Raw genomic sequence first — 288,358 nt, 5'->3', positions numbered from 1 at the left:
CTCCGCTCCCAGCGCAAGGTCGCTTTGCCTCCGGATGGACAGGTGGCAGGCTCAAAGAAGAAGTCGGTTGTTGGTGCTCGGTCGCGTCCAGGGCGGGCCCCGTTGGAGGGGGGGCAGCGGGGGCTTCCTCAGCCCTCAGAACCTGTTCATCTGCAGGAGGCACAACACAATCCCCCCTGGGATCAACGGGCGTATCACGCGGCATAGTCGGCCCAGCAGAACCCGGCAGGTCAGCTATTGGGGATGAAGGACCGACGCGCGCATCAACATAGGGTTTAAGTCGCGAGGAATGAACGTACCACCGACGTTTGCCGTATTGAACACGGATACTTTGCGAGTTCCGAATATCTACGAGCGTCACAGGCCCCCGCCATGGCCTGTGCAGTTTAGGTACTTGGGGGCAGTGGAGCCACGCCAGGTCTCCCACCGACCAAAGCATGCGAGTGTGCGATCGACGCGCGTACCGTTCGTTCCTTGCCTGAGCATGGCCCGTCGCACACCGGGCGGCCTCTCGCGCCGCCGTTACTCGTTCAAGCGAGTCACGCACGTGGTCAGGCAGGGAGCGGGACGGTTGTTTAGCCGGCATACCCAGTTGCACATCGATGGGTGGAACATTTTCACGGCCATACATCAAAAAAAACGGTGAGTATCCCATGGACGTGTGCGGAACCATGCGGTATGCCGCCAAGACGCCTGGTATGTGCAAGTCCCAATCGGTTTGCTTTTCACTGACCGTGTGACAAAGCATAGCGGAAAGGGTACGGTTGAATCGTTCCACCATACCATCTGTTTGTGGATGGTATGGGGAAGTGCGAACTTTCTTTGTACCCAGCGCGTCACAAACTTCCCTAAGCAATTTAGAGGAGAAATTCCGGCCTTGATCTGTGAGCAGCCTTTCAGGTGCCCCCTTGTCCATGACATACCCGTTCAAGAAAGCGTCGGTGATGGACGCCGCCGTTTGGTCGGGCAGAGGCCAGGCCATCGGCCATCGAGAAAAATTTTCGACCCCGACCAGAAGGTACTTATTGCCCCTAGCCGACGGGGGAAACGGCCCCAGAATGTTGAGAGCCACTAATTCGTTAATATGGGACACTTCAATGGAACGCAACGGTGGTACATAGTGGTTCCGAGGCGGTTTCCTTTTCGCACAGTCATGGCACGAGCGGACACAATCATTGATGTCCGCCGTCATACCGGCCCAGAAAAAATCCTTTTGCATCGCGGCCACAGTCTTTTGGACACCGAGGTGCATCAATTTGTCAGCGTGCAGAGCACGGAGCAGGTCGTAGCGAAGCGAAGTAGGCACCACCAAGCGTGGTCGGTCAGACACCCCGTCGGTGCACATTAGCAATCCCGACTTACCCCGAAACATCTGCCACTTCCAGCCTCCCAATCGCGATTTCTGTTTCCCAACCAATTTACGTAGTGGAGACAGCGAGGCGTCGGCCTCCTGCTCGCGCAACCAGACCGCGTGCGGCAACCGTAAGGTGTCATCGGTGTCCACCGATCCTTCTCTTTCTCTTTCGCCCCTGCGTCGTCCTCATTCACTATCGCCCCCATAACCGGGCAGGGCGACGTGGGCGGTACAGCGCAGCGGTGCGTGCCCGTCAGGCAAGTGAAAGGAGGAGCGGGCGGCAGCCTTGAGAGCGCATCAGCATTCGCATGACAGGCTCCCTTTCGGTACGTTATATCGAAGGAGAATTCCTGTAACGATTCCAACCACCGGGCCAATTGGCCTGACGGCTGATCTAATTTGAGGGAATATTGCAAAGCCGCATGATCAGTGCGGACTAAGAATTTCCGTCCATACAGGTACGGTCGGTACAATCGAACAAAATGAACAATTGCCAAAAGTTCCCGCCTTGTCACGCAATATCGCGTTTCCGCAGGGGACAGAACCCTGCTGCCATACGCCACCACCCTCTCAACCCCGTCTTTGCGCTGCGACAAAACGGCCCCTATGCCGATATCACTAGCATCCGTATCAAGGATGAACGGCTGTGAAAAATCAGGGTAATCTAACGTAGGTGCCGTGGCGAGGTGTTCCCGAAGTGCCTTAAAGGAATTTTCTTCCTCCGCCCCCCATTTAAACCTTTGATTTTTGCCAGTCAGAACGTGTAATGGTTTTGCCAACGTCGCAAAGTTCTTAACGAAGCGGCGATAATAGGAAGCGAATCCAATAAACCGCCGAACATCACCCACTGAAGTGGGTGTGGGCCACTCACGTACACACTTCGTTTTCAGAGGGTCAGTAGATACACCGTCCGAGCTGACAATATGACCCAGGTAACGGACGGAGTGTTGCAAGATGTGGCACTTCCTCGGTTTAAACTTAAGGTCAGCCGCACGCATTCTTTGAAAAACTGTCTCAAGTCTTTGGAGATGTTCCTCGAACATGCGGCTAAAGACAATTATATCGTCCAGATATATGAGGCACGTTTCCCACTGCAGTCCCGCCAACACCAGTTCCATTAGCCGCTGAAACGTGGCCGGGGCCACGTTCAGGCCCATCGGCAGCCGATTAAATTCAAAGAGGCCTTGCGGTGTGCGGAATGCCGTTTTGGGTTTTGACTCGTCATCGAGGGGAAGCTGCCAAAAGCCCGAGGACAGGTCAAGGGTGGAAAAGAATTTAGCACCCGATAACGCATCCAATGAGTCATCCATCCTCGGTAAGGGGTATGCGTCCGCCACCGAGATTTTATTCAACCGGCGGAAATCAACGCAAAACCTCGTACTATCATCTTTCTTCTTAACCAAGACGACGGGCGCGCCCCAAGGGCTATTGGATGGCGAGATAATATCCGCCGCCAGTAATTCATCTACCGCCCCACGCACGTGTTCCCTTTCCGCGGGGCTCATGCGGTGAGGGTGCATACAGACAGGTGGCGATGCACCGGTTTCAATATGGTGCGACAAAAGCGATGTGCGTCCGAGGTCCAAATCATTCCTGCTGAACACATCAGCGTACTGCAGCAACAGCGAACGCAAGGCGTTCCTCTGTTCATTAGACAAGGACGAATTCTCTCCGCATAAATCCGCGATCCAGCGTTCTTGTGAACGATCATGCGAAGATCCATGAGCAGGCATCCGCACGCGCGGCGGTTTCTCACAAGAGGCGAAATCGGTAGTGGCGTGAGCCAGCACCGATCCCTCTGGAACAACAACGCGATCAGGTCCCCCATTCAAGACTTGCATGAAAGGTGCCTGACCCGGGCGCACAATCGTTTGTGCCGCCGCCAAAGAAAAAGATTTCGATACGGAATTCGATGGGGATAACAGCACGCCTTTCGCACCCCTTCCCATTTGAAGCGGTTTTCGGTAACGTAGCGGAATGAGCATTTGCGCTCCCGATGGAACTTCCACGGTAGCCGCAACTACAGCAGTAACTGCGTTACCTGTAGGCGCCTTGGCCAGCAGGGAAGGCAGGAACGCTATCCTACGACCCCCCGGCATTTCCAAACAGTCCTGGTCGACCCGTATTCGCAACGGCATCCGGCGCAGGAAATCCGTCCCCAACAAGCATGGAACAGCTAGCGAGCGAGAAATCAATACAGGTCCTGCGGCGGTGATATTTCCAATAGCTATGCTCACATCCACCTGTCCGCAGATACCCATACTCCCATCATTGGCGGCAACACACGCATCATTAACCTTGCGTATTCTCGACGCAGGAATGGACAAGAAATGGAAAATCACATCCGAAATGATGATAGCCGACGCGCCAGTGTCCACCAAGATACAGACGTCAACGCCGTCGATGGTACCACGTACCGTCGACGAGCCCGACGCCGCAGCCACAATCATGTGAGCCAATTTCTTCCACTGTGTCGCAGAGCGTGTCAATGGAGCAGAAGTAAAATTGGCTCTAGGAGTGTACGAATGAGTGCAAGTGGATGAATGATGTGACACGACCTGCCTGGTGTCCATATTGTGCCGACTCGCCCGAGGTTGTTGCAGCTCCGCGGCAGGTAGAGGAGATGGAGGTCCCCTTGGCAGAGGAGGCGATAGCAGAGGTCGGCAGCGGCAATCACGGGCCCCGTCTACCACACTTGAAACACGCGGCCGACGTCGGCCGGCGGTCGGACGACCCGGCCTTCGCACGCGGTCGGCCCATGTAGTCGCCCCGCTGGTCGCGCAGCCGGCGGCCTGGAATCCTACGCGGAACAGCCGCTGCCAACATGTCGTCGTCGCCCGATTCGTCGGAGCAGTGGACCACCAGTCGCGGAGACCACCCCAGCGGCGGCCCGTCGATCTCGGGTTTCCCCGTCCACGCCGCCATCTGGTCCCATCGCTTGATATTAAACTTAGCGTCCAGGCAGCGCGCCACCCACTGCGATGAAAGCGGTTCGTGGCCACACACTGGTAGCGAGATGTTGAGCTCCTGAGACAACTCCAGCATGCGGGAAAGGATGAGTGGATCCAAATGCTCGGCCGTTGCGTCGGGGTAGGCGGCCATGGCCATCGCCATCAACGCCCCCCGATAGGCCAACGGCGATTCCTCCGGTGCCCGGCGACGCGACATGAATTTCCTGGTGGCCAATGTCGGCGGGTCGTAAAATTCTGCCATCTCTGTGAACGCATCCCACAGTGTCTTCTTCTTGGACGCCGGGATGGCGCGGAAGACCCCCAGAGACACATCATCGAGCAGCGTAGGTAGCGCTGCCAGCGTTTCTTCCTCCGTCCAGTTGACAGATCTAAAAGCCGACTCGAAGCGCCACGTAAAAGCACTCCAATCACCTCCGGCGGTGAATTATTTTATGTGTGGAAGGTGATGTCCACGGTGGCAGGCGCGTGCCGCGGGTGTCTCCGGCCGCCGTTCCCGCTCTCCGCTCGGTGCAGGCAAAATGGCGTCCGGCGGCCGCGTGGTAGCAGGCGCGCCTAAAATGGCGGCTGACGACTCCGACGCAGCCGCCCCACCCAAGACGACGGTGTCCTCCCGCGTGGCAGGAGCAATGGCGGGGCCAGATTCCTTAGTAGGACCCTTTCCCGCGGCGTCCAGTTGATCAGCGATCTGGCGACCAACGGCTGGTGAGGACGCCACCGCGGTCACCAAACTGAGCAGAATTGCGCGCAGCGACTCAATCTGCTCCGCCATCAGCCGCCATTCGTCTCTCAATCCCGCAGTAGCCGCATCTTCTCCCAGTCGGCGCTGAGAGGCGTCGAGGCGAGCATCGTCGGCCGGCGGCACCAGGGCTGTAGCTCCCAACAGCTCATCTTCGTCCGTCTCCGCCTCTTCCTCCGACAGAGGCACGGGCAGGTTCTTTTTTCTGAGGTGTTTAGACATCTTGACGATCGTCCAAACAGTCACAGAATCACTTCTGACACCAATGTAATAATCCTTCAGGAGACGGCTTCGGAATCGGTCCTTTTTATTTTCACTTCACGATACACCTTGCTCACTCACTCTCCGTTGCTGGCAAACAACGGAGAGAGGACAGACCACCCACTAAGTCCCCGCCGCGCACGTGGCAACCCCCGGCCCCGTCCGCGCGTGATCCTGCTCTCCTCCTGCTCCAGTCTGCTCCCGATCGTTCTCCTCCCCTCGCTCTTAACACCTTCGTCACGTGGTTCCCCCAGCCAATCATCCATGGACAGCTCCGACCATTCTCGATGGTTCCCTGTCAATCCCGGGACCACGCCCCTCATCCGGCTCCCCATTAGCTGGGGCCCCGAATGGCTAAGCCCATCCCCCTGATGGCCTGTCATGATGACGCATGGGCCATGGTCCCTATCTCAACCCTTATTGGCTACAAGCAGGACCGGCAAGCCAATCCCCACGTGAACCCTCTGTGGCTGTTATTACATAGGTATGGGCAAAATCAATGTACAGAATGTTTATTTAATTTTGGCCGATGACAGTACCCGGCTGCCATACGCTATAACTACCTCTCTGCCCAACTGCACATGGGATAGGATGGCCCCTATTCCCACATTGCTCACATCTGTGTCTAGCGTGAAGAGCAATAAAAAATCTAGGTATAAGGAGTATTTGCAGGTTTTTAAAGCCCTGTCCTCTTTCGTAACCCATAGGAATGTTTGCTCCTTAGCTGTAAGTGATTGTAGAGGTTTCACAATCGCTGCAAAATACTGTACAAATTTCGATTTAAAGCTTTCGTGACTGCAGGGATTCATCTTCTTGGTTCTTTCGGTAAAGTCACGTAGAAGGGAAGTAATAAAATAATAAAAATAAAACATAATAAAACAATTCTCACGACGTTTCGGCCACAACGCAAGCAGCCGTCCTCAGGCGAAGAATGAAGCACCTCCAAGCTTGGAGCGTATATTTAAGCTGGGTTAGAGGGGGGGAGGTGGGAAGAAGAGCGCCTAAACAAAATAATTTGCATATCAAGAGGAATTCAGCATATGGAAAATGCGTAGGAGGTGGGCGGGGGGGGGTTCCAAATCAATATTATGCCCGTGCATTATGCAGGATTAGCAGCATCAAAGGGGGGGAGGGGGGTAGCATTAACAAAGGAAAGGAATGTTAATAGTATGTAGCTGCAGTTACTAAACAACCACGTAAAAAACTAAAGTAAAAACTGCATAACAAACTAAAGTATAAACTACATAGCATCATCAGTATACTTACTATACTCTACAATAAGCTGAGTTACTAACAGTAAGTAATACATAAAAAATTCTACGTAGTAAAAAATTATATAATATGCTTCCATCTAAACTTTATTCTCTTACATCACACGCGTCTATACCGTACTATATACTGCCATAGGCCAACCCAACATTAAATTACATACTGTATTGCTATAAACCACCTTATACATTTTAATATAACACTATGTATTATTCTACCCACCGTAATGTGTATCGAAATGGTTTATTACGTCCTTCCAGTGATTGCTAAGCCAGAATCCATCTTCTCGGTTAAAATTGTCTCTGTGTTTGTATATGTGGATCGCCTCATGAACGAATCTCTCATGATAGCCAGATGGCTTGCAGAGAACCTCTGTCTTGGAGAAGTCAATGTCATGTGAGCCCACTGAGTTGTAACAGTGATCTGCCACGGCTGAGGTGTTTGTCCTACCGTGTTTCAGGTCAGCTTTGTGTTCACGGATGCGGTCTGAGACATGTCGTTTGGTTTCCCCAATGTAACTGCTACCACAGAGGCAACTTAGTTTGTAGACACCAGGGTACTGTATGTCTGGAACCACATCTTTTACAGACGGTACCAGATCACGGATTTTATGTACTGTGTTGAATCGGACCTGGATCTTGTGTTTAATCAGGATTTTGGAGATCTTTTTTGTGACCCCAGCAATGTAGGGTAAGGTGATGGTCTTGAAAGGCTCCTCAACAGGATGCTTCTTGATGGTTGGAGTGATGGCTTTGCGGATTGTGTAGTCGGAGTAACCATTAGCCTTAAGAGCTTGGCGTACGTGTTTGAGTTCACTGGAAATGTGTTCATGGTCGGAGATGCATTGGGCTCTATGATATAGAGTCTTGATGAGGGAATTCTTCTGGGATGGATGGTGGTGGGAATCTGGTTTTAGATAAGCATCCGTGTGGGTGGCTTTCCTGTAGACAGAGTGGCTCATTGAACCATCAGGTCTCCTTTTGATTAGGACATCCAAAAAGGGTAGCTTGCCATCATTTTCGACTTCCATGGTGAATCTGATGGCTGGGTGTATGGAATTGATGTGGTCGAAAAATTGGTCTAGAGCAGGCCGGCCATGTGGCCAGATGACAAAAGTATCGTCTACGTACCTCTTCCATAAGGTCGGGCGTAGAGTGGCAGTCTGGATGGCGTCCGTCTCAAATTTCTCCATGAAGATGTTGGCTACAACCGGAGATAGGGGGGAGCCCATTGGGGTGCCCTCAATTTGCTTGTAGAAGGTTCCATTCCAGGTGAAGTATGTATTGGTTAAGCAGTGTCTCACCAGGGGGGGTACCCCAGCATTCAGTCCTTGATGAACCAAGTCTTCAATGATTGCGATGGTGTCAGGCACAGGCACCTTGGTGAACAAGGAAACCACATCAAAACTAACAAGTAGGTCGTCTGGGGACAGGGCAATCCCCTTGATTGTCGATACCAGGTCAGTAGAGTTTAGTACTGCAGAAGTGGTTTTTCCAGTGAAAGGCCGTAGGATTTCGGACAAAAAACGAGCCAGTTTGTAAGTGGGGGAGTTGATAGTAGAGACAATGGGACGAAGAGGTGTATCTTCTTTATGTATATTTGGCAAGCCGTACAATCTTGGTGGCCTGGCTGCAGAAGGTTTCAACGAGAACTGTTTGGTCTGATCAATTAATGCGGTTGAAGCAGAAATGATGTTGTTGGTTTTGGAGACGAGGCTGTTGGTGGGGTCTCTTTTTATTTTTGTATAGCTGCCATCGTTGAGTGATTCTGGCTTAGCAATCACTGGAAGGACGTAATAAACCATTTCGATACACATTACGGTGGGTAGAATAATACATAGTGTTATATTAAAATGTATAAGGTGGTTTATAGCAATACAGTATGTAATTTAATGTTGGGTTGGCCTATGGCAGTATATAGTACGGTATAGACGCGTGTGATATAAGAGAATAAAGTTTAGATGGAAGCATATTATATAATTTTTTACTACGTAGAATTTTTTATGTATTACTTGCTGTTAGTAACTCAGCTTATTGTAGAGTATAGTAAGTATACTGATGATGCTATGTAGTTTATACTTTAGTTTGTTATGCAGTTTTTACTTTAGTTTTTTACGTGGTTGTTTAGTAACTGCAGCTACATACTATTAACATTCCTTTCCTTTGTTAATGCTACCCCCCTCCCCCCCTTTGATGCTGCTAATCCTGCATAATGCACGGGCATAGTATTGATTTGGAACCCCCCCCCGCCCACCTCCTACGCATTTTCCATATGCTGAATTCCTCTTGATATGCAAATTATTTTGTTTAGGCGCTCTTCTTCCCACCTCCCCCCCTCTAACCCAGCTTAAATATACGCTCCAAGCTTGGAGGTGCTTCATTCTTCGCCTGAGGACGGCTGCTTGCGTTGTGGCCGAAACGTCGTGAGAATTGTTTTATTATGTTTTATTTTTATTATTTTATTACTTCCCTTCTACGTGACTTTACCGAAAGAACCAAGAAGACTGTACGCGGTCGAAGTCTCTCCCATTTCGCTAATACTGTTGTCCTTGCGGTCTGTCGCCCTGGTGTTACTGCGCTACAGGGGCGCCCTAATGTATGTCGGTTGTTTTAATGTTTTAATTCCTCTGCGCGTTGGCGCCTACTCCCCTTACCTTGTTAATGCATCATGGATGCTCTAAGATGTTATTCAAAAGGATACGGGCTGTCACTCTTTTCCCAGCCGAGACGGCTGACTTTTTACACCGGGGGGGGGGGGGGGTGTAATGTGAGGATATATCCGGGTTGCTGATGGATCACACCTCGTTACGATGATTGGCTCTACCGGTCCTGGCCCATAGTCAATGGGGGGAAGTCTAGGGGCGTGGCCCTGACGTAATGGGAAGGTGACATCTGTAAGTAGAGGATTGGATATGCTGGCTTTAGCCACAGCCAATGGGGGGACGAGTCAGGGGCGCGGTCCTGGGAATGTACGATGGAGTCTAGAAGATTCCATAGAGGTTAACCAGGATTGGTGGAAAGGTACCACGTGACCCGGGTATTAAAAGGGGTGGAGACGGACAACACGTGGTCAGATCTGGAACGAACGGAGGGTGAGGCCACGCTGGAGCGGGGTCCAGGCTGCCACGTGGCCGCGCGTGTCTCTCTCTCTCTCCCTCTCACGCTGTCTGTCAGCAGCGTGAAGGAGTAAGATAGGAGTGTTGTGAATGAAAGACAAATAAAGACCGGATTCCAAAAGTCGCTTCCACGACCTTTATTACAAATGCACCCCTGGTCCGTTACAATCTTGATAGGGAGTTGGTTCAAATAGTCTGTCCCCGGCAAACGGAAACCATCAACGTGCTGGAGACAAGTACATGGCCTGATATGACTAGTTCTTCCATACAAATGTGGGTCTTTAGTTGTCCAAAAATCTCCATGCTGTTACGTATGATGATTGCACGGGGCGCAACCACTGGACTCTGTATGGGAGCATGTCAAAAGGGCACAGGGATATAATAGTCGCAGATGCTTTTGTATCGACGAGCATCCAAATATTAATTCCCCCCACCGAGCCTACCGCCACCGACATCCCAGCTGCGGCTGCCACTACCTTCCTAGCCAACTTGCGCCATTGTGTGCCCGAAGATGGCCACCATTGTGATGAAAAATCGCGTGCGTACGAGGGTGGCTGTGATCGTCGGGAAGTGGCAGGTGGACCGACTGTTGGTGCATATGAGAAGTCTGTGATGAGGACTGCCGAAGTGTTTGGTGTGTCGCGACTTGCCTGCTGGTTGTACGTAGGGGTGGAGAGCAGCTGTTGGCACGAGGGTGCTCCCGGTAGAGCAGCATCTGTGCGGCACCCGCATGTGATGTGACCTGTCCGGCCACATCAGTGGCAGGTAACCGGGGTTCGGGTCCGGCTGGATGCCCCGAGTCGACGGGGTGTCCAACAAAATGTCCTCTAGGTAGGTCCCCATAATGTCCCCACCACCGCCACCAACATCCCTCCCCCAGGCAGCCCGGCGTTCATCTCCACTTCAGTGTCTTCCCCTATGCTCAATTTTCCCTGAACCTCCTCCGTCCTTGATGAGGTGATGGTTCTACCACTTTCATGGCCATACATTGCGGTCTCATCACCTCCTCGTGGGCTCTTATACTATTTGCAATCCACAGGGAAGTCTGCTTGTCTTCGTCTGTGACTGGCAAACTATTGTCAAAGCATCTGCTTAATGTATTGTCTTCTACTGGCCACCTTGCTGCCCAGTGGGTTTTGAAGTTTTATAATCTCTACATGATCCACCAAATTTTGATTCTAAAGGTTGGGGGTGTAGAGGTGTAATGGTTAGCATACTGTGCTGTGAACGTAGTGACGTGAATTTGATTGCAGATAAATCACCTATACTGAGCCTCACCTAGGTCGACTCAGCCTCAAATGGCTGCCTGGTCAGTGTTCATATCAGCATTTGTGCACAGATGTAACTCAGCGAATCGGAGGCAAGTATTGGTGAATCACGAGATGTGGGTTGGTGAATATCCAGGCGATGGTTGTTGTTAAGGTTCTTCTTGAACAATTGGGGATTGATAGAGTTTGTGGATTATGAAGAAATAAGAGTTGGTGGGTAGTTATGTCACTGGAAGTTGGTATCATGTGCTTGAATAGCATCACTCATTGCCATCATTTTAATTGTGGTGATGTTAATAGTGACAAATGTGTTTAGACCGTATGTGAAGTGGCCTGGCGCCAGTGACAAGAAGTTGTGGGAAACAGTGAATACTGACCTTACCTTGACCCTCGAGAAACTTCGAGGCACAGTGGAGAAGAAGTTGGAGAGGATGGGGGACATCATCTATGAGTACGGGGCAGAAAGCTTTGGAGTGCAAGAGGCAAAAGGCGGGAGAAAGGTTCCAACGCCACCAGTTTCCAGGAGGCAACAAGAAATCAAGCGCCTCGTTCAAGAAAGGAGACAGCTTAAGAAACAGTGGAAGAAAGCCTCGGAAGTGGAAAAGGAGGGCATAGAGGCACTTCAGGCTGACATCAAAACCCGGTTGGCATCCCTCCGTAGAGCAGAGAACCTACGGAAACGCAGAAGGAAAAAAGAACAAACTAGAACTCGATTCTATAAAGATCCCTTCAAGTTCCTTAAAAGTCTCTTCACGAAGGAAAAAAGTGGAGTTCTAAAAACAACAAAGAAAGACCTAGAAGAGCACCTGAGAACAACAAACTTTGACTCAAAGCGACATGAACATCTGGCCATCCCATCAGATATCCCACCCATTGAACCCCCGGAACATCATATTGAGACCAGCCCTCCGACATGGAAAGCGGTGGAAAACACAGTTCGAAGGGCAAGAACAGCATCAGCCCCGGGGCCAAATGGAGTCCCGTACAAAGTGTATAAGAACGCACCAGACGTCCTGAGGTTCCTCTGGAGGCTTATGGGAACAGCTTGGCAAAAAAAGATAATACCCAAAGTGTGGCGTAGGGCAGGCGGGGTCCTGATCCCTAAGGAGAAGGATGCAGTGAACATCAGCCAATTCCGCCCAATCTCCTTACTGAATGTCGAGGGTAAAATCTTCTTTAGGGTCATTGCCCAGAGGATGGCCGAGTACCTGCAAAGGAATGCGTACGTCGATACATCTGTACAGAAGGCAGGAATATCAGGGTTCTCTGGCTGCTTGGAACATTCCAGCATGATCTGGCACCAGATCCAAATGGCCAAGGTGGAGAAAAGGGACCTCCATGTAGTCTTCCTCGACCTCGCCAATGCATTTGGCTCTGTGCCCCATGAACTCCTGTGGTCTGCCTTCAGATTTTTCCACATACCGGACACCATCACAACCCTGGTGAAGTCGTACTTTCAGGATCTGCAGTTCTGCTTCACCACCTCAGAGTTCACCACCTCATGGCAATGCCTGAATGTAGGTATAATGGCGGGATGTACAATTTCTCCATTGGCATTCATAATGGCAATGGAGGTTATCATCAGATCCTCAAAATGAGTTGCTGGTGGACAGCGAGTCGACTCTGGTTTTCGCCTCCCTCCACTCAGAGCCTACATGGACGACATTACAACATTGACCACCACTGTCCCATGCACCAGGAGACTGCTCAGAAAACTCGAGGAGAACATCAGCTGGGCCCGTATGAAGATTAAACCATCCAAGTCACGCAGCATCTCGATTGTGAAGGGAGTACTCTGTGACCTGAAATTCTTCATCGGAGATGACCAAATCCCAACAGTGTCTGAGCAGCCGGTAAAAAGCCTTGGAAGGTGGTATGATGCAAGCCTGAAGGACAAAGACCAGGTGCAACAGCTGCGCAAAGACATCTGTAGTAGCCTACAGTCCATCGACAACACCCAGCTACCTGGAAAGTTAAAGGCCTGGTGTCTGCAGTTTGGTCTCCTACCCTGGGTGTTGTGGCCCCTAGCAGTGTATGAGGTTCCAATCTCAACAGTGGAGAAGATTGGAAAGAGGAGTCACGAGCTACTTAAAGAAGTGGCTCGGAGTTCCACGATGCCTTACCACCATAGGCCTCTATGGAGATGGTGTTCTCAAGCTGCCCCTCACCAGTCTAACTGAAGAATTCAAGTGTGCAAAAACCAGGCTCCAGATGACACTGAATGAATCTCGAGACCCAGTGGTGAGCAACAACGCGCCGACCTTGGCAACTGGGCGCAAATGGAGGCCAGGAAAAGCAGTCCAGGAGGCAACAGCAGCCCTCAGACATGCTGACATTGTGGGTCATGTTCAGCAAGGGAGAGGAGGCCTTGGGCTAACTAGCCGTGCTGCTTGGAGTAAGGTCACTGCACCAGAGCGGCGGAAGATGGTAGTGCAGGAAGTACGCCATCAGGGGGAGGCTGCAAGGTGGGCCAAGGCAGTCTCTCTTGCCAAACAGGGACAGTGGACTCGATGAGACAGTGTGGAGAAGAGGAAGATCAGCTGGAAGGATCTGTGGGCCATGGAAGCGAGGCGGTTGAGCTTTTCCATCAGAGCAACATATGACGTCCTTCCAACACCAGTTAATCTTCACCAATGGTATGGTGAAGATCCGGACTGTGCCCTCTGTTCCATGCCAGCCAACCTCAGGCACATTCTCACAGGGTGTAAAACAAGCCTCACCCAAGGACGCTACACTTGGCGTCACAACCAAGTCCTTAAAAACCTTGCGTCCGCCCTGGAGGACAAGCAAGCTGCCACCAACTCCCTACCACCCCCAGCAGCATCACACCCCTTACGGACGACCTTTGTCCGCGAAGGGGCTAAACCACCGGAGAGCGGCTCTACACCAATAGAGCGAGACCAGCTGCGCTTGGCCCGCGACTGGAAAATTCTAGCTGACATTGGCCGGCAACTTGTGTTTCCTCCGGAGATCGCAACCACCACCCTAAGACCTGACATGGTGCTCTGGTCCCGTTCGCTCAAGAAGGTCTTCATCATTGAGCTCACAGTACCCTGGGAGGACTCAGTAGATGAGGCTTATGAGCGAAAACATCTGCGCTATGCCGATCTAGCTGCCGAAGCACGGCATCATGGCTGGAACACAGAAGTCCGACCAGTGGAGGTGGGCTGCAGAGGTTTTGTGGCAACATCTACAACCAGACTGCTTAGAGACCTGGGAATTAAGGGCCAGAGCCAGCGTTCTGCAATCAGAGCTGTATCGGAGGCGGCAGAAGGCAGCAGTCAGTGGCTCTGGATGAAGAGGAAAGACCCCAGCTGGGCCCCAAAGTGAGAGGGCCAGGAGGTATGCAGTCAACAATGCTTGACTCAGGGAGGAGGACGCCCCTGCCATGCATAGTCCCATGGGATGTTGGCTATCAACAACAAGGCAACTCCTATGACTAATTGGGAATGGGACGCAAGCGTAGGATTGATCACCCTGTCGCTGGCCGCTTTTGGGGAGGGTGTATAGTATGAAAGGCCGAAACACCCTAGGACCCAAAGGTTCACTACTGACGATGCACTCCCCAAATTTCACCAGGCTCACTGTTCATGAACTCTTGGAAGTGCTTGCACAAAGGATAGTAACATCTCATCCTGTGTTCTTTGGAATCAGAATGTAATGATTTATCGATAAATATTAAATATTATGGACTCCCAAAATATACCGCAAAATGCATGTGTAAGAATTGTTATTCATTAAAAGAATGATGTATGTGCACGTACATTTCTGATAATGTAGCAAACAAGATTGTACAGAGAACATAAACAACCATCACAATACATGGTAAATTGAGAGAAAATGTTGATACAAATATATGCAAAGCTAGGAAAAAAATGCCCCCTTATCTGAAACTGGTTTTGCAAAGGTATTTCCTTCTTGGTCTATATTTGTTCAACCTTGCTCTGCTGCTTTTTACACGCCTTGGCTTAAAGCAACTCAACGTTTTTATGCAAAACTCTTCATAGTCACTATTAAAAATTTTGAGAAAATGTCACCACAAAAATACAGTATATGGTGGGGAAAACCACCACTCTACGTTATTTTCTCGCCTTGAGACATCAATTTAGCAACCAACGCCTCTTCTTCACAACTCTGTCAATCATTATTTAATACAATATATATAGTCCACCACCAAACCATTAATATTCACAATGGCAGATTTCGCTCCGTTTGCGAATTACGCCACGGACTTTTCCAGAGGTGGGACAAAGTCATTGTTATGCAAGTCCAAGTCGAGTCGCAAGTCATCAAATTCATGACTCGAGTCTGACTCGAGTCCAAGTCACATGACTCGAGTCCACATCTCATAGGTGGGACAAAGTCATTGTTATGCAAGTCCAAGTCGAGTCGCAAGTCATCAAATTTATGACTCGAGTCTGACTCGAGTCCAAGTCACATGACTCGAGTCCACACCTCTGGACTTTTCACATGGTATTGGTCCTCCTGTGCAGCAGTTTTAGTTTGTTGATCTGGAGGGTGGGAGTATGCGGAACCTGCAGTTTCTACATTGCCTCTCCACCTGCACACTCATGGACACACGGGGTCTCCGAGGGCTCGCGTTTCACCCCAGCCTCAGCCACGCACCGCTACCCCGCGGGAGCTGCACACTGGAGAGCCCCTCTAGCACGGAGCTCTTCCCCGAGCTCTGGTCACCGATGACGAGCCACGACCGGTAGGTAACCTTACGTCCTGCTCCACCTCAAAGTCAGCGCAGCACGTCGATCAGGTATTAATGCACCTTGCCGTTGAAGCAGTTAACCAGGGACCTGCCCTGTGGGCATACGACCGACTTTTCTGCGAGTGACCCCAATGGAACGAGGATGAAGTGAGGGTGTGAATTCGTATTTGCATCATCAAACACCGACAAGGAAAGGGAAAGATAATGGTAATTGAGGTCGACTAAGTCCTTCATCCCTCCAGCACAATGAAATAGCTATCACTTTATGTACAGAATAATGAGCAATAGTGTCCATGCCTTACCCTTTGCGTGAACAACAGTAATTGGTTATCCTGTGACCAGCATCTGCAAAAGAAATGCAGCATTTCTGCCATCGGCTCCAGGCTACCAACAAAGATGAGCACAATACAATGCTCGTTTTTGATAGATTGGCTGTCAAGAAAGGACTTCTCAGGGCGCTTTACACGCGTTATAAAGCGTAATTGAGATGAAAATGTTCATTTGTAGTGACTGACTCAGAGACACTAATAGTTGGAGGCACTGGTTTATTAACACGGCCTGACAGTGACACTTAGAAACTAATGTTCCCAGTCAGGACAGCTGGTAGACTGCCTGATTGGCGACGCCGAGATGGTGAAGATGGAGACGATGGTGGTGACTCCAGCAGCACGACGGGATCCCACTCCAAACGACAGCTCCAAAGTCCCCTCCCGGGGCCCCTCTTATACTGTCAGCGTGGCCTGGCTCCGCCCCCGGCCACGCCCTCCTTCTGGAACCTACTAGCGGGTTCTCGATGTGCCCCTTCCGTGACCTTTCCCATATATCCATCTCTGGTCTATCACGTGACCTGCCGTCAGGGCTGCTGTAAGCTGCAGATCCCTTATCTGCCAACAGCTAGCGCTATGCTGCTACGTGACCGATTCTATGTCACTACACATTTATGAATGGGTTACAATAGCTGAAAAGACTTGATTAAAACACCTGGAAGTGATGTACGCCAGTGTTGCACGCAAACGATTACTACCAACCTATTTCAGTATTTAGCGCATTTCTGCTTCAGGGGGAGCGCACGTGTCTACTAGGTCAGACCTGGCTCCAGTTCCTCTCGGATTAGGAGGCAGAACTGCTGTGTGGGGGGGCCACCATTATAGGGATACACACCGCTGGGGAGATTGGACTCGGGTGAACTTGGCGGAGCAGGCCCACTAAAGCGGACCTCAAGCCCCAGCAAGCCCTTTGTCACAGGCCGACCTTCCCTCCTATTATACTGGTAACATGGCAAAGTTGGCCCCAACTGTCCCCACCTTCATCTGTCACTGACACTAGAAATATTTTGCCATACACCACCATCTTTTAAAGTCTGGATGAGTCTACAGCCATTAATTGCTTACATGAGCACCAGCGCTGGCCCAGATGCAACGCTCCATTAATCAATTCATCGATTAATATAACGTCTTGATTTGCGATACGGGTATCTAATTGTATTTGCTTATACAGGTTCATGTGACTATCCAGCTACATGGACCAAATTGTTTAAAAAAAGAATATATTTGAATTCAATCCAAATTTTGAAATCGCAATGGGCTACTCATGACACCTTTCACTCCGGCGCTTCTCCCATGACCTCTGCCAGACTCTTCTGACCTCTACTGACACAAGTGTTCCCAGCCAGGCTACAGTCGACAATTCAAAAGCCTGTTGCACTTAACAAATACTACGCAATTTAGAGATGTATTGAGACACCTGGAGTGTCTAATTGGTCACATCGGAATCGTGAGTCGTCCTTGTACTAGTGTAGTGCCATAGAATGGGTCACTACAGCGCGTAGCGCCGGTTTTTGGCAGTGAAGGGCATTTGAGGATACAGTGGCCGGTCTGCCAGTAGGGCACGTGATAGGCACGGCTGTAGCGTTACGGTGACAGAGGACACGTGGGGCAGAGCCCAGAAGGGGGCGTGGCCAAGGGCGGAGCCAGGCCACGCTGGGTCGGGGCTGCTGCGGTTTGGGAATGGCACCCGTCTTCACAAGTCTTCATCCCCCTCTTCACCTCCTCGTCGGTGTTGGGTCAGTCAGTGTGCCGGCTGTCCTGACCCATATATAGTTATCCCCTATACTGTGGAAAATGTAGAATAAACGTGTATGCCTCCTTCTATTAGTGTCTGAAGTGACTCACTGCCCTAGGATGCCAGAACATTAATTCCAGCTAAAAATAAACTTTGACAACTAATGGTATTCAAATAGTTATAATCTGTTCAGAACGTATTTAATTCATTAAAAAAGTTATTGAAATGATAAGTTAAAACTGCAAGCTGATTTTGATTCACTCAGATGCAGCCAGAATCTGCACTGTTTGAAATAAGCACTTCTCAGTCCCCTTGAAGCTGTTTTACGCTCTCAGAAAACCAGACGCCACACCCCGCAATTCGATTATCAGGATTCGAGGTCATGATTACATTTTTTAAATCTATTTGTTTAGCCAGGTGAGAACTCACGAGATCAGAATGTAATCTCTAGCTCCACGTAAAAGAAATCTCACCACATAAATTTAAACAGAAGCCTTCACTAAGATCACGGAATTCCTGGAGCTCTTCTCTGATAATGACCCGGATTGGGAGCGCAGCAGCTTCAGCCTCGTCTCCCACCTTGGACGACTACAGTAGAATGAGTACAGTATACAATACTGATGTTTCAAATTATTTGTATTTATGAAATGTTTACCACCTGCATTATTATTACCAATACCCCAATGGTGCCCTCATATACTGCTCATGAGAGAAGAAATCACCCTGTTTGGAACGCATCCCCATATATATTTCTCCAGGAACGCATCTTGAGCACTAAGCGAGGTCTACCTGTATATCCACGTGGCTAGATTAAGGCATCTGCTTAATGTATTGTCTTCTACTGGCCACCTTGCTGCCCAGTGGGTTTTGGAGTTTAATAATATCTACATGATCCACCAAATTTTTATTCTAAAGGGTGGGGGTGTAGAGGTGTAATGGTTAGCATACTGTGCTGTGAACGTAGTGACGTGAATTTGATTGCAGCTAAAGCACCTATACTGAGCCTCACCTAGGTCGACTCAGCCTCAATGGCTGCCTGGTCAGTGTGTTCATATCAGCATTGGTGCACAGATGTAACTCAGCGAATCGGAGGCAAGTATTGGTGGATCACGAGATGTGGGTTGGTGAATATCCAGGCGATGGTTGTTCTTTAAGGTTATTCTTGAACAATTGGGGATTGATAGAGTTTGTGGATTATGAAGAGATAAAAGTTGGTGGGTTGTTATGTCACTGGAAGTTGGTATCATGTGCTTCAATAGCATCACTCATTGCCATCATTTCAATTGTGGTGATGTTATTAGTGACAAATGTGTTTCGAATGTAATGATTTATCGATGAATATTTAAGATTGCGGACTCCCAAAATCTACCGCAAAATGCATGTGTAAGAATTGTAATTTATTAAAAGAATGATGTATATGCACGTATATTTAGAATAATGTAGCTAACAAGATTGTACAGAGAACAGTGAGAACCATCAGAAGTAAAGGTAAATTTTGAAAAAAATGTCGATACAAATACGTGCAAAGCTAGACAATAATGCCCCATTATCTGAAACTGGTCTTGCTCAAGTATTTTCTTCTTGGTCTATATTTGTTCAACCTTGCACTGCTTCCTTCTACACGGCTTTGCTTGAAGCAACTGCACTTTTCTATGCAAAACTCTGTCATTTTTTGTTCCCTTCATGTTCACTTTTAAAAAATTGCACAAAATGTCACCACAAATATGCAGTATATGGGGAAAAACCACCACTTTTCGTAATTGTCTCGCCTTGAGACCTCACTTTAGCAACAAACGCCTCTTTTTCACAACTCTGAAAATCATTATTTAATACAATATTTATTCCACCACCAAACATTTTATATTCACCATGGCAGATTTCACTAAGTTGGTGAATTACACCACCGACTTTTCAAATATACCGCAAAATGCATTTGTAAGAAGTGTTATTCATACAAAGAATAATATACATGCACATACATTTAGGATAATGTAGCTAACAAGATTGTACAGAGAACAGTGTGAACCATCACAAGTAAAGGTAAATTTAGAAAAAAGTGTCGATATAAATACATCCAAAGCTAGAAACAAGTAAACCCGTAAAAACAAAGTTTTTCACTCTAAATCCTTTATATGCGTGGCGGCTAGAGTCCTCTCGTCCTCTGGCTTGAGATGGCTGCAATCTATGGGTCAGATGATTGTCTGCCAGTATTAAGCAATTGGTAATTAAATATTTAAATTGTTTTCCCTAAACAGTGTAAAATTTTGGAACAAAAATTTTCACAAAAATTAATTGTCACACACAACGAGTCTGTGTGGAAAATGTCAGCTCGATTGGATCACGGGAAGTGGGTTAAAAAATGAGCGAAAGATTTGCACGGTCCTAAGCAAGCAAGCGAACTTAATATAAAGGATTTAAAATATTTTCGCCTGTGGAGGACGCAGGGATCGATCCCGCGACCTTTGGCATGGGAAGCGAGGGCGCTACCAACTGCGCTACTCCGCCACGGCCTGTGGAGGGGTTACGCTCTGGGCTCTTATACTGTGACGTTCAGCCAAAGCCAAGAATGAGTTCTATTTGAATATATGTCAAATAATTTTTTTTTGCCTAAAAAGTGTAAAATGTTGGGAATTTTTTTTCACGAACATTAATTGTCTGTCACAACGAGTCTGTGTGGAAAATGTCAGCTCGATTGGATCACGGGAAGTGGGTTAAAAAACGACCGAAAGATTTGCACGGTCGTAAGCAAGCAAGCACGCAAGCAAGCAAGCACGCAAGCAAGCAAGAATGCGAACTTAATATAAAGGATTTAACAAGTGAAGTACCGGTGAAGACGCTGGACACCCAGGTTGAGGCACACGTATATTTATTTCAGCTTATCGGTACAGGACAACACTAGAGGGGGTAGCGGCCCCCTCACCCGGATAACTGGGGATACCCCCTAGCTAATCTCACCTATCCCCAAGTCCTCCTCTAACGAGCTAGGGGAGGCTAACTGGCCCGACACTGGTGAGTCGGGCTACGGTCTCCGGAGTCCCAGGGTCTAACCCTGGTTCACGGAACCACGCCTCTGGCTCGCTCCTCTGCAGCCCTGACAAGGGCGGCGTCGAGGGGAGTCCAGGGCTCTAGCTAGAGGATCTTCACTCTTCCTCCTTCGTTCCCAGACTGAGCCCCGAGCTCTCTTTGTCCTCCCCCTTTATACCCCCCATCAGGATCACAACCCCCCAGGCTGCCTGATGCGGACGTCGCTGCGGGCACCCCCCCCGTGTACTCCCGTAACTCCGCCCACTGTGTTTGTTACCCATTGGATCGTATGCACTTACAGCCCTCCCGTAACAGCCCTACATCACCCCCCCCATTACAGCTCGCAGCCGTCCCGGCTGCAACAATTCCAAATAAAGGAACAATTACCCCTCGACCCCGTGTGTGCCTCATTTTTTCAACAAAATGCAAATAGCAGAACAACAACAAGAACAACAACCATACCCCCGAAGGGAATGTCCGACGCACCCCCCCCCCCGCATAAATACGAAATCCGTAAGCACGTATGTACAACTAGCCAGGAACTCCCCCATCACACACAGCACACCCACGACACACAACGCACCCACAACACACACCGCGCCCACACAACACAACACACTCAGTGTGCAAGGAGCACACCACCGACGCAGCATACAGTAACCATGACACGTGAAGGAAAATAAATAAGAAAAGTTTTTTTTTTTTTTCTTTTTCTTCCTGCTGTATATTATAAGAGTCTGCGCATTTTAGCGCGCGTCCTTGCCGCAGGCCCGTCACACGGGGCAACCCCGGACGGCGGACCATCCGGTGGCGGCTGTCCCATTCGAGGTGAGGTCGCGATTGAAGTCGCGCGACTGTCGGCATCACCTGTGGGGGTTCCAGGGCGTGAGCCCGTCATTCCCGGTACACCTGTGGGTGGGACAGCCGGCAACACATCAGGCGAGAGCAGCGACGGACCCTCCGAGTCGGTCGACCCCCCACATGCTTGGCCTCGCGTGCGTGGCGTGGGCCCCCGCACCGCAACAAACGGCTTCAGCCTAGAGGGGTGTACAAACCACCGGCGCCTCCCCCATTGGATTCGAACGCACTGAGGCCTCAAAACCTCAATAACCTCGACGGGGCCCCGCCACGGGCGTACGAGTTTAGAGGAGGTCGCGAGTGGTACCTGGGGACAGTGCAGCCATGCCCTGTCCCCCGGCTTCCACTGCAGCACGTGCGCGCGAGCCAGTCTGAGGCGCTCGTTCGCCTTCTGACGCCTGTCAGAATTTAGCCTCGCCGCATCCCGCGCCTCAGTCAGTTTGTCAAGGTTAAATTTAACGTGATCGTCCAATTTAGATTTGCCCAGCGGCACGTGGATCTGCAACTGTGCCCGAACAGGTGGGTCGGGTTCGCGGCCATACATAAGAAAGAAAGGTGAAAACCCCGTCGCAGCATGGGGAGCCAATCTGTATGCCGCTAGAACCCCTTGAATTTGTAAGTCCCAATCAGCCTGTGAGTCCGAAACTTGCTGCGACAACATAGACGTGATGGTGCGATGCAGACGCTCGACCATCCCGTCCGTTTGCGGGTGATAGGGGGAGGTTCGAATTTTTTTCGTTCCCAGGAGATCACAGACTTGTTTTAGGAGTTTCCCCGAAAAATTTCTACCCTGGTCGGTCAACAACCGCTCCGGGGCACCTTTGTCCATGACATAACCTTGGACAAAGGCGTCGACGATGGCTGCTGCCGACTGATTCGCCAGGGGCCAGGCCATAGGCCAGCGCGTAAAATATTCGACCCCAGTAAGCAAATATTTATTTCCCCTGGAGGTGGCGGGGAATGGCCCCAGAATATCCAGTGCGACCAGTTCATTTATTCTGGAGACCTGGATGGATTGTAAGGGCGGGTTCGACTCCCGTGCCGGTGGTTTGCGCTGCGCACACTGAGGGCATGCCGCCAACAGATCAGCAACATCCCTTGTCATACCCGGCCAAAAAAAATTCAGCTGAAGCAAGGCGAGTGTTTTCTGGGTACCTAGGTGGAGGAGGCGCTCATGAGCAGCCCACACCACCTTACCTCGTAGGCCAGAAGGGACCACCAGCCGGTGACGCTGGGATTTCCCGTCCCAATGCATAAGCAAGCCCGCATGGGTTTCCCATGCGTCGGCATGACCCGTCACACGCCCCCTCTCCCCGGCGCGACGACGCAACGCGAGGAGGGAGGCATCCTCCAACTGGAGGCGCCCCCATTCATCAACGGGCAATCCAAGCAGGGAATCTCTCCCCTGTTCGGCGATATCAATGGGGACTACCGTTTCATCGTCGGCGGCCGCCGCCAGGACCGGAACCATCACGTCCCCCACTGGCTTGCAACGCCCCGACCCCAGGAGACATGCGCATTCGGAGGCGGTTGGCATCCGTGACAGAGCGTCAGCGTTGGTGTGGCGAACGCCCTTACGATAAGTGGTTTCAAAACTGAAATCCTGGAGGACCTCCAGCCATCGGGACAATTGTCCCGATGGCTGTTGAACCTTCAGGGCGTACTGCAGTGCCGCATGATCTGTGCGGACGGTGAAATGCCGACCGTACAGATATGGGCGATACTGTTGGATGAAATAGACAATTGCCAACAGTTCCCTACGGGTGACACAATATCTTTGCTCCGTTGGAGACAACACCCGACTGCCGTACGCGACCACCCGTTCCACGCCGTCAACCACCTGGGAAAGCACGCCTCCAATACCCGTGTTGCTCGCGTCGGTGTCGAGCAAAAACGGCCTCGAAAAATCTGGGTAAATCAAGGGAGGAGCCTTCACCAGCGCGTCCCGAAGGGAGCAGAAAGCAGCTTCCTCATCCTGACCCCAGTGGAACCGAACCCCTTTAGATGTTAACGCGTGTAGGGGTTTGGCAATTGTTGCAAAATTAGCGACGAAGCGTCGGTAATATGATGCGAAGCCAATAAAACTCCTGACCTCTCCCACCGAGGTGGGAGTCGGCCAGGAGCTGACACACTGCGTTTTGGCGGGATCGGTAGCAATACCCGAGCGCCCTACGATGTGCCCCAAATAACGCACCGACTCGCGTAACAAATGGCATTTTTGGGGCTTAAATTTCAAATTAGCAGCCCGCATCTTTAGGAAAACCGCCCGCAACCTCTGGAGATGTTCATCAAAAGTTTTACCAAAGACAATAACGTCATCCAAATAAATCAGGCACGATTCCCATTGCAATCCAGCCAAAACCAATTCCATCAATCGCTGGAAAGTTGCCGGCGCTGAGTGTAAGCCCATCGGCAACCGGTTGAATTGGAACAGGCCGTGCGGTGTACGGAAAGCAGTTTTAGGCTTAGAATCATCGTCCAGAGGAAGCTGCCAGAATCCCGAAAGTAAATCTAGTGTGGAGAAGAATCGCGCTCCCGCCAAAGCGTCCAGCGATTCGTCCATCCGTGGGAGCGGGTATGCGTCGGCAACCGAAATTTTATTAAGGCGCCGAAAATCCACGCAAAACCGCAACGAGCCGTCCTGCTTTTTAACCAGGACGATCGGCGCTCCCCACGGGCTGGTGGAGGGAGAAATGATGTCGGCGGCTAACATGTCATCAACAGCCGATTTGACATGGTCCTTTTCGGCGGGACTTAACCGAAACGGATTTTGGCGAATTGGCGCGCTGTCACCCGTGTCAATATGGTGACGCAGCAGGTGAGTGCAACCCAAATCATATTTATCACGACTGAAAACGTCGGAAAATTCCCTCAGTAGCGTTCTAAGCTGTTGGCGCTCTGAATTTGTCAGGTCCGTCGATCCCGCACAAAGCGCGTCGATCCACCCTTCATCGCTGTCCGAATGTGGGAGCATCCGGGAAGCAGTGCCAACGTGGTTCGCGACAGGTTCCTCGCAGGGCATTGGCGTCGCGTGAGCGAGCACCGTCCCTTGAGGAACCACCACCGTCTGCGATCCCACATTTAGGACCGCGATGAAAGGGTCCCCGTCCCCTCTTACGACGGTCTGGGCCGGAATCAAATGAGGCCCATTAACCCCGGCCCTAGACGGTCCCAGCAAAACACCCTGATCCCCTATACCCTTAGCGAAGGGCTTACGAAGTTTCAGAGGCACTAGCATTTGAGCTCCCGGCGGCACACGAACAGTTTCAACGACGAACGCCGGTACCGTCGCGAACGCCGACCGAGCCGCCGCAGGGGATGGCAGGAACGCCATGCGCCGCCCCGATGGAAGCTCAATGCATCCTTGGTCGATCAAAATACGAATGGGCATTTTACCTAAGAAATCCGTCCCCAGCAGGCACGGAACCGCCAGCGAGGAGGAAACGAAAATCGGCCCCGACAATTTGATGTCCCCAATAGAAATTTGCGCTCGAATCTGTCCCATGATGCCGAGAGAGCCCCCGTTAGCGGCATAGAATGGGACGTTAACCGGCAGTAAAGGCCGGCTTTGTACGGGCAGAATATTGTAAATTAATTCCGAAATGATTGTCGCCGATGCCCCCGTATCGACCAAGATGCGTACTTCTACCCCGTCAATGTGTCCGACTACGGCCGACGACCCTGACGACGCGGCTACCACGCGATGGGCCAACACGGACCACTGTTTGGGCTCGATTTGAGTCCCCGCAGTGATCCGCGTTGGCCCCTCGCAACGCGACATCGGCCCCCCGTTTGTTGTGGTGCGAGAGCGTGCAACGGGTAGGTGCTTTGGCCAAACATGTGTGGTGCCGCGACTCGCCGGGTCATGTTGCTGGAGCTTGGGAGGAGGAGGCCCGGCGTCCCGTCGAGCCGTCGTCCCGCGCTGTCGAGGAGAGCGGCACCCCGAGGCGACGTGGCCCCGGACGCCGCAGTTGAAACACCGCGGGAGCCCCGGTGGAGACGACGGGCGGTTGAAACGGCTTGACCCGTCCCGGGCCGACCGTACTTCTTGCGCCTGTTGCCGTCGATGGTCGACGGCGAAGAGCTCCTCCGTCGGAAGGGTGGCTGCAGCCACCGCACGCCCTGCCGATGCCCTGCTGGCTTTCCGCCGCAGGGACAGAAGGTTGGCGTGAAGGAGGCGCGCCGCCTGAAGAGAGGTCATCTCGGCGTCCTCCTGTGCGACGACAGCGATGTCCAGGTCGTCTGCCAGGAGGAGTATTTTCTCCGTGACCATCGCGTCCACGCCATCGTCGTCCATACGGGGAAAAGCCGTCTTAGCCAGCGCTAGGAGGCTCGTCCTGTATGCCAGGGGCGACTCCTTCTCACCCCGCTTGCGCTCGTAGAACCGCTCTCTGCATTCCGCTGAAGGTCCATAGACCCCGGCCAGCAGCTGTAGTGCCTTCGGCAGAGTAGACCGCTTCTCTTTCGGCGCCGATGTGAGGGCGGCGAGCGCGTCTGCGTCGAGGAGCGCCGGCAGCGCGCAGAGGGCTTCATCGTCGGACCACCTTGCCATTTCTTGGTGGGCGATGAAGCGTCGCTGGAAGCCGCCCCAGTCGCCCTCTGCACCAACAAATTCTTTCAGCGGAGGCAGCCGTTGTTGTAGCGCAGCGTTCGCCTTGGACGTCTGTAGGCTGCTATCCCCGGGACTCGGCTGTGCGTCGGCGCGAATGGCAGATGGAATCGCCTGTCGCGGATGTGATGACGCTCCCTCCGCTGGAGATGACGCAGCTGTCCCAGCGAGAGCGGTGTCGGACCCAAGGTTGAGCCCGGCCACGCCCTCCGCAGCTGCCGTGACGATGGCGGGAATTTCAAAGTTTGAGTTTTCAGAAATGGCGGGAAGGCGCTCAGGTTGACGACTCCCCTCGCCCCGTGGTGGACCACCAGCCCCCAGCCGCGTGATGTTTTCCAGCGTGGCGGCAGCGGCGTACAGTAGCTCCGCCAGTCTCTCGTGAGCCAGCCGTAGCGCGTCTGGCTGCGGCCCCTCTTCATGCCGATGCCCCGGTAGGAACGCGTCGGCCCCCGGCTGCGCCATGTCTTGGTGAGCCGCCTCGGGCTCAACGACTTCAGCAGTGTCCTCCTCCGGTACTCTGGCTCGAGCTGTCTGACGTGTTTCCATGTCCGTAGTACTTCTGACACCAGATGAAGTACCGGTGAAGACGCTGGACACCCAGGTTGAGGCACACGTATATTTATTTCAGCTTATCGGTACAGGACAACACTAGAGGGGGTAGCGGCCCCCTCACCCGGATAACTGGGGATACCCCCTAGCTAATCTCACCTATCCCCAAGTCCTCCTCTAACGAGCTAGGGGAGGCTAACTGGCCCGACACTGGTGAGTCGGGCTACGGTCTCCGGAGTCCCAGGGTCTAACCCTGGTTCACGGAACCACGCCTCTGGCTCGCTCCTCTGCAGCCCTGACAAGGGCGGCGTCGAGGGGAGTCCAGGGCTCTAGCTAGAGGATCTTCACTCTTCCTCCTTCGTTCCCAGACTGAGCCCCGAGCTCTCTTTGTCCTCCCCCTTTATACCCCCCATCAGGATCACAACCCCCCAGGCTGCCTGATGCGGACGTCGCTGCGGGCACCCCCCCCCGTGTACTCCCGTAACTCCGCCCACTGTGTTTGTTACCCATTGGATCGTATGCACTTACAGCCCTCCCGTAACAGCCCTACACAAGTAAACCCGTAAAAACAAAGTTTTTCATTATAAATCCTTTATATGCGTGGCGGCTAGAGTCTTCTCGTCCTCTGGCTTGAGATGGCTGCCACCTATGGGTCAGATGATTGTCTGCCAGTATTAAGCAATTGGTAATTAAATATTTAATTTGTTTTCCCTAAACGGTGTAAAAGTTTGGGAACTTTTTTTCACGAACATTAATTGTCTCGCACAACGAGTCTGTGTGGAAAATGTCAGCTCGATTGGATCACGGGAAGTGGGTGAAAAAACGACCGAAATATTTGCACGGTCGTAAGCAAGCAAGCAAGCAAGCGAACTTAATATAAAGGATTTTAAAATATATTCGCTTGTGGAGGACGCAGGGATCGATCCCGCGACCTTTGGCATGGGACGCGAGGGCGCTACCAACTGCGCTACTCCGCCACGGCCTGTGGAGGGGTTACGCTCTGGGCTCTTACACTCTGACGTTCAGCCAAAGCCATGAATGCGTTCTATTTGAAAATATGTAAAATATTTTTTTTTGCCTAAAAAGTGTAAAATTTTGGGAATTTTTTTTCACGAACAATAATTGTCTGGCACAACGAGTCTGTGTTGAAAATGTCAGCTCGATTGGATCACGGGAAGTGGGTTAAAAAACGACCGAAAGATTTGCACGGTCCTAAGCAAGCAAGCAAGCACGCAAGCAAGCAAGCACGCGAACTTAATATAAAGGATTTAAAAATGCACAAAATGTCACAACAAATATGCAGTATATGGGGAAAAACCACCACTCTTTGTAATTTTCTCGCCTTGAGACCTCACTTTAGCAACAAACGCCTCTTTTTCACAACCTTGAAAAGCCTTATTTAATACAATATTAATTCCACCACCAAACCTTTTAATTTCATCATGGCAGATTTCACTCCGTTTGTGAATTACGCCACGGACTTTTCACATGGTCTTGGTCCTAATGTGCAGCAGTTTTATAGTTTGTAGATCTGGAGGGTGGGGGTATGGGGATAGCATCATAAAACGAGGAACCTGCGGATTCTACATTGCCTCTCCACCTGCACACTCATGGATACACGGGGTCTCCGAGGGCTCGCGTTTCACCCCAGCCTCAGCCACGCACCGCTACCCCGCGGGAGCTGCACACTGGAGAGCCTCTCCAGCACGGAGCTCTTCCCAAAGCTCTGGTCACCGATAACAAGCCACGACCGGTAGGTAACCTTACGGCCTGCTCCACCTCAAAGTCATCGCAGCACGTCGATCAGGTATTAATACAATTTTCCGTCGAAGGAGTTAACCAGGAATCTGCCCTAGGGGCTCGCGACCGACTTTTCTGCGAGTGACCCCAATGGAACGAGAATGAAGTGAGGGTGCAAATTCGTATTTGCATCATCAAACAGAATGGGAAAAATTATGTTAATTGGGGTCGACCAAGTCCTTCATCCTTTCAGCACAATGAAGTAACTACCACTTTATGTACACAATACTGAGCAATAGTGTGCATGCCTTACCTTTGTGTGAATAACAGTAGTTGGTTATCCTATGATCAATATCTGACAAAGAAATGCGACATTTCTGCCATTAGCTCCAGGCTACCAACAAAGATGAGCACAATACAAGACTTGTTTTTGATAGATTGCCTGTCAAGCAAGGACTTCTCAGGGCGCTTTACACGCGTGATCAAACGTAATTGTTATGACAAATTCACATTTAATAACGGGATACAAGAGCTCAAAAGATTTGAGGTAAAAAAACTGTTAGCGATGTCCGCGGGTGTTGTACACACCCGCTTACTACCAACCTATTGCAGTATTTAGCGAATTTCTACTTGTCCATCAGTGAGAACGTACGTATATACAGACAAGACCTGGCTCCAGCTCATCTCGGATTGGGAGGCAGTATAGGTGTAGTGTAATTGCGCCGGCTGGTGGACAGCAGCGACAACAGTGTTGGACAGACAGTACACACGCTGGTGTGGGTGTGTACGGTGTGTGGGCAAAGGGTAGGAACTAGGGTAAGGGTTTCGGAGGGCCCCATCTGGAGGCCACTGGAACCTGCTAGCGGGCTCGAGAAGGGAGGCGCGGTCAGAGCGGAGCCAGGCCATGCTGGTAGCATAAAAGGAGCCAAGAGCAGGGGCTCAAGTCTGTCGGTTCTCGTTGCTTTCGTCTCGTCGCCGTCATCGCTAAACGTCTCCTCTAGATATTGCGCGACAAAGGATAGTAATTGGCTATCTCAGTCAGCGCCGTCAGTGTACAGGCTAGGCTAAGTTACTATGAAGAGTGTGCGGACGAGACCGTGAAAGTTGTTAATAAAGAAAGTGCCTCCTAAAAACGCTGTCTCTGCATCATTCCCACTACACAGGGATAGACACCGCAAGGGAGAATGGACTCGGGTGAACTCGGGTGGCCCAAAGGGACACTTGGCGGAGCAGGCCCAACAAAGCGAACCTCTAGCCGCACCCGGCCCTGTGTCACAGGCTGACCTTCCCTCTTTATTACACTGGTAACATGGCAAAATTGGCCCCAACTATCCCCACCATCATCCGTCACTGAGACTAGAAATTACTTTGCAATACACCACCATCTTTTACACGTCTGAATGAGTATACAGCCATTAATTTCTTAATTTATCGATTCATATATTTTCTTGATTTGCGATACGGGTTTATATTTGTATTTGTTGATACAGGTTCACGTGACCATCCAGCTGCAAGTGGCAGCTACATGGACCAAATTGTTTAAAAAATTGAAAAAAATATTAGAATTTTATCCCAATTTTGAAATCACAAGGGGTTGCTCGTGACACCTTTCACTCCGGTGCTTCTCTCATGACCTCTGTCAGACTCTTCTGACCTCTACTGACATCAGTGTTCCCAGCCAGGCCACAGTCGCCAATTAAAGAGACCGTTGCACGGGTAACCTGTGTGGTTATGTATTTGTTAAATGGTGCATATTTTTGCGCTTCAGTATTATAAGGATAACCTCTCTATTTTCTTTGGAACATATTTTTTACAAAGTGCTTAGGTGATGACCAGTGTGATGGAGAGACTTCACGTGAACAAGATCACTGATCGATTCGGTGTGATCGAGTCGGCGTGTTACGTCACCAATTTTAGAATTGGCTCTGCGTGGCGCAGGTGAGATGCTGAATGAGGGAGCTACGTCAACAAATAACTTGTGACCGTAAAATTAACACTCGAATCTAAATTAATTGATGAGGATGAAGTAATAATTCGTTTTCAAGTGCGTACTACCCAAACACCTTTACAATTAAGGTTTTGGATATTCCATTTGGTTGTAAGAGTTTAAAAAGGTTCATTTTGGTGTAAGTAAAAATAATTTAAACCCTGCAATTAATCCCATATGCGCAGGGATTTGATCAGTGAGGCGGGGGCGTGAAGTTGACAGCACGTTTGATTGTTTCAGGTATGAGATTAGTTTATTTTGAATATTGTGTAAACGGGTGGGGTTTGTGCGGGAATCTTAATGGACGTTACTCGCGTGAGGCACATTGTATCATTATTTTTACGAGTATTTGTAGCATGTTTGAGTGCACACGGGAGTCATCCGTTACAACAATCAATGGCTGACTGGAATACTGCCGATAAAACAAAAATAGTTATTTTGTGATAAGTTGCTTTAAGTTCGTATCGTTTAACTATATCAAGTGGTCAAGCGGAGGGCTCAAAATGGCCGCTAGGGAACTTCTGGGTCAAAAGTAGAGATTCGCATGTAGTTTTGGATTTGAAAATCGGCTCGGCGTGGCGCAGGGATTTGATCAGTGAGGCGTGGGGCGTGAAGTTGACAGCACAATTTAGTCGTTTCAGATGGTCCGACATAGTCGTGTGCTAGAGTGGCTGGTTCAATAAACCCAACGTGTGTGAACGGAGTCTCCTCCTGGGTTCCTTGTGTCCAAGCGTGGAGAACAAGAAGATCACGCCAGAGAACTATCGGTTTTTATTTTGTTAATCATTGTTGACCACCACCACTGTGCCCAAGAGGACGATCACGGCCAGGAAAAACCGAGGCACAGTGGGCGCGGGTCACTCAACAAATACGACGCAATTTGGAGATGTATCGAGACACCTGGGGTATCTGATTGCTCAGCTCAGAACTGCGATTCCTTCTTGTAGAAGGATGTCAGACCATTAATTACAGCAAAACGTTTACTTTGGCAGCTAATGGTATTCAAATAGTAATAATCTGTTTATAACTTATTTGATTAATTAAAACAAGTTAGTGGAATGATAAAACAAACTGCAAGCTGACTTATATTTTGATTTACCCAGATGCGACCAGAATCTGCACTGTGTTGAAATAAGCGCTTCTCTGCGCACTTGAGGCTGTTTTACGCTCTCAGAAAACCAGACCCCACACCCCGAAATTCGATTATCACGTTTCGAGGTAATGATTAAGTTTTTTAATCTATTTGTTTATCCAGGTGAGAACTCACGAGACAAGGATGGAATCTCTGGCTCCAATTAAAATCAACCTCACCACAGAAGTTTAGACAGATGCCATCACTAAGATCACAGTTCCTGGAGCACTTCTCTGATAATGGCCCGGATTGGGAGTACAGCAGCTCCAGCCTCGTCTCCCACCTTGGAAGATTACAGTCGACTGAGTACAGTATATAATATTGACTGTTGTTTTTTTATTTTTTTACCACCTGTATTATTATTCGGGCTATTACCAATACCCCAATGATGCCCTCCGTCGTATATTATTCATGACAGAAGAAACAACGCTATTGGGAACACATCCCCATATATACAATGGTATAATGACCCTTTTTAACATGGATTCGATGAGTGCTCACTTCTCCAGGAACGCATCTTGAGCGCTAAGCGAGGTCTACCTGTATATCAACGTGGCGAGATTCAGGAATCTGCTTCATGTAATTTCTTCTACTGGCCACGTTGCTGCTCAGTGTGTTTGGGAATTTTATAATCTCTACATGATCCACCGATCTTTGATTCTAAAGGGGGGGGGTGTAGAGGTGTAATGTTCACATCCAATGCTGTAGCGACGTGAATTTCATTACAGCTGAAGTAATCATCAAAGGCACTTATACTGAGCCGTCCCTAGGTCGCCTCAGCCTTAAATAGCTGCCTGGTCAGTGTGTTCATATCAGTATTGGTGCACAGATGTAACTCAGCGAATCGAAGGCAAGTATTGGTGGATCACGAGATGTGGGTTGGTGAATATCCAGGCGATGGTTGTTGTTAAAGGTTTTTAAGTTAGTGGATTATGAAGAAATAGAGTTGGTGGGATGTTATGTCACTGGAAGTTGGTATCATGTGCTTCAATAGCATCACTCATTGCCATAATTTTAATTGTGGTGATGTAAATTGTGACAAATGTGTTTCGAATGTAATGATTTATCGATAAATATTTAAGATTACGGACTCCCAAAATCTACCTCAAAATGCATGTGTAAGAATTGTTATTCATACAAATAATAATGTATATGCACGTACATTTACGATAATGTAGCTAACAAGATTGTACAGAGAACAGTGAGAACCATCACGAATAAAGGTAAATTTTGAAAAAAGTGTTGATACAAATACGTGCAAAGCTAGAACAAAATGCCCCATTATCTGAAACTGGTCTTGCACAAGTATTTTCTTCTTGGTCTGTATTTGTTCAAACTTGCACTTTTACACGCCTTGGCTTGAAGCAACTGAACTTTTGTATGCAAAACTCTGTAAGTTTTTGTTCCCTTCAAGGTCATAGTAAAAAAAATGCAGAAAATGTCACCACAAATATGCAGTATATGGGGAAAAACCACCACTCTTTGTAATTTTTTTGCCTTGAGACCTCACTTTAGCAACTAACGCCTCTTTTTCACAACCTTGAAAATCATTATTTAATACAATATTTATTCCACCACCAAACCTTTTAATTTCACCATGGCAGATTTCACTCAGTTGGTGAATTACAACACCGACTTTTTAAATATACCGCAAAATGCATTTGTAAGAATTGTTATTTATTAAAAGAATAATGTATATGCACATACATTTCGGATAATGTAGCAAACAAGATTGTACAGAGAACAGGAACAACCATCACAATACATGGTAAATTGAGAAAAAAATGTTGATACAAATTTGTGCAAAGCTAGGAAAAAAATGCCCCCTTATATGAAAGTGGTTTTGCAAAGGTATTTCCTTCTTAATGTTAAGCTTTCGTGACTGCATGGATCCATACTCTTTGGTTCTGTCGGTAAAGTCACGTAGTTAGACATAAAATAAAATAAAACAAATCACGACGTTTCGATCGCAACACAAGCGGTCGTCATCAGGCCTGATAACGCCCGCCGTCAGATTTCCTCCTTGGTCTGTGTTTGTTCAACCTTGCTCTGCTGCCTTTAAAATGCATTGGCTTTAAGCAACTGGACGTTTTTTATGCAAAACTCTGTGAGTGTCTGTTCCCTTCATAGTCACTATTAAAAACATTTAAGAAAATGTCACCACAAACATGCAGTATATGGTGGGGGAAACCACCACTCTTCGTTATTGTCTCGCCTTGAGACCTCAATTTAGAACCAACGCCTCTTTTTCACAATTCTGTCTATCATTATTGAATACGCTATATATATTACACCACCAAACCTTTCATATTCAGAATGGCAGATTTCACTCCGTTTGTGAATTACGCCACGAACTTTTCACATGGTCTTGGTCCTAATGTGCAGCAGTTTTAGTTTGTAAATCTGGAGGGTGGGAGTATGGGGATAGCATCATAAAACGAAAATCCTGCAGTTTCTACATTGCCTCTCCACCTGCACACTCATGGACACACGGGGTCTCCGAGGGCTCGCGTTTCACCCCAGCCTCAGCCACGCACCGCTACCCCGCGGGAGCTGCACACTGGAGAGCCCCTCTAGCACGGAGCTCTTCCCCGAGCTCTGGTCACCGATGACGAGCCACGGCCGGTAGGTAACCTTACGTCCTGCTCCACCTCAAAGTCAGCGCAGCACGTCGATCAGGTATTAATGCACCTTGCCGTTGAAGCAGTTAACCAGGGACCTGCCTTGTGGGCATACGACCGACTTTTCTGCGAGTGATCCCAATGGAACGAGGATGAAGTGAGGGTGTGAATTCGTATTTGCATCATCAAACACCGACAAGGAAAGGGAAAGATAATGGTAATTGAAGTCGACTAAGTCCTTCATCCCTCCAGCACAATGAAATAGCTATCACTTTATGTACAGAATAATGAGCAATAGTGTCCATGCCTTACCCTTTGCGTGAACAACAGTAATTGGTTATCCTGTGACCAGCATCTGCAAAAGAAATGCAGCATTTCTGCCATCGGCTCCAGGCTACCAACAAAGATGAGCACAATACAATGCTCGTTTTTGATAGATTGGCTGTCAAGCAAGGACTTCTCAGGGCGCTTTACACGCGTTATAAAGCGTAATTGAGATGAAAATGTTCATTTGTAGTGACTTACTCAGAGACACTAATAGTTGGAGGCACTGGTTTATTAACACGGCCTGACAGTGACACTTAGAAACTAATGTTCCCAGTCAGGACAGCTGGTAGACTGCCTGACTGGCGACGCCGAGATGGTGAAGATGGAGACGATGGTGGTGACTCCAGCAGCACGACGGGATCCCACTCCAAACGACAGCTCCAAAGTCCCCTCCCGGGGCCCCTCTTATACTGTCAGCGTGGCCTGGCTCCGCCCCCGGCCACGCCCTCCTTCTGGAACCTACTAGCGGGTTCTCGATGTGCCCCTTCCGTGACCTTTCCCATATATCCATCTCTGGTCTATCACGTGACCTGCCGTCAGGGCTGCTGTAAGCTGCAGATCCCTTATCTGCCAACAGCTAGCGCTATGCTGCTACGTGACCGATTATATGTCACTACACATTTATGAATGGGTTACAATAGCTGAAAAGACTTGATTAAAAACACCTGGAAGTGATGTACGCCAGTGTTGCACGCAAACGATTACTACCAACCTATTTCAGTATTTAGCGCATTTCTGCTTCAGGGGGAGCGCACGTGTCTACTAGGTCAGACCTGGCTCCAGTTCCTCTCGGATTAGGAGGCAGAACTGCTGTGTGGGGGGGCCACCATTATAGGGATACACACCGCTGGGGAGATTGGACTCGGGTGAACTTGGCGGAGCAGGCCCACTAAAGCGGACCTCAAGCCCCAGCAAGCCCTTTGTCACAGGCCGACCTTCCCTCCTATTATACTGGTAACATGGCAAAGTTGGCCCCAACTGTCCCCACCTTCATCTGTCACTGACACTAGAAATATTTTGCCATACACCACCATCTTTTAAAGTCTGGATGAGTCTACAGCCATTAATTTCTTACATGAGCACCAGCGCTGGCCCAGATGCAATGCTCCATTAATCAATTCATCGATTAATATAACGTCTTGATTTGCGATACGGGTATCTAATTGTATTTGCTTATACAGGTTCATGTGACTATCCAGCTACATGGACCAAATTGTTTAAAAAAAGAATATATTTGAATTCAATCCAAATTTTGAAATCGCAATGGGCTACTCATGACACCTTTCACTCCGGCGCTTCTCCCATGACCTCTGCCAGACTCTTCTGACCTCTACTGACACAAGTGTTCCCAGCCAGGCTACAGTCGACAATTCAAAAGCCTGTTGCACTTAACAAATACTACGCAATTTAGAGATGTATTGAGACACCTGGAGTGTCTAATTGGTCACATCGGAATCGTGAGTCGTCCTTGTACTAGTGTAGTGCCATAGAATGGGTCACTACAGCGCGTAGCGCCGGTTTTTGGCAGTGAAGGGCATTTGAGGATACAGTGGCCGGTCTGCCAGTAGGGCACGTGATAGGCACGGCTGTAGCGTTACGGTGACAGAGGACACGTGGGGCAGAGCCCAGAAGGGGGCGTGGCCAAGGGCGGAGCCAGGCCACGCTGGGTCGGGGCTGCTGCGGTTTGGGAATGGCACCCGTCTTCACAAGTCTTCATCCCCCTCTTCACCTCCTCGTCGGTGTTGGGTCAGTCAGTGTGCCGGCTTTCCTGACCCATATATAGTTATCCCCTATACTGTGGAAAGTGTAGAATGAACGTGTATGCCTCCTTCTATTAGTGTCTGAAGTGACTCACTGCCCTAGGATGCCAGAACATTAATTCCAGCTAAAAATAAACTTTGACAACTAATGGTATTCAAATAGTTATAATCTGTTCAGAACGTATTTAATTCATTAAAAAAGTTATTGAAATGATAAGTTAAAACTGCAAGCTGATTTTGATTCACTCAGATGCAGCCAGAATCTGCACTGTTTGAAATAAGCACTTCTCAGTCCCCTTGAAGCTGTTTTACGCTCTCAGAAAACCAGACGCCACACCCCGCAATTCGATTATCAGGATTCGAGGTCATGATTACATTTTTTAAATCTATTTGTTTAGCCAGGTGAGAACTCACGAGATCAGAATGTAATCTCTAGCTCCACGTAAAAGAAATCTCACCACATAAATTTAAACAGAAGCCTTCACTAAGATCACGGAATTCCTGGAGCTCTTCTCTGATAATGACCCGGATTGGGAGCGCAGCAGCTTCAGCCTCGTCTCCCACCTTGGACGACTACAGTAGAATGAGTACAGTATACAATACTGATGTTTTAAATTATTTGTATTTATGAAATGTTTACCACCTGCATTATTATTACCAATACCCCAATGGTGCCCTCATATACTGCTCATGAGAGAAGAAATCACCCTGTTTGGAACGCATCCCCATTATTTATTTCTCCAGGAACGCATCTTGAGCACTAAGCGAGGTCTACCTGTATATCCACGTGGCTAGATTAAGGCATCTGCTTAATGTATTGTCTTCTACTGGCCACCTTGCTGCCCAGTGGGTTTTGGAGTTTAATAATATCTACATGATCCACCAAATTTTGATTCTAAAGGGTGGGGGTGTAGATGTGTAATGGTTAGCATACTGTGCTGTGAACGTAGTGACGTGAATTTGATTGCAGCTAAAGCACCTATACTGAGCCTCACCTAGGTCGACTCAGCCTCAATGGCTGCCTGGTCAGTGTGTTCATATCAGCATTGGTGCACAGATGTAACTCAGCGAATCGGAGGCAAGTATTGGTGGATCACGAGATGTGGGTTGGTGAATATCCAGGCGATGGTTGTTCTTTAAGGTTATTCTTGAACAATTGGGGATTGATAGAGTTTGTGGATTATGAAGAGATAAAAGTTGGTGGGTTGTTATGTCACTGGAAGTTGGTATCATGTGCTTCAATAGCATCACTCATTGCCATCATTTTAATTGTGGTGATGTTATTAGTGACAAATGTGTTTCGAATGTAATGATTTATCGATAAATATTTAAGATTGCGGACTCCCAAAATCTACCGCAAAATGCATGTGTAAGAATTGTAATTTATTAAAAGAATGATGTATATGCAGGTATATTTATAATAATGTAGCTAACAAGATTGTACAGAGAACAGTGAGAACCATCAGAAGTAAAGGTAAATTTTGAAAAAAATGTCGATACAAATACGTGCAAAGCTAGACAATAATGCCCCATTATCTGAAACTGGTCTTGCTCAAGTATTTTCTTCTTGGTCTATATTTGTTCAACCTTGCACTGCTTCCTTCTACACGGCTTTGCTTGAAGCAACTGCACTTTTCTATGCAAAACTCTGTCATTTTTTGTTCCCTTCATGTTCACTTTTAAAAAATTGCACAAAATGTCACCACAAATATGCAGTATATGGGGAAAAACCACCACTTTTCGTAATTGTCTCGCCTTGAGACCTCACTTTAGCAACAAACGCCTCTTTTTCACACCTCTGAAAATCATTATTTAATACAATATTTATTCCACCACCAAACATTTTATATTCACCATGGCAGATTTCACTAAGTTGGTGAATTACACCACCGACTTTTCAAATATACCGCAAAATGCATTTGTAAGAAGTGTTATTCATACAAGAATAATGTACATGTACATACATTTAGGATAATGTAGCTAACAAGATTGTACAGAGAACAGTGTGAACCATCACAAGTAAAGGTAAATTTAGAAAAAAGTGTCGATATAAATACATCCAAAGCTAGAAAAAATGCCCCATTATCTGAAACTGATCTTGCACAAGTATTTTCTTCTTGGTCTGTATTTGTTCAACTTTGCACTACTGCCTTTTACACGCCTTGGCTTGAGGCAACTGAACTTTTCTATGTTCCCTTCATGGTCACTATAGAAAAATGCACAAAAGGTCACCACAAATATGCAGTATATGGGGAAAAACCACCACTCTTTGTAATTTTCACGCCTTGAGACCTCACTTTAGCAACAAACGCCTCTTTTTCACAACCTTGAAAATCCTTATTTAATACAATATTTATTCCACCACCAAACCTTTTAATTTCACCATGGCAGATTTCACTCCGTTTGTGAATTACGCCACGGACTTTTCACATGGTCTTTGTCCTAATGTGCAGCAGTTTTATAGTTTGTAGATCTGGAGGGTGGGGGTATGGGGATAGCATCATAAAACGAGAAACCTGCAGTTTCTACATTGCCTCTCCACCTGCACACTCATGGATACACGGGGTCTCCGAGGGCTCGCGTTTAACCCCAGCCTCAGCCACGCACCGCTACCCCGCGGGAGCTGCACACTGGAGAGCCTCTCCAGCACGGAGCTCTTCCCAAAGCTCTGGTCACCGATGACAAGCCACGACCGGTAGGTAACCTTACGGCCTGCTCCACCTCAAAGTCATCGCAGCACGTCGATCAGGTATTAATACAGTTTGCCGTCGAAGCAGTTAACCAGGAATCTGCCCTAGGGGCTCGCGACCGACTTTTCTGCGAGTGACCCCAATGGAACGAGAATGAAGTGAGGGTGTAAATTCGTATTTGCATCATCAAACAGAAGGGGAAAAATTATGTTAATTGGGGTCGACCAAGTCCTTCATCCTTTCAGCACAATGAAGTAACTACCACTTTATGTACACAATACTGAGCAATAGTGTGCATGTCTTACCTTTGTGTGAATAACAGTAGTTGGTTATCCTGTGATCAATATCTGACAAAGAAATGCGACATTTCTACCATTAGCTCCAGGCTACCAACAAAGATGAGTACAATACAAGACTTGTTTTTGATAGATTGCCTGTCAAGCAAGGACTTCTCAGGGTGCTTTACACGCGTGATCAAACGTAATTGTTATGACAAATTCACATTTAATAACGGGATACAAGAGCTCAAAAGATTTGAGGTAAAAAAAACTGTTAGCGATGTCCGCGGGTGTTGTACACACCCGCTTACTACCAACCTATTGCAGTATTTAGCGCATTTCTACTTGTCCATCAGTGAGAACGTACGTATATACAGGCAAGACCTGGCTCCAGCTCATCTCGGATTGGGAGGCAGTATAGGTGTAGTGTAATTGCGCCGGCTGGTGGACAGCAGCGACAACAGTGTTGGACAGACAGTACACACGCTGGTGTGGGTGTGTACGGTGTGTGGGCAAAGGGTAGGAACTAGGGTAAGGGTTTTCGGAGGGCCCCATCTGGAGGCCACTGGAACCTGCTAGCGGGCTCGAGAAGGGAGGCGCGGTCAGAGCGGAGCCAGACCATGCTGGTAGCATAAAAGGAGCCAAGAGTGGGGGTTCAAGGCTGCCGGTTCTCGTTGTTGCTTTCGTCTCGTCGCCGTCATCACTAAACGTCTCCTCTAGATATTGCGCGACAAAGGATAGTAATTTGCTATCTTAGTCAGCGCCGTCAGTGTACAGGCTAGGCTAAGTTACTCTGAAGAGTGTGCGGACGAGACCGTGAAAGTTGTTAATAAAGAAAGTGCCTCCTAAAAACTTTGTCTCTGCATCATTGACACTACACAGGGATAGACACCGCGAGGGAGAATGGACTCGGGTGAACTCGGGTGGCCCAAAGGGACACTTGGCGGAGCAGGCCCAATAAAGCGGACCTCTAGCCGCACCCGGCCCTGTGTTACAGGCTGACCTTCCCTCTTTATTACACTGGTAACATGGCAAAATTGGCCCCAACTATCCCCACCATCATCCGTCACTGAGACTAGAAATTACTTTGCAATACACCACCATCTTTTACACGTCTGAATGAGTATACAGCCATTAATTTCTTAATTTATCGATTCATATATTTTCTTGATTTGCGATACGGGTTTATATTTGTATTTGTTGATACAGGTTCACGTGACCATCCAGCTGCAAGTGGCAGCTACATGGACCAAATTGTTTAAAAAATTGAAAAAAATATTAGAATTTTATCCCAATTTTGAAATCGCAAGGGGTTGCTCGTGACACCTTTCACTCCGGTGCTTCTCTCATGACCTCTGTCAGACTCTTCTGACCTCTACTGACATCAGTGTTCCCAGCCAGGCCACAGTCGCCAATTAAAAAGACCGTTGCACGTGTAACCTGTGTGGTTATGTATTTGTTAAATGGTGCATATTTCTGCTCTTCAGTATTATAAGGATAACCTCTCTATTTTTTTTGGAACATATTTTTTTACAAAGTGCTTAGGTGATGACCAGTGTGATGGAGAGACTTCACGTGAACAAGATCACTGATCGATTCGGTGTGATCGAGTCGGCGTGTTACGTCACCAATTTTAGAATTGGCTCTGCGTGGCGCAGGTGAGATGCTGAATGAGGGAGCTACGTCAACAAATAACTTGTGACCGTAAAATTAACACTCGAATCTAAATTAATTGATGAGGATGAAGTAATAATTCGTTTTCAAGTGCGTACTACCCAAACACCTTTACAATTAAGGTTTTGGATATTCCATTTGGTTGTAAGAGTTTAAAAAGGTTCATTTTGGTGTAAGTAAAAATAATTTAAAACCTGCAATTAATCCCATATGCGCAGGGATTTGATCAGTGAGGCGGGGGCGTGAAGTTGACAGCACGTTTGATTGTTTCAGGTATGAGATTAGTTTATTTTGAATATTGTGTAAACGGGTGGGGTTTGTGCGGGAATCTTAATGGACGTTACTCGCGTGAGGCACATTGTATCATTATTTTTACGAGTATTTGTAGCATGTTTGAGTGCACACGGGAGTCATCCGTTACAACAATCAATGGCTGACTGGAATACTGGCGATAGAACAAAAATAGTTATTTTGTGATAAGTTGCTTTAAGTTCGTATCGTTTAACTATATCAAGTGGTCAAGCGGAGGGCTCAAAATGGCCGCTAGGGAACTTCTGGGTCAAAAGTAGAGATTCGCATGTAGTTTTGGATTTGAAAATCGGCTCGGCGTGGCGCAGGGATTTGATCAGTGAGGCGTGGGGCGTGAAGTTGACAGCACAATTTAGTCGTTTCAGATGGTCCGACATAGTCGTGTGCTAGAGTGGCTGGTTCAATAAACCCAACGTGTGTGAACGGAGTCTCCTCCTGGGTTCCTTGTGTCCAAGCGTGGAGAACAAGAAGATCACGCCAGAGAACTATCGGTTTTTATTTTGTTAATCATTGTTGACCACCACCACTGTGCCCAAGAGGACGATCACGGCCAGGAAAAACCGAGGCACAGTGGGCGCGGGTCACTCAACAAATACGACGCAATTTGGAGATGTATCGAGACACCTGGGGTATCTGATTGGTCAGCTCAGAACTGCGATTCCTTCTTGTAGAAGGATGTCAGACCATTAATTACAGCAAAAAGTTTACTTTGGCAGCTAATGGTATTCAAATAGTAATAATCTGTTTATAACTTATTTGATTAATTAAAACAAGTTAGTGGAATGAGAAAACAAACTGCAAGCTGACTTATATTTTGATTTACCCAGATGCGAACAGAATCTGCACTGTGTTGAAATAAGCGCTTCTCTGCGCACTTGAGGCTGTTTTACGCTCTCAGAAAACCAGACCCCACACCCCGAAATTCGATTATCACGTTTCGAGGTAATGATTAAGTTTTTTAATCTATTTGTTTATCCAGGTGAGAAGTCACGAGACAAGGATGGAATCTCTGGCTCCAATTAAAATCAACCTCACCACAGAAGTTTAGACAGATGCCATCACTAAGATCACAGTTCCCGGAGCACTTCTCTGATAATGGCCCGGATTGGGAGTACAGCAGCTCCAGCCTCGTCTCCCACTTTGGAAGATTACAGTTGACTGAGTACAGTATATAATATTGACTGATGTTTTTTTATTTTTTTACCACCTGTATTATTATTCGGGCTATTACCAATACCCCAATGATGCCCTCCGTCGTATATTATTCATGACAGAAGAAACAACGCTATTGGGAACACATCCCCATATATACAATGGTATAATGACCCTTTTTAACATGGATTCGATGAGTGCTCACTTCTCCAGGAACGCATCTTGAGCGCTAAGCGAGGTCTACCTGTATATCCACGTGGCGAGATTCAGGAATCTGCTTCATGTAATGTCTTCTACTGGCCACGTTGCTGCTCAGTGTGTTTGGGAATTTTATAATCTCTACATGATCCATCGATCTTTGATTCTAAAGGGGGGGGGGGTGTAGAGGTGTAATGGTTCACATCCAATGCTGTAGCGACGTGAATTTCATTACAGCTGAAGTAATCATCAAAGGCACTTATACTGAGCCGTCCCTAGGTCGCCTCAGCCTTAAATAGCTGCCTGGTAAGTGTGTTCATATCAGTATTGGTGCACAGATGTAACTCAGCGAATCGAAGGCAAGTATTGGTGGATCACGAGATGTGGGTTGGTGAATATCCAGGCGATGGTTGTTGTTAAAGGTTTTTAAGTTAGTGGATTATGAAGAAATAGAGTTGGTGGGATGTTATGTCACTGGAAGTTGGTATCATGTGCTTCAATCGCATCACTCATTGCCATAATTTTAATTGTGGTGATGTAAATTGTGACAAATGTGTTTCGAATGTAATGATTTATCGATAAATATTTAAGATTACGGACTCCCAAAATCTACCTCAAAATGCATGTGTAAGAATTGTTATTCATACAAATAATAATGTATATGCACGTACATTTACGATGATGTAGCTAACAAGATTGTACAGAGAACAGTGAGAACCATCACGAATAAAGGTAAATTTTGAAAAAAGTGTTGATACAAATACGTGCAAAGCTAGAAAAAAATGCCCCATTATCTGAAACTGGTCTTGGACAAATATTTTCTTCTTGGTCTGTATTTGTTCAAACTTGCACTTTTACACGCCTTGGCTTGAAGCAACTGAACTTTTCTATGCAAAACTCTGTAAGTTTTTGTTCCCTTCAAGGTCATAGTAAAAAAAAATGCACAAAATGTCACCACAAATATGCAGTATATGGGGAAAAACCACCACTCTTTGTAATTGTCTTGCCTTGAGACCTCACTTTAGCAACAAACGCCTCTTTTTCACAACCTTGAAAATCATTATTTAATACAATATTTATTCCACCACCAAACCTTTTAATTTCACCATGGCAGATTTCACTCAGTTGGTGAATTACACCACCGACTGTTTAAATATACCGCAAAATGCATTTGTAAGAATTGTTATTTATTAAAAGAATAATGTATATGCACATACATTTCGGATAATGTAGCAAACAAGATTGTACAGAGAACAGGAACAACCATCACAATACATGGTAAATTGAGAAAAAAAATGTTGATACAAATTTGTGCAAAGCTAGGAAAAAAATGCCCCCTTATCTGAAACTGGTTTTGCAAAGGTATTTGCTTCTTGATTTGAAGCTTTCGTGACTGCAGGAATCCATACTCTTTGGTTCTTTCGGTAAAGTCACGTAGTTAGAAATAAAATAAAATAAATCACGACGTTTCGATCGCAACACAAGCGGTCGTCATCAGGCCTGATAACGACCGCCGTCATATTTCCTTCTTGGTCTGTGTTTGTTCAACCTTGCTCTGCTGCCTTTAAAATGCCTTGGCTTTAAGCAACTGAAGTTTTTATGCAAAACTCTGTGAGTGTCTGTTCCCTTCATAGTCACTATTAAAAACATTTAAGAAAATTTCAACACAAATATACTGTATATGGTGGGGGAAACCACCACTCTTCGTTATTGTCTCGCCTTGAGACCTCAATTTAGAACCAACGCCTCTTTTTCACAACTCTGTCCATCATTATTTAATACACTATATATATTGCACCACCAAACTTTTTATATTCATAATGGAAGATTTAACTCCGTTTGTGGTCTTGGTCCTCCTGTGCAGCAGTTTTAGTTTGTAGATCTGGAGGGTGGGAGTATGGGGATGGCATCATAAAACGAGGAACCTGCAGTTTCTATATTGCCTCTCCACCTGCACACTCATAGACACACGGGGCCTCCGAGGGCTGGCGTTTCCCCCCAGCCTCAGCCACGCACCGCTACCCCGCGGGAGCTGCACACTGGAGAGCCCCTCCAGCACTGAGCTCTGGTCACCGATGACGAGCCACGACCGGGAGTTAACCTTATGTCCTGCTCCACCTCAAAGTCATCGCAGCACGTCATCAGGTATTAACACAACTTGCCATCGAAACAGTTAACCAGGGACCTGCCCTGGGGGCACGCGACCGACTTTTCTGCGAGTGACCCCAATGGAACGAGAATGAAGTAAGCGTGTAAATTCGTATTTACATTATCAAACACCGACAAGGAAAAATAATGTTAACTGGGGTCGACTAAGTCCACTTTATGTACACAATACGTGTGCATGCCTTACCCTTTGTGTGAATAACAGTAGTTGGTTATCCTTTGATCAGCATCTTCCAAAAAAAAAATACTTTTCTGCCATCAGCTCCAGCCTACCAAGAAATATGAACACAATACAAGACTTGTTTTGATACGATTGTTTGTCAAGCAAAGACTTCTCAGAGCGTTTTACACGCGTGATAAAACGTAATTGTTATGACAAATTTACATTCAAGAATGGAATACAAGAGCTAAAAAAAACTTGAGGTAAAAAACTGATAGCGATGTACGCGGGTGTTTTACAAAACCGCTTACTACCAACCTATTGCAGTATTTAATGCATTTCTACTTGTCTCTCAGGGGGGACGTACGTGTATACTATGCCAGACCTGGCTCCAACTCCTCTCGGATTTGGAGGCAGTATAGTTGTGTGGGCGGCCACCATTACAGGTGCAGTGTAATAGCGCCGGCTGGTGGACAGCAGCGGCAACAGTGGTGGACAGATAGTACACACGCCGGTGAGGATGTGCACGGAGTGTGGGCAGAGGGGAGGAACTCGGGTAAGTGTCACAGAGGACCCCATCTGGAGGCCACTGGAACCTGCTACTGGGTTCGAGAAGGGAGGTGCGGTCAGGGCGGAGCCAGGCCGCACTGGGAGCATAAAAGGAGCCAAGAGCGGGGGCTCGAGGCTGCCGGTTCTAGGAATGGACTCGTCTTGTTGTTGCTTTCATCTCATCGCCGTCGTCGCTTAACGTTTCCTCTAGATATTGCGCTATAAAGGATAGTAGTTGGCTATCTCAGCCAGCGCCATCAGTGTTAGACGGCTAGTGATATGTACAGGCTAGGCTAAGCTACTGTGAAGAGTGTGCAGATGAGACCGTGAAAGTTGTTCATGAAGAAAGTGCCTCCTAAAAACTCTTTCTCTGCATCATTGACACTACACAGGGATAGACACCGTGAGGGAGAATGGACTCAGGTGGCCCAAAGGGACACTTGGCGGAACAGGCCCAACAAAGCGGACCTCTAGCCGCAGCCTGCCCTGTGTCACAGGCTGACCTTCCCTCTTTATTACACTGGTAACCTGGCAAAATTGGCCCCAACTGTCCCCACCATCATCCATCACTGAGACTAGAAATTACTTTGCAATACACCACCATCTTTCATAAGTCTGGATGAATTCTGCAGCCATTAACTTTTTTAATTCACCGATTACTATAATTTCTTCATTTTACTATAATTTCTTGATACGGGTATATATTTGTATTTATTTATACAGGCTCACGTGACCATCGATCTAATAGTGGCAGCTACATGGACCAAATTGTTTCAAAAAGAAAAAAATATTTGAATTTAATCCCAATTTTGAAATCGCAAGAGGCTGCTCGTGACACCTTTCACTCCGGCGCTTCCCTCATGACCTCTGCCAGACTCTTCTGACCTCTACTGACATCAGTGTTTCCAGCCAGGCTACAGTCGCCAAATCAAACGCCTGTTGCACTCAAAATATAGTACGCAATTTAGAGATGTATCGAGACACCTGGGGTGTCCGTGCACGGTGCCATCCTGGTATGCTGACAAATTAGACTGTCCTGATCTCCTGAGCTCTCACCTCCGTTTAACGAAATCAAATGTTACTTTTTTCATGGACTCCTCTAGTTCTCAGCGATAATCACAATATACAGTACCACTGATAAAACACACAAAGCTTAGCACTAAAACTGTTACACCATATGTAATTTGTATATCCAGCACTGTATACTCATTTTCCCACTGATAGAGCGATGAACGTTTGCCGTTCTCTTCTCATTACCTGAACTCTTTGTCTCCACGTCAGCATGTTACGTCACACAGCACGAAGCAATGTGGGCATGGTGCCCCTGGTGAGTGAGTATTGCTTTTGGTTAGCCGCCTGTGTCCCATGATCTTGACGATCCGTTGGAGTAGAGATTAGTTTACAGGTGGATTGATCACTATTTTTTTTACAAAGGGTTCCTCATTGTATTGGTTAATCTCAACTCTCCGATTGAGAGGCGAGATCTCCACGAACCTCCTTTCCCGGTTGGATTTTATCACCTTCAATTAATCAGGAAAGAGTATTCCAGACTAAATATTATTGTCTGCCGGAAGCACTGGCTCTCTTGTCATTACTTTAACGCGAATTCTAGGCATCACGTGATGTCACACGACTTATTATTATGATTGTTCCTATTACTATTGGTATTCTCCATTGGTTGTCACAGTTAATATATCGACAATAAATTTGAAATGGTTAAAACTTTCGTTATTTATCATTGTGCCTTTATTTCTCCAATCCATTTTTGAAAACATCTTCTAGCATTGCTGTGCGTTACCGCCCTTATATACTGCTCAAGAGAGAAGAAATCACCCTGTTTGGAACGCATCCACATATATACTTCTCCAGGAACGCATATTAAGCACTAAGCGAGGTCTACCTGTATATCCACGTGGCTACATTAAGTCATCTGCTTAAAGTATTGTCTTCTACTGGCCACCTTGCTGCCCAGTGGGTTTGGGAGTTTTATAATCTCTACATGATCCACCAAATTTTTATTCTAAAGGGTGGAGGTGTAGAGGTGTAATGGTTAGCATACTGTGCTGTGCACGTAGTGACGTGGATTTTATTGCAGCTAAAGCACCTATACTGAGCCTCACCTATGATTTATCGATAAATATTAAATATTATAGACTCCCAAAATATACCGCAAAATGCATGTGTAAGAATTGTTATTTATTAAAAGAATGGTGTATATGCACATACATTTCGGATAATGTAGCAAACAAGATTGTAAAGAGAAGAGGAACAACCATCACAATACATGGTGAATTGAGAAAAAAAATGTTGATACAAATTTGTGCAAAGCTAGGAAAAAAATGCCCCCTTATCTGAAACTGGTTTTGCAAAGGTATTTGCTTCTTGATTTGAAGCTTTCGTGACTGCAGGAATCCATACTCTTTGGTTCTTTCGGTAAAGTCACGTAGTTAGAAATAAAATAAAATAAATCACGACGTTTCGATCGCAACACAAGCGGTCGTCATCAGGCCTGATAACGACAGCCGTCATATTTCCTTCTTGGTCTGTGTTTGTTCAACCTTGCTCTGCTGCCTTTAAAATGCCTTGGCTTTAAGCAACTGAAGTTTTTATGCAAAACTCTGTGAGTGTCTGTTCCCTTCATAGTCACTATTAAAAACATTTAAGAAAATTTCAACACAAATATACTGTATATGGTGGGGGAAACCACCACTCTTCGTTATTGTCTCGCCTTGAGACCTCAATTTAGAACCAACGCCTCTTTTTCACAACTCTGTCCATCATTATTTAATACACTATATATATTGCACTACCAAACTTTTTATATTCATAATGGAAGATTTAACACCGTTTGTGAATTACACCACGGACTTTTAACATGGTCTTGGTCCTCCTGTGCAGCAGTTTTAGTTTGTAGATCTGGAGGGTGGGAGTATGGGGATGGCATCATAAAACGAGGAACCTGCAGTTTCTACATTGCCTCTCCACCTGCACACTCATAGACACACGGGGCCTCCGAGGGCTGGCGTTTCCCCCCAGCCTCAGCCACGCACCGCTACCCCGCGGGAGCTGCACACTGGAGAGCCCCTCCAGCACTGAGCTCTGGTCACCGATGACGAGCCACGACCGGGAGTTAACCTTATGTCCTGCTCCACCTCAAAGTCATCGCAGCACGTCATCAGGTATTAACACAACTTGCTGTCGAAGCAGTTAACCAGGGACCTGCCCTGGGGGCACGCGACCGACTTTTCTGCGAGTGACCCCAATGGAACGAGAATGAAGTAAGCGTGTAAATTCGTATTTACATTATCAAACACCGACAAGGAAAAATAATGTTAACTGGGGTCGACTAAGTCCACTTTATGTACACAATACGTGTGCATGCCTTACCCTTTGTGTGAATAACAGTAGTTGGTTATCCTTTGATCAGCATCTTCCAAAAAAAAATACTTTTCTGCCATCAGCTCCAGCCTACCAAGAAATATGAACACAATACAAGACTTGTTTTGATACGATTGTTTGTCAAGCAAAGACTTCTCAGAGCGTTTTACACGCGTGATAAAACGTAATTGTTATGACAAATTTACATTCAAGAATGGAATACAAGAGCTAAAAAAAACTTGAGGTAAAAAACTGATAGCGATGTACGCGGGTGTTTTACAAAACCGCTTACTACCAACCTATTGCAGTATATAATGCATTTCTACTTGTCTCTCAGGGGGGACGTACGTGTATACTATGCCAGACCTGGCTCCAACTCCTCTCGGATTTGGAGGCAGTATAGCTGTGTGGGCGGCCACCATTACAGGTGCAGTGTAATAGCGCCGGCTGGTGGACAGCAGCGGCAACAGTGGTGGACAGATAGTACACACGCCGGTGAGGATGTGCACGGAGTGTGGGCAGAGGGGAGGAACTCGGGTAAGTGTCACAGAGGACCCCATCTGGAGGCCACTGGAACCTGCTACTGGGTTCGAGAAGGGAGGTGCGGTCAGGGCGGAGCCAGGCCGCACTGGGAGCATAAAAGGAGCCAAGAGCGGGGGCTCGAGGCTGCCGGTTCTAGGAATGGACTCGTCTTGTTGTTGCTTTCATCTCATCGCCGTCGTCGCTTAACGTTTCCTCTAGATATTGCGCTATAAAGGATAGTAGTTGGCTATCTCAGCCAGCGCCATCAGTGTTAGACGGCTAGTGATATGTACAGGCTAGGCTAAGCTACTGTGAAGAGTGTGCAGATGAGACCGTGAAAGTTGTTCATGAAGAAAGTGCCTCCTAAAAACTCTTTCTCTGCATCATTGACACTACACAGGGATAGACACCGTGAGGGAGAATGGACTCAGGTGGCCCAAAGGGACACTTGGCGGAACAGGCCCAACAAAGCGGACCTCTAGCCGCAGCCTGCCCTGTGTCACAGGCTGACCTTCCCTCTTTATTACACTGGTAACCTGACAAAATTGGCCCCAACTGTCCCCACCATCATCCATCACTGAGACTAGAAATTACTTTGCAATACACCACCATCTTTCATAAGTCTGGATGAATTCTGCAGCCATTAACTTTTTTAATTCACCGATTACTATAATTTCTTCATTTTACTATAATTTCTTGATACGGGTATATATTTGTATTTATTTATACAGGCTCACGTGACCATCGATCTAATAGTGGCAGCTACATGGACCAAATTGTTTCAAAAAGAAAAAAATATTTGAATTTAATCCCAATTTTGAAATCGCAAGAGGCTGCTCGTGACACCTTTCACTCCGGCGCTTCCCTCATGACCTCTGCCAGACTCTTCTGACCTCTACTGACATCAGTGTTTCCAGCCAGGCTACAGTCGCCAAATCAAACGCCTGTTGCACTCAAAATATAGTACGCAATTTAGAGATGTATCGAGACACCTGGGGTGTCCGTGCACGGTGCCATCCTGGTATGCTGACAAATTAGACTGTCCTGATCTCCTGAGCTCTCACCTCCGTTTAACGAAATCAAATGTTACTTTTTTCATGGACTCCTCTAGTTCTCAGCGATAATCACAATATACAGTACCACTGATAAAACACACAAAGCTTAGCACTAAAACTGTTACACCATATGTAATTTGTATATCCAGCACTGTATACTCATTTTCCCACTGATAGAGCGATGAACGTTTGCCGTTCTCTTCTCATTACCTGAACTCTTTGTCTCCACGTCAGCATGTTACGTCACACAGCACGAAGCAATGTGGGCATGGTGCCCCTGGTGAGTGAGTATTGCTTTTGGTTAGCCGCCTGTGTCCCATGATCTTGACGATCCGTTGGAGTAGAGATTAGTTTACAGGTGGATTGATCACTATTTTTTTTACAAAGGGTTCCTCATTGTATTGGTTAATCTCAACTCTCCGATTGAGAGGCGAGATCTCCACGAACCTCCTTTCCCGGTTGGATTTTATCACCTTCAATTAATCAGGAAAGAGTATTCCAGACTAAATATTATTGTCTGCCGGAAGCACTGGCTCTCTTGTCATTACTTTAACGCGAATTCTAGGCATCACGTGATGTCACACGACTTATTATTATGATTGTTCCTATTACTATTGGTATTCTCCATTGGTTGTCACAGTTAATATATCGACAATAAATTTGAAATGGTTAAAACTTTCGTTATTTATCATTGTGCCTTTATTTCTCCAATCCATTTTTGAAAACATCTTCTAGCATTGCTGTGCGTTACCGCCCTTATATACTGCTCAAGAGAGAAGAAATCACCCTGTTTGGAACGCATCCACATATATACTTCTCCAGGAACGCATATTAAGCACTAAGCGAGGTCTACCTGTATATCCACGTGGCTACATTAAGTCATCTGCTTAAAGTATTGTCTTCTACTGGCCACCTTGCTGCCCAGTGGGTTTGGGAGTTTTATAATCTCTACATGATCCACCAAATTTTTATTCTAAAGGGTGGAGGTGTAGAGGTGTAATGGTTAGCATACTGTGCTGTGCACGTAGTGACGTGGATTTTATTGCAGCTAAAGCACCTATACTGAGCCTCACCTATGATTTATCGATAAATATTAAATATTATAGACTCCCAAAATATACCGCAAAATGCATGTGTAAGAATTGTTATTTATTAAAAGAATGGTGTATATGCACATACATTTCGGATAATGTAGCAAACAAGATTGTAAAGAGAAGAGGAACAACCATCACAATACATGGTGAATTGAGAAAAAAAATGTTGATACAAATTTGTGCAAAGCTAGGAAAAAAATGCCCCCTTATCTGAAACTGGTTTTGCAAAGGTATTTGCTTCTTGATTTGAAGCTTTCGTGACTGCAGGAATCCATACTCTTTGGTTCTTTCGGTAAAGTCACGTAGTTAGAAATAAAATAAAATAAATCACGACGTTTTGATCGCAACACAAGCGGTCGTCATCAGGCCTGATAACGACAGCCGTCATATTTCCTTCTTGGTCTGTGTTTGTTCAACCTTGCTCTGCTGCCTTTAAAATGCCTTGGCTTTAAGCAACTGAAGTTTTTATGCAAAACTCTGTGAGTGTCTGTTCCCTTCATAGTCACTATTAAAAACATTTAAGAAAATTTCAACACAAATATACTGTATATGGTGGGGGAAACCACCACTCTTCGTTATTGTCTCGCCTTGAGACCTCAATTTAGAACCAACGCCTCTTTTTCACAACTCTGTCCATCATTATTTAATACACTATATATATTGCACTACCAAACTTTTTATATTCATAATGGAAGATTTAACACCGTTTGTGAATTACACCACGGACTTTTAACATGGTCTTGGTCCTCCTGTGCAGCAGTTTTAGTTTGTAGATCTGGAGGGTGGGAGTATGGGGATGGCATCATAAAACGAGGAACCTGCAGTTTCTACATTGCCTCTCCACCTGCACACTCATAGACACACGGGGCCTCCGAGGGCTGGCGTTTCCCCCCAGCCTCAGCCACGCACCGCTACCCCGCGGGAGCTGCACACTGGAGAGCCCCTCCAGCACTGAGCTCTGGTCACCGATGACGAGCCACGACCGGGAGTTAACCTTATGTCCTGCTCCACCTCAAAGTCATCGCAGCACGTCATCAGGTATTAACACAACTTGCTGTCGAAGCAGTTAACCAGGGACCTGCCCTGGGGGCACGCGACCGACTTTTCTGCGAGTGACCCCAATGGAACGAGAATGAAGTAAGCGTGTAAATTCGTATTTACATTATCAAACACCGACAAGGAAAAACAATGTTAACTGGGGTCGACTAAGTCCACTTTATGTACACAATACGTGTGCATGCCTTACCCTTTGTGTGAATAACAGTAGTTGGTTATCCTTTGATCAGCATCTTCCAAAAAAAAATACTTTTCTGCCATCAGCTCCAGCCTACCAAGAAATATGAACACAATACAAGACTTGTTTTGATACGATTGTTTGTCAAGCAAAGACTTCTCAGAGCGTTTTACACGCGTGATAAAACGTAATTGTTATGACAAATTTACATTCAAGAATGGAATACAAGAGCTAAAAAAAACTTGAGGTAAAAAACTGATAGCGATGTACGCGGGTGTTTTACAAAACCGCTTACTACCAACCTATTGCAGTATATAATGCATTTTTACTTGTCTCTCAGGGGGGACGTACGTGTATACTATGCCAGACCTGGCTCCAACTCCTCTCGGATTTGGAGGCAGTATAGCTGTGTGGGCGGCCACCATTACAGGTGCAGTGTAATAGCGCCGGCTGGTGGACAGCAGCGGCAACAGTGGTGGACAGATAGTACACACGCCGGTGAGGATGTGCACGGAGTGTGGGCAGAGGGGAGGAACTCGGGTAAGTGTCACAGAGGACCCCATCTGGAGGCCACTGGAACCTGCTACTGGGTTCGAGAAGGGAGGTGCGGTCAGGGCGGAGCCAGGCCGCACTGGGAGCATAAAAGGAGCCAAGAGCGGGGGCTCGAGGCTGCCGGTTCTAGGAATGGACTCGTCTTGTTGTTGCTTTCATCTCATCGCCGTCGTCGCTTAACATTTCCTCTAGATATTGCGCTATAAAGGATAGTAGTTGGCTATCTCAGCCAGCGCCATCAGTGTTAGACGGCTAGTGATATGTACAGGCTAGGCTAAGCTACTGTGAAGAGTGTGCAGATGAGACCGTGAAAGTTGTTCATGAAGAAAGTGCCTCCTAAAAACTCTTTCTCTGCATCATTGACACTACACAGGGATAGACACCGTGAGGGAGAATGGACTCAGGTGGCCCAAAGGGACACTTGGCGGAACAGGCCCAACAAAGCGGACCTCTAGCCGCAGCCTGCCCTGTGTCACAGGCTGACCTTCCCTCTTTATTACACTGGTAACCTGACAAAATTGGCCCCAACTGTCCCCACCATCATCCATCACTGAGACTAGAAATTATTTTGCAATACACCACCATCTTTCATAAGTCTGGATGAATTCTGCAGCCATTAACTTTTTTAATTCACCGATTACTATAATTTCTTCATTTTACTATAATTTCTTGATACGGGTATATATTTGTATTTATTTATACAGGCTCACGTGACCATCGATCTAATAGTGGCAGCTACATGGACCAAATTGTTTCAAAAAGAAAAAAATATTTGAATTTAATCCCAATTTTGAAATCGCAAGAGGCTGCTCGTGACACCTTTCACTCCGGCGCTTCCCTCATGACCTCTGCCAGACTCTTCTGACCTCTACTGACATCAGTGTTTCCAGCCAGGCTACAGTCGCCAAATCAAACGCCTGTTGCACTCAAAATATAGTACGCAATTTAGAGATGTATCGAGACACCTGGGGTGTCCGTGCACGGTGCCATCCTGGTATGCTGACAAATTAGACTGTCCTGATCTCCTGAGCTCTCACCTCCGTTTAACGAAATCAAATGTTACTTTTTTCATGGACTCCTCTAGTTCTCAGCGATAATCACAATATACAGTACCACTGATAAAACACACAAAGCTTAGCACTAAAACTGTTACACCATATGTAATTTGTATATCCAGCACTGTATACTCATTTTCCCACTGATAGAGCGATGAACGTTTGCCGTTCTCTTCTCATTACCTGAACTCTTTGTCTCCACGTCAGCATGTTACGTCACACAGCACGAAGCAATGTGGGCATGGTGCCCCTGGTGAGTGAGTATTGCTTTTGGTTAGCCGCCTGTGTCCCATGATCTTGACGATCCGTTGGAGTAGAGATTAGTTTACAGGTGGATTGATCACTATTTTTTTTACAAAGGGTTCCTCATTGTATTGGTTAATCTCAACTCTCCGATTGAGAGGCGAGATCTCCACTAACCTCCTTTCCCGGTTGGATTTTATCACCTTCAATTAATCAGGAAAGAGTATTCCAGACTAAATATTATTGTCTGCCGGAAGCACTGGCTCTCTTGTCATTACTTTAACGCGAATTCTAGGCATCACGTGATGTCACACGACTTATTATTATGATTGTTCCTATTACTATTGGTATTCTCCATTGGTTGTCACAGTTAATATATCGACAATAAATTTGAAATGGTTAAAACTTTCGTTATTTATCATTGTGCCTTTATTTCTCCAATCCATTTTTGAAAACATCTTCTAGCATTGCTGTGCGTTACCGCCCTTATATACTGCTCAAGAGAGAAGAAATCACCCTGTTTGGAACGCATCCACATATATACTTCTCCAGGAACGCATATTAAGCACTAAGCGAGGTCTACCTGTATATCCACGTGGCTACATTAAGTCATCTGCTTAAAGTATTGTCTTCTACTGGCCACCTTGCTGCCCAGTGGGTTTGGGAGTTTTATAATCTCTACATGATCCACCAAATTTTTATTCTAAAGGGTGGAGGTGTAGAGGTGTAATGGTTAGCATACTGTGCTGTGCACGTAGTGACGTGGATTTTATTGCAGCTAAAGCACCTATACTGAGCCTCACCTATGATTTATCGATAAATATTAAATATTATAGACTCCCAAAATATACCGCAAAATGCATGTGTAAGAATTGTTATTTATTAAAAGAATGGTGTATATGCACATACATTTCGGATAATGTAGCAAACAAGATTGTAAAGAGAAGAGGAACAACCATCACAATACATGGTGAATTGAGAAAAAAAATGTTGATACAAATTTGTGCAAAGCTAGGAAAAAAATGCCCCCTTATCTGAAACTGGTTTTGCAAAGGTATTTGCTTCTTGATTTGAAGCTTTCGTGACTGCAGGAATCCATACTCTTTGGTTCTTTCGGTAAAGTCACGTAGTTAGAAATAAAATAAAATAAATCACGACGTTTCGATCGCAACACAAGCGGTCGTCATCAGGCCTGATAACGACAGCCGTCATATTTCCTTCTTGGTCTGTGTTTGTTCAACCTTGCTCTGCTGCCTTTAAAATGCCTTGGCTTTAAGCAACTGAAGTTTTTATGCAAAACTCTGTGAGTGTCTGTTCCCTTCATAGTCACTATTAAAAACATTTAAGAAAATTTCAACACAAATATACTGTATATGGTGGGGGAAACCACCACTCTTCGTTATTGTCTCGCCTTGAGACCTCAATTTAGAACCAACGCCTCTTTTTCACAACTCTGTCCATCATTATTTAATACACTATATATATTGCACTACCAAACTTTTTATATTCATAATGGAAGATTTAACACCGTTTGTGAATTACACCACGGACTTTTAACATGGTCTTGGTCCTCCTGTGCAGCAGTTTTAGTTTGTAGATCTGGAGGGTGGGAGTATGGGGATGGCATCATAAAACGAGGAACCTGCAGTTTCTACATTGCCTCTCCACCTGCACACTCATAGACACACGGGGCCTCCGAGGGCTGGCGTTTCCCCCCAGCCTCAGCCACGCACCGCTACCCCGCGGGAGCTGCACACTGGAGAGCCCCTTCAGCACTGAGCTCTGGTCACCGATGACGAGCCACGACCGGGAGTTAACCTTATGTCCTGCTCCACCTCAAAGTCATCGCAGCACGTCATCAGGTATTAACACAACTTGCTGTCGAAGCAGTTAACCAGGGACCTGCCCTGGGGGCACGCGACCGACTTTTCTGCGAGTGACCCCAATGGAACGAGAATGAAGTAAGCGTGTAAATTCGTATTTACATTATCAAACACCGACAAGGAAAAATAATGTTAACTGGGGTCGACTAAGTCCACTTTATGTACACAATACGTGTGCATGCCTTACCCTTTGTGTGAATAACAGTAGTTGGTTATCCTTTGATCAGCATCTTCCAAAAAAAAATACTTTTCTGCCATCAGCTCCAGCCTACCAAGAAATATGAACACAATACAAGACTTGTTTTGATACGATTGTTTGTCAAGCAAAGACTTCTCAGAGCGTTTTACACGCGTGATAAAACGTAATTGTTATGACAAATTTACATTCAAGAATGGAATACAAGAGCTAAAAAAAACTTGAGGTAAAAAACTGATAGCGATGTACGCGGGTGTTTTACAAAACCGCTTACTACCAACCTATTGCAGTATATAATGCATTTCTACTTGTCTCTCAGGGGGGACGTACGTGTATACTATGCCAGACCTGGCTCCAACTCCTCTCGGATTTGGAGGCAGTATAGCTGTGTGGGCGGCCACCATTACAGGTGCAGTGTAATAGCGCCGGCTGGTGGACAGCAGCGGCAACAGTGGTGGACAGATAGTACACACGCCGGTGAGGATGTGCACGGAGTGTGGGCAGAGGGGAGGAACTCGGGTAAGTGTCACAGAGGACCCCATCTGGAGGCCACTGGAACCTGCTACTGGGTTCGAGAAGGGAGGTGCGGTCAGGGCGGAGCCAGGCCGCACTGGGAGCATAAAAGGAGCCAAGAGCGGGGGCTCGAGGCTGCCGGTTCTAGGAATGGACTCGTTTTGTTGTTGCTTTCATCTCATCGCCGTCGTCGCTTAACATTTCCTCTAGATATTGCGCTATAAAGGATAGTAGTTGGCTATCTCAGCCAGCGCCATCAGTGTTAGACGGCTAGTGATATGTACAGGCTAGGCTAAGCTACTGTGAAGAGTGTGCAGATGAGACCGTGAAAGTTGTTCATGAAGAAAGTGCCTCCTAAAAACTCTTTCTCTGCATCATTGACACTACACAGGGATAGACACCGTGAGGGAGAATGGACTCAGGTGGCCCAAAGGGACACTTGGCGGAACAGGCCCAACAAAGCGGACCTCTAGCCGCAGCCTGCCCTGTGTCACAGGCTGACCTTCCCTCTTTATTACACTGGTAACCTGACAAAATTGGCCCCAACTGTCCCCACCATCATCCATCACTGAGACTAGAAATTATTTTGCAATACACCACCATCTTTCATAAGTCTGGATGAATTCTGCAGCCATTAACTTTTTTAATTCACCGATTACTATAATTTCTTCATTTTACTATAATTTCTTGATACGGGTATATATTTATATTTATTTATACAGGCTCACGTGACCATCGATCTAATAGTGGCAGCTACATGGACCAAATTGTTTCAAAAAGAAAAAAATATTTGAATTTAATCCCAATTTTGAAATCGCAAGAGGCTGCTCGTGACACCTTTCACTCCGGCGCTTCCCTCATGACCTCTGCCAGACTCTTCTGACCTCTACTGACATCAGTGTTTCCAGCCAGGCTACAGTCGCCAAATCAAACGCCTGTTGCACTCAAAATATAGTACGCAATTTAGAGATGTATCGAGACACCTGGGGTGTCCGTGCACGGTGCCATCCTGGTATGCTGACAAATTAGACTGTCCTGATCTCCTGAGCTCTCACCTCCGTTTAACGAAATCAAATGTTACTTTTTTCATGGACTCCTCTAGTTCTCAGCGATAATCACAATATACAGTACCACTGATAAAACACACAAAGCTTAGCACTAAAACTGTTACACCATATGTAATTTGTATATCCAGCACTGTATACTCATTTTCCCACTGATAGAGCGATGAACGTTTGCCGTTCTCTTCTCATTACCTGAACTCTTTGTCTCCACGTCAGCATGTTACGTCACACAGCACGAAGCAATGTGGGCATGGTGCCCCTGGTGAGTGAGTATTGCTTTTGGTTAGCCGCCTGTGTCCGATGATCTTGACGATCCGTTGGAGTAGAGATTAGTTTACAGGTGGATTGATCACTATTTTTTTTACAAAGGGTTCCTCATTGTATTGGTTAATCTCAACTCTCCGATTGAGAGGCGAGATCTCCACTAACCTCCTTTCCCGGTTGGATTTTATCACCTTCAATTAATCAGGAAAGAGTATTCCAGACTAAATATTATTGTCTGCCGGAAGCACTGGCTCTCTTGTCATTACTTTAACGCGAATTCTAGGCATCACGTGATGTCACACGACTTATTATTATGATTGTTCCTATTACTATTGGTATTCTCCATTGGTTGTCACAGTTAATATATCAACAATAAATTTGAAATGGTTAAAACTTTCGTTATTTATCATTGTGCCTTTATTTCTCCAATCCATTTTTGAAAACATCTTCTAGCATTGCTGTGCGTTACCGCCCTTATATACTGCTCAAGAGAGAAGAAATCACCCTGTTTGGAACGCATCCACATATATACTTCTCCAGGAACGCATATTAAGCACTAAGCGAGGTCTACCTGTATATCCACGTGGCTACATTAAGTCATCTGCTTAAAGTATTGTCTTCTACTGGCCACCTTGCTGCCCAGTGGGTTTGGGAGTTTTATAATCTCTACATGATCCACCAAATTTTTATTCTAAAGGGTGGAGGTGTAGAGGTGTAATGGTTAGCATACTGTGCTGTGCACGTAGTGACGTGGATTTTATTGCAGCTAAAGCACCTATACTGAGCCTCACCTATGATTTATCGATAAATATTAAATATTATAGACTCCCAAAATATACCGCAAAATGCATGTGTAAGAATTGTTATTTATTAAAAGAATGGTGTATATGCACATACATTTCGGATAATGTAGCAAACAAGATTGTAAAGAGAAGAGGAACAACCATCACAATACATGGTGAATTGAGAAAAAAAATGTTGATACAAATTTGTGCAAAGCTAGGAAAAAAATGCCCCCTTATCTGAAACTGGTTTTGCAAAGGTATTTGCTTCTTGATTTGAAGCTTTCGTGACTGCAGGAATCCATACTCTTTGGTTCTTTCGGTAAAGTCACGTAGTTAGAAATAAAATAAAATAAATCACGACGTTTCGATCGCAACACAAGCGGTCGTCATCAGGCCTGATAACGACAGCCGTCATATTTCCTTCTTGGTCTGTGTTTGTTCAACCTTGCTCTGCTGCCTTTAAAATGCCTTGGCTTTAAGCAACTGAAGTTTTTATGCAAAACTCTGTGAGTGTCTGTTCCCTTCATAGTCACTATTAAAAACATTTAAGAAAATTTCAACACAAATATACTGTATATGGTGGGGGAAACCACCACTCTTCGTTATTGTCTCGCCTTGAGACCTCAATTTAGAACCAACGCCTCTTTTTCACAACTCTGTCCATCATTATTTAATACACTATATATATTGCACTACCAAACTTTTTATATTCATAATGGAAGATTTAACACCGTTTGTGAATTACACCACGGACTTTTAACATGGTCTTGGTCCTCCTGTGCAGCAGTTTTAGTTTGTAGATCTGGAGGGTGGGAGTATGGGGATGGCATCATAAAACGAGGAACCTGCAGTTTCTACATTGCCTCTCCACCTGCACACTCATAGACACACGGGGCCTCCGAGGGCTGGCGTTTCCCCCCAGCCTCAGCCACGCACCGCTACCCCGCGGGAGCTGCACACTGGAGAGCCCCTTCAGCACTGAGCTCTGGTCACCGATGACGAGCCACGACCGGGAGTTAACCTTATGTCCTGCTCCACCTCAAAGTCATCGCAGCACGTCATCAGGTATTAACACAACTTGCTGTCGAAGCAGTTAACCAGGGACCTGCCCTGGGGGCACGCGACCGACTTTTCTGCGAGTGACCCCAATGGAACGAGAATGAAGTAAGCGTGTAAATTCGTATTTACATTATCAAACACCGACAAGGAAAAATAATGTTAACTGGGGTCGACTAAGTCCACTTTATGTACACAATACGTGTGCATGCCTTACCCTTTGTGTGAATAACAGTAGTTGGTTATCCTTTGATCAGCATCTTCCAAAAAAAAATACTTTTCTGCCATCAGCTCCAGCCTACCAAGAAATATGAACACAATACAAGACTTGTTTTGATACGATTGTTTGTCAAGCAAAGACTTCTCAGAGCGTTTTACACGCGTGATAAAACGTAATTGTTATGACAAATTTACATTCAAGAATGGAATACAAGAGCTAAAAAAAACTTGAGGTAAAAAACTGATAGCGATGTACGCGGGTGTTTTACAAAACCGCTTACTACCAACCTATTGCAGTATATAATGCATTTCTACTTGTCTCTCAGGGGGGACGTACGTGTATACTATGCCAGACCTGGCTCCAACTCCTCTCGGATTTGGAGGCAGTATAGCTGTGTGGGCGGCCACCATTACAGGTGCAGTGTAATAGCGCCGGCTGGTGGACAGCAGCGGCAACAGTGGTGGACAGATAGTACACACGCCGGTGAGGATGTGCACGGAGTGTGGGCAGAGGGGAGGAACTCGGGTAAGTGTCACAGAGGACCCCATCTGGAGGCCACTGGAACCTGCTACTGGGTTCGAGAAGGGAGGTGCGGTCAGGGCGGAGCCAGGCCGCACTGGGAGCATAAAAGGAGCCAAGAGCGGGGGCTCGAGGCTGCCGGTTCTAGGAATGGACTCGTCTTGTTGTTGCTTTCATCTCATCGCCGTCGTCGCTTAACATTTCCTCTAGATATTGCGCTATAAAGGATAGTAGTTGGCTATCTCAGCCAGCGCCATCAGTGTTAGACGGCTAGTGATATGTACAGGCTAGGCTAAGCTACTGTGAAGAGTGTGCAGATGAGACCGTGAAAGTTGTTCATGAAGAAAGTGCCTCCTAAAAACTCTTTCTCTGCATCATTGACACTACACAGGGATAGACACCGTGAGGGAGAATGGACTCAGGTGGCCCAAAGGGACACTTGGCGGAACAGGCCCAACAAAGCGGACCTCTAGCCGCAGCCTGCCCTGTGTCACAGGCTGACCTTCCCTCTTTATTACACTGGTAACCTGACAAAATTGGCCCCAACTGTCCCCACCATCATCCATCACTGAGACTAGAAATTACTTTGCAATACACCACCATCTTTCATAAGTCTGGATGAATTCTGCAGCCATTAACTTTTTTAATTCACTGATTACTATAATTTCTTCATTTTACTATAATTTCTTGATACGGGTATATATTTGTATTTATTTATATAGGCTCACGTGACCATCGATCTAATAGTGGCAGCTACATGGACCAAATTGTTTCAAAAAGAAAAAAATATTTGAATTTAATCCCAATTTTGAAATCGCAAGAGGCTGCTCGTGACACCTTTCACTCCGGCGCTTCCCTCATGACCTCTGCCAGACTCTTCTGACCTCTACTGACATCAGTGTTTCCAGCCAGGCTACAGTCGCCAAATCAAACGCCTGTTGCACTCAAAATATAGTACGCAATTTAGAGATGTATCGAGACACCTGGGGTGTCCGTGCACGGTGCCATCCTGGTATGCTGACAAATTAGACTGTCCTGATCTCCTGAGCTCTCACCTCCGTTTAACGAAATCAAATGTTACTTTTTTCATGGACTCCTCTAGTTCTCAGCGATAATCACAATATACAGTACCACTGATAAAACACACAAAGCTTAGCACTAAAACTGTTACACCATATGTAATTTGTATATCCAGCACTGTATACTCATTTTCCCACTGATAGAGCGATGAACGTTTGCCGTTCTCTTCTCATTACCTGAACTCTTTGTCTCCACGTCAGCATGTTACGTCACACAGCACGAAGCAATGTGGGCATGGTGCCCCTGGTGAGTGAGTATTGCTTTTGGTTAGCCGCCTGTGTCCGATGATCTTGACGATCCGTTGGAGTAGAGATTAGTTTACAGGTGGATTGATCACTATTTTTTTTACAAAGGGTTCTTCATTGTATTGGTTAATCTCAACTCTCCGATTGAGAGGCGAGATCTCCACTAACCTCCTTTCCCGGTTGGATTTTATCACCTTCAATTAATCAGGAAAGAGTATTCCAGACTAAATATTATTGTCTGCCGGAAGCACTGGCTCTCTTGTCATTACTTTAACGCGAATTCTAGGCATCACGTGATGTCACACGACTTATTATTATGATTGTTCCTATTACTATTGGTATTCTCCATTGGTTGTCACAGTTAATATATCAACAATAAATTTGAAATGGTTAAAACTTTCGTTATTTATCATTGTGCCTTTATTTCTCCAATCCATTTTTGAAAACATCTTCTAGCATTGCTGTGCGTTACCGCCCTTATATACTGCTCAAGAGAGAAGAAATCACCCTGTTTGGAACGCATCCACATATATACTTCTCCAGGAACGCATATTAAGCACTAAGCGAGGTCTACCTGTATATCCACGTGGCTACATTAAGTCATCTGCTTAAAGTATTGTCTTCTACTGGCCACCTTGCTGCCCAGTGGGTTTGGGAGTTTTATAATCTCTACATGATCCACCAAATTTTTATTCTAAAGGGTGGAGGTGTAGAGGTGTAATGGTTAGCATACTGTGCTGTGCACGTAGTGACGTGGATTTTATTGCAGCTAAAGCACCTATACTGAGCCTCACCTATGATTTATCGATAAATATTAAATATTATAGACTCCCAAAATATACCGCAAAATGCATGTGTAAGAATTGTTATTTATTAAAAGAATGGTGTATATGCACATACATTTCGGATAATGTAGCAAACAAGATTGTAAAGAGAAGAGGAACAACCATCACAATACATGGTGAATTGAGAAAAAAAATGTTGATACAAATTTGTGCAAAGCTAGGAAAAAAATGCCCCCTTATCTGAAACTGGTTTTGCAAAGGTATTTGCTTCTTGATTTGAAGCTTTCGTGACTGCAGGAATCCATACTCTTTGGTTCTTTCGGTAAAGTCACGTAGTTAGAAATAAAATAAAATAAATCACGACGTTTCGATCGCAACACAAGCGGTCGTCATCAGGCCTGATAACGACAGCCGTCATATTTCCTTCTTGGTCTGTGTTTGTTCAACCTTGCTCTGCTGCCTTTAAAATGCCTTGGCTTTAAGCAACTGAAGTTTTTATGCAAAACTCTGTGAGTGTCTGTTCCCTTCATAGTCACTATTAAAAACATTTAAGAAAATTTCAACACAAATATACTGTATATGGTGGGGGAAACCACCACTCTTCGTTATTGTCTCGCCTTGAGACCTCAATTTAGAACCAACGCCTCTTTTTCACAACTCTGTCCATCATTATTTAATACACTATATATATTGCACTACCAAACTTTTTATATTCATAATGGAAGATTTAACACCGTTTGTGAATTACACCACGGACTTTTAACATGGTCTTGGTCCTCCTGTGCAGCAGTTTTAGTTTGTAGATCTGGAGGGTGGGAGTATGGGGATGGCATCATAAAACGAGGAACCTGCAGTTTCTACATTGCCTCTCCACCTGCACACTCATAGACACACGGGGCCTCCGAGGGCTGGCGTTTCCCCCCAGCCTCAGCCACGCACCGCTACCCCGCGGGAGCTGCACACTGGAGAGCCCCTCCAGCACTGAGCTCTGGTCACCGATGACGAGCCACGACCGGGAGTTAACCTTATGTCCTGCTCCACCTCAAAGTCATCGCAGCACGTCATCAGGTATTAACACAACTTGCTGTCGAAGCAGTTAACCAGGGACCTGCCCTGGGGGCACGCGACCGACTTTTCTGCGAGTGACCCCAATGGAACGAGAATGAAGTAAGCGTGTAAATTCGTATTTACATTATCAAACACCGACAAGGAAAAATAATGTTAACTGGGGTCGACTAAGTCCACTTTATGTACACAATACGTGTGCATGCCTTACCCTTTGTGTGAATAACAGTAGTTGGTTATCCTTTGATCAGCATCTTCCAAAAAAAAATACTTTTCTGCCATCAGCTCCAGCCTACCAAGAAATATGAACACAATACAAGACTTGTTTTGATACGATTGTTTGTCAAGCAAAGACTTCTCAGAGCGTTTTACACGCGTGATAAAACGTAATTGTTATGACAAATTTACATTCAAGAATGGAATACAAGAGCTAAAAAAAACTTGAGGTAAAAAACTGATAGCGATGTACGCGGGTGTTTTACAAAACCGCTTACTACCAACCTATTGCAGTATATAATGCATTTCTACTTGTCTCTCAGGGGGGACGTACGTGTATACTATGCCAGACCTGGCTCCAACTCCTCTCGGATTTGGAGGCAGTATAGCTGTGTGGGCGGCCACCATTACAGGTGCAGTGTAATAGCGCCGGCTGGTGGACAGCAGCGGCAACAGTGGTGGACAGAGAGTACACACGCCGGTGAGGATGTGCACGGAGTGTGGGCAGAGGGGAGGAACTCGGGTAAGTGTCACAGAGGACCCCATCTGGAGGCCACTGGAACCTGCTAGTGGGTTCGAGAAGGGAGGTGCGGTCAGGGCGGAGCCAGGCCGCACTGGGAGCATAAAAGGAGCCAAGAGCGGGGGCTCGAGGCTGCCGGTTCTAGGAATGGACTCGTCTTGTTGTTGCTTTCATCTCATCGCCGTCGTCGCTTAACGTTTCCTCTAGATATTGCGCTACAAAGGATAGTAGTTGGCTATCTCAGCCAGCGCCATCAGTGTTAGACGGCTAGTGATATGTACAGGCTAGGCTAAGCTACTGTGAAGAGTGTGCAGATGAGACCGTGAAAGTTGTTCATGAAGAAAGTGCCTCCTAAAAACTCTTTCTCTGCATCATTGACACTACACAGGGATAGACACCGTGAGGGAGAATGGACTCAGGTGGCCCAAAGGGACACTTGGCGGAACAGGCCCAACAAAGCGGACCTCTAGCCGCAGCCTGCCCTGTGTCACAGGCTGACCTTCCCTCTTTATTACACTGGTAACCTGACAAAATTGGCCCCAACTGTCCCCACCATCATCCATCACTGAGACTAGAAATTACTTTGCAATACACCACCATCTTTCATAAGTCTGGATGAATTCTGCAGCCATTAACTTTTTTAATTCACCGATTACTATAATTTCTTCATTTTACTATAATTTTTTGATACGGGTATATATTTGTATTTATTTATACAGGCTCACGTGACCATCGATCTAATAGTGGCAGCTACATGGACCAAATTGTTTCAAAAAGAAAAAAATATTTGAATTTAATCCCAATTTTGAAATCGCAAGAGGCTGCTCGTGACACCTTTCACTCCGGCGCTTCTCTCATGACCTCTGCCAGACTCTTCTGACCTCTACTGACATCAGTGTTTCCAGCCAGGCTACAGTCGCCAAATCAAACGCCTGTTGCACTCAAAATATAGTACGCAATTTAGAGATGTATCGAGACACCTGGGGTGTCCGGGCACGGTGCCATCCTGGTATGCTGACAAATTAGACTGTCCTGATCTCCTGAGCTCTCACCTCCGTTTAACAAAATCAAATTTTACTTTTTTCATGGACTCCTCTAGTTCTCAGCAATAATCACAATATACAGTACCACTGATAAAACACACAAAGCTTAGCACTAAAACTGTTACACCATATGTAATTTGTATATCCAGCACTGTATACTCATTTTCCCACTGGTAGAGCGATGAACGTTTGCCGTTCTCTTCTCATTACCTGAACTCTTTGTCTCCACGTCAGCATGTTACGTCACACAGCACGAAGCAATGTGGGCATGGTGCCCCTGGTGAGTGAGTATTGCTTTTGGTTAGCCGCCTGTGTCCCATGATCTTGACGATCCGTTGGAGTAGAGATTAGTTTACAGGTGGATTGATCACTATTTTTTTTACAAAGGGTTCCTCATTGTATTGGTTAATCTCAACTCTCCGATTGAGAGGCGAGATCTCCACTAACCTCCTTTCCCGGTTGGATTTTATCACCTTCAATTAATCAGGAAAGAGTAATCCAGACTAAATATTACTGTCTGCCGGAAGCACTGGCTCTCTTGTCATTACTTTAACGCGAATTCTAGGCATCACGTGATGTCACACGACTTATTATTATTATGATTGTTCCTATTACTATTGGTATTCTCCATTGGTTGTCACAGTTAATATATCGACAATAAATTTGAAATGGTTAAAACTTTCGTTATTTATCATTGTGCCTTTATTTCTCCAATCCATTTTTGAAAACATCTTCTAGCATTGCTATTTTAATTTCAATCGGTGCTAATTTCTTCATGTATTTGCCGTGCAGTTCCTGTCGTTATAAATGGCAATGATAAAACAAATATATATTTTATTAAAGGTTCTTCACCTTTTTCAGTCACAACGGACTTCTAGAATAAAACATGTTTTAATTGTAAAATGTATTGCCTGTTAATATATTGACACTTTAAATAAACAAGACGGACACACACAACATTTATTTTTTTCATTGCTTTTATATTGTTCAGCTTTTATTTGTGTCAACTACTTCCACAAATATCTTGCATTGAAGCATATCAATACATTTTCATTTCTATTATTTCCTCTACACCATCTTGATAAAATAGTATTGTTAATCTTTAGCTCACTACATGGACTGCAAGTACATATGGTATTGTTGCTATATCAAATCAACTTGCACAGTAACAGTCTAAGCAAAAATAACAAACGGTAACTTTTTTTATTCCCGAAATCTAAAATTAGATCATTATTTAGATCGTATTCTTTCTAGAAAATTACAGAAAACGTTCCCCTTGTTTTTATTTGTCTCTTACTCTATTATTTATACTCAGAGTATCTGTTTGGTTGTTGTTGCTGGTGTATGGTATCCGGGTTGGTTTGAGGCTATATGACTTGTTTCGGGCAAAGACACTGTGCAGGACACATTAGTTTTATCGTCTTTCCAGCAGCATCATCCCCACATCCATAACGGTCGGCCATTACTTCACAATTGCTGTATTTGTCTTTGTAGAGGCATGGATTTGCTGTTAATTAAAAAGAAACGAAAAAGAAAGTAAAAATGGCAGACGTTTGTACTTTACCACTGCATCTTGTACGTGCCCAAACAAAATACAGCATGCATGTAATCACTGTAATTGTAAGATTTAACAGCATAGCAAAAGCTGTCACTGCCCCTTCAATCAGTGCAAGGGAAGACGCAATAAAGTTTAATTACTCACCTGTTCTCTTTTGCCCATTCTCCCCTCGCCCCTCCATTCGTTCCCGTCCCTCCCCTACCCTGTCGTGACCCCTAAGTTCCCCCTATCGTGGTCACTCATTCCTCAATCCTTGCACGCCCCTGCCATCTAAATCATTATATTATCTCAGCGTTTATTAAACTATGTCAAGCACCTTGACTGAGGCGCTCTATAAGTATAACATTATATGAGTAGATATCAAATAAACGCAGCTAATACTTGCTGAATTCATGGTCCACGTTTCTGTCGACCATTGCTGAGCACAGCAGGAACACAACTTTCTAGATAGCCTCGCAAAACGTCAGTGTCACTCTGGGCTCATATGGCAAACAATTAGGCCTTAGGGTATGCTTTACAAAAAAAAAACTTACTGGCAGCATGTAAAAATGAGGCTCATACAGCTTTATAACAGATGTCAGTAGGCAGTGAAAGGTAGTAAATGACTTTCTTATATAGATAATGTGTATAATACGTGGAAGCATGGGATGGAGGTCGATAGCAGCAGAGGTCTTGATGGACTATATTAAATAGTTCTGAGAATAGAGGTCAATGTTTATGAAAAATGTACAGATTCTAACACGTAAGATATTAAATAAAATTAGTTTTTATATATGGAGGATGTAGGTAGTTTTATAGCAAGACAGTGCTACCATATTTGATAGAACATAAGAAGAAAACATTGTGGATTTAATCAGGAAGATGAACTTGTGATTGGTGGAACGCGTGTAGAATGAACAGTGGCTATTTCCTGAAATGAGCACTGGAGTGAAACCTTGGAGGATGTTACACCAGGGTGTCAACTTTTATATAATTTTGCAATACAGCTGAAAAAATGGTTACATATGGTGTTATCTACAGTATTGGTTTTTGACCTTGATTTATCATGCTGCATGAAAAGGTGTCTGGGTAACTTACTGCACAAGTTGTTTACACAACTGTCAGGACAAGCTTCACATGGTTTCCCTAAGTCATATGGATAGTTCAACCTGGAGTTCTGGTTTCCACTGTAGAAAAGAACAGAAACATGCAAGGGCTTGTTAATGAAACAATACGTATTTTGTAGGCAGGACATTGCATGAACTGGCTGGAGTGCTATCCACGCCTGTATAAGGGGGGAAACACAGTACTTGTTCCATACATGCGAACCATAATTGGGATCTGGGCGAGGGGATTGTCACATCGTGGCCACGGCTGGAATCGGCCAATGAAGCTCTGATTCCACTTACAGACGCATGGACACGCGTTTTAACTATTTTTTATTTTTCCAGGTAATACCCACTTGAGCTATGTAGCTGTTTTTCAAAAGAGACCATAATAGCTCAACGAAGTGGCTTATCACATGGAAATGTATATTCTTGGTTCTTTCGGTAAAGTTACGCAGAAGGGTAATAATAATAAAAATATAACAATTCAACAATACAATTCTCACGACGTTTCCATTTCAACACAAGCAATCATCATCAGGTGTAAAAACCACAGCAAGAAAATTTGAAAAAAGTGGCGGGTTTAAAAAAAAAAATCTAATTCTCTTGCTGTGGTTTTCACACTTTATGATGATTGCTTGTGTTGCAATCGAAACGTCGTGAGAATTTTATTGTTTTATTTCTTCTTATTTTATTATTTCCCTTCTATGTGACTTCACCGAAAGAACCAAGAATATGAATCCCTGCAGTCACGAAAGCTTTAAATCGAAATGGAAATGTATTGCAGCTAAATACTCTAAACGCGTGTTTCTAAATGTGGAGAAAAAAAAACGGAGGACCCGTAAAAAATCCACACAACCACGGGAAGAATATGCACACTCCAAATATACGGGCGTCAGGGTCGAGATCGAACCCACGACTTCCTGAATAACAGGCGAGGCAGTTAACATATCGCCATCGTGGCGCCCCACCTTGTGTGTGTGTGTACCGCAAACCAGTCCAGTGTGCCCCCTGGTGATCATTTACGTAATGCAAGGTTCTATGGCAGGAGTCAGTCTAACCATTAAAAAGTATTAATTTATATCAAGTCAACCTCTCATGACTTCATATAAACTAGTACTTTTTAAATTACATTGGTAAACAAATAGCCCCAATCGCACGTTTTCTCATTGAAAATAGGTACATTTCTAAATATCACTGTCCTGATCACAAAAGCAAAGTTTGTGGGGAATAATAGCCATTTTCTATACTTTTTAGGCATAAGCAATTACGAAATAACACTTACTACCCATGAACAAAAATTGTGATACATAGTGTAATCAATCAATCTGACTGCTTTATATTGAATTATGTCAAGTGGAGCGAAGTAGGAACAGGGTACTCCACCCCAGATATGATAACAGTATTTATAACTACAAAGAAAGAAAAAACATATGTAAAGCATGAGGAGGTGCATGCTCAACAGTGACACAATAAGGACACATGCTAGTGCTCACGTAATGCACTGCAATTCAGATAACTATCTGAAGAACACCACCTACTTTTGCCCACCATTAGCTTTCTCTCCTAGAGATATAATTATCTGGAAACTGTTGTTGTACATTACCAGCATTATTCTTTAACATTTGACATTCTAACAAAACACAATCCACGTATTGAGCATACTTACGCTGGGCAATATTGGCAGACATAGAGGTACTTGAGATCCCCAGGGATATTTGGGCAGTAGTTGATCGCACACCCAACCTGATGAGACTTATACCACACCAGCTGCAGGAGACAGTGAACACAGTGGATAGATATAAAAATAGGTGTTACTATTTCTGGCAATAGAACGGGTGTCTGCATTAACCACATATACTTGTGGTGAACATGCAAAAAATGCTCTGATAGTACAGGCATTGTTTTTAAACTGATTGGTCCACATCAGAGACGGCGACATCATTGAGGTCCCATGGGAGATCCCATGATGTAGCTGCTCACCCCGAGCTCTCAATGTCCTGATAGTGCATTGTCTTTGTGCTGTTCACCTTTTGACGTCCTCTGGTCTAACAATGGTTGAGACTATACTCTAAAGAAAGCTGTCTCTGGTGTGTACCAATCGGTTTCAAAGACAATGTATATACTATCAGAGCATGTTTTTTTTTGCATGTTCACCACAGGCATATTTGGTTAATGCAGACATGATTCCTTGCAAAAAGTTTCAGTTTGGTGTTTTAACACCTGTTTTATTGCCAGAAAGGGCAAAACCTATTCTTATATTTTGATACGCGCAAGGGAGGTCCCATGATACAGTGGATAGACATTGTACTTTTGCATACGAATGTATCTTAAACACATCTACAAGAGTTCATGCAGGTTGCATATCACTCCAATAAGTGAAACTTGAAATACTATTTTAGACATTGTATTGGCAGTCGTGTTAAAGCACATTCTAAAAATGTCTTACTTCCACTACCGTTTAAAAACACTGACAAATACGTAAGTCCTTGAAAGAAGAGCAACTGTAGGAAATTATAGGTAAATGTTAGGTTATTACCTATGCTACGTAGCTGCACATAACTCAGCACCTGGCCTGAAAACCGACATTAGTCAGTCAGTAGGCGGTGATCCCAATTAGTAATTTGCGGGTAACTTTTTAAGTTGAAAAATTGTCACCATTATGCCACACAATGGCCTACTCATGCCCAAAGACGTCACGGGATCTTTAATGTCCGCCGTGGAGCGGATGGGACGTATTTTGCAGTGAATGCACCCATAATATTAACCAGGGCAGCCACTGGGGGTTCAACCGTGAAGCTGTGCAACAAGCGGCCAACGCACTGGGTCATGTCACCCGTCCAGAGTGTGCTCTTTACAAACCTGAGTGAAGTGTCCCACGGCCCCTGGGTGCTTGGCACCTTTCCCGTACTCAAACCCTGGAGAAATGACTTCGCTGTACCAGCTAAACACCACAGAGTCCCATGGGCGAGGATTCCCCGACAGGAAAATGTTCTCACCGCAGTTCCACTCTGCAGAGTAAATTGAACTTAAAATCAGCACACAGATCATGTCTCTCACCAAGCACGTGTTGATATGAATGTGTTACCAACGTAATGTAAGTATACCATAACGAGGTGTCTTATTTGTCTTTAGTGATGTAAAATAATTTTATTTTTGCACGCACATCCCTGAACGATTGATGAAAATTATAATATTATTTTTGTGATCGCACGCCATTACAAGGACGATGAAGATACTGGCTCCCACCATAGTGATGTTGGATTTTCCACACCTATCTCAAAGCTAACAAAAAAAATTAACGACAGTGGTTCATCATCAGGACCTCCTTTGCCAGTACCAAAATATACTAATAGGGTTTTTCCCCTTTTTTCTGGCAACAAAACTGACACCTTTTGCAAGGAATCATGCTTACATTAACCACAATACTTGCAGTCAAATGCAAACAAAAAACAATACTCTGAGAAAGCTGTCTCTGGTGTGGACCAATCAGTTTCAAAGACAATGCATAAATTATCAGAGTATTGTTTTTTGTTTGCATTTGACTGCAAGTATTGTGGTTAATGTAAGCATGATTCCTTGCAAAAGGTGTCAGTTTTGTTGCCAGAAAAAAGGGGAAAAACCCTATTAGTAGACAGTGGTTCACTTCGCCCTTTCCAGAACGCACTTTCACGTGCACACACAAGCACAGGTGTGTGTTGTGTCATAAGAGTCTGATTGGTCAGCTCGGACCTGTGAGTCGTTCTTGTACCAGGATGTCAGAACATTAATTTCAGCTAAAAATACACTTGGATTACTAATGGTATGCATTAGTTATTATTTAACGGCAAGTTTGTAGAATAATAAAACTGCAAGCTTACTAATATTATCATTCACCCAGATGCGGTCAGCATCTGTACTGTGTTGAAATAAGCACTTCTCTGCCCACTTGAGGCTGTTTTTGGCCACGTCTGTATTGTATTCCTGCGAAGAGAGCACCGTCACATCCATTAGGACTCCATTGGAGGTATAATCAGTAGTATTAGTTTGTAAACAAAAAACTGCGACTTACGTCTTATTAATGACCACATCACGCATCAGTATATTGAGAATTAAGATAGCTATCAGGAGATAGCACACCAAAGGGGTCTTGAATCCGTCTGTGTTGGCATTTTTATGCTATCTGGGCTCTTTTTCCATTCCTCATATGTTCGCAACATGCCATGTTACAGTGTAAAGGTAGCTGCGTCAGTTTTGAAAGGACGCTGAGCATTTCGCGAAGGATCTTGTTTATAAGGTGTTCGTTTCATGCGCTGTAATGGAGAAAAGTCACTCCTGTGTTTTACCATTTTGAGCATGTTATCAGCCCTCGGGGTGACAGAACGACGCAGCATGTTGTGTATTTCCTCAATTATTTTTTGATTTTCTACGAGGCTTGTGTCAAGTTTTTTCCAGGCATTGTTGTCGGCCATCACTCGTGTGGTGCACTCCAGGATTGACAGGGCCACTGCCACCAAAATCGCCTTGGTTCTGTGCAAGAGCAAGCGCACACATGCACAAGGGCACAATCTAACACAGAAGGCTCAAATACATTGAACATTTCATACAGCTTGTTTCTACAGCACAATTTTTGGCAGCTCACTACAATGGCTTACATGTTCACCCGTTTAAGCATTGTTATGTAAATAGACGGTAATATATGTTTTATTGTTGATAGATACAGTACGTGAGTTATGACTAGTCATGAACTGATCCGAGGGATTATGAACTTAAGAGAACAAATATTTACGTAAGAGATAAATGGATATGGACTCATCCACAATTGTGAAAAATTGTGGTCTATGGGAAAGTACTTCTATCCTCAGTGATGGGTCAAGGTGGGGGCAGTTGAGGTCAATTCTGCCGTATTACTCGTGTAGTACAGGGGAAGTCAGTCTGGGACACAGAGCCGGCACTCGGGGGCTGCTGGAGTTGCCCCTGCATTGTCAAGCATCCCTTTTGGCCACCCGAATGTATCCCCATTATGGTGGGCCCCCCACACAACAGCTCTAGTGCCCCCCCCCAATCCGTGAGGAGCTGGAGCCGAGTCTGCTGGAGATGTGAAAAGGTCTCTAAAGCTTTGCTTTGCGGATAAATGTACCGGTGGGATGGCGGAGGGGAACACACAATTCCAATGGTGTTTGCACACAAAAAGGTATATAAAGAGTAGGTAGCCACATCGACAACAGTCAACTTATTTCTACGCCGAAACCCGTCCTGGTGAGGAATGTGCTCATCTCCATTGACGATACTGAGTCAGGGGTGGAAATTCCACTTTTCTGTGATGGGAGACAGTATATCATAGTTTTTCTTAACAGTGGGACTAATTTAATGAATCACTGAGTGATGCTGAACTCTTGCTCACATCGAGTTATATACTTATGTATTTTTTGTGTTAAGCTTCACAACTGTGTAGATTCATACCGGTAGTATATTCCAGTTAGCTGTGTGAGGATAGAGCCCAAATTGGCTCATCAGGCCTGCCTCCACCTGGTACAAACAGTACCACTTATATGACTGAAGCCATTTATTAATTATCAACCATTTCTGGTTGATACTTTGCTTCAGTCACGTAAATGGCAATGTGTGTATCAGGTTGGAGGATGAGCTTATTAATCATTTACATAGCTAACCCGAATATATTAATGATACGTATTGTACTGCATTTGATTACTGAGGCCTTCTGAGGTTGATGTCCCCCAGTAATGATTCCACGACATGAATTGTCACTGAAGCAGAACTCTCCCTTTGGTTCGCAATGTCACGGATCAGTGTCAGTTACAAAAGTTCAACGCTTAGGTCAATGAGCCCCTTTGCTCAGATGATGTCATCATCATGATCAGCCGAGGTCAATCCACTGCTGGGTGAAGGCCTCCAAAAGCCGCCACCACCTCCGACAATCCCGCAACACAACAATCCACCTCGGGCCTGCACATTTAACTGACTTAATCACCCCATCACATCAGTAGACAAGGATGTCTCGGGACCCCCAAATAATTGACCCCTAACATTGTTTTTCCTTTACAGATTCATTTGTTTTAAATAAACGTTACTTCAAAAAATATTACGTTTTCGTGAATTTAATGGGGCAACAAGGCATCTGGACCACCCTGTACATTGTTACAAACATAACAAAATAACATGCATTATAAATATAAATATATTCAACCTCTGCATTTGTAGGTACTTTACAACACAATACTGTGATATATATATGAATATAAAGGCTGAATTTCAACTATTTATTATTCAAAGAATGTTTAACTTTGACGAAGAATTACACGTTTTATACTGTACTTACGCGAACATTTCTGCGAAGGGATAAAGAAAACGCTTTGGTCCAGCAAGGTCTTATATAGCAGCAGCCAAGACAAACACATGATGTCACTCACAGAGATTAAAAAACACGTAATAAACGTGACGCACTTTGAAATGTAGTATTAGCCAAACATTTTATTTAAAAAAACACAGTGTAAAGGTGATCGATATTAATAACTTCACAGCAGAGGTGGGACAAAGTCATTGTTATGCAAGTCCAAGTCGAGTCGCAAGTCATCAAATTCATGACTCGAGTCTGACTCGAGTCCAAGTCACATGACTCGAGTCCACATCTCATAGGTGGGACAAAGTCATTGTTATGCAAGTCCAAGTCGAGTCGCAAGTCATCAAATTCATGACTCGAGTCTGACTCGAGTCCAAGTCACATGACTCGAGTCCACACCTCTGCTTCACAGCCTCTCAGACATAACCATAACCCCTCTAATGATACACTATCTCGCTAAGAGGCAGACTAAAAAACTTAAACTATTTTTATTTTTCCAGGTAAGACCCACTTGAGCTATGTAGCTCTTTCTCAGAAGAGATCTGGCCACACATGATAGCTCAACGAAGTGGCTTATCAAGTGGAAATGTCTTGCAACCAAATACTAAATGTGGAGGGAAAAACCGGCGTGTGGGTCGGGATCGAACCAACGACCTCTTGCATACCAGGCGAGGCTTCAGGCGAGGCTTGAAGCTCGGTGCCAACAAGAATCCTGGTCTCAATGCGAGACTTCACATACACGAGCTGGCTGTCCAGGTGATGTCTTACGGACACCATTTCTAAGCACAGGGCCCAAATGCCAAAACGTCAAGCCGCCAGCAACAAACAGCACCATCAAAATTGTGATACAGCATATAAGAGTTAAGGCATTTCTTGAATTGAGCGAGGTTATGAGAACTTAGGGGGGGGGAAAGACAATGGGAGAGAATTCCAGAGTTGAACAGTGCGAGGGAAAAAAGCAGTGAAATGTTGCGACCTTCAGTGTAGTGGTTGAACATGGTATGATGAGATGAAACAGTCAGTCTGGAAAAATGAGACCTCAACATGGGTGGAGAAATCAATGAGTGAAGTCACAGAAACAGAAACCACCCAGAATAGAGGTTTTTGGGCTAGATTGCTGAAATATAAATGTGTCGTTAAAACCGCCACCACACGACACAGCCAATTAGTAAGGTTTGTCACGTAAACAAAACGTGTCAATTTGTTACTAGCTCATCACACCGGTGTGTTGGAGAGTAAACCCACAATATTTACAATTTACTATCCAATACACCGATGTGCTGACATACTTGGCTGTTGGGCGGTGGTGGGTTTAACGACACATTTCTACTTACGCATTCTAACCTCAAAATCTCTATTATGGATAATATTGGTTGTGAAGGTCTAACATGTTCAACAAACAGAAACCATGATAGTAGCGATAAAAGGGTGGTAAGGAGGCAACTGGCCACTAGTGAGCATGTGACTTGAGTGAATAAGTAAGTGCAGGATCAATCACCCTCACTGCTTTACATTCAATTATATCAGGGACAGGGATCTAGGAACTGGGTGCACCACTCCCGATATCACAACTTTGGCCGAATGTGTGCTTTATATATCAGCAGTAATAATTGCACAGAGTTAGAGAGGCATCGACCCGGATAAGAAAGCCAAGCTTCTTTGATGCCTCCTTAGCCAGATTAATACTACAGCCATTCCATGACAGGTCAGATGAGATTGTTGTGCCAAGCAGATTTATGATTTTACGAGGGATAAAAATATATTTTTTATATATGCAAGGAGGAACTGTGGCATCGACAGTTTTGTGTGATATTATCAATGACTGGGGTTTTTTTAGTTGAACAGAATTAAAATGTGCGCAAGAAAATGTGTAGACTGGGCCAACTTTTTGAAACGTACACATTTCTCACATAAATGAACACGCTGTAATGATTAGCTTCACTTTCACCTCAAAGAGCGGATTAAATGTAGATCCTTAATAAACAAGTTGTTTGGATTGCATATCGCATTTCCATGAGCCACAGAATTCGAAAACCTACTCGAGTTGCTACCCTGTCGCTGTGTGTCCACACTTGCGAATAATTCAAGTGAGCAGCCATTTCATTGGGCATACATTCTCCACGCCGATTTCGCTGGACTGGCTGGCCTTAATTCTCCATATTATAATGTGGGCAAAGCAGAAGTGCATGATTAAGTCTGATAACCAACTGGAGTTCACTTCAATGGACTTGAGTTGTCCGTACGTGGAACGTAGGTACAAGTGCACATTCTCTCCTGAGCAAGATATTGTCTAGTTCAGATAAAGAAAAGAACAAACAAATTAACACCAATGTATAACTACTGGACATCATCATTGTACTAAATCTAAAATAAAACTAAAAAAACCTCAGAGCTTCAAAAATGTCAGATCTGTGATTAATCACGGGCTTACTTGGTAGTACTATACACACACACCATATTTGGATAATTTCTGTTAATATTTACTTATACTTTAGCTAACACTTATGATGTTTAACCCTGTCATGTTTGAGCGGGTTTTTAGATTTTCCAAAATACTTTGGCACTGATATATAAAACCAAACTGTAGTGAAAAGCAGAACTTGCCTTTGATAATAACGCAAAAAATAAATCGCATTGTGCTACATGCCAACCATTTTATTTGCGCAACAGAAAAAACATTGTATTGTTGTCAAATGTGGTCAAGCTACGTGTCAGGTTTCTGAGGCAAAGACGCCCACCTATTGCAATCATATTCAACCTGCAATAGAGAGTGGATATTAATAATTCAAAACACTTCTTCAGGCCCATTTTGTCATCTGACCTAGACCTAGAATCACAACCACCCTGCACCACGAGCACCACCACCACCTAGGGCATGTACATTTCTGAGCTGCCAAGACTTGGCACCAGGCAGTGGCTGACAGGATGTGGTGATGGTAGTGTGGTGGCACAAGTACTGTGGACTGCACACGCTTAGCACACGGACATAGCCGCCCATACCACGCTACTCCCGCTCGGCCCACAGCGCACAACACCGCAAACCATGGTGTGTTTCTGCTGCCATGTAAAAAAAAACATTCATTATGACAGCTGGGATTTAGGCGTATTATCTTAACAATTATAGGTGAGGAAAGATGCGCCCATCAATTAGTTTTAGACCAACAAATGTCGTCATATATTTACTGTTACCGTTACTAATGCGTTAGCAAATACAGAAAGGGCTTCTCTTTAATTCTGACGATGAATACATTTCTCAACTCTTTTTTTCAGGCAGAAATTTCACGCCTCAGGATTGGCTGTCGAGATTACTTGACCGCGGTTGGAGAATCATCTTCTCGGTGAGATCTTTCCTTTGCGAAGATTGTTTAGATATTAAGTGCTGCTGCTGCTGCTGCCACACGGCAGCTGCACCTGCCATGATGCCACCTGCTGGGGATGGCAGGGAGCCGCTTGCAACTGCGTTCTCTGTGCTCAACAACAGAATCCGGTACAGGCTGGAAAACCGTAAGTTTTAAACAAGGTGCAGAAATGTATATAAAACAACAACCATTGGGTCAAAAGCGGCCTGGTCAGAAATGATAGCTCAACGAAGTGGCTTATGTGGACATTTATAGCAGCCAAATAGTCTAAACGCATGTTTCTAAATGTGGAGGGAAAAAACGAAGGACCCGGAGAAAAATCCACACGATCATAAGGAGAACATGCAAACTCCAAATATACAGGCATCAGGTTCGGGATCAAACCAACGACTTCCTGCATACTAGGCGAGGTGGTTAACATATCGCCACCATGCACCTTTCGCGCAGTGTGACTCCGTATTGTGCAGCGTATCGTTTTCGCCTATTCAGGGTGATGAAAAGGGACTCCATCCCTCATTGTATTGACCATCAAGACACCGACTAAAATTACACAAAATGTAAAGTAATGTAGTGTTTTATCGTTTTAGAAAAGCCAAAGCATCTTAATAAATACCTTTGGGAAATGTATTGATCTTCAGAATTAGGAAATCGCTGCATATTTGCTAATGCTTTTGCAAATGACAACAGTAAATAGAAGACAATTGGTTGCTTAAAACTAATTGATGGGAGCAATGACGCACGTGAGAGACGGGACTTCGGGTCAAAATACAAATACAGCATTGTTTGCTCAATGGACATATTTGAACATGTCTACTAATATATTAGGGTGCCCATTGCTTAAGGGAGGAGCAGTGGCATATGTGCAGAATTAACAGTGATCTGATATGTATTCCCATGCTGTTCGATCGTATTGGAAAACTTAAATAGAAGTCTCTGTGCCAGACAGTTTCACAGACCGAGTATACTTCGATGAATGTCGAAGTTGCTTGAGGTTACACTGGCAGCATGCATCAATGTGTGCCGTAAGTACATGCATGTCTAGTGTTGTAAATATTGACGAATAAACTTCTTTATGAGGCACACGTTGTTTATTGACTTTCACTACAGGGTCCCTAGCATGAAGGGTATATCAGTCCCTTCACCCGATACCTAGGCATTATGGCCTCCGAACTATACGGGACCTAACTCTGGTCACCCGTTCCCTATCGTCCTCCGGCTGGGACCTAGGGGAGGCTAACTGACCCCGACCTCCTGGTCTGTGGGTCCTGACCACTGGCCTCACTGAGCTCCAGCCCTTAGAAGGGCTGCAGAGCTTGGGGTCCAGGGTCCTATTCTCCAGCCCGGTATTCTGTCTCCGGCGTGTAGATAAATGAGCCAGAGCTCTGAGAGCACTGGGTTATATACCCGTTCGTGGCCGGCTCCGCCCTGGCCACGCCTTCCTTCTGGAACCTTCTGGGCCATCCTGGAAGGTTTACATCATTCCCCTGGTTTCCCCCCCAGCTGGGGGCCCAGGGAATGTGTTCTAGGATCCGTTAACCAGGATCCACCGTTGGCCTCTATCTGGCCCATGGCATTTGCCTTGGTGAGGTAACGCCTCTGCACCCTATTGACAGTAAGTGGAACTGCAGGGCTATTGAACGGTGAGTGAGAATCACTCCTACATCACCCCCCCTGGCTGTAACAATTTAACGAATATTTCAAAACCGTGAACATGTAAAAATAACGCGTGTGCCTCGCAAAACGTAACAAGACCATTCCGACATAAATACCCCCTCAACAAGAACACACAATATATACATATGTAACACGAGAGAACCGAACGAACACACACCCATGAACACGCGCGACGCGGTAATAACAAGCCAACGGGCAACGAGAAAAAAAACTGAATTTTGAAAGGACCTCTATGCTGCAAAGGTACGAACACTCCACAGACCTGCAGTAGAACGCGGTGCACGGCATCAACCAACCAGACCGCGTATGTGTGAGGAAATGAACGAGGCCCTCATGAAAACCCCCAAGTTTTAGCGCGAGTGCGTGTTGCTGGCCCGTCGTAGGGAGCGGGTGGCTTCCTTGGTGGTACAGGCGGGGAGGGTGAGTTGGCAGGCACACCCGGGGAGGCCCATGATGACTCGGCGTCCGCAACGGGCGACCTTGTATTGCACGGCCCCATCACTCCTGCGTCATCTGCAGGAATGGCGACACGACTGCAAAGTGGGTTAGGCACCAACAAGGCATCACTTGTCTCGTTGGACGCGTCGCACGCTCGGCCCCCGTGATGTGTGTGTGACGCGGGAATGCGTGGCGCGACAAAAGACTTCAACCGGGAGGGGTGAATGAACCAGCGACGCTTTCCCCATCGAATCTTAATGCACTGGGGCCAAACAACCTCAACAATTTCGACCGGACCCCGCCATGGCTTAAGAAGTTTGGCCGATGTGGATACCGGCACCTGGGGACAATGAAGCCAGGCTTTGTCCCCCGCTGCCCACGCGTGTGTGGATGTCTTAGGGGCATGCAGCCGCAAATTAGCACGCTGGCGAGAGGCCGAATTCTTAATGGCGGCCTCGTGCGCCTCTGACAGTTTACGAAGGTTGAACCGCAGATAGTCTGCGAGTTTTGATGTTTGCAGCGGCTGGTCGATGCGCAAGCATTCTTCCGCCGGGGGGACTGCATCCCTACCATACATTAAGAAAAACGGCGAGAAGCCTGTCACTGTGTGCGGCGCCATTCGATATTCGGCGAGAACCCCAGGAATTTGCAAGTCCCAGTCGAGCTGGGATTCATCAACCTGGTGGCACAGCATAGAGGTGAGAGTTCTATGCAGGTGCTCTACCATGCCGTCAGTTTGAGGGTGGTAGGATGAATTGCGCACCTTCTTTGTGCCCAACAGGCTGCACACTTCGCGCAAAAGGGCACCCGAGAAATTCCTTCCCTGGTCGGTCAGCAGCCGTTCGGGAGCACCCTTGTTCAGGACGTAGCCCTGAACCAAGGCATCCACGACGGCTGCTGCCGACTGGTTGAGGAGAGCCCAGGCCATGGGCCAACGAGTGAAATACTCCACCCCAACCAGAAGGTACTTATTACCTCTCGGCGTAGTAGGGAGAGGCCCCAGGATGTCTAAAGCCACCAGCTCATTCACGCGAGACACGGAAATGGGCTGCAAGGGCGGACACGCAGGCCGCGCTGGCGGTTTCCGGCGTGCGCACTGGGTACAGCCCTATAGGATGTCGGTTATGTCACGCAACATACCCGGCCAAAAAAATTGCAGGTGCAGCATACCAAGGGTTTTGTAGCAACCGTTCATGTGCTGCCCACATGGCCTTACCCTGTAGCACAGAGGTTACGACAATCTTATACTGACAGGAATCACTGTCCCAATGCATGAGAAGACCCTGTCGCAAAATGACGGAAACAAACCAGCTCTGGCACTTGGCCGGATCACTGACACGACGTCGTAAAGCCAGCAGAGACACGTCTTCCAACTGGTGGTAACCCCATTCCGCTAGCGTCAGACCAAGCAGGTCATCACAGACCGTCACCTCAACGGGGTCATCAAGCGGAACCGGGTCAATGGGAAGAGTGACAGCCACCATTGTAGGGGGCGCGACAGACTCCGTCAGCGGAGGCTTGCAACGGCACGACCCAAAAAAACAAGCGCATTTTTGAACCGGCGGAAGACGAGACAACGCATCGGCATTAGTGTGTCGGGTACCTTTACGGTAAGTGACGGTGAAATCGTAGTCCTGAAGAATTTCGAGCCACCGGGAAAGCTGGCCGGATGGTTGGTCTACCTGCAAAGCATATTGCAATGCGGGGTGGTCGGATCGACCGTATAGGTACGGCCTGTACTGCTGAATAAAGAAAACAATAGCCAGCAACTTGCGGCAGGTTACACAGTAGCGTTGCTCGGCAGGAGACAACACTCTGCTACCATACGCGACGACTTTTTCGACGCCGTCAACAATCTGGGAGAGCACCCCGCCAATCCCAGTGTTGCTGGTGTTAGTGTCCAGAATGAATAGCTCCGAGAAGTCGGGGTAGGCCAAGGGCGGTGCCTTCACGAGGGCATCGCGTAAGGAATCGAATGCGGCCTGCTCAGCTTCCCCCCACTGAAATTTCACCCCTTTGGATGTGACGGCGTGGAGTGGCTTGGCGATGGTCAGCGAAAGTAGGACGCGAAGCCAATAAAACTGCGAACGTCCCCCACAAAGGTGGGGGTCGGCCACGAGCTGACACATTTTGTCTTCTCAGGATCGGTGGAAATTCCCAAGCGGCTGACTATATGGCCCAAGTACTGCACAGACTCGTGCAGAAGATGGAATTTCTGCGGCTTGAACTTCAAGTTAGCAGCGCGCATTTTCAGAAAAACAGCTTGCAGATGCTCAAGGTGCTCATTGAACGTGCGGCTAAAGACGATCACATCGTCAAGGTAAATGAGGCATGAGTCCCACTGGAGCCCAGCGAGGACAATTTTCATGAGGCATTGGAACGTCGCTGGGGCCGAGTGGAGACCCATGGGCAAACGATTAAATTCAAAAAGGCCCTGCGGTGTCCGAAAGGTGGTCTTATGTTTCGATGCTGCGTCGAGGGGGAGTTGCCAGAACCCCGACAGGAGGTCCAGCGTGGAGAAGTAACGAGGATCGGCAAGCGTTGTTGGAGGGTGGCCGCCGGCGCTGAGGCGAGCTGGTCGGAGTCTATACGAAAATCGGCGATCGCTTGTCCGATGGCGTCCACTGTAGCGGGTCGCTGCCGTGATGACGCAGCGTCCGTTGATTGGCTGGAGCTGTATGCCTCGCCCGCCAATGACGCGGCGTGCTGTGATTGGACCACAACGTTCCCAAGATGTATCTGGCTTCCGTGTCTGGCGGAAGCACATGGTCCCTAGGGGGAAATTTCAAAATGCGCGGGCTGTCCGATGGCGGGAACTGCCGTTGGCGGCTGCTCCGTTTCGCCTGCAGCCTCCAGCACCGTCCCGCCTTGGTTAATTTCTTCAAGAATAGAGGCCGCAGCATGAAGTAGTTGGGCGAGGCGGGAGTGCGCAGCGCGGACCCCGTTGCCTGCGCCAGGAGGGGCGATCGGTGGCCGGGCTGGTGGTTGGGCGGCCGGCAGCACGCCGGCATCTTCTGCACAGTTTTCAGCCCCCGCAGGTAAGTCTGAGTTATCTTCATCCAGGCTTCGCACGCGGGTCGTTCGTCTTGTTTCCATATTTTAACCACTTCTGACTCCAGTTGTAGTGTTGTAAATATTGACGAATAAACTTCTTTATGAGGCACACGATGTTTTTTGTCTTTCACTACAGGGTCCTTAGCATGAAGGGTATATCGGTCCCATCACCCGATACCTAGGCGTTATGGCCTCCGAACTATACGGGGCCTAACTCTGGTCACCCGTCCCCTATCGTCCTCCGGCTGGGACCTAAGGGAGGCTAACTGACCCCGACCTCCTGGTCTGTGGGTCCTGACCACTCGCCTCACTGAGCTCCAGCCCTTAGAAGGGCTGCAGAGCTTGGGGTCCAGGGTCCTATTCTCCAGCCCGGTCTCCTGTCTTCGGCGTATAGATAACTGAGCCAGAGCTCTGAGAGCTCTGCCTTATATACCCGTTCGTGGCCAGCTCCGCCCTGGCCACACCTTCCTTCTGGAACCTTCTGGGCCATCCTGGAAGGTGACATCATTCCCCCAGTTCCCCCCCACCCGGGGGCCCAGGGAATGTGTCCTAGGATCCGTTTACCAGGATCCACCATTGGCCTCTCTCTGGCCCATGGCATTTGCCCTGGCGAGGTAATGCCTCTGCACCCTATTGACAGTAAGTGGAACTGCAGGGCTGTTGAATGGTGAGTGACAATCACTCCTACACATGCATCACTGTGTGCCGTAAGTGCAAGTTATGTAGGGCAGAGGCAATAGCATGACATTCAGTGATACAAAAAGAAATTGGCAGGCAGTATTTTTTTTATTGTTTTGGTAGAGTTACATCCAAGTAAATATACAGCATTGGATAATGAAGCAAAAGAAGCAGCTACTACCCCATACTAAAATTGTGCATATGCAGTCTTGCTTTATACGTTGTAATGTTGTATGATAGTTCACTTTAAATAGACACTAATTCTAAGTCATAAAGTCAAAGTGATGTCTACTCAAATAAGCTTTGAGATGGTGCTCTTCTCCACTTTACAGCCCTGAACAAGTGGTGAAAAAAATCCACATTCATATGGCAGTGGAGGGTGTCTCCATAGGATAACCACTGTTGGCTTTTCCACAGAGTAGTAGGTATTTTATCAACCCAATAAGGATGATGGACGGAGTCACCCTCAAAAAGGATTTGTACTCGCAACCCTATTCTGAGTCCATTCTTTAGGCCTCATAACGAATTGGAATTTTATGGCAGCAGCCTCTACCTTTCCTGATATTCTGACTTGATTATATTACACTAAATTACCTAACATGGTCGCTTGCTTATTTGTAGGTTTACATATGTAATTATTTTGAATGTGAGTATTATTGCCATGCATTTTCTTTTTTAACATGAACCTAGAACATATAAAAGCAGCCTTTTAACCGTTATCTTAATCCAACAACTTCAGTATCCTGGTCAAGTTGTATTAATAGTATTTAAAAAGTGACGCATTGCAAATAACAGCAACAAGCGCTTGTGCATTGCAAATGCACAATTTAGAATACAATCTGTTTATAAAAGGCCTTCTTGTGCAGGGCTGGGAGGTTCATCTGCTGACTTCAGGCTCGTCAGAGACTTGTAGCTTGTAAGCGATGACAGTGATCCGCACAATCCCAGCAAAGAGGGAGTTTCATCTGCACAAATAGCATAAAGTTACAATGATCGCTAATAACAACCGTACAGTCAATAGGAAGATAATTTCACTTATTCTGTGCATGGCTCATGTTGATGTAGAGTAGCACCTATAATTTTACATTGAGGTGGTTGAGACAGATAATTGTATCATGCGTAGCTAATTTCACTGTTTGGAAACAACTGATAAGAGTGTACCTATTTTTAATCAACATTTTACCATTTAAAATATATCTCATACTTATTTTAGAGATAATTTATTGTATGTGTTACGTTATGCATTAAGAGCTTTAAACAGACATGAATTACTTGAAATACAGCATAACAATTAGCTAGACAAACAAATGTTCTTTACGTATTTTAAACTGGTTTCATGTGAACTTTTATACAAAACTGTTTAAACATGGGTCATATATCAAATTTCCACAATATTATGCTTGTTTACAAAAAAAAGCCTCACCGAGTCTCATCACTCTTATTCCGGAGGATTCTGACAAGTTTTCACAGGGGATGCCGATGATTGATATGTATTTCCCAAACGAGTTATTTGTGAGAGTATGGTTTTTCCTTTCTCATATTTGGACCAAGATGCCAGCACACAATGGCCTGCTCTTGCAAACCACGTCACAGGATCTTAAATTACCACTGTGTAGCAGATAGCGCATATATTTACGGCTAATACCCGCAGTAATAACCCAAAAATACAAAGCTATTAAAATGCAATGCCATTAACCAGGACAACCACATGCAATGCCCATCAGCACTACAATGTTCTGATGTGATTAATCTGTGTTACGTGACTTTGGCGATGACGTGTACAGTCATCCCGAACGGCGACCCATTTTCCTTACTCTCTGATCCCATTTTCTCGGGTCAGATCATTTAAACATTTGTATGGCTCAGTGTTGGTTTTGACAAGGCTGAATTCTATTTTAAGCATGTCCAAGTGGGGTAAACAACCTCCAACACCTGGATTTAGTCATGTAAGGTCACATTGTGCACGTCTGCACAATTTGCAGATACACACACAAACTGTCTACGTCAGTCTTGGCAATGTCGGAAAAACTATATAGTATTTGGCATTTCCCTACACTGCAAGTGTGGGAGTGGTCATAAGGTAGTTATGCATGAGACTGTGCTCAAAAGTGTGCACTGCACAGCATGGGTTGACTTAACACGTTCGGGAATTGGGTTTGGCACTGTGGAATATGTTTATTCCAGAATTGTTCAAATGAATCCATCACAGTTGGACTACACGAAGCCTCTGGGAGCATAGAGAGGTCAGCTTTAGCATTGAGGGCTGAGAGTTGAATACGATAGTAATGTCGGAGTAATCGTATTGGTTGGGAGAGCCCTTACACACAAAGTGCATGTGCAGGATGCTATTAACTACGGTAAGGTGAGCTCGTTCGTTTAGACATTGAATAAAGCGTACCAAAACAATTGTGATTCTAATTGATAAAGGGAAGTTTAAATGTGCAGAATAGAGGATACCAAGCGACTTGAGACAATGAGAAGACATGAAGCCTCATGATGGGACTGTTATGGTGGACATCAGAGGTTTCTGTAAACTGCGTGCGGTGGCATCAAACGGAATTAGCCGTCACCAACCCTTTGACAGTAACCTTGATTGAGATGTGGATCTGTCTGGGGATATATCTATTGATGCACGGCTGCTTTACTTTTTTTTACAACTCTCAAATCCGCCTTGGCACGCTGCCGAGTGAGTTGAGCAACAAGCGAGGCAATGGCACACTTTTGGAATATCTCTGCTGGAAGCGAATCCATTAGAAGCAAATGTACGTGTGCATGCATTTCAGATGACTCAGTCTTTCCTGATCAGCTCTGTCCATGGGCGGGGATTACATTGTGATGTCACGATTCCCTGGTAGAATCCCAGCGCCCTGCCGCTAACTTGCGATTGGCTACCATTGATTTGTGGCACGGATTGGTGCCCCACAGAGCCCATGGCATTTCTGACAAACACCACCTGACCGGTGAATTAAGACATGTACATCGGGCCCTCAGGATGAACGGATACTCTGACCATACTATCCGCCAAGCTGTCTCTCCCACCACACAGAAACAGCCACATGAAACTCCGACCAAAACCATCACGTTACCATACATAGCAGGCGTGACCAAAAATATCTCCAAAATTCTAAACAAACATAAGATCCAAGTCCGATTCAGTACAGTGCATAAAATCCGTGATCTGATTCCATCTGTGAAGGATGTCGTTCCTGACTTACAGTATCCTGGAGTCTACAAATTGAGTTGCATTTGTCGTGATTGCTACATTGGAGAAACGAAACGTCATGTTTCTGATCGTGTCTGCGAGCACAAGTCAGATCTGAAACACGGCAGAACTGATTCTTCTGCCGTTGCCGATCATTGCTACAACTCGGTGGGCTCTCATGAAATTGTCTTTTCCGAGACCAAGGTTCTCTGCAAACCTCCCGGCTACAATCAAAGGTTTGTACACGAAGCCATACAAATATACAAACACAGACATAATTTCAACCGTGATGATGGGTACAAACTTAGTAATCATTGGAAAGATGTTATCAACCACGCAAAAAAGACTTAATTACACTTTTTTGGACCATCTTATCTGACAGGCACTATTTTACTTTACTTTACCGAGTGTTAACAACCCCAGTTATTTTTTAACAGTACTCTCTTCATTGTTCAGCCAGCATTGGTATAAACATGGGCATTTTCGTTCTTTTGTCTATCATGTGTATCAGACCTCCCCTCCCCCTCTCTGTCCATTGTGTTGGCGTGTGCAGCAGCAACCGCGTCCAAGCCGTCGTCCATTTTTTTGGCCCCCCCTCCCCTTCCCGATGCGTTGTACTTAGCACTCCGTGCTGTCTTTGAGCCCCACCCCCCTCCCTCCCGATACGTTCCATTCATTGGCTACCACATTTTGATGAGCTCCCCCCCCCTCTCCTCCCCCCTTCAACTTGCTTATAAGGGATTACATCTTGAATCATTGCCTCACTTGATGCAGCTAATTCGGCTGTGACGGTCCCACCTGATGACGGAGACTTGTGTTGCCTCCGAAACGTTGTGATTTTGTTTTATTTTATTTTATTTTCATTAATTTTGATGTTTTACCTACGTGACTTTACCGACAAAACCTAAGAATATGATTCCTTGCAGTCACGAAAGCTTCAAATCTAGAATTGGTGCCCCACCCTCCCACTTGGCAAACTGGCAAAAAATTATGCTCATGAAACGTAGAAATGAAAGCATTTCTTTTGCAATTCAAAAAGAGTAACACTTGTGAGACATTAATGCATGAACATGTTAGATTCAGTGGGACTCAAACAATATAAATTAAAATAGTCCAGTTACATTATTTTGCAGTAGAAGGGTTATGCGATTTACATACAACTGATATAATATATAATATACAAAGTAATCCCTTCCCCCACCACAATCTTAACTTACCCATTTGCTTCCAGTTCGCAGCAGAATTTGCTTCGGAATCCAGTTGCGAGTGGGAGGTGTCCCCGTGAAGAGAGAAGGGGCTACTATCTCCTGAGAGATTCTCCAGACTCGGAAGACTTCTGCAATGACATGTACAGGCAGTCCTTGACTTACGAACACCCGACTTACAAACGGTTTTACTTACGAACGGGTCTCAGGAACGAAAATCGTTAATAAGTCGAGGACTGCCCGTATACATAAATATATAATTCACGGATCTCTAATGCTTCATGTAAATTGCTATTTGCAGAGCTAATTTTTGGGATGTTTGGGGTTTATTGAGTATAGGAATCACACTTTATATTTGTAATAACCTCACTGCATTCACTTATTCGCAACCCACCCACTGTAGATGCATTGTGTAATGTCGCTGTTGCATTGCAAGACAAATTATGAGATACATATACCCTCAATGCGAATGAAAACTCCAACCTAAGCAAGACCTGTTTTAATTGCTCATATTCGTTCAGTGTATTTTTCCACCAATCAACCCACGTTTTGCTATAAGCAATCCAGGTCACATTAATAAGAAACAATATAACTAAATTATAAGAATTCAATAGAGATATTTGACTCTTATGAATGCTTCCCCAGGAAAGCTTCACTGAATCTCAAGACTCTTATTTCAGGGGGATCCTGCCAAGTTTTTGCAGTCGGGGGCGATGTTGCTGCTGTGTATTCTTAATAAAGTAATGTACAGGTAATTTGTTTGTACTTTTTCAGTTGCATTGTTTTGTTTAGCTGCAGTTCCTGGAGAAACCCCGTTTAGACCATACAAACTCCACACGGAAAGGCGCCTAAATCGGGAATCGAACTAAGGACCTTCTTGCTGTGAGGCACAAAGTGTTCCTACTGCTCCACTGTGTTTAGATGCCAAATACATTTTGGAAGATAGTGTTACATTTAGAGATTACCCTGTCATCTATTTCAGGTTACATAATGAAGAACAGTCCTTTGTCAAACCACTGCTGTAGGAAGCCCTTCCCATGCCATGTTGTCATGGGGGTTGTTTCACCATACCATACTTTACTATTCTGATCAATGGAGGCTGGTGAAAAGGTGGCCCAAGACCAGTTCACACATTGCTCACTAGTCACCACCGATATCAGCCACGGACAAGAATCAAACTCAGGTCGCCCAGTTCGTAATGCTATACACTACACCAGGTTATTCAGAATGCATTCGGAGGCTTTCAGGTCATTTTATGCGTGCATTTATAGTTACATCTTACAATGAGTATGTATAAGTATGTAAAACAAAAACTGCATTGCTGGCAGCAATAATTACTGGATTACCAGATGGAAATGCAAAGAACACTCCATACGCAAATGTATTATGGATTGCCGTGGATCATTGGGTAAAAGCAAATAACAGAATATTTAACATCTGGTGATCCAGCCGCAGCGTTTGTGTCATAAGCCTAACTCTCCTGATGAGACCCACGGGGTCTACACCAGTCCACGGTATCCGTTCTTAAACAAGTTACACTTGATAATGTTGGTGTGGAAAGCCAATAGACTCATGGACTCAGATATGTTTTGCTTTGTATATGAAGAGAGAGCAGACTTCCGTTTATATTAGATTTTTTCCCACAATGCTCCACAGCAACGCATAATACCTCGGTTTACTTGCTGCCAATTTAGTTGATGACGTAATCAGTGACTCAATCTGTTTGTGTTAGAGAATTCCCAACTGCCTTTACTACACTATTCACTTTTTCTCATCACCTCACCTTGTATGCTCTCTTTGAAAAATCATGGTGTTCATCGCCACATTTTCCACAGTCCAGGAGGGGGGGGAAAAACACTGAGATGTAAAGAAGTTGGTGAGATCTTGTCTCGAACACTGATCCTGGAGCTTCACTTTGGCCCTACAACAAAATAACAACAGAAAACAGCTTCTGTGCACCTTGGTGGTTTACAGTATGATGGCTCAGTGTGTGCCACAGTTATACACTGTGTATTTATTATAAAGCTTATTTACCCAGGTAAGTCTGAATACGGTGGCTAAATGTTAACTACTTCGCCTGGTATACAGGAAGTCGTGGGTTAGATTCCGACCCCGACGCCTGTATATTTAGAGTTTGCATGTTCTCCCTGCAATCGCGTCGGTTTTCTCCGGGTCCTCCAGTTTTTCTCTCCACATTTATAAAGATACATTTAGAGCATTTGGCTGCTATAAATTTCCACATGATAAGCCACTTCGTTGAGCTATAATTTGTGGCCAGGGCGCTTCTAAAATAGCTATATAGCTCAGTGGGCCTTACCTGGTAAAAAGGTTTAGTTTTTAGTTAAGTTTTAGCCTTACTGAGTTCACAAGACTCTTTTTCAGAAGGGCCCTGACAAGTATTCGCAAGAGGCACACTGTTGATATGTGTAATTCCAAAATAGTAAATTACAAATAATTTTTCAGAATTGGGATATTATGACAAGAATAGTGAAACACGGAAAAGTGTATTTAATGTGTGGTGCATTCACACAAGAGAGACATGGATACTTGTCCCACGTTGACGCTTTTATAAAGGTCACGGTGTGTACACTCGGCCTCAAATAATGTCTGGGTCTTGACGGGTCACCGTGAGCAAAAAGCATCAGAACATTAGAACATGTATGCTTTCATGAGACAGTCCAAATGGGTCATTGCTGATCCCGATGGTTTAGACGGAGTAGAGTTCAGCTGGACAAATATAAAAACCAAATAACTCCGTGGCGCTCGCCTTACATCACCCACTTATATCCATAGAAGCGAGAAGGAGGGCGCGACCCCTTGCCGGGGCAACGTAGCCTTGCTGCGGGTGGCGGTTACCCCCATGTGCATTTTCATTATTTTGGGCACAATCTTGTGTCACGGGCAGCACGACGGCGGGTGTGGAGCAACGCACATCTCGGCATAAACACCGCTCGCAGTACGCTCGGTATGACCCAAAGTTTGAACTCGGCTGTACATTCCCTCAGCCGTGACAGACTCTGCACACTCCATAACGGGCGGTTAAGGGAAGTCGAGTGCATGCCATACTGGACGGCAGGGTTACACAGTCGTAACACTTTGTGTCTCGTGGAAAAAAGGGCTTGGGTTCGATTCTCGACTCCGTGTGGAGCGTGCATGGTGCTCCCCCTGTTCCGCATTGCTTTTCTCCAGGTTTCTGCGGTCTCCTCCCTTATATGTATGTTACAAAAACCGTACATCACTGGAATTGGTAAAAACATCCCAATACTAAAAACGTACCTGCAAATTACATAGCAACATCGCCCTCTACTGATAAAAAAAAACCATGGCAGGACCCTGATAATACAGTCGAGATTCAGTGAGCCTTTCAGGAAACAAGCACAATCACAGCAAATAATGATGAAGGCATGAGTCAAAAGAAGAGGGTTTCCATATATATGGAAAAAACATGTGGTGCCCATGATGCATATGCCACTCTCATATTTTACGGTCATCCTCGCAGCAGCTTTGGGATAGCCATCGAACAAAGACGATCACTGCATCGTTTCTGCGGCCGTTTGGAACACTCTTCCTTCCGATAGTAGGAAGTCACTGGAGCTATGAACTTTTAATTCTAGGTTAGAAAACTGATTTCTTTAGAATTGCTTTTTGTGTTTAGTTTGTTGTCCATCCCCCGCACCTCCGATATGTGAACATACATACAGGTACATACATATACCACGCTGTCACTGCTAGGCACAATTTCCCACCAACTCAGAGCTAATGGCCTTTGCAAATGCACAAAATACTGGTAGGCAGGTGTATTCCTTGGCATGTCCACAGATAATTACCATAGCCATACCAATTCTAGTGGCAGTGCCATTGACAACATTAGCTGATGATTACCAGCCACATGTGAATATGATTATTCTTTTTTTTTGTAAACGAGGGAAAATGTTAATTAGCTGCTAGTTCCTGTCAAAAATAGCCATAAATGACATTGCTATAAAACGTGTACTCTTACATTGACCCTGGAGATAATTTAGGTCAACTATACACATATTTATATGAGGTTATCTGGGATTAGAGCAACACCATGCTTCATTCAATGTAGTTGAGCCCATACAGAATGGAACGTGTGTGTGTGTACAGGTTGAGAATGTAAACAGTGTCCAATGGTGAAATTTGCTTTATTTTCAATCTGCTTAATGTGGATTAAAACACTTGAGGTGTATACGATTCACCTGACCCATCGACTTTACAGGGGATTTTCTCCCTGTTTTGTCGCAGTGTTCACACAGAGAACAGGACAGCCGTATGGTATCGTGTTTGAGTCATTGTGAGCATAAACAGCGAAGGAAAACAGTAAATAAGACATTAATAATTTGCGCTCGTTACTGTATCGCCATTTGCAGACTAAAGTCACATCGAAGTGGGGATGTGCTCCATTGAAGGCTTAGAGCCAGCGGTGGAAACTGAACATGCTTAGCGTGCTACCCCACTGGCCACATTTGGTTAAACTGAGACAGTACCTGACGGATTGTATTCGTTAACACTTATGCGACTCTTGGACTCTGCGAACTCACTCGATTCACTGTGCGATGTCGTGATTGCTCTTGATGCATGGGCATCGCATCGTATAGCATTCATGATTATTGTTCTCAATGCACGGTGCGGCTCGTTCATTGCAGGGTACCCGTTGTGTTCGAAGACGTAATAGTTTTGCATTGGTGTTTAATAGCGCAAGTCAAATACGAGCCCCAGCAAAGGCAGCTGTTACCCTCAGACATTCGATGCGTCATGATCCACACTAAACTAAAACTAAATGTGTGTTTATTGCAACAGGTAAGGCCCACTGAGCTATATACAGTAGCTCTTTTTCAGAAACGACCTGGCCACAAATGATAGCTTAACAAAGTGGCTTATCACGTGGGCATTTATAGCAGCCAAATACTATAAACGCATGTTTCTAAACGTGGAGGGAAAAACTGGAGGACCCTTAGAAAAATACACGTGACCAAGGGGAGAAAGAGAGAGACACACAAACTCCGTATATACAGACGTCAGGGTCAGGATAGAACCGACAACCTACTGTATAACAGGTGATGTAGTTAACAACTCGCCATCACGGCGCCCCACACAAGGCGTGCGCATGCTTACAGCTGTTGCTGGAGCTCCCGCGTGATGACCTGCAGCTGCTGCTCCTCCACACGAGTCGTTAAGCACATTTCCTCCATGAGAAATAGGTTATTTTGGTGTCGAATGGAAAGATCTTCTATCTGGGCCTCTCGCAGGTGCACAAGCTCCTCAAGGTATGCCTGTAACAAGACCGAGGCCATGAGTACATGACAGCAGACTACGTGAGCAGTAGACGAGAGAAGCATCACGTGTTATTTGTGCATGCATTCACTTGAGCTAAGCAAGTCCTCTGTTTCAGCAAAGCGAGTCTGTGGTTTTCCGTGGTAATCACTCTTATAAGTTGCATGACAGTTTTGCCACTTGTATGCGTATGAAGTTTGTAGATAGACAACTAAAAAACAACCAGATGCAACATGGAAAGAGTGTTGTGACTGACAGACATCTTGAGTGTGTTGAACACAGCACCGTGATGCACTTGAGTATGTGGCGAGGAGAATGTAAGGATAGATCTATGTGAACACTGAGATAGAATTGCAATCGGCACAAGTGAACGTTAGCTACAGTAGTTGTTGAGCTTTCAGGAATAAGTTAGAATTTATAAAAGAAAGCACAGCTGGGGGAAATTCGTCAATTCCGCTGATTAACTGACAAAAAATTATAATCGACTACTTTTTTTGCGACTGCCCACACTATCCTGCCACCTACTGTCAGACTAATGCCCACCCAAAGACACCTTGTGCCGCACAGGGACAGTTGCCAATGGGGGTACCCTCCAAATGGTTGAGATGAGACATGATGTAGGGCGCTTTGAGATGCTGAGGAATAAAAATGCCCTATGAATGCGAAGATTGTTACTTTTATGAAGTTAACACTATGAGGTCTCCTTTACCAGTGGCAAAAAATAGTAATAGGTTTTTACCCTTTCAACAGCTCTCAATACTCTGATAGTGCGCTGTTTTTGAGTTGTACGCCTTTTGGCGTCATCTGGTCCAACACTAATGGAGACTAGGATCTAAGAAAAGCTGTCTCGGGTGTGGACCAATCAACTTCAAGGACAGTGCATACATTATCATTATCAGAGTTGTTCCTTTTTGTTGCATTTTGACTGCTTGTGTTGTAGTTATTGCAAACATGATCCCTTGTATAAAGGTGTCAGTTTTGTACCAGTTGAAAGGGTAAAAACCTATTACTATTTTATGAAATTGTTAGAACTAAATTATATTTATGATCACTATCATTCAAAAAAATAATTAGTTCAAGAAAGAATGATTTGGCTACCATGTTACCCATCGCGTGTTTGTAGTATTAATGACGGGCCAAGATGCAGGAGAACCTAGTGTGACCCCAGGTGAGAGTCCAGTACATGCACCCACAGTAGTCATGTTTACTTGATGCCCTAAATTCTGCGCACGTGTTCAGATTAACTCTCAAAGATCAATTCCATTAAATTATATTTACTTTTACTCGGTCATAGTATATTTGACCTTTTATAAGCCAGATCTCACAAACTTTCCACCGCGCACGTTTGAAGGACACACTCGAGTTTGCCTGCATCCACTCAGTGGTGGGGTCACCAACCCCAAAGGGATCAATTTTCATTGACGTTTTTTTTTCCTGGTTATAAACGTACTGGATACCAAAACGGCAAAGCGACAAACGATTATTGCTACTACGGTCACACATGTAAATACAACGATCTGTCTCTATCCATGTCATACATTTAAATTGTGTGTGGATTACGTGAGTGTACCAGTAATTTGGTCTCAACTCACGATTAACTCAAGACAACTACCCAGAGTTCATCGCTGCCAATGATGCAAAGCTTTTGATTGGACTGCAGAATTGAAATGTTTTGATTATGTTGTTTGCCCACTTCCTGGCATTGACAGTATTGAGTGTGAAATAAAACTGGAACGTTTTGGGGAAATCAAAGCGAAAACCAGTACAGATATTTTTCAGCATTGGGATGTTTGGCCAATACCAGTTATGAGTGCTACTACTTAATTCCAATGAATATTCTCTCTGGTTCTTTCGGTGAAGTCACGTATATAGAAAAAATAATAGAATAAAAGAAAACACGACGTTTCGGTCGCAACACAAGCGTCCGTCTTCAGGTGTGAGAAAATGGTCTGCTGTTCTGGCCTTATATAGGCACTGAAGGGGAGAGGGAAGGGGGGGAGTTTGGCTGTGGGAGTTTACAAGGGAAAGGGAAGAGGGTTTGTGGTGTGCAGAGACGGGAGGCACGGGGGGAGAGGGGGGAGGGTTTGTGGTGTGCAGGGACGGGAAGCACGGGGGGGGGGGAGGGTTTGTGGCGTGCATGGACGGGTGGGGCACGAGCAATTAGCAAGTAAATGGACTTGTAGTACAAGTCGTGATCGGACGACGACAACCGGTTAGGTGAGAGGACGACGACAACCGGGTGGGTGAGTGAAAATCATAGCAGTTAAAACTTGACGCGGTTTATCACATCCTTCCAATGATGGCTCAATCTGAATAAATTTTCTCGATGAAAGTTTTGTCTGTGTTTGTATATCTGGATGGCTTCATGAACAAATCTCTGAAGGTGGCCCGAGGGTTTGCAGAGCACCTTGGTCTCGGAGAAAACAATGTAATGTGTACCCACAGCGTTGAAACAATGGTCCGCCAATGAATATTATGACTTGAATGTTGTTATATGCATGCATAGTGAATGTAAACTGTACTGTGGTTACCTTTTGCTCACAAATAACATTGATTTTTTTTTCCATTTTTTGATACTTCATACACCAGGCTTTCTCCTCTTTACAGACGTCAGAGAAAATTTCATTTTCAAGAGACGTGCTTCCACTGCCACTTCCCAATGTCGTCAGGTCCTCATCACTGCAGACACTGTCACAACAACACGCGCCATCGTCATGCAAGTTCATTTGCACAGGGGACTGCTTTGGAATGCAAAGGTGAGTTTGCATCATGCACAGTGCCAAGTACAATGTGTGACCGCAGTCACCTGACCAACAGGTGGCTGTTGCATGTCGACATTCCGATTAAAACGTTCATGCAGAACTACACTTTGCATCTCAATTCCGTTCAGTGAGACCCCGACGAGAGAAAGAAATGCACGTGGCAATGTGCACATCCACGTGAGTGTATGCTAACTGACACTCACCTTTGTTTAAAGCTCAAGTAAGGGGTGTAGTCGATCGAGGCTGGCTTACTAGTTTTCATTGCATCACCTTTCAAACAAAAGCTTTAAAGAAAGACAAAAACCACACTGACATTTGTAAACATCGTTTAAGTTCCAATAGACTAAACGTGCCACCATAATATATGTATTAAACAGAGTAGCAGCTTCTTAATAAGGATGGGTGGTTATTGTAATATATTGAGCTAAACTTTAAGAAAAAATAAAAATACAATTATTTGCCACAGTCACTTTGTCAATCCACAAATTATTATTCAATGAAGTTCAGAAATGTTTATATTAAATCAGACAACCTATTTCATGTTTAGACGCTCTTATTGAGGTTTTGTTCCCCAACTGGCACTTTACAAAACACAGAAGGACTATGGTCAATGAAACGTTCACCATGGGGAATGATCTGTGTTGATGCCTTTTCCCTACCGCACACAACCTGCTAATAGCCTAACTGTGGTGTACACATTTAAACTGGTGTGCATGCACAGAGGCGGCGAGGGACATTCTAAGTAACTTTCCTCATTTAATCAACTGGCGCACAGTGAGGTGCAATCCAGCCGGGGAACTTTGGATTGCAAGTCCAGTGTGCTAACCATTACACCAGAATACACCGGAAAGCAATGTACAGGGTGGTCCATTAGAATCAGTGAATGTTTTTAAACGACATCTTCAAACATACCTTTTGAGATTGGCTTTTAATCAGTATGCCCAGATTGTGTGCTTATTATGCTTTTTATTATACTTTAAGTTCATTATAATGTTACGTCTTTTTTACATATTAATCTCATTGTTGTTTAAATTGTGTCAGTCGCTTTTAATTTATCTTGTAAAGCACTTTGTATTGCATTTTATGAACGAATTATGCTATATAAGCAAAGTTTTATTTGATATATTATGACCGCCAATTATTTGACCCCTAAGATGTTTTTACGTTGTATATACATTTCTGTTTAAAAATAAACGTTACTTTTTAAAAAATAAAAAGTTTTAGAGATTTAAATGGGGGCCACAAGACATCTGGATCACCCTATAGAATGTGTGTAAGATGAAGGACGTGAAGAGAAGGGATTGAACAATTTTATTCTCTACTTGACCCGTCTGAATGTCCTAAACGACTCCCATCCCATCATATAAAGGAATAATGAATGAAAAGCCATTGGTACACATATTTTACTGTATTAAAAGACGTGCATGTATATTCCCTACAAAAAAGAAAGCGTGTTGGGCCAAGCTGGCTGATGGAGAATACTCTATAATAGAGGTTTTTTTGGGTTAGATCGCGTAATTATCAATGTGTCGTCAAACCTGCCACTACCTGACACAGCCAATTAGTAAGGTTTGTCACATTAACAAAACATGTCAATTCGTTATTCGTGTAGTGTATCAGCGCCGACTGGCGGCCAGGGGTAGCAACTACGGGCATATCCACCCAAAAGGGAAGATCTGGGGCAAGGGTTGTCAAAGGGAAAATAACTGGACCAATGGTCGTGGAAGGGATCCATCTTGCGACACCCCGAACCAGCTAGATGGTTCCAGAAGGGGGGCGTGGCCAGGGCCTGGCCGGGCTCCGCTGGCAGGATAAAAGGAGGTGAGAGAGGGAGCTTGGGGCTGTCCGTGGGAATCGGGGTCGTCTCGTCGTTGTTGTCCTCGTCGTCGCCGTCATCGCTGCCGTCTTGGTCATCGCTCGACGTCGCCACTGCTCAATAGTTAGCCAACTATCTAGTCCGCCAGCGCCATCGTTGCTACGGCGGTCAGGGTTGTGTTAGCGAAGTGTAAGAGTGTAAATTTACGTGAAATAAATACGAAGGTGCCTCTACAGTTACTGTCTTCGGAGTCGTACACTGCACGAGTACAGCACACTGGTGTATTGTCGAGTAAACCCACAGCATTTACAATTCGAGTACGACGTTTAGCCAGTAATTGCAACCAGTCTAAATCAGGTGACAGCCAGAGTTGTATGACACATTTATATCTATGCGATCTAACCCAAAATACCTCTATTATGGATCATATTGGTCGCCAAAGCCTACGTGTTAAACAGAGAATACTGTCGGGCCCAACAACGGCAATAGTGACGAACAAATACCTAAAATCAATCGAGTTGAGGCCGAGAAGCATGCCTGCCAGCACGACCCCCTCCTCCCCAAGCAGAAATGCCCCTTCCCGATAGAACTTCCTGTAAATAAAAGGAATCACATTTTTATCACAATAATAAACCATGTTTGCCAGTTGTGCCATTCGTATAGCACAAGGCTATTAGAAAGGAAAGCGCTGATATGTTTCACACAGTCCGCAGTAATTTCACAGTAGGAGGCAATGTTGCAATGTGTAATCCCAAATTAGTATTTTGCAGTGTAATTTTGCAGCATTGGCATGTTGTTCCAAAATACCAGTTATAATGTGTGTGTGGGGGGGGGTTAGCACTAACTTCCAATAAAACTAAAATGCAACTATGTCAGGTGGTATTTTCTAACAGTGGTTAACCTGGCCATAGGGGCTGGCTATAGGAATGTGCAATTTCCACTCATGGTTCAGGCCACCAGGTGGGAGGAGCACTTCTGCAATCCTCACATGAGCAGGGAGACACAGTGGCTCCAGCGGCTCGTTGTCTACCTTGTAATGTGCACCTCCCTCAGCGCCGCCGACACGTACTCGGAGAGACGCTTTTCCATGAGGGCCACCCGGATCCACGCTCGCCCCTGCACCAAGGACATGCGCGGTTGAACCCAATCGATCGTTCGGCCGACTGTGGCCAATCGAATCTACCAAACATGCTTTCAGATTCAACAAAATAACTACCACTTTTCGATGTAAAGCTTTCGTGACTGCAGGGATTCATCTTCTTGGTTCTTTCCCTTCTACGTGACTTCTTCTTGGTTCTTTCCCTTCTACGTGACTTCACCGAAAGAACCAAGAAGATGAACTACCACTTTGTGTGCAATCAACAGTGGTTGCTCAATCTTAATTTTAGAACTTTCGTGACTGCAGGAATTATTATTTGGTTCTTTCGGTTAAGTCACGTCTAAAGATAAAATAATAAATTAAATTAAATAATAGAATACGACGTTTCGATTGCAACACAAGCAATCATCATCAGGTATAATGAAATAGCGACATAAAATCTAACCAGAAAACTATAGACAGACATATTGGCAGACAGATATCACCAAGATACATAGCGGGAGCAACATAGGTAACAGAGAGGGGTGATCGTCTCTGTGGTTGCTCAATTGTTGTTGTCATCCCCGCCATATGAATGTGTGATTTCCACCATCGGTTCTGGGCTAGCAACAGGCGGCGAGCCCCACCCCATGTTTGTTTGAGGATGGAGACATTTATTGGCTTTTCTGAATTAACTGAAGAATGTGCCGCTTTGTTCTGATGATTTATCCCGTGAGTTCCCCCACACAGGGGATGCAGTGGTATGCTTGCGCCCCCTGGGGGCCAGCGATGTGAGAGACATCCTAAGCTCAACATCGGGGGCGAAGCATCTGCCTCTCCAGCAATTGTTGGCGCCGGTTTTGCTTGGTAAACATCGAACACTGGGCCAACGTTGGGAAAACGTTGATCCATACGTTGAATGTTTACCGGGTGGCTTCCTTTCCGCTTGTCTGTAGCTTCCTGTGCCTCTGATCTCAGTACATTGCATGACAAATGTGTAAGGTTATTAAAAGGTGTACATAGTAAATGTGATATGAAGAGTTTGTAAAAGGGCGAGGAGAGTATCACTAGCCTTGGCAGCTGACAGTGCGAGCTGCTCCATGCTCTGCACGCTGCTGATGCAGTTGTTTGGGACATGCCAGCACGCTTCTCGTATGTAATCCCAAAAATGTCTCGTGTTCTCAACGCCGAACCACGTCACGTGACCTACATACACACACAAAAATAACCCTTTCATTACATACACGTTCGTCCAGGCCTGTAGCTATGCTGTGGTGCTGTTAACAAGTTGTTCATGGTAAACGAGACGTTCATGTTTCATTATACTTCTGTAATTAAAATGAAACTCAACAAACGTCCAATTTTTTATTTGCTCAAAAACGCGCTGGTCATGAATTAAATATGCTCTAAGCGGTATCTTCCGGGTTAGGCCGCGTGTTGAGAAGTTCTTTTCTCAAGTGGAAGTCCACACGCAGATTATGATTTACTCTTTGCTTTTTTTTAAATAAATGCATTTAAGTCACAGTCAACGAGAGAGAAAATATTTACGAAAATGTAATAATTTATCGAAAGTCTAATTGGAAAACGATAATGCGGATAAGATGTGTACAAATTCCAAAGTCAGGTACATACTTTCTCAAGTCATACTATCTCTGTTTAAAGTAGCAATGGAGCGCTACTTTTCTTCACTGCTAGTCTAAAGCCAGTGGCGTTAATTCGACATTCCCATAAATGGGGGCCAGGGTACAGGATCACTGTTGATATCCCCTGACTGGGATTTGAACCCAAAACCTTACCATCGAGCCACCGTGCAGCCTAAGCTGAAGGACATTTTCCCAATGAACCTTTTTTTCAATTGATGCCATTTTTCCAAAGTATTAATTGCGATACGTTTGTTTTTAACACAATAACTAAGCAGTGTAGATGCAGTACGTGTAACAATTACCTCTCAAGTTGTGATTTAGTGACTGTTCCAGTACAGCTGCAAAATTGATAAACTCTTCAACGCTCTCGTCTACTGGTTCAAAATTCGATCTCTCGATCAGAGTTTTCACAGTAAACCTAAAAAAACACACATTTACGTTGGTCATATTCAGTATATAATCAGTAAACCTAAAAAAACACACATTGACGTTGGTTATATTCAGTATATAATCAGTAAACCTAAAAAAAACACACATTGACGTTGGTCATATTCAGTATATAATCAGTAAACCTAAAAAAACACAATGACGTTGGTCATATACGGTATACAATACTAAAACGTATCATGGGACAACAGCTGCTTTTGGTGACTTCAAGCATACCACACAACTGCACACTGAAATGCACTTGCCACGTTTAACTGGGTTTCCACATACAGTCGTTGTTTTTTTTTCTCTCGAAGAAATGTTGTGTGAGTTAAAAGAGTTTTCATTTTTTTCATAAAACCAATAATGTCTCTGTTATCAGGCATCTCCCATCGCAGCTCCATCATCGCCCATCATTCCCTATCACCGCTCATCATCGTCTCCCATCGTCATCAGGCATTGTCCCCCATCCTTGCCAATCAATTCCATCATTACCCATTTTCCATCACCTAGTATTACTCTTCACTGTCCCATCTCATTCTGTCTCATCAACTCGCGCTAGTCAACCGTTATCAACCAACCCATCACAGCCGATCGGCACCCATCAGCCGCCCGGAGGTAACGCGAGTCGCTGTCCGTGGTGCTAGTTACTCCCCGACGCCGCCGTGCCGCCTGGCTTACCCGAGCACGGCGAGGAGGTTGCGGCCCCGCACGGCCCCCGCCGCACGGCCCCGGGTCCCCGTGCCGCTCGGTGCCCGGGCTCCGCGCGGCCGCGACCCCGAGGCCATGGCAGAGCGCGGCGCCTTGATCGTCTCCACGGGAACGTAATCGACGATATCGCTCGCGTGTACAGGCTAAAGACCCGCACGGCCCAGCACTTTATTCGCCGCGAGTCAATCACTGATTGCCGGAATCGACGGTGATCGCGCAAACCGCGGCGTTCAGAACGGCGATCGGCAGCAGAAATGTTCAATTGGGTGACGCGAACTGGGCTGAATCGGCGGTGGCCGAGAATCGTTAGGCAAGAGGCCCGCACTGATGTCACGAATCGCGTTTCGAGTGGCATTACAGTGCGAACGCCGTGTAACGCGCTGGGTAGAGTAGTGCAAACAGCGCTTGAATCGTGAATCCCAGACGCACGATTCGAGGCATGCATCGTCAACGTCATCATCGGCAGTCATGATCTTACCACTGCTGGATGAAGGTCTCCCCAATTCTTCGCCATTTCTCACGTTCCGACGATGTAGTCATCATCCACCTCGCACCTGCACATGAACTGATTTAATCGCTCCATCTCCATGGTAGAGGTGTTCCTGGGAGTGCTTTCTCCTTTTGCTGCCATTCCGTCGTTAGTCTCGATCACCGGCCAAAAGTCGACGTGATTTCTCCGTAGTGGAACACGATCCTTAAATACAGTAGAGATCCCTGGACCGTAACATGGAAATAGAAATGTAAAGAGAGCGAAACGAGAAAAACAAGCCATGACTACACATACAATGGGGGTTGGGGTGAGGAATGAACATCATCAACGCGCTATAACGACTTTGTAACTCAAATTAATTCAAGAAGTTAATGGGTTCCGGGACGGAACCTAAATATGACGGGGTTAGTGTAGTAGTACACAATCCGCATGAATACATTGCCTCATTTTATGCAATCGTGGGGCTATACGGTAAAGTATGTGGCCCCACAACAGGGACTCCTGACTCGACTCGTGATGCTGCATTTAAATACGAACAGCACCACTGAACAGCTCGTTGTTTGTTAACAACGGACAGTCACGAGGCTATCATTTAACGGCAGTTAACGGAGTTGAAGGGCAGGTAAAATGGATGAAAGGGAAGATAAAGGACAAAATTGTCGGAGTCTTCTCTTACTCTTTGTATATAGTAACGATTAGGCTACATTATATCTCTAACTTGCGTGTGTTCTCTAATCCAGGTTTGCCTCTTTCAGTGTATTTCCAAGCATGTCCCACCTCTCCACATGGACTTTATGAAAATGGGTTTTGGCAGGACAGATCACTATAAGGAATGGTGGTTCAAATTCATGATGGCGTGGCAACCAAACGGAGAGAATTTCCCCTAGAGGACACCAATGGCAGAGATTGAGTGATGAAATCTGTCCGTGTACGCAGGATTTCAATGGATTGTGCATTGCAGGACAATGAGGGATGGTCACGGAGTGAGGAGGCCTTCATCCAATAGCGATTCAATAATGACTGGGCAAATATACACACTTATATATTTTTGGTAAATTAATCATTGAAAGAGCATACATATTACTTAGTACCACACACCTGCATCAACTCAAGCCATTGTTTTGACCCATTGCAACACATGGACGTTAAAAGTTTCCGATTATCAAAACGGAGCAACAGAGCTGGGTTTGAGATGTGGTGCCACAGATGACTACTACGGGTATAATGAGGGATGGTGACGTGTTGGTGTTAATTTCTTTACCGATTGTCGGTTCGATGATTCAACAAATCGGATGACATTTAAAAATATAATTAGGGAAAAAGGCTAATCTCTGTTCACGTGTGTGCCGCTAGACGAGAGGTGACGGGCAAGATTTGGTGACGTCCACATCAGTCACGCACTTTAGGGGAGGAGGGGTCCCACCTTCGGGGGGGGGCAGAAATTCGGGACAGCCTGCCATTTATAAAGGGGCCAGAGCAATGGACCACAAAAAGTAGTTGATTACAATTTTTCGTCTATTAATAAACTTAATCTACAAAATGCCGTTCATTAAAGTGGTGTGGGTTTGAAATAAGCTTTAAAGTTGCATTCAGACATGGAGATTATTTTTAACCAATCCTTTTGGTCATCTGAGCATCTTCAATGGGAAGCAGATAGCAGTTTCTTTGCTGGCATCTCCATTAGATGACAAGTACATCGGCAGTGGTCGTGAAGGTGGAAGTTGTTTCCAGCACAATGCTGACCAGGTCACCCAGATCAACTCTATCGAGTTCTGTCTGCAACGCACAGAAATTTGATGCAAACGTTGAGCGTGATTCAAGTCGTAGCAATGCCTTGCGAAAAATGGCTGAGTGACTCGGTTGCAGCACGACAATAGAGTTCTTGAAATTGCTCAGAAAATTTTGTTTTTATCTTTACAGCTTGTACGTACATTGTAGTATTATCTCATAAATACAGTACAAAGGTGAACTAACGCAAGTCATGCATGCTGTCTCCAAATTTGGTCAACATACGTAAAACAAATCCCCATGCAACTTTGGATAAAGGTAGCTTATTCTGGATATCTAATCTCTAGCTATACAATGGCTTCTTCAGCACCGTAGTCGTGGGGTTACATTAACAGATTGACATGCTAATCTCGAGCAATACAATGGGCGAGGCATATTACTTGTAAATTCCATCTCTAGCCCCGCCCACTTACCCTTGAGTTGTGCCCATCTCAAACCTATAAAACCTCTTGCTGCAGTAGTTCTCTCGCTATATTTCTACTGCCTCAGCAGTTCGCCTGCTGTATTTTTTCACCTGAAGACGATTGCTTGTGTTGCGATCGAAACGTCGTGATTTGTTTTTATTTTTATATCTATGTGACTTTACCGAAAGACCCAAAGAGTATGAATTCCTGCAGTCACGAAAGCTTTAAGTCAAGATTTAAGTCAAGAATCATTCTGGATACCTCTATATTCTGGAAGATATTTTGAAATACTCTATATATGAGATGAGTCATTTCTAAAATGTTCAGAGTTCATTAAAAATAACGTATTGTGTGTTCAGCTCACTCGTGAAACATGGCATATGTGGTTGTCTTTGAGAATAATATGTTATCAATTCGTTAATTATAATATTATTTTCCAGGGTAACTGTTGTTTTCCTCCATGAGGTGTATATTTAAAATATCAGCATATTGGTTGTTCACAGAAGCACCAGATTACATGAACACACATTGATTGACTTGCACCGTCAAAGCACACTGTTTCGTGTGTCATGTAACTCAGCCAACACAAAACATTCTATGCATAGTAACAAAATCCCACTTACAGAAAAACACATACTCACACACACACAAACATATCTGAATTTTCACCGTGTTCTGCCAGACATCACTTTCAATCCATTCAAAAGGTTGCGGTAATGTAACCTCTCCTTCGCGCAATGTCACCGCGTGTAATATAATGCTTTCCTGGGTCTCCCAAGTAGCAATACCATTTCTTGTAACAATGCCCTTATCAATAATGTAAACTGCTACAACAACATGCTGAAGAGCATCACATTGTCAATACTGGAAATAACCATTCGTTTATATACATCATCATTTAGGGTAATTAGTATATGTCTATTTTAAACGCAAGGATGCAACAGATACAAAGGAATATCACGTTTAACATGCTTTGTAACCGTTTTGAGACCGTGCATACTATACATAGTAATGCGTGGCAAAGAATTGTGAATAAAATTAGAACATACTTTGGGTTGGTGGTGGTCACAGATAACATAATTTCGCCGGGTGTGGTGGCACATGCTTCTGGTATAGCCAGGACTTTTTAGAAGTGGGTGCTGAGATATGTTCCAGTGTCTCTTGTGATGTGTGCATAGCCGATGCTTCAGTAAACCAAAGAAGTAACTATTGGGAAAAAATATTAACTGTATTTGCTGAAGGAAAACAATAAAAGCCAAATTAACCTTTTCGTCCAGAGGGTAAAAAGGCAAGTTTAATAGTATTTTCAAAAATCCATGAGCATATTTGTAACACAGCAAAACTGTGGCAGTTTACACCCTTCGCACTCATCAGTAAACCATAGCATAAGGGCAGGAGGCCATGTACGGGGAACGTGGGGTCATCTCGGCATATAAGGGCGTTTGCTTTTTATCTTTACCTGCATCAGTCCGTATTCCAGCTCTGTATCTTTCGATAAAGTCACGTAGTTAGAAAAATAAAATAAAAATATATCATAAGTGACATATTACTCACACACAAGCGTAAGTGATATATTACTTATGATATATAAAATATATATATAAGTGATATATTATGTTTTATTTTATTTTATCTTTCTACCTACGTGACTTTACCGAAAGAACCAAAGAGTTTGGATTCCTGCAGTCACGAAAGCTTCGAATCGTGCTGGTATTTAACTCGATTGCATGTTATCGATTTTATGTAATATTTATTTTGTGAAATTACCTTATCTCTTTAAATGTACATGTGGTATATAAAAATGTACTGATTTAATACAAATGTAATATGGTATTTAGTTATTATTTAACTCACCCTCATATCATATACCACTTTGTGGGAAGTTGTTATCTTGTTAAGAGACTGGAAATCCACCATCATCGCTATTATCCATGATCGATCCACTGCTGGATGATGGCCTCTCCAAGTTGCCATTCTTCTTCATGGTCTTGCGATGCAAGGATTCACCTAAAACCTCCATGCTAGTCGATGTCATCGTTCATTCTCTTTGGTTTTTTCATGTCTCTGAATAGCTCTCTTCATACGCTACATCAATTTTACTGGAGCAGTTACACCTGATGATGGAGGCTTGTGTTGCTTCCGAAACGTCGTGAGTAAATTAATTTAATTTTTTTACCTACGTGACTTTACCGAAAAATCCAAAGAGAATGAATCCTTGCAGTCACGAAAACTTCAAATCTAGAATTAATCGTTCATTCTCCGCAGTGGACATACTGTTGGGTACTTTCCTCCTTTGGCTGACACTGAGTAGTTATTCTTGTCTGCTAGCCACGTGTCTTGCTCAAGCCCACTTATCTTAACAATCAAAATTACGTCCTTAAATAATGTATGCTCCCGAATCCTAAGTTACGTCTTTAACCTGTGTTATCTTTCTCCGTGTATTCCCAAACAAACATCTCCCAATGCTTCTTTGTGCACTTTTTTGCTTTTGTTCCATTCTGTTCGTCAGCGTCCATGCTTCTCGACAACAAGTTTGCTGAACAATCAAAGATAGGATGACAGTTGGGCCCATGAATGCATCACTAAGTCGATTATGATAATTACGTCACATGTTTTACAAAATTAGCATTGCCTTATGGTTAAAACTACAAAACACTATATTATTACTGCCAATTCCACAACTGTTTAGATTATCCAATTAAACGCGAGATAATGGTACTTCAGGGTTTTTTTTAACTCATTACTATTTTGCAACGTTTTTTAGAGTAGTTTTAACATAGAAAAAATGTTTGAGGGTTGACATTGGTCAACAAATCCTGAAAGTTTGGGAACCACTGCTAGAGAGTGCTCCCTAGCACATGCGCCAGACCACTCAACAGATTCATTTTCATACAAACTAATAACACAAATAAAACACTGCATATTCAGTAATTAGACAGCCCAAGTAATGTATGCACTATTACGAGCATTTACCGAAGGTCTATTCAGTTCACAAAGTGGGATCGCTGAGTGCTGCATTATTCAATGCTATTACCAACCTAAGAGAATGTGAAGATATAGTTTATAGAACGGTGTTGTCTGTCAGCAAGGGCTTGCCAACTTGTAGGATGCGAGGAGGGGACACGAGGGTGCTCGGCAAATTGGCCACCGGATACCTCGACTTGAATAAATAATACGGTGTGCCACACACTGATACATTCTCAGACGTCAGCCTCATATCGCATTGTATAGCGGTGGACACCACGAGGCTAGAGGCACACCAACGTGCACGTCTGCTGGTAAAGGTGTCTCCTCGAGGCACAGGTTATGTGGCATATTGCAGTAAAATGGAGCACATAAGGATAGACTTAGGAAAGTAAACACCGAGGTGCGCCGTGAGGAACGCAGGATAGTTACATTAGGATCACGCGATGGCGCAGTGGGACCGTGTGGAGCTGACAATCAATCAGACCATACAGTGCATCACTAGCCCACGGAGGAAGTCATCTCATGGGCAAGCAGGTACGAGCCTTATTATTCCTACTCCGACTACGCGTGTTTGCTCAGGAAATACTCACTAATCTCAATACTTATTTTCAGAAGGGTTTTGATTAGTGTTTCACAGTTAAGTAATTTGCCGTGTCATTTTTTTAAAGTCAAATTTGGACCATGACGCAGGCAAACAATGGCCTACTTTTATTCGAACGACGACACTACACGTGTATGGTAAATACACACCGCAGTACTAACCAGGGCAGCCTGTTGAATTCGAACCCCTGCAACTAGCGGCACACGCGCTACCACGGGGGGCATGTCAACGCCCCCATGCACTCGGGGCAGTGCCACGACAAAGCACAGGTGCATGCTTTAAAATACTGAGCGTCACACCATCATACTCACATTGATAAAAGCGTCTCATTATAACCGTATCTCAAGACACGATACGAGATTGGCAGAACTGTCGGGGGACAGAACTAAACCATAATGCAGTAAAACAAAACTTTAGGAGAATAGAACGTTTTCATTGTCAAAGTGGACAAGGGGAAGGAGTAAATGTACAGCAAACCGAGGCAACACCTCCATATAGGCCTAGGCAGAGTTGTGCAGAAACAACAATCCAGCGTTCGGTTAAAATATACTGTGTTCATTGTACGGCTATTAGGTGAAAACATTCCCGTTATCAAATCTTATATACAATTATGGAATCTCATTTATATTATGGAATATATATAATTTTAACGAAGCACTGTGCTATGTACAAAACAGTCGACCCATGAAATAAAGAAACCGTATACAATACAATAAGCTCAACACATCTGTCAATAACACTGCCTTTAAAGAAGACGAAATATACTAGCTGACGTTTCGTTCAATTGCCATTTTTCATAGTACATAATTATTATTTTTTTATATGTACTATAAAGAAACGCCATTGCCTAACATGTCGCCTATACTGTCCTTTTAATGTAGTGTTATTAACGAATGTGTAGAGTATTTTGTGTATTGTGCTTATTCACCACTGCCAACGCAGTAGCATCACAAAATTATTACCTTAGTTGAAACAGTATACTATGGAGTGCTGGGTGGTGGTGTTGAGGAGGGCAGATATTTCTCAATACAAAACTTCCTTGAGTTGACTTTGAGCAATGATACATTGATATAAACAAAACCATAACCCCTAACCGTAAATCATAACGACTAAACCCTCATTCTAAGGCCAAATCCTAAACCATAAAACTTTTGACAAAAACCAGAAGAGGTGCCATGAATATATCATCGAATGAAACCCAAGCAAGTTCTGTGATTGGATATCTGCAGGGGCAATAAATGGGAATGGCAGTAACTTCGGTTCTGTTTAATGACACATTTATATTTACGTGATCGAACCCTAAGCCCTTTATTATGAACACTTCGATTATGTTTCTCATTTCCAACACTGACAGTGTCTACATTAGTTTAGGAGACACCGGGTTTAACCACCACAGAACCTTAACAGTGACGTTGATGCCACACGCAATGAACGAGTCGAAACGTGTGTAGAGGACGCGGTGATGCCGTAACCTTATAGTGTACTGACTGGCGTTACGCGCAATTAATGCTTCATTAGCCTGGCCCCTGGTTTTGCTTGGCTCCGAGCCAGATTCGGATATCTCTCGAGATCAAGTGTATGACGATTTGGTTCGGGCTCGGCAGTGGAAATCCACCCACACCGTGAGTGGGCTACGCTTGCTCGGCTCGGATGTGTGAGTGGAAAAGGGGGTATTTTAACAGAAATAGTGGATGTTGCTTCGATGTCATGGTGGTTCTGCAATATTCGTTCTACCAATTCCAAATCGTACCCACAGTCATATGCAAAGCAGGAGTTACTCGTGCTAACCTACGGTACACCCGAATTTTGGTTAAAACATTCTAAATGCAACCACATTTCAAGTAAACTGCAAAACAGTGGGATATGTTCATCATGGGGAAGAAGGGGGCATATATAATGTACGAGGGTGGTTGAAGTCAACCCGGACTTTAGCTCACACAAAAAGTTTTAATTCCAGGATCGTTCACTCATGTCTTAAGTCTCCATCCACAGTGAAGCACTTCTCTCAACCATGCACAAGTGCCCTGAATGCCCAATGCAGCGTTCAGGTCAAGCGTCTTCACATGCAATCGATGCGACCCAGAATATCGAAACCGGTTCAGTTTTCTTGCTTAAACATTTGATTTTGGATAACATAAGGTGCGGGATTCTTCACAGTGCGGCATCTCCTTTATCTCCCAGCCTCCACCCATCATCATTCATCGCCCCCCAACTTGCTCCGTCCTGACTCTTCAGTGGCTTCCTCCCACGAAGTCTCGTGGCTCGCTCCGTCATTCCTCGTGGCCTCTCCCATCATCTTGTGGCTCTTCTCAACATCTCCCGTGGCTTTCTCCCACGATGTCTCGTTGCTCCTGCAAACCATATCTTTGGAGTTCCCTCCCACTATACTGTGGCTCCTCCCATAATCAGATGGCCCCTCCCATGCCACCGTGGCCCCTCCCACGATCACGTGGCCCTCCCATCATCCCATGACTCCTCCCCATATCTCTCGTGGCTCCTCCCATGACTTCTCGGCGCTGGCGTCCTTTTTATTTGCTCGCTTCTGAATGGCCGCGGCCGCGCTCGAACGGACCAATCGGCTGCTCGCACATTAACGGACGCGTCGGCTCGCGCGCTCGGGCCAATCGGCGCACGCGACACGAGACGACTGGGGAAGTGGGCGGGGCGGGGCGGGGGGGAAGTGTGCGGGGCGATGGGAAAAAGTGGGCGGGGCGGGGTGAAGTGGGCGGGGCGATATGGAAAGTGGGCGGGGCGGGCGGAAGTGGGCGGGGCGAGGGGGGAAGTGGGCGGGGCGTGGGCGGGGTTAGCGGCTGCACGGTGTCCGGCGGCGCAGAGCGCGCGGGGTGGCGCGGGCTCCCCCTCACCGAGCCGCCGAGCGAACGGAGAGGAGGGCAATCTGCGTGCTCCGCCTTCTCCACAGAGGCCGCAGCCGTCGCCGCGATGGAGGACGAGAAGGAGCGGCAGAGGCTCCTACAAGCCGGGAAGGCGCGGGTGAGGAAAGGGGCGTAACACACCGGGACACATTCGGAAAGGGACGCGAGCGAGAAAAGTCGGCGCTCGGCATGAGTGAGGATGAAGTGTTGTTCTGTGAGGGACGGCGGCGACGTGGAGAGGGCCCCGATGAGAGGGTGAGTGGTGATGGTGAGTGGTGATGATGATGGTGAGTGGTGGGTGGTGATGAAGTGAGTGGTGATGGTGAGTGGTGATGGTGAGTGGTGATGAAGTGAGCGGTGATGGTGAGTGGTGATGATGATGGTGAGTGGTGGTGAGTGGTGGTGAGTGGTGATTATGGTGAGTGGTGATGAAGTGAGTGGTGATGCGGAGTGGTGATGGTGAGTGGTGATGGTGAGTGGAGATGATGGTGAGTGGTGATGATGATGGTGAGTGGTGATGGTGAGTGGTGGGTAGTGAGTGGTGATGGTGAGTGGTGATGAAGTGAGTGGTGAGTGGTAATGGTGAGTGGTGATGGTGAGTGGTGATGATTGTGAGTGGTGATGGTGGGTGGTGATGGTGAGTGGTGATGGTGATGAAGTGAGTGGTAATGGTGAGTGGTGATGGTGAGTGGTGATGGTGGGTGGTGATGGTGAGTGGTGATGGTGAGTGGTGATGGTGAATGGTGAGTGGTGATGGTGATGAAGTGAGTGGTTAGGAGAGTGATGGGTCAGTGAGAGGGTGATGAGTGCAAGTGAGTGGTGAGTTGTGATGGAGAGTGGTGAGTGGTGATGGTGAATGGTTAGGAGAGTGATGGGTCAGTGAGGAGAGTGATGAGTGCAAGTGAGGGGTGAGTTGTGATGGAGAGTGATACGCTGAGGGTGTGTGGGGAGAGTGGGGTGGTGAGTTTGAATGCTGCTGGTGAAGTTACTGTTAGTGGTGAGGTGATGGTGAGGATGAGTAGCGATGTGAAGTTTGGGCGAGGGTGTCGATGTCTGTCAGCGTGTGTCAAATTGCCCGGCCTCTGTGTGTGTCAGTCATTGTGTTCTGTCCGTGTGCAGCAATGTCTCAATTGCATTTGTGTGGCATTGTGTGTTATTGTTGTGGATGTGTGTTTGGCTGTTGACACAGTGGACAACACAGGTGGTGCATCTGCCTGTCATCTTAGTTCTTTCACCCGTAAGACCTAGGCCTGTCTCTTCGACACTTTTACGTGGCCTCAAAGTGCACCTAGCCTGGCACAATCGCTGTGGTCACGTCACCGTCACTTAGTGGTGAAAGGCAGCTGCTGTTGTATCACAGACGGACAGTGTGCGTTGGTATGCATGGTCATTGTGTCAAGTGTGTGTCACTCAGTATTGCAATGCAGAAGGTCAGTGTGTATCAGCATGTGTGTGCGAGCACATGGTTATTATGTAAATGATCATGGTCATTTTGTGTGAGCGTGTGCATGGTCAGTGTGTCAGTGTATGTGTCAGTGCATGTGTCAGTGCGTGTGTCCCCCAACTAGCTACCTGTAAGTGATGGGGCAGTTGTGGAGACAGTGGAGAAGTTTCCGTACCTTGGCAGTGTGCTTATGACCAGCTCCGGTTTTGCAGCAGAGGTTCTCACTCCGAATGCGTAGAGAGGCATCATCTTTTATTGAATCATCTGCGTAACGCTGTATAGAAGTGACCTTTCCTGTCCGCTCCACACGAAGTTCCGGGTCTTCTCGGCCACAGTTATGCCCTCCCTCTGAAGGAACATCTGCGCCGGTTTATAACATTCAGGCTGGCCTGCCGACGATCCATTCTGGTTTTAATCATGATAGATTGTGTGAGTAGCTCACCAATCCTTGAAAGATCTGTGCACAGTCTCATCAATTATCTCCTCCGGCAAGCTAGGCTGCGATGGCTGGATCATTTAGCCCATATGCCCAGCCACCGCATGCCCCAAGCAGTTTCAGTTTGGCAGGATAGATTTGGCTTAACTGGTGTGGCACGGGCTACAGAAGAAGATATGGACGGATGTGGCACAGAAGGATGTGGAGCTAATTGGACTTGCCGATGATTGGTACCAGCAGTGTCAAGATCGGCCTCTGTGGAGGAGGTTCATGAAGGAATACGACTGGTGAGTTGGAAGCAGTCGCCCTCCAGCAACAACGGAGGGTCGAGTAGCGATCCTCACAGCAACGAGCAGAGTGCCAGGCGGCTAAAACGCAGAAAGTTGGCACAGTGGAGAGCACAGTTGGTGCATCTACTAGTCACATTAGTCAGTCATTTCAGTCAGTCAACCTGACTGGCTGAGATGACTTGCCAGCGGACCTTTGACACTTGACTTGACCTCAAAGTGCACAGAGCATGACGCAAACGCCGTGGTAAAAAAAAGTTTAGTTTTAGTTTATCTTAATGGTGAACAGCGGTTGTTCTTGTGCATGGTCAGTGTGCATAAGTGTGTATCAGTGTGTGAGTGAGCGTGCCAGTGAGGATGATCAGTTTGTACCAGTGTGTGGCCGTGTTCGAGTGTGTTTGGTCAGTATAGGTTCCACTGTGAGTGCCGGTGTCTGGTGGGATGTGGTTCGCTCTGCTCGTGGTGTCCAGAGCTCCAGGGGTGGTAGAGCCCACCTGGAGACCAGCACCTGGTACCACAGTCACCTGTCAGTGTGGTTTGATCAGTGGTGGTGTTTCTAACAGCTGTCGGGGGTTCGGATATTATGTGAGTAGCTTAGTAGTTGTGGATTATTAGGACTCGCCACCCAGACTGCACTGCAGTGATAGTTGCTGCCTCTACTCGCATAGCCTCATGGTAAGGAAGCAGTTGGTGCCTTGAGGCTGTGTGCTGGGAGTGATTATAGCCATGCGTGAGGTGGTTGTGGTGGAGTGTTTGGTGTGGGGAAGGAGCGTATGTGGGAAGGGAGAGTATGTGAGGATCCCTCTCAGGCTGGGGAGATGTCAGTGCATCCTGCGAGGAGTAAGGATATCCCTTTGGGACGGAGGGGTTATTATCGAATGTGGGGAGGGAGTGTTTGTGGGCTCAGAGGGGAGGGCGTGTGAGTGTGTTCCCGCCTCGGGCTGCAGTGCCCGCGCCCGATGGGACTGCGTATGGCCAGGTGCCAGTCAGCTGTTTGTGTCTGTCTGCCCTTGTTGCAAGGAGTCGTCCTATGCCTATTCACTGGCTGCACTTCCATGAGTTCTTAGGTAGTGTTTTCATTAACATGTTAATTCGACTTGTGCTGGCATATATTTCGAATCAAATTAAAATGTCGTCGCAGAATTTGTGCCTCGTTGCAAAATCCCTGAACACGTTTTTTACTAAATATAATTTTTTTATTCCATTTTTCTCAATCCGGCTAGGACCAATGAGCGATTTTCAGGTAATAATAACTAGGGGGTTGCACTCTCTGACCTCCCATGTGACAGTATATAGGACTGTACTGAGAAGCAAGTGGCACTATGTTTGGTTACAGTGCCAGCCAATCATAGTGAAGATGTGACTCTTTATCCACTTCTAGCCTAGCAATCCTGGAGAGCCTTATGTACCCCGAATCAGGATTTAAGCTTGCAAATTGGTCAGTAGCACCTCGAGACTGGTTCAAAAACAGAAGAGAATAAAAGCATGGAAATGTATATGCAATGTATTTTGCAGTCTGTATACAGCACTGCGTTTTGCTCAATGTACAATGTATGAGAACTATATCGGGTACAGTGCAGTTTGTTACATTGTGTGATTTGACATGTGCCATATTGAAGGGTTAGGGATGGGTCATGGGGCACACTGGCATTTAAACATAAATGAAGATGATCAGCTGAACCAGTTGCAATACATTGGCTTGTGGCTTCACACCTGAGAGGCAGCAGGTGCTGGTTGGTTGGGAGTTTTTATATTTAGCACTCATAGTAGTTTGACCTCCCATGTGACAAAGCAACTTTCCTTTTACGTCAGATAGCTGTGTGAACTTTGATCAGGGCGTGATTGTCTGCAAATTTCTCATTTTCACGTTGCTAAATTCGAAATGCATTGAATTGTACATTTTTTTGCTGTGAATTATTTTTATGTTGACTTGTAAGTATCATGTTTGCATTTTAATAATCTCCTAGTGTCTCTTAAATTCTGGTTATCATCTATTGTCAGGTGTTTGCTGGAGGCTTATGACTGGTGATTTAGCCATGATTGTGAGTTATGTTACGTGCTTAGTTACATGTTTATGATGATTACGTCTAATCATATCTCATTACCGTACAGTGGGGATAAGAAATGAAGGGCAATTGAGGGAGGTGTGTGGGGAAATTATCTCCAGCCCTGTCACAGAGGTATTATACAGTATGGTGGTCAGGTGAAAGCATAAACAGCTGTGTGTCATCGGCACAAGCTCAGTCATAAGTAGTAAAGAAGCCCTCAGGTACAGAAGAAGGAAACATTTGCCTTGGACAGAGAGTGAACAGTGTGAACATTCATGGGGTCACTTTTGTGTAGAGCACAGTGAGGTGAGTAGAGTGACATTTTGGGGATTAGTTTGTTGTCCTTCCCCCGCATCTCCGATTATCATGGTTGGCTACGTACGGTGCGAAAGAAGTTCAACATACACACAAATTAAGTGAGAGGCGTAGGCATGATGGGGCTTGCAGACACAGAGGAAGTTACAGCTGGCTTTGTGCCTATGAGCACAGGCGACAATTGAGGTAGTGACATTTTGCATGATCGGAGCATGGAGGTGAGGGGCCTTGTATACATTTGCACATATGCAATGTGTACAGTGCAATGTGTCAGTCCCGTGTGACTGAAATGTTTTCTATGAAATTGATTAGAAATGACATTGGTGTGAACGTTTTATTCTCTCATGAGCACATTGTAATGTTCAATAGATAGTGTATAATAGATGCTGTGGGAATATTGTTTGATTCACATTTAGAATTGTGCTCGTTCAAATCTCAATTCGGGCTCTTCCCTGCCCAGGGTGGAATAAAGTGAGTACTAAATTTAGGGAAGCCAAGAGTGGTCGACCTCTGGAATATTGGTTTCTACAATAAAAATGTGAAATGTCTAACACTGGTTTAGATCAGCCAAAGGAGACGCTGAATTTGTTTATAAATTCTTAACTTTCAGAATTACTAAATGTGTTAATGAATATCTAGGTAGATGCTGTATGTAGTTGTGAGTGAGAAAAAGTATTACTGCTGAAAAATGTTAGGCGGTGACGATAAAAAACAATTTTAGCTCCACTCAATCAGGTCAATAGGACTTTTACACTTATAAACCAACAAAATAAAACAGTAACCTCTTGAAGGCAGTGGATGTCTGTTTAGTGGTTTGTCCTGTTAATAATATGTACTTCATGGTATTTTTCTATCAAGCTTAAATTGCATGTTTTATCATGAAACTCTCCACACGGTACTCACTGTTTTGCGTTATATTGTAAAAATATGGTCATTTATTTTATTTCGCTCATATCGTAGGCATGCTTTACTTACGTTTTTTTGTCTTGATATTTATGTCAAAAACACTGTAAACATTTCCACTGCAACATTCCTTTTTTTTACCTTGTTACAGCATTGATAAGTATAATATTATGGATGACTTGGAATTGTATATAACATTGTAATTTCATATATTTTATCAACATTTATTTATAGCTTGAAAATTTTAGCACTGCCATTGAGAATGCAGATCGCCATTCCTGAGATGTTTTCACTCCATTGTGGGTGGTGAGCACTGCGTAAGACCAGAAAAACCAGAACCTCAAATTCATTGTAAGTCAAATATTCTTTAGCAGTGATTTATCTCCATATATAAAAAAAACGGCAAAGTTGTGATTACGTGTGTCTGTTCAAAATGTTTAGCGTACTTCCCGACATGCAACAAACTTGAAATTTGCCATGTGGGTACTTTCCAGACTGTACACCATGCAAAAATTATTAAAATACACTTTTGTGTTTTTTTTGGGGGGGGGGGCTCAATAATGCTTATATTTTTTGCATGGCAAGCGAGCTGTGATGTCACAAAAAAATATATCTTCAGCTTATGTTAAGCATTATGTTTGTTTGTAAACTTTTCTCCACTTATTTACAACTAGCTTTACTACCCGTCTTCGCCCGGGACTTGGATTCACCACGCCCGGCCGCATTTGTCTCCCCAGTGGCGATGTTCACACACCACAGCAGTTTCTCGTTTGAGGCTGAGTCGACCTAGGGGAGGCCCAGGAGCGGTTAAAATAATCCTTACCGGTGGTGGACGTTAGCGGGAATCGAACTCGGGTAGCAGGGTTCGTAGCGCGCTAACCACTACACTACAACGTGTTACGCTTCCACGTGCGCGGGTCACGTGACAGATGTGACGTCACAGCTCCCTTGCCGTGCAAAAAATATCTGCATTATTGAGCTCCCCCCCAAAAAAACCACAAAAGTGTATTTTTATAATTTTTGCATGGTGTGCAGTCTGGAAAGTACCCACATGGCAAATTTCAAGTTTGTTGCATGTCGGGAAGTACGCTAAACATTTTGAACAGACACACATAATCACAACTTTGCCTTTTATATATATGGAGATAACATTTGGCAATTGTTCATTCAGCAGACTCAACATTCACCTGCAATCCTGAAAATCAAATCATGGCTTATGGTTCGACAAGGCCCTTCATCCCTCTGAATTTGATAAAGTACCACTTTATTGGAAGTCAACACCAGTTGTTGGAGAGACTGTACTCTGCATTGATATGGAATTTCCACCACTTGCTCAGAGCCACCAATGGAGATAAACCCTGTCCATCATTTTAAGCTGGGAGATGCTTTGACTATTTTGATGCAGAATTATATTGCATGCAATATTTTTACCCACAACCTGGATCGCATATTGTAATGGCATAAAACACTGTACAGTACTGCAAACCAATTAGTATCAGTTACATTGCCTGCAGCAACACGGCTTGCCTTTGTCAATTACAGTTATGCTGAAATTCACAGCCACCATGTAAAACATCGAGCGAGCAAAGGCAAGACAAAGAAGAGCTTCAACAGACCCTGTAGCACATGGCCAGACATGATAAGAGATAGAGGACACTGTCTGCTCACAGCCATACATAACAATGGTATAGCGTACAGCTGGCCCAATGTATTTTGGGACAAAAGCCCAGCACAACGGCATTAATTTAATATGAACACCAGGGACAATTTAGCTGTGGAGCTTGGCATGGACCGTAGTCCTTCCACTGCAGTGATCAAGCGGATTACACCTTGTGCTGTGAGACTCTTAATTTGCCACCAGCAATTTGGATGGGAGATGGGGCACAGCAAGTGGGTTCCTGACCCATCTGCAGATTTCATTATCATCCCTTCATAATATGTGAAGGTTTTCTCCAGCTACTCTCATTCCATTGGCACAGGCAAAACACAAAAAAAATAACCTGACCTCGCATTCCAATTCAGCATCCAGCTGAAGAGTCTTGAGGCTAGCCTAAATAAAGTTTAGTCAAAATACAATGTCTTTGCTGAATTGAGTGTGGTAGCTGTAGCAGAAATTCCACATTGCTATGGTAAGCCAACCTCTTTACAAGACACGAATTATTGACTTATCGCAAAGTTGTCGTTTTATCAACCGTGGAACGATGATGGGTTAAACTGATACCTGACTAGGAGTGGCACTTGCAACCTATGATTGTGAATCAAGTGTTCTCCAACAGCGTCACCCAACTAGCTCGCTAATAAAGAGACGTGATACTAGTGGTGGGAATTTCAAACTAAGCTCACAAACGGTAGGCTTCTTTGTTTGGGAACATAAGCACCTGCGTATTGAATTAAAACTGCTTGCTATGCAGATTTGTCATACTTTAGAGTGCATTTCTGGATTGTGAAACCTAAATTCCATTGTTTATAGAAACTAAGTACAGTGGTACCTCGGTATACGTCATTAATTCGTTCCAGAAGGGTAGGACTTATGCCGAAAATGACGTATACCAAACTAATTTTTCCCATAAGAAATAAAGGGAAAGGAAATAATCTGTTCCAGAGTATAAGAAATTATATTTTATATGGCATATTATACATTAATGGGGTTGTATAAAATAATTAAGACACTACTTATTACTAAAATGCATACATAAATTAAAATAAATAAATTGAAATAAAAAAAACATTTAACATCACTTTACCTTGCTGAGAGGAGTTGATAGCCTACGAGGATGGTGGTGAGGAAGGGGAGGAGGAAGAGATGTTATTTTTTTGGAAGGAGAGTCCCCTTCCATTAAATCTTCAGGAAGCTGAAATTTTGGGGTTTTTTCTCTTTCTCTTTGCTGTCTTTTTTCTTGACTTGGACCTGGTTGAGGCTCACCAGGTTTGAGTTTTACTAAAAACCTGTCCATTGAAGTTTGTTGTCTAAGAATTTCCTGAAGTGTGACATTGCCTGGTCACTCCACACAATACTGTTACGGCTTGTTAGCGCCGTAACAGTATTGTGTACGCGGGTACTGTACGCGGTGACTCATCCCGACCCATATAAGTTCTAGCAAGCGTGTCGTATCCCAAGCAAGACGTCGTATCCCAAGACATTTTTTTCTCGTCAAAACACGACGTATACCAAATTCGACATATTCCAAAGCGGTCGTATACCGAGGTATGACTATACCAACTTTTCCCAGTTGCAATTGTGAAATATTTATTGTGTGCCCTCCAAATCTCTGGGTACTTCTCGACAGTTGAAGGCACATATCTTTCTCCAATAGCTACATGTAATATAATGTGTAAACACTTTTTGGAAGTAAGTTGAAGTTTGTCAATTCCCTTGTCCTCATCAAGTCCAGGCTCAAGACCTTCCTTTTTTTCTCTACCTATGTCTGATCCTCTCCATCAACAAAATATAAAGCCTCATGTTTTTCTACAGCATCTTGAGATGCAATCACATTTAGGTGCTATATGAATCCACTTTGAATTGTATTTAGAGTGTCCCAGAGACTACACAAAGTCCTTTCTTGACCATAAGCTTGCACTAAAATAGAAAATAAAGCCTAGTGTTTGGTGCAGTGGATGGACGAAGGGATTATGAATATAGTCATATGTTGTGTAGGTGCAAGATAATGCATTATGGGAAATACTTGACTGTAAAATGTCTTACCTCTAATCTAACTAACCCTCCCACCTCAGCTCAAACAGCTGTCAGGGAGGTCACCTAATTGTAAAGGATATCAAAATCAGCTCTAAAGGGCCATGACACTGAAGTGCCTGGGAGCTGACACCGTAATCTCTGTATAGTTTAACATGTAGGCTTTCGCGACCAATATCATCCATAATAGAAGTTTCTTTGGGTTAGATCACGTAAATATATAAATGTGTCGTTAAACCCGCCACCACCTGACACAGCCAACTAGTAAGGGTTGTCACGTAAACAGAACATACCAATTCGTCACTAGTACAGCACACCGGTGTGTTTGAGAGCCAAGCCACAACATTTACAAACTTAGTACGACGTTTCGCCAGTAATTACAACTAATTTCATCAGGCGACAGCCAGATTTGTGGATAAGTCTCACTGTTTCGCTTTTTATATAGAGGCCTCTATATAAGGAACGAAACAGTAAGACTTCTCCACAAATCTACTAGTTGGCTGTGTCGGGTAGTGACGGGTTTTAACGACACATTTATATATAGTTCCTTCTGCTCAGTGTATTTTATAACATGCAAATACTTTTTAAACCCAATTTTATAAGCTGTATGACTTTTTATTATTAAAAGTTGCAATTATAATTTGCCATGTAAAATGTCATTACTTTCAACAATGAATATCAGATGGTGGAAAGTGATTGACAACATAATCACATTATTACAAGTTGTAATAACGTGAATAGGTGGACATCGGTGATGTATTCCAGAGTTAACGGTATGGTTGTTCACAGGAGGAAGTGATGTAATTTTTGCAGCATATCGGCGAGAAAATGCATCTTGCATGCGAGATGTGCATATTCATTTAATATGATTTTATCTCAAAGGGTGCCCCACATCAGAGTTTTTAGGTTTGAGTGAGCACAATTTGCAATATGAAGCCTGTAGAAAGAGAAGTTGGAATAACGTAATCAACCAGGTAGGGTGTTGACTTATGTTAGCCAACTCTCTGTGTTGTATTGCATTATATTTCTAAGTTTACTAGGTTTGTTTTCTCTTTCATTCGTACCTGATGATGATTGCTTGTGTTGCAATCGAAACGTCGTATTCTATTATTTAATTCTTATTTTCTCTTTCTACGTGACTTTACCGAAATAACTAAAGAGTAATTCCTGCAGTCACGAAAGCTCCAAATCAAGTTTGGATGGTTAAGTTTTGGATAGTCTTAGGTGCCTCTTCGGTACTGCATGGGCTAACACGCATGCATCCCGGGAGCATTTTAGGGCTCTGCGTTTTGCTCGAGACATTTAATAACCTTAAGATTTTTTGTTCAAAATTACCAATTCTCCTCAGCTTGTTAGATGCAGCATACTTGAGAAGCTATTGAGACTTATTCAAACAGTATGTCACAAGTACCTCAATATTCAGTTCTATCTCACTGTAAGAAGTAACGGCTTTATTACGCACCGGTGTGTGCAAGCTCACCATACCTCTGCTCTCAGGTTGTTGCTTATTTAGGCTTGCTACAGCTGTGGCAGAGTGCTTGAATTACGATGGGAAGGGAGCGAGTTCAAATACCGGTCATGGCTTGCCACCGCCCATCAACCTTCTTAGGTCCACAAAAGAAGTTCAACTCTTTGGGAATTCCAAAATGGTCATCTAACTTAGAAATGGTGAATTTCCACCTGGATGAGGGTTGCCTGTGGAGATGAGCACCTTTCGTACGGTAAGGGATACACTTTGCCTGGCTGTTGAAGGAGCACGTGTTGTGTTTGCGTGACCCCCAGCTGGCGGCGTTTCAGCAGCAGAGGAGAGAACACCAGCAGGAGGGTGGGGGCAGCGTGGAGGAGGAGGAGGAGGAGAAGGAAGGGAGTGAGCGGCCGACGACCCGGCGCAACAAAAAGCGCTCCGGGAAGGGTGGTGGCGCTGCCCCAACAGCTGAGCGCAAGGCCCGAGGCAAGCAGCCGCATGGCGCACGTACCCTGCGCTCCGGGGACTCTGTCAGCCAACAGCAAACCTACGTGTTCAAGGTACTACTGCACTTCACTATCTAATCTATTTAATGGTTGATGGTTCCTTTTTCCACGGGTAGGTGGAGTTCCCCCACTTTTTCTGTGCTTCAGGCTGGAGATGAGTCTCGTTTCAGCAGGAAGCCACTTCTGTGAAACGTTGGGCACGTCACCCAGTTTGGGATGGTCCTGCTTGGAAGTTGGTTGCGTAGAAACAGAGTCCCTGGAGACAACCCATGTATATGTTGTGTCCTCCTTCCTCCCGGCGTGTGTGTGTGCATGTGGTGTGCGGCGCACACACTCAGTCGGAGATGAGGTAGTTGCAGGAGGCACTGTCTCTCTCTTTATTCTCTTGTTGAACCACCAACTCCGGCCTCCTCTCTAATGACCACGCTGCCGTACAGCCCAGACAAGACCCTGTCCTCGTTACACCGACGGCGTCGACCGAGACAACCAACTACTGTTCGGCCGAGCAGTCGGCCCTGTGTCACTACATATTTAAAGGGACAACAGTCAAAACATCTTCCCTTCATATTCCATTTAGTGCACGTACCTATCTTTGGACAGTCCATTGACCCCACCTCCAAAATGTCAGATGACTGCCATGTCCCTCCACATAACCTGGATTCACATTGTAAAGTAATTGTAATTCATTTTAAATGTGGACAATGTTATTGAAGAGTATTAAACTGGAGACCTTAACAAAAGTGTGACTGCCGGAATTGGTTGTAGAGGCGACCCCCACACCTACGACATAATTGGTTTCTGGGCGACGGTTGCGAGTTGAGCCGTTGTAAGTCTAACCCTTATTTCCCATTGGCACAATGTTATACATTGGGGTTCCGTTTCTGGAAAACCATTAAATACCACAAAATACCAAAATTGACCACAAAATAAATTAAAATAACCTTAAAACACATTTATTGTAACTTAACATAAACGTAACTTGACAAACATTTATAAAGTAAAAACAAACACTTACATTTGAAAATTCTTAGGTACTGTTCTGCATGTGTATCACATTTACTCTTCTCAGACATCGCGAATGGTGAACATTTTTCAAAATTAGAAGAAAATTTACGAAGAAATGTAGAGCGTTGTGAATAACATGCGCAGACGCAGTGCCCAATCGACTCAGCGTTGGTAGCAGTCGTTAGGCGGTTGTAGATACGAGTTTTAGTCGTTACTGTGGAGGGTCTTAATTACTATCAGAAAGGTCGTAAAGGCAGGGGGTCGCAAATCGAGCCATCGTAAGTTAAGGGGTCACCTGTATAGATTTTCAGTTGGAAAATCAAATTTAACAGCAGCGATAATGATGTTAACAACTGGAAAACCGGCAAAGAGACATTGAATATAAACCCATTCTGCTCAAACAAAAGCAATGTAAAGGGTGAAACACTTCAAACCCCATAATGGAAACAATGACATGAAAAGGCACTTTAAATTCCACAAACAATCCCCCATGGGTAATGCACAGTATTCTTCTCTTTGGTTCTTTCGGTAAAGTCACGTATAAAGATAAAATAATAAATTAAATAATTTATAAATAATAAATTAAATAATTTATTATTTTAGCATACGACGTTTCGATTGCAACACAAGCAATCATCATCAGGTATAAATGAAATAGCAACAAAAATCTAACCAGAAAACTATAGACAGACATAACAGGACCCTGCGGGGTGGGCTGGTAGGAATAATACCAATACCGGTACAGGGATATCGACCGCACACACACGCGCACACACGCACATACGCGCACACACGCACATACACGTACACACGCACACACACGCACACACACCGCACGCACACACACACGTACACACACATGCACACACGCACACACACACGTAATGAAGTTGTGTTGCTACGCTTCCAGTTCGCCGTGAATAATGATCCGAAGCCCAATAGCGCCCATTCATCACGCCGCTCGAGTGGGCCGGACACGCACACACGCACGCACACACACACGCACACACACGCACACAGTCACACATATACACACACGCACACACGCACACACAGACACGCACACACATGCACATACACACGCACACACACGCACGCAAACACACACACACACGCGCATACACACACGCACGCACACACACACTCACACATATACACGCACACACACGCACGCACACGCGCACACACACGCACACACACACGCACCTCTCACCTGCAAGGCAGCGGTCGCCGCTTCTCCTCCCACATCTCTCGTCGCGGCAGCTGTAGCGATGGTGCAAGTTTGTTTTTATCATCAATTCCTCCTCCTCCTCCACCCCTCCCCGCCACTGTTCACCCACCAGAATAAATGAGTTCGCCCATAGTCAGTCGATCAATAATAGGTGGATTATTACATCGCAGCAGGATAAGGGCGTGGGGGGGGGGGGCGGCGGCTTGGGGTTGGCGTTCATCCAGCAGTGGATTTATCACGGCTGCGACCCCGCGTCACCGCGATCCTCGTGTCCTCCCCTAGGTCGACTCAGCCTAAAATTGCACACCGGGATTGGTGGCACAGACGTCTTGGCACACTCCCGAAGCCTTCTGCACTAGGCCTCGCGAAGCCTTCTCTGCAGTAGGCCTCGCGAAGCCTTCTCTGCAGTAGCAACCAACTCCCACTGCATATAAAAACTCATCTCACTAACCAGCTTCCATTCCTCCTTTAAAACCCATCTCTTATCCCTTACCGATCCTACTGCTACTCCCTGCCCTGGCCCCCCAGCAATGACCAGGCCTTCCCAAACCCCTATCACTACCGCTACCCCAACACCTCCTTAACCACTCCCACCTGTCCTTCTTGCTCACACCATAACTACACGACCACTTTTCATAACTCCACTCTTTTATCCACGATCATTTAACGTACGATTTTATTGTACGTTAGATGATGTAAAGCATCTTGGATTAATGCAGTATATACATCTATATAACATAAGATAATATTCTCTTGATGAAATAATGAAAAAAAATTGTTATTTGCACAAATAGTGGCAGGTGTTGTGCTACGAGAAGTGGAGGTTTCCTCTATATTTGCCACGCTTGTCTTTAAGCAAAATGCAATTCAATATACAATTGAAATGATATTTTATTCAATCAACACATAAATTCGACCGTTTAAAGTAAAAACAAATTTGTAAAAAAAAATATGCTGATTCACCTCTCAATTCTTGGCTCCCAGCTCCCGGCTTTTAAATTCCCCTCTGCACGCTGGGCTGCATAGGCTCATAGAGAGCAGCTTCCAACACATGCCACGCCTTTTTGAGGTAGCCAGTGACACAGGGTTCCCACCCAGTCAATTGAGGTGATGGACATCATTAGAGGATTTTATGCGACTGAACCTTATGTGGCTGTCACTTAAAAAAAACATTTCTTATTAATGGACATCTTGGAGCACACAACCATGGTGCGTATCCACAAAATTATCAGATTTTGGGTTACATGCTCACGAAAAAGAGCTCACCTTGCATGATTGTCCTGGTCTTTATAACATTGTACCTTTTTTATTGGCTGTGCTCCGATGTAAATGTTGCTGGAGCTGTTGCAGCTGCCGTGCTAAACCAGTAAAAGCTCCCTGGCTGGTATGGCACACGTGACTGGATAACTTTGGCATCTTGTTTGGGTGCCACATGTGCCATTTTAAAAACAGCTGCAATTTTAGTTATTGACTGTTGTCATTTGCTTTACAACATGTGTCAGCAGCATTGCAACAGCATTTACGATGCTGAGCCATGCTGCTGTTATGTTGGCGATTTGCCATGGGAGAACAGAGCTGTAAAACCCCTTGATTAAACATATGGACTATTTTTAAAAAAAGAAACTAGTATGGCATGTTGACAGTAGCCTTCAACATCATATCTATAGATATAAAAGGGAAATTTGTGAATATGTGTGTCTGTTCGAAATGTTTATCATACTTCCCGACATTCAACAAACTTGAAATTTGGCATGTGGGTAGCTTCCAGACTGTACACAATGCAAAAAGTATAAAAATAGACTTTTGTATAAGGATGGGGGGGGGCAATAATGGATATATTTTGCACGGCAAATGAGCGGTGACGTCACATCTGTGATGTCACCCGCATACGGCAGCGTTACGCAGTATGCCTGCTGACGTCACGCACCCCCCCCCAAACCCTCCGCGTAGGCCGTGTATCCCGCACAAATAATATGTCTAAATCAATGAAATGCTTTTCTCTCTCTTACATTAAAGTAATCAGATTACTCTTTTCCCTGTGCCTGTCATCCCTTGGAGGTCAATAAAATGAATACCACTTTGTAGGAAGTTGCATTTCTTGCTCCATATAGAGACTAGTCCCTTGCAGAAGAATATTGAATTTTCACCACCGGGTCAGTGACACTAATGTAGATGAGCCCCACTTGTTTGAGCAAACTTTGACAGCTCCTGTATTTCTTATAAATCAGTGGTGATCGATGAAGACTTCTCAACATTTTTTAAAAATGCCATGAAGCTTTTTTGTGTTTAGTTTGTTGTCCTTCCCCAGCACCTCTGATTAGCACGGTTGGCTACGGACTATGTGAAAGAAGTTCAACATACATACATACGTATGTGTTATAATAGAACCCACTGGTAATTAGGCTTACAGACCCCTTTACCTTTAATTTTCCACCTCATGTTCCCAGTGTACTCCCAATTGGGAACCCTTGCCCTATGCAGTATTCATTCCTGGCTTTGTTCATGGGTTGTTTTTATGGGCGGTAGAGGAGAGCGAATGGCATTATGACCATGCTTAATTTATGTTGTGTGTCTTTTTCCCAAAGGTTTCCTCTTCTCCAGAAGAAGCCCTATCTGGGCCGGAGGATGAGGAGACACAGAGTTCGGAGAGTGTCACGGTGAGCGTTTTCATTATAGAGAGGAATTGTAATTACAACAAAGCATGTAGTGTGGTAATGGTTTAAGGCTCAGTAGACTTAGATGAGGCCCAGGACTGGTTCTGATTCAACTTGTTACTAATTAAATATGGCCAGGAAGCTTTTGCAGACCATGAGGTTTGTAGCACAGTCTGTGAGGCACCTTGTCCACCACTCCCCCCACACACAAACATATTTTAAATTAAAACAAAAAAACACGTACACATAATATGTACAGATATACACAACCGTATATATACACACAATTTTGAACATATTCGCACATTGGGAGACAAGATGAGGATCACATGGACCCTAATATGCACTTGCTAAGAGAACGAATTCTCCATACGAAGTTTTTTGGGTTAGATCGCGTAAATATATAAATGTGCCGTTAAAACCTGCCACCACCCGACACAGCCAACTCGTAAGAGTTGCCACATAAACAGAACATGCCAATTCGTCACTCGTACAGCACACCGGTGTGTTGGAGAGCCAACCCACAACAGGCGACAGCCAGATTTGTGGAGAAGTCTAACTGTTTTGTTCCTTATACAGAGGCGCAGATGTGGTGACCACGCTTCTGCGCTCTTACGCAAAGTGGAAGGGGGGGGATTACTGAGTCAATGTACATTATGCATGTGCATTATACGAGTCCTTTGATCTTGTCCTTCCTGTCTATCGACTTGTTCTGTCAGTTTCTGTGATCAGAGGGGATTTTTGTTTTATTTCTAGGGACCAAGCAGCCCCAATGAATTACGGAAGCATCGTCCACCTCGTCGGTCGCCCGCTAAAGCCACTGGGCAACAGCAACAGCATGGCCAGGCGGCAGAGCAGCTCAGCAGTCCCTTAAGCACGGATGGGAGCCCGTCCTCACAGAGCCCCCGCCACAATGCGGGCATCGCCCCTCCATTGCAGCGCGTTCGCACAACTTCCCCCCCGGCAAGTTTACAGCCAGATGGTGGCAGCACAGTATACCTTAAGGGAAACGTCCCCTTGGTTTATAGTGATCTAGATTGTTTTAGACGTTGAATAAAGGGTCATTCAAATAGCTACAGCTATCAACTGCTAAAATAATTGATTACTCTTTTGATTATGACTTCAATCGATTAATAAAAAATGAAAATCATACAAATTTCCTCATCGTTTAAAATAATTTTCAGGCATGAGTCTTAAACCGTGTGTTTAATTATATGATTTCATGGCATTGATGATGTCAAGACTTGTCATCTCGGCGTCATGCTAACTGTGCCGCGGTGAGTTTCTGGCCTTTTGGAGGACAGATGCCTCGCGTCCACCATTTAAAAATTGCTGCTGCTTAAAAATACGTACGTTTTTTCAGTGTTTATATTATTTTAGTGCTAGAAATTTTAAGTAACCTTCGCGTTGAGCAAGTAAAGGAAAACAATCAATAGTTACGTGAAACATACAGGGATAAAATTTTTTTTGTAATATTCTGACTACGGTTGAAAGCGTTTATGCATTCTCGCTGTCTGTCCCTATGTCTTCCCGTTTGTCTATAACGTGGGGGCATATTAACTTTTGTGAAGATGACTACATACAAATTGAAATGTGTGTTGAAAACAGCCAAATTAATCAAAGGGTTGCCCAAAACATGCAAACACAAACCAGCGCTAAAAGTGCCTGTCTCAACTTTTTGGCCCTGCCAGCAAAAAGCACTCCATCCTGGATGAAGCCGCTATCCGATGCCCATGGGCTCCTGGCTTACGCACCTACTGGTTCTTGCGCACACCTGGCGTGAGCACTACTGTTGTTATCTATCATAAAAAAATATTCTGAGTAGATGTCATGTGTCCTCATGAACGTATGCTAAGAGATCCCCCTGGGTCCTCAGATGTCTGTCACCATGGCTGAAGATACAGTGGATGGTACTGTCGTGAAAGAGCAGCCATTCCTACAGAAAGATAATATTGAAACACAGCTGTCGGAGGAACAGGTGGGAAGTTCACAGGCGGTTTGCATTTCCGTTTAAGATTTTGTCACAATCATTATACAAACAAATTCTACCTCTACAGTATGTTTTCTATACATTTGTACCTCTCTTTTTTTCAATACCTTTTGTGTGTTCTCCGATATGGTAGCATGTGCTAAACGACCCATAAGCGCTGTAACGATTCATAGTGACACCATGATCTCTCACTCAATCTATTCCCGCGCTGCATTCCCACATCTCTCCAATATTCCATGTATCCCCAAGCTGTGTCCCCTCCTTTCTTCCTCAAATAAGTAAACTACGTAAATGACAGTATTGTTGTAAAGTAATTTTTTTTTTATCTGTCTTTGTTGGTGAAATTACCTAACTGTAGCATGTTCGCCACTTATTGTAGAGGTTTGTGGTTCAAATTCAGCATGCTGCCGTGGTTATTACTCCGGATTTATTAACCATAATAAAGTACTACATGCCATCTGCTTCACAGTGGACGTTAAAGATCCACCTTATGTCATTCGAATTGAGCAGGCCATTGTGTGCTGCCATCATGGTCCAAATTTGTTGACATCACCCCTTACTGTGACACTATTGCAGGCTGTCTTAAAAGACAGTGCCATCCTTCACGATTGGCTTTCGCGTTAAGAATTGCATGAACACCAAGTGTACATTATTATTATAATCATTATCTCCCTGGAGTATTCCTGAATGAAGGATTGCTGCTGGCGTTAGCACTGTGTGTCACTCCTCGTGCTGTGTGTCGTGTGCAGGTGAAGGAGGTGCATGCAGCGATTCAGCAGCGAGACACCATCATCACTCAGCTGTCTGCCAAACTGCAGCAGGCGGTGCGCTCACGCGATGCGGTGCAGCACGAGGCGCTCACGCTCAGCACCACCGTGCACGGCCTGCAGCAGCAGCTTCTCGAGGTGTGTGACCACATCATGTGCTCTGAGACTCCCATGCTGCTCGCAAGAAAACTAAAGCACAACAAGGGGTTTTGAGTGCTCTTGTTTACTCATGTGAGTCGATTTGCTGCGGGTACTCTGATTTTCTACGACATGAGAAACACTGCTCAAAATAAAAATTTCTCAAAAGCCATAAAATTGTGTCATACATACCTGGTGTCCTGAGTTCAATTTACAGCCACCGCTATTATAATTGATATACGAACCAGTCCTGCCTCCACTCACTTCACAATCCTGCATAGTGAAGTATGGTCAAGCAACTCCCATGACCGACAGTCCTAGTGAATTGAAACGTGGGTGTAAATTACAGTATTATCGTGAATTTTTTTTCTGTATTCAGGCAGCCATTTTTTCACACTGCTTTTGATTAATAAGATAAGCTGATTAAAGATGACTGTGCCACTTTAAAGCCCGGTTACATCTGTGCATGCACATGTGTGCCCAGGCGAGCGAGATTTTGAAGAAGAGTCGCCACGGCAATCTGGCGGCAGAGCTACAGCAAGCGCACGAGCAGATCTCGCTCTACCAGGAGACAATCAACGAGCAGGGTCACGCCATGCAGGAGCATGCAGCGCGTGCCGCCCACCACGAGCAGCAGCTCGCACTCATCCGCACCAAGCTGGAGGACTCGGAGAAGGTGCGTCCTCATCCAGGGAACGCCTATAGCAGGGGACGGAAACTCGCGGCTCCAGAGCCGCATGGGGCTCTTTAAAAACTGCTTTGTGACGTTATTAACATGCATTGTGGCTCTGGAAATATTAAGATTTTTACCTTAATCAAAAAGAATTATCTTCTTGTTATTTTGCTTGCCGACCCCTGGCCTAGAGGATGGACACACTTACCTTTCTTGTTCCCATCATCAGCAAGCCTTAAGAGTGGGCGGTTTGTAGAATGGAACTGGTTTATTAAATCAGTGTATTGTCTACTTTTCGATTTCAAGCTTTCGTGACTGCAGGGATTCATCTTCTTGGTTCTTTCGGTAAAGTCACGTAGTCTCACGACGTTTCGGCCACAACACAAGCGTGACTTTATCGTCTACTTGTTTATCGATTCATTACACTTAACCTTCTTATTAAGCATGATTTTGTTCAATGTGCTGAGTAGTCACAGAGAAGGTGAAACTGATCCAGGCTTTGCCCTGTTTTAACATGTTTGGTGATTAAACACGTCTTAGTTGCTCATTTTGTTATTACCCACATCTTTTTGATAAGACACAGTATATACATTAACATCAATGCATTACTACGACTGCATAAGAGATCCTCTACATTATAATACATGCTTTGTAGCTACTGTCACCACTTGGTATGATGCTGTCTTTTACGAATGTTGAGCATTTTGTAAAGTTGGTTGAGTCTTCGCCAGGGTAGGTGAAGTAGTCATCGTGAGATGATAAATGTATACATTATATTTGTATTAAAATTATATTCTAATGTGATACATTTAACTTGACTGTGTGATGTTTTTAATGTAGGAATATTTTTTTTGCAACACATTGTAATCTGCATATGAATTTGTTTCTGGTAACAAAAATGCCACTTTCTTCTTTAATTGCAGACGTTGAAGGAAAAAGACGTTGTTTTGAATGGCTGCAAGGAGAGTATTAAAGAGAAGGAGAACCTGATTGGGGAGCTGAGCGGCAGAATGAACGAAAAGGAAAAGAACATAATAGAGCTCAGCAAGAAGATGCGAGAGCGGGAGGATGCACTTGCTCAGCTCGTGCAGCGTGTGGAGGTTTCCGAGCAGAGCAACGCCAAGCTGCAGGAGACGCTGCAGCTGACGGAACGCGATGGGGAGAAGATGAGGAATGAACTGTCCACCATCAAGCAGCGTGAAATTAAGACTTCGAGCGAGATCAAGACGCTCATGGGAACCATGGAGCAGATGCAGAAGCAGCATCAGGGCTCCTCGGAGGCCGAGCTGATGCAGCGTATTGAGGCCGAGCTGCAGAGGAAGCTGGACCACTTGCGCACGGAAATGGATGAGACGCACGGGCTGCAGATAGCGCAGATGAAGCAGCAGATGCGAGAGCAGCACAAGCGAGAGATTGAGGAGCTGAACACCATTCACCGTTCAGAGCTGGATAAGATGAGCTCCATTCCCGTCAGCCACATGGTGGACGAGGAGCAGGTTGACTTGCTGAACTCGGCAATAAATGAATTGAACATCAAGCTGAGGGAATCGCACGTCCAGCGCGATCAACTGAAGCAGGAGTTGGCACGGAGGGAGGAGGAATACAAGAGTGAGGTGAGCGGCGTTGAGCGACGCCACGAGCAGAAGGTGCTCGAGCTGCGGTATCAGCTGAGCCAGGCTCACGAACAGGTCCAGAGTCTCTCCAATAAGCACACGGCCGGTGAGCAGCACAGCAAGGAGGTCGAGCTTCTGACAGCCGACCTCAAAGAACTAAGGGCCCAGATCACAGAAATGAACGTTGCTAAAATGGAGCTTCAGTCCAAATACGAGCAAGAAGTGATGAACTACCAGATCAAGCTGGAGATGATGGAGCGAGAGAAGGACGCAGTTCTGGATCGAATGGCGGAGTCTCAGGAGGCGGAGCTGGAACGTCTCCGGACCGAGCTGATGTTCTCTCATGAGGAGGAACTCCGTGCACTCAAGGACGCACTCACCAAGAAGCACCTGCAGCAGCAAGATACCCTGAAAGTGAAGCAAAAGCAGCAAGTCGACCATCTACAAAGTGAGATGGACACTAAGAACGCTGCCATTAGGGCTAAGTGTGATGAGCTGTCTGCAGAAAAGGCTGGTCTCCTGGTAGAGGTCAGCACCATGAAGTCTGATATTGAAAACCTGAAAAAAGGACAAGGTGATGATGAAGACATGATTAAACAAATTGAGATGCTAAAAGCAGAAGTGGGCACTCTTAGAAGCGTCCAGAAAGATTTGCAGGAACGAGAGTTGCAGATGATAGAGCTGCAGGCAGCAAACAAACAGGTAATAGCAGCGAGGGAAAATTTGGAACAGCAGCTTGCGGATTTCCAAAAAGCAGTGCCTCAGCGTAACGATGTAGATACCTTAAGCCCTACTGATCTCGAGGAAAGTTCAAGTAGGGTCCCAGCTCTAGTCGAACAGTGTTCCATGCTTGAGAAGCAACTCCGTGCCCTTAAGAAGATAAATGAAATGGCTAAGCAGACTGAATACCAGCTGAGGGAGGAGTTGGAGAAGCAACACAACACATTTGTTTTTTCAGAGAGGAACTTCGAAGTGAACATGCAGGAGCTACGAGAGGAACACGAGCAGGTTCTGAAAGAAAAATCCTTGATAGAAGTGAAGTTAGAGGTGCAGATGGAAGAAGTGAAAACCCTTAAGTCAGAGCTCTTACAAATAACTTTGAGTGCAGTAGACACATGCGCAACAGAGACCGGAGGAGAGATGGTGGTAGTGGAAAGCCATAAAAACCAAGATTTGTCTGCCACCTTTGTGGAGAAAGACTCTGTCGAACTCATGGAAAAGATACAGGTTGTGGAAAGAGAGAGAGATCATCTCGTTGAAGAAAAGGCCCTGCTGCTACGGATGATTGAAGATCACGACGCAGAGGTGGCCTCTCTAAAGGCCCGGCACAAAACTGAGGTGGGTGCGGCATAATCTTCCCCATTGACCACTGGACTATCACTGGGACTACCATAAGAACTCCTAGTTCCATAACTGGATCCACTGGGATCCCCATTGAGACTGGCACCGGCACCACCATCACCACCATTAGATGAATGTGCCGCCACTTCTACTGCTCTTAGTGGGAAAGCCAGGATATCTATGCATATAATAGGATAATCCACAGATCGATTCAGTGGTACTGTAAGAGGAGTTTCACTATATTTGAATGTGCCATTTAGTGTTGCTTGGGAAGGTGTTGATTAGTGTTGATGGTTTTTTCCTCTATCCACAGCTAACCAAGCTTGAAGAGACCTTCTGTACTGAAAAACAGCAAGAGATCATAGGCACCCGACAGGTGAAAAACATACAGCACACAAACAGCATTCACTTTTAAATATGTTTTCAAGGTTTTTAAAGGATTGAATCACCAAGAGTGCTTTTCAATAGACAAGGATTGGTTTACATGAGAGTCCTCGTAAATGTTGTAAAACTTTAAAAAAGCACCGCATTTTAGCATAATAAAAAATAAATGGTCAATTAAGAGATGTGATGCATTCAACTTGTAATGTAATGTTTAATTGCAATTATACATATTTCAGTTTAATCAGTGAATTTTGGAGCAGAGTGTGTTGTGTATTGTTGTTATAATGCATGATATCCGGACGAGTGCTGTCCTTTTCTGTCGGACCTACAACTCAAATTTAGTTTCCATAATGTGTGAAAACATACGGCCACTGTTTGGGAAGTCCACTTGAAACGTCCTCACTTCATACATATCCTGCCAAGGAAACAATGATTACATTTCGTTACATAATATATAATATTATTGCACATTCATTCATGTGTATTATCTCTGCTTCAGGAATATGACATTTCCATCACTTGATTAGAGCCAGCAATGGAGAGGAGCATCACCCTCTGCTTGTTTGAGCAGAAACACATTGCCATTCGATTGGTGGCTGCTGCAACGTATGTTGGATTTGGAAGCTGGTGTTGTGGTTTCCCTGTTTGTGTGTATTATGGAGCTCACGGATGTGGCATGTGTCAGGCATTAGAGGCTGAGCACAAGCAAAACATGGACCAGCTGCAGGTTCGGCAGGAGGCTTTGCTGCGAGAGAAGGAAGAGGCGTTGCATGCCGCGTTCCTGAGCCAGACACAAGAGATCCAGGTATGTCAGTTTCGAAGGGTTGAATCAATAAGGATTTGAGTAAAGACGTGACAACTCCTCAATTGTTTAAATAATTTCTTAGACTCATTATACACTATTTATCACTATCTCATAACTGACAAGGGAAATGAACACTGCCCATTGCCCAACAGCATATTTTAGATAGAGCCGCATTTATACGATCTCTGCATTCAAATTGTATTGTGCTGTTTGAGCAGGCAGACGCATGGGCTTTTGGCACTGACCGTGATCACGTGTGCCTCTGTGTTCCTCTAGGCTGAACATGCTCTACAGAGGGAGGCCACCCGCATCGCGCTCACTCAGATGCACGCCGCACAGCAGGAGCTGGTTCTGGAGGAACCTGGCCCAGCCGCACAGGGAACCCCAGTGGTGGTGGTGGCGGCACATGCCTCTGGAAGCACACGGGCTGACGGACCCCTTGAGCCTCCCACGGCAGAAGGCTACACACATGAATCACCGGCCAGGGAAGGACAAGCCCTGGACACAACACTCACTATAGCCAGCACGATGCTGACAACAGCTGGGCCGTCAGACACGCAGATGCGGACAGCTTCCCACCAGCAGCAAGGTGAGGATGATGGTGGGGTGATTAGCCCCACTGCTGAGATGTGCACTTACTCTGCTGCGCTATCACCTGCGAGGGACACATACAGTATAGACTGTTCCTTATCATTGCAGTAAAAATAAGTAAAAATAGTCATCCTATAGATATACAAGCCCTTGCCATGATAATGTCGAATATTTACCCCCAGTTTAGGGCTACAAATAACACTACCCCATTGCTTGCTGAGCAGGAGTTGGGTTTTGGTTGAGAATTGTCTCTTTGACTTTGAAAGTATCCCCATGGCACAGTCTCGTGATGAGTGCTGTAGTGCTGATGAAAAGGTCATTCTCAACTTTGGGCATGAGAACATGTGTGCTCCAGAACACAATTACAATCAAATTGAGAACTGCATAACATAACAATCAACATTTCCTTCACAATTTCCTTAACATTACGCATCTGGAGATGAGCATGGTTGACTACATACGGTGCGAAAGAAGTTCAACATACATACAAAGCCATTGTCAGAATATGAATATTTATTTATACTGGAGGAATCTGAACATTTATACTGGAGAGATACAAAGCCATTTTTTATTAATGTATTGTGAATAATACATCTAAGAGCTATGCTAGTCTCACTGCTGCCCCATGTCGCTGGTAGTGCCCGTGCCAGGAGGTGGTGAGGAGGAGAAGCGGCACCAGGAGGTGGTAGAGCTTATGACCAGTGTGCGGCTGCTAGAGGAGGAGCTTGCAGAGCTGAGGGGCTGTGCCCAGCAGCAACATTTGGAGAAGGTACTGTTCTTCACAGAAATTGTCAAGACCAAGTTAATTATTACACTCCCTACACGCAAGACAACACTCAAAACTATGCACACATAAATGTCTCCTAGTGCTACCTCCTGTTCAAGTGGTATCTCATACTAGATGTCTTTATGTTTGGTAAATTATATCTGCTGGCCATTAGTTATTATCATGACATCTCGTCTCCTTTACAGTAAATGCCTTGATTGTCTGATCGTGTGGTGCCACTAGAGTGCCCTAGAACAGGAATTTCTGGAACTAAGAGTCTGTAAAGAAGAAGAGGTGGACAGGCTGCGTGCTCAGCTGGAGGGCAGCCGTGCCAGTCGACAGGAGCTCAGTGGTACGTGTGGCTTTCCCAGCTGTGGCCCCATTTGTTCATGTAGTTCACGATAACCTGTCAGGGAACCGAGCCAACACCACTTTGGGTTCTGGCGTGGGCCCTACACCACCAATATTCCTTCTGCCCACTCAAGTTCACTCTCCTTGGCAGTATATTACGATTATGGTGGTCCACACCACAGCCCTCCTGGCTCCCCCTTTCAAGAGGAGCTGGAACTGGGACTGTTATGGTTGATTTCTTTAGAATGTAGGTGTTTTCTACTTAAAAGGTTTTTATTGAACTGCGCAATGGACTCGAATTCAGGCAGACACCCATGAAACCAATTCTTTATTTTAAGGAACTGATGACTTTGGCCTGGTTACCAAAAATCAGACGAAAAAAGAGTCACGTTATTTTGAAAAATGTAATTCAAATTGTGCACAGCGCAATGGGGTTTCTGCTGACTCGCGCTGTGCTCCCGCGGTCGCCGCGCGCAGAGCTGAAGACGCAGCTGCAGGCACGCTGCGGGCGCCTTGCCGAGCTCGAGTCGGTGCGGCAGGAGCAGGGAGCGCTGCTCGCACGGCTCGGGGCCGCCCAGGAGGAGACGGAGCGTCACGCGCGCGACAAGCAAATCCTGCAGCAGGAGCTGCAGCGCCTGCGCTTGCATGGGTGCGATGCTGTGGATCGTTGCTGTGTGGATCCTCCGCATGGCTTGTGTGCACCATGCACATAGCAATAAACATTTTCATACTACTTTTGATAATGATAGTAGTAATTTCTATTATCGGCACATCCGGCTATGTACGGTGCAAAAGAAGTTCAATATCCATACATACATATCCAGGAATGTATAATTTTTACTGTTTTTTCAGGAGGGTTCTTTATTGGTATGTTTGGACAATTTTTTTTACATTTGGGGAAAACAAGATAACCTTTTTTGAAAGATACCCATTGCTTATTTTCAAATCTAAACATATTTCTTAAATAAATAAACTGCGTGTAATAACTTAACACCATGCTTAATAACTTAACAGCTAAAACAACATACAGTATAACTGATATTGGCGAAACATCCCACAATGCTGATAAATTACCTGCAAATTACTCAATTGGGATTACACAAAGTAGCATTGTCCCCCCCTACTGCGACAACTTGGCAGGACCCTCCTTAAAAAAAGTGTCTTGAGGCTCAATGAAGCTTTTGTGGGTAAACAAGATACAACAATAATAACAAACCTGGTACTGTCTCCCACTGCAGGCTGCTGGCGGAATCCACACTTAAGGTTGTTCCTCACCAGGCTGCAATCTTGAGTCTTGGTCCACCTTGCACTGCTGCATCACCAGTAAGAGTGCGGCTCTTTTTCTAATAATTATCAGCATGGTAACATCTACACGTTGGGGTTATTAATGAGGCGGCTTGCAAAATACTGTGGGTTTCCGACTATGCCAACTATGCCGTGCATTGTCTTTGAGTTGTGTGCCTTTTGGCATCATCTGGTCCAACCCATGTGAGACTAGGCTCTAAGGAAAGCTGTCTCGGGTGTGGACCAATCAACTTCAAGGACAGTTCATACATTATCAGAGTTATGTTTTTAGTTTGCATTATGACTGCAGGTATTGTGGTCTATGCAAACATGACTCCTTGTAAAAAAAGGTGTCAGTTTTGTTGCCAGATGGAAGGGTAAAAAACCAATTATCATATGCTATTTTTCTAAAGTGTGTTTCATGTTAGCGTGTAAATGTGATATGTTGTCATAGCCTGCACATTTGTTCACAGTTAATGACGATTCATATTGCCTCACTTGGCGTTGACATCATTGTCTTCTGGCTCGGTCTTCTAAATAAAAAAATTTGCTTTCATAATGCCATGGGCTATTAGAGCTTGAATGCTTTAGTTTGAATTAGTTAAACACCCAATTAAAACCAGTTATTCGTGACCACTGTTACTGACGCACTACTCGGCCTATTGAGAGGTCGTTCCTCTGATGCCTTTGTTGTATCGAACCTTCTGCCTATGGTCTACTGTAATATCTACCCGCTCTCTTGGTTCAAGTCCATTCCCTTCCCCTATGCCCAGGACTGACCATCTCTCGTAGCGATGCCTCCCTTCATCACCTCTCCTTATAACATATGTTCCCATTTTTATCCAGCCGTGAAGTGTAAGCACACAAAGATAAACTAATCTGTAGCGTTTCACTGCATTGAAGTGTGTTACTGCATGTTGTGAATGACACACTTGTTAATGCTATTGATTGTGCTGCGTAGGTCCAGCATGTCCTTGAAGTGGCTGATGACGCTGTGATCTCAGTTGTCCACTCTCGATAGCACATCCTGCTCATTGCCCACAAGCACACGGCCTCTGGCAATAGACTTTTGCCGTATTTGTGCTACGTGGCAACGATCCTATTCATTTACAATAACAGAGCCTATTTTGGGAAAATGTTGTTATTTCATGGGCAAAAAAGTGATTATACATCTAAAGTTATTTACACATTTGAGATGTGGAATTTGTAACTTGGAGGTGTTTTGTTGTAAAAGTCTACAAGAAATCAAGTGTGGTCTTTCTCTGCATGTAAGTTCAGTATTCAAATTGATAATGCTGATTATATTGAAGAGGTACAAGCTTTGTATGGTTTTTATTAAAATGGTTCACATGTGATATGTTTAAATTAAGCCGTTTTTTAACTCTTCAGTTTATGACATTTGTATTGTTCTCCTAGTCATTATATTGTTACTTTCATAATGTTCCTTTCATGTTTTTTACATCTATTGTGGCGTTTGTTATTGTCGATGTAGATTTTTACCACCTGCCCTGGTGGAGTTGTGGTAAAAGCTCTCAGCTTGCAATTTAAAGGCAGTGGTGATCTGTAATGCTGGTGGGGAGTCAACTCAGAGCATTATTTTGTGTATTGAGTTTCAATGCTTTAAAAAGTACGAGGCATTTTGATGGGTCCATTTGCTCTATCGTTATGCATTTTCAGAGCATTGATGACGATCTTCTGCAAGCCATGACATCAATTCCAGAAGACAGGAAGGAAATGGCTTTGCCTGTGAACTCTCAAGTGTCAGACTCCACTCTTGACTTAGCGGCAGCCTCTGGCATTGAAGGGCCAACTCTCTCTTTGATTGAGGGAGAGCCTCGGACGCAGCCAGAGGTGAACATGGGGCACAGGGATGAGTGGGATCAAACTTGGCAGAGACAACTGGAGCTGCAACATCAGCAGCAGTTGTTGGCTTTGAGGGCCCAGCTGGAGTATGAGCAGCAAGAGGCCATGGAGAAGCTGACGCTTCAGCATCAGGACGAGCTTCTCCTGCACATTGCCAAGGTGAGTAACCTCCTCTGTAAGTCACAGTGTCTCCCTGTTGAATTTAAACTTTGGTGGAACTCCCCTCTATTATTGGTCCATCCCCAGTGGTGCGCCACTTGCACACTCCTATGGCAGAGACCATAGGCCTCAGACAAAACGGAAATAAAATCTCTTCTTCGGACAATAGTCCATGACTTTCCACAAAGTGGTGCTTGTATTACAAACACTGAAGGGATGATGGCAGAGTTGACCCCCAACTGAGCTTTTAACTCGTAAACTATTTACGAGTCCAGCTCCGTGACACTGTCACCACCCAGCCTGCTTTGTCAACAACAATAACAATTATCAACTCTATTTAAACAGGACAAACCCTTGAATCTACTATTTTGTCTATTTCGTTCACAAAGAGGACTTGGCTTTATAGCAGCGATGGATACATTTTACACAAGAGCATAATCTCCACACAGCACACTTACAATAAACTGTGGTTGTGCGACTGAAAAATATGTTCATTGGAGCCTGTTGCATTTTTTGTTATAGAGTTATTGTGACATCTTCAAATAAATTACCAAAAGTCTTTAACTGTTATGAAGTATATAGGTATTTATACATGATTAAAAATGAAAACTCTTAACGGGTATACTGTCTGCCTTACTGCAGTTTTCATTGCACCTTGTAACTCTCAAACACTGAATGTGTTTCTCTGTGCTCCAGGTGATAGTGGACATGTCACTTCAGGTCGCTGTGCATCAAGAGGCAGAAAGATTGGCTGCCACTGAGGAAGTTTGGAAGGTCCAATCGCATGAGTCATTGCAAGCTGAGAAGCAGGATGAGCCAGACAGATCAGAAACACCACTACACACTGCAGGAAAGGAGATTAATCTGATGTGTACCACAGTGGAGGAGCAGAAAGCTGAAGTGTCTGGAGCAAGTGAAGCCGAGAGCGGTGACTCTGGGTTAGCTCGCAGCGTCTCTCAAGCACTGCACGACGTAACGTTCAGGTAATGATCTCAGTCAATCGTCGTGGGATGGCTACTGTTAGTGAGCACCTATTAAGGTCAGCACAGTCCATGTTGGGGTGATGTGGGCAGCACCACACCTGTTGTACTTGCCTCCCACCTGATTCAGCACAATGACCTCTTTGACATAATTCCAAAATGCAGCTTGTGTCTGCAACGAGGGCAATTTGCTTGTGGAGGATTATGGAAAGGCATAGATGACTGCAATTCAGCCATGCATAGTGTGATGGGTTCCCAGCTGCAAGGGTGCATGGCTTCCAAAAGTACAGGTTCGAGACTGATAAAAAAGTGTAACTCTGGGGCTGTCAAGTTCAAGAAGTGATCCTGAGTAAATGCGATAGATGTAATCATAGAACAAGTCCCCATGTATACTTACATGGTGTTTCGTGGCCATAGAAAGCCTTGCTTTGTAGTACCATTAATTGAGTTGTTTATATTTTGCAGGTTCCCCAAAGAAGATAAGGCTCTGTTGGAGGAGGTATTCAAGGAGCATGTGAGCATGGTGAAGCATCTGCAAAGTGAATGTGGCAGACTTAAAGACCAGTGCCGGAAACTGCAGGATCAACTGGTGTCTGATCTGGACTCATTATCGACATCTCTGAACGAGACGCACCAGCGAGACATGGAAAATGTGCGAGCTCTGCTCACTGTGGAACATCAGAAAGAGGCTGTGAGTCTAAAGGAGGCTCACAGTAAGGATCTGGATGATCTCAGGTCATCACTAAAAGAGCAGCACAAAGATGAAGTTGAAAAAGTTATGGTGGCGGTTAAGGAAGCACAGCACATGGAGCTACAGTCACTCAGAAGCTTCCTTGGCGAGATGCAGGATAGAAGACAGCTCGGGGAAAATGAGCTCTGGCCACATGGCGCTGTGTACTGTTCGTCAGAAGAGTACACAAGTGTGGAGGCACTGTGCGCTGGCCTGGTGAAGCAGCATGCCGGCGAGATGGAGAAACTGAAGAGGGAGCAGAAAGAGTTGTTGCAAGAGCTCCAGGAGTCCTTCAACCAGAAGCTTGCCAACCTGCAGGCGGCACATGCCGCGGAAACAGACGCGCAGTCGGCGCTGGAGGTCGCGGCTCTCAAAGAGGCACAGGAGGAGGAGGTGAAGGCACTGACTCAGCAGCTCGAGGCGCAGTGTGAAAAGCATGTGTGCAAAGCCGTGCAGAAGCTCAGGGGTGAGCACAGAGAAGAGCTGGAGGCACTTCTTGCAGCGCACGAGGAAGAGCTGAAGGAACAGGCGGAGAGGCTCGGGAGGCAGCACAGCCAGGCTTTGCAGGAAGCTGTGGGAGGCGTGCGCAGTGAGAACGCCGCGCTCGCCGCTCACAGCACCCAGCTGCAGCAGGCTCACCAGGTGAGGTGGCCCTCGCTCCCGTCCCGCCACGTGTCAACACGCCGTACGCCTCCCACGCAGGGTTGCTGGCTCACTTATGCAGGGTAGTGAGCTGCCTGCTGAAGGCAGTACAGCAGGTAGGTAGCTAATTAATGTTTGCATTGCTCTGTATTATCTTGTGTTTGTTCTTATTCTTAAGGAAAAAGCAGTATTGAAAGAGGATTTGGCTGAATACCTTAATTAGTACTGTTCAGTAAACGTCTTAAGAAGTAGTCTTTCGAAAGAACGAAAACATTATAATTCGTATTATCCATTATGAGAGTGAAGTTTCTTCAAGTTATTAATTTGCCAGATAAAAATTCCCCATGTGTATCGGTTATAGGGATTGTTTGACAATACTTCACCGTGCTGCCAGTGTGGGTTCGTGAAGGTGGGGACCCAGGACCAGTTCTAACTTGTAATGGTTACTTCTGGTTAGAAAGAATGTCTTCTTTTTAATTTTGTAAGGGTTTATTACAGATGGAAATGAATGCATGTGCTAAGCATCTGTTGACATTTCTTATATTAATATAATTTTAATCTCTGAGCCTTTTAAATTAATCCAGAAGTGGTTCTGGCATGCCAACGTGTGGAGCCAGAACCTGACAGTGCTCTCTCAACTGGGTTTATGATGGAGAATTCTCCCTCAGATTAATTGATTCCAGTTAATGAATGGTAAATACATGTACAGAAAAAAGGAAGTGATCAGGCTGTCAGAATTGATTTCTTCTCAGTTATCAATTCTGGGTGGTGTCCACACAGTACAACTTGGATTTACGCCATCTGCGAACGATGCCCCTAGAGGCGGCTGACGGGAGTTGTGTGGGAGAGCAGGCGGAGCGAGCTGCCATGCAGCAGGAGTTTGAGCAGAGGCTGGAGCACGTGCGGGCACAGCTCCATGACGGCACTCAAGCCGAGCAAAGGCGCGTGGAGCAGAACGAGCGCTCGCAAGAAGAGCTGATGCACGTGCAGTCACAGCTGGAGTGCAAGCATGAGGCGATGGACCGCATGAGTGAGGAACTGACACGCGTGCAGGAGGCGCTGAAGCTCAAGCAAGTGGAGATGGAGCAAAACCAGGTGGATCTAGAGCATGTACAGGAGAAGCTGATACATGTGCAGGCAGAACTGGAGCGCAAGCAGGTTGAGCAAGAGTGCATGCAGGCAGAACTGGAGCGCACCAAAGGGGAGACGGAGCACAAGCGAGAGGAGATGGAGCACGTACAGGCGGAGGCAGCCAGGAGAGAAGCGCAGCTTGTTGCTGAATGGACGGAGAAGTTGTACAAGGAAAGTGGCCAGCAGGAGAGCGTACAGCAGGTAATGAACCGGGGACTTATTTTGGTCTGAAGGCTCATCACAGAGTAGGTCATCACAGCCAGTGCCCTCCATGGCACCACTCTTTGCTGCGGTATCCTTCCATCTACCAGATTCGAAAACGTTTGCAGAATTGGCATCTGGCCTGCAAGGTTTGGTCTTACTTACAGTGTAATTTACAGTCACCTAGTTATTGTAACGTTTATCTTAAGGCTCGGTAAATAAAACTGTTTCAAGCTGCATTGCCCCTGCCAAGAGCCTGCTTAATAAACTTGCATCATCAATAGGTAGACAGGGTTAAGTTGTACTGTGAGACTCCCAACTTGCTGGGCTGTGAGATATCCAAGAGATGGCAGTGCATTAAGTGGGTTCTTGATTTTGATGTATGCTGTCTGGCTTCTTCCCACATGAAACACGCTACTTTAAAAGGAATTGGCCAAACATCCTTAAGCAGGATCCTTCTGAGAGAGTTTTAAGGCTCATTGGAGCTCATTGACGGTAAGTGTATGTTAAGGCCGTGCTGCTGCTTGTCGTTGCAGCTGCGCAAGGAACTGGACACGCTAAAAGAGAAGCTTCACAGCCGCAGCTCAGAGCTGGAGCAGCTCCTGCAGCGGAGGGAGCGCGAGAATGAGGAGGGAGGGAACCTCCTGGGTCTCATGAGAACCGACCTGGACCGGCTCCAGTCTGAGCGGTGCGTACGTGGGCATTCGTACGAGTGTGGAAGCGTATGTGGGCGTCTTGTTGCGTGTGTGCGAGTGCATGTGATTGTTGAGCATGCATGTGATCGTTTAGCGTTATGTGTGAGCGCGTGCGTGTGTGAGTGCGCTTTAGAGTTAGTGATGCGGTGGTTAGCGTGATCCGCGGAAAATGCAATGACGCATTCAATTTCTAGTTGTGAATACCTGTTCAGATGTGACAGCAGTAACTTTGGGTAAGCGTTGGTGGTTTTTGTAGAGAAGCTGCATTGGCAAGTATGGACACTCACTGTAGAAGGTAGCACAGAAAGTAGATTGCTGGCCTTCGAGTGCAGACTTTTGAGAATTATCCCCTCAAATAGGAGTTCACTCGGTTCACCGGCTTTCTCTCAAATTCAAAGATACTCAATGAATTAACTCATCCCAAAAATGTAGTCAGGCAGTACATTAAGTAGGCCTCAGACATAGGTGTGTAAATTATGGGTGCTCTACCCTCACAGCTGCCACATTTGTTAAGCATCATCGTTGATGGCAATGCCATGTACAGCATCCCATTCAACTGAAGTCCAATCTTTGTTTAAGGAATGAGTAATTGATTAGCAAAATTTGTAAATATAAAAAAAAATACAATTATAAATGTTTATATTCTTTGGGTCTTTCGGTAAAGTCACGTAGATAGGTTCAAATGAATGAAAAAAATAAACAAAAAAAATACGTCTCGATCACAACCTACAAGCGATCGTCATCAGGAGGAAAAAAGAGAGGGGGAAAGCTGCTGAGGCGCAGACTGTTTTAAAGGTTTAAAATCGGTGTAGCCCAAGGGTCATAAACGAAGTAGGCGGGGCTAGTGATGTGAATGTGAGAGATTAGCATGTTAATGTTAGATCGCAGAGCTGCATCCACTAAGGCGTGGCGGTGGCTATGTTAATGTGAGAGATTAGCATGTTAATGTAAAATTGCAGAGCTGCTGCCACGTCGAGGTCAGCGCGCGGAGGTGGCTATGTTGGTGTGAAAAAATGTTACCTGTTAATGTATAATCGGAGAGCCGAAGCCACGGGGAAAATAAAAACTAACATCGGAAGGTGGCAGGATGGAAACATTACAACCAGTTATGAATTAAACTGGTTGATGACGTACTTCCAATGAATGCTGAGTTTGTACCCATCCTCTCGGTTGAAATTGTGTCTGTCTGTATATGTGAATGGCTTCATGAACGAATCTTTGTTGATAGCCAGTGGGCTTACAAAGTACCTTCGTCTTAGAAAAATAAATTTAGTGTGAGCCAACCGCATTAAAACAATGATCAGCCACGTGTTGGTCCTTATGCGTTTCAAATCTGCCTTATGCTCACAAACATGGTCCGAGACATGTCGCTTAGTTTTCCCAATGTAACTACTGCTGCACACACAGCTTAGTTTGTAGATGCCAGGGTATTGCATATCAGGGATCCTATCCTTCACAGATGGGATCAGATCACACATTTTATGTACTGTGTTAAATCGAGCCTGGATCTTGTGTTTGCTCAAGATTTTGGAAATCTTTTTGGTAACCCCTGCTATGTATAGCAAGGTGATGGTTTTGATTGGGTCCTCAGATGGTTCTTTCCCAACGGTTGGGGTGATAGCTTCACGGATTGTGTGGTCTGAATATATCCATTCATCTTGAGAGCTTGGTGCACGTGTTTCAGTTCACTGGCAAGGTGATGATGGTCAGAGTTTTGATGAGGGAATTCTTCTGGGATGGATGGTGGTGGGAGTCAGGTTTTAGGTAGGCATCCGTTGTGTCCCATTGAGCTATCTGGTCTCTTTTCGATTAGAACATCAAAAAATGGTAGCTTGCCATCCTTTTCCACCTCCATGATGAATTTGATGGCTGGGTGTATGGAATTAATGTGGTTGAGGAATTGGTTTAGAGCTGGTCGGCCATGTGGCCAGATGACGAATGTGTCATCTGTGTACCTCTTCCACAAGGACGGACGTAGAGTGGATGCCTGGATGGCATCCATCTCAAATTTTTCCATGAAAACATTGGCTACAACCGGAGATAAGGGAGAACCCATTGGGGTGCCTTCAACTTGTCTGTAAAATGTTCCATTCCAGGTGAAGTATGTATTGGTGAGGCAGTGTCTAACCAGGGCCGGTACATCAGCATTCAATCCTTGTTGGACTAAATCTTCAATGATTGCAATGGTGTCGGGCACATGAACTTTGAACAAAGAAACTACATCGAAACTAACGAGCAAATTACCTGGAGACCGTGATATGTCCTTAATTAATGATACCAAGTGAGCTAAGTTAAGTACAGATGAGGTGGTCTTACTAGTGAATGGTTGCAAGGTCTCAGACAGAAACCGGGCCAGTTTGTAGGTGGGTGAGTCAATGGTGGAGACGATGGGACTAAGGGGCGTGTACCTTCTTTATGGATGTTTGGTAAGCCATTCAATCTGGCAGGTCTAGCAGCAGAGGATTTTAAGGAAAACCGTTTGGTTTGTTCAATTAATGAAGCCGAATCAGTAGTGATGTTGTTGGTTTTTGTAACGTGGCTGTTGGTGGAATCTCTTTAAAATTTTGTGTAGCTACCATCATTAAGTAGGTCCTGAATGTTGTTATTGTCTGTGGTTTCATCCATGATGACCGTGGAATTGCCCTTGTCGGCTGAGAGGATGACAATGTCATCCCTCTTTTTTAATTGAGCTCAAAACGTTCATCCTTACTGATGTTGCTGATTGGTGTCTTGGCGTTTTTAAGGATTGCAGCGATTTCCGATTTTGCTACGTCTGCAGCGATGTGTCCCAAACCCTTCGACTTAGGCAATGATATTATCCACTGGGATGTGTTTAGGGGTGACTGCAAAGTTCAACCCTTTAGCCAAAACCGATTTTAGGCCGTCGGAAATTGGACTATTACTCAGATTAATAACAACCTTGTCAACGTCTAACTTTTTAATGTGTTGATCTGGCTTCTTCTTGGAAAGGAGGTTGAACTTCTAAATCAGGTTATCTTTACATTTTGCTGACATTGTCTCAGCTGACGAGGCAGTCATGTTATCTACATGTTCCCAATTTGATGTAGACATTTTTTCTGTCAATGTTAAGTGTGATTTCAAGAGTGTCTTAGCCACATGATCCAGTTCAATTCGGAGCAATCTAATTCTCTCTGAGATCAGGGCCAAGCCGGCCCTGAACAATGTTTAATCACATTTCAGATGAAAATGTACATATAGAAATTGTTTTAATATTCAGATCTTCTCTTACTTTTGTTCTGATAAAAAAAAACGTCATTCCTTCACATCTACTTTGGAAGGCCATATGTCTCTCAGTGGGGCTTCTACTCCAATAAACAAAGCATCCTATCTGTCTGTATTCTGTCCAGCTGCCCGTGTATCCGGCGTGGCCAACTTCTGTTTTTGTTGTTGTTGTGCTTCACAGCGCAAACACTGTCAGGGCCAATGAGCGCTTGCTGCATGTGCTCTCCGAGGTGGTGCGACGCGTACTCTCCTCCGAAGAGTCCATCGCTCGCCGCGTCTCTGCTCTCATGGCCCCCCCGCCGGAGCATGCTGGGACGTCCGCACAAGTGCCGGCGGGGTCTGTGCTTGACGTGGATGAAGGGGTCGCGTCGTCCACATCCCCCCGAACTCTGAGCGGCTACAGGATACCAGTCGACGGTATCTCCTTCACACAGCCACTGCAGTCTGCACACAGGGAATCGCTGTCTTATGTGTCTGTGTAGCAGCTTGAATCAAAATGCAGAGTGTTAATCCTACAGTGGATAAGGTATTTCCTGCACCTCCGATTGTATTATCACGTTTGGCTACGTACGGGGCGAAAGAAGTTCTGCATACATACAACATGCGTACACTCATTGTCTCAACCCTTTGGATGGAGGGTGATGGTCTGACCTGACCCCAGACAGGAATTTGAACTCGTGTAACTGCCCTGTCAACAACTTCTTGTGGAAAAGAGAATGTTACACAATGTAAAAAGTGGCTCAATGGCAAGGGCTCTACCGATTATGCAATTCAGCTATCGACTTATATCTTCAGTAAGAATATTTCTCACATGCCTTCGTGCAATTAGTTGGGCCTTCATTATGACAGAGAGCACACACTGCTGGCCATACTATAGGGCTGCGTTGTGCGTGTGCTATGTCTACCCCCTCTCAAACCTTGGCAGGCGCAGACGAAGGAGAGTGGCACGAGGGCCAGATGGATGAGACGAGCAGCGCGCGCTCGGCAGCGACTGATGAGGGTCTCGAACTGTCTCAGCGCCTCTCCGAGAGCATCTTCTCCGGCCCTGAGCTTGAGGCCGCCGGGGAGGAGCTGGTACTGAGCTCGAGTGCACGTCTGCAGGCCGCCACAAGCCGGCTGCTCGACCTGCTTGCCGAGCTCTCACGACAGGTGACTGCACGCAAGTCCCACCCCGAGGCGTGTGCTGTCTGTGCTCTCCCATGGCTCTGCACTGGTGGAATCGGGAGTGGTGGAGCCGCGTTCACATGCGCAGCTCTCTTAGTTTACCCTGGGCTCTGCGTTCGCTGGGTGTTGTGGACCTAGTCCTGGGGAGGGGATGTGTGAAAAATGTGGTGCAGGGAGCACTAGATTCACGGGCCAATGATTGCTATATCATCCCCAGGTGTGGCACCCCCACATAAAACTTCACTGGTCTGGAATTAACAAATCTTATGTTGAGACCCAGTGGTAGTGAGGTCAATGATGTTTTTTGGATAAACCGTGGTAGTGGTGCATATTCAACACATTCCTGCGGAGGGAGCTGGTAGGAACGTTGGGTTGCTCGGTCAATGGCCAGGGTCAACGTGGTGTATTCCGCAAATATGGCCGACTGTGAGGGTGGGCACAAGCCGGTGTGAGTAGGTTAAACGTTGAGTTTTATAAGGGCACCACGGGGTGACCAGCCCCTCCCCACCCAGCCCCATCCCCCACCCAGCCCCACCCTCCCCACCCAGCCCCTCCCCACACTCCCCTCCCCACCCAGTCCCTCCCCATCCTCCCCTCTCCACCCAGCCCCACCCCTCCCATTTTTGGATGCACGACGGACGGACACAATAATCCCCTGTGGGCTGGTGTAACCAGGAGGTTCCTACCAGTATAAACTAGAGCTATGGAGGTTGGCTAGTGGATATTCCTGTGCTGCATCTCTTCAGTCTGCTGTACTGCGAGGTGGACAGGAGATGGCAGCACAACAATTTGGTTCGTAATCCATTTCTGTGGAACGGAAGTATCATTAATTATTTGCATGACACACTACCACTCTCCTTTTGGTTTCCTGAGATACGATCTGCTCAATGAACTTTATTAAAACAGAACATGTATATTATAATATTTTAAGTGTGGAAATGTTCTAGTTTAAAAAGAAAACCTTTCTTTGAGACCAAGACTACTGTGGTTTGTATTCTGGCTGAAGAGCCTGTTAATGTGATAATAAATATTCATTAGCAGTGTGCTGCAATCGAATATAGCAGTGTCCCCCTGTACGAGAAGCTAACAAGAAATTGGCCAAACGTCCTCATGCAGGATCATTTTGAAAAAGAGTGATAGGCTTTCCTGGATGAATTACATTTCTATTGTGAATTGTTATGAATATGTGAGCTGAATCTACCACATTTCATAATGGCATACAACAAACTAATAATTCATAAATCCAAGCTTTTGTCTAAATTAGTATATAGACAATGCTGTACTGCGTTGCACGTTCTTAAATTGTGATGAAAAATGGGATTGGCTGCAGAATAGGAACAGGAACAAAAATCCCATCATTTAAATTGGCCCACTTATTTCAAATGACATCAGAGAATATTTAAAGTTAACTATGAAGAAGACGGTGCAGATTTGTATGGTTAATATACCAACTGTAATAATCATGGCGGTCTTCCAGATTCGAAGTATTTAACCTTTGCTGCAATCGGCAAACACGCTACCTTTGGGCAAATGTCGCCGCCCAAATATCTTCAGTGAAACATTTTAATCAGTTACTTATGGAGAGCATGTGATGATTGAATGTTTTTTTTTATTGAGCCCCTTTGCATGGGCGAGTGAAAACAGAGATACTAGCCAAGATGGGTATGTTTAGCAATCTTAAATAATATCGTTATTATCAACATCAGCAGTCATAGTCAATCCACTCCTGGATATCTATTATGTCTGCATAGATAGTTAAGCATTCAAGTTTGGTCTCTTCCCTAGCCCCATTGCAAGATGTGTCGCTCAGTTACCATGTTAGATTGAGCGCCTGTGTGTGTATGCATGCCTATATCAATGTGCGTGTTTATGAGTTTTAGGGAGGCACGGGTCTCCGTGTGACGTGGTGTTGTGTGCGCACGTCTCCTCGTGGCAGGGGAGCTGTAATTGTACACGAGTCAATGGGCAGTGGGGGAGGTGTTTGCAGTAATGTTTACACTTGTGTCGTACCGGGAGACGAGGGTGTGTCACTTTGTCAAGAGCGTCAGCGCATGAGCAGTGCTGGTGCGGTGTGGGGAGATGCCATTTCATATATATACTCGCACATACTCGTCTGGGGATGATTCAGTGCTGCGACTTGGACACTGTCGCCTTGGCCTTGCCAAACAGCCAGTGTGAGACATTGCCTGAAAATGGGTGTCATTACAGTGTGACGTAATGAGCTGCAAACACGACTAACGGAGCCACAATGAAACCAATGTATAGTGTAGGCTCACCAAGGAATTATGATCTGGGTATGCATGTCACTGATCATTTAGCACATTCATCGTGAAGAATTTCATTCAGCTTTTTGAACGGTTTTTTTGCTGACATTTAAATTAGGCGTTCCTCAAAGGTTTTTGTTAATCTAAAATAGAAGTTTCATCAATGAAGATAACAACGTAACATTGTATGACTCTCAATGGAGGTAACAAGCAATGAGTCTCTGAAAAAAGACCCCAGCGTGAAGAGCAAGAACACCATGGAAACTGTGGCTATTCTGAACAACATGGACAATCTCAACGTTGACAATTTAGTCATGAGTAGAAAATTGAGAACTCTTCACAAGACTCTGAGAAAAACGACAAAATGCAGCCACCAGACAGTTGGTGACAATGTGGCATGGGACAAGGCTGTGGCTGATGGTGACACTGAGGGCTGTGCAGGAGAAGTTCTTGCTCCAGGGTTTTGGCCTGAGGGCAGTGAGCTGGAGGTGTGCGAGGTTGTCACACGCGTACCACTGCCCCCTCTATGCTTCAACTTGAATGGGCATCATCGGCTGGGAGGGTCGACGACAGAAGCGGGCGCCAGAATCTGCCTGTACACGCGCTTCTCTTCCCACTACAAACCAAGCATGGGATATGGAGTGCGTGTGATCTCCAAACTCCTCCTGCCGTGCCCCCCGTTCAGGGTGAGCGTCTTCTCGCCCACTGTTCGTTTGTTTAAAAAAAAAAAAAACTTTGGGAAAGTTATCTTCGTTAATGCACAATGTGCCAACCCTAGTCCTTTGACAGTAGATATTTACAGGCATTGATAGTTTGTATTGTATATGCAGCAGTGGTGGAATAGTCAAAAGTTAGTGTTGCTACTCTGACAAATGTCGATCAGTTCTCAGCTATACTGGTGGCCCTGAGTCTGTTGTGAGATTTTCAGATTTTGTGTTGAAGACCAGGGCAACCACGGTTAACTTTACCAAAAATGGTAAAAATATTATCAACCAATTTTAAAAGAATACAATTGAACGAGCTGAATGACAGTCATGATTTGAGTTCACAATATTCAAATTGTAGTTGAATCTGCCTATTGCAAAGCTAAACAAACCTCTTGAAGCTGGATTAACTGGTGATAGGATCTCTGGCATACTGTAAATAATGAATGGCATGTTGTACATGTTATTAAAAGTAAGCACTCATATTTAACTAACACTATTAACGAATCATGAATAGCTATAAACTAAATATTTACAATCTAATAACGGGTGGTGGCGGGTTTAACCATCTAACCTAAAAAAAACTGTATTATAGATGATATTGATCGCGAAAGCCTATGTGTTTAACCAATCTAATAACACTTCAAAAATTACTCCTGTACATTTTGATGAGTCAATTCCCATCACCGTGAGGCAGAGGTAGGAGGCTGAGGTTCACTGGATGTGGAAGACTCAGCTTATGTGAATTGAAATTGTGTTTGGTAGTGTGATACAATAAAAACACTGGGAAACTCAAAAGTGCAGAGCAATTAGAGAACCATAGAGAAGTTGAGCGCACCCCATTGTATGGGATCATTGGAATCTGTGGAAGGCGAATACAGGTATATTTAGATCCATATTTGTGTCTGTGATTCCAGAACAGATTCGTTGTTGTTAGTGTAAATATTAAAAGGTGAATATGAATGTCCTACCTAAGAGCAAATTGGTGTTGGTGACAATGATGATACAGATGAGCACACAGAAAATAAACAAACTAGATAGGGTGCCTGTGTAATTCGAATTAGCATTAGTTCTGAGACGACTAGAAGCAAAGAGGGAGGCTCAACATGTGGAATAGTTTGTGTTTAGTTAAATCAGGGGTTCTCAAATATTTCCAACTGGATGCCTCATTATGCAACCAAAACATTTCCGATGGGGTTGTGGGGAGAGTGGGATGGTGAAGCGCTTTCCGTAGACCATATTGTGGCTTTGACTGGGGGCAGGAGGTGGTGTCACGCTTACAGATGTCATGGCATTGATACTTATGAGTGGTCTGAATGCAAGTAAAATGTATTTGCCCAAAAGATGACCTCTTTCAAATGCCAGTAGAAGCCCCTGGTGGTCACCCCCGATGGTTTAAGACGGAGGATCTAACCCAAGTAAAAGCCTCGTCTTCTTTCCATGATATTAAGCTGCGGTTGATTGAGTCATTGCACGTTTTGGGAGAGATTGCTCCATACTGTAATGTGTGAATGTGAGCGTGGACCATAGATGTTTGCAATGTTTGTGGGTAGTTTGTGTTGATTTATTTAATTTTAGAGTACGCTAATTGGGTCATCAATGCCATCCATATTTATTTTTGGTTACATTTGTTAACCTTGGTGGGGGGGGGGGGGGTTCAGAAACTGATAAAAGAGGAATTTATTGTTCGTAACAAAAATGGAAGTGAACCACATACTTAAGCCTCTAATTTCTTATCCCTATTTTCATTTATTCATCGGGATTGCTGTTTCATCATGCTAACCTTTGGCCTTTTTGTGATTCATTACATTCAAATGGTGTCTTTAACTTCCGCAAAGCAGAAGAGTTTTGCTCAAGAATTTAGCGTTTTCTTTTTTGTAATACTCATTTGCTCTCCCCATGCTTGTGAGAATAGAATGTCTAAATCAATGCACAACTAGATTATAAACATTTTGACTGTACTGCCTTATACAGGCAACTCATTGCCCTGCAGGTTGGTGTCACCCACAGATGTATATGTCTGTGTTCCACCAGCCCCTCTTTCATGTTGTTGCACTACAGGCAATTGTCATGTCCAAGCAATGTCAAAACGAAGGGCCATTGTAGTTTGGCTATTTTTTATGTGAGTATCACATCAATTATCAATGTCTTTATGCTTAAATTAGTGTGGTTAGGTACAATAAATTTTATATGTCTGCGTTGCGGATCAGTGTGTCTGTAGGGTGACCATTTCTCAAATAATGTCATGGCAAATGTCAAAGTGTCTCCTTTCTCAGTTGAACATGGGGTGGCACTCTTTTTTGTTAGCTGTTGAGGGAAATTCCACATTTCAATGGTGGGTGCCTGTCTGTTGATTTCCACAAAGTGATACTCATTGTATTGCATTCAGAAGAGGTGGTGGCATTCATCAATCCCAAACTGGGATGTGAAGTTGGAAAATTACGATAGTCAGTTGAACACTCAGCCACAATTCTACTGTCTGTAGACACAATCGGATAACATGGTGCTGCTGATGTGGGTTTGCTCACTGCCCTGAGCTTTGTCCTGTAGCCATACTAACCCCGGGCCATTGTGGGTGCAGCTGGAGCAGGCACGAGCAGCGGAGACGGAGCTGGTGTCGGAGTGCAGCCGGCGCACGCATGATGCGGCAGGGCTCGCCGAGCGACTGGCTCATGAGGCCGAGGCCCGTGAGCAGCTGGCACTGGAGCTGCACAAGGCAGAGGGTAAGGGCAGCGGTGCCCCGGTCCTCCAGCACACAATCCCACACACACAACAACAACCGCTGTTTGCCACTGACGTCACCATGGCGCTTGTGCCAAGCGAGGTGCACCTTAGCGTCAAGGTGCACCACACGCACAGACACTCACAACAATAACCGCCATTCGTCACCAAGTGGCTGTGACGTCACCACAGCACTTGTACCTGGCTATATGCACTTGAGGATCAATGGCAGTAAATTACAGGTTAGGCCTAGGTGTTAGGACTTAACTGACGGAGATGACTGTCAGATGCACCACCTGTGCTCCCCATTGTGCCAACGTACTGCATTTGGCCGTCGGGAGCTCTGCTCATTGTTGTGAGTATTACTCCTCCACCCTCTTGATGATGGAGGGATGCTGCCTCCAACTCCCCAGTAGCTTGCTTCATGAGCCTCCTCCACCGATCTTGACACTGCCTAGGCTTGACATCACTCTATCCCGAAGGCACTAGAAGCATGTCAGATTCTTCATCTGTCAAAATGTTTTTAATCCAATACTTTTTGCTTGGCAGTTGGCCACTGAGTCATTGCTATTGTCTTAAACATATGCTAATTAACACTCCACAAAGTTAAGATCTCCACTTGAGATGTACTGTACAGTTTTATTTTATGGGGAATGTGAAGCTCGCCATTCAAAGCCTCATGAATGTTTTTTCAGTCCGCAGATGTCGGCTGCCTTTGTGTATATATCACCGTGTTATCTTCCTCTTCTACCCAATGTACTGTGTGTCACTTATTTTAAATTGCTTGATAACTATAATGAGCGGTGGAACGCTTTCCTCTGAATTTGCTTGTAGTTTCGATTAGCTGTTACATGTAGCTCCTCCTTTATTAGATGCTTATCTTGTTAATCTTGCATTGTGAGTGTCTTCTCATTTATTCATAAGACAGTGTCAGTTTTTCAACGGTTTATTCACTAGATAATATGGTATCGACTGTCAGTCTTTTGTGCCTTATTGACCTGGTGCTTGTGGGCATGACAACAAGGCCGTACACCAGTTCTGTGGTTTTCATGGCAGCTGCAGTAAGATACCTGATGTTAGCTGCTGTCCATTTTACCTCAAATTATCAAGCCATCGATGATTAAAACAGCTACTCAAATGTGGCAGCTTGATTTCTGCCCGTCACCAAAACATCATAGAGATACAGTATTGTTTTTCTTAATTTTGCCTGGCCATGCTAAAATATGCCTTTACCGAATCACCCCCAATACACCCGATCTCATTTGTTGATAAAAAAAAAGCTGGAAAGCCAGCATGTAAAGGGGGCCTTAATTTGTTTACGCAGTAGTACAGTTGCCTGGATTGTTGCAGCCACTTTTCTGAGACTGGTCAGTTACAGGCGGTCAATGACAGGTCCACTCAACATATCAGTGGACTGTGATGAGAATGCACAAGGTTCAGCACACTGAGCCACAGCGAGCATTTGGAAAGAGAAATTAGTTCTATAAAACCAATTAGGGAAACGTTATCCCTTACAGTAGAAGCCTTCAGTGCTCATTTCCCAAGCTGCTGATCCTCCTCTGGTGTCTGCTTTGAATATGCAGAGGGTCTGTTGTTTCCACAAAATAATTATTGTCTGGGTATTCAAGTCAAAAAAACGTCAACGATAACTTTGTTACCAAACTCTTAGATGCAGCAATGACTATCATTGAGTGAGAGAATGACCCCAGGAAATAGCGTTCCTTCATTCAATACATCGGTCTCACGCAGCACCATACAGCACTCCTCCATGTGCCTTGACAGCAGATTTACACATGGCAATTACGTTGACAAAATGAGAGCTGAGATAGGTTGAGTGAACTTAACAAATAGGTTGATTAAAAAAAAATCTTCACTTGGTTGTGGCCAGGTTTAAATGGTAAACATGCTACTGTTTTATTATGAACGGTGTTGTGGCTGACTAGAGATATATATTACAAAATGAGTTCTGTATAAATGTAACATTGAACTGAATTATTTGTTTTTTGGGGCAACAAAAGTATCTTGTTAAGAATGGTCAATTGTAAAGAAATAGCAAATACTGTACTGTATATACATCAGTAGTGGCCTGGTGTTTGCAAGGTGCACAAGCACGCAAGAAACACACGGTGTTCCTTAAAAACAACAGTATAGCAGCCTCCATGCACGTTAAGTATAAGAATTTTAAGAATGCGGCATACGAAAACTGTGCTTATAAATGCTTTGATCAACGTTCAGATTGTTTGCACAAATTAAACACTGGCAGTCATGGATGAGAAGTGGAAAGGTAGTTGGGCATGCTAGGACACGTCGGCCGTATCCAGCTCGCAAGCAATATCCTCGGTGGCTATTTAACTTCCTGAGCAGGACTTGTAAAGAAACTGAATCTAAAGCACAACATCCTGTCCCTCTAGTGCTGGGAGAATAGCTGCATTCTCGGGTTGCTGTGTTGCAGGGAGGTCTCATTTATGCAACAATGAGCGCAAACTTGTTGCAAAAATGCTCCTGGTGGTAGTTCAAATAATGTGTTAATATTCAATTCTGCAAAATAAGTGTTGTGTATTTCAAGACACCCAATGCGTGTTTTATAACTCTTTTATGTTCAAGTGTCTGCAACTCACCATTACAATGCAGGTATTTAAAATTCAGCTGGGTGGCACGGAGATGGTGAAATCTTATAAAGTACTACGATAAGGTTGTGAGTTCCAATCCCAGTGGGGGTTTGACCCTCAGCCTCATTATTATTAATATTTAACTAGGATGACAACTCCTTGAGGTTTATTTGTCATTTCCAGGCAGGTCCTAGCTAGTTGCCAGCGATTCATCGCTTCTATTTCTCATCACAGAGATTTAACGGGTTCTCAAGTGCAGCGAGTTCAGCCCATTCACCATTGCTTGTACAAATCAAGGCAGCCATGCAGGTCAGCTTGAGACTTTTCTCACCTACTCATACTATTCTTGGCAAGTTGCCTTTTGCATCTTAGATTATTGGCTATTTACACCAACCAGCCCCTAATAATTGTGAGTGTTTCAGTTTAGTTTATTCATCTCATATGCACAAGTGATGAGCTTTTATCCACAAGTGAGGAAGCTAGTAAAATTACATCAGCTAGTCTACATTGTACACCAGTAGCACCAGGTAACTCTACATAACCTTGGATGAACTTGAGCTGCTCCATTGAGTTCCTTAAGAAGCTCCCAGCACACGGAGCGTAACATCGGACATCATGCCAAACAACGTGCATTACAACCTAAATATTATCGGAGAGCAATACAACACAACCATGCAAACCTGTATATTATCGATTGTAATTGCCTGTTTGTGCTATGTGCCTCCATGGTAAGCAGAGCACTGTGGCAGATACAGGATTGCAATTGCCCATGTGTGTGCCAGTGTGTTTGCAGGTCTGCTATGGGGAGCGGTAGTGGAACGGTTAGCGCACTGCGATACGAACCCGGCAACCCGAGTTCAATTCCCGCTCATGGCCAACCAGAAATGATTAGATCTGAACCGGTCCTGGGCCTCCCCTAGGTCGATTCAGCCTCAACTGAGTACATAGCCACTGAGGAGACAAAGGGGGTTGGGTGTAGTGCTGACCACCCACCCCCTCGTGTGCTGTACAGGCCCTCATAGGTGCTCGCGAGCAGCACTTACCCCAACAGTCTGTTAAGGCTATACGGGATCTTTGTCTTTTTTGCAGGTCTGCTGGAGGGCTATGTCGCGGAGAAGCTCTCGCTGCAGGCGGCGCTGCAGGAGCGCGAGGCGAGCGAGCGTGCTCTGGCGGGCTCCCTGGAGGCGGCGCGTGGCCGTCTCACCGAGCTCGAGACGGAGCAGCAGCAGCTGGACGAGGAGCGCCGCCTGCTGGAACGGCAGAGGCACGCAATGGCCGCCTCCGCCACCGGCGCACAAATGGGTGAGGGCTCATCACGGGCACAGGATCACATCAAATCACAGAGTGCTCGGCTATGTAGTAAGGACACAAGCTCAAATTGCATGTGAAGGTTGACTTGGCTCATTATCTTTATAGGTCAGGAATATGTGTACCACTTTTTGGGAAAGTCGTCTGCTCTGGAAATATTTACCTCCTCCACCCCACTCATCTCGAAAATGGAGATGAGCTCAGTCCCATATTCATTTGTGCAGGGACACACTTCGACTGAACCTGGAACGATCTTGTAATGCTCTTATTTCCGATATTAGGAAGCCACTGGAGCTGTACACTTTTAAATCTACATTGAAAACTAAATTTTTTTTAACACCTATTTTGTTAAGTTTGTTGTCTTTCCCCCGCACCTCCCAGTTAGCACGGTTGGCTACATATGGTGCAAAACAAGTTCAACATACATTCAAAACAAAAGCAACTGCGGCCGTTCTCTGCTAGGTGGCAGTGATGTAGCTGTGGTATTCGTGCGAGAGTACGTGCACTTTAAGGCCATACTGAGCGATATATGACTAGCAGACATTATATATGGAGACAAATTCAGGATTTACAGGGCTCTTAAAATGTCATAGTTGCCATTTTGCCACTCAAGGTACTGCACCTCCTTACACTTTTATAAAACACTACGACATCCTGCACTTCTGCATTGCACTCTTTGCAGGCAGCAACACAGCGAACGGTCACCTTCACACTTCCTGCCTCATTCCTCAGCATTTCCTTTATTTCCTTTCCCACTGGATTCAGCCTTGGAGTTGTCTCGTTTACCCCTGTTTCCTCTCCGTGCCCCGCGCACTCTGTCCTCCTCCCTCTAGTGAGCGTGGGTCCCGGTGATGGTTCTGCTCCTCCAGGTTGGTTTGGCTGCCGCACGCAGAGGTGTCCCTGGCCCGTGCGTGCCCTGCCAGTTGCTTCACGTGAAATGATTGCTCAGATCGAGACTGCTCACATTGACCTAGTCAGCCAGATTCTGATGAACGCAATCCTTCCCTTAGTCACCATTAAGTTCCCTTACGGTGGCTCAGTTGACTGATTAATGAAGATTCTGACCTGGTAGTCGTTAATGAGGCAGTCCCGAAACCTATCCTGCCAATGTAGCCATCATTTTATTGGGTTTGGTCAAATGAGTACCACATTGAGGGAAAGTAAACAGTGGTTGTCTTATGAATGGTCTTGCCACCGCCATATTAATGTGTGATTTTATCTGTAGTCAACCATGAGGGTCCTGTGCGTAATGAATGCCGTCCCTTGGCTTTTTTTCTTCCTTGAATACCACAGGCCTTTATGATTGGTGCATAGGTAATCACACACTATTTTCTCGTTGAATCGTTAATCCAGTCACGACGAAAGAGTTGTTAGCAAGAGTCGTCCACTCTTCAACCATGTGTGAGCAGTCTGGTGTGGTGGTGGTGCGGTCCCTAAGTGAGGCATGCGTTATGCAGTCTCACTGCCAAGTGTGTGCTCAGCAAAAAATACATCTGCCACAGGACTGGGCACCAACGCTATGGAAACTGCCTGCCACTAACCGCCCGTTGGTGCTTGAGCTGTCCTCTCGGCCTGCCGATGCTTAAGCTGTGCTAACACGCATGTGCTGAGGGCCCCTGTCGCTCACCGCCTCCAGCGTCCCTCCACAATAAACGGCACGGACGGAGCGCGAAGCTGCAGCCTGTGAAGTTGGAGGCTCAGTTTGTTTACTAACTTTTGGTTTTGTTTCTCTATTTGTCTCATTCATACTCATAACCATTGTAACTTTCCGTCACTTTGGCACAGAACAGGAACAGAGTTTGTTGTAATTTGTCAGGGTGTAGATGTGTTGCGTAGAATATATGTATGGAAATGATTACTCTTTTTATTATCTCAGCGGGTGGCAGAGAATGTAACTCACAATTGGTGGATAACTCTGCACATTGCTCTGTGGTTGATCAAATCGGACTTACTTGGTGGTAAGTAAACTGCGGTTGAGCACTGAGAGTCTCTAATAATGCACAGGAGTCTCTGGGATAAATTGAACTGTTAAGATGGAGTGAGATGGGGTGTATCCCACCCATCTTCAAAATGTTTACAACCCCCAGGAATGTCAGTAGCATGCTCTTGACATTTTCTAGGCTCATAAGTCTGCAGGAAAACTAAGTTTGTCTGCATTGTTAAGGAGACCTATTGCATGTTAGTTACTGTGCAAAGTTTTATTTCTGAACGTATTGTTAACAAGTGCATTTTTAATGCAGTGGCTCGTACGATTCTCTAGAAGCTGTGTAATCACTGACAATTGCCTGCTATGCAAAAGTGAAAGAAAAGCGGCCGCTTTACTTGCACATTCTTACAGTGTGAAAAGCGGCTCAGATCCCAATAGTTTTGTGCTAAATTGGATAAGAAAACAAGCGAGGATTACAATAAAACTATATCCACAGGAGTAATAATCAGGGAAAGCCGTTTTATTTAAAAATCTCAATCCTATTAGATAATTGAGCATACATAAAAAAAACTAATTTGCTACTTTTGTTCATAATGTACCTATCAGTGTTGTAAAGTCGGTTTTGTTTGAATACGCTCGCGCCACATGTTTCTGTTTGACACGGGTTGGTGTGCCCACAGGGCTCCTGCACGAAACGGAGAAGATGGCTCAGGAGAAGCGTCGGGTGGAGCAGCAGGCCGAGCGGGGGGCCCAGGAGCTGCACGGCCGTCTGCGTGCGCTGGAGGTGGCGCTGGACGAGGCCCTGGTGCGCAATGCGGAGCTGGAGAAGGAGCGGCATGCTGAGGCCAGCGACCTCCAGCAGCAAGTGCTGGCGTTGGAGAAACAGCTGAAGCACCACCGGCAGTTCATGGAGGTCAGCGCCCAACTCATTGTCGCGACTCCACTCTTCATGGAAAGATGTTCTCGCCTGTCACATCGTGTCACGCCTGGCAATGGCTTAACAGCCAAAACTCTGCAAATTAGACTCGGAGCCGTTTATACCTGTTCAAAGTTGGCTCGTTTAAGCAATGTTTAGTAGACAGTGATTTAGGAAGTGTGTTGGCCATTGGGCAATTTTTTAGGGCAACTCCTGACCTGTCTGTTGTCCTACAGTTACCTGAGAAATATTTTTTTCATATGTATATATATTCCAGATTTGCATTGGTACAAATCTGTACCAATGCATGACTGTGCCAGTGGTATAAATTAGAACAAGTTTGATTTGCATTGAATTGCGCATATAGCATAATACATTTGTGTTTGGATATTGTTTAGGAACAAGCGGCAGACCGCGAGCATGAACGGGAGGAGTTCCAGCAGGAGATCAAGCGCCTGGAGGGGCAGCTCAAGCAACAGAACAAGGCAACGCCTGCAGAGAGGGCCAGCCGCGAGGTGAGTTCCAGCTTCGTGACGGCACTTCGACCTCACACCAAGAATGACCTGGGTTCGATTCCCGAATCGGGTGCCTTTCTGTATGGAGATTCTATGTTTTCCTCCTGTTCTGCATGGATTTATTTTTCCTCTCAGAGATAAAATACAACAATAAAATGTCACCGGTATTGGCCAAGCATCCCAATACTGAAAAATTATCTGCAAATGACTCAATTGGCAAAACACATTGTAACATTGTCCCCTACTTCGAAAACTTGGCAGAACTTTCCTGAAACAGAGTCTTGGGACTCAGTGAGGCTTTTATGAGTAAATAAGCTTAATCATAATAATACTGGCTCCACGTGCTGTTCCATCACGTGGTCAATGACATGCTCATCAGCGGCTCTGCTCAGCACTGACATTCTTCTACAGCTCTTCATAAACCAATATGATTAACCCCAAATGTGTTTCACTAAACGTGAAATGACCTTACTTAACCATAATAACTTATGGAAGGAGATGAGCAAGGTGGTGATTACTGAAGGATTTGGTGTTTGAGACAAGCAGGTGGTGATGAGAGTGCTAAAGAGAAATCCTGTGGATTGAAAAGATACACGAACACAAGGAGTGAGTGTTGGACGAACTGGCACTGCGAACGCTTATGTTGGGAATGGTGATTGAAGTTTATGATAGCAGACTGAGAAAAGGCATGACAGCCAGGATGTTTGTAAATATGTTGAACTTCTTTCACACCCTACGTAGCCAACTGTGCTAATCAGAGGATGGTGGCTTTGTGAAAATGTGGGGAGTAGATCACTTGAGAGGCTTAGCCTGGATATATTTGGAAGTATCAGGTATAGTATTCAATGAAGGAGCATTTTGTGGTAGCTTCTGATATGTGAGGTTGTAATTCAATTTGGTAGCATGGTCACCTTTCAGGGGGTGAGCCATGGGAACCTGGCCCGGTGGCCTAGAGGCACGTGGTCACAAGCGCCACGTGCTGGTTATCGCAAGCCGGCTCCTATAGAACGCCACTCTCACTCAAGTCCCCCAGCAGCCTCATTCTCCCCTGTGTCCTCTCTGGATACCACCAGAAACCCTTCTCTTAAGCTAACTCTTCCATCTCGGCTGCCCTTGATGCATCTTCCCTGAAAAAATAAACTCCGATAGCTCTTTATTTATACCCTGTGGCAGAGGTGTGGACTCGAGTCATGTGACTTGGACTCGAGTCAGACTCGAGTCATGAATTTGATGACTTGCGACTCGACTTGGACTTGCATAACAATGACTTTGTCCCACCTCTGCCCTGTGGTGTACTCCTAACCTTCTACATTGCACATTATTATTTGTGTTTATATTTTCCTTGAACGATGGTTGACTTCGTCTGAGTACGTATGAGTTTATATTATGCTTTGCTGTATATATTTATAGTGATTTGTTTCATGTTCGAAAGCAACCTGGGGTTTGCCTCTTTTACACCAAAATAACATTGTTCCAGAAGGCTTGTGGGTGAAGAAACTGAAATTGTATTTCATTTTAGCAACAAAATGGATGCCTTTCCATTTACTTCCCAAATTCTGCTGAGGTAGCATGTACTGATTTTTTACAATTATTTATACGTGTGCGTATTACGCTGAATAGTGTGAAAAATTATTGCAAAGTGGTAATGTGACATTTCTCAAAGGAGTGTGCTACTATATTCATATGGCGATTAGATTTTGTGAAATGGTCGTTAATGTCTGTCTGCAATTAAGCTCCCCTTGTAGAATTTTACAAAACAGTGGTTGTTTAATTTTAATGACTATACCATTGTAAAACTTAAAGTAAGTCTAACTCACAAACTAATTGTGTTGAATGTGTTTTGTTATGCTTTCCTTTGGAATATAGATTCAGGGTTTACAGGACCAGGTATGGTGGATTTTATCAATTGCTACTATATTCTACAATTAACCTCTCCTTCAGACTTTTTGACTGCCCTGTTTAATCAGCGCTGCCCAGACCACTGTGATTTCTCTATAATTGTGGCTTTCCTCCATAAGCAGCTGTGCTCTTTGTCTCGGGCCCTTTGATTGTGTTTCATCGACCACTACGAGTCACTGCTCCTGTGCCTGGGCCATTTGATGGGCCATCTCCTTCACTGCTACGGGCTGAGTCAGTCTTGGTCTTGTTTTCTGATGCCTCATCATGAGTCCTGTGCTGCATGAGCGCTGGTCTTGTGCCCTTGAGCTGCCTTCGCAATGCCTCCCCGGTCTCACAGCTGCCACATCTCCCCTGCAAAGGGTTTTGATGACTGACTGCGAATTGTAGATCGTTCTTGAGCTTTGTAATTAAGTTAATGCTGTTACTGTACAGACTTGCATAGTCCTGAGTAAAAACAAAAACGAGTATTGTAAAATATTGTCCCGGTATAAGCATATGTGCATTATGTTTATGTATATTTCAGAATTCTTTGTTGCCCTGTTTATATACTTTTGTATTTTAAAAGATTTTTCCTTTCTATCTCTGTGGCTTATCATGTGTTTGTATCACAGTGTTCGTCCCCATGCCTCGTAATTCCTCTGTGTTGTTGGAAACCTGCGTGCGTTCCCAAAAACAGCGCCTTGCCTATCCACCCTCTGTGCGCGTGGAGGTGTACATTGCCCTGTGTTTCCTTGTGCGCATTGCTCTGTGTGTGCTGCCATGCGTGCTGCATGTGCCCGCCTGCGCTGCTGCCGCGTGGTGCAGGTGGAGGGCCTGGAGGAGGCAGTGCGAGTGCGCTGTGCTCGCGAGGCCGAGCTGCTGCGTGAGCACTCGGAGCAGCGCTCGGCGCTAAGCGACCGAGCCGAGGAGGCGGAGAGGCAGGCCCAGCGAGCCACCGCACAGCTCCAGCAGCAGCTGCTCAGCCTGCAGCAGGCGCGCGACGATCTCGCACAGGTGCGTGTCGCTCCCCCGACGGGTGTCATCGTCTCCCGCTGCTTACCACGTTCATGGCAGAAGATGGATGGACTATATTTATAGCAACTTGGTGCTCATCTCTATTTAAGTCCTCTGAGCCAGTGGGAGCGATTCATTCGGTAGGATAACCACTTCGTACAAAGTGATATTTCATATCGAAAAATCAGATGGATTCTGCTGTGTGCGCCTACGCACACACGTGCGATAATCGTCCATGATGTTGATCGATCCCCGAGTTTTGAGCTCGCGCCGTCACGTGACCATTGTGCTGCGTGTGCCCAGGACAACGAGGCGCTGCAGCAGCAGCAGTACGCGCAGCTGACGCGCATCTCCGCGCTGCAGGCCGAGGTGGACGAACACCGGCACCGCTCCACCACCCCGGCGCCTCCGGGTGCAGTCTCCATGAGCCCCACCGACGCTGCCACGCTGCGCCACCAGCTGCAGGAGGAAAAGGAGGCGAACGAGCGCAAGAGCAAGGAGGTGCCCGAGCTGCGCGTCCACACATTCAGCAGTGCTCCTGTGATTGCTCCACCACCAGTGTGCTGCACTGTGTTGAGTTCTCTGAGCAGCGTGATCGAACTAGATGTGTGCATTGGGGCTGTGTTTAGCCTTCTTCCATACATCTTGTGAGTCCCTCCCTCTCCATCCCCCTCCCTCTTCATACCCGTCCCTCTCCTTCCCCCTTCCTCTCAGTCCCTCCACCCCTTTTTTTCCATACCCCCACTGTCTCCCTCTAGATCTCCCCACTCCCTTCCTCTCCATCCCCGCTGCACATGCGCTGTTTCCCCACCACCTCTTTCTCTGTGCCCCACCCCCTCTTTCTCCCCTGCCTCTCCCCTCCCTCTCCAACCACACAAGTAGGATAAGTTAAAATAATGAATTCATCGGTATGCGTCTTGTTGATTTCAGAATTTGTTCAAATGAATGACACGTATCTAATGAGAAAAGTGAATTGAAAATCTTATCGGAACTTCCTTTTTCAAAAACAGCCTGAGCTTATTGTTTTATCTGTGGTCTATTACTGTGAATGAATCTGCGATGGTTAATTCCTCATCTCAGATGACTCATCTGGAAGAACAGCTGGAGCAGTTCCGTGAGGAGCTTCTCAACAAGTCTGAGGAGACTGGACAGCTACAGATGCAGCTGGAGATCCAGAGGAAGCAGGCAGGCCACGTGACGCAGCTGCAGCAAGGCAATACCCACATGAAGGTGCTCCCCACACTCACCACGAGGATTTATCAACGTGCTCATTGAGCAATAATTGGCCATTACTTATTAATGTTGATATTGAAAAAAATTATACATTATGTATGTCCGTCTGTTGATCAGAATATCTGTAACATGGGGTCACAATAACTCTCGTGAAGATAAGCCAATATGAGCAACATTTTACTATAAAGTAGTGTTGCTGTTAGGGACTTAGCCTTTTGAAAACCAGATGATGGTGTCACGTCATGCGCTGTGTGATGTAATCTCATGCTACACGAAAGGTATGATTTACAACAGATAATATACTTAAGGTTTTGAGCATGATGGTGGAAATGTTGTCTTACTCATCAATGTTTATACACCACCTCCAGAGCTGCCTCTAAAAATATATTTGGTTTTCTTTCTTGTGGTGAAGAAGGTAGAGTTGTCGGAGGCTGAGGATGCAGGAGGTGACAGGAGAGCGGGAAAAAAGGAGCAGGTGCTTTTGTCACTGCCGGACGCTCTGCTGCAGGAGAAGAACGCAGAGATCGACCAACTGACCTTGCAGGTCCAGCAGCTGACGCGCGCCCTCCAAGCTGCCCCACCCAGCCAGGTGATGACCTCTCATGCCCTTCGTATCAACACGAGACCAGACCAAGTCAATTGACAGTGGCTCCCTGCTCTAAAGAACATTGGGCAGTACTTATCTCCATTGGTGGTCCTAAGGCACATGGAAGAGATGGCAATTATAAAGGTTAGCAGTTGAGATGTGCAACGTGTCCCTATTTTGAATTATGGAGATGGTTTGACTTTTGTTTTTTTTGAAAGCGTCGATTATTGAACATTTTTCCAAAGACCTAGAAAACTGAGTGGCACAGATAAAAAAAAAACACACTTGCTGACCTCTGCACACTGCCTCCTCTGCCCCTGGCCTCACAGGCCTTGCAGGATGAGAATGAGGAGCTGCGTGCCGAGGTACGGTGTCTGCGGAGCGACGTGGACAGACTGCGGCGGCAGCACGAGGAGGAGTTAGAGCGCACCCACGAGGTGATCGCGCGCATGCAGCGCGAGCTGCCCCACGCCGAGGCAACTCTCCGCGCCCCACAGCCTCACGCCGAATCCCTGCTCTCCGAGATGGAGCAGCACAGCCTGGAGGCTCTGGCAGGGGACCAGCCAGGCCAGAGCCAAGCACAGCCCAGTGGGGGGCCGTGCACCCCAGAGGAGCAACTCGCAGACAATGCAAACGAGCAGGAAAAGAAGCAGGTGCTAGAGGAAGCACGGAAGAAGTTGGAGGCGCTTAAAGAAACCTACGAGGTTGTCGTAGAAGAGCACAGGTTGCTGAAGTTGCAATTGGCAGAACGGGACAATGATAAGTCAGCGCTAACGGAGCAGCTGGGAGAGCTGCAGAGAACAGTGGCATTCCAAGCGGTTGCAGAAGAGGAGAAAGCGACCGCTCAGCACGATGCCGCGGAGGCCCTTCAGGCGCAGGTACAGCAACTGCTTGAGCAGCTGGAGGAACAACGGCAGCTGGTTGAGCGCCAGGCGGAGGCTCACACACACAGGCAGCAAAAGATCTCTGCCACCGCAGCCGAGGAGAAGCGGCAGCTGGAGGAAGAGCTGGTAAGCGAACACACTGGAGCTGCCATGTGGTGCCCACTGTGTCGTGCAGCACCTTGGTTATTAGTAATTTTTAGTTTGGCTGATGTATTTATTTTTGCCTCTACATACTCCTGACCCCCCGATTTCACCATGAAGATTAAGTAAATTGTCAAAAGTATTTTGTTTTATATTTCGACTTTTTGTTGCCAAAAAGTGCCAAGTATAAAGCATCTAGCCCGTTTACATCTCTAGCCCGTTGGAGTTGTAGTTAGAGCTGGTGTTAGTCACTAAGTCACTTACAGTTGGTGTGAAGTGGGACGAGCATATATTTCATGTCTACTAACACTGCCAGTTGTCCATCACTTGATGGAGTATCACTCCTTATTCTATGCTGTTCACGATGTCTGGAATTCCCTCCCCGAGTCTCTCCTTCCTGTTCTAGTTCACCCAAATAGCCGCTAACTATTACTCCCTCCCCACTTCAATAACCACCACTGTAAACTTTTCTCCTCAGTCAAAATAAATCTCTCCCCTTTTCTCTGATCACAAGCACCTTCTTCCCAAGCTTTAATGTTTCACTCATCCCTTTTTTTACAGCATCTTGAGATATCATCGTGTTCACAGGCCTCGTAAACCCAAACTGAGCTGTTTCCACATTGTCTTTTGTAACTTCCAACCAGGCGAAGGTGAGATCAGAGCTGGGAGTTGTGAGCATGAGCATGGAGGAGCAGGCGTTGGCCCTGACCGCACTGTCCGCCCAGATGGAGTCCAGCACTCGCCTCGCAGACGCACGTGCGGCGGAGGCAGCCGGGCTGGCAGAGCGACTGCAGGTGCACCTTCCACGTGTCGAGGGGACCAATGTGCTTGGGCAGTCGTGAGAGTGTCGCAGATTTACTTGGGAAGTGAAGCTTGCAATGCGTGGGGCATGTGCGTAGGGTGGAGGAGGGAAGGTTACCGAGCATTACATTGGCACCTAGAATTTGACAACCAAGGGGAAGATTCTAGATTTGAAGTTTTCGTGACTGCAGGGATCCATACTCTTTGGTTCTTTCGGTAAAGTCACGTAGGTATAAAATATAAAATAAAATTAATCACGACGTTTCGGGCGCAACACAAGTGCCCGTCATCAGGTGGAACAACCACAGCAATAAACAATTTCTGAAGTGGGCAAGAGGAGGCTGCTGGTAACAAGAGGCTATATATAAGTAAGAGAGGGGGGGAGGGTGGGGGTGTGGGGTAGGGGGAATGGGGGAGGAGTGCCTACTCAACACCGAGTACAGCACAATGCCGGGGCTGGGAAGTGCAAGATCCAACACAAGCAAGACAAAATGCCGGGGCTGGGAAGTGAGCGGGGCTGGGGGGTAGGAGGCTGAAGAAACTGGAGATGCGGATATGAAGGCAAACTATAAAGCAGTTAGGGTTTTACCTGGTTAATAACATCCTTCCAATGATTGCTCAATTTGTATCCATCTTCTCGGTTGAAGTTATGTCTGTTTATATATCTGGATGGCTTCATGAACAAAACTTTGATGGTAACCCAAAGACTTAAAGCCACCTGGTGGGATGTTGTAAAAGCAGGGTATGGAGTTCAGGTTCAGGCATCAACTGTGAAATCTGTGGAATTTGCTAGAGGAAGGAAATGATGATGAGGTGTTCTCTAGCCATTATAACCCCTTGGCCTTGCATATAATTGACCTAAGCTCTAGTATTGAGGCTTAGACTTTCCATCATCCCTCTGGGATCATGAAAATGAGTACCACTTTGTGGGAAGTCAACAATTATCCTATGGAGTAACTAGCCTCCATAATGGAAATATGTAATTCCCACTAATAGGTGAGAGCCACCAATGGAGATGATTACCCCTTTCTTGTATGAGCAGGGAGACACTTTGTAATTGTTGAGAGCAGGAGGTTTAATCTAGCATCCCTGCATTTCTGGTTCAATACTCAGACACGTACACACAGCCCATTGTTTCGAATCTAACGCAAAGGGTGTTTACTGCAGGATGAGGGAGCTGCGATGTCAGAGCTGCTACAGCAGACAGAGGAGCTGCGTGCTACCATCACCGAGAAGGAAGACTCCGTGCAGCAGCTGAGCAGGGAGTGTGAGCGATTACAGCAAGAGCTGAAGCGGCGGATAGAGGAGGTGACGTCGCTCACCGTCTCCTCACGGCCGGCCTCTACACGTCCAGCCGGAACCCAAACTGAGGCAGGGGAGAGCGTGACTGAGGAGGGAGAGTGCTCAGACAGGTCTTCATCCCTGGCATCAGAGAGCTCATCCCTTGGCCTGGGCATGGCCAGCAAGGTAAGATTGGCCGGTGGTAAACATACAAATCGATCAGTGGCCTTTTTCACAGATTATTAAATGTCATGCGATGGGGCATGCCCTAAAATAGGACACTCCGCAGGTGCGATTGGGGTTCATGCAGAGATAGGGGCAGTTAGGTGCCAGTAGAAGGAGAAAGTAAGATGGATGATGACCTGTCTGTGTGGAGTTTGAAGTGTTGTTCCTGAATAAGCCAACTGGCAATATATACCCTTCGCACGTGAAGGGCTCACAAGTGACATCATCACAGCTTTCCCTCTTATTTAAAGAACGAAACAGGAGGATTTCTCCACAAATCTGGCTGTCACCTGATGAAGCTAGTTGTAATTACTGGCGAAACGTCGTACTCAGATTGTAAATGTCGGGTGGTGGCGGGTTTAACGACACATTTATATTTACGCGATCTAATCCAAAAAATATATATTATGCATGTTATGTATGCTGATGATCTGGCGATTGCTGCTTAATCAAGAGGAGTTGAAGGCACAGCTGCTGAACCTAGAGCGTGCCACTAAGGTGGGGCCTTACCATCAGCCCCACCAAAACTAAGTACCTGCCTGGGTATTTTGTGTCATCAAACGCTTCACACCCTCAACTCCCCATTGGTAATGGGGCAGTTGTGGACATCGTGGAGAGTTTTCCATACCTGGACAGTGTGCTTATGACCAGCTCCGGTTTGACAGCAGAGGTCTCACTCCAAATCAGTCGAGCGGAGTTATCTTTTCATTGGCTGCATAATGCTGTGTGGAAGCTACCTGGTCTGTCGCTCAACATGAAGCTTGGAGTCTTCTCGGCCAAGGTCATGTCCTCCCTTCTCAATGCTTGTGCAACGTGCACCTCCCTAATTTAACATCTTCACCGGTTAGAACATTTAGGCTGGCCTGCCTATGATCCATTCTTTGTTTAACCAGGATGGATTGTCTAAAGAGCTCACAAATCCTTGAAACATGTGGACAAATTCCCATCAGAGAGCTCCTTCGGCAGGCAAAGCTGCATTGGCTGGGTCATGTAGCCCGCATGCCCAGCCATCGCATGCCTAAACAGCTTTCAGCCAGATAGAAGGGGCTAAATGGGCATGGCACGGGTTAGAGAGGTGATGGAGTGATGTGGTACAAGAGGACGTGGAGCTGAGTGGACTTGCCGATGACTGGTACCAGCGGTGCCAAGATCGGCCTCTGTGGGGGAAGCTTGTGAAGGACACTATTGGGCAGTTGGAGGCAGTCGCCCTCCAGCAACAACGGAGGGCAGAGGAGTGACACCCACAACACAGCAAGTTGGCACAGTAGGGGACACAGGTGGTGCATCGGCCAGTCATCTCAGTCACTCAACCCTTGGAACCTGGGTCTGTCCCGTGACCTGCCAGCGGTCGTTCGACACTTCACATGGCCTAAAAGTGCATATGGGCTGGCACAGGCGCCGTGGTGATGTCACCGTCACTTAGTGGCGAATGGTGGTGGTTGTTGTTGTTGTGGGTGTATGTGCGTGGGTGCATGCGAGTGCATGAGTCTGTTTGGGTACTTGTGTGTGTGGGTCACTGAAAAAGGTACATTTTTCCCACTTGCAGCCAACACCAGTAATGATTATATCTGAACTGGTCCTGGGCCTCCCCTTGGTCCATTCAGCCTTAAATGAGTACCTGGTGCGGTGCGTAAACAGCACTGAGGAGACAAAGGCGGCCGGGTGTAGTGCTGGCCACCCACCCCTTCATATGCCGTGCAGGCCTTTAGGTGTTCAAAAACAGCACTTTCCCCGACAGTCTATTAAGGCTATCTGGGAGATCTTCATCGTCGTTTGGGTGAATTGTTGCCGTGTGTATTTGCAGGCAGGGGCCATGGTAGAAGCCCACAGCTCTGTGGAGCGCATGCGCTTCCCAGTGTCTCCCTCGGCCTCGACACTGGGGGGCTCCACACTGTCTCCGCTCTCGCTTTCCCATCACATCAGCTTGCCTGGTGAGAGTGGTGAGTCGGTGCCCTCGCACGCATGCACGCCACCGCCAGTCATTGGGTCCTTCCTACTCAAGTGAGAAATGTGGTGCCACTTGTCTCCATTGGTCACCCATATCCAGTGTAAATTCCACATTCCAATGACAGATGTTATAATTTCCATAACTTGTAAATGGTGAGTTAATACTGTTGAATACAAATTCTAAAACTAAATTGTCAACTTTACAAGTATGTTACATACATCGCCATCATATACTAAATGCTCAGTAATATACAATAAGGCTGGCAGCAACATAAGTGAGCGTTCAATAATTGATATTTTCCTATATAGCCACATAGTATTGCAGCATCTACAAAAATATCAAGCCTCAGTTTAAAAGTAGGTACGGCACTTGTATCTGTTGGAGATTCTGGAAATTCCACTTTACCTTATTATAACCAGCACACACATGTTGTGTCAACATTCAACTAACATTTTGAATCTAGGCAAACCACCATGATATGCATGCACATGAGCGTAAGGAATATGGCATTGACACACATGGCCAGCTACTGGTAAATGTTGGCAGGTTACTAGAGTGAATCTGCTGAACTGGGTGTGCTAAATATACAGTGGCTGCACATGGTGTGGGCAACAGTGGCAGAAGAGTTTGTACGCTACAAACCTGGTGAGCCGAATCCACATCAGTGAACCTGTCTTAAGTTTCCTTCTGTGTCAACTCAGCCTTCATTGAGTACCTGTGTGCACATGAACACTGAAGATACCAAGACTGTCGGGCATGACGCCGGCCATATACCGCCCCATCGTCCCTTGTGCTCGCTATTAGCACTTGCCCCAACAGTTCTGTTATGTTATACGGGGAACATTTGTCTTTGTGTGTCTGTGGCAGAATATGAGAGTCTAAGCTGCAATCTGAAGCGGGAGCTGGACATGGCGGATCACCTGGACTCACGGCTTGTCGCTCACCTGCGGCACCAGCAGCTGCAGGCCTTGGGCTCGGACGAGCGAAGCAGTGGGCGAGACAGCCCCTCTGTATTCGAGGCGTCCTCGCTCAGCGAGCCTGCCCTCTCCACCCCACTGCAGGTCCGCGATCGCTACCTCCACAAAAGTGTCTGACATCAGAGTAACTTTGCAAAAAAAATTTTGAATTTGTTTATGAGTGCATTCTGCCCTTTGGCAATGATTTAGAGAGTAACATTTCTCACATGTGACTTTGAAAATGGAGTATTGTTATGGTAGAGCTGACTGGCTCATGGTGGTTAATGCCACATGCGAATGGTCTGCCAACACCACTGACATTCTGAGTTTAAATTCGAGTTTAAGGTGCCTATGATTAAATTGTATTCTCAAGTGTAGCGCGTTAATGATTAACCAAATAAGCCAACAACACAAATAAGCCATCACGTATTCATTTATTGACATGGCCATGAGGATGAAAACCACTTATGCTACATATGCTCATTGTCTTGCATGATACAAATGACCCTCTTACTTTCTTCTCAACAAGTTATGGAATATTGTAAAAACCATTGACAAAGTGGAGTGTTGTTAAATATTTAATGCGTGCATTAAAGTGTGTGTGAGATGCGTGTAGCGGCTCTGAACTATGTTATTTTTGAACAAATTTTCCCTTTTATTTTAGTGGAACATCATTAAACTCGTAACTATTATTCACAGATAATCATTGATAACTTCCTTTGATTGTAGAGCCTTAATATAGATTAACAACTCTGTGAATAATTACTCTGAAACCCTTATTCTTTACATTTGAATCCCAGAGCAATTATTAATCCTACTCTGCAATCACTTTTGCCTTTTCCTTTCTGATAGAATTGTTGCCACTAATTAAAGTATAGAAATCTCTCCTTTTCCCATTACCTCATCGAGTTCAGCTATTCCGAATTAATGTCTCCCAATAATGTCTGCAGATTAGCAAGGTTCGATTAACCTCACCTAACCTGTGTGTTGTATGTAGCAGTGGTTACATTCATGAGGCATTATATTGATACTCAGTGATTCATTGCTCCAAGCTCCTTCACTTAACCAACTGAGGCCCTAGCTCGTGGATCAAAAACGTTTGGGGACTCGGGGCCGTAGCTTAGCCATAGCTTAGATGAGAATATCCGCTTCTATAAATATCAATACCTATCGGTATGGTTGTGACTTCATACCATTTGGAAACACTCTGTAACACTTGCCATTATTTTATGTGATCATTTGGGGCTCGCTGTTACCGACAGGACATCCTGACTGTTCTCCACTGGGAAAGTGAGAAGGTCCTGGCTCTCTCTGAAAACACACAAAGGCCGGTATGGGAGCCGTTGGAAGGTGCAGATGCCCAGCAGGGGGCAGGCACGGGCCCTGACGTCACCAGCACCTGGCTGCAGGAGAAAAGGGTGCTCCTTCAAAACATAGCTGCACTCAAGGAGCTCCTGGCTCAAGTGTCCAAACAACCAGGCCACGAGGTGAGGTTGCATTGTTAATGGCTTATGAGTGACATGCTTTGTTTACAGTAAAGATACAGCTCAAAAAAACCAACAGCTGTTGTTTGTAAATGTATATCTGGACTGGGTGGGTTGTGATTTTGGTGTCCTTCATAGGACGCAGCTGAATCTGACTGGAGGGGGGAGTTTATCCGTGTGCTGCTGGCGACATTCGATGCAGAACGGCACGCGCTGCTGGTCTCCTCTGCTGCCCAGCCTCCCTTGGACCATGCACCCACACACGGAACCCCAGCACAGCAGCTGCTGCAGCTTTTCAGCAACATGGTGTGGCATCATACTAAGAGGGCTCACTCCAGCCTCTAGCCCATGTAACATCCCACAGAGAGGACTCACTCCAACCTCTAGCCCTGTAGGCAATACCTGGCTGCAGAATTTAGGGGCCCTGGTTTATGGTCCACATTAGTACACCGTGGAGAGGAGTATCGACGTGACTTTACCGAAAGACCCAAAGAATATGTGGAGAGGAGCTTTACCAATGGGCCTTTTTTGTAATTAAAAGCTTCTACTGTACCCACAATTACCTTGATAAGGTTGCTAAGCGATTGACAGAAGAAAATACTGAAAATGTAATCAGGTGGGAAGATGGAGGAAGGTGGTGCACTACAGAAAATGAGGAAAGCAGCAAAGTACTTTGTGCACTAAGATCAGGAAACCAGCGCCGTTCCCTTGGCTCGTGGTTAAGCGCCAGGGAGTGGGATTAGGGGTAGAACTAAGGTCAGGATTAGGGTTAGGGTCTGCGTTGGCTTCACTTAACTGCATTTTCACAAGGCAGCTCATTCTATGCAAAGCCCAGTGTTTATCAGCACACAAGTAATGTGAGACCAATTCAAACCAACTTAGTTCTGAACCCTACTTAGTTTCCAAAATATAACGAGATCGGGGGCTCTCTGGGTACTAGTGTAATGACAACTTGACACTTGTCTTGAGATGGTGTCTTTATTATAGAGAGACATGTTCACTCGAGCAGGCAGAGACCCCACTGCAACAGCCCCGAATCTCCTGTGCATCTCCCTTATATACGGACCGATGCCACGCCCCTATTCCCGAACTTTCTCGTTGGCTCTAGACGCTCCCTCCACCAGCAGACTCTACCGTTCTCTTCCGTCACGTGGCCACGCTCCTATTCTCGATCATTCCTATAGCCACCAGTCTCTTCGTGTACTGCAAGCTGACTCCCCTGTCATTACCTCCCGTGGCCACTAGCCCATTCGCACTGTAGGCTGACCCACCTGTCATTACCTCCCGTGGCCACTAGTCCATTCACACCGCAGGTTGACTTTACTGTCGTTACAGTAGGATGGCGACCACCATTCACTTACAGGTTGTCATAGGGCTTGTGAGGATACGGTGTGGGCAGCAACATTATTGAGCCTGCTGACACTCGTCTTACAGCACTAATCCTGGGCTTGCATACAATTTTAGTTTGTTTGTCTAGGGTAGATACAACAAGTACCACTTTGTAAGATGTCACTATTTGTTGTGCTATGGAGAGACTGATCCTTCATAAAGTGGAATTTTAAGCACTGGTTCAGCACCTCTGTTCGTCGTGAGCACCGCTACTAAGCTTTTTTGAGCCTGCGGGACGCTGCATGGCATGGCACTCACGGGCAGCTTTGTGTGAGGAGCAGGAGCGCATGGAGACATCGGTGCTCGCGGGGCTGGAGGCTGCAGAGCGAGCGAGTCTGCTGTCTGAGCTGGGCACGCTGCGCTCCGAGGGCCGGGTCGCAGCCCTGCAGCACCAGGAGGAGGCTCACCGTCTCCAGGCGGACATGGCGAGCCAGCAGGACCAGAGCGCCGTGAGCAAGGGGGCGCTAAATCGGCAAGGTGCTGGCGCGCACTCGCACCACAGTTGGTGAACGAGGGAGTACCCACGCTTTAGCCAACCACATGCACGTCGTGTCTGGTGGTATACATTGTGGGTACTCCTCCTCCAAGACATCCAGCCAGCATGGAAGAGTAGGCCAATTTCCCTTGAGAGGGGCTTTCTGAAGCTCCCTCTAGTGGAGGCCTCTCTGCCAACAGTGGTATAAATAAGTGCAAGGTTGAACTTTTACGTTTAATGTCTTCCACACATGAGCAGCAATTACATGTTCAACCAATAATTGTGCGTGGTGAGTGGTTGAACGCAGCACCCTGGTGAATGCGCACGACTGGCACTCAAATTGTAATGTGGGAAACGTGAAGAATATGTTATTATATTGGTTTTGAGCCATCTGGCCAGGATTGGGCAAGGACGTTGCTCACTTTTCACCCAGGCTACCGGAGAGAACAGACTAGGTATTTCTTAAGTTATCACTAAAACAACGAACAAGTATATATATATTTAAGAATGCACAAGTAAAAAAAAACAAATATACTATATTCTTGGTTCTTTCGGTAAAGTCACGTAGAAGGGAAATAATAAAATAAAAAATATATAAAACAATAAAAATTCTCACGACGTTTCGACTGCAACACAAGCAATCATCATTTTTTTATTATTTCCCTTCTACGTGACTTTACCGAAAGAACCAAGAATATGAATCCCTGCAGTCACGAAAGCTTTAAATCAAAACTAATATACTATTAAGAAGGAGAAGTACAATAAAAAAAAAATACTTAAAATGTTAATTTTCTTGGTTCTTTCGGTAAAGTCACGTAGAAGGGAAGTAATAAAATAATAAAAATAAAACATAATAAAATAATTCTCACGACGTTTCGGCCACAACGCAAGCAGCCGTCCTGCAGCCGTCCTCAGGTGAGGACGGCTGCTTGCGTTGTGGCCGAAACGTCGTGAGAATTATTTTATTATGTTTTATTTTTATTATTTTATTACTTCCCTTCTACGTGACTTTACCGAAAGAACCAAGAAGATGAATCCCTGCAGTCACGAAAGCTTTAAATCGAAATGTTGTTAATTATTCTCATGTTGTCTGGGATACAGTTCCAGTATCCAACCAAGCTATTTAAAACACTATTAGAACCAACTGATCTCCAAGAGTAAAATTATTGCAATTTAAATCCAGTACTTAAACGCCATATATCTGGGTGTGTACGATAGTTGTCACAGTAAGGCACCGCGCGGTGATTTCGATGCAAGCGTGGTGTACCGTTACTGCGCCCTGTGATGCGGTGTGCTATCGCCGCTGCACATCGCTCTTCCCTCGCCACAGTGGAGCTACTCGAGTGCAAGCTACAGCAGGAGCAGGCTGTGGGCGCTGAGCTGCAGACGGAGCTGGGCGTGGAGCGAAGCCGCGGTGCCACGCTGCAGAGAGAGGCGGCTCACGAGAGGGAGCGCGCCTCCACGCTGGAGGGGCAGCTGGCACGCCTGCAGGCCGAGCTGGACAGCGCGGTGGGCACATGGCACCAGCATGCCGCCCAGGCTCAGGCGCTGCTGTAAGTGACACCTCACTGGCACTTATTCTAATATGTAATTTCTCAATCAATTTCCCAACCAATACAAGTTGGTCTTTTAAAGCGTCTCGTAATGCAAAAGGGGATTGTGTGCATATTGGCAGCTTGTAAAAGAAGAAGGGATTTGTTTAGGTTATTTTCACTGTGGGAGAATGTGCAGGGAATCTAAAGGGCAGGGAAGGTAATGTTACAGGTGAGATTGAAAACCCTGCATGAGGAGATTCAGGCAGAGGAAAAGACTAAGAAATCACATTTACGTGTCATCAAGTACAGTATTGCTGCCTAGGTTTCTCCCACATCTGTATGGATTGCCTGTGTGAATGTGCGAGCACAGAGCTGAACTGCAGGAGAAGGAGGGCGAGATCTCTCGTCTGAGGGAGGCACTGAGTGCGACCAAGGTCAACTTGGCCCAGGAGAGGCGGAGCGGTGCCGATACCCAACCCTGTGGCCTGGGGAGCCAGGGAGATGCCGGCACGACTTTCACGGTGTGTAGAGACCAGTGCGAATGTCAACATTGTGACCGAAGGTTCACGAAAAGTTTATTTAGTTTTCCATATTTTTACTTAATTTAACTCCTTTTATCCAAATGTATGCCGTGCCTCATGGCATATGAGGTAATCTAGTTCCTCCACTCCCGATCTGTGCCATCCTTTTAGCGTTGACCCATATGGTACCCCCCTCCACGAGGTAATCTTTGATGATGCCCTTCCACATTCTTATCCATCTCCCTTTTGCTGTTCTTCCTGGTTGTATCCATTTCATGCACTCTTCTTTGCTCTTTATTCTCTTTCCTTTCTCATTGACTTGACCAAACCATTTCTGGCTCTTCATTCCTCTATCTTATGCAATGTCTAAGTTTGAGGTTGAGGAGACGATGTGTTTTACATTCCATTGCCTTGACAGGATGTGAGCTGTTTTTTGTTTCCGCATGGTAAATGTGTGTTTCTCTGCGATCATTGGCAGCAATTGCATGTGGCGCTGGAGAAGGCCACAGCGCACTCCACACAGCTCTCGTCCACCCTGGAGCAGGAGCGAGAAGCTGCCGTGAGGCACCAGCGTGACCTGGAGGCGGAGCGGAACAGCCTTAAACTGCGCTTGACCCAGCTGCAGTCCGCACTGGCCGCTGAGAAGCAGCACGTAGGCGAGCTGCAGGTCGCCCTCACAGCGGAGCTCGACCAACGGGAAAAGTCCCTGAGCGGCAGCGTGGCGAGGGCAGTAGACAACGTGTGCAGCGGAGATAGCGGGGAGGAAAGGGCCGCTGCTCCGGAGCGGGTGCTCGTGGAGGAGCGGGAGGTGGCGGCGCACCACGAGCGGGGCCTGCGTGAGGAGGTGGAGGGACTGAAGGCCGATGTGGCGCATGCCGGCCGTGAGCTGGAGCAAGAGCGCCGCGAGTGCAAGCAGCTTCGCAGGGTGGTACAGGAGCTGCAGGCGCAGCTGGAGGAGGCGGCCGAGGCTCTACGGCAGGAGAAGCAGCTGGCGGCACGCACGCTCGCGTCTGCGCGTGCTGCCAAGGAGGAGCAGCGCAGTGTGCAGGAGCGGTGCCGCCTCGAGCACGTGGTGCACATCGAGCAGCAGGAGCAGGAGCTCAGGAGAGCCAGGCAGAGGCTGGTGAGGCATTATGCACATTGCTGCCATATGGCTCCAAAGAGTTTTAAATCAAAGTGTCTCTGCACTCAATTAACCCTTGGAGTGGTGTTCATCGGTTTTGTCAACCCCAAGCTAGCTGTGAACTTTCCACGTTGGTAGGATGGGGGGATCAGTTTTTACAAAGGATAACTCGTGTGGACTTGTTTGAAGCACTGAATTCACAATGTAAATGTGTCTTTTTGAAGTGCCAGAGACGCCCTGATATTTTTTGCAGTCTGCGGTAAAGCTTTATACAATGAGCATGAGATTTGGTTGCCAGTTGTGGTGGTATGGTTGTATGAACCATGAAGAGCAGCATCATGGTCATGTGTGCCGACGTTATGGTCCCTATTTGCCAAATTTAATGAAGTACTTGCAAATTAGTTGATTAGGAAGCCAAAATCACCCTTCACAGGGACAACTGCCACTGGGGAATTATCCTCTACCACATGGCACCTCAAGGTATCTTGCATGGGAGGTGTGGTATGCATATTAAGTGCGAATGATATCTGTGACGTGAGCGCCAGTGTGGTTTTATGCCGCAGCTGGAGCTGGAGGAGTGCTGCCGGCGCGAGCAGCAGGTGGTGCTCGAGTTGCGCCAGACTGTGACCTCGCAGAGGAGTATGGGCAGCGGCCCCCCCACGCTGCCCCCCGTGTCTCTCCAGGGATTCGCCGGCACCAGCCTAGAGAACACCATGCAGCGCCTGCAGCTGCTGGTGCTCAGAGTCCATGAGCTGGTAACGCGCATCAGCAACCGGTACGTGGCAACTCACGGTGGAGATGAAAATCCCATCACAGCATCCACGTTTAAACAAATGTGTCATGGTGTGTAGGTGAGGTGTATAATAGTATGGTGTGTAAGGGTCATGTGTTGTGGTGTGTTGTGTAGTGGTGTGTAGGGGGGGTGTTTTGTGTTGTATGTAGGTTTGGTGTGTAGTGGCGTGGAATGTACGGGCGTTGTGTGTAGTGGTGTGGTGTATCGGGACGGTGTGTAATAGTGAAGGTTGCTTGTCGACCAGGCTGATGGTGCTGCTTGGTGATGGTTCGGACGAGGAACTGGAGCAGATGCAGAGGAGCCTCAATGACCTGAGCAATGAGCTGAGGCAGATGCAGTCCACGCTGCCGGGCTCCACCAAGGTGCCTGGACCACTGGACCCCTCAGCAGCTTAGCCTCACTCCGCCTTGTGTCACAACGTGCTGCTTCCATAGTAACGTGTTTCAGATGTGGTAGTGGTGACGTCACAGTGCAATGGGGATACTCTTCAGCTTTAATGATTACGCCATATGATGCAATAGCAAATGGTGTCAAAAGCACCTTCGGGATTCTTGCGTTTCGATGTTAATGCTTGAGGCTGAGAACCGATTTTATGTGCAGCATTGCCATGGGTGAAGCACCTTATTTTTATCATAGTCTTCATAGCCTAGTCTTCATAGTCTTTTTTGTAACAGCCTTCAATAGTTGCATGTCCAGTGTGCAGCATTTGCGTATCCAAGTATACATATAAATTTGTGTGCCCGTGTACGTGTTGTGTGTGTGTGCATTGTATATATGTGTGGGGAGTGGTGGCGCATCGGTTAGCACTCTGCGCCACGAACCTGGCGACAATAGTTCAATTGCCACCCACGACCAACACCAGTGACGATTATATGAACCAGCCTTGGGCCTCCCCTAGAACAACTAGGCCTCAAATTAGTACCTGGTGTGGTGTGTAAACACTGGGGAGACATGTGGTTGGGTGTGGTGCTGACCACCCACCCCTTCATGTAGCATGCCGGCCTTCATAGGTGCTCGCTAACAGCACTTGCCCCAACAGTCTGTGTGTGTGTGTGTGTGCATTTGGTGTATACTTGTTAGATGTTTGTATGTGTTTCGTGAGCTTGTTGTGTATGCGTAATGTTTGTGTGCATTGTATTTGTGTGCTTAGGGCACGGGCCGAGTGAGCTTGGAACTCTCGGAGCGGCTGCTGCAGCAGAACTCGGAGCTGACAGGGCTGGTGTCTCTGCTGACGCAGGAGAAGGAGGATCTACGCAGCGCCCTCTCTTGTCTGCAGCAGGACGCCCGGCGGCAGCAGCAGCAGCGCGGGGTGGCCCTGGTGCGTCCACGGCACGCTCCGTCTTGAAGCGCACCCCGCATAACCGTCCATTCACGCAACCCACGAATTACTACATTGAGCACAAAGATCAAGTGTCTGCACACTCAAACAAGCCGTGGCCAGTGCTCATCTCTTGGCAGCCCTGAGCCAGTGATGGAAATTTGACATTCATATGGTGAGCATCAGTCTCCGGAGGACGAGCACTGTTGACTCCTTGTGAAGTGGTACTCATTCGCATGACCAAAAACAGCACTTCCTGTAATGACTGTCAATAGCACCTCGCCTCTCTGCCTGCACTGGTGTGGTGGCAAATGGGTCTATGGTGGTCACTGTTAGAGCCGATTGCACACTGACCATTCGCTGACAAGGCCCATACAAACCAGCACCCATTCATCTAATACTGCATCTAATACTTACGTGATGGACAACATCTGCACCATACTCGTTTCCAGCCACAGTTGGAGGGTGAATAAGCACGTTTATTATTTATTTCATTTTCTTTCTATGTGACTTTAACGAAAGAACCAAAGAGTAATTCCTGCAGTCACGAAAGCTTCAAATCAAGTTTGAACCACCTCTACGGGGAGGATTTCCACACAACTCATACTTAATCTTGATTTGAAGCTTTCGTGACTGCAGGAATCCATACTCTTTGGTTCTTTCGGTAAAGTCACGGAGATGGGAAAAAATAATAGATCACGACGTTTCGATCGCAACACAAGCAATCGTCTTCACCTGAAGACGATTGCTTGTGTTGTCTTTGGAAGAACGTAATCAACCAGGTAAAGTCTTAACTGTTGTGTTAGCCGACTATTGTGTTGCATTGCATTACATTTCTAAGTTTACTAGGTTTGTTTTCTCAAACTTCCAATTTCTCTCCCCCTACCGCTCTCATTGACATGCTAACTTCTCTGCCCCCCCCCCTCTCTATATATATAATGCCTCGTCACAGAGGCGTTGTTTCTCTGTGGGTCTCTGTGTGGGTCTCTCTCTGTGTGTGTGTCTCTCTATGTGTCTCTCCACCATGTGTGTCTCTCTCTCTGTGTCTCTCTCCATGTTTGTGTTTGTCTTTCTCCATATGTGTCTCTCTCCGAGCTTGCATTCATTCATACCTGATGACGGTTGCTAGTGTTGCAATCGAAACGTCGTATTCTATTATTTATTTTATTTTATTTCTACGTGACTTTACCGAAAGAACCAAAAAGTAATAAGCACATTGTTTGTGAGAAAAGCACCCTAACCAACCAGTGTCTAGCCAACCAACCGATAGTAAAAGCCTTTTCTCTGACCCTATTCTTAAACCCGAGCTCCACACCTGCCATTTAACCTCACCCCCTTTTCACTTCTTTGGTCACGCTTCACTCTTAAATTTGGGCGATTTGTGGCTGAGCAGGGTTTGTGTTTTGCAGGGCGTGACAGAATCACAACGGCTTGCCGAGTGGCTCAAGGAGAAGCTCTCCCTGCAGGCAGCACTGCAGGAGTCGGAGACAGAGGTCACACGGCTCCGTGCTCAGCAACAGAGAGAGGCTCTACGCAGAGGCAGCCCCCAGCCAGATGTGTCCAACAGCAAGGTGGCTCCTGCATACATACTGGCAACCATACACTCATATACACAACTGTATATTGTCACACACTCGCAACAACAACAACAACAGCTGCCAGTTGCCACTAAATGATGGTGACACGTCCACATCGCTTGCACCAGTCTGGGTGCACTTTGAGACCACATGAAGTGATGAAGGCTCTGTGATAGGTCACTGGACAGAACCAAGTATTAGGGTTTCACTGACTGAGGTGACTGGTAAATGCACCACCAGTGCGGATGTTTGCACATACCGCACCCAATAAGCATGTGAGCCTAAGTCAACCTAGGAGAGGCTCAGACGGAGTCAAGTACCACATTTTTTATTGATGTTCATGGCCAGACATTGCATACAGGTGTCCACTAAGACACACAAACTCGCATACAAATTACTCATTTGAGAAGAGTCTGATATGTAAGATTTTGTTCAAATACATAGTTACTGTATTTGCTGTGTCACCCACGTGTCTGCGCCTCACAGATGCAGCGTCTGTATGGGCGTTACCTGAAGGCGGAGAGCTTCCGCAAGGCCCTCGTCTATCAGAAGCGATATCTGCTACTGCTGCTCGGTGGCTTCCGCGACTGCGAGCAGGCCACGCTGGCGCTGATCGCCCGCATGGGCGCCTTCCCCTCGCAGACTGACACCAGGCCCCCCGGCGCCCACTCCCGCGCCTTCACGCGCTTCCGCTCGGCCGTTCGCGTCGTCATAGCCATCTCGAGGTGACGTAGAGCGCTCTGCGGGCTGCGGCATGGCAACGAATTCCACGCTCCAGGAAATGGGTGCATTGCATTCGCAAGGCGGTGCAGTGCTAACAATTGTGTCTCGCATCAAGAAGGGCCTGTGTTTTATACCTGACTCGGGTGCCTTTCTGTGTGGAGTTTGTATGTTCTCCCCATGTTCCTCGTTGATTTTATCCAGGTTCTCAATTTTCCCCAAAGCAAAAAAAATAACAACGTTACTGGCATTGGCCAAGCATCCCAATGCTCAAAGATTACCTGCCAATTCCTGAATTGGGATTACATGTAGCAACATTGCTCCCCTACTGTAAAAACTTGCCAAGACCATTCTGAAGACAGTTTTGAGGCTCGGTGAGGCTATCCTGGGTAAAAAGGGGTAATCGTAATAAAAGCACAGTGGGTTTGTGATTGACTACAAAATCCTCTTGAAAGAATATGTTGGAGTTAAAAGATGGATGTTTCAGGAATTAATAACGTCTGTCTTATTGTATGGAAGCATCTTTCCTTTTATAGTGGGTTCACAAGCAACAGAGACGGTGTAGTCGAGGCACGCTATTTATTGCAACTCAACACTTGGCACAGGGCAACGTATACAATACTTGAAGGGGTAACGGCCCCTTCACCCATACTGGACTGGAATACACCCCTCGGCTATCTGCCTAACTGTTATGCTCCCAGGTCCTCCGCTAAGGGTGCTAGGGGAGGCTTTCTGACCCGGCCCTGGTCAAGGCACAGGTCACGACACCCAGCCAGACAGACCCGGCTCTTAGAAGAACATTGGCTCTGAGGCTCTGGGGCCGCGCCACTGGCTTGCTCTGCCCGGTCCTGAGAAGGACAGCAGGTCAGAGGAGTTCCAGGGCCTATCTGCCCGGTCTTCGGTCTTCACTGGCTCTTCGTTCCTTAGCTCCCCAACACTGCTTCTCCAGCCCTCTCGCTCCCCGCCTTTTATACCAACTTGCCACCGAGGGGTGGGGCTGTGTGGGATCACAGCATCCCCCCACAGCCCCCCAGGGTGGTAACCGTTTGCGGACGTGGATGTGGACACCCCTGTGTACTTGTCCGTTTCCCTCCCGTAACACCCCTACACTTGTATAACATGTATATCGGGCACGCTTGGAATTGTATGGCAACATAGCGTGAGCAACTTAGAAGTTCTGAATCAGAGGCGGTGTGGAGGTTTCCACACCTGCAAAAATGAGGTGGTGGAGGTGCAGGCCATCACAAGCAGAGAGGCCACGTCCACCAACAGCGCAAGGCCACCAAGCGAGTGCTGACTCATGGGAAGAGAAAAGCACGCAAAGGGCTTTCATTCGCCTATCTCACCAGAGGGTCAACTATAAGAATACCCAGTGTGAAAGCGACTGTGGAGATGGAGTCATGGACGATTCTTGTCCATGAGACTGCATTATACAAACGTTCATGAGCATTATTAAGATCTCAGGCTAACTCCCAGATAACTCCCTTTAACCTGAATTTTGCGTTTTTTGGGTAATTAATGATGTCACCATCTAAACCAATCGCAGCATCCTCTCTAAAAAGGTTTTTAATTATGAAAACTTAGTTTCCTTGTGGCAATAACATCAGCAATGCAGATTGGAGAAATACAGGCACTCATGTGTAAATGCCCATTTTTTTTTATCATAAAAAAGTAGTTCTTAAAACATCTCCTTGGTCTTTTTTCCTGGAAGTTATGTCAGCATTTAATTTGCATAAAACAATAATTAGCATTCTAGATTTGAAGCTTTCGTGACTGCAATGATTCATATTCTCAGGTTTTTTCGGTAAAGTCACGTAGGTAAAACATTAAAAGTAATGAAAGTAAAATAAAACAAAACAAAAATAAAATTCACGACGTTTCGGAGGCAACACAAGTCTCCGTCATCAGGTGAGACCGTCACAGCCAGATTAGCTGCATCAAGTGGGGCAATGATTCAAGATGTAATCCCTTATAAGCAAGTTGAAGGGGGGAGGAGAGGGGGGGGGAGTTCATCAGAATGTGGTAGCCAATGAATGGAACGTATCGGGAGGGAGGGGGGTGGGAGGGGGAGGGAGCCAACAAAAAAGTTGGCGACGGCTTGGACGCGGCTGCTGCACACGCCAACACAATGGACAGAGAGGGGGGAGGGGAGGTCTGATACACATGATAGAACAAAGGAACGAAAATGCCCATGTTTATACCAATGCTGGCTGAACAATGAAGAGAGTACTGTTAAAAATAACTGGGGATGTTAACACTCGGTGAAGTAAATTAAAATAGTGCCTGTCAGATAAGATGGTCCAAAAAGTGTAATTAAGTCTTTTTTGCGTGGTTAATAACATCTTTCCAGTGATTACTGAGTTTGTACCCATCATCACGGTTGAAATTATGTCTGTGTTTGTATATTTGTATGGCTTCGTGTACAAACCTTTGATGGTAGCCAGGAGGCTTGCAGAGAACCTTGGTCTCGGAAAAGACAATTTCATGAGAGCCCGCCGAGTTGTAGCAATGATCGGCAACGGCCGAAGAATCAGTTCTGCCGTGTTTCAGATCTGACTTGTGCTCGCGGACACGATCAGCAACATGACGTTTTGTTTCTCCAATGTAGCAATCACCACAAATGCAACTCAATTTGTAGACTCCAGGATACTGTAAGTCAGGAACGACATCCTTCACAGTACTCTCTTCATTGTTCAGCCAGCATTGGTATAAACATGGGCATTTTCGTTCCTTTGTTCTATCATGTGTATCAGACCTCCCCTCCCCCCTCTCTGTCCATTGTGTTGGCGTGTGCAGCAGCCGCGTCCAAGCCGTCGCCAACTTTTTTGTTGGCTCCCTCCCCCTCCCACCCCCCTCCCTCCCGATACGTTCCATTCATTGGCTACCACATTCTGATGAACTCCCCCCCCCCTCTCCTCCCCCCTTCAACTTGCTTATAAGGGATTACATCTTGAATCATTGCCCCACTTGATGCAGCTAATCTGGCTGTGACGGTCTCACCTGATGACGGAGACTTGTGTTGCCTCCGAAACGTCGTGAATTTTATTTTTGTTTTGTTTTATTTTACTTTCATTACTTTTAATGTTTTACCTACGTGACTTTACCGAAAAAACCTGAGAATAATTAGCATGCTGTTTGGTTTTATGGGGTAATGCGCTTCTATGTTCCGACTGGGATTGGCACTCACTGCACTATAATTGTGAATAATGCACTCTGCCACACCACCACCCAATACGGCGATTGGCCAAAGCGTATTGACGCTCACTGTGTCGCAGCTCTGGAAAGCGCGTGTTGCTGCTAATGCTGCTGCTGTCGTGTTCAACAGGCTGCGATTCATGGTGCGAAAGTGGCAGCGAGCGACAAGGAGCCACAGTCCTATGGATCGCGGCGGTGGCAGCGCCTCTGGTGAGCAGTGTCCTCCACAGCACCGCTAACCATGTCTCCTCTACCCTGCTGTGCACCACAGTTAGCGCATAACCATGATCGAGTGAGGAGTGATTAGAAAGCCACTGTCGTTGGCTGCGACTGAAAGTGTCCATAACTATTTGATGCATTTAGTTTAGTCCAACTGTTAACACTATTTTCAGTAAGGTTATTCATACAGTTGTCAATTTATGCGCTGATATATGGAATGTATTTACGTGGCTTTTTAAAACACTGGAAAGGTTTTCATGAGATTTGTTTTGACTCTTTTGAAATGCTGTATGTCACAATGTAGTAGGGCTGCAATTGCCGCATTCTGTGTTGATATTTTATGGAATGTAAACTGTTCACACGTGGTGAGCGATACAAGGCAGTTTTTTCGTTAAGAGTATTACCCTGTTCTGTGAAGCATCGGTGGTAATGGAATGGTTGTGCGTGTGGTTTTATCATTACTTCAATCATATGGCTTGTCAAGCACTCATTCATATCACAATAATCCAGTCAAAGTCCCTCCTTTCTCAGACGAACTCCTCCCCTTTAGTGCTCCTGAGCCACCAGTGAAAAGTCCACATTCCTATGGCAAAAGCGAATTTTTTCTGTGAGACAACTTTTATCATCCCAAAGGGATGTTGATCTAAGGCAACCTCTGACTGGGATTTCACCTAAGTCACGTCTAAAAATAAAATAATGGATTAAAATAATAGCGACGTTTCGATTGCAACACAAGCAATCATCATCAGGCATAAAAGAAATAGCAATAAAAATCTAACTAGAAAACTATAGACAGACATACAAGCAGACAGACATCACAAGGACACACAGAGAGAGGACACATATCGGCACAGAGAGAGGGGTCGTTTCTGTGACGGTCCCTTAAATATAGAGAGGGGGGGCGGGGACGGAGAGAGGGAGGGGGCAGAGAAAATTAGCATATCAATGAGTGGACGGCAACGTGTTGCTGCTGCGCAAGTAAGATGACGATGTGGCACGGCACACAAGCTTGAAAATTAGGAGAAAGGCACACTAAAATTAAATAACCTCGCAAAATATCGAAATGTGATGTAATGCAACACAGAGAGTCGGTCAACACACAATTAACGCATAGCCTGGTTGATTACGTATTTCAAAGATTGCTAAGTTAGAATTTAAGCGTGAAAATTCCAAAAGAGAGGACACAGGCAGAGAGAACAAATAGCCAGAGAGAGAAAAAAGATAAGCTTAAAACTTCCCCATAGAAGTGGTTCAATCTTAATTTTGGAGCTTTCGTGACTGCAGGAATTATTATTTGGTTCTTTCGGTTAAGTCACGTCTAAAAATAAAATAATGAATTAAAATAATAGCGACGTTTCGATTGCAACACAAGCAATCATCATCAGGCATAAAAGAAATAGCAATAAAAATCTAACTAGAAAACTATAGACAGACATTCAAGCAGACAGACATCACAAGGACACACAGAGAGAGGACACATATCGGCACAGAGAGAGGGGTCGTTTCTGTGACGGTCCCTTAAATATAGAGAGGGGGGGCGGGGACGGAGAGAGGGAGGGGGCAGAGAAAATTAGCATATCAATGAGTGGACGGCAACGTGTTGATGCTGCGCAAGTAAGATGACGACGTGGCACGGCACACAAGCTTGAAAATTAGGAGAAAGGCACACTAAAATTAAATAACCTCACTAATTTTCTCTGCCCCCTCCCTCTCTCCGTCCCCGCCCCCCCTCTCTATATTTAAGGGACCGTCACAGAAACGACCCCTCTCTCTGTGCCGATATGTGTCCTCTCTCTGTGTGTCCTTGTGATGTCTGTCTGCTTGTATGTCTGTCTATAGTTTTCTAGTTAGATTTGTATTGCTATTTTTTTATGCCTGATGATGATTGCTTGTGTTGCAATCGAAACGTCGCTATTATTTTAATTCATTATTTTATTTTTAGACGTGACATAACCGAAAGAACCAAATAATAATTCCTGCAGTCACGAAAGCTCCAAAATTAAGATTGGGATTTCACCCCTGAACCTGAGTGTGAGTCGAGTGACACTCGGTTGTCTAGATTATAATAATAAGTCTGTTTTTTTTACGCGGGACTTATTTTACGTTATGTTTCTGCAATGGGTTGTTTGAGCAACTATTTATTTACGTGTGGAATGAAACCATTATAGAGAAAATAGGGACATATCAGGAGATAACAGTCAAGAACCTCACAGACGGTCCAGGAGCCCAGGACCTCAACCCAGCAGATGCAGTGGAACTTGAACTGATAACATGCATGTGCTGCCACACATGTAATGCCGGAAGTCTAGCACATTACTGTCTCCTTATCCAATGATTTTCAAGGAACTGAAGATATGGATGATGGATGCTAGTTGCCAGTCGGGAAGGATGACGCAGAGCGAAGGTTTTCCTGTTGTGCTGTGTTGTTAAAATCACCACGTGTTCTGGGCTTCACGTTTTAATCCGTGCATTTCTACAGATGGCTCTGTGAGGGCAGAGTCTCCTCGGCTCCTCTCCAACTCCTCCGCCATTAACTCCCCGCCGACTCGCGACCGACCACACGCTGCCTCGTCGCGATCGATGTGCGTGCAGCGGCAATTTAAAGCCTTGCATGCACACGCACACTTAACATTGTTGCATATGACACATGGCAACCGACATTGGCAGGTGCTTCTTGCTTCATAAGGCTAATCAATTCGTGTCAAGAGCCTTGAGCTGCCACTGCTGCGATGATGGGATTGAATCCAGGTAGCCACTCCTCTTGTGACAACCAGACTCAAGTGTAGTTAGTTTAACGTTCTTGACTTCATCATCAGCTGCAGAGAGACATGATTGATGTGAAGCTACCACTCTTCACAATCACAAAGAAACACCGTCTCACGTCCTATTGAAATTATTCTGTAAATGGTTCTATGCGTCATCTTCTGGGGCAGATTTCACAAATGATGTAATGTTATATTAATTGAGGGACTTACTTAAAGACATTTATTAGCTCCATGACAGTATAGTGGAGATATACATTGCTACAAAAATGTGAAAAAGACTGAATAAATCCTGACAAACGATTTGCTGTGCTGTGTGCGGTCACACAGCCAAGGTGTCGATGTTGGCAGCGTGCTCTGGGTGTTTAAACCGCGTCTCTGGGTGTGTGGTTGATGCAGCCGACAGCAGGCAGCGTCGTCATCACCTTTGGCCCAGCACATGAGCCCCTCGCCTGCACACGTCACCTACACGTCCCAGACGCAGGACCCCGAGCGTTCGCTCACTGACTACATTGGACGCCTGGAGGCCCTGCAGCACCGTCTGGGCGGCCTGCAGCCAGGTAAAGTACACGGTCGCAGCCACACGCAGCCCTCCCCACGCCGTACCACTGGGACAAGCCAGTACTGTGTAGAATCCTCTCTGCTCATGTGAGCAATGGGCAATGCTCGATTTCACTGGCAGCCTTAAGGCAGTGTTGGAAATTCTACATTCCTTTGACAGAGGCTAGTCTCTGTAAGATAACCAATAAAGTACCACAAGTTGGAACACGAAGCGGTATGTATTTTATTGACCCTAAAAAGATGTTGGGTTGTTACCCCTGACAGATGTCAATGTGCACCAATCCAATTGTCACATTCCAAGCACACTGTCATGTGACTGGTTCAGGTGTCATTTAAATTGAAAGAACAGGGAATGAGCAATTAAAACGACAAGAGCCACTCACCTTGTGTTATTTAAAAAATGCATGTTATGCTACAAACAATACCACCATACACCAAGGCTCCTTGTTGACCCATCTACGAGCAATGATGGTCTTACATTCAAACCATTTCACTTTTTCAAAGACAGTGTTGCCCTGCTCAAATGAGTGTGTGGTGCTCAGGTCCATTGGTGGCTCTCAGTTTTGTAAATGTAATGTTTTATTGTCCGTACAATTTTCTCCATGGAACGATTGCTCATCACTCAGTGTTATACTGGTAGGAACCTCCTGGTTACACCAGCCCACAGGGGATTATTGCGTCCGTCGTGCAGGGAGGGGCTGGGTGGGGAGGGTGGGGCTGGGTGGGAAAGGTGGGGCTGGGTGGGGAGGGGCTGGTCACCCCGTGGTGCCCTTATAAAACTCAACGTTTAACCTACTCACGCCGGCTTGTGCCCGCCCTCACAGTCGGCCATATTTGCGGAATACACCACGCCGCCGTTGACCCTGGCCATTGACCGAGCAACCCAACGTTCCTACCAGCTCCCTCCGCAGGAATGTGTTATAAGCACTGTGGAGGGGTGATAGGTCAAGTTGACCTCCAAAAGTTAGTAAAGGGCTCTACCAGCACCACATAACCGATCTAGCATAATTCTCAAATACATCTTAAGGGTGGCACACACGGCACATTTAATGTTTGATGTAGACAGCATCTTGCCTGGCTGTACGGTGCGACATCTTCACATAAAGGTAACACAGCCAAGAATAACGTTTGACAAATCTAAATCCAAAAATGGGAACTAATATTTGTATTCAAAGGCAGTAAAAGATGTGGATATCGGCTGGTTGGCCCATAGGCCCTCGTTTAGTGAAACTGTCGTGACAGGATCGCCAAGTTCACGGTATCGCCTGAGCAGCCGGAGGTGAGACATCAGTCTTGGCATGGATGGTGACCCAGGACTACCTCCCATAATGGCCAGCCTACAACCAGTGAGTCAAGCGAACGGGACCCACCCAGCACGAGGATGTCCGCAGCAAACAGCGCAGGGCCTCTGAACTAAAACCATGAGCCCCTGCACCCCAAGACACGCACGGCTTCATCAGCACGTTTGACGAAGGATTTCTAAAAAATAAATCCAAATGGTCAGTTTTTGATAATATTTATCTGTTATTCATTTTAGCATGTCACAATACATTTTGCTTATGTTTCTCCTGTACTCTTTTTGTGTGTTTTTATTATCATACAATTTGCTGTTTCTTTGTACAGAATAAACTGTATGAGTAGTTACACTATTAATGCATACTCTACAGTTAACAGTCCCTCCTCTCGAAGAGGTGAGTGCAAGGATGGGAGGCAGTGATGAGTTATTCTTGCTCCTATGTGAATGAACTAAGCAGAAACGTAACATAAAACTACATGAACTGAAAGTGACAATTTGACCAAATGGTGCTGTTGCAAGGTCAGATGTACAGATATGTGAATGGTTGTCCAGACAGGCACGACTATCGTTTCTATAGTCACCCCCTTTAATGTGCTCTCGTAACATAAAATTAGAAATAAATTACAGATCAGTGTAACAAAGTTGAAAAGTGTGCAAAGAAGCATGGAAAGATATATGGTTAGAATTACACAAATAGAATCACACATCTGGGGATTATAATTATGCATTGATCTCGGAACAAATGTACATCAGGGATATATTGACTCAAAAGTGGTTTAGGTAAAATACATCATTGGATGGATTAAAGGCTGGTCATGCAAGTCTGGTGATGCAATGGTAGCCAAATGAGAGAACGTCCCTGCGAGGATGACCACCTGATGAGATCAGCTCAGGTGCCGGAGCCAGATGGATTGTGCCACCGCAAGTTATGGCAAAAGCGTGGGGAGGCTTTCACCAGGAGGTAGGCAATTAAATAAATATGGGGATTTTATACCAATCTGAAGTTAGTGAAGCGAATGTTTTACTCAATACTGTAATGTTTCGACCACCCCTTGTGTGTATTAGGTATTCTGCCATCAGAATGTATGTTCTGGTAGATCATTATCTGTGCTGTGGGGCTGTCGGCTGTGTGGTGGCTCCATGTGTGCCAGATCGCAGGAGTGCTCTTACCGCATGGCAATTTCTCCACGCGCCTCTGGCCCATGAAGTTGTATTTTTGTAAATGTGTTGAAAAGCTAAGTTTTTAATTCTGTTCAAGAAATAAAAGATACGAATCAAAAGTTGTAATGGCCTTATGAACCGTGGCTGTGTATTGCGGATGTTTGGTCGGTGTCGTCATATGATGGGAGGGGGCCAGGCGATAGATTAACAAAATCAAATTCGTTTACATAATGTAATATATCCAGGAATGGCTCATCGAGTCTTAAAGACGAAGGGTCTTGTATTGGGATGTTTGTCAGATTATTTTGTATTGAGTATGAGGAAACCAGAATACCTCGAGAAAACGCACACCCATGAGACGTTCATGGGTACACACAAATCAGTTAAACAATGGACTTTATAGTGGTAGGAACCCACTGGTTCCACCAGCCCACAGGGGATTATTGTGTCCGTCCGTCGTGCAGGGAGGGGCTGGGTGGGGAGGGGCTGGGTGGGGAGGGTGGGGCTGGGTGGGGAGTGGGAGGGGTGGGGCTGGGTGGGGAGGTGCTGGGTGGGGAGGGTGGGGCTGGGTGGGGAGGAGGGGCTTGGGGAGGGGCTGGGTGGGGAGGGGTTGGTCACCCCGTGGTGCCCTTATAAAACTCAACTTTTAACCTACTCACGCCGGCTTGTGCCCGCCCTCACAGTCGGGCATATTTGCGGAATACACCACGCCGCCGTTGACCCTGGCCATTGACCGAGCAACCCAACGTTCCTACCAGCTCCCTCCGCAGGAATGTGTTCCCAATGGGTTTGCTAGTTTCACATCTACATGATCCATCAATACTCGTCCCCAAAGTGCTTAATCGCAAGCATATGCCTGGCTGCAAAAAGCGTGTACTTTTATCACGAAGAATGTGGGTAAATAAAAGACCATATCCATATGCATTGACCATTGTTCGACATGGCATGGATAACATACAAAACAAAGTGTTTAGAAAATACATTCCTCTGTTTCGGGGTATTAACAAAATTTTACCACTGTCCACACAAAACAAATCAGGTCCTTAAATTTACAAACTAAAATGTTAACTGCAAATTGTCTACAGTGAACTGTACATGGGAATACAACACCATTTTACCACGTTGAATTCCACATTTTCTTTCATGCACGTGCCCTTGAAGCCATTTGTACAGGTCTCCCTCGATTCATGCAGAAATGCGCATAATCATGAAACTGTCGCCTGGTTCTTAACCTCGGTGAGTGTACTGGCAGTCTATGTAAACTAGCCTGAAAAATAATTAAAAAAAACCAAGCCACGACGTTTCAATCGCAACACAAGCGGTTGTAATCAGGACGATCGCTTGTTTGCGATGGAAACGTCGTGGCTTTTTTATTTTTAAGTTATAGTCTACATTATAAGACTGCCAGTACACTCACCCAGCTTAATAACCATTGCTAGTCTACATTATAGACTGCCAGTACACTCACCAAACTTAATAACCAGGCTACAGTCTACATTATAGACTGCCAGTAAACTCACTCCGATTAAGAACCAGGCTTAAGTATTATTTTATAATTTTTATTCACCTTATTTTTATTAGTATTTTTCTATCTACGTGACTTTACCGAAATAAACAAATAATGAATTCCTGCTGTCACGAAAGTAACAAAAAAACTCCCATGTAAACCACGGTTTATTTTCTCCACGCCATTTTGCCGTTACTTTACAAGGCAAATGCACCTTCACGTTAAACTGAGACTTACAAATAACAAACTCAAAATGTATTTCATCCATTGTCTACGAATGCAACGCCATTGCACAACGTATGAGATAAAATTAAGACAGCAGGCTTCACGTTTCTTGCAAAGTACAGTATATCCGTGTGGGTAAATCATTCTGGATTAAATGTTTAATTTAACACTTAATTTCTAACTTCAACTTTGTAAAATATGCACAAACTTCCAAAACACTTTGTTTGATATATTAAAATAAATTACCACAGTAACATATAAAATTAGCACATCAATGATTCTCTAACACAATTGTATTTTATCCTCAAACTCCGCTGCTGGCACGAAGGCAGAGCTGAAGTGTTGGCTGGCCCATCATGAAACCGAGACAGCACAGCACCGAATCATTGTGCATCAACACAGAATTGTATTTATTGAATGACTCCACAAAACTAGTGGTGATGTCTTGAATAGGCCTCTTCCCACGACTCATCTCAATTTCATATGTGCAGATGAGTGCTTCACTTCGTGGCTTGATATATACACATTAATGCATCCCACAAGGGCTGGGATTCACAAAATCAAGTGCCGAGCTTGTATTTTGACAGATTTCACAAGTGTGTGCATCGTGTTTGTGAAACTTGCTAAATATCACATGTTTCAGGTAGGAACAACAGTTCCACACTTCCCACCAGGGATTATTTGTTTTTCGTGCATAGCCCCTCCCAAACATGTACGCTCCCGGATTGGTTGAAGTGCGTCACGTGACCGCGAGCTTTCTGTCGTGCACAAATGCGCTGTCCAACCAAGTTCCTACCTGCCCACTCCGAAGGAACGTGTTTCACTGCAATAGGGGCCAAAACCCAGGAACCGAGTGGTGATGGCTCAATGTGGTGACATAGCCCTGAGAATCACATCATTTTATCGGTGGAGAGGCATTTTATGTTTGCACAGGATTACATATGTACAGAGTGTGGACAATGAGGTGTAGTCTCTGCAGTGAACGTGTGATATGGTTGCACAAGTGCTGGACGGCAGCACAGGGAGATGTGGTGAGTGGGTTGATGTGGACAGAGCCCCTGGCCTTGACGCAGGTGGTCTGATCAGTGGGACTTGGGCTCAGCGGTCCCTGCGTTTGTAACGGATGATGGCGTTGCTGGGCGTATGGATCATGGTGGTATAGTTGATCTCGGGGAAGTGGCCATCCACCAGCTCAAACTCAAACATGCGCAGCAGAGTGGACCAGATCGTCTTGATCTGCACATAGGCAAAGTTCTCCCCGATGCAACGGTGGCGTCCTTCACACAAAAAACATGCGCACGCAGATATTAAACAACGAAATTTAAAAAGACAAGGTCAATGAAATGCCGATTAAATAAATAAATGCTCTCACCTCTTGACACTATCACTGTACTGGATACAACCACTCTTAGGTACATGATTATATGAAAGAGTACGTGACTTGCAACTGGGAAATGTTGTTTACAGCAAGAACCAACAACCACAGTATGAGGGCACGGGAAGTGCATGCGTGAACGTACCAGCCCCGAACGGCACATAGGAGAACTTCTCCGAGTTGGAGGTTCCTTCCTGCAGGAACCGGTCGGGGTTGAAGTTGCTGGGCTGGGTCCACGCAGAGTTCAGTTTTTGGTTCACCGTGGGTGACACGCACACCTGGTGCCCCGGTGGGATGGTGTAGCCACACACCGTCTGCACAAGCACAGCAAGCATCACACATATAGGAAGTTAAGCTTACCCAAAATTCCACATGGCCAGCATCGTCAATATATAAGGAATTCCAGGAGTTACCTTCAACACCTTAAGCTTTGTGTCAACAACAGTTATAGCAGTGCTCATCTCTGTTGGTCGCTTTGAGCCAAGTGCAGATTTCTGTGGCAGGGTCCAGCCTATCTATAGAACAATCACCTATAGGAATTACACTTCATAAATCCAAGGCAGGCAATGCCACCAACTATGGTAAGCTTGGCAAGTGACTGAGTGACAAGGGTGAAGTTTCTCCCAGCATTGGTGACACCTCACCATGGCCTAAAACAGCAGTGAGATCAAGGATGTGGCTCAGGCTCAAGAGGCTGCACCTGTGGGGTCTTGGCCAGACGCATCATGGTCATGATTGGCGGGCGCAGGCGCAGTGTCTCCTTCAGACAGCTGTCCAGCACCACGAGGTCCTTGAGCTGAGCACATCATACCAAAACCACGTAAATATCAGATACACATCATATACACATCTCAAACACAGGACACTTATTACATGCATCGCACGATAAACAACACGGACACCGCACACTCATCGCACATCAGCAGCAGCGTTATCTTCACGGCATTGGCTCTGGGTGCATACGGGCGTGAGGACGCCATTAGCGATACACAATCTGAAACTGCCCTATGTCCACCAATGTTTAAGGCACTGGGAATAAATGATTTTAAAAAATTGGGCATTACAAAATATAATTGATTCAAATACTTTAAATATTAGCTGCAGGTCGACAGGATGCAAGATAAGACACACGCACACACATTGCAATGGAGAAGCAGTATGCTCTGTTAAGTGCGTTCCGCAAGGCTGGGTGGCGATACCTGGTCATACTCCACAGGTGGCAGCTCATCCCCGCACGCGGCCTTCTGCTCGGCGTAGCAGCGCGTCTGCAGTGCGGGGTCGCGTGCCAGGAAGAAGCCGAGCCACGCACTTGTCGTGGACGATGTGTGCTGCCCGGCTAGCAACAGTCCTATGAGCATCCCCACGATCTCATCGTCCGACAGCGTTCGCCCATCCCTGACGCGCGCGCGCACACACCACGATAGACATTTCATGATGATGATTACCGCATTATTATCAGTTTCCCATAAGTTTCTAATTGTATTTTCTAGTAATGATTGTGTGCATTGATATACTTCCTGTACGAATTAAAATGACTTAAAAGTTCTTCAACTGGAGTCAGTCAAAATGAGCCTGCCATAATTAAATTATTACGTCACCACTGGCGGAGCTAGTGGGGGGGTGGGGTGGCACGTGCCCCCCCAATTATCCGATCGAAATCCCTAATTTCGATCGGATCATTGGGGTTTATTAGTAATAAATCGGCATTTTGCGACCCCCACTGCCACTGTGCAGCATATTATTACGTGCCAGGGACTATGAAATGATAGGACAATAGTCTGAGTCCATAATTGGCAATAAGTAACGGCAAAGCAGTTATAAGTTACTCAGAATTGTGCGCAGTTGCGTTTCCAGTACATGACTTCCCTGAAGGCATTCAGCGAGCGCGATACCGATCACACACGGGTCGAATTCGACCCTCGATCGATGGCTGCGCCATCGCCGCACACGCGTCGAATTAAAAGCAAGGGACAAGTCCTTACTAACAACTCCTATCATTGCTGGAGGGGTTGCCCCCCCCTACCTGAAAATCCTGGCTCCGCCATTGAACGTCACAATCCATAATGCTTGTAATAAAAATTACGTTAGTTACACAATACTTAATCAAGCAATTAAAGGAGCTATGAAAATTGTCAACTGCGAAGCCTTCATTTTCTCCAAAAAATGTTTTGTAAAGAACGAATTTCATTGGTAATAGCTATTTATACTGGTAGGAACGAAGTGAACCAGCCTACAATAGATTATATCGTCCGTCCGTCCGTCCGTGTAGCAACATCGCCCCCTACTGCAAACACTTGGCAGGACCCTACAAAAACCTTTAGACTCAGTGACGCTTTCCTGGCTAAACAAGTGTAACATTCCTTTATAATTCCCTGAGATAGCTTTTAATTAAAACATTTAAATTTAAAATTAACTCACAGCGGCCTAAAGCCTACAGCTAGGCCTAAAGCCTAGAACTAGGCCTCAAACTCTCCCTTCGTATCGTACCCCCACGTGTGTGAAAGGGAGTTAATGTTTAACAATGTTACATTCCCTGATGTTTTTTTTAAAATAGAAACATTTACATTTAAAGCTTTTACATTAATAATTAAAACATTTAAATTAAAAATTAACTCACAGCGGCCTAAAGCCTACAGCTAGGCCTAAAGCCTAGAACTAGGCCTCAAACTCTCCCTTCGTATCGTCCGATTAGGTGTAGCAACATCGCCCCCTACTGCAAACACTTGGCAGGACCCTACAAAAACCTTTACACTCAGTGAGGCTTTCCTGGCTAAACAAGTGTAATAATACATTATGTTTATATTCTTTGGTTATTCGTTCCTACCAGCCCACCCCGCAGGGACCTGTTTTATATCCTGAATACTATCAGGAAATACACAAATTGTAAAATAACCACAATGTAATTATACTTTTACAACTGAACGACACAATTATCTTGGCTCTTTATTTGTATGTATGTAGAACTTATTTCGCCCTGTACGTAGCTAACCGTGCTAATCGTGGCAATGCAAAACACACAACACTGCATCGCCACAGCCCACCAACAGCAGCAAGGCTCGGCACACGGCAAACCTTCATTTAGATCACACCGCGCTACTGCCTCTCACCCAACACGTGGAGAGGCGGTGCCATGCAGACAGCGCTCGACTCACAAGCAAAAGCACGCGAGTTCAGATCCCGGTCAGGGATCAACTTTGTCGCAGCAATTGTTAGTTACATATACAGGCCATTACAGAAAACAATGGACGGAAGTTCACAGACAGATGTCATGGTACAGGCACACACGTATGAGCAAAGGCACCGAGATGTGAGGGGGAGGGGGCAGTACTTGTAGGTTGCATCAATGAGGGTCTGCAGCATGTCGTCTTGCTTCTCGGCGTCACGCCGCCTCTTCTGGATAACGGTCTTGAACACGCGCCGCACCTCCTGGTGTGCCCGGTCTCGCTTCCTGAGGCGAGGGCAGCACGGAGCACAGAGGCACGACCGCTCAATATCATGGGTGTTCGAAAGGGTGAGTGATTGCAGGTGATGGATGTTGAAGATGACAGTGGTAAACACTCTGCATTGTTATATCACCACCTCAAATGTACTTGCACAGCCCTTTTGTCAGTACACTGCTAGATGAGGACCTCCCCGCACTGTGGGTCATGGGGGTTATTTTACTATTTCATCAGACTGGTCAATGCAGGTTTGTCAAGGCAGGGAGTACATGTAGTAGCATCGAAGCACAGTACCACAACATTTTTCTGTACTGCCATCTGCAGACCACTACATAAGTGTCTTGAAGCCACCTGTGAAAACCTGGCGTGCATGGCGGTTACCCGTCCACACTATCCAGGCTCAAAACTGCTTGGCTTCAGAGATCTCATGAGATTGGGTGCATTATGGGTGATTTGCTTAAGCTCACCACCTCACACCAGAACTGGACAGTCCCTCCCCATATTTAGATGTCCATTGGAGGCTATCCTGGTCTCATATTGGTAGGCTCAACCATCTGTACTTATTCTCTACTGTATGCCCCTCACTGGGAGAGTCATAGTTTCCATCCTGAGAGGAGCTGCCGATGCATCTTGGGGCAAATCTTTTTGGTGAGCAACACTCTTTCTTGCCGTCTGCTGTTTTGAATCACAAGTATAAGGTTGTCTGCTTTGTAAGTGCCTGGCCAGAGCTCTTACCGGAAGCTGGGCAGGGGCAGCCACCCAGGAAGCAACCAGGCGGCATGAGTGAAGCCCCCGTCGAGGTCGCTGTAGAGCTGTGCGACGTGCTCCGTGAGCATGGCGCGGATCTCCTTGCCATGCAGGCAGCGGCTCGCCGTCAGGATTATAAGTTCCGAAAGGGCCTCAAAGAAGTCTGCAGCACACAGGAGCATGGGAAAACGAATTCAAGAAGAATAGAGTGATACGTGCTTAGAATTACATTGAGATACAGAAAAAGCATTGCATGGATGACAGAACATACACAGGATAAAAACATAATTCTAAATGTTCAGAAAGATAAGACATTGACATTTAGCTCCCGAACATATTGCCATCCATAAGAATAGAATTGCTCTATCGGTGCGTAGAGTGTTTTAAGCACAGCATGACGGCTGGACCTAAAGACAAGTGAAGCAACAGAAAACGTGGTGAGCGATGCGGAGCTAGGACGCACCACGCTGCCCCTTCACGCCCCAGCGCTCAAAGTAGTTCCGTGTCTCCTCTTCGATCATGTGCACATGCTGCCGGAACTGGGAGATGTTGAGCCCAGTTTTCAGCATCTTCTTTTGCTCCAGGAACACCTGGACATGGTAGAGCACGGGGCGAAATAGGCATTACAATAACATACTTTGCTTCAGGGGCATCGTGACCTTGTATTTCAGGCTCCGCTGTCACTTTGCAGTGCAGCCAAACTGGACGCACAGCAAGGGTCGTGACTGACTAGTGATGCGATATTAGACTTGGCCGGGCGTTGCCACATCTCGTACCGGGTTGGGCACGTCGTAGGCCACTCCGGGACCGAAGACGGGCGTGGTGAGGCGCGAGTAAACCTCCTCGGCATTCAGGTCCTCGTTCTTGCTATTGAAGAGCAGTGCGGCTGCGTCAGGGCCCAGGAGGTACGTGAACGTCTTTCCCACCATGGTGAAGCTGAACACGGGCCCATACTGCCCCACGACAACACAACAACCACAGGGACAGGCGGCGTACAGAGATGTCGAGGTCAGGTCATACACAGAGTGCAAGAAGCATTCAACGTGCTGTGTATGAAACTTACGACTGGTCCCTGCCTACCCGTATGATATCTTGGACCTTCACGAAATCTTACTGGAGAGTTGCGTGAAATCTTATCTTAAGATGTCTTAAGTCGTTCTGCGCTCCGGACCCCGAGCTGGCATCGCCTTACCTTCTCAAAGGCGTTCTCCAGGAAGTCGATGGGATTGCGTCCGAATCCAATGGCGTGGCCCAGGAAGGGAATGTACGAGGGGATGTGCGGCGGGTGCTTCTGTGGAGACATACGCAGTCCTGTTCACTGCACATTCCTCATGCGAAAACGGGGATATCACCACACGAGCAGTCCGCGTTATATCATGACAAATGATAGCTGCGATTTAACAAATGCATACCGAATTCGTAGGGCAGTGCAATCTTTCGTGTTAAACAGTGACCCACAGAAGGGGGTATATCAGAACTACTTCTGAGCTCCCTCGAAGTGACCTCTGGCCAACACAGTCAGAGAACCACTCGAAGTGACCTCTGGTCATTTTCATCGCATGATATTTCAGCAAATACTGTACAGTATTGAAAATGATCAGAGCTGGGAAATTATTGAAATAACGGGCAGAACCTAATGTTATGGCATGGGGTTTTTGTGCAGTCATTGGTGACGGGGCTGAGACGATTAACTCGCTGCACTTGAGAGAACCCGGATTCGAACCCAGAATCCCGGTGATGCTCGGCTCGGCACTCTTCACATCCGAGCAACACGGCCATGGCAATAACCACCGTGGCGAAGTTGAAGGGCGGCGTGCAGGGAGGCGAGATGGGCAGGGAGGGTAGGTGTCTGGGGGTGAGGTGAGATCCAGGGAGGCGAGGTGCATGGAGGTGAGATGATATGCAGAGGTGAGGTGCAGGTGAGAGAATTGACGTGCAGGAAGGTGAGAGAGATGTAGTGCAGAGGGGTGAGAGTGATATTTGTAGAGAGGGAATGTGCAGGGAGGTGAGGTGCAGGGAGGTGGGTGGTGAGGGAGGTGAGGTGCAGGGAGGTGCAGGGAGGTGGGTGGTGAGGGAGGTGAGGTGAGGTGGTGAGGGAGGTGAGGTGCAGGTGAGGGAGATGCACCACATCTCACCTGAGCTTTCCCTGCTCCGCGACTGGCGCCCAGCACCACCGCCAACAGCAGCGCGGATGCGGCGAGCGCCCAGGACGAGGGGCTCATCTGCTCCAGCACGACGTTGCCAGCTTCCATCACAGTGCCCAGCATCGCGACGACGACGAGGAGGAGACGCGGCGCACAGAAGGAGAGACACGACGGGACGCACGTGTCGCAGCACCTCTCACTGCTCCAGCCGCCTCACTCTCACTGCTCACAGTGCGCTCCGCACACTAAAGAGTCCCTTCACTGCGGAGCGGGAGGTGGTGGGGGGCGGGGCCGTAATTGGCGAATCACCGGGGCCCCGCGCACGGATACCTCGGCCTCGCGTGACGCGGCGGCGCGCGCCACGCGATAGCGCGCCGCTCCTCATTGGCCGGGCGGAGGCGCGCGCTCGCCTCACGCGACCGCCGCGGCACGGCGACGTCACGCCAGTGGGCGGGGCTCAGACACGGGCCCCGCCCCCACCACGAGAGCCGCGGGGCGGAGTCGCGCGGCGGCAGTGGCGGATCAGTGAATGAGAGAGGCGAGGAGTGAATGAGGCAGGGAGTGAGTGAAGCAGGGAGTGAGTGAGGCAGGGAGTGAGTGAAGCAGGGAGTGAGTGAAGCAGGAAGTGAGTGAGGCAGGGAGTGAGTGAATCAGTGAGGCAGGGAGTGAGTGAATCAGTGACGCAGGGAGTGAGTGAATCAGTGAGGCAGGGAGTGAGTGAGTGAGGCAGGGAGTGACGCAGGGAGTGAGTGAATCAGTGAGGCAGGGAGTGAGTGAGTGAGGCAGTGAGTGAGGCAGGGAGTGACGCAGGGAGTGAGTGAATCAGTAAGGCAGGGAGTGAGTGAGGCAGGGAGTGAGTGAGTGAGGCAGGGAGTAAGTGAGGCAGGGAGTGACGCAGGGAGTGAGTGAATCAGTGAGGCAGGGAGTGAGTGAGGCAGGGAGTGAGTGAGTGAGGCAGGGAGTAAGTGAGGCAGGGAGTGACGCAGGGAGTGAGTGAATCAGTGAGGAAGGGAGTGAGTGAATCAGTGAGGCAGGGAGTGAGTGACGCAGGGAGTGAGTGAATCAGTGAGGCAGAGAGTGAGTGAATCAGTGAGGCAGGGAGTGAGGCAGGGAGTGAGTGAAGCAGGGAGTGAGTGAAGCAGGAAGTGAGTGAGGCAGGGAGTGAGTGAATCAGTGAGGCAGGGAGTGAGTGAATCAGTGAGGCAGGGAGTGAGTGAGGCAGGGAGTAAGTGAGGCAGGGAGTGACGCAGGGAGTGAGTGAATTAGTGAGGCAGGGAGTGAGTGAGGCAGGGAGTGACGCAGGGAGTGAGTGAATCAGTGAGGCAGGGAGTGAGTGAGGCAGTGAGTGAGTGAGGCAGGGAGTAAGTGAGGCAGGGAGTGACGCAGGGAGTGAGTGAATCAGTGAGGCAGAGAGTGAGTGAATCAGTGAGGCAGGGAGTGAGGCAGGGAGTGAGTGAAGCAGGGAGTGAGTGAAGCAGGAAGTGAGTGAGGCAGGGAGTGAGTGAATCAGTGAGGCAGGGAGTGAGTGAATCAGTGAGGCAGGGAGTGAGTGAGGCAGGGAGTAAGTGAGGCAGGGAGTGACGCAGGGAGTGAGTGAATTAGTGAGGCAGGGAGTGAGTGAGGCAGGGAGTGACGCAGGGAGTGAGTGAATCAGTGAGGCAGGGAGTGAGTGAGGCAGTGAGTGAGTGAGGCAGGGAGTAAGTGAGGCAGGGAGTGACGCAGGGAGTGAGTGAATCAGTGAGGCAGGGAGTGAGTGAGGCAGGGAGTGAGTGAGGCAGGGAGTAAGTGAGGCAGGGAGTGACGCAGGGAGTGAGTGAATCAGTGAGGCAGGGAGTGAGTGAGGCAGGGAGTGAGTGAGGCAGGGAGTGAGGCAGGGAGTGACGCAGGAAGTGAGTGAATCAGTGAGGCAGAGAGTGAGTGAATCAGTGAGGCAGGGAGTGAGTGAATCAGTGAGGCAGTGAGTGAGTGAGGCAGGGAGTGAGTAAGTGAGGCAGGGAGTGAGTGAGTGAGGCAGGGAGTGACGCAGGGAGTGAGTGAATCAGTGAAGCAGGGAGTGAGTGAATCAGTGAGGCAGAGAGTGAGTGAATCAGTGAGGCAGGGAGTGAGTGAATCAGTGAGGCAGTGAGTGAGTGAGGCAGGGAGTGAGTAAGTGAGGCAGGGAGTGAGTGAGTGAGTGAGGCAGGGAGTGACGCAGGGAGTGAGTGAAGCAGGGAGTGAGTGAATCAGTGAAGCAGGGAGTGAGTGAGGCAGGGAGTGAGCGAGGCAGGGAGTGAGTGAGTGACGCAGGGAGTGACGCAGAGAGTGAGTGAGACAGGGAGTGAGACAGGGAGTGAGTGAGGCAGGGAGTGAGTGAGTGAGGCAGGGAGTGAGTGAGAGAGGCGGTGTGTTGCAGGGTGCAGCAGCAGACGAGCGGCGATGACGGAGGGCACGTGAGTGGCGCTGCACACCGCACTCACTGCCCGCGCTTGATGATGACAACTCCTCGGTTACACACATCGCCTCCACCTCAGCCACATAGCGCACTCCGCATGGCAATCGTGAACACAACACGCTTATTACACACACGTTGGTGGGGTGACGGGCGGTGGCATGGATACCGTGCAGGAGAAATCCTGCAAAACACACCGACACAACGTGAACTAAATGCCTTCCCAAAACAAACACAACACACAATATACACAACGTGAAACGACTAGCGGCGTGGGCATCTGATGTGTCGTGTGTCGTGCCAGGTGGGTGGGTTGGGGGGGGCATTGGGGCCTGACACTCCGTCTGTACTCGCTGGGGATGCCGCGATATGACAGCAATGACGACGATATGTCGCACACGATTTCGGTTTTTGCAAAATATCATTGCGCATTCAATTTGTGTATGGGGCCATCCATAAATGACGTCACGAACCTATGGGGGGGGGTTGAGAAATGTGACGTCACATCAAAATGCGCAACTTTAAATAAATATAGACCACGTTCTACTTAATTAAATAGACTTTTTAATAAATGTTTTCTACTTGCAACATCAGAGTGCAGCGCCACATTAAATACGCACTACAATGACAATAGTTTAAAGCGATTTGAAGCATGATAATTGTTTTTGTTACCCTTTTATCTGGAAACAAAACTGACACCTTTTTTTACGAGGAGTCATGTTTGCATAGACCACAATACCTGCAGTCATAATGGCAACAAAAAACATAACTCTGATAATGTATGCACTGTCCTTGAAGTTGATTGGTCCTAGAGCCTAGTCTCACATGGGTTGGACCAGATGACGCCAAAAGGCGCACAACTCAAAGACAATGCACCATCAGAGTATGAGAGCTCTCATCTGGTCCAACCAATGTGAGACTAGGCTCTAAGGAAAAATGCCAGTAAAAATCTCGCGGTTTAGAATTTTATTGTTGGAACGAATGCAGTTGAAAAAAAGTCCTTTTTTTATTTGTCATGCGTAGGGACAGATATGCAACGGAAGATTATTGTTGATTTTGTTACCGTGATTAGTTTGTATAAAATGTTGTTTATCTATAACTTGAATAAAACAACAACAAAAATCTAAAGACAGTCATCAAGTCGTATTTGTATAAGGGGCCGTCCATAAATGACGTCACGCGATTTTGGACGATTTTTGACCCCCCCCCCTCCTTCGTCACGCGGCGTCACAAAAAGTCAGACCCCCCCCTCAAATATGACGTCACAAAGCTCTGCCCCCCCCCCTCCCCCCATATTGTCACTGTAGTGCGTATTTAAAGTGGTGCTGCACTCTGATGTTGTAGGAGAATTGCACATTTTGATGTGACGTCACATTTCTCAACCCCCCCCCCCCCATCGTCACAATTGTCTGACCCCCCCCCAGATGCGTGACGTCATTTATGGACGGCCCCTAAGCAAAAAAAACTCTGGCCTGGTCTTGACTTCTTGGTCTCATGAGCAGTCAGGCTTGATATTTATCTGGAAATCCAATCGGCTAATAGACTAAAAAAAAACGTGAACACTGTTTATATGTGGATAGAGAAAAGATTTCCGCTCATATTTGCTTGTATTTTTTATATCAATAGATTAGCTCTGTCTGCATGTAATATTGGGTCATGACCCCTCGTAACTATGATAGAATACTGTGCATAAATACATTTTAGGTATAATTGTATTATCAGGGATTTACCCTCCAGAAAATATGATGAACACGCAGCCTCAAGAGCACGTTTGTATTACTTGTCGCTGCACCACAAATGATGAAACCGTATAATTTCCTTTCCATCAATTACATTACTCCGAAAAAGCAAGTTGCAAAGCATTCATTTTACAAATGACATCCACGTGAAGACGGTGTCACGGTGTCCGTGTGTGTGCAGCACGCTGCTCCGCCGGCGCGGGGGACCCTACCGCACGGAGCCGGCGTCCGAGCTGTCGCGCTGGCGGCTGAGGAACGAGGACGGGCGGCAAACGTGGAGCTTCGTGGAGTGCGGGGACGGCGAGGGGCGGCCACAGAACGTAGTAGAGCGGCACGCCCTGGGTCTCGACACCGTGAGCGCCACTCGCCCCGTCACACGCAATGGACAATGGGGCACATTTCACTGCTTCACGAGAATGGGTGTAACGATACGTGGATTAATATTGATCATTAATGCTCACGGTGCACGTATCCAAACATGTGGGTAACAATAGATGTTTTTCACCTTGTGAAAATTGTATGCAGATGCTATGCTGATCTAGCACATTTTTACGTCAGCTAATGCGGTAAACTAAATTGTATAAACGAGACAAAAAAAACTATGAAAACCACCTCAAACATGACAATGCAGAATTCTTGAAGCTAATCCTAGCCCTATATTATGGCAATTAAATGTAAGTGCATGAGTGCTTGAAGCAACAACTTTTATGTAACACATTGAAAGACAAAGCAACAAACATGAATACGAGAGTGTATGGGAGGCATTCTTCTTTGTTGGCACATTTTCATGGCACGGGCCAGTATATTCAGAGCCTAACCACTGTTGATTTTCCACACTCATGGTCCCCAGAAATGAAAAGCTGAATCGACCCCCCAAAGTTCCCAAACTCGAGTCACTGGACCTCACTCCCATTGGCTAGGAACCGCAGCAAGTGGACTGGGACCACAGTTTTGAAGTGCTGCATTGGAAGTTGATTTGTGAGTCATTTCTGGTGACAGGCGGAATTTGCCGGGAATCTTCCGCGAGCGGCAACGGCACGGGAGGCAGCGCGCAATGGCATGGCCTTCTACAAACTCTTGCAGACCGAGGATGGACACTGGTCTGGAGACTACGGGGGGCCTCTCTTTTTACTGCCAGGTGCCCTCAAAAAGTCAGAGACAAAGTGTTACCATGATGAAATAATATTCTTGGTTCTTTCGGTAAAGTCACGTAGAAGGGAAATAATAAAATAATATAAATATTTAACAATAAAAATTCTCACGACGTTTCGACTGCAACACAAGCAATCATCATCTGGTGTGAAATCCACACCTGATGATGAAATCCACACCTGGCTGTGGATTTCACACCTGATGATGATTGCTTGTGTTGCAGTCGAAACGTCGTGATAATTTTTATTGTTTTATATTTATATTATTTTATTATTTCCCTTCTATGTGACTTTACTGAAAGAACCAAGAATATGAAAACCTGCAGTCACAAAGCTTTAAATCAAAATGATGAAATAATGCTGATATCTACTGGCGACTTAAAGCCATCAATGGAAATTCCACATACCTGAACAATGGCAGGAGCCGTCGTCTGCTTTGGTAATGTGGCAATTACACCACGCAGGCTCAGTCCTGCCCACTCCGATTAGAGCTGCCCCATTGTACATTTTGAAAGAGACACGCTTTGACTTTTGATAATTATACAAGTATTTACTTTTCAGCAAACTGCGCTAAATCACCCATTAATCCACTATGGACAGGTTATCGATATCCACGAAAAATCTATTCGAAAAAAATGAGTGGCTGTATTTTCATGGATTCTAATAGATATTCAAGATATTAAGCAGTTTGCAACTTGAGACAGATGGATGTCTTTCACTTTCATTTACGCTCATTATCGGCACATATCCAGCTAAAGACTTCCGACAACAGCCCAGAGAGATATATGAGTCCTATAATGGGTCAAAGCAGGTTAGAGTGGTTTTGGAAATTGATATTAACAATGAAAAGCAGCATACCAATTTTCCTTAACAATAAAATCTTTGATCAGTGTATATTTATCTGCTATGGCATGCATTAGAAACATGGACACTGGCAAAAAAATGGAACAGATGCTGAAATATGTTCAATGAAGTATTAGGGGGTACATGTTTGGAATTTCACTTGGAGAATGTGCATGTTTGGAATTCCACTGGGAGACAGAAGCAACATGGATCAGAGAACAAACAGGTTTTGAGATCTGATATTGACTGAAAACTAAGCTGACTTTGGCAGAACATGTAGACAGAAGAGATGATGGTCAGTGGTTGAAAATAAGAATGGAGTGTGGCAGCCAAAAATGAAGTCATCCAAGAGGACTTCCTATGCAGAGAGAGAACGTTGAGATCAGCTGGTTTTCAGGAGCTAGATGGATCGTTTCATCGTGTAACAATGAGGGATGGACATAGCTTGGACAGGCATTCATGTAGCAGTGGATAGGTCATGGCTGATGTGTTATTGGTGATAAGGACTGGTGCACTGAGCTGCTACTCATATTGATGTGGTTTCCATGTGCCAGGACTGCTCATCACTTGCCACATTGCTCACATCCGCCTGGCTGAGATGCAGAAGCGGGAAATGGTGCGGTACCTGCGCTCAGTTCAGCTACCTGACGGAGGCTGGGGCTTGTGAGTGCACAAACCGCAGGGTACAGACACAGCCCACAACAGGGCTGACTTCACGCAACACAACACAACAGTTCTAGATTTGAAGCTTTCGTGACTGCAAGGATTCATATTATTAGGTTTTTTCGGTAAAGTCACGTAGGTGACTTTACCAAAAAAACCTAAGAATACAACACAACAGGGCTGTCTTCACACGGTAAAATATTTTGTAATAAGTAGATAATCACATACATTACTTTTATCGTATATATAAATAAATCGACACCACTTATTTTGTATAGTGTTCTTTTGTTATTTTTCCCAATATATTGGGAAGACAGGGGTGGTCAAGATTGGTGCTGACCACACTACCGTATCGCGTGCCGTACCGGCTTTAGTAGGTGCTCGGTAACAACAAAGACAAAGCTAGACGCGGCATCTGTGTGTGTATATGCAGGCACGTAGAGGACAAGTCCACAGTGTTTGGCACTGCGCTTAATTACGTGGCCATGCGGATCCTTGGCGTGGACTCTGACGACGCAGACCTGGTGCGGGCCCGTGCGAACCTGCACGCCAAGGGTATGCCTCTCCAGCAAGGCGCACACGTGCGCTGTGCAGTACAAATAAGAGAGACGCAACGCAGACAACCACTGTTTTTCCTGTTTTGTATAGCCTAGCAGTGCCCACAGTATTCATTGACAAGTATATAATCTTCTATCCAGTCACCCATCACCCTCTTGCATATATAAACTGCAGAGCCTGAATTTTCTCTGAGCAATACAGTTCCCACCCATAGGCAAAAAACATCCAGAGAATATAGGCCCTCAAAATATCCTGGAAACTGGGTAAACAATACATAAATATACAAATGTTGGTCCTATGTTGGGAGTGTATGTGATTCTTTCTTTGTCTTGTGCGGTGGAACAGGCGGTGCTATTGGAATTCCGTCGTGGGGCAAGTTTTGGCTCGCTGTGCTCAATGTGTACAGCTGGGATGGCATGAACACCCTCTTCCCAGAGATGTGGTGCGTTACACACCACCTGATCCTCTCTCCACTGCTTACCATGGGAATACGTTGCACTGCAGTGAATGACGTGATCACACACACACATACACACCCGTTCCCCATGCTCACGTGTGTGCTGCACCACGCTGTCGGCTTCAGGCTGCTGCCGCGGTGGTTTCCCGCACACCCGTCCTCGCTGTGGTGCCACTGCCGCCAGGTCTACCTGCCCATGAGCTACTGCTACGCCGTGCGGCTCTCAGCCTCCGAGGACGACTCCCTCGTCCGTAGTTTACGACAGGTTCGTGCGCGCGCGTACGCACACTCCGACATCTTCACAAGAGATATAAGCCAGCGTGCCCACTCATTCAGGCAAGATTGAGGTAGTGCTTGCTCATCTCCATTGACAGTCCTCAGCCAGAAGCAGGGACCTGACTCTCCAAACGACAACCACTTTTGACTTCAGTGAACCTGTACTCGTTATATTGACACCAAAAGGGGGAGCCGACCCTTGACCGGAATTGGAGCTTGCAATTTTCCCATTTTGAGAAGAGAGAAGAGAGCAGCTTATAGAAAATGAAAATGGGATATTTGTATGCCTTTGACAAGAAAGGAACATCGTGGCATTTTGGCTCTTGAAATTCGAGTTATGCCTCTTTGTCAATTCATTGTTGGATGAAGGTCTCCCTTCCACTACCGTGTAGGTTTTTGAGATTTTTTTAGGTCAAAGGTCGGCAACCAAAATAGCAAGAAGAGCCATTTTTTCGAATTCGGTAAAAAAAAAACTCAACATTTTAAGAGCCGTAATGCATGTGAATACAAGACGGTCCTTAATAAATAACGTCGAGAAACAGTCCTTAAAGAGCCGCATGCGGCTCCGTAGCCACAGGTCGCCGACCTCTGATTGAGCTGTTCTTTTACCTGGCTGCTCCTTACAAGTTGATAAAGAGGTCGGCCCAGGACCAGTTCAGATATCACCTGCCACTGATGTTAGCCAAAATATTACCCTTCATAGTTGGACGAGAGTCAACGCTCGAATGAGCGATGGGCAGCACTCGCCTCCATTGACACCCTCAACGCCTGTGGAAGAAATTCCACATTCCTATGGCGGCGGCCAATCTGTCCGTAGGTCAATGACAGAAGTGATGTGGTGACATCTCATTTGCGATCAGCTCATCACTTGAGGGTTGACGAAGTACCGCAATTGTGCTTAGCTGGTGGTTATCCTTATCATTTGAAGATATAATTTCAAACACGAGCTCAGGAACTCCAACGATGATGAGAAATCACCTGATTCTTATTTGAGTAATGGAGCACAATTTGAATTTGTTTTACTGCCATGTAACGGAGCAACGCGCATTGTCAAATGCCAGAATGTTATGCATTCTTACCGTGTGAATGTTTGTTGTAGGAATTATATGTGCAAGACTATGCGTCAATAGACTGGCCTGCTCAGCGGAATAATGTGGCACCGTGTGATCTGTACACGCCGCACAGCTGGCTGCTTGACTTGGCATATGGTATGTGGTACACTTCCTACACATTGTAGAAAGCAATACATTTTACTGGTAGGAACCACCTGGTTCCACCAGCCCACAGGGGATTATTGTGTCCGTCCGTCCGTCTGTCGTGGATCCAAAAATGGGAGGGGTGGGGCTGGGTGGAGAGGGGTAGGTGGGGAGGGGCTGGGTGGGGAGGGGACGGTGGGGTTGGGTGGGGAGGGAAGGGTGGGGAGGGGCTGGGTGGGGAGGGTGGAGCTGGGTGGGGGTTGGGAGGGGTGGGGCTGGGTGGGGAGGGGCTGGTCACCCCGTGGTGCCCTGATAAAACTCAACGTTTAACCTACTCACGCCGGCTTGTGCCCCCCCTCACAGTCGGCCATATTTGCCGAATACACCACGCCGCCGTTGACCCTGGCCATTGACCGAGCAACCCAACTTCCTACCAGCTCCCTCCGCAGGAATGTGTTGTACAACACAAACAACGTATATTATCGTTAGAATAAGAAGAAGGGTACATTTATTGATGCATTAAAATGTGTTGATCTTAGGGACTCAACATTATCGTCATCAGCCATGGTAATTACACTGCTGGATTAAGTCTTCCCCAAGAAAACTCAGGCTCACTCTTCTCACGATGTTGCTCGCACCTTTGTTTATCCCAATATTAATTTTGAACCCAGGCAAAGGAATGTGAAATTTCCACCAGCTGTTCATAGAGATGTAAATATGCAACCTCCCAGCGATTAATTGACTTGATTGTAATGGAATTCTCACGTGTTCCTACCATTTAATTTGTTCTGTCTTCTTTTTGTTATGTCAATATCCCAGTAGTTGGAGTAGTGTGATATTGTCCTGGCTATCGAAAAATTACATTTCAATGATGTTGCGCATATCTGCTGCCTTTGACGTAAGGAAGTATGGGGCTATCCATTTAGTCCGTACGCAAACATCTGTCAAAACTTGACCCCTCCCTGTACGCACGCGTACTTTTTACCCTCCCCCCCCCACCTGCGTACGTACGCTTGACGCACCCCCCCCCCCCCCCGAAACCTATAAAACGGCCGATATTGAATCCACGCAGAAACGATCAAGGATTAATAATATTAACGTGTTTAAGCAAACAGATAGTCCACCGCCGGACTATCTAACTCATTTGAAGGCCAATGTAGACAAATTATTATCGAGACTTCATCCCCCCTCCCTCCATTTCCTATGCGTACGTACATTGTCAGTAGACCCCCCATACGCAAGCGTGCACATTTGGGTTAACCCCCCTCCATGCGTACGTACTAAATGGATGGCCCCTATTGGTTATGCCGCTCATGCCTACCACCCCCCGCCCTACCCCCACAGGGTTTCTGAATGTGTATGAGCGGCTGCATGTGACGAAGCTGCGCAAGATTGCCATGGAGGAGCTGTACGACCATATTTGTGCTGACGACCGCTTCACAAAGTCCATCAGCGTTGGCCCTGTGAGCTTTTGCATGTGGAGCTGTACCTATAGACAGATTAGATTCTATAAATGTAAGGCATTTATATGAGAAAATAATATTAAAACATGTTCATGTACTTACCAACAAGCATTTAGTGGATCTCCTCTCTGGTGGCAACCTTCATCCAGTGGTGGGAAATCTACATTCCTATCGCAGATGCTGGTAACTCAAAAAGTACAATGACTGTTTGTATCCCACAAGATGGTATGCATCTCAATTCTGGAGGAGTCATGGGCTGAGTCAACCCTCCACCAGGATTTCATCTCATGCCTCATCACCACTCGGCTGAATATCTGCGTGACTTATAAGGATGTTACACGATAGTGCTCTTTATTATTCAGTAACGCGTCGATACTTTTTCAGGATATTTCACCAATCTCGTGAGTATTTTTGCAGTTTAGAGGAAACGCGAGTATCTGGAGAAATGTTTTCCAAACGAGAGGATAGGACTCACAGTTATTAGCCTTGGAGCACTTGGTATGTTTTTCCCTAAACTAATATTAACATCTTCCGGGATACATGAACACATACAAGTAGTAACATGGTGGAGCAGTGGCATATTGCTTAGCGCACTGCGCTTTGAACCCGGCAACATCAGTTGAATTCATGGCCCAGGCTAACGTCACTTGTGAGTGTTATCTCTAAGTGCAACAGCATCTGAATGTGGATCACACCTGGTTTAATTGTGTCAGGAGACCTCCAGTTATTAGGTTGAGAAGGGGCCATAAGCTGACATTGGAGGGAGTCTTTTTTTAGAAACTGTTCGCAGATTTTTGAGTGCCACCTCATGCACAGATTTTTCACTGAGTATCCTGATTTCCTTTGGTGTTCGCAGCACTTCTTAAAAATAAATTGGCCAAAATCCCAATGAAGGACCCTCCTGAAAAAGTCTTATGACTCAATTAGGCTTTCCTGGTAAATAACTATAAATCAACAATAATGATTTCATTGTCCTTTTCCATATGTAGAGAAAGGGCTGTGGACCTATGATGTTAGTCTTCTATGACGTATTCTCTTTTAAGTCCTTGTTTATGATGACAGCAGTGGGAAACAGTAGTTTAGTTATCTAATGTGCTATTGCTGTGAGCTCCTTTGCCGGGTCTGTGATCATTCTGCTTATACCACATTGCGGGCAGATCTCCAAAACCATCAACATGTTGGTGCGGTGGCATGTGGACGGGCCCACCTCTTCTGCTTTCCTGGAGCACGTGGAGCGGATCCCTGACTACCTCTGGTGAGGGACAATGAGAGCAAGAGTGGCTTCGATTGAGATTGTAAATGTTGTGGAGGGGAGAAGCTTGACACTGTGAGAGGGATGACACACTTTGAAAAGCAACATGAACTGGCAGTGAAGAGTTCACACTGTCACCGCATCCTTCCTGCTGATCCCAAAATTATTTCAAAGTTATCACCCAACCTCCAAGGTCCACTCTTAAATTCTCTCTTCCCCTGGTCATCGATCACTGCGTGCCACTCCACTGCTCGCCTGGATAACCTGTGCTCCATCCTGTACACGTGCAGCACGCATCACAACCTCCTTGTCTAATTAATTATACAATGCTCTCCTGCTACACACTCCCAACTGTGAAGCTCCTTTATCCTGCTATGAATTATGAAATCTAAAATGTAGGTGGAATAAGACCATGGGGATTTTGTTTTATATGAGCCAGCACCTGGAACATTTCAAAACTGGATGTTTTGTCCTTTATTCAGGAAAGCCTCAATGAGTCTGAAGACGGTTTCAGGATGGGACTGAAGTGGGATATTTGGGTATTTCCATAATCGGTTTTCTGTGAGAAATCAGGGTACTTGGACAAAATCCATTCATACGAGGGGACAGTACTGCATTGCGATGAGACTGGAAACATTTGTCCATCTCACAACCTAGCATGTTGGGAGTATCACCGCACGTGGTTATATGTCCGTGATTCACAAACCCCACCTCCAGCGTTAGATCTCTACCATGCCATGTGTGGGGACACTGGTCCTGTAGATTTCATTGTGAAGTCACTGGCTCAAGTTTTGGCCGTGAAGTCTTGGCTCTACTGTGATTTGCTATGTAATTTGCCATGAACTGTTTGCTTTTCTGTGTGTCGTGTACAGGATTGGACTGGATGGAATGAAGATGCAGGTATTTCAACTCGGAGCAAGCCTCTCTCTTTAACTTAAACCCTTTGACTACATTACAGCTGTTTGAGATATGTTCTCACTTTTGCAAGGTAGAGTAGGATAATTATTATTAAATAGGGGCTGTGTTGAGTCGATAGTGATTGTCCTATATAAATACTGATCTCACCGACAATAAGGTGGAATTTCCACCATTGGTTTGGTAAAGCTATTAGCGATGAGCAACTCCGAATGCACATTTTATCATAGAGACAATATTGCATTTTACTCTTACTCAAAAATAATATGCAGAATTTTTTTTTTTTAGGGTTGGTGTAGAGGGGGGGAATGGAGGTGCAGTGGTTATTGCACTGCACTATGGACATGTGGCAGTCTGAGTTCAGTTCCTGGCCACAGCTAACATCGGTTCAAAATTATATCTAAACCCGTTCTGGTTTCCTCCTGCACCAACCAGCACTAATCTGCGTGTTAAGGTATGTCACGGCATGGATTTGCCGTTGTCCATGATTGGATTAACAAAGGGCTGTACATTATGAATGCTGTTACATAGTTTTACCCGACCTGCGATATGTACTGTGTATTTAACATAGACAGTACACTGTGTGCACTGGTGTGTGAGGTTTTCATTTGCCTTAGATAAATTCTATGAGAAATTATGAGATGACCCTTTTGTTGTCGCTCTTTTCTTGTTAGGGAACTAATGGGTCCCAACTCTGGGACACAACTTTTGCAGTGCAAGCTTTCCTAGAGGTGAGCCATTAGTCAACAGCGCACCACTTCACACGAGCCTTCCACACTGCCTACAGTTCTGAAACGTGCACAACACTGAAGGAAATTTCCACTTTCACACAATTACACTGACCATGCCTGTGAAGTAAAAGAGGCACTGTGCACTGATGTGTGCATGTGGATATGGGGAACAGTGGAGTATAGTCATTAGCACTGGGCTCTAAAGGTTTTATTTTTGGCCACGACGCCGTACAGCAGTGGCCACCGGTATATGAACCTGTCACACCTGTGATGGACAAGTCGGCATACAATGAGTCCCCGCTGGTATGGTGCGTTAGTATTTGCAAAATACAAATTTGCACTGAGAGATAACAGTAACTGGGCATGTATGGTCCTGCCCACACTAACCGCCATGTATAATGTCGGCCTTCATTGGTGCTCTAATATCATTTGACCAAGCATTTTATTGAGTAAATGGAAATATTTGTGTGGTAGTGCAGCGGTTAGCACACCACATTTGGAATCTAGCAATCCGGGTTCGATTCCTGCTTACGGCCAACAATGGTGATGAGTGATTATCTGAACTTTTCCTGGACCTTGCCTAGTGCAGCTTAAATGAGTACCTGGTGCAGTGTGTAAACATCAGCATTGGGGAGACGAAGGTGACCGGCGTGGTGCTGGCCACAAGCACCTCCAATTAGGAAGGTTGGCTACGTATGGTGCTAAAGAAGTTCAACATACGTACATACATACATACGACCTTCTTGTGTGCCGTGCTGGTCTACATTTGTGTTCGGTAACAGCCAGCACTTGCCCCAAGAGTATGTTAAGGCTATGTGGGGGATCTTTGTGTTTGTTGTAGGCGGAAGCTCAAGACATCCCAGAGCTTGAAGAGTGCCTTCGTCACGCACACGCGTTTTTGGAGCTCACCCAGGTGAGTGCTCTGGGCTGGTAGGGTCTTAGAGGGGAACCACATTTATCTGAGGCGAGATTCCAGATGCCCAGATATTCTCAGTAGTAAAACAATAGATACGTGCTTAGAGAAATTGTACCAAACTTGAGGAATTAGGAGGTTGTGTGGTTAATAAAGATACGTATTTCGTTTTCCTTGATACGTATTGAGTTTTCGTTGCATTAAAAAGAGTACTAACAATGAGTAGTGAAATTAAATTAGGTATTCTAGTCCTTAATAATGGCTCAATAGGTGAAGCAGCCTTTACATTCACCAAAATCCACACAGCATACCTCAACAGCTGGACTCTTGCAAAACTCCACTGGAAGGGTGAAAGTTTTGTGGGAGCAGCCAACATATTTGGAATCTCCACAGAAGCACTCAAAGTGAGCAGCAACTCTGAAGAGCCACTCGTAATTAGGAACCACACAGAGCCACTCAAATTAAGCAGGAGCCAAGCAGAGAAAGTGTTTTCCCTTCTGAGTTGAATGCTGGTCAGCTTCTAAAACATTTGTATTTGGAAAGTAATTCTGAGTGTGTGCTGGCAGATCCCAGAAAACCCTCCGGATTATCAGAAGTACTACAGGCAGATGAACAAGGCAAGTTTGTGCACACGTCAATGTTTACTTTGTATATCCACTGATTTACACATGCAGGCATCGAGTACCTTCCACGATCAAATGGCATGGAGTGGCATTTGGACGGCCAAAAAGTGATTCGAATTGATCAGAAAATTATGATGATGACAATGTTGATATACTGAGTGAAATCTGGACCGGGATTTGAAGTTAATTGTGAGACGAGCACTCGATCCACAATGTAAATTGGCCACATGAACAAGATCTTGACTTAAAGCGTTCGTGACTGTAGGAATTCATATTCTTGGGTCTTTCGGTAAAGTCACATAGATAGGTTCAAAGAAAATAACAAGAAACTACGACGTTTCGATCGCAACACAAGCGGTCATCTTCAAGGCAAACTATTTATAAGGGTTTGAAATGGGCCATGAATGATGAGATCAAAAATGTAGGTGGAATAAGACCATAGGGATTTTGTTTTATATGAGCCAGCACCTGGAACATTTCAAAACTGGATGTTTTTGGCATGTTTTCCCCGTGGTTACTTGGATTTTTCTCCGGGTACTCTGGTTTTCCCCTCCACGTTTAGAAACGTGCATTTAGAGTATTCGGCTGCGATACATTTCCACTTAAGTCACTTCGTTGAGCTATCATTCGTCGCCAGGTCACTTCTGAAAAAGAGCTACATAGCTCATTGGGCTTCATATGGTTAAAATAAAAAGTTTATAGTTTAGTATAGTGTGCAAAAACGTGTCTATATGGATGACCTGTGTTTGTGTTGTGCAGGGTGGATTTCCGTTCAGCACACGGGACTGTGGCTGGATCGTTGCAGACTGCACAGCGGAGGGGCTCAAGTCTGTGATGCTGCTGCAGGAAGCTCGCCCTGGTCTGGTGCAGAACCCCCTGCCTGCATCACGCCTGTTTGATGCGGTCAATGTGGTACGTAACTAGACCACCACTACACAGCTTAAACTGCAGGTTGAACTAGCTGCTAAAGTACAGTTTTCATGCATGACAACTGCTCTGGATGTGGGCGGTTAATTGGTCAGGGTGGATACATGACAGGTATGGGACATTGTACCGTACCACAATCATGCAACGATGCCTCAACCATTCTTAATTTCAAAGAGCGTGATGGTTATACTGGTAGGAACCTCCTGGTTACACCAGCCCACAGGGGATTATTGTGTCTGTCCGTCCGTCGTGCAGGGAGGGGCTGGGTGGGGAGGGAGGGGCTGGGTGGGGAGGGGAGGGTGGGGAGGGGCTGGGTGGGGAGGGTGGGGCTGCGTGGGGACGGTGTGGAGGGGCTGGGTGGGGAGGTTGGGGAGGGGCTGGGTGGGGCTGGGTGGGGCGTGGGGCTGGGTGGGGAGGGACTGGTCACCCCGTGGTGCCCTTATAAAACTGAACGTTTCACCTACTCACGCCAGCTTGTGCCCGCCCTCACAGTCGGGCATATTTGCGGAATACACCATGCCGCCGTTGACCCTGGCCATTGACCGAGCAACCCAACGTTCCTACCAGCTCCCTCCGCAGGAATGTGTTTCATGATGACATTAGAAGATATTTTTCAAATATTGTCTTAGCAGGGAATCTGTGTTTGTGCGTGTATATATGCAGCTTTTGAGCATGCGTAATGCAGACGGGGGATTTGCTACTTACGAGACCAAGCGTGGTGGACGGCTGCTCGAGCTGATAAACCCCTCGGAGGTGTTTGGTGAGTTTGTTACACATCCTTCACTGTTCTCACTCATATTTGACTGACACTGACCTAATTGCTGCTGTTGCTCAATCACAGCAGCTTGAGCATGATATTGTTGTACTTGAAGCATGCAATTCATATGATTTTGTTTGGAAGTTAACATATTTTGGTTTGCTGTTTCTCAGTACTCTTGTTAGAGGAACACGGCCTGATACGTCACCCTGCTTTATATAACTCCTTAGGGAGTGCCGATGACTATGGTGGGTTTTTCAGTCTGCAATGTTGCCTGATGATGATGATGATGATAATGCGCGTGCGCATGCAGGAGACATCATGATCGACTACACATATGTGGAGTGCACGTCAGCGGTGATGCAGGCACTGCGCCACTTCCAGGAGGCGTTCCCCGACCATCGGCACCACGAGATCCAGTGAGGAGTCATGCAGCAACACCTTCACACACGCTCGCACAACGCCCAGCGTGTAAAGCTGCCATCGGCCAGGCATCACGGCACATGGCTGTGAGCCAGAGGCCTGGAAGAGGCTGTGTAGATCATGCAGGGGGCGGCATGAACTCCTTCTGATAAACTATGTTGATGAATAAACTTGTCCCATTAATTTGCATATTTTTTCTGGCTCTGGTTTAGTAGTCCCTTAAATTAATTGACCAAATGACGGGGGAGAATATCTAAGTAAGAATGTGCTAGAGGCCTGGCGGGGATGGACATCAGTGACGTCGTCTCCTGGGCAAACCCTATTTGGTGGAGTCAGGGAAGTAAAATCCCCACCTCGGGGCGCTCCAAAAACAACAGGCAATAGCTACAGCTGACCATGTGGAATATCCAAGTGCTCGCTCGGGACAGGGGCTGCCATTCCTCCATCAGAAGTTCCACCAGTGGGATACAGGACTGGATCGGGCTCCTGTCTTGGCAAACCGTAGGGAGTCCTCTACTCAGGGCAAAATGTGAAACAGCCACTAACAGGGAATGGCTACTTCCTCCATAACTCCTCTGTATATATGGCAAGAATGTTGTGGTGTCTTCGGTTCAAATATTTATTGAAAGCCCCTTGTCAATCTATGCTGAAGGTCTCCCAATACTCTGTGGGTCATCAGGGTTGTTTGAGCAGACTTCACCACGCTGGTCACTGGGGGTTGGTGAATGAGGTTGCCCAGGACCAGCACAGATAACACTCACCAATGATGTTAGCCGTGGCTGGGAACAGAACTGGGGTCACCTTGAGCTGCAAAGGTTTAATATCAGAACACGTAAAGAAGATAAAATGCATGGTAATGTCTTGTGAAGACAATAAGTGCTGAATTGTCAGTGTGCTTTGTCACCGAGTTGCTTTTACGCAGGGATACCCTGGAAAAGGGGCTGGAGTTCTGCAGGGATGTGCAACGGCGTGACGGCTCCTGGGAGGGGTAGGTGCCTTGCCTTGTGTCCCTATTCACATGCAGTAATTCACCATGGAGATGAAACACACACGTGCTTATTCAAGGTTATGTCACGCTTACAGTGCATGTATAAGAGCTTTTCTTTTGTGGGGACCATCACATCCAGTAAGGGTGTTAATCCCAATAGGATTTACATTCATTTACATGTCCATTCCCACAGGTGCTGGGCTGTATGCTTCACATATGGAACGTGGTTTGGACTGGAAGCATTTGCTTGCATGGGTCATCGGTACCACAATGGGTGAGTCTAATTCACACAAAGCCCAAACAAAGTGATGCCTGCAACCCATGTATGTACATCTAGCACATAATGGTTGCAATGAATAAAATACCTGAAATTGATCGTATTATGGCACCAATATATATGCTCCATCCATGTGTCTGTCGGTTTGTCTGCCTTTAGCAGTACATGATAACGGCTACAAATGATAAGACTGTGAATGAAATTGAAGTGTAAATTTATGTTAAGAACCTGCGCTATAGAAAATGGGGGAAATGTATTGATGAATTTCCCCCACGGCGATGACATCCATGCGCACACTTTGCTGCGATCACATGATTGCACGTGTTGTCATCTCGCGACCGTCTCATTCTGTGTGACATCGTCTCGTTATATGGCCTGAAAGCCAACGTTATTCTTAATCGTAATTAAGTTGTAATAGTTTCAAGGTAAAAATCGTGTCTACCTCTCTGTGCCCCCCCCTCGTCCTGTGCAGGGGTGCATGTGCGGAGGTGAGCTGCGCCTGCACATTCCTGGTGTCAAGACAGATGTCTGACGGAGGCTGGGGTGAAGACTTTGAGTCATGTGAACGCAGAGTCTATGTGCAGAGTGAACGCTCACAAATCCACTGCACAGCCTGGGCCCTGCTGGGACTCATGGCAGCCAGGTGGGATCACTCACTAGGAATAGTAGCTGTGCTTTATCTCTCCTGGTTAGGTAAAGGTTATGTTGAGCACAAAGGTAGCTTTATTATTGTACATGGACTTTAATGCCACAAGTTTGTTATTTTTGCTATACATTTTGAAAATGCTAAGCATATACGGGTCACTGCAGATTTGAATCTTCTGAACATCTTTACTCGCTGGGTATGCTCATTTATAATGTGCTTTGCTGTGCTCTGTGGATGATGGTGTGTCTGTTAGGTACCCCCACACAAACGTGATTGAGAAAGGCATCCGTGTGCTGATAGAAAAGCAGCTGCCAAATGGAGATTGGCCCCAGGTAATTGCGATGGTTATTTTTCCTGGGTGAGGAATAAAATATCAGTTCTGTCAGTGAGGGATGTTACCTGGATGTTTATATAAAATATTTATTGATGAACTTACCAAATAAACCAATGCATTCTCCTAGATAAAAGACTGTGGGTGACGGAGTGGCTTTCAAATGCATTGGATGTGAAGGCGGTATATTGTATTTAATCATGGAACCTTGCTGCATGGTGTTTGACTTTATATGGACTGTTACGTCTTGTTTCAGGAGAACATCGCGGGCGTGTTTAACAAGACGTGCGCCATCAGCTACACCAGCTACAGGAACGTGTTCCCTGTGTGGGCACTGGGGCGCTTTGCCCAGCTCTACCCGTCCAGTGTGCTGGCTGGCAAGGTCAAAGTGTGACCTTCCCGATAGCCAGACGGGCGCTTCATAACTGAAGGATCTTCTGTCATATTCATTGGGAAATGTGCTGCTGCATTTATAAAGTGGTTACGAAATTTCGATTTAAAGCTTTCGTGACTGCAGGGATTCATCTTCTTGGTTCTTTCGGTAAATTCACGTAGAAGGGAAGTAATAAAATAATAAAAATAAAACATAATAAAATAATTCTCACGACGTTTCGGCCACAACGCAAGCAGCCGTCCTCAGGTGAAGACCTTCCCCCCTTCCAACCCAGCTTAAATATACGCTCCAAGCGTGGTGGTGTTTCATTCAGACACTGTCTCCCCGACAGACCTGGTCTTCACCTGAGGACGGCTGCTTGCGTTGTGGCCGAAACGTCGTGAGAATTATTTTATTATGTTTTATTTTTATTATTTTATTACTTCCCTTCTACGTGACTTTACCGAAAGAACCAAGAAGATGCTTACGAAATGTTAAATAAGCTATTAGTTGTGATAAATTGTTTTCCTTTAATGTCAATTTTTTTTTATTCATTATCAAGATATATTCATAGGTCTACTGTGAACACACCCAGTCAAAAGCTCTCCAAGCTCAAACAAGTTTTGGGTGGTGACTATCTGGGTAGATGTGAGTCAGGAGTGATTTATTTCTGTACTATGACCAATATCCTGCAGTGGAGCAGTGAGTAGCCACCGAGAGCTTAGGTAAAGCCCTCCGAACGGGCTTTACCTAAGCCCTATGAAAGGGAAGCTTCAGATAAAACTCAATACAGTATTCACAATTACACTGTGGTGCTGGTTAATGGGTTACGATTGGTTCCATCCTACCTTCATGGAATGCCAGCCAATAGAGAATCACAATTCTTCAGTTTGAAATTTTTCTCGAGTTTTGTCTCCACAATTGAACCGCATTCCATAATCTCTCAGTCCACAATGTAGAATAAGGTGTAGAGGGCAGGGATGGGCATAGGAGACAGCTGGCTCAGATTAAGAGTGATTGGCTCTTTTCAAACCTATTTACCAGCTTGCATTCGTAGCACGTGGTAGACTGACACAATCAGTAAATTTGTTCCCCTGTGCATCTGCTATTGGCATCCATGTGCTCTTATTTTTGGACATTCATTTAATGTTAAACTTTTGTTACGTCAGCCGCCAAAGATATTATTTCAACCTGCCAAAGTAATTGTACCCTGCCGTCCATTGATTATAGAACATAAACAGGGCAGGGCCACAGAATTGTGAAATTTCACAGTATCTTACACATGCGGCAAGGGAATTTCCACTATTCAGGTGGCACATGTAAATTCTGGAACATTATTGTGCCCGTTTCATCCGTGGGAGAATCTGCCCAAGTGCATTTGTGGATAGCAAAATTTGATCGACTTATCAGAAAGTGTTTTCTTAATTACATATATAGTGTAATAATTGTTAATTATTAGGGTGTTTTGTCCCTCTTAATCTAGAAATTACTTTCCACACTTTTTCAACAAAAAGTATATACACTAAGTTTGATAATTCTGTTTTAGAGAATGGTGTAAAAATATTACATTTTCATGTTAAAATAAAACGTGATTATTAGTTGTGAGGCGTGAAATTGTCATGGAGAATATACTTACAAAATCAATCAGCAGACAATAGATCTCCATCACCCATCTGTCCTCCCACATAATAAACAAAGCATGCTTTACGGCTCTGCGAGGTTACATTTCAGCAGCACTGGCTAAACATCGAAATGATTTTAGTCCTTTGGATGCATGAAAACTACAGAGAGGAGTCTAAATGGTCTATAAAAGTCATTCTAGATTTGAAGCTTTCGTGACTGCAGAAGAAAGAACCAGAGAGTATAAAAGTCATGTTTGAGAACATGAAGATAAGCACACGGGCAGCTTAATGAAATTCTTGTTATAGCGCTGAACTTGATCAGCTCAATATTTATTCAGTTCATCACATATCAAAATATAATATGGTACTCCTTTATCCAAACAAGTGAAGGCTACCATAACCGAAACGGTGTGGGGGAGGCCTTCGTCCAAAGGTGATTATGAATGCAGAATTACCAGCACTTGGCAATGTGATGACAGCAACACATGACATGTGTGCGATTGAAAACGTCTGCACAGCTTCACAAGCAGCACACACAGGTGGACAGCAGCAGTGAAGTGATAGTCTGCTCATTTAAATGGCCACAGCATAGTGTGGGCACAGCAAAAGCCAGCCATTCCACAACTGTGATAGGATGGCACAGTGAAATCTCCTACTGTTATAGCACAATATTCAAATTTGACTGTTTTTGGGCACCATATTTTAAATCCACATGTTTGACAATCGTATGCTTTCGCTCTTTCTTTGCACTAAAGAAAGGCCACTCCTTGAAGTGTTAGCTTAGATTATTTTCAGTGATTTTCATCCTATGCTATACCACTGTCCACAATCCATGGTGTTTAATGGATGTGGATTTGAGTAACACTTTTATAACTTACTAACTTTACTACCCGGCTTCGCCCGGACTAGGATTCACCATGCCCGGCCGCCTTTGTTTCCCCAGTGGCAATGTTCACACACCACACCAGTTACTCGTTTGAGGCTGAGTCGACCTAGGGGAGGCCTAGGACCGGTTAAAAAATCGTCACCGGCGGTGGCCGTGAGCGGGAATCGAACTCGGGTCGCCAGGTTCGTAGCGCAGCGCGCTAACCGCTACACGACCGCTCCCCCCACACGCGCGCGCGTCCATAGGTACACATACACGCGCTTGCTGCAGACACAGCTTTTAGGGTGCGTACGGCATTAAACGACTGAAATAATAAAGCAATGCTGTGCGAAGAACGCCTTAGACCTGCAACACATTTGTATTTCACTTTACCCGCGATCAGCAGGCACACTGTTACGCTTCCACATACGGGTCACATGCCAAATGTGACGTCACAGCTCACTTGCCGTGCAAATAAAATATGCATTATTGAGCCCCCCCCCCAAAAAAAATAAGTGTATTTTTATAATTGTTGCATGGTGTAGTCTGGAAAGTACCCACATGGCAAATTTCAAGTTTGTTGCATGTCGGGAAGTACGCTAAATATTTTGAAGACACACATATTCACAAATTTCCCTTTTATTATAACTTATTACACTTGTTTACAGAGGATAGTATTAGTGAGTCTCAAGACTCTTACAGGAGGGTCCTGGTAAATTTCTGCATTATTTTTCAAAGTTAGAAAATTTCGACTATGACACCAGCAAACAATGCCCTCTTGGAATTACATCACGGGATCTTTAACATCGACTGTGAAGCAGACCACACCTATTTTTTGCGGATTGTACATCCGATGTATTAATCAGGGTGGCCTACCAGATTTGAACAGCGAAATGCGCAACTGCTGGGCCATGTCACCACCACTTAAATAATATGGACTAGAACAATGTGGTGATATTGACGGAGCTTTATGTGGTGCAAAAGCACCGATATCCTGATGAACGTCCAAGATCACTTCTCAATACTCTACTGACACATTCAGAAATGAAATAATTTCTGCATAAAGAACAAGTGAAAAAAAGTACAAAATGTATGTATATATATGTACACTATGTATGTGTCTCAGTAGGACACCTATTATAAACAAACACTCTGGGTTCAAACTCGTGAGCTCGTGCTAAGCTTGTCGTGTGCACCGTTGGCAGGCAGTCCTCCCACAGTCTCGGTCACAGGCGCTCACTGCCACCTTCTGAAGGTGTCGGTGTCTTGGGCTCTTGCTGGCTGCTCAGCTTGGCCATTAGTTTGATGATGAGGCTAACCTGTCGAGCGCACAGACAGCGAGAATGTGAGAGGAGACAGTGACCACTGAAGAAAACGCGAGAGAGAAACACTTGACGGCAGAGCTAGGTGGAACGTATCAGTAATCCAGTGACTTGTAGGTGGAGCTGGTGGATTGCACTGGGATCATGTGCAAGACATCTTGCAGGGACAAAAAAGTGCAGGTCAAGTTATTTCCAATAGTAGCTCTGAATCAGTGGTGTTATATTCAACATGAATCTATGACAGGGGTCAGGATCTATATATGACAGGATGAATGATGAAGATACAGTTTGCCATGTAGAAATTCCAGGAATCCAAACAAGCAAAATTATTTAAGCGATGTGCATACAATGGTGGAAACTACGCTTATTTCTGTTGCGCTGCACCTGCTTAGTGTAGACTGCGTAGTTGATACGGTCATCCAGTTTGTGGATGTGCAGGCAGGCCTCTCCCACGGCTCGGTCCCACGTCATTTTGGCGTAGCAAACACTCAGAAGTAGCGCCTAGTGCAGGCACACGTGGCATTTCAGTTACAGCACATGGGTAGCCAAACATCAACAGTGCACATGTACAGCATTTGCATACTGCACACACGGAAACATCACTATTTATCCAAACAAATGCAATTTGCTACAGATGAACTGCTATGTATGCAGGAAAGAATGTTGGGAGGTGTCACGTATGAGATGGTTTGTGGTTAAGGAGCTCCTCTTGGATCCCACGTGGTGGCCTGTGGCAGTGATGGTGAAGTTGTCAACACAAAGTGCTTCCCTGCTCTGCTAACATGCTGACCCTGAGCCAACTGTTTTCTATCAGTGTCTTACCATAAGGATCTGATCACTAAAACCCTTTTGGATCTTAATCCACAATGATTTTTACGTAAGGTGTTTTTCGATCTGATTCTTTGTCCTATTTAGCAAAGTGTGGCGGAGTGTCATCCTTGATAGCGGAATGGTGCAAGTCGGAGTGGATGACGGGAATCCACCACAGCGTCATAAGGATCATTTCTAGATGGTTAATGCCGACCAAGCAGGCTCCGATCTGTCTCACACACACACACACAACTACACAACTGCATGTGCACGTGCCCTCTCACGATAAGCATAGAGTGGGATTCACCTTGGTGTCGGCGTTGAGGAGCTGTACTCCGCGGCAGCTCACGCCCACGATCACGGGCAGGGCCTTGTGCCCGGCGGTGCCTGCTTTGGTGTAAATGTGGCCCTGGAAGAAGGCCGAGCCGTAGGTGGGAAAGGCCCAGCACGCCTGCAGGAAGCGGCGCTGCAACTCGGCGGGGCTCTCCTCCCCGCTGCTCGCACGGCTCAGGTGCTGCATTCACGCGGTCAGTGATCAAAGTTTCACAGTCTGCACACATTCGATAATTGCTACAATTTTTTTAACTAAACTTTTTTTTATGTTACCAGGTAAGGCCCACTGAGCTATATAGCTCTTTTTTAGAAGTCACCTGACCACAAATGATAGCTCAATGAAGTGGCGTATCATGTGGAAATTTATAGCAGCCATATACTGTAAACGCATGTTGATTCAATATGTGGAGGGGAAAACCGGAGGATCTGGAGAAAAAGTCACGCGACCACGGAGACAACATGCAGGGTCGGGATCGAACCCACGACATCCTGTATACCAGACGAGGTAGTTAACATCTCGCCACCGTGGAGTCCAATGCACACAGCACACCCACATACAGCACACATGGTCAATACACACTTCTATACAGTGAACACACATACACACATTCATCCAGTCATCGCACACCCACATTCACATGGTCAACGCACAGATTCACAGAATATATTAGTACAGTCAACACACATTCACATACAGTCAACACACTCACATAGTCAACACACATTCACACGTAATTTGCACTTGTGTTTGAAAATGAGAATTGTCCGCAATGGCAGTCCCTATGCAGCAGAGTTATTGTTATAACCTTGTACTCATGCAATATGCGATGGATCCAGTTGTGTGCCTTGTTCTTCAGTTTGTTGCTTGAAACAAACAGGTTCAGGTTTTCCTCACTGATAACGCAAACACAAAGAGAGACATAAGCCATGCAACCAAAGCTATGGACCATACAGTGAACCAGTGTAGTCTGCGCTCCTTCAATGGAAGACAGATGATGGCTGATGATGATCAAGGAAAGATCCTTGTTCTTTGAAAAAAATATACGTACCCAGAGAAACCTCAAAAACGTGAGGAAAAAACTCAAAGGTCCACACAGTTTGGGTGGCTGCCCATATGCTGTATCGCCATCTCAAGGCCACGTTGAGGCCCAATAGGTTTGGAGTCTCACAGCACACATTCTCTCAGTGCGATCCACCAACCCCACTGCAGGTGTGTGGTATCCCGCCTGACAAGATAAATCCTACTCACGGTTTGAGTATTAGGCAGCCCGTGCCATGCAGTGTGCAGTTACGTACGTGAGGAATCCCTGCTTGTGCTTCTTGGCATCGTAGAGTCCATAGTGAATGAGAAGCAGAAGTGCAGCAAGTCGTGTTGCCTCCACGCCTGTGCACGAGTACATGCCCTCCAGCAGCTGCACGCGTGCCTCCTCAAAGAGTACGCCCACCGCTGCCGGCTCGCTCACCTCCACACACACGCACAGCACGGGCAAGCACCGTCACTCACCATCGCCAGCAAGCACCGTCTCTCACCACAACCGGCTCGCTCACCTCCACACGCACACGCACAGCACGGGCAAGCACCGTCACTCACCATCGCCAGCAAGCACCATCTCTCACCACAACCGGCTCACTCACCTTCACACACTCAAACACACACACGGCACGGGTAAGCACCGTCACTCACCATCGCCAGCAAGCACTGTCTCTCACCACAACCGGCTCGCTCACCTCCACACACACGCACAGCACGGGCAAGCACCGTCACTCACCATCGCCAGCAAGCACCGTCTCTCATCACAACCAGCTCACTCACCTTCACACACTCAAACACACACACACGGCACGGGCAAGCACCGTCACTCACCATCGCCAGCAAGCACTGTCTCTCACCACAACCGGCTCACTCACCTTCACACACTCAAACACACACACGGCACGGGCAAGCACCGTCACTCACCACCACCAGCCACCAACACTCACTGCCACCAATCCACCTACAGACAGTGTAAGTGGATTGCACCATGCGGTCCCCACCTGAGCCTCGGCCTCCAGGCTGAGCCGCACGTCACGCCGCAGCATGAGCCGTGGGGGGTCCTCCTCTTGGGGAGGCACTGATGTGAGCTCTGCCACTATCTCGGCCCAGTCCCGCACGTGCTGCAGGGGCTTGTGGAACGGTTTCAGCTGCAGGGCTGTCAAACACATGGCGCCATGCTCACTCGCTATGCTGCGTCGGGCAAGGGCGCTGCTCTAAAAAAAAACGTCAAAATGTTTCACCGCTCAAATAAGTGTGGCCCAGTGTCTCCCAGTGGTGGCCCTGAAAATTCCATGCTCAGTCTCCCCAAGAAACATCCACTGTTGACATCCCTCAAAACGGTACTCATTTGTGGTACTCGGTTTACTGACACTCGATAATGGGACGGGTTGACTTTGAGCAGCACTGGGCTTTCACGATATTCCAATTTGGAGTTGAAAAGCTCTTACACAGCACAACCTAGCTGCATGTTGGGTCTGGTGCCTCTACTTTGAGTGCTAGATGAAACTCACATGGGATGAATTTCCCCTGACCATGATTTAACCCCAGTTCTGACTTGAGTGCTCCAAATACATCACTTCCTGACTGAGTTACAGTGATATCAGGATGTCATCATGGACAAAGCCGTTGATGCCACCACACCATGCTAATACTTTCTACCTTTTGCCAAATCTCGCAGCTGATGCACAGTCCACATGCAACCTCCAAGATCTGCCTTAACAGTCCCCTACCATTTGCTCTTCAGTCTTCTCCTTAGTGACCGGCCTAATGGCAACGATTTCAATGCCTGCCTCAGTAACCGCTCCTCTCCCATCCTTCACGTACCACCCAACAAAAACCCTTTTGCTCAATATCTACAAAATTTACCTGCCATGTTCTCTTGTAGACTTCAGCATTGCCTATCTTGCCTTGCCACAAATTCCTCGCACTAAATAGGGAATACATAAAACTGACACTTTGGAATGAAATTCCCTTTTAGACGTAAACACTTGGAATTAGCCCTAGGTGTATTAACCCATGGGCTAAGTGGGCTGCAGATCATGGTCTACATATAAAGAGGCATCCAAGTGAAATCATCTCATTAATCTTCCACTAGATCACGCATAACATGGCCATACAGTTGTGCATATTTGCCATTACACACAAATACACACCGATTCAAATACAGACACCCCAGTGCACATACTGAGGTTTGGCGAGCAGATCCAGATGGTGGTGCATTCCAGGGCTGGCGCAGGAAGACGCAGTGCGTCTATCACCTGCTGCACCGTGGTGTTATTCCCACGCGGTAATTCCACAGCACGGTACGACCCATCCACGCGGTACACGCGCACCTTTTCAAACTGCAGTGCACACACGCATATGCCATGTGTCAAGTCAATCGTCAGTGTCTCGCATGAGCAGTGGGGCAGTGCTTCCCTCTGTCGGCAACGAGCAAGTGGGGAATATTCCACATTATTCTTAGGTTTTTTCGGTAAAGTCATGTAGGTAAAACATCAAAATTAATGAAAATAAAATAAAATAAAACAAAAATCACGACGTTTCGGAGGCAACACAAGTCTCCGTCATCAGGTGGGACCGTCACAGCCGAATTAGCTGCATCAAGTGAGGCAATGATTCAAGATGTAATCCCTTATAAGCAAGTTGAAGGGGGGAGGAGAGGGGGGGGGGGGAGCTCATCAGAATGTGGTAGCCAATGAATGGAACGTATCGGGAGGGAGGGGGGCGGGGCTCAAAGACAGCACGGAGTGCTAAGTACAACGCATCGGGAGGGGGGGGGCCAAAAAAAGAACGACGGCTTGGACGCGGTTGCTGCTGCACACGCCAACACAATGGACAGAGAGGGGGAGGGGAGGCCTGATACACATGATAGACAAAAGAACGAAAATGCCCATGTTTATACCAATGCTGGCTGAACAATGAAGAGAGTACTGTTAAACAACTGGGGATGTTAACACTCGGTAAAGTAAAGTAAAATAGTGCCTGTCAGATAAGATGGTCCAAAAAAGTGTAATTAAGTCTTTTTTGCGTGGTTGATAACATCTTTCCAATGATTACTAAGTTTGTACCCATCATCACGGTTGAAATTATGTCTGTGTTTGTATATTTGTATGGCTTCGTATACAAACCTTTGATGGTAGCCGGGAGGTTTGCAGAGAACCTTGGTCTCGGAAAAGACAATTTCATGAGAGCCCACCGAGTTGTAGCAATGATCGGCAACGGCAGAAGAATCAGTTCTGCCGTGTTTCAGATCTGACTTGTGCTCACGGACACGATCAGAAACATGACGTTTCGTTTCTCCAATGTAGCAATCACCACAAATGCAACTCAATTTGTAGACTCCAGGATACTGTAAGTCAGGAACGACATCCTTCACAGATGGAATCAGATCACGGATTTTATGCACTGTACTGAATCGGACTTGGATCTTATGTTTGTTTAGAATTTTGGAGATCTTTTTGGTCACGCCTGCTATGTATGGTAACGTGATGGTTTTGGTCGGAGTTTCATGTGGCTGTTTCTGTGTGGTGGGAGAGACAGCTTGGCGGATAGTACGGTCAGAGTATCCGTTCATCCTGAGGGCCCGATGTACATGTCTTAATTCACCGGTCAGGTGGTGTTTGTCAGAAATGCCATGGGCTCTGTGGTATAGCGTTTTGATGAGAGAATTCTTTTGAGATGGGTGGTGGTGGGAATCCGGTTTCAAGTAGGAATCTGTGTGGGTGGCTTTCCTGTAGACAGAATGTCCCAAGGATCCGTCAGGCCTCCTCTCAAACAGAATATCCAAGAATGGTAGTTTACCGTCTTTCTCCACTTCCATGGTGAATCTGATGGATGGGTGTCTAGAATTGATGTGGTCCAAGAAGTGGTTCAATGCTGGGAGGCCATGTGGCCAGATGACGAAAGTGTCATCCACATACCTCTTCCACAGGGAAGGACGCAGGGTGGATGTCTGGATGGCGTCTGATTCAAACTTTTCCATGAACATGTTGGCTATAACTGGTGACAAAGGGGAGCCCATAGGGGTACCCTCATTCTGTTTGTAGAAGGTGCCATTCCAGGTAAAATAGGTGTTGGTGAGGCAATGCCTAACCAGCGCAGGTGCATCAGAATTCAATCCATGTTGGACTAAGTCCTCAATTATTGTTAGGGTGTCCGGTACTGGGACTTTGGTAAACAAAGATACTACATCAAAGCTGACGAGGATGTCATCAGGAGATAGTACCATGTCCTTAACCATAGAAACTAATTGGGTTGAGTTGAGTACTGCCGAAGAGGTCTTGCCTGCGAAAGGGAGCAGAGTATCTGATGTTGGCGTGTGCAGCAGCAACCGTGTCCAAGCCGTCGTTCTTTTTTTGGCCCCGCCCCCCCCCCCTCCCCCTCCCGATGCGTTGTTGTTAGCACTCCGTGCTGTCTTTGAGCCCCGCCCCCCTCCCTCCCGATACGTTCCATTCATTGGCTACCACATTCTGATGAGCTCCCCCCCCCTCTCCTCCCCCCTTCAACTTGCTTATAAGGGATTACATCTTGAATCATTGCCTCACTTGATGCAGCTAATTCGGCTGTGACGGTCCCACCTGATGACGGAGACTTGTGTTGCCTCCGAAACGTCGTGATTTTTGTTTTATTTTATTTTATTTTCATTAATTTTGATGTTTTACCTACGTGACTTTACCGAAAAAACCTAAGAATATGATTCCTTGCAGTCACGAAAGCTTCAAATCTAGAATATTCCACATTCTCAAGACAGGGGCCAATTTCCTCGAAGGAAAACTACTGTTGACTTGTTACAAAGTAGCATTAATGTTATTGACCCTGTATAAATTATGCGATGAGTTGACCCATGACTGCAACTTTCCAGTTGTGTAGCCGGGCATCGGAGGTCAAATACAAATATTTCATGTTGAACAAAATTCTATCCAACTGGTGTGCCGCAGCAAAAACAATTCTGAACGTCATACATGAAGGAACATTTTTTTTATTTAACACGTAGGCTTTCGCGACCAATATTATTCATAATCAACGTTTTTGGGTTTAGATCGCGTTATTTATAAATGTGTCGTAACCCTCCACCACCCGACACGGCCAATCAGTAAAAAAGTGTCACGTTGACAAAAGACAAATAGTTCACTGCTTTGCACCTGACGAATTAATGAGTTAATGATGACGTCACCCTGCTGCTGCTCTATATAAGAACGGGAGACACAGCAGAGCCTCACCATTCTGGCGAATTGCCCGATGATGCTGGATGCAATTACCAGCGAAACGTCGTACTCAAATTGTAAATGTTGTGGTTTCACGCTTCAACACACCGGTGGGCTAAAGCAGTGAACTATTTGTCTTTTGTCAACGTGACACTTTTTTACTGATCTAAACCCAAAAACGTTGATTATGAATTTTATTGATTATTTATGTAAACCTAACGGCACTGTGGGTTTCTGCTCTGTGCATTCATATGGGAAAGGATGAAATCAAGAGCAGCTAAGACACGCTACATCAGCTGGCCATGCCCTTTCAAGAAGGGTGGGGCAGCCATCTTTTCCAAGCTAATTTTACAGTGGAGAATTTTTACTTTTAAGGCAAGAAAATTTACTAATATGAAAAGAAAACTGATTTTGGTGCCTGCACATCTTCCTGCAGTGATTAAGTTCAACTGAAGCTAAAAAGTGGTGAACCAACACCATGGATTGGTGGACCATCTTACTCCCTTCCACAGTGTCCCATGGTGTGCGGAGAAAGTCACACAACGCCATGGTACCAAGTAGGTTAAAATTACATCTTAAGACCACGCTTTTTTCCTTTGCCAACAAAGATGTGTTTAAAAAAAAAAACGATTCTTATTATAAATCAGGAGTCAGTGTGCCATGCTAAATTACATTAATCTAAGTGTGCCTCGAACCGGAAAGAATTTGGGAAACACTGGATTAGGCAATTCCTGATTCATACACGTAACTTTTGTAATTTTCTGCCAAATCTGAATGTAAACTAAACTTAGGACATCACAGACCGTGCGTCTCATTTCTGCAGGTGACCTGTAGAACAGTATCTGGCCCAGATGGCATTGTGGCACAACACTTTCTCTTTCCCTACTTTCCCCCACATCCACACCTCTGCCTTACCGTCTTGTTGACTGAATCTCGCAAAAGCCGGACCACCCCCTCCCAGTCGCCCTGTCGATTCTCCTCGCACACCTGCACGGGTGATCGTCCCTGCTGGTCCTCCACAAACTGTCCGCACAAGGATGCACAAGGATGCACAACACACAGAAAACACTTAAGAAAACAATCTCTCTATAGCCACACAAGCTGTTGAGGCACGTGCTGTTAGCGAGCCCTTTGTGCGACTGAGATGCACTCACTCGGTCAATCTCGCGGTGATTAAGCAGCAGACTGACTATGGCTGTGTGTCCCCCCCCTGCAGAGAAGTGTAGCGCCGTGCTGCCCTGTCCCGTGGGGAGGTTGGGGTCACAACGTCCCTGCTCCAGCAACACCTGCGTTGCCTCCACTTGGCCATACCTGTACACCACCAGCACGGGCACACGGTCACACGTGTACAGAAGAGATTGTAAGTTGCAGAATCACGAAAGAGTAAGGTCTCATGAGGCCATGCTGTTTGTAGGAACAGAATTTAGGATGATGTAGACCCAGCCAGGGCCCAACATGGTTCTAAAATGGACCGAGCCAACTTACATCAAAATGCAGTCTAAACATATCGTGTATGTGTGTGTGTGTATGTATGTTGAACTTATTTCGACCATATGTAGCCAACCGTGTTCATCGGAGGTGCGGGGGAAGGAGTATCCTGCATGCACTGGGTACCAGCAGGCGTAGTGGATGGGCGCCCACTGGTCATGGTCCAGCTGGTGCACGGGCTGCCCGGCCTCCAGCAGGGATGTCAACCGCACTCGGTCGCCCTCGCACGCGCTGCGGTGAAGGGGAAACTCCTCCATCCAGTGCGGCTCCCTGTGCTCACAAGTGCGATAAATATGCTGCTGAGCCACGCTGTAGCACGCAGCTTGGAACACGCATATCAATTACTCATTAATAGACGTTAAGTCAGAAGGTCAGCATGCCTCCTCGCTCAAACAGCCATGGGGGAATTATCTCTGGTGGCCCTGAGCAAATGGCAGAATTTAGAAATTCCCATGGAGTGAGTTTTCTCCATAAAATGTTTATTGCTGACCTTTTATTTACCCCAGAAGAATGGTGGTCTGTGTCAACGCCACACTAGGAGTTCAACTTGCATTTTTCTGCGAGTTGAAACGCCGAGCACTTTTCCGACCTCGGAAAGATGCCGAGCGACGGCGCCTCTGTCCGAACAATGGGCAGGGCGGAGCACTCACTGTATAGCAGCAGCAGCAGCACCAGCACCAGCAGCCTTGCCGTCACTACCCATGTCGCTGCCCACACTGGACCGCCACAAGCAAGGACGCGTAACGCAGATACGGGAGTAGTCCGGCACACCCAGCCCGAAGTAGGGGTTGACAACCACCTTGTCCACCTGCACACACAATCCCCACGCACATATTCACAAGGCCCATTCCCAACCACGTGCACCCAACTACAATGACAACTCACACCTCAACACCAACAGCAGACTCCTCTCACAATTTCAAAGGCAGAAAGTGACAGTGTCTCTCTTCCATTATGAGTGGTGCACAGTTCTTTAGAATTTGTACAATGGCTCGGGCCACCACACTACAATGACAGTGATACATCTCTCTTCCAGACATCCACTGTTCAATTTATACAAGGTGGTGCCTATTTTAATGCAACTAAAATAACGATGGCTGAGTAGTTTCCATTAACTTAAAATAATCACAATCTGGGAGTTTTTTTAAATAAATATAGAATACTAAAATATATAGAAATGTGCCCATTCATATTTGTGACATTAACATTGTTGCAATGGTTTCATAATTATTTGTTGTCATTTTGAGACATTTATTAAAACGCATGCCATGCTCTCCATTGTTAGTCAAAGCTTTACTTTTAGAGCAATTCAAAATGAACGAAGAAAGGAGTCACTTTGCTTGGTTTATCTGCGAATGAAAAAAGTATTTCATGCCAACTGTACTTTTCAATTAGGAACCTAAGTGGGCGGTGTGCACCGGCAGCTGGGCCACGCACGTACCCGAGACGTGTACTGCAGGTCCGAGCCGAACAGCGGGTTCAGGATGCAGATCTCAGGCTTCTCCAGCTCCAGCATGCGAGCACGAGCCTCCAGGGCTGAGCAGGCGGGACCCTTGCGTGGCGTGCGCTCACGCCCCACCTCACCCTCCACATCACCCTCCGTGTCCCTGTAGGCCGGGCTCACCACGGCCATCTTGATGCGCTCGGAGGCGGACGGACGGAAGAGCCCCACGATGGCCAGGGGCACGGTGTGCTGCTCGCCAAGCCACCTGTCAACCAGCGGCACGCGTCAAGCGGGGCGTCACGCCGGGGCGGCACGACACACAGGGTGGCACAGGTCGTATGTGACGCTGCTGAACGGTGGCCCACAATCTCGCGCATGGTACTGAAGAGGTTAGGACTGCCAGTCCATTCTTCCTATCATCCCAACGATCTCGTTAAAAAAGATAACTCTGTGACGAATCAACAGTTGTCATCCTGATAATTGGTTTTTTACCCTTCTATCTGGCAACAAAACTGACAACTTTTTACAAGGAGTCATATTTGCATAGACCACAATACCTGCAGTCATAATGCAAACAAAAAACATAACTCTGATAATCTGCACTGTCCTTGAAGTTGATTGGTCCACACCCGAGACAGCTTTTCTTAGAGCCTAGTCTCACATGTGTTGGACCAGATGACGCCAAAAGGCGTACAACTCAAAGACAATGCACCATCAGAGTATGAGAGCTCGGGGTAAGCATTTACACCATTGGAACCTCATTTGCCAGTAAAAATATGATAATTGTTTTTTTACCCTTCTATCTGGAAATAAAACTGACAACTTTTTACAACCCATGTGAGACTAGACTCTAAGGAAAGCTGTCTCGGGTGTGGACCAATCAACTTCAAGGACAGTGCACATTATCAGAGTTATGTTTTTTGTTTGCATTATGACTGCAGGTATTGTGGTCTATGTGTAGTGGTGGTGCGGACGCGCGCCCGCAGTGAGAGATCACGGGGCGGCGCGGGGTGCGTGGTTGGGCACGCGATGTAGGCGTGGTGTTGACGCGCGTGCCGGGAGTGAGAGATTACGGGGCGGTGCGGGGTGCGTGGTTGTGCGCGCTGACACAAGGTGGGAAAGAGGATCGTGGGCAGCGCGCAGTGATTGGTCAACTGGGGTGGGTGCTCTCATCGACGTCCGCATGAAGGACTATAAAGGGGGACGCGCGGGAGCACTCGGGAAGTTGTTAACCAGTCGAAGACCGAAGACGGAGTTCAGAGGTAGGCCCTGAGACCCCTAGTCCCGCTGTCCTTGTGAGGGCCGGGGCCCTGTGTGGCTCGGAGGCGAGACTGTGGGACCCGTGGTCTGACGTCCCTGTGGACCGAGACTATGGGACCCAGAGTCGAGACGGACACCCCGGCTGGGTGTGTTCCGAGAGGCTACGGGGCGTAAGAGCCCGTGTGGGTGTAGCCGGGGGAACCCCGTGGGTTAAGGCTGGAGTTAGCCACCCGTGTAATATACGTTGGTGTTAATAAAAGAGTGTGCTACCCGTAAGGTCGTCTCCCGCCAAGTTCCTACATTACAACTGGCGTCAGAAGTAAACCTGTCTTCAAAAGGATGGATACTAGGAAGACTACCCGTACCCACGAGCGAGATCGGGAAGACGACGGCGTACCGGAGCCACAAACCTCGGAAGGAGAGGACGAGGAGTTGCCGCCGATGCAGCACTCCGCGGCGATGGCCGACGCTCCGCTCGCCTCCGACACCAGCCTACAGGATGCACACTCCCGCCTGGCGGAGTTGCTGCTCGCCGCCGCTTCAATTTTGGCGGAAATCACCGTTTCAGCAGGCGGAAGGACGACTACGAGGTTGGAGGAGGGAGCGCGGCCGGAGGGATCCCGCCAGAATGCGCTTCGCGCCGAAAGTTTTGAAATTGGCGCCATTTTTGAGGGTCCACCATCGGTTGGCGGGAAGCGTGGACACCACGTGGTCGGAGACCTCCACTCTGCACAGCCCGCGTCATCGGCGCGCGCCAGAGCTCTCCACCATGCGCCTGCCGACGGAGCCGACATTTTCGTCAACCACAGCGGCGCGCGGGAAAAGCATTCCTCGGAGGACGACGACCAGGTCTTCCAGCAACGACTGCCCGCGCTGACGGCGTTCAAGGCAGACGGGGGCGACTGGGGGGCCTTCCAACGAAGGTTCCTCGCACATCAAGAAATGTCGGGGTGGTCCGACACCACTGCCCTACGCGCGCTGCCAGCGACGCTCGACGACGACGCGCTTGCGGCCTTCACATCCGCCCCAAGGTCGTCCCGCTCAACGCTCCAGGCCGCGCTACATCTAATGGCTAAGGTGTTCGGACCGCCCTCGACCTGTCGCCACCAGTTCTACGAACGGCGCAAGATGGTTGGAGAAACTACGCTCGCCTATCGCACGGCGCTGCTCGCCCTGGCGGACGCTGCTTTTCCCCGCATGGACAAGGAGGGGAAGGACGCCATGGTGACAGAGCAGCTGCTGGCGTTGGCTCACGACCTGGGAGTCCCCATCAATACGGCGGACGAAATGGACATCTGCTCCTTGGGGATTGCTACTAGTATTCACGCACACGAGGTCCTCAAGCGCGACGGTCGTCTGTGCATCGGCGGGGATCGCGGCACCTGCCGCCACGGTCGCCGAGCCTCAGACTGCTACGGCTCGAGAGGAGGCCTTCACCGTGTCGAGACCGGGGGAGTGGAGAGCGGGAGGTCGTTCGCCCACACGTTCGTCCCGCAAGCTGGAGCAACCGAAACCCACGACGTCCCTCGTCATGTGTTACAACTGCGGCCTTCGGGGTCACGTCGCGTCCGGGTGCCGGGCTCCGCGTCAGCGCGCCACGGGACCACGTCCGGACGACGACCAAGGCCCCAAGTCGTCCCAGCTAACCCCGGCAAGTCGCGGCACCCCACACGCTCGGTCCACATACACGGCACACTCGGGTCGCCGCTTCGCGGTGGGGGGACCGCGTATGGGTACCGGGGATTCGGTTCGGCGAGGGGGGTTCGTACACGGCCCGAAAGCAGTCGAATGGTCCGAATTGGCCCACAGGATAGTGGCTGCGTCGGCCGGGTCGTCCATGGTAACGGGTTTTATTGACGGGGTTGAGGTCCGGGTGCTGGTGGACACGGGTGCGTCAGCCACTATCATTTCGGACCTTATTTATAACATCCTTCCCGTCCAATGTCGACCCCTTTTGCCGGTGGACGTACCATTTTACGCGGCGAACGGGGGATCCTTGGGAATCATCGGACAGATTCGGGCGACTATTTGTATTGGCGATATCAAATTGGCGGGTCCTATTTTTGTATCATCATCTCTGGCAGTTCCTTGTTTACTGGGTACGGACTTTCTGGCTAAAATGCCCATCAAAATTCTCATCGATCAGGCCTGCATTGAGCTTCCATCGGGACGGCAGGTTGCATTTTTGACGAGTCCTACAAAAATACGCACGGTTTGTGCGACGGTTCAGGCGCTGGCAACTCAGACTGTACGGGTACCCCCGGGATCGCAAATGTTGGTACCCCTTCGATTGAGGAAACCCCTCGGGGTGGATGCGGCGGGAAAGGGTGTTCTGTTGGGGCCGTCAAACAGAGCTGTTGGGGGCCTCGACTTAACGGTAGCTCAGACCATGGTGCGGGCGGACAGTGAGCCGTTCGTTATGGTTCTGAATACGGGGTCGCGGCCAGCCGTAATTACACAGGGCACGGTGCTGGCTCACGCGGCGCCGCTACCCGTCGATGAACAGCTCGTTGCACACGTGGATTCGGGCCTCAATACGCATCCTCCATTTGAGGAGGGGACAGAGTGGTTGGACTCGTTGTGTGCTGGGTCTGGTAACTTGTCTAGTGTGCAGTTGGGAGCGTTGAGGGGCTTGCTACTCGAATTCGCTGACGTGTTTAGCAGACACAAGTACGATATTGGCTGCACAGACCTGTTGCGCCACCACATAGCGACGGGTGACGCGGCCCCTATTCGGCAGAATCCCTTCCGGCTCAGCCCAGCCGAGAAGGAGCATGTGCAGTCGGCTGTTAATGACATGTTGGCGGCCGACATCATTTCGCCCTCTTCCAGTCCGTGGGGTGCTCCCATCGTCCTTGTTAAAAAACAGGACGGGTCCTTGCGGTTCTGTGTGGATTTCCGCCGCCTAAACAAAATCTCAATGGCCGACGCGTATCCACTCCCCAGGATGGATGAGTCGCTGGATGCCTTGGCGGGAGCACAGTTTTTTTCGACGCTTGACCTGCTTTCGGGATTTTGGCAATTGCCCCTCGATGACGAATCGAAACTAAAGACCGCTTTCCGGACACCAGGAGGCCTATTTGAATTCAATCGATTGCCCATGGGCTTACATTCCGCTCCCACCACGTTCCAGAGGCTCATGGAATTGGTTTTGTCAGGACTCCAATGGGACACCTGTTTGATTTACCTCGATGATATCATCGTTTTCAGCCGGACTTTCGAGGAGCACCTCCAGCGACTGAGAGCGGTGTTCCTCAGGATGCGTTCCGCTAAATTAAAATTTAAACCGGCGAAATGTTACCTGCTTCGGGAATCGGTCAGGTACTTGGGGCATATCGTTGGCCGTTCAGGGATCTCTACAGACCCTGCTAAGACGCACTGCGTCAGCTCATGGCCAACGCCAACCTCAGTCACTGAAGTCCGCAGCTTCATAGGATTCGCCTCCTACTACCGCCGTTTTGTCGAACATTTTGCCACCATAGCCAGGCCCCTGCACGCTTTGACGGCTAAAGGAGTAAGGTTTCACTGGGGGCCGGAAGAGGAGGCTGCGTTCTGCTCCCTTCGAGACGCCTTGGTGCGGGCTCCCCCTTTGTGTTACCCCGATTTCACGCAACCGTTCCTGCTTGACACGGATGCCAGTAACACGGGTATCGGGGGAGTGCTCTCACAGGTGGTCAGGGGGGTCGAACGGGTGGTCGCCTATGGTAGCAGAGTTTTGTCACCTGCGGAACAACGCTACTGTGTAACACGTCGTGAATTGCTAGCGATCGTTTTTTTTATACAGCAATTCAGGCCGTATCTCTACGGCCGTCATTTTACTGTTCGTACGGACCACGCGGCTCTCCAATACGCTATGCGGGTGGCGCAACCCTCCGGCCAATTGTCCCGATGGCTGGAGGTCCTCCAAGACTACCAATTCACGACGATTTACCGTAAGGGATTGCGGCACTCGAATGCGGATGCCTTGTCGCGATTGCCGCCCCGCTCGGAATGCGCATGTCTTCTGGGATCGGCGCGGTGTAAACCCCCTGTCGCCGTCCCCGCGGAAGTTTTGCTCGCCGCCACTGACGCTCCGGGGGTCGACGCGCCCGCCGCTCCCACGGGGAGGGACTCGTTACTAGCGTTGCCTCTTATCGAGTGGGGCTGTCTCCAAATGGCCGACAGCTCCCTACTCACGCTGCGTCGGAAGGCTGACGCTCCCGGGGGGGGGGAGACGCGGGCCGGTTCCTGGGTGGTCAGACAGGGCCTCCTGATGAAGTGGGACAACATGTCTCGGCGTCATGCGCTCGTTGTGCCATTTGCTATGCGGGGTAGGGTCATTCTGGCTGCTCACAAACGACTCATGCATTTGGGATTTCACAAAACGCTCGCCCTAATCCAACGTGACTATTATTGGCCGGGTATGGGCAACGACGTGGCAAACATCCTTAAGGGATGTGTGGGGTGCGCCCCAAAGGAAACCGCCACCAATAGCGGCTAATCCACCGCTACAATCCATTCAGGTTTCGCGCACAAACGAACTGGTTGCGCTCGACATCTTGCGGCCCTTTCCCGCTACACCTAGGGGTAATAAGTACCTGCTGGTTGGCGTAGAATACTTCACCCGATGGCCCATGGCATGGCCACTCGCCAACCAGTCGGCTGCGGCAGTGGCGGACGCCTTTGTCCAGGGCTATGTTTTGGACAAAGGCGCCCCCGAACGCTTGCTGACGGACCAAGGGAAGAATTTTTCGAGCGTTTTGTTGCGCGAGGTGTGCGACCTGTTGGGTACAAAGAAAGTGCGTACCTCCCCGTACCACCCGCAGACTGATGGAATGGTTGAACGTCTGAACAGGACGATTACTTCTATGCTGTGCCAACAGGTTTGCAACGATCAGGTTGATTGGGACTTACAGGTACCTGGGGTACTCGCGGCCTATCGAATGGCCCCTCATGCAGCGACGGGGTTTTCCCCATTGTTTCTCATGTATGGGCGGGAGGCCGATCCGGCCATGGATGTCCAACTGGGGATTTCCCAGCCACGTGCGAAATCTAAATTGGCCGACCACATCAAATTTAATATCGCCAAACTGGCTGAAGCGCGAGAGGCTGCGAGGTTGAATTTGAGGTCTCGCCAGATCGCTAACGAAAGATTGCATGAACGAAAGGTGTATACGCACGATTGGAAACCAGGTGATAAGGCCTGGCTGCACTGTCCACATGCACCGTTGGCTACGTCGCCTAAATTGTTGAGACCATGGAGGGGACCGGTGGAAATTGTGCGTGTTGCACGACCCCAGAGTATCCAGATTAAATGGGAAAAACGCCGTTGGTACGTACACCCCTCCCGGCTGAAACCCTTCGCGGCACCGCATGGCCTCCTTTGTGCCGTAACGACCGAGCGTGTGATGTGGCCGTCGACTCGGGGAGGGATGTGTCGCAGGCTGATCCTCACGTGTCTCCACCTGACCCACTCCCAGGTGTCTCGGACCTGACGGCTGTTGACCGTCGGGAACCGGAACCCCGCGGCACGCGCGGATCTCCGATGCCTGCCCCGTGCCTTCCTGGACTGCCGGCACCACAGGACGGTCAACCGCGTCTGGTGCCGTACGACGGACCGGCCAGGCGGACTCGTGCTAAGACACAACACTTTTCATGAAAAAAAAAAAACCGAGCTCTCCGCCGCGTTCCCCTTCTGCCCGGTGTAATGTCCCGTTCAAGGGGCGCTCGGAAATGAAGGGACGCTGCACGAGTCATTTTTTTGCATACACATTTATTGTTGTCGCCCGCCGCGTTGTACATATTGTTCTTGTTGTGTTGTGTTGTTGTTGTTGTTGCTTGTGTTACGGGACACACACGGGGGGGGGGTAATAAGATTTTTTTTATAGCAGCCGGGTCGGCTGCGAGCTATGTGGTAGGGGGTGATGTAGTGGTGGTGCGGACGCGCGCCCGCAGTGAGAGATCACGGGGCGGCGCGGGGTGCGTGGTTGGGCACGCGATGTAGGCGTGGTGTTGACGCGCGCGCCGGGAGTGAGAGATTACGGGGCGGTGCGGGGTGCGTGGTTGTGCGCGCTGACACAAGGTGGGAAAGAGGATCGTGGGCAGCGCGCAGTGATTGGTCAACTGGGGTGGGTGCTCTCAGCGACGTCCGCATGAAGGACTATAAAGGGGGACGCACGGGAGCACTCGGGAAGTTGTTAACCAGTCAAAGACCGAAGACGGAGTTCAGAGGTAGGCCCTGAGACCCCTAGTCCCGCTGTCCTTGTGAGGGCCGGGGCCCTGTGTGGCTCGGAGGCGAGACTGTGGGACCCGTGGTCTGACGTCCCTGTGGACCGAGACTGTGGGACCCAGAGTTGAGACGGACACCCCGGCTGGGTGTGTTCCGAGAGGCTACGGGGCGTAAGAGCCCGTGTGGGTGTAGCCGGGGGAACCCCGTGGGTTAAGGCTGGAGTTAGCCACCCGTGTAATATACGTTGGTGTTAATAAAAGAGTGTGCTACCCGTAAGGTCGTCTCCCGCCAAGTTCCTACATTACATATGCAAACATGACTCCTTGTAAAAAGTTGTCAGTTTTTTTGCCAGATAGAAGGGTAAAAAACCAATTATCATATTTTTACTGGCAAATGAGGTTCCAATGGTGTAAATGATCACTAATAAAATACAACCACGATCAATCTCAGCAGAATCAATAGAGACTGCCATTAATGAACACTCTACACTTACTATAACATTTTATCTACATAATTACACCTTTCCATACTTACAACGTGTAATCTTATTTGTATTTTTGTATTTTAAGATTGTTTAATACGGCTAATTAACATTTTACATTTTGCATTTTATAAGGTCTACTTATTCATAATTTTAAAGATTTTAGCCCTTTAGTATTACTTATACTTTGTAACGTTAGTATAGTTAGAGTGTATACCTTTTATATAAGTTAAGATTCCTACTTGTTCAATGTATGCACCGTCCCGCCATAGTGAATTCCTTGTTTGTGCAAACTTACATGGCGATTAAAACCGTTTCTGATTCTGATTCTACTTGTTAAGTAAACCTGTAATTAACATTTATTCCGTAAAAATCAAAGTGTGTCCCTGCTCAAATTCGTGTCGGGTGGACTTATCTCCACTGGTGACCATATACCAGTCGTAATAAATTCATGTTTCTAAGGCAAGGCCAGCCTCTCCAGACAGCGACTTCTGTTAGATTCCCAGCAAGTAGAGCACACTGACTGACCTCTGCAGTAATAAAGGGCTTAGTTGATCCCTAGGACTTAAGCTCACAAACTTCACATTGTCAGCTGAGCACTCTCGCCCCAGCGCCACCCATCGGGGCTTTATACTGCAGCACGTGCTTGCGTTTGCAAAATATTTAAGTCGTGTATGCTTGTCAGAAAATAATTACAGGTGCTTAATTGTTAAGTAATGTTGGGAATCTGGGAGTAACAAAACACGACAATGCACTCAAGGGGACCATGTGGTCATGCGGAATACACAAGCGGGGTCGACTGTCCATGTGTGTTAAATGTTCCACCTGTCGAGGGCGAGCAGCATCGTGCTGGTGAGAGGAGAGAACTGGGCTCCGGTCTCGCCGCACACCCTCAGGATGTCCTGCAGGCAGTAGAAGCCAGGGCTGCTCGGGCTGTAGGCCAGCCGTGCGTTATCTAGACAAACCAGCGCAGTGGTACTCGCATTACACACAGTGGAAACCCTCTGACCGCGACGTATGTCAACAGTGAACACGTAAAAAACACAAGAGAAGCCTGCAGCAGAGGGACGTCTTCCTCTAATGGGTACTAAGGCAGCATTCATCTCTGTTGGCCAGCAGTAGGAAAACTGCATATTGCTATGTTGGGGGCCAGTATATGGCAATCAGTATCCCACAAAGAAGAGGAGTCTTACTCAGTTCCATGTCAAACGAGTCTACTCCGACTTGAGTATTTAACATTATTATTGCCGGTATCTTAAACTGAATATAAAGAGCCACAGAATCATTCTTAATTGTTACTTAAATGTGCTTTCCTGTTGCCTGTGTAACCAACATTATCCAGTTAGTCAATACTGAAGTTAGCTTGTTCAAAAAAATATGTGCTTGTGTCAAAGTAGCTATCTAGGCTGATGGATTCCTTGTGAACATAATGGTATTTTGGACTTTCAATTTTTTTTTTCTTAGGTAGATCCCAATTTTTCAGTTGATTCCTTTTTTTTTAACAAATACTGGCTTCATGTAATGCAATTCACGACAGTGACATCCCCCCCACAGTATGGTTCCGCATGGTAAGATATATTGCATGAACAACACATTAAAGGCGTTAATCTGCAGAGCATGGGGAGATGCTCATCATTCATGGCCCTGAGCCCACTGGTGTAATCCAATAGCGAGCAATAACTTCCCACAAAGTGGTGCTTATGTTATGAACTGTAGGGGATAGATAGGCCGGAGTCAACCCCTAACCTTGTGTGACGTGCATACTTTTGAGTGCAGGGCTCACGGGTGCGCTGTGCAGATGCTCACTAATCACACACTGTATTATCACACTCCGTTACCCTTGATCGTGGTGGGGACAATGTAGAGCTCCACTTCGTGGTCAACACCGCTCTCATCAGCACCAAACCTCTTGATTAAAACCGACCGTTTCCCTGAAGAAGAAAAAACAACAAACGTCACAAATGTAACCGTACAGCGGCATTCTATTTCAAACAATACCAGAGAAATCGTTGTTATTGTTTTATGCGCTTCTGTTGAATGACAAGAAAACCCACCTCTCAAGCCTTGGTTAATGGGTGACATTTGTTTGGTCATTTCAAAGACATATTCCAGTATGGTTCTCCCAGCCTCTCCGTCACCAGGGAAAGTTGTACCGAGCAAAACTTTCCTCCTTTTCTTCTCTTGCGCATCATTCTGAATCTCCTTCTCACACAGCAAAATCTAACAGCAAGACCAAAGGCGGCATGTAATTGGGAGCGTAACTCATTTTTCTCAATTATAAATTCACTATCCTTTATTTGAGCTGATGAGAGCCCACTGATATAGGCAAAACCTTATAGCAGGACAGTTATGTTAATATTTTAGTCAGGAATAATTTAAAATTGGCATTTACTTTTAGCACCGAGAGAGGCACCGGGGGAGAGTGGGGGGGGGGGGGGTTCTACCTCGTAGCTCTTAGGGTGGTACTCCATGGAGGCCGGGCTCGTGATCTTCTTGGGCCGGATGACGGCCGCGTAGAGACGCTCCGCTTCATCACAGCCAGCCATGGCCGCCCACAACCCGCCTCTCTAGCCGGGCACCCAACGAGTCACAGACAGCTGTCAGCACGGCATGGTCATTCACAGCAAAGGACAATGGGATTCACTGTAACGCATTTACTGATGACTGCACCACCTCCATACATTTGCGTGTGACTGTATCTCAATACAAGTTAGGCACTCACATGTTGGTTACTCAAGATACGGGAGGAGTTTTTTTAGGCCATTTTCAGTGGGAACAGTCCAATGGGCATTGAGGAAAATGAGAAAAATGCAAAGGAGGATACAGATAGTCCATCACTGGGAAGAGGAGATGAAAAAGGTCTTAAATCTGTGCCTGAACAAGAGAGTTCCATAGAGCAGAGGCAGGAGAAAATGAACAAAGGCGTATCCTAACCAAGGCCGCTTATGCTTAATATTACAGATCATAGTACGCATGCACTGTAGAACCCACCTAAACAATGAATAATATAATTAACAAGAATATAATTACGTTCTCTGTGGTGAATGATTAGTTTGTCCATGTTTACTATCTGAATATCTGATAAAAGTAGTCATAGATGAGTGGAGTTTTAACAGTTGTAATTGTGCGAAACAGATCAAGTTACGTCATGGAAGGTTTTGGAAGGTTTGGTGCTTGTGTAGTGGTGGTGTTGACGTGCGCCGACAGTGATGGATTACGGGGCGGCGCGGGGTGCGGGGTTGGGCACGCATGTGGGCGTGGTGTGGACGCGCGCGCCGGGAGTGAGTACGGGGCGGCGCGGCGTAGGGGGATTGTGCGCGCTGACACGAGGTGAGAAAAGGGGATCGTGGGCAGTGCGCAGTGATTGGTCAAATGGGATAGGTGCTCTCAGCGACGTCCGCAGGATGGACATAAAAGAGGACGCGCGGGAGCACTCGGGGTTGTTGTTAACCAGTTGAAGATTGAAGACGGAGTTGAAGAAGTAGTGCCCTGAGACCCCTAGTCCCGCTGTCCTTGTCAGGACCGGGGCCCTGTGTGGCTCGGAGGCGAGACTGTGGGACCCGTGGTCCGACGCCCATGTGGGTCGGGACTGTGGGACCCAGAGTCGAGACGGACATCCCGGCTGGGTGTGTTCCGAGAGGCTACGGGGCGTAAGAGCCCGTGTTGGTATAGCCAGGAGAACCGTGTGGGTTAGGCTGGTGTTAGCCACCCGTGTAACTAAGTGGGTGTTGGTCACCCGAGTAACTATAGCTGGTGTTAGTCACCCGTGTAACTATAGTTGGTGAAATAAAAGAGTGTGCTACCCGTGAAGTCGTCTCCCGCCGAGTTACTACATTACACGTGTATGACATTCAAGACTCACAAAATGTCCCTGAGGTCGTCGTCGTCTTTATGACGAGCTGCGCTATCTCAGCAGCATTGTTCGTGTTTGGTTGGTTGTTTTCTGGAGAGCGATAACAGCAGAGGGTATAACTTAAACACAATACAAGCCAGCATATATAACTGTACTGTTGTGCTTTTTGCACAAAACTAGTCACTGGACAATGGAGAACAACACATGCAACGCTCCCTGGGATGCCTTGCTCACAGCTGATGGGAAATCATGGGCAGGGCCGCAGCAACAACACTCACAGGAAGCGGAGTTGTTTTTCATTTCATCTCTGGAGCCTCAGCTTTCCAATGTTGCCCCTGATAAAAAGCCTGCAGCCCAGGCTGCTTGCGATCACGTTACATGTAGGCACACAGAGCGACGTTGACACAAGCGACTTCCAGGATCAAAGCCTCTGGCAGGTAGTCGAGGTTGTGGCTTGGCTCTCCAACACACCGGTGGTGCTGTGCTAGTGACAAATTGGCCACGTTCTGTTTACGTGACAACCCTTACTAGTTGGCTGTGTCGGGTGGTGGCGGGTTTAACGACACATTTATATATTTACGCGATCGAACAAACAAAAACCTCAATTAGTACTGTATTGGTTTATTTAGTTTTACCAGTTGAGAGGCCAGGGTGAGTTTGATGTGTTGTCCTTAAACACCCGCACCTCGCATGAGCACGGTCAGCAACATACGGTGCGAAAGAAGTTCAACATGCAGTACATACATCTGCAAGAGTGACACCTGGGGTATTAGTCTACCGGTAGGGGGCAATGATCACTGTGTATCTTGCCAAATTAGTCACTACTCTTCTTGGTTCTTTCGGTAAAGTCATATTATATTATTTTATTATGTTTTATTTTTATTATGTTATTATTTTCCTTCTACGTGACTTTACCGAAAGTACCAAGAAGATGAATCCCTGCAGTCACGAAAGCTTTAAATCGAAATTTAGTCACTACTCTTTGTTTTTTTCGGTAAAGTCACGTAGGTAAAACATTAATATGAATTAAATCAGTGATTTAATTAAATCAGTTATTTCATTTATATTACCGAAAAAACCAAAGAGTATGAATCCTTGCAGTCACGAAAACTTCAAATCTAGAATTGATTGAGTCAATTTCGAATTCGGCAAATTTGGACCCTTGGTAGCAGAACCCAGTGGGGTGGTGTGGGGGGCTCCTCTTGTGAGCGACGTCAAAGGATCTTTGAACGTCCCCTATGAAGCAGGCTGAGCGTGTTATTGTGGTTCTTATAACACCAAGAAGTGCAGCAGCACAGACAACGTGAGTCCATGTGGCATGGGGCGTAAATAGCTTCACCGCAGAAACATTAGAAACACGCGTCGCCTCACGCCGAATACAACCCCCCCCCCCAACCAGCCCGGGCACCAACAACAATAACTCACAACTGAATTTCGATTTAAAGCTTTCGTGACTGCAGGGATTCATCTTCTTGGTTCTTTCGGTAAAGCCACGTAGAAGGGAAATAATAAAATAATACAAATATAAAACAATAACAATTCTCACGATGTTTCGACTGCAACACAAGCAATCGGCATCAGCAAAAATCATCAAGCAATCATCACACCTGATGATGATTGCTTGTATTGCAGTCGAAACGTCGTGAGAATTTGTATTGTTTAATATTTGTATTATTGTATTATTTCCCTTCTATGCGACTTTACCGAAAGAACCAAGAATAACTCACAACTTCTGTTGTACCACGACGACTTGTAGTGTAACCCACTTATTAAAATCGCGATAGTGCACGACTGCAACACGGCAAACATGGGTCGGTGGCTCATTCGGACGCGTGGACATCAAACGCGAGACGCTCCCAGTCACGATATTGGGACAGAACGCCGCTGAGTTTGTTGACCAAATCTTCAGTGTTTGCCATTGTACTGTGGGCCCCACGCCCTCGTTTAGTGACCAGGTTCACAGTGGCCATCTCACTCACCACGCCAGTCGCGCTGTGTCCACCACCACCGCCGCCGCCACTTCTCCCCGTCCGTCTTTGTCTCCCCGGGGTCGGTGGTGGGGTGAGGGGGGCGCGCGCGCCGCTCAGGGACCGCGTGGATTTGCGCATTAAAATGAACTCGCATTGGTGCGAGACACGCGCCGCGGTTTGTTGAAAACTTTCATTGTCTGGAAGTAGAGCAAGTTTGCAACGAAAGGTGCGTAAGTGTCTCTGTAAACGACCACGGGCCCTGGTGCGATGTTGTCGCGCTGGGTGAGTGAATCTGTGTGATTGACCGCGGACCCTGGTGCTTTATTGTCACACTGGGTAAATGAGTCGGTGTGATTGACCGCGGACCCTGGTGCTACACTGTCACACACTGGGTGAGTCTATGTGATTTACCGCGGACCCTGGTGCGATGTTGTCACACTGGGCGAGTCGGTGTGATTGACCGCGGACCCTGGTGCGATGTTGTCACGCTGGGTGAATGAGTCGGTGTGATTGACCGCGGACCCTGGTGCGATGTTGTCACACTGGGTGAGTGAGTCGGTGTGATTGACCGCGGACCCTGGTGCGATGTTGTCACACTGGGTGTGTGAGTCGGTGTGATTGACCGCGGACCCTGGTGCAATGTTGTTACACTGGGTGAGTCGGTGTGATTTACCGCGGACCCTGGTGCGATGTTGTCACACTGGGTGAATTAGTCGGTGTGATTGACCGCGGACCCTGGTGCGATGTTGTCACACTGGGTGAATTAGTCGGTGTGATTGACCGCGGACCCTGGTGCGATGTTGTCACGCTGGGTGAATGAGTCTGTGTGATTGACCACGGACCCTGGTGCGATGTTGTCACGCTGGGTTAATGAGTCTGTGTGATTGACCGCGGACCCTGGTGCGATGTTGTCACGCTGGGTGAATGAATCTGTGTGATTGACCACGGACCCTGGTGCGATGTTGTCACGCTGGGTGAATGAGTCTGTGTGATTGACCACGGACCCTGGTGCGATGTTGTCACGCTGGGTGAATGAGTCTGTGTGATTGACCGCGGACCCTGGTGCGATGTTGTCACACTGGGTGAGTGAATCGGTGTGATTGACCGCGGACCCTGGTGCGATGTTGTCACACTGGGTGTGTGAGTCGGTGTGATTGACCGCGGACCCTGGTGCGATGTTGTTACACTGGGTGAGTCGGTGTGATTTACCGCGGACCCTGGTGCGATGTTGTCACACTGGGTGAATTAGTCGGTGTGATTGACCGCGGACCCTGGTGCGATGTTGTCACACTGGGTGAATTAGTCGGTGTGATTGACCGCGGACCCTGGTGCGATGTTGTCACGCTGGGTGAATGAGTCTGTGTGATTGACCACGGACCCTGGTGCGATGTTGTCACGCTGGGTTAATGAGTCTGTGTGATTGACCGCGGACCCTGGTGCGATGTTGTCACGCTGGGTGAATGAATCTGTGTGATTGACCACGGACCCTGGTGCGATGTTGTCACGCTGGGTGAATGAGTCTGTGTGATTGACCACGGACCCTGGTGCGATGTTGTCACGCTGGGTGAATGAGTCTGTGTGATTGACCGCGGACCCTGGTGCGATGTTGTCACGCTGGGTGAATGAATCTGTGTGATTGACCGCGGACCCTGGTGCGATGTTGTCACGCTGGTGAATGAATCTGTGTGATTGACCGCGGACCCTGGTGCAATGTTGTCACGCTGGGTGAGCGAGTCGGTGTGATTTACCACGGACCCTGGTGCGATGTTGTCACACTGGGTGAGTGAGTCGGTGTGATTGACCGCGGACCCTGGTGCGATGTTGTCACACTGGGTGAGTGAGTCGGTGTGATTGACCGCGGACCCTGGTGCGATGTTGTCACACTGGGTGAGTGAGTCGGTGTGATTGACCGCGGACCCTGGTGCGATGTTGTCACACTGGGTGTGTGAGTCGGTGTGATTTACCGCGGACCCTGGTGCGATGTTGTCACACTGGGTGAGTGAGTCGGTGTGATTGACCGCGGACCCTGGTGCGATGTTGTCACACTGGGTGAGCGAGTCGGTGTGATTTACCGCGGACCCTGGTACGATGTTGTCACACTGGGTGAATGAGTGGGTGTGATTGACCGCGGACCCTGGTGCGATGTTGTCACACTGGGTGAGCGAGTCGGTGTGATTTACCGCGGACCCTGGTACGATGTCACACTGGGTGAGCGAGTCGGTGTGATTTACCGCGGACCCTGGTGCGATGTTGTCACACTGGGTGAGCGAGTCGGTGTGATTTACCGCGGACCCTGGTGCGATGTCACACTGGGTGAGCGAGTCGGTGTGATTTACCGCGGACCCTGGTGCGATGTTGTCACACTGGGTGAGCGAGTCGGTGTGATTTACCGCGGACCCTGGTGCGATGTTGTCACACTGGGTGAGCGAGTCGGTGTGATTTACCGCGGACCCTGGTGCGATGTTGTCACACTGGGTGAGTCTCCGCCACTGCCGCCATGGAGGACCCCGTGAAGGAGTCGCACCGCATCGCTTTCGCCTGCCTCACCGCAGCGCTCCACGAGGATGAAAACCCGAGCGGTGATCACAGACCTCCCCCCCCCTCTCTCTGTCGCTGCCCCCCCCTCTCTCTGTCCGTGTCAATTCTGCGCTGCGATCAGAGAGGCCTGGCGGAGCGGCGGCTTTTGAGAGCAGTTGATGATTGTGGCTCAAAGTTTGCAGGACGTGGAACTGAAAAGGTCTTCGATGAGGAGAGATGGAGCCGCGAATCGATTTTGTCGTCTTGAGTGTAAAGTCTGAAGGTGTCACGTCAGAGCAGTGTTGTGGAGAATATCTGTACTGTAAGCTCGTGGTTTAAAAGCCTTCAGATATGATAAGTAGACACGCAGAAATAAAGACTCTTGTTGAAGAAATAACAAAATGGTTTTTCAAAAACCGTTTTTAATATAAATGATGAGTAGCCGTGGGTGAGCCACAACAGCAAGCACAACATTGCAACATTTACCGTCAGATGGGCAGGACAAATTAACCACTTACGATGGAGATGCGTTACGACGACCCCCATCATCGTAAGTGGAAAATATCGTAAGTCGAAGATGGCCTATAGCCTGCCCAGCAGTCTAATAGAATGGTGATAATTTAGCAAAATAGAGCAATTTACAGTACCGTACTGTATAAACTATATACTGTATGTATTACAATACTGTATTGCACAGTAAAATGTAAAGTAAAAAACAAGGTAAATTCTTAGCCTGCCGATGTGAACTGCAATTTAATCGAATGTTTTTTCAGGAAACAATCCTATCTGCTATAAAAACGTTTAACATGCATTGAACGTATCGTATTGTGGTAACCTTAAAATGAAATCGCTAAAGCTACGTATCATACATGCATTGAACGTATCGTTACGTATATTGTACTGTAGTCACCAAGATTCTGTCCGTCGTCTGCATACTTGAACGATGTTAGGTTGTTGATGGCAATGTTGTCGTATCGCCATCGTAAGATCTAAATATCGTAAGTCGGACCATCGTAACTTGGGGACTGCCTGTACTTTTAGCACATGTACAGTAACACTATCCAGAGCTTAAACCTCTCATCTGTGGAAGCCTGAGTCGGTAGATGTAGCCACGCTGTGCAATCAAAATAGTTCGTGGTAAGATAGAGACCCTTGAAGAATATCAGGCCTCTTCCATGACTGATGGGTCATTGTGATATGTGACTTGTCTGTGCTGTACAGGAGACAAAAATATGGCGATCAAATGGTACAAGAAAGGGATTCTGGAGCTGGAGAAAGGCATCGGCGTCTCCATCACATGGCAAGGTAGCCGACTCAGACGAGCACGTGAGAATATTTCCCGCGTTGGAATGTTTTGTATCATTTCTCAACGTGTAGAACGATTTGGTGTCTTTGTTTTTCTTTCTTTTCATGCCAGGGGAGAAGGCCGAGCGATCTCGGAGCCTGCAGGAAAAGATGAGAAGAAACCTGGAAATGGCCCGAGAGAGGCTCGGCTTGCTGGGTTGCGGTCAGCGACATCGCAACGTGGCAGCAGTCACCATTCATGTTGTGTCGAGAGTTGTGCCTCGCCGTGCCTCACCCCCGTTCGTGTGTGTCACCAGCGCTGCTAGCTGCTGCTGCTGCTCGTGGCCACATAAAATAGATGTCAACCCATACGGTTTATGCTCCGTATTCTTGTACAGGGAGATTGAGTTTTCAGCTCCATGCGGGATATACATCCCGTTTCAATACGTGCAAAAAAAACATGTTTATTTGTTTGTGTTTCTTCCTTGTGATGGGACTTTTATAGGATGAACGTTGAGATTTATAAGGGTCACCGGGGTGACCAATTAGGTCTGAGTTGGTCAGTAATAAGGTAGGGGGCACTCATAAGGGGTTGACAGGTATGACAATATGTTCTATTTTTCTCTGATATCCCATGCGGAATGGGGCAAGCTGTATTTTCATGAAATGTGCTGTAATTTCAGAACAGAGTGTTCCGAGATCAAACGCTGGCCACAAAGGTGGCCCCGTGCCCAGCACCTCGACTCAGAGTAAACCCCGGCCTCAAACCAAGAGCACTTTAGCAGCAAGGCCCTCGTCCCACCGCGCCGTGGCGACTAACAGAGTGAGAATGGCCCTTTGTGTTCATGTTCACAATGACCATTTGTTCATATGTCCGGGAAAGGTGAACTTGAACATATTTATTTTCTGCAGGGTCCTGCTGAAAAATGTTTAGCCAGTTTGATTGTAAATTTGTATGAGTGTGGGGGGAAACCAGAGTTCCTAAAAAAAACACATACAAGAGAACACATGCAGTTAACTCCACATGGATAGATCACATACATACCTGCTTGTCACACTACCTCTTACTGGAAGCTCAGTGCCTTGCACATTGATGTCTCGTGCATATGATATTTGTGTGATCTACAAATTAAAAAAAATAGTCTTTGGATGTGTCTAGTTGTAAACTTAGACTAATATTAGAATTATTTTCTTTGGGTCTTTCGGTAAAGCCACGTAGATAGAAAAATAATAAAAAATCACGACGTTTCGATCGCAACACAAGCAATCGTCATCAGGTGAAATATATAGTGGGAGAGCTGCTGAGGCAGGAAAACATGATAAGTCAAGATTATAATTATTTCTCTATGATGTGGTATATGGTTCAGTCTTTCTCCCGAAGGGCAACCTTTTGTGAATGTACAATTCTCAACCTCCTTTTGATGCTTTCATGCTCCCATTGCTTGCCATGATGAATCTTAACATTAGTTTTCGGCATTTTATGTCGGTATCTTGAAAAATTATATTATATACCAGGAATCAAGCAGTGTTTCATATAAAAAAAAATGTTAACGCTAAAACGTCTGTGATTGATTTCATTCAAAGTCTGTTTGCCTTATTGACGACCCTGCCGTGGCTCCCCTCCAGGCATCGCTCACATCGCCGTTGCTCTCATCTGTTACCAGCCTTTGCCTCTTCTGTTGCCTGTGTTCTTCTGACGTCTCTCACGTTATTCCACCTATCAACTGGTCCACTCATGTTACAAGCCAATTCATCTCCCTACACTTTCACATCATGTTAGATGTGACATGCATCATGCTCTTCTGCCTTTGCACCTGATTACAACTTGTAATTTTTACTACTTCGATCTGCGCTGTTTGTGGAGATTGGGTGTTTGTGTTAGGTCTGGAGCTTCCAATAGGCATCTTTCGTTTTAAATATATTTATGTGCATTTCAATGAATTATGGGAAGCAATGGTAGACAACTTAACGCGCTCTTCTCCTTTCTATCCAGACGACGGTGCCCAGGCAGCAGCCAGTGGCACAGCCCACAGCCCCATCAGTGCTCAAGAAACTGAAGGCTCTCAACGTGGACAACACCATGGCCCAGCTCATCGTCAATGAGATTGTTGACAGGTATGGGATCACATTATTATACCACTCAACTCAATTGTTATCGTTTAACCTCTCGAGGAAGCCGGATATAAAAGTGAGCTAGAAAAGCTGCCTAAAAAAATTATTATTTTCTAATAAACTAAAGAAAAACTCTTGACTGGAACACTGCAATGCAACTTTAGTAATTGGTTCATTCCATTCTGCTGGACATTTCACTATTATCATTATAACTGTCCACCTATGCATAGAAAGGATTAAATACAGAATGTGCAAAGAGCATTGAGGGGATTCATAAGTTACATTGTAGTTCTCACATATGAACAAGTACACACATTCTCCTAAATGTACTTCTTTTCTTCAAACATCCTGGCTTCCCAATGTTCCTGATTGAATCAATCTTTTTCAGGAGTCCGCAAGTCAAGTGGGATGATATTGCAGGACAGAAAGTAGCCAAGCAAACCCTGCAAGAAATAGTAATTTTGCCTTCCCTCAGGCCAGAGGTACTGCACATAAACTTATCTTGTTCATTTGTGTCGAACCTATGCATCAGGAGAAGTTGTATCCTGTCACTTGAACTTAAATGTATACAACCTAAACAAACTATTGGGTGCTGTTTTACTTGAGGATTTAAAGCCATGTTCATACACAGCAATATCACCACTGCCCCATGTAAGTAAAATAAGTACGATTTCGCTTCTCAAGTCCCAGCAGCTGGCCAAGTTAAGATGTCAAACTCCCCTGCAAGCGCTGTGCCCCACGTACTTTAACACCGCACGCCTTCGAGCTACTCCTTCACATCGGAATGCCATGAGTTCCATTCCTGGTTGGGAATCGACTCGGCTCATCATGCCTCCCAGGTCAATACAATAATTATTTTGCGGCTAATTAAGAGGGGGTTTTCTAGTTAAGCTACATTCAATGTTTAATAATTGATTGGAGAATGCATTTGATAATTATCAAAGTGCGTGGTATAAATACTTAGTGGCTGATGAAACAAATACTTGTGGTTTATAAGTCAATCATGTGCCACAGCGCCACCTAGCGAGAAGCAACTTTACATAAGGGTCTGCAATAAAAGTGTTTTTTTTTGTAAAGCTCTTTACAGGTCTGCGCTCACCTGCCCGTGGATTGCTGCTGTTTGGCCCTCCAGGAAACGGGAAGACCTTACTGGTATGCGTTGTTGTGTGTGCTAATGATTAGCTTAAGTTAGAATGCCATGACTGTAATATAAAACAGTTTTGTTAATGTAAAGAAAAAACATGCAGGCATTGGGTCCCTTCTTGGTAAACGCACAGTGCCGCTGTTTCTTTCAGGCTAGGTTAATGTACATTGTTGCAATGGCTCAAAGTAATGTCAAATGTTGGCATCGTAAAAGATTTCGATTTAAAGCTTTCGTGACTGCAGGGATTCATCTTCTTGGTTCTTTCGGTAAAGTCACGTAGAAGGGAAGTAATAAAATAATAAAAATAAAACATAAAATAATTCTCACGACGTTTCGGCCACAACCTGAGGATGGCTGCTTGCGTTGTGGCCGAATCGTCGTGAGAATTATTTTATTAGGTTTTATTTTTATTATTTTATTACTTCCCTTCTATGTGATTTTCCCCAAAGAACCAAGAAGATCGTAAAAGATGACTAAAATAAAATAAAACGTTAAGCGTGTGCTCAGTTCTTCGCACCATGATCTAAATCAAGAGTGCCGCTACTGCTTACTTTTTGGCTATATATTGAGATTTGTTCATCTTTTTTTTTAGGCAAAAGCTGTAGCAACTGAGTGCAGTGCAACTTTTTTCAACATCAGCGCTTCCAGCATGATGTCAAAATACGTGAGTACCAAGACAAGCAGGTGCAATGTGGTAGTGAGGAGTGGGGGGACAGTTTGCATATGGATAGGAGTATATGGGGTGGGGGAGTGTTGTAGGGGGGTGTGGAGTTTGTGGGCAGGGTAGAGGAGGGGAGTGAAGAGGGTGGGGTGGATGCAGAGTAGATGGTAGAGTGCCAGAACCAACATGGTTTTTCTGTGATGTTATTGGCTATCCCTACTTATTTTTTGGGTCTTTCGGTAAAGTCACGTAGATAGGTTGAAAGAAAATAAGGAAAAATAACAAAAAACTATGACGTTTCGATCGCAACACAAGCTATCGTCATCAGAAGAAAAAACACAGGAAAGCTGCTGAGGCAGACTGTTTTAAAGGTTTAAAATGGGTGTAGCCCAAGGGTCATAAACGAAGTGAACGGGGCTAGTGATGTTAATGTGCGAAATTAGCATGTTAATGTTAGATCGGAGAGCTGCATCCGAGAAGGCGCGGCGGTGGCTATGTTAATGTGAGAGATTAGCATGTTAATGTCAGACCTGTCAATGTAAGATCAGAGCCAAAAATAACTAACATCGGAAGGTAGGGTGGAAACCTCACAGGCAGTTATGATTTAAACTGGTTGATAACGTCCTTCCAATGATTTCTCAGTTTGTACCCATCTTCTCGGTTGAAATTGTGTCTGTGCCTATCCCTACTTGTCAGAGAAAATAGCCAGAGTTCTAAATGAGAGAAGTGCACTCGTGTAAAGCATATCAAAGTCAGTACCTCAAATCACATGTTTTATGTTATCTTTGTCTAACTCTGAGTAAGTAAGAATGTGGTATTTGTAATTCATAATCTTGTTCTCTGGGCTTTATAAACATCATTTCAGATCGGATCAGGGTTGTCAATTTTCAAGGATGATATTTCTAATTTCGCCCGACTATTTGTGTCCACAATTTAAGTGGGCAACACAATTGCGTCCCATTACAATAGTACTCAAGAATTAGTACCTCACTACTGAGTGGAGCTTCAGATGTGTGATGACCAGAACAGCCTGAGCCTCTTGCATATACGTGTTTATACAAGTTCAAAAATGAACATAATTTCCAATACACATTGATGTTTGAGTAGAGTTGGTAAATCCTTCTGGTGTGCTTTGGCTATAGGATGTAGTTGTTATGTTATTGTTAAAAGGTATGACCGTGTTTGTGGTGCAGGTTGGAGAGGGGGAGAAGCTGATGCGTGCCCTGTTCGCTGTGGCAAGGGAGATGCAGCCATCCATTATCTTCATAGGTACTCATTCAGTCCCTTAAGTTAATGCTGTGAATTGTCTTGAGCCACTTGTAAACATTTGAATTCAATACAGCTGGCAAGGTCAAGAGGTAATCGCAGCCAATAACATTGATGCTTCCTTCTCAAGATTATGTCGTTGTGGATTCTGGTCTCCAAGATCTACTTATACACTGCCACCATTAGACTCAAGGTCACCGACTTTGGTTTCTGACCTCTGGCTGCCACTGGAAAGCCGAGCTCAGTAATCTGCCTTCATCCTGCCCCACCTGCCCAACCGATGACAACCTGTTCCTAAAAGTAGACTTTTTTTGACATTTTTTTTTTCAAAACTCACGTTTATTATTATTGCGATCTTATGTCAAACTCGGCATCAATCTGGAGAGGAGTTATCCTTGTAACCACTTTGTTCGCTTATAATGCAACCAGGACAAAAATAGCTGCATACCTCTGCTTGTGTTCTGGGTAATTGTATACAAACTGTTAAACAAGCCACTATATTTCGATTTAAAGCTTTCGTGACTGCAGGGATTCATCTTCTTGGTTTTTTCGGTAACCCAGCTTATATGTAAGTTCCTAGCTTGAAGTGTCTCATTCTTCACCTGAGGACGGCTGCTTGCGTTGTGGCCGAAACGTCGTGAGAATTGTTTCATTTTATTATGTTTTATTTTTATTATTTTATTACTTCCCTTCTACGTGACTTTACCGAAAAAACCAAGAAGATGAAGCCACTATATTGTGAGCCTAAACACTGCAATGGTTGTGTGCACACTGACTTTTAATGCTCAATTTTAAAAAATCCACTTATATCAATCAAAGACACAAGTAGGATACGGTGGCTTTGCCACAGTGTCTTGCAGTCTGAATTATACCATAGCAAACATAATTCGCTTTGACAGTTCTATGTTGTTATCATGATCGAGATGTCGACGAAGAAAAAGTGAACATAGCCTTTCATTGTACAGGGCTGAGGAGCAAACAAGTGTGATTGATTTATCTGTTGCAGATGAGATTGACAGTTTGCTGTGTGAAAGGAAGGAGGGAGAGCATGACACAAGCCGGCGAATGAAGACAGAATTTCTCATGCAGTTCGATGGAGTACGTTTACTCCACTGCACTGTAATGCACTGTGCTGTTTATTTAATTATGGGATGCACAATGAGGACTCATTAAGTGCTGCGATCCTCTTTACTGACCGATGTGGTTATCTGGAACTTGCAAGCACTGTGGAGCGAACATCAATGAGAACGCTATTTGTACATATTCAAGCCAAAGCCTATACATTCTAAAACTAGCCTTTGGCAGTGCTCATTCATAGGCAGCCCTCAGTCATTCGTGAGAATTCCACTCCTCTGGCAAGTGCCACTCTCCACATATATAATCCCACTTTTGACTTTCTGTCAATTGGTACTAATTTTATTGACCCCCGAAGGATTGATGGGCCATATTTACCCTGGACCAGCACATGGTGCAGTAGAAAGGAACCGGTTGAATGTGGATGTTAATTTGTGAATGTCGTACATGCAGGTTAAAAGCGAAGCAGAGGACAGAGTGCTGGTAATGGGAGCAACAAACAGGCCCCAAGAACTGGATGAAGCCGTTCTCCGGTAAACACATTTTAATTAAACACATTCCTGTGGAGGGAGCTGGTAGGAACGTTGGGTTGCTCAGTCAGTGGCCAGGGTCAACGGCGGCGTGGTGTATTCCGCAAATATGGCCGATTGTGAGGGCGGGCACAAGCCGGCGTGAGTAGGTTAAACGTTGAGTTTTATAAGGGCACCACGGGGTGACCAGCCCCTCCCCACCCAGCCCCACCCTCCCCCCACCCAGCCCCACCCTCCCCACCCAGCCCCTCCCCATCCTCCCCACCCAGCCCCTCCCCACCCTCCCCTCCCCACCCAGCCCCACCCTCCCCACCCAGCCCCTCCCCACCCAGCCCCTCCCTCCCCACCCAGCCCCTCCCTGCACGACGGACGGACACAATAATCCCCTGTGGGCTGGTGTAACCAGGAGGTTCCTACCAGCATAATTCATCTTTGTTTTGTGTCTCACTCCCATTGGTATTGGGTATACCAAAATGTAACGTGTATTAAATGTGTGTTCTAGAACTGAGCACACGTGGAAGAATATTGTTCCTGAAAAGATATTGTTCTCATTATTTAAAATCAGTCCTGATAATTCAACTGTAATTACCCAAGCAGTCTTTTATGCCGGTAACTTCGATCGCTGTCGTAATTTTGCTCAATGCTCTTTCAAGGTTTGTGCACCAGAAATAACAGCTTGCGTCAATGAATATTCAAATATTGTTAGCCGTCGGCATGAAAGCAATGGCACTGGTGTGTGTTTTCCAGACGATTTCCGAAGAGAATATATGTCGACATGCCCGACGAAGCCGTAAGTCTTGCCCATATACAGTCGGAGTTTAAAAACACATTGGCGCTCATTTCCCTTGGCAGCCTGAGGTCATTGGTGGATCTTTAACACACTCATGGTGAAGGCCGCCACTTCCTTCATTGGATGATTGCGCTTGATTTAATCGACCTTTGAGATGATAGTGTCAATCTCTGACCAGGATTTTAACCCCAAATCCTCTTGATTGTCCATAATAGAGTTGTTTTGAGTTAGATCGCGTAAATATATAAATGTGTCGTTAAAACCTGTGTAAATGTCAGGTTTTTGGCATCCATTTTTTTTGTATCACTCAGACAGACTTCTGCATCAGACATACATCGCCAAGCTGTACAGCTAATCTCTTGTAAATTTCAGCTGGTTTGACATTTTATTTCACCAGAAACTTGAGTCTGCAAGGATGTGCCACAAGACATGACACACTGTTAGCGTCCAGATTGAAAATACCTAGACTGCTTTGCACAGCTGCGATGCCAATACCTATGCACACATTTTCAGCTGATCTTTCATTCGTTTACAACTATCTAGACCAGGTTAACCTCGACACCTTCAAAATGTATATGAACAGGAGTTTAACAATTGAACGAAGGAAATCGTAAACGTAACACGTGTTATCAACATGGAGGTTAAAGCACAGCCATGAACTAAGCTGAGCCAGAAGGGACTGTGGAAATTGGAGCCTGAGCTCCTATAATAATACTCTGTTTTATTTTACAGGCAAGAAAACAGATTCTTAACCATCTTTTATCCAAGCATGGCAGTCCACTGTCAGAAAAAGAACTTGCGGTACTTGCCAGGTAAGATTATATCCGAAGGTTGTCTGCATTTCCTCATTCTCTTGTCATTTAACTTATCCGAATCCATTCCTTCATGATAATGTCGACTGTGTTGTAATGTTGTACCCTGCCAGGCATTTCCACCTCCTTTACTGCCTTTGTTCTGAGATGCCACAAATGGCAGGGAATTCTTGTTTTCTTGGTGTAACATCTGTAATATGAATCGTATGGCTGATGTCTATGTAATACGTTGCAATGCCAGTTTTGGGTCATGCCTGCCAGCTGATATGAATGATGAGTCATTCTTCGTGATATACTACTTAAAATCATCAACACAAATGCAACTCTATCTGTAGCTCCCTCCAAGTACATAAAGAGAGCAACACTTAATAAAACATCCAAAATCTACTGTAACTGATATCGATATGGGCCATAGTTGCTTGAGCTCTTCGATTATATTATAGATTTATTAATTGTTTTTGAACAAATTCTTAAAAGCATGTCAAATAACAAGATTCAAACGTACAATTACTGTGTTTTTATAACATCTCGTATGGTTTCCCGATGGTGCTGAACAGGAGATTCCATTGTCTTAAGTTGCATATCAAAACGTATAATTTGGACTCAATGCTATGCTCGAGGAAAAGAGAGAAACATGTGACTTGTGCGATAACAAGATCAAAGTCATGCGAAGTAGAGAAAGGTCGGGGCAGGTTAGAACAATGGCAGGGTACGTGTTATCCCCCTAATTATATAAACTTTTGATCACGTGGCCAAAAACAACGGTCACTCTTAGTCTGCTTGCACAAGAGAGCCTGCATACATAGATCTGTGCCTGTTACTGTAGAAGATACAAATTTAAGCATGTCCTTTTGTATGTAGCGCATAGCTTAGCTGGGTAGATGAGTTGAGATTCAACATTTGCGGGGTTTAGGAGAAACCTCAGCATGGCCACGTAATACATATACAATGTATTGATTGTAATACTACCACTGTCCAACTTCATAGACAATGTTATGACCCGACTCAATTCAAAAAGGCTTTGACTCTCTTCTGCTCACCGGACTATAGTTCTCCTGTTGCTGCCACTTGGCATGACAGGCCTAGGCCCTCTGCTTAATGGCTGTCGATTGTGGTGAAGCTGTGTCCTTGTGATGTGATGGTGGTCGTTAACTGTAATTGAAACTCAATCATGACTCAACTTTTTAATTGTATGTTCAGTTCAGGGACCATAAATACTGGCGATGTTTAAAATGGTTTCCATCCTTAGTAATATTTTGTATCAATATTTCAGGACAACCACTGGTTACTCGGCAAGTGATCTGACTGCACTGGCAAAAGATGCTGCGCTCGGGCCTATCAGAGGTGAGTGAAACTTCACCTGTGTGACCAAGCAGTCACTCATCACTCAGTGTTATACTGGTAGGAACCGCCTGGTTACACCAGCCCACAGGGGATTATTCTGTCCATCCATCGTGCATCCACAAATGGGAGGGGTGGGGCTGGGTGGAGAGGGGCTGGGTGGGGAGGGGAGGGTGGGGCTGGGTGGGAGGGGTGGGGCTGGGTGGGGAGGGGCTGGTCACCCCGTGGTGCCCTTATAAAATTCAACGTTTAACCTACTCACGCCGGCTTGTGCCCGCCCTCATAGTCGGGCATATTTGCGGAATGCATCACGCTGCCGTTGACCCTGGCCATTGACCGAGCAACCCAACGTTCCTACCAGCTCCCTCCGCAGGAATGTGTTAACACAACCTGAATGAGCTATCACTCATAGTGTTGTTTGTTTTTGCAGTTTTATTTCTGATCTTTTTATTGCTATTACATTGTCCTTTTTTTCTGCGCTGATGTATTTTGGAATGTGCATGTTCACACTCCTGGTATCCCTTACAAAAGAGTTATATTATTTCGGTGATTTGTCACCTGTTTATAAATAATGTACAAGTACGTGTATACAGTATGTGTGGGTTCTACTTGCTCCGCGAAGGAAAAGCAAAGTAACTTTGAATAAAATCGTGATTGCGAATTGTATTAGTTGAATTTTGAAGGTTAATCATTACAATTGTAACACTTTTAAGTGGGAATGTGCATTTTACATTAGAATAATGTGCAATATTTGCTTTATATTGCAAACATGCAACATACACTATACAATACCTTTTGTAAATGAGAATAGGACATGCATATGCCACTGATAATTGCAGGATAATAAAGTCAAGGTGTCCACATGCTCAGTTGGGTAGTGCTCATCTGGGTTGGTGGTCCAGAGCCAGCAGCGGAAATTCCACAGTCCTATTCCAGGGACATGCTGTCCGTAGAGCAGCCACTGTTAACTCCCCACAACGTGTTCATTATTTTAATGGGGGGGGGGGGGGTTGTTTGACTATACTTCACCACGCTGTTCAGTGTAGGTTGGTGAAAGGAGATTAACTCAGCACTGATGTTAGCCGTGGCCGGAAATCGAACTCCGATCGCCAGATTTACAGCGCAGTGTGCTAACCACTGCGCCACTGTTCCCTCCCCCTATAGTTATGAACTGTATGTGGCTACTTTATAGGCAGCGCAGGGCAATGCAGCAAATTCCTTTGTTGCACTGCACTATGCTGCCATGTCTATGGTCCCCATCTTTACCAACTGGCATTGACCAGCGTGGTAAGGTGTACTCAAATAACCCTTCTGTCCCACACGGCGTGGAAGGGCCCTCATCCAGTCGTGAGTGGCTTGATTAAAGGGCTGTACCAGTACGTGATGATAATGGGATGACCCCCCCCCCCCCCACCAACTAGGATTTCAGCTCAGCCTCAAACTATAACAGGTGTTCTGACACAAAGCCAGATATTGTGCATGACATCTGGCTACTTAAATGTTTGTCAATACCCAGGGGCGGTTTCTTCATTAGGGCGATTGGGCGACGCACCACCAATGTCATTCAACCACAGAGTTTCGCGAGCCGTTTTCTGTGCCTCTGGATATAGTCCAATCAGCGTCATGCTACATTCTGTGGAGTACCGCCTCTTTTTGGGCGATTTCACTCCGGCTGAGAATCGCCCCGAGTGGTCCCATAGACTTACATTCAAAGATGTTTTTTTTCGAAGGGCGGGCGCTGCAATGCATTCTCTGGCGCCCGGGAGGGCTCGCACTAACGTGCTTACGTCATCATACGTAAGCACGTTTCATCCAACAATATTATTTGTCGCCACCTAGTGGAATCTTTAATAAAAGAAACTGAGTGGATTGTAATAATAGTGAGTATAGAAACAAACAAGATGTATTGTAAGAGTCACTTTATTTTTCATTAATATTAAAGAAGTGAAGTTGCCTTTACATGCTTAAGCTGTTAATTTATCCATTGCATGGGTGGACCTTATCCTTATCAATCATACAGACATTTGCCCCCCCTGAGAGATTTAGCAGGAGCCGCCACTGTCAATACCTAAGCATTATAATTGTTGCTTTAAATGTAACTGTGGATGCATATTTATTTTCTCTTTAGAACTCAGCATGGAAGAGGTTAAAAACTTGGCTCCAGATGATGTACGTATCTTGTTGATTTATTATTTTACTGAAAGTTTTGCTGCATTTTCATGATTTGTTTTCAAGAGGATCTTTACTTGGAATGTTTGGCCAATGACTACCTTTTGTATGTGGTAGATAAGACACCAGTGTGAAAAGTAACTCCACACATACACGAATATAACCTCAAATTCATAAAACAGAGGTTTGCAACCTGCTTGCTGTACTACCTCCTACAGGGGTCTTATTGAATTGATGCGTTACAGCCATGTTTTCCCACGTTTGTAAAAAGCAAATCAAACAAAATTTTGGTTTCTAAATAAAAAAAATTTTACTGCAAATATTTCCATGAAACTGGGGGCAGACTACCATTGTAAGGATGTCTATACACTTCGTAATGTGTACATCAGTGTGACATCAATATTTTAAAGTCAGTTTATAAGAATGTTCTGACCACCTTTAAAAGTTGCAGTTCAAAATGGTTTGACAAGCATTTGGCAACGCTGAACTTTTGCGTACGTGTTCCAAGTGAAAACGGCAAGGCTTCACTTTGCTGGTTGATTCACTGTAACTCTTTAAAGATCAAGCTTGGCTCAAATTCCACTGCTCCCAAGACACGTGTTGACCTCTACTCCCAGCTAGGGATCACGTCACGTATCTCCACCGTCTCTTCGGGATGCTGGAACACATGAACACATTTCTCAGTCCACCTCATTCACGCAGCTGGAAAATTATAATACTTTCATTTTATAAAGCGTCATTCATGCCAACAGCATCCCACAACTCTGTACATTAATTATATATGAGGACCAAATCCCATATACAGCTACTACCAAGCAAATTAAGAAATGAACAAACAAATACACCAAAAGCACAAACAACAAAAAAGTTATCACAAAAAAGAAATATTATAGGCAGAAGCTGTCGTCAACATTTCAATTCGTACAACCCTTAAAATACTTTAAAATCACGTGACTGTACAATTACAAAATGTTAGATTTTGTCGAAATAATATCTGTAAATTTTGTGTGACGTGTGTTTGTTGTAATTTTCTTGTTCCCCTGAACTTGACCAATGTTTTATGACTAAAACTGTTTCCATTGTAGTTTCTTTTACCAAAGTTGACTTTACATTATTTCTTTTATCACATGATCTAGCACGTTTATATAAAAAAAAACTGCCCTATGTTTGTTTTAGGTCAGAGGAATCCGCGTGTCGGACTTTAAAGAATCTTTGAAGAAAATCAAAGCAAGTGTGAATCCCCAGAACCTCCTTACATATTTGAACTGGAACAAGGAGTTTGGTGACACAGCTTAGGCTGTGTTTATACTCAAAAAAAGCTGGACATGCTTACACATCGAGCATGCATACTTGACAGTGATGTACGTAACATGTTGCTGCTTTGTAAAATAAATAATTAGGAACTGCAATGACAGCGAGTGGTGTATGAACAAAAAGCAAGAAATAATAACATAACAGACACGTATATTGTCGACTCACCTTGCAACCAATGGCCATTCAGAGCAGAGGAAAATGAATAAACATTGAAGGACGACACTTTATAATGTATTTGCCTTGAGAACACCGGGATATCTCTGAAAACATGCAATGTGGATACAGATGTCAATGAAAGTACTTATTGATGGGTGTTTGTTTGATGTTTGTTTTATATCAATAAATTATAAAGTTTGGGATCAAGCCTAGAAATCAAATGTAGTTGCCTTTTCTCTCATGAAGGGCCATTTGGCTGAAACAACACAATTTTAAACCCCATGTCAGTAAACTGCTGGACGAATTCTCATAGGGGTTGTTTGGCCATGCTTTGTCATGCTGGTCAATGTAAGTTGGTGAATGGTGGCCCAGGTTTAGTTATCACGCAACCACTGATGTTATCCATGGCAGGGAAGCAATCGCAGGTCGCCGGGTTCATTGCGCAGTGCGCTTAACCACTCATCGTGGCTCATTACCGAAACTGTGATCCTAAGATGTATTTTATAAGTCTGTTAATTACAAAGATTTTTTTTCTATAAAATAAATGATTGTCACGTTACGTTGCTGTTTACTGTTTTATAACGTGTAGGTGTTTTTTATTTTTAACCGTGTGTTGGAGGAGTGGTATCGGGTACATTTGCAATGTAAGCTCCAAGTTTACACCTATCATAATTTACTATGTTGTGGTTCTGCAGTGAACAACATAATTTACTCATTGCATTTGATTGTTTTTGAAATATATTGCATAGTATGGATATTGAGGTTATTAAGCCATTCACTAACCTCTGTGAATTACATTGCCCTACCGCATTTACAATGCCGCTGATAAGAGTGCAATTTTCAGGACTTAGCCCATCGCCTCGCCTCCAAACTACCACCATACATCACATTCATGTACAAGTTCAGTTTTCAACTCCGTTAATTTTAGCAGATTAGAGGCCAATGAAAACAATGAATATGAGTCCAGAATGGATATGGGGAAACAATTCGTAATGTAATTATAAATGAAGAGGACAGACACTGAAGGTTGTCTTGCATTATTCTAAGTTACAGTATAAATAATCAGCAAACGGCCTTTTCGCCTATTAAGTGAAATACTTCAAAGAATGCATCTCTGATAGCCTGTTTTAATGGAGATGAGGAATCGATTGCAATCGATCATATAAAACATTTCATATTCTTAGGTTTTTTCGGTAAAGTCACGTAGGTAAAACATTAAAATTAATGAAAGTAAAATAAAATAAAAATCACGACGTTTCGGAGGCAACACAAGTCTCCGTCATCAGGTGGGACCGTCACAGCCAGATTTGCTGCATCAAGTGAGGCAATGATTCAAGATGTAATCCCTTAAAAGCAAGTTGAGGGGGGAGGAGAGGGTGGTGGAGCTCATCAGAATGTGGTAGCCAATGAATGGAACGTATCGGGAGGGAGGGGGGCGGGGCTCAAAGACGGCACGACGTGCCACGTAGAACGCATCGGGAGGGAGAGGGGGGCCGGCCAAAAGAATGCACGACGTGGTACAAGTCGGCGGCGTGGACGTGGTTGTGCGCAAGCAACTACTGCTGCACACGCCAACGCATTGGACAGAGAGGGGGAGGGGAGGCCAAAAGAGAGTGTGGTGCAAGTGTATGTGGAAATGTGTGTGTACAAGCACCTGTTGATACACATGATAGAAAAGAACGAAAATGCCCATGTTTATACCAGTGCTGGCTGAACAATGAAGAGAGTACTGTTAAACACTGGGGATGTTAACACTCGGTAAAGTAAAGTAAAATAGTGCCTGTCAGATAAGATGGTCCAAAAATGTGTAATTAAATCTTTTTTGCGTGGTTGATAACATCTTTCCAATGATTACTAAGTTTGTACCCATCATCACGGTTGAAATTATGTCTATGTTTGTATATTTGTATGGCTTCGTGTACAAACCTTTGATGGTAGCCAGGAGGTTTGCAGAGAACCTTGAGCCCCGCCCCCCTCCCTCCCGATACGTTCCATTCATTGGCTACCACATTCTGATGAGCCCCCCCCCCTCTCAACTTGCTTTTAAGGGATTACATCTTGAATCATTGCCTCACTTGATGCAGCAAATCTGGCTGTGACGGTCCCACCTGATGACGGAGACTTGTGTTGCCTCCGAAACGTCGTGATTTTTATTTTATTTTACTTTCATTAATTTTAATGTTTTACCTATGTGACTTCACCGAAAAAAAACTAAGAATATGAATCCTTGCAGTCACGAAAGCTTCAAATCTAGAAGGAATATAAAACATTGCTTGATGCAGGTAGCAGGAGGACTATGTGACAAGTTTAAATTCCGCTAAAATGCCGCACTACATTCCTTTGAGCTGCTTTGTGTTTTATTGCGTCTGGTCATGGTCAAGGTGAAGATGTGGATTAGTGGAGGTTGCTAAAGCAGTCCTTTGCACTGCACGAAATGTGTACCCGAGCACGAAGTCGTGTATACCATGAAGGCGTCGTGCATGTCCTAAAGGTCATGGGGATGTCTCAACCATACTTCACGCTGATTGGTGAAGAATGGCAGGGAGGGGGGTGAATTTTGTCCGGTTAATCTATCATTCGCATCTGATGTTAGCCGTGGATGGAAATCAAACTCAGGTGGCCGGGTTTGTAGCACAGTCCACCACACTCGATGCCACCCTTCCACCCCTAAGCATTCAATTAACGCTTCCATGTTATCTGCCTCGTCGTGACTGAGAATGGAACGCAATCTCTGATCTCATTCCAATCACATCAGCCCGCGTGGACAGTTTTTTCTTTGAACCCACCCAATTGCTGAGCACAGACCCAAATCGACAATCGGATGGTAACAAACAGCACGATGAGTGTTGCAAGTGCAGTGTTGTAACTGTTCGCACGACGCCGTTTGGAGTGGCCGCTGCCATCGGCAAAGTTGCGAACGTCTCAAACCGAACGACGCAGCCTCTACGGGACGCGTTGTAAGGGGGCGCTATCGCACAGATTCTTAATCCCAGCTCACGCGTGGTGAGATTTGGCGCTTTTTCATTTCGTATGAGTTGCATCATTGGATGCCAACAATCAAACCCGCGTTGAAAAAAAAAATCTATCTCATTGAATTGTGGCCATGAATCGCGACAATCCTAACCCCTCGCAGTTACACGATTCGACAATCTGTATTACTTCTGGACACGAGCCCATCCTCGTCACTCCATCTCGTTGGGGGACGTCCTTTTGTGCCGTAATTTCTCTACTGGCTGCCGCTCCATGGTTAGTCTCGACCACCGGCCGTCATACCTTCTACCCCGCACCTCTGATTAGCACGTTTGGCTCCGTACGGTGCGAAATAAGGTCTAGATAGTGACGCCTCCTGCCCGATATCACTTTTTTAAAACACAATCCTGCGGAGGGAGCTGGTAGGAACGTTGGGTTGCTCGGTCAATGGCCAAGGTCAACGGCGGCGTGGTGTATTCCGCAAATATGCCCGACTGTGAGGGTGGGCACAAGTCGGCGTGAGTAGGTAAAACGTTGAGTTTTATAAGGGCACCACGGGGTGACCAGCCCCTCCCCACCCAGCCCCACCCTCCCCACCCAGCCCCACCCCTCCCACTCCCCACCCAGCCCCACCCTCCCCACCCAGCCCCTCCCCACCCAGCCCCTCTCCTCCTCACACAGCCCCACCCCTCCCATTTTTTGATACACGACGGACGGACACAATAATCCCCTGTGGGCTGGTGGAACCAGGTGGTTCCTACCAGTATAGCCAATACTGTATGTCTTTGTGTTTGCTCTCAGCTCCACGTATTCTTCTTTCATTCTCTCGGTGTAATTCGAAGTATGCACCATTTCCATGTCTCGGTACACGTTTCAGCTCTTGTTTAGTTTGCTTTATCATGCGTTCATCTTTCTTGATCCATACCATAACTGTTAACATGCAATGATTAACACTTGTAATATGCCATTAAAAACGTTCCCGTCTGCCATGGAGGGTCTAACCAAAAGCAATATCCGTCTCGGCACCTTTCATGTTGCAGCACGCAAGCCAACTTGACGGATCGCAGTGAGAGTGTTCAATTGCAGTGGAGGGTCAAACGGACCGCAGCGTCCTATCTCCCTAAAGCCTATACAGCTCGAACTATATAAACATTCGTTTGTGTGTCAATAGTTACTGTCGCACGAACGAGTCGGCTAAACGAATGTGGATTGGTTAGAACACTTGCTCAGGACCACCAAACGCAATTTTGAGCAAGTATTGTAATTTGGGTATTTTTATTTGACAAGTGTAGCCGGTCCGCTCTGTCACCTCTCCTCCTGTCGTTTGAATCTTTTCGAGTGGGGGGTGGACAGGTCGGCTTAATAGACAACAATACAAATTATAAAGTTCGGAGACGATGAGTTGTAAACTGTTCTGAACACAAGGGATTTGTGAAGCGGCAGGACTTTATTTCAAAAGTCATCTTTTTCAGAAGTGCATTGTGTGTATCTGCTATAGCCCACCACGTCACAACACCGCAGCCGAATTCCTCGGTCCAGAAGATGGCCCAACATGTCTATTGGGGACGTGGGGGGGCTCGGGGTACAATCACCGATCACCATCGCCTGATCTTAAATAATAATAACGAATATAATGAAACGCATCTGGCTCTCCGTTGCTGTCCAAACTCGTTTATTAGGGTCCCATACGCAGAGGCGTAGCTAGGGGGGGCAGGGGGGTACACGTGTCCCCGGGCGCCAAGGTAAAGGGGCGCCAAAATGAGGCTTACAACGTCACGTGATAACTTATTGCGGCGGGCGCGGCAGCCTGAAACTACTCCACAATCTACACCTCAACCTAAAAGTTTATATATCCCGCCACACACAGCCTACATGTCATGTAATTACATTTTGGTACGCGCGCCTATTAAGAACTTACATGGAAGAACGTCCCAAACAACAGACAGGCGCAGTCTTTCAGCCTTAGTCACTGGCCTGTTTTTTGGTGGCGGAAACTACAACGGCCTATTTTTTGTTCTTATTAGTGACATCACGCTCCAGGCAGCTGCAGCAGCCGGAGTAGCCCACGCACGTCAACATAGCGTGGCCTTCATTTAGCAGCATTTACTACAAGGCTCACTTATACGTGTACGTCGCTCGTACCTTATATTTGAACTGACCTAAGAGCCGAGCCATGCTCGCTGGCGGACACCAAGTGAGAGTGTTACTGTGTTAGCTAGACCACCTTGCCACGACTACAAGCCACCGGACGAGCGTCAACCTCGGCGGGTAAGTCTATGCCGTTACATGGCCGCGTACGACCGACAGTAGAAGCTTATAGGCGGTGGCGTCCAAAGCGGCGACCTATTTTGGTTACTTGAACAACAAGATGTATGTTTTATATTTTTTGATAAATAAATTAATGTTTTTAAAATATAGAATACAATTTAATATATCGATATTTTTAAATATCTGCAGCATAATCCGCCTTTAAGCGTATATATTATGTACTTTTAATCTGCATGTATAGCCTAATTATTATAATAATTATTTATTGTAGTAGCACTATGCCAGTGCCACTATGTTATTGTCTAGGCCTACACATATTTTTTTCACTTCAGTGTACTCAGTGATATAATAATATATTTATAATTTTTGTCAGCCATGTCAGGAAGAAAACGAAGTGGAGCTCAATGTCGTAAAAGAAAAAAACAAGCTGAAATGGCATCAAAGAAGTCAAGTACATTACTGGCTAGCTTTTTAAAGAAAGCCAAGAAGAAAGAAGCTGAAGCTGAAAACTCCAACTCTTCAGAATCAGAAGATGGCGGCTATCAACCACCTATTTCAGAGCATGTAAACGAGAAGGTTGAAGACATTGAGGATTCGGAGAAAAACATCGTTCAGACAGATGTTACTGTCTATGTTGAGGAAGACTCCGAAAACACTGAAGACCAGGGCGTCGTCGTTGAACAGGTTCAACATGATGATGAACTTGTTGACAGTAACGGGGAAGATGAGATAGAAGAATTTTCTGATAGAGAAGCTGAAAATACTCATTATGATGCTGTTCCTGCTGTACTAAGGTTTCACGATGTTGGCTACTTAAATTTTGATAAAACGACGAAGCTATCGAAAATATCACAGCCTCTTCGCAATGAAATGATTACTCTCGGATCCTTGCCTTTTCAGCACAGAGACAATCTATCATCAGTATCCAGAGAACGTTCAATTACATCAGCATGGTTTAAACGCCGACTAGCGAACGGAGAGGAAGTGAATCGTTCGTGGCTATTATATTTACCAATCAATAAAGCTGCTTACTGTTTCTGTTGTCTATTATTTACATCATCGAGTTCAAACTCACGAGCTTCGTTTGAGTTAAAAAACGGTTTCAACAAGTGGAGAAAGCCAGAAAAACAAAATTCTCATGAAAACAATCCTAGCCACCGCACAGCTTTTACTACATGGAAGGAAGCCGAACGAAGGATAATTGATGGTACTGGATGGAATTGACGCAGTGGTTCAAGCTCAGATTCATTTGGAAAAACAACGTTGGCGAGATATATTGCAAAGAATACTCACCTGTATTAAGTTTCTGGTTTCACAAAATTTGGCACTACGTGGCCATGAGGAAAATTTGAATGCGGATGAGGATAAAAATGTTGGAAACTTTCTCGCGCTGATCAAACTCGTTGCTCAGTATGACCCATTGTTAGCAAAACACGTACAGCACGCAGGAGAAAATCCGGGATCAGTTTCTTATTTGTCACCGGAAATCCAGAATGAATTTATCCACATACTTGCGTCGACTGTAAAGAACCAATTGTTGGGTGATATCAGGAAAAACAAGTACTACGGTATCTTACTTGACTCAACTCCGGATCTAGGACATCGGGAACAGCTTTCTCAGGTCATAAGATTTGTGGATGTGGATTTTCAAACTAAAAAAGTAACTATTAAAGAATAATTTTTAGGTTATATCGAGATACATGCAAAAGATGCAGCAAGCCTAGAAAGAGTCATCGTCGAGAGACTGAAATCTGACAACATACCTCTAGCCGACTGTCGGGCACAATGTTATGACAATGCTGCTGTGATGACTGGGCATATATCCGGCCTTCAACAACGAATATGTGACAAATCACAGAGCATTGTTTGTCAACTGTGACAACCACAGCTTAAACTTAGCAGGAGTACACTCAGCTAAACAGGATCCACTTGTCGTCATATTTTTTGGAACAGTTGAAAGTATATATTTGTTTTTCTCTCGTTCAACAATTCGTTGGGAAGAGTTAAAAAAAGCTGTGCCCATCACAGTAAAGCGGGAGTCTGAAACACGCTGGAGTGCACGATCAGAAGCTGTTAAAGCTATCTTTGAAGGACTGGATGAACTAGTAGGGCTGCCAGACAAATTATCGGAGGACGTAACTATGACGCCTGAAACCAGAAGTGATGCAGAACAGTTACAGGCATGCGTATTAAGTTTTAACTTCATAGTTTTATTACATTTCTGGAATGTAATTCTTGGAAAAATTGATCGTGTTCAGAAGCGCTTACAGGATCCTACTATGAATTTCAAGGAAGCAGCAACTGATCTTGAATCTTTGGAGCATGAATTTGTCAAGCTTCGTGATGATTTGAGCCAAGTTACTGTAGAAAACGCCAAAACAAGATGCATAGCCTGGGGGATAGATGTGGACAGAAGAATTAGGCGACGTCGGAAGATGCCAGGAGAACTGGTAAGAGATGCAGGACTTTCAGCAGAAGAAGAAATTGTGCGCGTTATGAAGAACGTATTTGATCGACTTCAACAGGAGATGTCAACACGGTTTTTACGACTAAAAGACCTGAACACAAAATTTGGATTTCTGCTGGACGTCAAAATTCTTCTATCCGACACAGATGTCGATGCAATTCGTCGAAATTGCACAGATTTTGGAAATTTCTATGACACCGACATCAATGGCCACGAACTTTTCACAGAAATTGGAGATTGCAAAATGCTGCTCAGTAACCGGAATGAAGTTCTACCAGAAACTCCTTTGGATCTTCTTGGTTTTATTGTGTTTTATGGAGACGACATATTTCCGAATTTGCGATTTCACTGCAAATTTTATTAACAATAGCAGTTTCAATTGCAAGCTGTGAGCGGTCGTTCAGCAAATTGAAACTTATTCTGTCGTATTTGCGTGCTTCAATGGGACAAGATCGTCTCAGCGATCTTGCTCTTCTTAGCGTTGAAAGAGAAACATTGGAAAAAACTGATTTGATTACGTGATTGACCAGTTTGCGACAGTGAAATCAAGAAAAATGTATCTTTTGTAGACTATGCCAACCAGTCTACGACAGTAAGTGAGCCATGTAATATAATTTCTATAAATTTGCTTCTTTAAATACAATGCTTCATTAAAATTTAAATTGTTATTCCTTATTCGATGTAATAGGAAAATGTGATTAAACGGGGGGGGGGGGGGGCGCCAATTTTATAGTTCGTCCCCGGGCGCAAAATATCCTAGCTACGCCTCTGCCCATACGCTACGGATTGCACAATTGTGTGCGCGATTCATCACAGGTGAAGCCTATAGCGGCTACAAAAGCCACCTTTGGCTCACCCAGACCATGATATGAGTTATTATATAGTAAATGTCCTGCCTGGTGCGATAACAATACATGTCCAGTGCTCCAGTTAACGAAACAGTATTTGAGTTGGGCTTCGCTCGGTCTCAATGCGCTGTTCTTCAAGGCAGTCGCGGCACAAAACGAGGCACAAAACGAGGCTCATGTTAACGGAGGGCAGCGGGGTGGGGTAGAATAACAAATCAAATAAGAAAACAAACAACCTGGTGGCCAGAAATAACAGAAAGTGGAAGAAGAAGAAAAAACTCACGAGGAACAACACCAACTACTGAAAGCAGGCATGAGGGCCTCCTCCCCCATTGTTTTGTTGTGGTTCTCAGAAGACGCGCTCTGCGCCGCCGTGGCCTCTCGCACGGAGAACATAAAAAGTGGCGAGGGAACAAACAATGAGCGCCGAGGGGGGCGGAGGGGTGATGGGTTGTGGTGGTGGTGGAGTAAATGGACGGGGAAGGCGTGCGGTGCCTTCCGCCCATTGCCCGAGCGCGACTCGGCGTGAGAGAGCGACGCGACGGGGCTGAGCAGCAACAACAATTAGTGGTTCCCCACCCACCCACCAACACCACCACCCACCCACCAACACCACCACCCACCCACCAACACCACCACCCACCCACCACCACCCACCCACCAACACCACCACCCACCCACCAACACCACCACCCACCCACCAACACCACCACCCACCCACCAACACCACCACCCACCCACCAACACCACCACCCACCCACCAACACCACCACCCACCCACCAACACCACCACCCACCCACCAACACCACCACCCACCCACCAACACCACCACCCACCAACACCACCACCCACCCACCAACACCACCACCCACCAACACCACCACCCACCCACCAACACCACCACCCACCCACCAACACCACCACCCACCAACACCACCACCCACCCACCAACACCACCACCCACCAACACCACCACCCACCCACCAACACCACCACCCACCCACCAACACCACCACCCACCCACCAACACCACCACCCACCAACACCACCACCCACCAACACCACCACCCACCCACCAACACCACCACCCACCCACCAACACCACCACCCACCAACACCCCCACCCACCCACCAACACCACCACCCACCCACCAACACCACCACCCACCCACCAACACCACCACCCACCAACACCACCACCCACCCACCAACACCACCACCCACCCAACACCACCACCCACCAACACCACCACCCACCAACACCACCACCCACCAACACCACCACCCACCCACCAACACCACCACCCACCAACACCACCACCCACCCACCAACACCACTACCCACCCACCAACACCACCACCCACCCACCAACACCCCCACCCACCCACCAACACCACCACCCATCCACCAACACCACCACCCACCCACCAACACCACCACCCACCCACCAACACCACCACCCACCCACCAACACCACCACCCACCAACACCACCACCCACCAACACTACCACCCACCAACACCACCACCCACCCACCAACACCACCACCCACCAACACCACCACCCACCCACCAACACCACCCACCCACCAACACCACCACCCACCCAACACCACCACCCACCCAACACCACCACCCACCCACCAACACCACCACCCACCCACCAACACCACCACCCACCCACCAACACCACCACCCACCCACCAACACCACCACCCACCCACCAACACCACCACCCACCCACCAACACCACCACCCACCAACACCACCACCAACACACCCACCCACCAACACCACCACCCATCCACCAACACCACCACCCACCAACACCACCACCCACCAACACCACCACCCACCCACCAACACCACCACCCACCAACACCACCACCCACCAACACCACCACCCACCCACCAACACCACCACCCACCCACCAACACCACCACCCACCAACACCACTACCAACCTCCGCACACTGCGTCGTACACGCACAGTGGGTACACACCACACACCGTGTGTGACGACGATAATGATGATGTACATGGCAACATAGACCAGTCAACCCATACGGTTTAACCCCGTATTCTTGTGCAGGGGAATTGAGTTTGCAGGTCCATACGACGTAGCGACGTTTTAATACGGGGACAAATAAAAAAATGTGTGTGTGTGTTTTTCCCTTGTGATGGGACTTTGTAGAATGAACGTTGCCATTTATAAGGGGCACGGGGTCACCGATAAGGTGTGAATTGGTCTGTAATAAGGTAGGCACTGCCGAGGGTTTGACAGGTTTGCTGTATACACGGGGAGCCCAGCAGCAACGTGTTCGCCGGTTGTTGCAAAGGTTCAAGGTTCGAATGCGGCAGCCGCCCTCATTATTAATGTGGGTGTCAATAAGCGTAATCATAATCATGATACGCGCCGTCTGCTTCTCAGTGGACGTTAGAGATCTCCTGACGTCAGTCGCAAGAGTGGGCCATTGTGTGCCGGCGACACTGCCGCAACCCTCTGGGAAAGTCCAGACAATTGTGGAAAATGTACGTCTCCCCATCCACCAAGAACCTGAACGTCCCTCGCCGCCGCTTAAAGTCGTGCAAGCCCTTTTGTAACACGCGCGTAACGTTCAACAGAGCAACCCTAATGCTGCTGCTGCTTGGAGGGCCAAATGGACTTGACAAGAAGTCACAAACAACCACCTCGTGCAGGACTCAATGCGAAATATCTCTGAATTCGATCTTCTGCGAGGCGGATTGGCCACAACCCCTAGACCCTATCAACTGCACGAGCCATGGCCGATGAAGATGCTCGATGCACAAATAGAAAGTGAAAACATCTCTGGTGTGCAACTGTGGTCACTAAAAACAGAGTCCATGCAACATGTAACGACTCAATGGCCAACTCACAAATACGAAGAATGCATCGCAGCGATGCACCCCACCACTCCTGGCGAAATTATCTGACTCATCCACTTCAATGTAAAATGATAATAATTGGTGTACAGAAACATCAGTTCTACGAAGCACTGACCACATTTTCCAAATCAAAAAATTACCCATACATTACTCAATTGGGATTACACATAGCAATCATCGCATCCTACTGGTAGACGAATGCCTCAAGGTCACTCTTGCAAATGAGACTATCCTGGTCTCTTGAATTCTCACCTGGTTAAACAAAAGAATATTGAACTACACTCATTGAAAACTATTTTTTGGGCATATTAATTTGCTACTTTTCATTATCCCATTTAGTTTCAAATAAGCCGGCAATCCACGATTGCTCATCTCTTTATTTCATCATTATGATCTGGGTCCACCCTCAAACATGTCCCTAGATATAATACTATGATGTGTTTTCCAGTTGTGACCCTCCAACAAATAGCTCTCATTGTTGTGTGATCTTCTTGGATTTTATCATGAGACAATTTTTCTCCCTTATTTGTGACAACTTCTAAAAATTCCTGTCATTCATTTCCATGGGATGTTATAATGATGATGTCACCAACGCAAAAATATAGATGGTTCAACATGTTTTCTTTGTTTACATCGATGCTTTTATTTCTCCAATTTATTTTTCCTTCAAAAAAATATTCTTATGTTGTTGTGAATAACTTTGGCTTGCACCTAGAGTGTACAATGTATAGTTACACTTAGTGTGTGTAGTTACACTGGTAACTATGTATAGTTACACACTTTGTTACACACTTGGTGTAATTATACATAATATTATACAGTACATATTTGTATATGTATGGGTGGCGTGTTGGACGCTGTGGTGATATCCCGGTGACCTGAGTCCAATTTCCAGCCACGGCAAGTGATACCTGAACAGGTTCTGCCCCATGTCCCCCTACTACCTCCTCTCAGCCACAGTTTTTCAAACATTCAAATAAAGATTAAGCACTTTACTCACATGTTGTTCCTTTCTATCCATGTTTCGTTATCAGAAATGTGTGGGTGTATGCAATGTAAAGGTGGTAGGAGTCCGATGTGTGTTTTCCAAAACGTAAATCTGGATTTTCACTCAACAATTCTCGCCAAGTTCATCGCGAGTACGTTAATCACTGCACCACTTCTCCAAACGTATAAAAATATGCCTACATATATTCTAATACGGTACTAATATGCACACACATTTGTAATAAACGACTCTGTCAGGCTTTCTTGGTCTCCGCTGTGTCGTTAATTTAGGTTCTTCGTATCGCACCCCACTGGTCCTTGGCCGGACCTGCGCAGACTCCGCGCGCGCACCGCGCACGCTCCGTGTGGCCGCTCCGCTCTCTCCGTGTGCCCCGTACACACCGCCAGCCACACCGCTCGCTCCGTGTGCCCCGCACACTCCGCTAGTCACTCACTAGCCACGTGTGCCCCGCACACTCGGCTAGTCACTCACTAGCCACGTGTGCCCCGCACACCCTGCTAGCCCTCACACTCTGCTAGCCCCGTCTACCCCACGCACCCCATGTGGCAGATGGCGTCGCTCCACCACGTGGCAGATGGCGCCATCTCCCCCACTGCCCAGCGTGGCTTCCCCTATTCTCGCTCCGTTCCAACTCCCCGATCTCTTCCGGCTCTCTCCCTATATCTTTCCCATCACGTGACCCTGACTCCTCCTTCCCGTACTGCCCCCGTCTTCGCCCCCCGTTCACCTCGTCTCCCATTGGAGCCGAGGTGAGCAGTGGCTCCTCCCACACGCTCCGTGTGATTGGCGTAGGGGCCAGTAACCACCCTGTTTTTGCTCGCATTACATGACCCCCCCCCCTGATGAAAAAGCCAGCCGTCCCCGGCTGCAACAGAACAATAATAATGCGAGCAACAACATGACAATCAGGAATCACCCCAGACACAACGGAGATTATAACAACGACACAATTAACGAAAGGGGAGGGATCAGGATCCGGTATGGAACACCGGCCCGTCCTCCGCGCAACAAGCAATAAGAATTAAGGAATGGAAAGCAATGCACAACAACGGTAACCGACACGCAAGAACGGCCGACTCGCATAAACCAGGAATGCGGTGTCTTAGAGCGTGTCCGTGTTGCTGGTCCATCCGCCTGGCTCAAGTCCAACTTCCGAGAACAACTGGTAGAGCAGGAGTGACGAACAGGTGCTCCACTCCCCCTTCAAGTCCACATCCGGTTAGCACAACCGGTAACACCAAGTGTGGCAGGCGCCGAAGATCTGTGACGAGAAGGAGAACCCAACCCCCTGAGGCACAGCACAACGAAATGCACATCCACATGTCGTACACGACAGCCACCCGGCCCCAGGGTAGTGGAGATGATCTAAATCCACCCCGTGTAAGGAGAACCGCAATAAATACCCAAAAATAGACGCATGACAACAAATTTTTTTCCTGCTCTTGCCCATCAGCAGTCCTCCCTTGAGGACCAGCACAGACATCTCACATACACAGCATCTATCCACTGTCACTCTCAACACAGCCCTCAGCCGCACACCCTCGCGTGGAGAGAGACGGGGCTAGCAGAGCGGTAACATTTAACTCGCCTTCACCCTCACCGTGGTCGTCCAACCACAGCAACGTCCACTGGCCATACACTCGGCCAGTGCAATTTCGGGGACGAGACAATGGCACATCGCAACAACTCAGCTACGCTCCATCCCGTACTATCCCATCACCAATGGACACACCCCAGCATCTTATAGTCTGACGCTTTACAGACAAAGGAAGGTTCATCCCTTAGCAAGGCTAGACCTCATCGACCCCCCCCCCACGGGCAATGTTCCCTTATACATTCAATAACGTCATAACCCAGAGCGGAATAAGTCCGCGGCCCTTCCCGCTGGAGGACCCGCAAGGGGAATCCCCGCCCCATGGTAACCAGGTCTCCCTGTTCGCTGCCACGTAACGGAACCTCTACTTCTAAATTCCGTGAGCCCCCGGCCCACCAGGTTCACAGTCTGCCACCGCACGACGGAACCCTGACTCCCCGAGCCATATGAGCACATGGGCCATTAGTTTGAGACATACCACGGAGTGTATCGCCTCCGGACTGTCAGGTCAGCCATCGGCCATAGGCCGATGTGACCACAACTCGTGCATCACGCACTCAACAATGGCAGGCGTATACTGGTGAAATACTTGCCCCAGAATAGAACCCAGGCAGCATCTCTGTCCAAAATGCTGGTCCAATAACACGCCCCCCCTTAGTCAGACACGGGCCACTATGCTCCTGTCACCCCGATGGGCGCCAACACGCCAGCATTGCGCACAACGCTCAATGCACGCACACAAGTTAGAGCGCAACACGAGAGTCAAGGGATGATATCTATAACCGCATCCCCGCGGCTCGACGTGTATACTTAAAATGGTGGCGGCACGCGCAAAGCGCCCCACCGAGGTTTTCCCCCCCTGCGCGCTCAAAATGGCGGCCCCCTGCGCCAAGCGCATCCCCGCGATTTCCCGCGCGCGCTCAAAATGGCAGCCAAAGCAACCACGTCGCCAGTTTTCCCCCGTGCGTGCACCCCAGCTGCCCCTCGCTGGGGGTCACAACACACATCCCCTGTCACGTTTTAACAACCCCCAATGATACAACGCATAGCCGCAGCTCGCTGCGCACAGCAGTTGTAGCGGGGACATTTATTTTTTTTACCCATAGTTGACCAGACACACTGCTTATACACACCAACTCACAATGCAACCCCTGGCCGCATGCAATCAACGGAAAGAGCGACGCCACTTGGCGGCAATTTACGGCCCCATCACCCTTGACGGCAGAGCCACCAACAATGCCCTCATCCCTCAACACTCGCAATTTCCTATGAACACACATGCAATCTCGTGTGCACGAACACCCATACAACCAAATTTGAGGGTCCCCCCAGAATTGACCAATTTCCGAACAGGTACGCACAACTAATAACAATCCCGAACCCAATGGTCAAAACAATGCACCGCACTCCGTATCCATACAGAAAGACCGTCTATACAGTACGTACAGTCAGCATATCGCGATTATAAGCAGCAAGTTCTACACAGGTCGTACTTTATGCACAATCGCAAGCAGAGCTGCAGGCAGACAACACACCGTTAACCCTGTCGCACCGTGCAGCAAAAAAAAATCATCAAAATAAACACGTCGCACACGGCAGCCCACGGGATGGTAACAGCGCGGGACACTCGACGCAACCGAATTAATAATTAACTTGACAAAATCCAGCAACGCATAAACACTATTTGACACCGAGCAAACAAGCAGATAGCGCGTCCATCCTCAACACACACACAGCCCGAACCGCGCTCCGCATGCTCGAGACATAACAACCAATCGCCCCCCCGGCACACACTAGATGGGTGAGGTGTGTGTTAGGGCCGGGTGCATATCGTCACGACTCGCCCGGGGCTGCAGCGAGCAGAGGACGGCAGGGTGGTGACTTGAGACGCCTCGCAGAACTCGGACGGTGAGCGCGGCGTCCTTCCGCGACTGCTCCGGTGTCTCGCACACGAGCCAGGATGGGGGTGCTCCCGCCCCGGCAGCAGCAGCGTCGGCGTCCTCTCCTTGCGGCTCCTTCCCGCAAAACAGCTGCTCAGCAGCAGGATGCGCACCACGCGGCGCCTGCGAGATGGCAGCGCACGGCCGCCTCTCCGCTGCGATGTTCAAGATGGCGTCTCCATGCGGCGGGGGCAAGATGGCGGCTTCCCGCGGTGGAGGCGACAAGATGGCGGCTTCCCGCCGTTCGTCCCCGACCACACCCAAGATGGCGGCATCTCGCCGCGTGTCGGTGAGGGCGGGAAGCGTCGCACAGGCCCCAATGGCGGACGGCTCGGCCCCACTCGAAGGCTCCCCACTTGGGTGATCCGGCATCGTCGCTGGCGCCAACAGGATGACAAAATCCAGCAGAACGGCCCGCAGCGAATCAAGCTGGACTGCCATGTGTCGCCAGCCGTCCTCGGCGCCCCCGCCTTTCATGGTCGGGACCCCCGCCGCTGGAGGAAGGTCCTCTTCATCTTCTGAAGATGGTGCAGGTATATTATTTTTCTTGAGATGTTTCAACATCTCGTTCCACTTCTGACTCCAGTGTAATAAACGACTCTGTCAGGCTTTTTTGGTCTCCGCTGTGTCATTAATTTAGGTTCTTCGTATCGCACCCCGCTTGTCCTCGGCCGGACCTGTGCAGACTCCGCGCGCGCCCCGTGCACGCTCCGTGTGGCCGCTCCGCTCTCTCCGTGTGCCCCGTACACACCGCCAGCCACACCGCTCGCTCCGTGTGCCACGCACACTCCGCTAGTCACTCACTAGCCACGTGTGCCCCACACACTCTGCTAGTCACTCACTAGCCACGTGTGCCCCGCACACCCTGCTAGCCCTCACACTCTGCTAGCCCCGTCTACCCCACCGCACCCCATGTGGCAGATGGCGTCGCTCCTCCACGTGGCAGATGGCGCCATCTCCCCCACTGCCCAGCGTGGCTTCCCCTATTCTCGCTCCGTTCCAACTCCCCGATCTCTTCTGGCTCTCTCCCTATATCTTTCCCATCACGTGACCCTGACTCCTCCTTCCCGTACTGCCCCCGTCTCCGCCCCCCGTTCACCTCGTCTCCCATTGGAGCCGAGGTGAGCAGTGGCTCCTCCCACACGCTCCGTGTGATTGGCGCAGGGGCCAGTAACCACCCTGTTTATGCTCGCATTACACATTCACAAAAAACGCCAGTCGCCATGAAGTGGCGATGGTGTCACCACAGCGCTTGCATCAGGCGAGGTGCACGAGGAAAATTTACTTCTGACTTTGAGGCTAAGCAAAATGTGGATGGGCTCGCTGCTGGCAAGGAGGTCACGGAACAGACCCAGGTGTTGTGGGTTGATTGAGATGACTGACAGATGCACCACCAGTGCTCCTCACTCCCAACTTGCTACGTTTTAGCTGCCCGGCACTTCACATTGTTGTGAGCATCGCTCTTCCTCCAATGTTGTTGGATAGCGACTGCCTGCAACTGCTCAGGAGCATCGTCCATGGGCCTACTCCACAAAAGCTAATTTTGAAATCTTTGGCACCAGTCATCCGCAAGTCTAATCACCTCCAAATCCTCCTATGCCACATCAGCCCACCTTCTGTCCTGCTCATGCTCCACCCATTTAACCACCTCTTATCCAGCCAAGCAGAGGGTGAAATTTCGATTTAAAGCTTTCGTGACTGCAAGGATTCATCTTCTTGGTTCTTTGGGTAAAGTCACGTAGAAGGGAAATAATAAAATAATAAATATTGCCTTTTATTATGTTTTATTTTATTATTTTATTATTTCCCTTCGACGTGACTTTACCCAAAGAACCAAGAAGAAGCAGAGGGCGCTTGAGCATGCGGGATAAATGACTCGGATAATGCATCTTCAACTGCCTCAGCTGTCTGGCACGCCCCAGTTGGAGGGTAGTAATCTATTTGAAGAGACTGGTGGAAGAGAATGAGAGAATGCTGCATTTCATAGGAACAATAAGTGATTGAACTTTTTTACACACGGGTCTTCAATTCAAGCGGCAGATACTTTGGTCTTGCCTTTGAACATCAAAAAAACTAAGGGTTGTGAGCAGGAAGCTTCATGTGACTGGAAGGCATCGGTGGAAGTGGCCACCAGTAGACTTTGTTCTTGTGAGGAGGATGGCTGTGCAAAGTCAGCGGATGCAGCCACCCATCATTGGCAAGATAACAGCCACATGCAGAGCTTCTTGTATTGCTGGAATGTTACATCGCTCATAATTCCGCCTATCAATGCCGTGGCCTGCTTCCCCTGCAGCTTGTGTGGACTTGGTGCAAAAGTTCAGGTCTCACAACGCTTGCCAGACGCCACAGCAGGCAACAGCAAGCTTCTAAAACCGAGGTTAACTCTGCCTGCCGTGCGTCCGGGAAGTGGACAGCTGGATATTTGTTCCAATGTTTACAGGTCTTAACATATCATCTCATACTCCCTATGGGTCAGCTTCCACAATGTTCCAGGAGTGAATTCATTATATTTTGCGAATCTTTTTCAAGGTGGCCTTGGTAAAAAAAAAGGTACAAGGACAGTTACAAACTGTTTAGTATGGAGCGATGGTTGTCTTGTTCTACGAACCTGACAAGCTGAGGTTGATTGCCGAGCATGACTTACATGAGTGTCGAATGCTATCTTAACCGTCCCAACCTCCTCCACGCCGACACTTCACCAATCAGCACTGACCAGCATGGTGAAGTATGGTCAAATTACCCCCATGATGAATTAAACGGTGTGGGAAGACATTCCATCAGTGGATTCAGTAGGTTCTGTATCATGTCACGTACTGTACATGCAGGTCGCCCTTGCAAACAAAAGCAGTGTTGTTTCGTGTGTCTAAATGGGTATATTGCATCGCCTGGTTAAAGGGTACAACAGCAACAACAAGCACGTGATTAGAAGTACTGTATTGCAGTTGTAATTATTAAAAATTGGGATTTGGTATAGGCCACAGGTTTTATCATCATGAAAAAGTATGTCACAACAAATAATTACTCTCTCCAATTGATTATTATTATTCACAAATTGTATTTTTTTAATACGTATGTACTCACAATTGATTTCTAGGTGGAGTTATTGTGTAAGCTTCGCTCACAGTATTCCATAGGCAACATGGCACGAAGGCAATTAAGTAAAACAAGTAAAACTAAATAGATAAACAAACAACACTTATTACAAAGATCTAGTTGCCATCAAAACAAAAACAAGTGAAAACATTAACAGCGTGTACCCTAACCCTCATTGTGACCTTTACCCACACAAATCCGTTACAAAAACTGCCAAAAAAACACACAAACTCCCACCCCTTGCCTGCACCACGTAAAAAAAATCCACACTGTGCACATGCATACACACATCGCGACAGATGTGTCACACGCCTGTGGCTCTCGTGTACGGCAGGGAGGAGGACCGGCCACATTTGGTTGTGCCCTGACCGCCTCTTGCAAATCCCGAACGGGAACTTTGAAGGAAATGGGGTTTCGGGGAGGTCTGGTTTAGAGCCGGTGCTCGGATCCAGCTGGTTGGTTTGGCTAGGGTATGAGGTAGGGATTTACTCCGGATAGACATTGTGCTCAACCTATAGTGGATTGACATTGGGATTTAAAGTGTAACAATTGAATGGTCTAGTTTGGTAATTGTTTTTTTGTATGTACAGCTCTCTAATAAATCGTTAAGAGTTATATTTTCGTAGTCCAGTTCTCATGCGTTAAGGCACATACTTCATGATATGCTTATAGTGTAACACCATTAATTCCCGTTACTGTGTTGGCCTTTCCTGTGTGCCCACGGAGAGGAAGGCTGGGACGGATGTTTTCTCCTCTTTCAGTTTCAGAATTAAGAAACAATGAAAACATACACAATCATGTAAGTGGCTAAAAGCACTCTATTCACGTACAGCCAAGGGCATTCACTCCCAAACCAAAACAGCGCAACCCTGGCCCCAGCACCAACTACTTCTAACATCTACAGTATTGGGCAATTAACCAGAGTAGTTTGTTCAGATAAGTTTTTTCTTCACAATACAGTGCATACATTATGTACTGTATTGCTTCAGAAGGGATATCTAAATGTGGATGGAATCTATAGCAATACGTATGTTACGAACGCCATAACATGTGAGAAAAACATTATTTGGCTTATAGGTCCTTGAAAACCAATGGGTGCCACCAATGTAAATTTAAATGATCATTATGTGTCAAGGTAACAGTGGTTATTAGGCATGTAATGAACCATCGATTACAAACGACGCTGAAGCTTATGATGGAAGCATTAAATCCCGCATGTGAGAATGGGTAAAGGTTCATGCATTTTTTTGTATCGTGTTAAATCAAGAGGCAAAACAAACAGGTCAGTAGAAGCAAGACGGACTGTAGAAGAGACAGATTGTAAATATGAGATAACTGGCAGAACAACATTTCGTAGTGCTGTAAATATACAGTCAACCATAACGGACATTCAGATGAGACAGAGACAGTACAGGTGAGACAGTAAAGGTGTGAAAAACAATACAAACAAAACAATAATAATAAATTAGATTTATAAGACACTCTTACACAATGGATCTCATACATACGAAACAAAGTGCTGTACCGTATACAGAGGACATAAATAATGTATTACGAAATCTAAATATGACCCCATATCGAGACAAGTCTTTAAACCATCGGGGTGTTAATTGATACAGCCCGGGTGACTGTTCTTTTGGTTTAAGGAGACAGTACTTAGATTTTCAGATTAGATTTGTTCTAAATGTGATATTTAAACTACTGACCATATATTTGTACA

The 288,358-nt window shown here is 46.3% G+C and overlaps 7 protein-coding genes across 10 annotated transcripts; 3 read left to right on the top strand and 4 right to left on the bottom strand.

Moving 5' to 3' along the window:
- Positions 1-67,085: 67,085 nt before the first annotated feature.
- LOC144742164 (cysteine-rich secretory protein 2-like) lies at positions 67,086-75,168 on the bottom strand. The gene is made up of 7 exons (XM_078624672.1): positions 75,089-75,168; positions 73,095-73,278; positions 72,630-72,732; positions 71,632-71,780; positions 70,439-70,539; positions 68,762-68,850; positions 67,086-67,633 (listed from the first exon to the last, which is right to left on the bottom strand). Exons 1-7 carry the CDS (start codon positions 75,094-75,096, stop codon positions 67,494-67,496), a joined length of 774 nt encoding a protein of 257 aa, XP_078480798.1. The 5' UTR covers positions 75,097-75,168; the 3' UTR covers positions 67,086-67,493.
- A 9,169-nt stretch (positions 75,169-84,337) lies between these two features.
- Positions 84,338-102,530, bottom strand: LOC144739031 (RUN domain-containing protein 3B-like). The gene is made up of 11 exons (XM_078622066.1): positions 102,421-102,530; positions 101,616-101,731; positions 100,743-100,876; positions 99,623-99,708; positions 99,096-99,185; positions 96,980-97,060; positions 96,546-96,702; positions 93,856-94,013; positions 90,503-90,640; positions 88,732-88,850; positions 84,338-85,277 (listed from the first exon to the last, which is right to left on the bottom strand). Exons 1-11 carry the CDS (start codon positions 102,525-102,527, stop codon positions 85,156-85,158), a joined length of 1,308 nt encoding a protein of 435 aa, XP_078478192.1. The 5' UTR covers positions 102,528-102,530; the 3' UTR covers positions 84,338-85,155.
- Positions 102,531-108,542: 6,012 nt separating this feature from the next.
- Positions 108,543-193,229, top strand: LOC144723223 (uncharacterized). The gene is made up of 53 exons (XM_078601783.1): positions 108,543-108,633; positions 111,444-111,691; positions 122,480-122,722; positions 127,490-127,561; positions 128,315-128,521; positions 129,435-129,536; positions 130,298-130,453; positions 130,938-131,129; positions 132,050-134,077; positions 134,394-134,456; positions 135,150-135,269; positions 135,546-135,858; positions 136,499-136,629; positions 136,870-136,978; positions 137,455-137,626; positions 138,216-138,300; positions 139,939-140,283; positions 140,980-141,266; positions 141,729-142,635; positions 143,488-143,967; positions 144,504-144,655; positions 148,087-148,322; positions 148,831-149,054; positions 154,619-154,760; positions 158,457-158,669; positions 159,509-159,544; positions 161,283-161,515; positions 161,917-162,033; positions 163,900-163,920; positions 164,737-164,925; positions 165,229-165,426; positions 166,006-166,155; positions 166,571-166,747; positions 167,074-167,754; positions 168,414-168,563; positions 169,738-170,037; positions 171,881-172,007; positions 172,892-173,085; positions 174,243-174,467; positions 174,603-174,770; positions 176,135-176,330; positions 177,659-177,881; positions 178,234-178,384; positions 178,863-179,507; positions 180,071-180,282; positions 180,545-180,662; positions 181,451-181,618; positions 183,028-183,189; positions 183,682-183,920; positions 187,241-187,320; positions 189,809-189,911; positions 190,491-190,651; positions 191,895-193,229. The coding sequence occupies exons 1-53, from the start codon at positions 108,543-108,545 to the stop codon at positions 191,933-191,935; spliced, it is 12,783 nt and encodes a 4,260-aa protein (XP_078457909.1). The 3' UTR covers positions 191,936-193,229.
- Positions 193,230-194,653: 1,424 nt separating this feature from the next.
- On the bottom strand, positions 194,654-202,768 carry CYP51A1 (cytochrome P450 family 51 subfamily A member 1). Its single transcript, XM_078621963.1, has 10 exons — positions 202,540-202,768; positions 201,597-201,695; positions 201,181-201,357; positions 200,868-200,994; positions 200,393-200,567; positions 199,546-199,665; positions 197,417-197,612; positions 196,918-197,013; positions 196,363-196,531; positions 194,654-196,119 (listed from the first exon to the last, which is right to left on the bottom strand). Exons 1-10 carry the CDS (start codon positions 202,669-202,671, stop codon positions 195,941-195,943), a joined length of 1,470 nt encoding a protein of 489 aa, XP_078478089.1. The 5' UTR covers positions 202,672-202,768; the 3' UTR covers positions 194,654-195,940.
- Positions 202,769-204,564: 1,796 nt separating this feature from the next.
- Positions 204,565-224,079, top strand: LSS (lanosterol synthase). Of its 3 annotated transcripts, XM_078621724.1 has the most exons (22): positions 204,565-204,977; positions 206,897-207,068; positions 207,715-207,853; positions 209,264-209,372; positions 209,806-209,927; positions 210,276-210,372; positions 210,514-210,652; positions 211,763-211,871; positions 213,204-213,322; positions 214,480-214,577; positions 215,447-215,474; positions 216,164-216,220; positions 217,062-217,133; positions 217,700-217,750; positions 218,516-218,668; positions 219,347-219,443; positions 219,754-219,859; positions 220,786-220,851; positions 221,045-221,125; positions 221,601-221,771; positions 222,028-222,106; positions 222,362-224,079. In XM_078621724.1, exons 1-22 carry the CDS (start codon positions 204,964-204,966, stop codon positions 222,497-222,499), a joined length of 2,217 nt encoding a protein of 738 aa, XP_078477850.1. In that variant the 5' UTR covers positions 204,565-204,963; the 3' UTR covers positions 222,500-224,079. The 3 variants fall into 3 exon arrangements, with proteins under 3 accessions (XP_078477850.1, XP_078477982.1, XP_078477919.1); XM_078621856.1 differs by lacking the exons at positions 222,028-222,106; positions 222,362-224,079 and having other exon boundaries at positions 220,772-220,851; positions 221,601-221,741; XM_078621793.1 differs by lacking the exons at positions 204,565-204,977; positions 206,897-207,068; positions 207,715-207,853 and adding an exon at positions 208,062-208,305.
- A 310-nt stretch (positions 224,080-224,389) lies between these two features.
- On the bottom strand, positions 224,390-250,674 carry KRIT1 (KRIT1 ankyrin repeat containing). Its single transcript, XM_078621621.1, has 18 exons — positions 250,381-250,674; positions 248,411-248,491; positions 246,993-247,115; positions 246,603-246,768; positions 246,387-246,479; positions 245,374-245,503; positions 236,597-236,864; positions 235,806-235,963; positions 235,282-235,425; positions 234,822-234,978; positions 234,583-234,690; positions 230,649-230,805; positions 229,465-229,619; positions 228,727-228,893; positions 228,237-228,324; positions 227,405-227,611; positions 226,672-226,788; positions 224,390-226,284 (listed from the first exon to the last, which is right to left on the bottom strand). Exons 3-18 carry the CDS (start codon positions 247,092-247,094, stop codon positions 226,192-226,194), a joined length of 2,310 nt encoding a protein of 769 aa, XP_078477747.1. The 5' UTR covers positions 247,095-247,115; positions 248,411-248,491; positions 250,381-250,674; the 3' UTR covers positions 224,390-226,191.
- A 2,124-nt stretch (positions 250,675-252,798) lies between these two features.
- On the top strand, positions 252,799-268,100 carry LOC144738406 (spastin-like). Of its 2 annotated transcripts, none has more exons than XM_078621476.1 (16): positions 252,799-252,950; positions 254,110-254,193; positions 254,306-254,395; positions 254,856-254,995; positions 256,166-256,287; positions 256,673-256,766; positions 257,362-257,436; positions 258,021-258,092; positions 259,283-259,358; positions 260,362-260,453; positions 260,883-260,962; positions 261,707-261,749; positions 262,482-262,561; positions 263,835-263,905; positions 266,031-266,071; positions 267,248-268,100. In XM_078621476.1, exons 1-16 carry the CDS (start codon positions 252,869-252,871, stop codon positions 267,365-267,367), a joined length of 1,362 nt encoding a protein of 453 aa, XP_078477602.1. In that variant the 5' UTR covers positions 252,799-252,868; the 3' UTR covers positions 267,368-268,100. The 2 variants fall into 2 exon arrangements, with proteins under 2 accessions (XP_078477602.1, XP_078477652.1); XM_078621526.1 differs by having other exon boundaries at positions 252,818-252,950; positions 254,266-254,395.
- Positions 268,101-288,358: the final 20,258 nt, after the last annotated feature.

Source organism: Lampetra planeri, chromosome 1 (genome assembly GCF_965212315.1).
Source record: "Lampetra planeri chromosome 1, kcLamPlan1.2.h2, whole genome shotgun sequence".
Lineage (NCBI taxonomy): Eukaryota > Metazoa > Chordata > Hyperoartia > Petromyzontiformes > Petromyzontidae > Lampetra > Lampetra planeri.
This window is presented reverse-complemented; position numbering and strand designations above follow the sequence as displayed.

Excerpts from the sequence above, each read along its gene's own strand:
- LOC144742164 (XM_078624672.1), bottom strand. Across the intron at positions 72,733-73,094 it reads CTGATAACATGCTCAAAATG|GAATACAATACAGACGTGGC; the intron begins GTAAAACACAGG and ends CTCTCTTCGCAG. Across the intron at positions 68,851-70,438 it reads GTCTGCCAATATTGCCCAGC|TGGAAACCAGAACTCCAGGT; the intron begins GTAAGTATGCTC and ends TCTTTTCTACAG.
- LOC144739031 (XM_078622066.1), bottom strand. The coding sequence starts at position 102,527 with ATGGCCTCGGGGTCGCGGCCGCGCGGAGCCCGGGCACCGAGCGGCACG. Across the intron at positions 99,709-100,742 it reads TCGCACTGTCAGCTGCCAAG|GGGCGAGCGTGGATCCGGGT; the intron begins GCTAGTGATACT and ends TCCTTGGTGCAG. Across the intron at positions 96,703-96,979 it reads TACTTGAGCTTTAAACAAAG|TGTCTGCAGTGATGAGGACC; the intron begins GTGAGTGTCAGT and ends TTGTTGTGACAG.
- LOC144723223 (XM_078601783.1), top strand. The coding sequence starts at position 108,543 with ATGGCGCAGTGGGACCGTGTGGAGCTGACAATCAATCAGACCATACAG. Across the intron at positions 148,323-148,830 it reads CTACAGGATACCAGTCGACG|GCGCAGACGAAGGAGAGTGG; the intron begins GTATCTCCTTCA and ends AAACCTTGGCAG. Across the intron at positions 187,321-189,808 it reads CGGCGGTGGCAGCGCCTCTG|ATGGCTCTGTGAGGGCAGAG; the intron begins GTGAGCAGTGTC and ends GCATTTCTACAG.
- CYP51A1 (XM_078621963.1), bottom strand. The coding sequence starts at position 202,671 with ATGCTGGGCACTGTGATGGAAGCTGGCAACGTCGTGCTGGAGCAGATG. Across the intron at positions 197,613-199,545 it reads CTCATTGATGCAACCTACAA|GGATGGGCGAACGCTGTCGG; the intron begins GTACTGCCCCCT and ends CGCGCGCGTCAG. Across the intron at positions 197,014-197,416 it reads CACCTGTGGAGTATGACCAG|CTCAAGGACCTCGTGGTGCT; the intron begins GTATCGCCACCC and ends TGATGTGCTCAG.
- LSS (XM_078621724.1), top strand. Across the intron at positions 213,323-214,479 it reads AGTCCATCAGCGTTGGCCCT|ATCTCCAAAACCATCAACAT; the intron begins GTGAGCTTTTGC and ends CATTGCGGGCAG. Across the intron at positions 217,134-217,699 it reads CGTTTTTGGAGCTCACCCAG|ATCCCAGAAAACCCTCCGGA; the intron begins GTGAGTGCTCTG and ends GTGTGCTGGCAG.
- KRIT1 (XM_078621621.1), bottom strand. The coding sequence starts at position 247,094 with ATGGCTGGCTGTGATGAAGCGGAGCGTCTCTACGCGGCCGTCATCCGG. Across the intron at positions 234,979-235,281 it reads CCCATCCACTACGCCTGCTG|GTATGGCCAAGTGGAGGCAA; the intron begins GTACCCAGTGCA and ends GGTGGTGTACAG. Across the intron at positions 227,612-228,236 it reads GCATATTGCATGAGTACAAG|CACCTGAGCCGTGCGAGCAG; the intron begins GTTATAACAATA and ends GCGTGAATGCAG.
- LOC144738406 (XM_078621476.1), top strand. The coding sequence starts at position 252,869 with ATGGAGGACCCCGTGAAGGAGTCGCACCGCATCGCTTTCGCCTGCCTC. Across the intron at positions 261,750-262,481 it reads TCGACATGCCCGACGAAGCC|GCAAGAAAACAGATTCTTAA; the intron begins GTAAGTCTTGCC and ends TTTATTTTACAG. Across the intron at positions 266,072-267,247 it reads AAAACTTGGCTCCAGATGAT|GTCAGAGGAATCCGCGTGTC; the intron begins GTACGTATCTTG and ends TGTTTGTTTTAG.